This window comes from Schistocerca gregaria, unplaced genomic scaffold (assembly GCF_023897955.1).
Source record: "Schistocerca gregaria isolate iqSchGreg1 unplaced genomic scaffold, iqSchGreg1.2 ptg000097l, whole genome shotgun sequence".
In the NCBI taxonomy this organism is placed as follows: Eukaryota; Metazoa; Arthropoda; class Insecta; order Orthoptera; family Acrididae; genus Schistocerca; species Schistocerca gregaria.
Window position 1 is genome coordinate 1,583,600 of NW_026061713.1, and position 288,358 is coordinate 1,871,957.

A 288,358-nucleotide genomic window follows, 5' to 3' on the forward strand; every position below is an offset into this window, starting at 1 on the left:
GACTAAGTTACACTCACTTTATTGCATCGGAGTCCTGAGACTGGACCACCAGGTGATGCTCCATGCTGTGAGAACAGCCACTGTAGTCTCTCGGAGAGAAGGCACTAATTGTATTACATCGGAGTTGAGACAGACAACCATCAGGTGGTTCTACATGATGTGACAACAGCCATACTAATCTCTCGGCGTGAAGCCCACATGGAAAATTACATATTGAATTGCGATGCAATTTCTGTGTTGCATCTTCATCCTGAATGTGCGAAGGCTAAGTTTAACTAATTGTATTGCATCGGAGTTTAGCTGACGATCATCAGGTAGTGCTACATGCTGTGACAGGAGCCACACTAGTCTTTCGGAGATAAGCCGCCATGAAAATTTACGTACTCATTCGCGACGCAATTTGTGTATTGCATATTCATACTGAAGGTGCGAAGGCCAAGTTTCAATCATTGTATTGCAGAGGAGTTCAACTACACGACCATCAGACGGTGCTACATGCTGTGACAACAGTCACACTAGTTTCACGGAGAGAAACCACCATGGAAACTTACATATTAACTCACGACGCAATTTCTGAAGCCGCCATGGAAACTTACATATGCTTCGTGACGCAATTTCTGTGTTGCATCTTCATCCTTAGGGGGCGAATACTAAGTTACACTCATTGTACTGCAAAGGAGCTCCTCTAGACGAACATCAGGTGGTACTACATGCTGTGACAACAGTCAGACTAGTCTCTCGGAGAGAAGCCGCCATGGAAACTTACATATTCATTCGGGACGCATATTCTATGCAGCGTCATCATCCTGAGGGTGCGAAGTTTACGTTTCACTCATTGCATTGCATCGGAGTGCAAATAGACGACCATCAGGTGGTGCTACCTGCTGTGACAATAGTCACACTAATCTCTCGGAGAGAACTCGCCAGGGAAACTTAAGTATTCATTCGCGACGCATTTCTCTGTTGCATCTTCATCCTGAGGGTGCGAAGGCTAAGTTAGACTCACTGTATTGCATCAGAGTACAGAGACAGGACCACCAGGTGATGCTACATGCTGTGACAAACAGCCGCAGTAGTCTCTCGGAGAGAAGCCTCAATGGAAACTTACGTATTGAATCGCGGTGCAATTTCTGTGTTGCATCTTTATCCTAAGAGTGCGAAGGGTAAGTTACACACATTGTACTGCTTTCAAGTTCAACATGACGACCATCAGGTGGTACTACATGCTGTGACAATAGAAACACTAGTCTCTCGGGGAGAAGCCACCATGGAAACTTACATATTCATTCGCAATTTCTGAGTTTCATCTTCATCCTGAGGGTGAGAATGCAAACTTACACTCTCATTAGAGCATCGAAGGCCAGAGACTGGAGCACCAGGTGATGCTACATGCTGTGACAACATCCACAGTAGTCTCTCGGAAAGAAGCCGTCGTGGAAACTTACGTATTAAATCACGACGTAATTTCGGCGTTGCATCTTCGTCCCAAGGGTGCGAAAGGTAAGTTACACTCATTGTATTTCATAGGAGTTCCGCTACACGGCCATCCGGGGGGGCTACCAGCTGTGACAACTGGCATACTTGTCTCTTAGAGAGAAGCCGCCTAAGAAAATTACGTATTGAATCGCGACGCAATTTCTGTGTTGCATTTTCATCCTGAGAGTGCGAAGGCTAAGTTAGACTCACTGAATGGCATTGGAGTCCACATAGAGGACGACCAGGTGAAGCTACATTCTGTGACAACAACCACACTAATCTATCGGTAAGAATACACCATGGAAACTTACGTATTCAATCGCGTCGCAATTTTTGTGTTGCATCCTCATCCTCAGGGTGTGAAGGAAAAGTTACACTCACTTTATTGCATTGGACTCCAGAGACTGGACCACGAGGTGATGCTACATGCTGTGACAACTGCCACAGTATTCCCTCGGAGAGAAGCTTCCATGGAAACTTAGGTATTGAATCGCGAACAAATTTCTGTGTTGCATCTCCATCCTGAGGGTTCGAAGGCTAAGTTACACTTATTGTATTGCTTCGAAGTTCAGCTAGACGACCATCAGGTGGTGCTACATGCTATGACAACAGCCACAATAGTCACTCGGAGTGAAGCCGCCATGGAATCTTACGTATTGAATCGCGACGCAGTTTCTGTGTTCATCTTCATCCTGAGGGTGCGAAGACTTAATTATACTCATTGTATTGCATCGGAATTCAGCTAGACGATCATCTGGTAGTGCTACATGCTGTGACAACAACCACACTAGTCTCTTGGAGAGAATCCACCATGGAAACTTACGTATTCATTCGCGATGCAACTTCTGTGTTGCATCTTCATCCTGAGTGTGTGAAGGCTAAGTTACACTCATTGTATTACATCAGAGTTGAGATAGACAACCATCAGGTGGTGCTGCATGCTGTGACAACAGCCACCCTAGTCTCTTTTAGAAAAGCCGCCATGGAAACTTACGTATTCATTCGCGACTCAATTTCTGTGTTGCATCTTCATCCTGAGGGTGCGAAGGCTAGTTTCACTCATTCCATTGCATCGGAGTTCAAATAGACGACCATCAGGTGGTGCTACAAGCTTTGACAACAACCACACTAGCCTCTCGGAGAGAAGCTTCCATCGAAACTTACGTATTGAATCGCGACGCTATTTCTGTGTTGCATATTCATTTTAAGGATGCGAAGGATATAATACACTCATTGTATTGCTTAGGAATTCAGCTAGACGACCATCAGGTGGTGCTACATGCTGTGGCAACTGCCACACTACTCTCTCGGAGAGAAGCCACCATGGAAACTTACGTATTCATTGGCGACGCAATTTCTGTGTTGCATCTTCATCCCGAGGGTGCGAAGGATAAGATAAACTCATTGTATTGCTTAGGAGTTCTGCTAGGCGACTGTCAGGTGGTGCTACATGCTGTGGCAACGGCCACAATACTCTCTCGGAGAGAAGCCATCATTAAAACTTACGTATTCATTCACGACGCAATTTCTCTGTTGTATCTTCATCCTAAGGGTGCGAAGGCTAAGATAGTCTCACTGTATTGCATTTTAGTCCAGATAGAGGACTACCAGATGATGCTACATTCTATGACAATAGCCACACTAGTCTCTAGGAGAGAAGCCTCTATGGAAACTTATGTATTCAATCGCGACAGTATTTCTGTGTTGCATCTTCATAATACGGGTTGCGAATGCTAAGATGCACTCATTGTATTGCTTCAGAGTTCAGTTAGACGACCTTCAAGTGGTGCTACACGTTATGACAACAGCCACACTAGTCTCTCGATGAGAAGCCGTCATGGAAACTTACGTATTAGTTCGAGACTCAATTTCTGTGTTGCATCTTCATCCTGAGGGTTCGAAGGATAAGTTACACTCATTGTATTGCTTCGAAGTTCAGCTACACGACCATCAGGTGGTGCTACATTCTGTTACAACAGCCACACTTGTCACTCGGAGGGAAGCCGCCATGGAAACTTACGTATTCAATCGCGACGCAATTTTTGTGTTGCATCTTCATCCTGAGGGTGTGAAGGCTAAGTTACACTCACTTTATTGCATCGGAGTCAAGAGATAGGACCACCAGGTGATGCTACTTGCTGTGACAACGGAGACAGTAGTCTCTCGGAGAGAAGCCCCCGTGGAATCTTACGAATTAAATCGCGATGCAATGTCTATGTTGCATGTACATTCTAAGATTGTGAAGGCTAAGTTACGCTCATTGTATTGCATCGGAGTTCAGCTAGGCGACCATCAGACGGTGCTACATGCTATGACAAAAGCCATACAAACCTCTCGCAGAGAAACTTCCACGGAAACTTACGTATACATTCCCGATGCAATTTCTATGTTGCATCTTTATCCTGAGGGTGCAAAGGCTAAGTTACACTCATTGTATTGCATCGGAGTACTAATAGACGACCAGCAGGTGGTGCTACATGCTGTGACAACAGCCACACTAGTCTCTCGGAGAGAAGCCTCCACTGAATCTTACCTATTGAATCGCTACTGAATTTCATAGTTGCATCTTCATCCTGAGGGTGCGAACGTTTATTTACACTCATTGTATTGCTTCGAGGTTCAGCTAGACGACCATCAGGTGGTGCTATATGCTGTGACTACAGCCACACTTGTCTCTTGGAGAGAAGCCACCATGGAAACAAACGTATTGAATCGCGACGCAATTTCTGTGTTGCATCTTCATCCTGAATGTGCGAAGGCTAAGTTACGCTTATTGTATTGCATCGGAGTTCAGCTAGACGACCATCAGTTGGTGCTACATGCTGTGACAACAGTGGCAGTAGTCTCTCAGAGATAAGCTGCCATGGAAACTTACGTATGGAATCGCGATGCAATTTCTGTGTTGCATCTTCATCCTGAGAGTGCGAATGCTAAGTTACACTCATTGTATTGCATCGGAATACATGCTGTGACAACAGCCACACTAGTCTCTCGGAGAGAAGCTGCCATGGAAAGTTACGTATTCGTTCGCGACGTTATTTCTGTGTTTCATCCTCATTCTGAGGGTGCGAAGGCTAAGTAACACTCACTGTATTGCATCGGTGTCCAGTTAGAATACCACCAAGTGATGCTACATGCTGTGACTAGAGCCACACTAGTCACTCGGAGAGAAGCCCCCATGGAAACTTAGATATTGAATTGCGACGCAATTTTTGTGTTCTATCTTCATGCGAAGTCTCAGTTCCATCACTTTAATGCATCGGAGTCCTGAGACAGGACCACCAGGTGATGCTACATGTTGTGACAACAGCCACACTATTCTCAAGGAGAGAAACCGCCATGGAAACGTACGTATTCATTCGAGACGCAATTTCTGTGTTTCATCTTCATCCTGAGGGCGCGAAGTCTAAGTTACAATCACTGTATTGCATCGGAGTCGAGATAGAGGACCACCAGGTGATGCTACGTGCTGTGACAAAAGGCACACTAGTCTCTCGGTGAGAAGCCGCCATGCAAAGTTGCGTATTATTTCGCGCCGTAATTTCTGTGTCGCATTTTCATCCTGAGGGTACGAAGGATAAGTTACACTCACTATATTGGATTGGAGTTCAGCTAGACGACCATCACGTGGTGCTACATGCTTTGAGAACTGTCACACTAGTCTCCCGGAGACAATCCTCCATTGAAACTTACCTATTGAATCGCTACGGAATTTCATAGTTGCATCTTCAACCTGAGGGTGCGAACGCTAAGTTACACTCATTGTATTGCTTCGAAGTTCAGCTAGACGACCATCAGGTGGTGCTACATGCTGTGACTACAGCCACACTTGTCACTTTTAGAGAAGCCGCCATGGAAACTTACGTATTGAATCGCGACGGAATTTCTGTGTTGCATCTTCATCCTGAATGTGTGAAGGCTAAGTTACGCTTACTGTATTGCATCGTAGTCCAGCTAGACGTATATCAGGAGGTGCTACGTTCTGTGACAGCAGACACACGAGTCCCTCGGAGAGAAGCCGCTATGGAAACTTCGTATTGAATCGAGACACATTTTCTATGTTGCATCTTCATCCTAAGGGTGGGATGTCTAAGTTACACTCATTGTATTGCTTCGAAGATCAGCTACGCGACCATCAGGTGGTGCTACATGCTGTGACTACAGCCACACTAGTCTCTCAGATAGAAGCCGCCATGGAAAATTACGTATTCATTCGCGCCGCAATTTCTGTGTTGCATCTTCATCCTGAGGGTGTGAAGGATAAGTTGCACTCATTGTATTGCATCGAAATTCAGCTAGACGACTATCAGGTGGTGCTACATGCTATGCCGACAGCCACACTAGTCTCTCCGAGAGAAGCCGCCATGGGAACTTAGGTATTAATTCGCGACGCAATTTCAGTGTTCCATCTTCATCCTGAGGTTCCCAAGGCTAAGTTACACTCATTTTATTTTATCGGAGGTCAGCTAGACGACCATCAAGGGTGCTACATGCTGTGACAACAGCCACATTAGCCTCTCGGAAAGAAGCCGCCATGGAGACTTACGTATTCATTCGCGACGCAATTTCTGTGTTCCATTTTCGTCATGAGGGTGCGAAGGCTAAGTTATACTCATTCTATTGCAAAGGAGTTCAGCTAGACAACCAGCTGGTGGTGCTACATTCTGTGACAACAGCCACACTGGTCTCTCGGAGAAAAGCCGCCATGGAAACTTACGTATTCAATAGCGACGCAATTTCTGTGTTGCATTTTCATCCTGATTATGCGAAGGCTAAGTTACACTCATTGTGTTGCATCGGAATTCAGATAGATAACCATCAGGTGGTGGTACATGGTGTGACAACAGTCACACCTGTGTCTCGGAGAGAAGACTCCATAGAAACCCACGTATTCATTCGCAACGCAATTTCTGTTTTTTATCTTCATTCTAGGTGTGCGAAGGCTAAGTTACACTCACTGTATTGCATTGGAGTCTAGATAAAGTACCACCAGTTGACGCTATATACTGGGACAACAGCCACACTACGCTGTCGGAGGGAAGCACCATGGTAACATACATATCCAATCGCGAGGCAATTTCTTTCTTGCATCTTCATCCTGAGGCTGCGAAGGCTAAGTTACACTCACTGTATTGGAAACCTTCAGCTGTGCTTCGGAAACTACTACGGGTCATCCAGGAAAGGATCAAAGCATAGACAGTTTGAGACATTACTCCCATGGACAAAACTCGGCGTGGTAACTGCTGTATTAAATCCCGATACAATTTCTGGGTTTCAGCAACACTGTGAAGGTCCACAGATTACAGGAAGCCTCCAGCTGTGCTTCAGAAACTGCTGCTAGTCTTCCAGGAAAGGATCAAATCATAGAAAGTTTGAGACATTACTCCCATGGACAAAAGTCGTCATGGTAACCGTTGTATACAATCCCGATGCAATTACTGTGTTTCAGCAGCTCTGTGAAGGTCCACAGATCACAGGAAGCCACCAGCTGTGCTTCGGAAACTAATACTGGTCTCCAAGGAATCGATCAAAGCATAGACAGTTTAGGACATTACTGCCACTGACAAAAGTAAGAATGGTGCCTGTTCTATTCAGTCCCGATGCAATTTCTGTGTTTCAGCAACACTGTTAAAGTCCACAGATTACAGGAAACCTCCAGCTGTGCTTCCAAAACTACTACTGGTCTTCCAGGTATCGATCAAAGAATAGACAGTTTGAGACGTTTCTCCCATTGACACAAAGCCTGAATGGTGCCTGTTGTATTCAATCCCGATGATTTTTCTCTGTTTTAGCAACACTGTGAAAGTCCACAGATTACAGGAACCCTTCAGCTGTGCTTCGGAAATTTCTACTGGTTCTTCCAGGAATCGACCAAAACATTGAGAGTTTGAAACATTAATCCCATTGACAAAAGTCAGAAAGGTGATTGTTGTATTCAATCCCAATGAAATTTCTGTGTTTCAGCAACACTCTGAAGGTCCACAGATTACAGAAAGACTACAGCTGTGCTTCGGGAACTACTACTCGTCTTCCAGGAATCGATCAATGTATATACAGTTTGAGTCATTACTCCTATTGACAAAAGTGCGAATGGTGCGTGTTGTATTCAATCCCGATGAATTTTCTGTGTTTCAGCAACACTGTGAAGGTCCACAGATTACAGGAAGCCTTCAGCTGTGCTTCGGAAACTATACTGGTCCCCCAAAATCGATTACAGCACAGACAGTTTGAGACATTACTCCCATGGACAAAAGTCGGCATGGTAACTGTTGTATTCAATCCCAATGCAATTTCTGTGTTTTAGCAACACTGCGAAAGTCCACAGCTTACAGGTAGCCTCCAGCTGTGCTTCGGAAACTACTACTGGTCTTCCACGAATCTATCAAAGCATAGACAGTTTGAGACATTACTCCCATTGACAAAAGTCAGAATGGTGATTGTTGTATTCAATCCCAATGCAATTTCTATATTTCAGCAACACTGTGAAGGTCGACAGATTACAGAAAGACTACAGCTGTGCTTCGGGAACTACTACTCGTCTTCCAGGAATCGATCAATGTATATACACTTTGAGTCATTACTCCTATTGACAAAAGTGCGAATGGTGCCTGTTTTATTCAATCCAAATGCAATTTATGTGTTTCAGCAACACTGTGAAGGTCAACAGATTACAGGAAGCCTCCAGCTGCGCTTGGGAAACTACTACTGCTCTTTCAGGAATCGATCAAAACATAGACAGTTTGAGTCATTACTCCCATTGACAAAAGTCAGAATGGTGCGTGTTGTATTCAATCCCAATGCAATTTCTGTGTTTTAGCAACACTGCGAAAGTCCACAGCTTACAGGTAGCCTCCAGCTGTGCTTCGGAAACTAGTACTGGTCTTCCAGGAATCGACGAAAGCATAGACAATTTGAGACATTACTCAAATTTACAAAAGTCAGAATGGTGCCTGTTGTATTCAACCCCGATGCAATTTCTGTGTTTCGCAACACTGTGAAGGTCCACAGATTACAGGAAGCCTCCAGCTGTGTTTCGGAAACTACTACAGGTCTTCCAGGAATCAATCAAAGCATAGACAGATTGTGTCTTTACTCCCATTGACAAAAGTCAGAATGGTGCCTGTTGTATTCAATCCCGATGCAATTTCTGTGTTTCATCAACACCGTGAAGGTCCACAGATTACAGCAAGATTCCGGCTGTGCTTCGCAAACTACTATTGGTCTTCCAGGAACCGATCAAAGCATAGACAGCTTGAGACATTACTTCCATTGACAAAAGTCAGAATGGTGCGTGTTGTATTCAATCCTGATGCAATTTCTGTGTTTCAGCAACACTGTGAAGGTCCACACGTTACAGGAAGCCTTCAGCTGTGCTTCATAAACTACTACTGGTCTTCCAGGAATCGATCGAAGCATAGACAATTTGAGACATTACTCCCATTGACAAAAGTCGGAATGGGCCCGATTGTATTCAATCCCGATGCAATTTCTGTGTTTCATCAACACTGTGTAGTTCCATATATTACAGGAAGTTTTCAGCTGTGCTTCGGAAACTCTTACTGGTTTTCCAGGAATCGATCAAAGCATAGACAGTATGTGACATTACTCCCATGGACAAAAGTCGGCATGGAAACTGTTGTATTCAATATCGATTCAATTTCTGTGTTTCAGAACACTGCGAAGGTTCACAGCTTACAGGTAGCCTCCAGCTGTGCTATGGAAACTACTACCGGTCTTCCAGGAGTCGATCAAAGCATAGACAGTTTGAGACATTACTCCCATTGACAAAAGTCAGAATGGTGATTGTTGTATTCAATCCCGACACGATTTCTGTATTTCAGCAACACTGTGAAGGTCAACAGATTACAGGAAGCCTCCAGCTGTGCTTCGGGAACTACTACTCGTCTTCCAGGAATCGATCAGGCAATAGACAGTTTGAGACATTACTCCCATGGAGAAAAGTCGGCATGGTGCCTGTTGTATTCAATCCCGATGCAATTTCTGTGTTTCATTAACACTCTCAAGGTCCACAGATTACAGAATGCCTCATTCACCATTCACCATGCGGGAACTCGAAAATGCACTTGCCTGGTCACGGTCCTCCGCTCCGGGGCCTGATTCTATTCATATTCATCATATTCAGATGCTGAAGAACCTTTCTCTTGCGGGTAAAGGTTTCCTTCTTCGTACTTACAATCGTATCTGGATTGAGGGACATGTTCCCGCATGCTGGCGCGAGTCTATTGTTGTACCGAGTCCTAAGCCAGGGAAGGACAAGCACTTGCCTTCCAGTTATCGACCCATCTCGCTTACCAGCTGTGTCTGTAAGGTGATGGAGCGAATGGTTAACTCTCGTTTGGTTTGGCTGCTCGAATCTCGACGCCTACTTACCAATGTACAATGTGGATTTCGTAGGCGCCGCTCTGCTGTTGACCATCAGGTTACCTTGTCAACCTTCATTATGAATAACTTCTCGCAGAAGTGCCCGACCGCGGCTGTGTTCTTTGATTTGGAGAAGGCTTACGACACCTGTTGGAGGGCAGGCATTCTCCGCACCATGCATACATGGGGCTTTCGCGGTCGCCTCCCTCTTTTTATTTGTTCCTTTTTAATGGATCGACAGTTCAGGGTACGTGTGGGTTTTGTCGTGTCAGACACCTTTCGCCAGGAGACTGGGGTGCCACAGGGCTCCGTTTTGAGCGTCGCTCTCTTCGCCATAGCGATCAATCCAATAATGGATTGCCTCCCAGATGATGTATCAGGCTCCCTTTTCGTTGACGATTTTGCCATCCATTGCAGTGCGCAGCATACATGTTTCCTGGAGCGCTGTCTTCACCGTTCTCTTGACCGTCTTTACTCCTGGAGTGTCGCCAATGGCTTCCATTTTTCTGCCGAGAAAACAGTCTGTATTAACTTCTGGCGCTACAAAGAGTTTCTCCCACCGTCCTTACGACTCGTCCCATTGCTCTCCCATTCGTAGAGGCAACAAAATTTTTAGGTCTTACATTTGACAGGAAACTTAGTTGGTCTCTACATGTGTCATATTTGGCTGCCCGTTGTACCCGTTCTCTAAATGTCCTCCATGTTCTCAGTGGCACGTCGTGGGAAGCGGATCGAACCGTCCTACTTCGCCTATATCGGTCGATCGTCCACTCCAAGCTGGATTATGGGTGCTTTGTATACTCCTCTGCACGGCCGTCCATCTTACGCCGCCTCAACTCCATACAACATCGGGGTTTACGGCTTGCGATCAGAGCGTTTTATACTAGTCCCGTCGAGAGTCTTCATGCTGAAGCCGGTGAATTGCCACTCACCTACTGGCGCAATATACTGCTTTGTCGTTACGCCTGTTGGCTACTGTCAATGCCCGACCACCCACCGTATCGTTCGTTTTTTGACGACTCTCTCGACCGTCAATACGGGTTGTATGTCTCTGCCCTGCTACCCCCTGGAGTTTGCTTTTGTCGCCTCCTTCAACTCCTTGATTTTTCACTTCCCTGCAACCTTTAGAGTGGGCGAGAGCCACACGCCACCTTGGCTCCAGGCTCATGTTCGCGTTCACCTTGACCTCCGCTCCCTCCCAAAGGAGGTTACCCCCGGTTCAGTATACCACTCCCATTTTATCGAATTTCGTTCGAAGTTCATTAATATGACTTTCATTTATACAGATGGCTCTAAGACCAATGACGGGGTCGGGTGTTCTTTTATTATCTGGGCACAAAGTTTCAAATACCAGCTACATGGCCATTGTTCGGTCTTCACAGCTGAGCTCTTTGCCCTCTACCAGGCTGTTCTTTACATCTGCCGCCACCGACATGCTGTTTATGTCATCTGCTCCGATTCTCTGATTATGTCATCTGCTCCGATTTTCTGATTATATCATCTGCTCCGATTCTCTGAGTGCCATCCAGAGCCTCAGTGATCAGTATCCAGTTCACCCTTTTGTGCACCGGATCCAACGCTCTCTTCAGCAGCTGGTGCACGACGGGTCTCCAGTTAGCTTTATGTGGGTTCCTGGCCATGTCGGTATCCCTGGGAACGAAGCCGCAGATGCCGCGGCCAAGGCTGCGGTCCTCCAGCCTCGGACGGCTTCTTGTTGTGTCCCTTCATCAGATTGTAGCACGGTCATTTGTCGGCGCATTTTATCGCTGTGGCATGTCGATTGGGCTGCACTTACGGACAACAGGCTTTGGGCCTTGAAACCTCTTCCCGCAGCTTGGACGTCCTCCTCACATTCTTCTCGGCGGGAGGAGGTCGTTTTGGCCCGGCTACGAATTGGACACTGCCAGTTCAGCCATCGCCATCTGCTGTCGGCAGCGCCGGTGCCGTTCTGTCCATGTGGGCAATTGCTGATGGTCCACCACATTTTAACGTCCTGTCCGGATTTTACTACGCTGCGTCTTGATCTTGGCCTGTCATGTACTCTGGATGCCATTTTAGCGGATGACCCAGGAGCTGCTGCTCGCGTTCTTCGTTTTATCAACTTGACACACCTGTCTAAGGACGTTTGATTATTCTGTAGTTTTTTAATCCTATGCCTATTAATACGTCTTTTATAGTGTTGACCCTTTTAGTTGCAGTTTTAACCTTGTGCCTCGCGGTACATTCCTAAATTAGTCAGGGCGCTAATGACCATTGTAGTTGTGCGCCAAAAAAGTCAGATATCTCACTTCATGAGTTCCTCAGTTTAGCCATTACTGTTTCACAGAGCTCCCAATGAGTTTGAGCTGTGAAGATAGCTATACAGCAACAAGTGGAGAATTGAGCAGGTAGAGTGTCAGGCAAATGACAGAGTGGCTGAAACCTCGGCACAGGCTGATGCTTCATACTGGAAGAACACTGAATGCTTCGCATGTCGGTGTGCATTTGAGACACCAGAGCATTCACATACTTGACAACAGTAAGTAGAATGCATGACTTTGAGCATACTTCTGAGACAGCTGAAGATGTAGCTCCTTGGCATCAGGCAAACAGATATTGTCTGTGCTTGCCTCTGAAATGGTCAAAGAGGCAGACGTGTGCCAACTCGGTATTACTCAATGACAACCTGAATGGCAGTACATAGTTGCAATAAATACAAGGGGATTTTTTAAAGTGTTTTAAACTGTGATCGAACTTTAGACTAGACTAAGCACAGGCTTATCAAAACTGATCATATGAACAAGGATTTTCCATTGTTTGATAATATCCTAAAGGAATATTTCTTCTGTCCTAGATTTATGTATGTATTATTTCATTTCTCAAAACTAATATCTCCAATAACATTAATACAATTCATTTGGCTGCTAACTTTCATGGACAGCTATTTAATCTTGTTACCCATCCCATAGGAACAGGAGTCACATTGACCATCCCGTGGGAGCAGTTATTTTTTACCAAATAAAGGTAGCGTATGTGTTACTTCAGGGCATTGGCTATCACCCTTCCAAAGTTATCCAAATTCATCCACTTGCTTCAGCACAAAGACGTAGCAAATGTACTAACTTGACAAAGAAAGAAAATAACCAATTTGTAGTTCGGCACAGCAGATATTTTGTAATATTTGTATGTGCAACAATGTCGTGTCCTCACATGTGCACCTGTTACAAGCAGATACACTCGCATATTTTAATTAAATCCAGCCTCAAAGCCTACCATGTTCTACATGTAAAGGCACGATGCCTCTCTGTCAATGGCATTGAAATGAAACCATTGCTATAGGTCTTCAAGCGTCGGAGGAGCTGTAAGATACACATTGACACTCAGCAGCTACAATGAAATGGCTTGTATGGAATTGTGGATTAAACGCATTGAGGACTGTATAAGCATTATGTTAAACTCTGTTATATAGGCATTTTCACAAATATGATACAGTTCAAAAGCAAAGAGTAAATAGGGTTTTCCAAACATAATTATCCTTCCATATTTCAAGTTATATTCTTCAAATCAATAAACATCTTGTGCTACTCAGTTTTAAAAGTAACCTTTGTGTTAATTCAGGACATACGGTAACTCAATCCCAAATTTCTTCCAGATCCATTGAGCTGTTTCAATATGAAGGAATAACAAACATACTCATAGACAAACCTTCACATTTATAAAATATTTCAAACTGCCAGACTGATGATGGGATTTTCCCAAAACATGTCAGTTGATGATAAATCTCTTTTGGTAGTCAAAAGAAACATTATACCATTTTGGCTTTCAGAATGCCGTGTGTGAAAAGTGCGAGTTAGGTTTTGACTGATGTATATGGAGTCTCACCTGGTTGGTATGGAGGTGTCATTCTGTTTGACATATCACACTGCATTTAAGCTCAGAAAATGTTCTAGGATTCTACAACATAAAGATTTCATTTAAACTGACAGCTGATTTGAGGATCATTCTTGTACATGTGACCTGTGTTTCCTTCCAACTACTGGGCACAGTTTTTTGCTCGGGCATCTATGACAGACTATGTTTAAGAGAAGAGCTTTTTCAGCTACAATTTCTACTGCAGAGATTTAACTTTTCTTTCTACTTCAGGGTTTTAGAACTTTATAAATCATTCATATACCAAACAATCAAAATGTGAGCAGATTAAGATTGTACACAACAACTAAGGTATAGGAGAAGTTGACTCAAATTCTTAGGTTTAAATGTAGATAAAAGTTTGAGCTAGCAGGCACACATTGAATGCCTAGCAAACAAATCGAGCAGCTTTGCATCTGCAATGCAAATATTGGCAACTACAACTGACATGGACATACAAAAAGTAGCATATACAAGCTACTTCGAATTCATTATTAGGTATGGTATTGTTTTTTGTGGTAACTCAGCAAACATAGTAAAGATACTAAAAATACGGAATCATTCAAAATATGTGCACTGCAAATCACAACGAATCATGTTGACCATTATTTAGAAAACTTAAAATATTAACTCTGCCATCCTTATATGTAAATGAGATTATTACATTTTTGTACATCAGATATGAATTATTTGAGGGAAACCATTTTGTCCATTTACATGATACTAGAAACAAAGAAAATTTTATGCTCCCCGCCCACCACCTCAGACTGTATGCCCAGGGATCTCAATACAAGGGAATGGAAATTTTTAATAAATTAAAAGGGAACAAGTTAATGCAGAGGAATTTATGTTCACTTAAAAGAGAGCCATATGAGGTACTGACACTGAGGTACTACTACACAGTGGATGAATTCATACATGTCTCCTATATGCAGACCAAATGGATTGCAAATGTACGCCATAAGATGAATAATACACAATTCACATCAGTCCCAACAGAACACTGTCACTGATGGTGCTGTAAGCTACTAAAGCTATGATTTCAGTTATGGTACAACCTTCTTCTCTTGCTGCAAACACTTTAGTCTCATGTCATGTACAAAGAGTATTCAAGGCACCAACAACTCAAAATGCAGAGAAACTAATTAAATTACAAATGTTTATCCTCTTTAACCACTTATCTGTTTATTAATCTCAGTTATGCATACTCTTACAAATAAAGAAAAGCAACAAAAATTTTCATGCATGATAATTACCCCAATGTTTATAATTCCAATGAAACAAAGTCAATGTGAAGTCTGTCATTTCATAAATGTCGGTACCAATTTAGCATCACTGTAGTTACAAATAATAAATTCATCTCACTCAGAAGTGCTGTTTACCTTTCCCTTGCTTTATTTATTTCTTCATTACAAGTAAAGGAAGACTGTCAAATTATTATCTATCTGTGAAAGGGAAAATAACTGCTCCAGAATCACAAACAAGGTATGTCAACAGGTAACACATGCACTATCACAGCGTACTTTGAAGTGCATATACATTGGGAGGAAAACTGTGCACGTTTTGATAACTTTTCACTCATGGCAGGAATCAATCTAGTACCCATACTTTTCATTGAGCTTTGTACGACCATCACCTGTCTGGCCTTCTGGGGGAACCCAAACTGAATAATCTGGGTTGGATTCATCGTAATCATAGTCCATTTTCTGTGCCATTTTCCCTGGAAAAAAAAGAAAGAAGATTGTAAGCAACTCGAAAGAGAAAGCAGTTGAACAAAACAATAAGGAAATTAGAATAGAACACCACTCTGCAGCTGAGTATAGTCTGAAATTCCCTGATACATTGAGACAGAATACAGAAGTTTTATAATCAAGATCACTGTGCTGAAGGTTAAAAATTTTAACTTAGTGGATCTTCAATACTAATGCTCATTCTGAATTATCTGTACTCTGAATGGTGCATCTGTTGGTTGTTAAAAGATAGCAGTGCAACCTATTTCACTTATTTATAATAAAACTTTTACAGACTATTCATCTTCGATGTATAAGCAATTATTCCCACCCACTGGCAGTAAACAAAAATAATCTATTCCTGCTTGTGGAGCACAACAAGAAGCTTTCACAAAATGTTACAAGACTTTGCATTTAAAACATTAATTGCACTGCAGAAATATTCACACAAAGATGGCTCTCCTTACAGTATTTCACATTCTGAACTAACAGTGATCTCATTAAACTAAACGGTTTCCTGACAGCGAGAAAAACATTTCTCTATCAGTGTAAAAATACAGGGCTACTATAAATCATTTACTAATTTTTTCCAACGTATTACATGTACAAGTATGACTGATGCATGAACAGAACAGTAAACTCATCAAGTTTGCATTTTACATGAAAGAAATGTTCCACAAGTGCCTTCATCTTACTGATTACCTCAACACATTGATGCAGAAGTTTGTCATTTAGGTAGTGATGAACACTGATGCTCTAATAATGCCGTGCCCTATCTTGTTGGAAGATAAAATTCTAGGAAACTACCATAACTGCTACATGTAAAAGTCAGAAGTGCCCATCAGTCTTCTCACAGAAGAAAAGCAGGCTATACAGTTTCATCTGTGCCACTGCACAGAAAATGTTAAGTTTTGGTGTATCTTATTTGTGTACCACAATTTCTCACAATGGTGATTAACATTTTCAGTTACAAGAAAGGTTGCTTGTTGCTGGATATCAGGTTGGAGGTGAAATTTACATCCTTAAGTGATTCCTTCTAACATTTTGACGATACGAGGAGCAGTGCAAAACTGGATTGCATTCACAATTCACACCCCCCCTTCATCAGTTGACTTACATCACAGGTCTAGCCGATCCTCTTCTCTGGATAATCAACTATGTCGAGCTCCCAAAAGCTTCTTCTCCAAAGGCTATGGCTGGTTATAGGAATTTAAAAGACTCTACTTTTGAAATAATTGGGTAATCGTAGAAAACTTTCAGTTCGATCATGGTATATTTTCACTTCCACTGGAAACCACTTTACCAATTCTTGTATAAACATTTGACATCTGTTAAGCCAACTCAGTCATCAAACATTAGACTCTATTAATATACACTTATATCATGGTTGGTTTAATAACCACCAGAAGTTTTTAACATGTCTTGCCTCTAGTGAGTCCCATACATGAAGTAAGTGAATGTCTGTATTCTTTAACAATTAACACTGTACCATAAACCACGGAATATTACACAATCACTTCTTGACCTTTGAATACAGCTCCCAAGGCGTGAACGGCAAACACTTGTCGGTGCTGCTTGCTCCTGTCCTCCCATGACAAACGTCAATCCTGCACACACAGACATGTGTTGCGCAGTAAACAGGCTTTCTCACACTTATCTTTAAAACATCGGGGTTCGAGGCGGCAGAAGGTCGAGCGGTTCCACAATTTACGTGGAAAGTCTTGACTCACTACATGCTGCACTGTGATGCAAAATTGGTGATGGCCATAATCTTCTGGTTTTAATTGTTGCACAAGACGCAAAATATACTGTTTGAAATGCAACCATCATCACAAAACCTTCCACACAGTTTGCTGCAGCATTCCACAGTTTGTGCCTTCTGTGGACCATTGATTGTTTTGGACTCCATATGAAATTTAGCTAGTTCTCTACACATTTGCATCTGGCATACTTGACTGACTGGTACTTTTCTGTTCACAGCTCAATCAGTATTCTCACATTATCAATACCAACACACAATGTTCTGTTTACATAGTGGTTATTTTCTGTAATTCCTTCTGAATTCATGCTGCACAGTTGCAACAGATAAAAATTATAATGAAAAGGATAGATTGCTTCTCACCATAAAGATGACACTTTGAGTTGCAGATGCAATTCTTCTGTTAATAGTTTGTTTCAATCCAGCCTGCAGAAGAAATTGACGGTAGTGAGAGCTAGGCACTGCATAATTTTGCAGCTATTTTAACACATAAAGAAACAATGTTAATGATGCGTAAATAAATGTGAACATCTGAAGATGGAGTGAACGTAAGATGAAAGTGCTCTCGAAAACACATGGTTTGAGGCATAATTTCTTTAAATGGGCTAGGAAGTCCATCTGAATCAGGACTGCTCCACTGCATGTTGTGAATAGAGCTGTCACTTCCCCAAATTTATCTTCCAGGTGCTCAACAAAAAAAGAGGCTTCTTAACCAGAAAGGAGTCCCCATCGTTCTGCTGCACACTAAGTAACAAGACAAATATGGCTCTCTTCTTTTCATAGCCCTATGTTTCTCCCACAGTATAGCTACGGAGGGGAGTGACTTGGGGGTCGTATGTCGTAGAATTGTATTCTACATTCCCTTTCTTAGAGAGTGCTGGGACCATTCGGTCCCCAGCGAAAGGTGACTTTGTCCGCTTCATTGTGGGTCATCCACCCTGACACCACCCACTCTGAGTAGGGGCTCTTCCCACAGGTGCCACTCAGCCCCAGGAAAGGCCACCTGGTGTGATGGCCATTGCCGGGAGTCTGAGTGTCCAGAGATGATGGACATCTACCCCGTGGCATATGTAGAGAGGTTGCAGCTCAGGCATCAGTAATATGATCCCTGCATAATCAGAAGGTTATGACCGAGAGGGTATATGATGACACCTCCACAACGGACTGTCTACCGTGCCGGATACTGTGCGTATAGAGGTAGGTGGCACCAATGGTGACAAGCAAGGTGTATGCCACAAATAGGACAGATCTACAGAACGACACGTCATCTACCAGCTGTCAGCTGTTACGAAAATCCTGTTCGGCAAGACTACGGTGAAGCGATATAGGCAGAGGATGTACACCAGCAACACACAATTTCCTGTTGCACAGCACACTCTAGAACATGACAGTTGTGACCTCAGTGCCTATTTCACCCACACGCACCATCGGGGTTCTTCCTCCAGACATCAGATTCTCTAAACTCTTTAGGCGCTACAATATGCTACGCTATGTTCTCGGTTCTCGTCACCCACCTGGCTTTAATTTATGTTAATTTCTTCCGTCTCAGTATTTCTTCACAATGAATATGCATTTCTTCACTCAGTTTTAATTTTCTACATCTTTAATTTTGTGACCTGTCCATTTTTCGCTCTCCCCCTCCCGTCTCTGTTATGTACAATGAACTTAGCATTCCACCCTTATTAACACATGCACAATGTTTTTGCAGTAATCTCTGCTTTGCATTTTACCCCGTCTTGCACTTTTAATTCTCAGGCTTTCAAATCTTGTCTGGTGCAGTCCCCCACAAACAGTCTTTCATTCTCAACCTGACCTGCAGTTCTGGGTGACTTTTCCAAAATATACCTTTTTTCCTAAACCTCTACAGTCCTTTTCCTTCACCCCTCTTTTTTCTTTCCCCTTCAACCCTTCTGCCGGACGGAGGAGCAGTGGCTCCAAAAGCTTGTGTAAATATCAGCTTCTTTTATGTGTGTATTCTCCTGTCATCACCTGGTGAGTAGTTGTTTTATCTGTCCAATTAAAAAACATGTTTTTTGTACTCCTGACTAGCTTCTATTATTATTATTATTACCACTCAGTGTAGAATTTCAAGAAACATTTCTTATCTGCAGTGAAATCTATGTCTCTCTTTTCATTTTACACACTTCTCTCTGATTATTCCATTATATGATGGAACTTTGCATCTTCTTTTCATATCCACAATATGCACGTCACAGGGTTTGGAGTAGGTGGTTCATTCTTCCACTTCTTTGCTGTAAGGGAGCTGTCAATAGATGTACTTCTATATTTTCCTTGTCTCACTTTTTTTCCTGGAATAGAAAACCTCTAGCAATTTACTTTACGCACTCAGCTGATGAGAGTGTACTTTTCCAATGCATTCCACTTTATAGTGCATTTCTTTCCTAAAGAAAGCAAGAACTCACAAAATTAGATCATGTACTGGAAAAATATTATGCGGCACTACTTTTTCTGAAAGTTTATGGAGTCTGTACAAGGTTATAACTGTTCTGCCACTGCGCAATTCACAGTTGTACACTGAGCATTTCACACTAGATAGTACAATTGTTTATATTTTTATTTTAGTCTTTCAAAGAATAACACCATTAGAACGTCATAATCTATTCATTCAGACTGTTTTTTTTTTATTAAAAAAAAAGCTTTGGAAGTACTTTAGATGTAAGAAACACTGCAATCAATAAGGTTCCCCTCCATTGCCTTATCGTAACACTGAACTTGTGGTGGAGGTGTTCACATGTTCGTGTGAAGCTCAGGACTGTGCTGGCGATAGTGTAACTACTGACATGGTCTTCCAAGGCAGACACTTGGCCCAGGTAGATGTACATGTAGATGAACCTAACAATGTGTGCTTCACACATCTCTTCCCACAGCCATTTCCAACTCAATAGGTACCCAAGCCAAGATGAGACTTGATCCATGCTAAGGGGGATAAATGAACCTCAGGAATTCTGCGTGACCTCGATGAGTACTTAGCCTTACACTTGTGTGTGGCTCCACTGGTAACTGACATATCCCTAATTCTCAAGGGAATAAAATGGAGAACACAGAAAACACTTAAAAACTGAGGGACTTGATGATACCGCAAATACCCAAACACTGGATTTAGAACTGATGGAAGTCATTTCTGCAAATGAATCACATCACTGACCAGCTCAAGTAGTGGCAGACATCACTGGGAAGTTGGACCAGATCAAGATCAAATTCTTGTGTGGGGCTCAGAGGGGGAAAAGAGAAAAATGTGAGGCATATGAAGAATAGATGGAGGGCATTAAAAGGCCTTGAACCATTTAAAAAAAAAAAAAAAAAAAAAAAAAAAAAAAAAAAAAAAAAAAAAAAAAAGTTGGGGGGGGGGGGGGGGGGAAGAGAGAGAGACAGAGAGAGAGACTGACTGACTGTCCCAGAGTAAAGGGGATAAACAGGCTGCTTCCACTACCAAAACAGGGAAAAACAGAGGAGTCCAAATACTCCCACTTCTCAAGGTAACCAGATCCAGAAAAAGCCAAGACACAAATCAGGAGAGAAGACAGATTTTTTGCAGTCTATAATGTAACATATTATTATTATTATTATTATTATTATTATTATTATTATTATTATTATTATTATTATTTTCTTTCTTTTCTTCTTATACATATAAGATATGTGTGTCTACATATATAAAATGTTGTACCATTGATAACATTGGCATTGAAACAATAGAGGTAGAGAGATGCTCTTCAATTTTTTAATTGATTTAAATTCTTCTGTCTGTCTCTATAAGTGGTAGCGGGTGGAAGTGTGACAAGTTCCACCGCACCGTTATTGTTCAGAAGTGTGTATTCCAATTGTGCTTTAGATTGTATTAAAGAATGTTATCAAGATAGCAAAGTTTATTCGTGCATTCACGGTGACGATACCTGTCTGTTCATCACTCCGCGATGCGCCGACAATCCTGCATTGAGAGGATAGAAGCAGGCAAGAATAATTTGCGTGAGCAGAAGAGGGGCGATCTGGAACCAGTATTGTCATACCAAGCTCTATGCACAATAGTGGTAACAAGAAAAAGAAGTATGTTCACTCAGGATATGTGTACATTCCAATTTTTTTGCAATCATTCTTTAAAAATTTTCTTTTAATTATTTAAGCAGCAAATTTTTATTCAGTTTTCACGTCATGGTTTTTGGGATAACAGTCATTCAACAGGATATCTGCTGATCAATATAACATTGAAACCAGAGTGGCTAGTTCAATCTTTGAAAAGATTGGGGAAGACACAAGTCTATGCTCCAACATCAGAGTGTCTATCTCCTAAGGGTTGGGAACAATATACTGACTTAATGATACGGTGCCCAAGATATCGCTGTGGCAGGAGGTGAAGCTGCTAGTCAAGCCGGCAGAGGAACTCTTGAAAACCCCAAAGATATCAATTTGGGTACCACAACTTCCTAAGGCTCTTCCTCCAGTAACTCTTTTCTAGAAAGTATAAGTGCAGAACCAGGATCTCTTGACAGATGACTGGAAGGTAATCAACTGCAAGGTTTAATTTGAGTGCCAAGCCATTGTGGTGCAAGTCAGTGAGGAATCCCCTAAAGCAATGCAAGAACTGGACTTGAAACTGTATTTATGGTTCCTGTAGGTTACTTTCAGGTAATTAAGGACATCGGAAGCAACAATGGTAACAAATTGGTGGATGAAAGTGTTCCAGATAAACCTGCAACATAGTAAGTGAAGTAAGTACTGTCTCGAGCCATCTTTTGGGAAGAGAGGATGTGGATGTAGCCATTATCCATGAACCCCAGTTACACTATGTGATCAAAAGTATCCGGACACCCCCAAAAACATACATTTTCACATTAGGTGCATTGTGCTGTCACCTACTGCCTGGTACTCCATATCAGGGACCTCAGTAGTCATTAGACATTATGAGAGAACAGAATAGGGCGCTCCGTGGAAATAATGCACTTCGAATGTGGTCAGGTGACCGGGTATAACTTGTGACATATGTCAGTACGAGAGATTTACACACTCCTAAACATCCCTAGGTCCATTGTTTCCGATGTGATAGTGAAGTGGAAACGTGAAGGGACATGTACAGCACAAAAGCATAGAGGCCAACCTCGTCTGTTGACTGACAGAGACCGCCAACAGTTGAAGAGGGTCATAATGTGTAACAGGCAGACATCTATCCAAACCATGATACAGGAATTCCAAACTGCATCGGGATCCACTGCAAGTACGACGACATTTAGGCAGGAGGTGAAGAAACTTGGATTTCATGGTCGACCGACTGCTCATAAGCTACACATCACACCGGTAAATGCCACACGATAACTTGCTTGCTGTAAAAAGCGTAAACATTGGACAATTGAACAGTGGAAAAACATAGTGTGGAGTGACGAATCACGGTACACAAGGTGGCAATCTAATGGCAGGGTGTGGATATGGTGAATGCCTAGTGAAATTCATCTGCCAGGGTGTTTAGTGCCACCAGCATAATTCAGAGGCAGTGGTGTTATGGTGTGGTCATGTTTTTCATGGAGGGGACTTGCACCCCTTGTTGTTTTGCATGGCACTATCACGACCCAAGCCTACAATGGTGTTTTAAGCACTTTCTTGCTTCTCACTGTTGAAGAAGAATTTGGGGATGCATCTTTCAACACGATCGAGCAACTGTGTGTAATGCATGGCCTGTGGCGGAGTGGTTACACGACAATAACATCCCTATAATGGACTGGCCTGCACAGAGTCCGACCTGTATCCTATAGAACACCATTGGGATGTTTTGGAATGTCGATTTCATGTCAGGCCTCACCGACTGACATCGATACCTCTCCTCAATGCAGCACTCCTTGAAGAATGGGCTGGCATTCCCCAAGAAACCTTGCAGCACCTGATTGAACGTATGCCTATGAAAGTGGAAGCTGTCATCAAGGCTAAGGATGGGCCAATACCACATCGAATTGCAGCATTACCGATGGAGGGTGCCACGAACTTGTAAGTCATTTTCAGCCAGGTGTCCGGATATTTTTGATTTAAAGTTTCCCCTCCTCCTCTCTATCTCTCATTTTCCCCCAATTTGCTATCTAAAATTTTTCTCATTCCCTTTTCAATGTACCGCACCAACTGGTAGTTTACAGTTCATCTGTTCGTTACGCGCATACGTTTTCACACAGGTACACCACCTACTAATAATGTTTCTTTTGTGCACTGCGACAACTTTGTCAGTTGCAGCACGGCACCAGCCACATATGAACCATTTCACTGCCTTTTAATTCCTCATATATTTTAATGTGAAGACTTTTACACATAGCCCAGCTCTAATGGGAATGTTGTTTAATTGATTTTATTTGGTTTTACTAATGATCACATGTACCATGTTACTTGATACAAGCTTTTCTGCTCTGAAATTTGTCATCTCCAGCATGTTAATATGCGTCTATTTAGTTTTTGTTTATATTTTTATCCAGTGGTTTTTGTATATCTTTCACACTATGTTACTTCTTTTTAACTGTGATATGAAAATTTTTCTGGATAGGTGCATGTACAAGGGGCATTCAGTATATAATGCAATATTCTTTTCTCCCCTGAATGCAGGTTGTTTTATTCAGGATTCCAATAAACCATGTTATTCCCCACGCCTCTGGCTAGAAACCCCTATTTTCCAACATCATCTCTGTTCAGTGCAATAGCCTTACACTACCTTAATGGGAGGACCTGTATGCTTACACAGTATCACTCTACTGGTTGACAAAATATTGTCACGATCGACCTTGTAATGCGTAAAGAATTCACACAGACTCATTGCTCTTGACGGTCTTCCATTGGGCAGCAAGAAACACAGAAGGCATATACCTTTGAGGACCCAAACTGGTGAGGAAGAGTGTCAGCACTGCCAACGGAGAAGTCCAGTTGAGCAGTGAGCTGCTCGACTGAGATCGACTGAGATCTGTCAATCACCTGGAATGAGAGTGTCCACACATTCCAACAATGCAGCAGTCACAGCTACGTGCGTGCCAACTGGCACGCGTGAGATCGGACCGGTCTGCATGACCTCATTCCGAAAATGACAGACCTCTCACCCGACATCTCACAGTGCTTCTGTTCACTGCCAGGTCTCCGTAGACTTTCTGCAACTCTGTTACAGACACCATTTTGAAGGCTCTATAGAGCACAGCCACCTTTCAAAATTTCACGAAACTGTAGGGGCCAATGCGGAAATATTACGCGATGTTCCTCTACAAATTCTGCATCTGTTCAACTGAAAAAAGTGATTTATTTCTTATTTGACACTCCTTGTACTTTTGAAGAAGATTTTACAACTGCTGAAACTATGAAAACACACCTGCAACTGGTTGGCTTATTTTCTCAAGGCATTCAAATCTATCCTGCATTCCTGGATGTTTTGGTGGCAAAGTTGAGTGTTACTCCATTAGTAGAATATCGTATCGAGCTACAGGATAACATTGTGATAAAGAAAACTCTGTATATATTTGCCCCTCCCACGATGAAGCTGTTGAGGGAAATGTTAGAACAAGGGATTATTTGGCTCTCCAAATCACAGTATGTGGCTTCTGTGTTTTTTGTTCCCAAATCAGATGGAAGCTATCACCCATGGTGGATTATAGGGATCTGAACAAACAGGTGAAATTGTGATCACGATCACTCTCAGAACGTCATTCTCGTTTTGGCTGATTTCACACGGCAAAATTGTTTACGACATTAGATCCGAACCAAGTGATCAGGTAGTTTATAGTAATTCTATGGAGGAACATTTTCAACATTTATGAGAAGTACTTGGTAGACTGAGAAAAGCAGGATCGACTGTTCCTCTGGCCGAGGAGAAGTTCACCTGTGAATTAATGCATTTCTTAAGGCACATGGTTGTCCTAGACAGGATGAGCGTCGATCGATATCTTTCAGCACTTAGGAATGTCAAAGACATGGTGAAATTCTTACGTAAGGAAAGCCAAATTTCTTTTTTGCAAATTTATCCTCGAGCTCATAGGGAAGATGGGGAAATTATGTGATTTAGGAGAAAAGATACATACATTTTGAGGGGTCAGCCTCACGAGAAGCACCACAGGTGACGCTGAAATGAGGTTTGATGTCAGATACGGTCCTGCCTCTTCACGATTCTAGCACACGATTCATCTTGTAGATGGACACCTCGAATGTAAGATGGGAGCAGTCCTATTTCAGGAGAATGAAGAAGGGATAAGTTCAATAGCATTTGCATCCCAGACCTAAAACCACTTAGAGAGGACAACAAGATAGTGGTGCATGAGCAATTTGTGCCTTTCCTGTTCGAGTATTTCCATGAGTGCTCTACAGGTGGGCATTTGGGCATTTTCACAAATGCCGTAATATGTCAGCATTTTCTATGGAAGAGAACTGATAGTGATATAAAAACAGAGTGAGTATATGTCAGGTATGCATTGGGGTCAAGCCCGTTCAGTATATGAAGGTGGGTTGGTTAGCATCTGCTACAGTGAACTGTCCCCTTCAAAAAATGGTTATCGATTTTGCAGGTCCATTGCACCTGCCTCCCACCGGGGCAGCTATTACTGAAGCAATGGTACAGAACTTAAAGAACATCTATAGTGTTTTACGTCCACCACACTATATTACATATGACAACGTGACATGCTTTATATTGGGTGGTTTTAGGGACTTTAGTGTGGTATCGGCAATACACATGCCACAACCGCTATTACCCCACCCCTTCAAATGCTGAGAGTTTAACCAAACCTGGGGGCAGCCCTAATCACGTACAGTAGTAAAGAGCAGGAGAATTGGACTCTACAGTCTCACAAGTGGTGATACCCATAAAAACGATATAGCGAGAACCAGGTGAACTGCTACTATGTTTCAAGATTTCTAGTCCACAAAGTATCATCCGTCAACCTGCTGCTGGAACAGACCGGGCCAAGGCAACTTGTGGTCCCCTGAAAGAGGGCAAAACAGAACCTTCTTAAGTTGCATCATCTTCAGGCAGTGCTACAATAGCAGACAGTGCCCACAGCCACATTATGTAGAAGACCCAGTCTCTGTCAAGAACTTCCAGGCTTCAAGCAAAAATCTTGACAAGATAGAAAGCTCCTGCCACAGTATAGTAAGTATTGTTAGTGGATCCCAAGAAGGGAAATGTTATAAGAGCTCACCTATTCCAAATCAAGCCTAGTCCCTGTCGGGAAGATCAGATACGATCAAAGGGAATTGCCGGGAATAAAGGGAGGAGTATATGCCAGTGGTTGGCACTACTGTAGTCGACCGTGGCCACCGGACGGTATTGCGAGGTCAAGTGACCTTTTCGGCACACGATCTGAGGGGTGTGGAGGAACAGACGGGTAGTAAATGGTAGTAGACATTTTAATCAGGCAACAGAATAACGTTTTAGGCCGCTCACACGGAAATGGCACCGACAGCAGGCCGTCAGCTCTCGAGGAATGGCACACGTTTCTGCACACTCAAACAATACCGTGTTTATCTGGGCTGTGGTAACGGGCTCTGTCACAGTGAAATTTGAAGGCTACCCAGGTCAGAGCAGTTTTTCCCAGATACACATTACGGTACACGTCAGAGTGTACCTGTTTGTGTGTGCCCACAATTAAGTAGTGGCCACATTCAACAAGCACTGCCGCACTAGGGCAGTTGCGAGTGTGTGCCATTGTGTGATGCTTATTGTGTCACCTAGTAATTGGCTGGTGTGACAATGTGGCCCTGGTCATGCATCACCGAAATATACTGTGTATCTTTGTACTTGTGCAACTTAGTCTGGAAGATTAACACTACTGCTCCAACTTTAATCTGAGTCATAATTATTTCTGATTGTTTCAAGACATACAATAATTACAGTGCTTTGTCTTATTTAACTTAGTTAGTTATTAGTGATTCTGAATCCATCTGGGGCACCAAGTAAAGTTGCGGTTCACGATTTGTACTGTCTTGGCAAATGTAAAACTTGTCCAGTATATGTAGGGCTTGTGGTAGGACCGATAATTCACTATATTATCTGAGGAAAGATTAGAAGCGTTTTGCACGTCTCCCTGGACCTTATATATATTTATCGGAACTACTGACCGTCACATTAAAGTATTGATATTTTCACTCTGTTTTTGGGCGAGATTTGAAAAGTTACCATTGTGCAGTAAACGCTACTTTCAGTCTCTTTCTCTGGACACGATCTACCGTTAATGAGTGTACAGGATGCATGTTTCAGGAAATGGCCTGCATTAAGGAATAGCCAATATGTTCAAATGTTTACTACAAATCTGGTTCACGCTTTAACAAAAGTGGATGTCAATGGCCCTCTGGGAGCCTTTCACACACGTGTCATAGCAGTTCCGTACATCCCTAGCTTGCTACGGCTGTCTCCTAAGGCACCAAATTTCTTCCTTCAAGCACCCTGAGCTGTCGATCCTACTGTGCGACCGGATACCTGCCTACTACGATTCTTGGCAACCAGTACAGGACAACAGCTCTGTTCCTACCTAGGTTTCTGTCAACGCAGCCTCACTCTCATTCTTCGCCTACTCCAAACGGCATTAACATTGGCCTCTGCTCCACGACCGTGCCACGTATTGACATTTCCTCGAACTGAGACGCTTATTGTGAAGTTTTCGTACACACCCGCACCGCAACATCTCGACACCTGTTACACAACCAGGTGTGCCACATCTTCCATCAGAGATGGTTAATTCCGTGCCTCACATAAAAAAGTATCAGTGTCCTGTTGACGATACTCGCAGAAGAGATTGTGACTCTGTTCGTTGTCTACAATTCCTACCACACCGCTTCTCTGTCTAGTGCCACCCCAGTTATTGGGAGCTCCAACGTTAGGCAGGTGATGGAGCCCCTTAGGGAAGTAGCGGAAAGGTTGGGGAAGAAGGCCAGTGTTCACTCTGTCTGCTTGCCGGGGGGTCTCATCTGAGATGTGGAGGAGGCCCTGCTGGCAGCAATAGAGAGCACTGGGTGCACCCAACTGCAAATTGTTGCTCATGTCGGCACCAATGAGTCCTGCCGTCTGGGTTCAGAGGTCATCCTCAGTTCGTACAGGCAGTTGGCAGAGTTGGTGAAGGTGGAATCAGAGCTAGCTATTTGTAGTATCGTTCCCAGAACCGATCGCGATCCTCTGATTTGGAGCCGAGTGGAAGGCTTAAACCAGAGGCTCAGACGATTCTGCGGACATCTGGGGTGCAAATTTCTTGACCTCCGCTATCGGGTGGAGAAATGTAGGGTCCCTCTGAATAGGTCAGGCGTGCATTAGACGCCGGAAGTGGCTACAAGGGTAGCGGAGTACGTGTGGAGTGCACATGCGGGTTTTTTAAGTTAGAGAATTCCCTCCCTAGGCCCGACAAGACGCCTCCTGAGACGCAGCAAGATAGAAGTAGGCAAAATGCAACAGGGAATAACAATATTAATGTGCTAATAGTAAACTGCAGTAACGTCTATAGAAAGGTCCCAGAACTGCTCTCATTAATAAACGGTCACAATGCCCATATAGTACTACGGACAGAAAGTTGGCTAAAACCAGACGTGAACAGTAATGAAATCCTAAACTCAGACTGGAATGTATACCGCAGAGACAGGCTGGACAGTGAAGGGGGAGGCGTGTTTATAGCGATAAGAATTGCAATAGTATAGAAGGAAATTGATGGAGATCCAAAATGTGAAATAATTTGGGTGAAGGTCACGGTTAAAGCAGGCTCAGACATGGTAATTGGATGTCTCTACAGGCCCCCTGGCTCAGCCGCTGTTGTTGCTGAGCACCTGAAGGATAATTTGGAAAGTATTTTGAGTAGATTTCCCCACCATGTTATAGTTCTGGGTGGAGATTTTAATTTGCTGAATATAGACTGGGAGACTCAAACGTTCATAAGAGGTGGCAGGGACAAAGAATCCAGTGAAATTTTTTTAAGTGCTTTATCTGAAAACTACCTTGAGCAGTTAAACAGAGAACCGACTCGGGGCGATAACATATTAGACCTTCTGGTGACAAACAGACCTGAACTATTTGAAACAGTTCACGCAGAACAGGGAATCAGTGATCATAAAGCGGTTACTGCATCGATGATTTCAGCCGCAAATAGAAATATTAAAAAAGGTAGGAAGATTTTTCTGTTTAGCAAAAGTGACAAAAAGCAGAATACAGAGTACCTGATGGCTCAACACAAAAGTCTCAAGTACAGATAATGTTGAGGATCAGTGGACAAAGTTCAAAACCATCGTACAATATGCGTTAAATGAGTATGTGCCAAGTAAGATCGTAAGAGATGGAAAAGAGCCACCGCGGTACAACACCCAGTTAGAAAACTGCTGCGGAAGCAAAGGGAACTTCACAGCAAACATAAACATAGCCAAAGCCTTGCAGACAAACAAAAATTACGTGAAACGAAATGTAGTGTGAGGAGGGCTATGCGAGAGGCATTCAATGAATTCGAAAGTAAAGTTCTATGTACTGACTTGGCAGAAAATCCTAAGAAATTTTGGTCTTATGTCAAAGCGGTAGGTGGATCAAAACAAAATGTCCAGGCACTCTGCGACCAAAATGGTACTGAAACAGAGGATGACAGACTAAAGGCCGAAATACTAAATGTCTTTTTCCAAATCTGTTTCACAGAGGAAGACTGCACTGTAGTGCCTTCTCTAGCCTGTCGCACAGATGACAAAATAGTAGATATCGAAATAGACGACACTGGGATAGAGAAAAAATTAAAATCGCTCAAAAGAGGAAAGGCTGCTGGAACTGATGGGATACCAGTTCGATTTTACACAGAGTATGCGAAGGAACTAGCCCCCCTTCTTGCAGCGGTGTACCGTAGGTCTCTAGAAGAGCATAGCGTTCCAAAGGATTGGAAAAGGGCACAGGTCATCCCCATTTTCAAAAAGGGACGTTGAACGGATCTATATCTCTAACGTTGATCAGTTGTAGAATCTTGGAACACGTATTATGTTCGAGTATAATGACTTTTCTGGAGACTAGAAATCTACTCTGTAGGAATCAGCATGGCTTTCGAAAAAGACGATCGTTTGAAACCCAGCTCGCGCTATTTGTCGATGAGACTCAGAGGGCCATAGACATGGGTTCACAGGTAGATTCCGTGTTTCTTGACTTCCGCAAGGCGTTTGATACAGTTTCCCACAGTCATTTAATGAACAAAGTAAGAGCATATGGACTATCACACCAATTGTGTGATTGGATTGAAGAGTTCCTAGATAAAAGAACGCAGCATGTCATTCTCAATGGAGAGAAGTCTTCCGAAGTAAGAGTGATTTCAGGTGTGCCGCAAGTTCACTGAGGCTTTTTGCAGATAATGCTGTGGTGTATCGAGAGGTTGTAACAATGGAAAATTGTACTGAAATGCAGGAGGATCTGCAGTGAATTGACGTGTGCTGCAGGGAATGTCAATTCAATCTCAATGTAGACAAGTGTAATGTGCTGCGAATACATATAAAGATAGATCCCTTATCATTTAGCTACAAAATAGCAGTTAATTCCATAAATTATCTGGGAGTACACATTAGGAGTGATTTAAAATGGAATGATCATATAAAGTTGATCGTCAGTAAACCAGATGCCAGACTGAGATTCATTGGAAGAATCCGAAGGAAATGCAATCCGAAAACAAAGGAAGTAGGTTACAGTTCGCTTGTTCACCCACTGCTTGAATACTGCTCAGCAGTATGGGATCCATACCAGATAGGGTTGATAGAAGAGAGAGAGAAGATCCAACGGAAAGCAGCGTGCTTCGTTACAATATCATTTAGTAATCGCGAAAGCATTATAGAGATAATAGATAAACTCCAGTGGAAGACTCTGCAGGAGAGACGCTCAGTAGCTCGGTACGGGCTTTTGTTAAAGTTTCGAGAACATACCTTCACCGAAGAGTCAAGCAGTATTTTGCTCCCTCCTACGTAGATCTCGCGAAGAGACCATGAGAATAAAATCAGAGAGATTAGAACCCACACTGAAGCATAGCGACAACCCTTTCCATGAACAATACGGAACTGGAATAGAAGGGAGAACCGATAGAGGTACTCAGGGTACCCTCTGCCACACACCGTCAGGTGGCTTGTGGAGTATGGGTATGGATGTAGATGCAGCGTGTGTGGTTTGAGGTTTTCGGTCGCTAAACAGCGTGGTCATCAGTGCCCAAACGCATAAAAACAGGATCACATGCGGTGAAGGGACAAAGACGGACAGTGAACAAGGAGAACGGCTAAAAGACACAGGCCTGACGCAGTTCCAAATCCTCATATACAGAGGCAAAACAAGATGAAAAGAAACACACTAAAAAAGGGAAGGAAACACAAGGAAAAGAGAACAGAAATAGAAGTGAAACAAGGAGGTAATCGTGACTGGCAGACCTCTTACCTAAGCTCTGTGTGAGCCAGACACCCAGCAGCACATTAAAATCCTCTCCCTAAAATTCAAGACAACAAATTGGACAGGACACAAAACCGTAAGACCTTTACCACGGTCGTTGCGTCATCTTGCAAAATAGAGGGAAAATCCGATGGCAAGGAAACCACCGCCCTCTGGCCAGAGAATAAAAAAGTAAAATGTGGTGGACAGGAATCTGGATGCCACAATCACTGCTGGAGTAAAAAACCATGCCTCAAGGGACTGTGTCTGATGCGGAGGTAAGTGAGGAGAAACTCATCCTGCCTGCACGACTGTTAGGACGTACGCCATGGCCGCGTGGTGGCCTAGTGACTTACTGCAGTACCAATAAATCTCGAGACTATTTCACGTTTTCCTGCAGTAGTTTGGTCCTTAAATAAATGTGTTGTTTTTTAACCAACAGTGGACACTGTTCTTTGTACAGTGCCTACTGTGTCTTATTTCATAAGTTAGGTAGGGAAACATTCCTATATTGTTTTCTGTGTAAGATTTGAAAAAGTTACTGTCACGCAGTCTTCTTATTTGTGTATGATCTACTGTTAGCCTGTGTCTAAAGTATGCATGTTTTAGGAAACTTCAAAACTTGTAATTAACATTTGGGGAAATTGTTTAAAAGTTGTTGAGACACTGTAGGAGTTTTCCGAGTTTGTGTAAGATATTCATTGTTAACGATATTGGCCGTATCTGTGAATTGTGTTGTTATAAGTTCTGGTACACTGATGTTAAGATCTTCTTGGCTTGACATTTCTTGAGTAACAGGCTTCAAATTTTGAAGCATATATGGAAGTTTGTTTCAAAACGAAGGAGTGGAGTGTGGAGTGTGGAGAGTGGAGAAGTGTGGAGTGTGGAGTGTGGAGAGTGGAGTGGAGTGGAGTGGAGGGAGTGAGTGAGGGAGGGAGGGAGGGAGGGAGGAGAGGACAAATGTGTGGCGGGGAGGGGAGACGAGTGGCGGGGAGGGGAGACGAGTGGCGGGGAGGGGAGACGAGTGGCGGGGAGGGGAGACGAGTGGTGGGGAGGGGAGGGGCAGGGAGGGTAGACGTGTGGTGGGGGAGGGGAGACGCGTGGCGTAGGAGGAGAGACGAGTGACGGGGGAGGGGAAAGAATTGGCGGGGAGATGAAAGTATTGGCGGGGAGGGGAAGTTGTGGTGGGGAGGGTAAACAAGTGGTGGCAAGAAGAGGAGAGGGGAGGGAGAGTGATGGAGGGAGGGTGAGGTATTGTGGGAGGGGAATGGAGGGAGGGAGAGGGGTGAAGAAGGATTGAGGGAGAGGGTGAAAGGGAGGGGAGGGGGAGGGACAGGGGGATAGGGAGGGAAGGGTAGACGGGTGAGATGAGAGGGCATAAGAGGGGACAAAAAAGAGAGGGGAGTCGGGAGTAGACAAGAGAGGAAAGGAGTGGTAGGGAGTTGAGGGAGGGGTGTGGGAGATGAGGGGAGGGAGGAGAGCGGGGAGGGGGAGCCTGTAGAGGAGGGGGATAGGGAGGGGGAGGGGTGAGTAGGGAGTGTGGGAGAAGGGATTGAGAGAGTGGGAGGGAGATAGGGAGGCAGAGTGAGAGGGAGGGGGGAGAGAGGGGTGAGGGGGAAGGGGAGGAGGGAGTAGGGGAAGAGGGGTGAGGGGGCAGGTGTTGGGGAGGGGAGTAGAGGAGGGGAAATGTGCAGTAGGGAGAGGAGGCTGGAGTGGGTTGAGCACAGGTGGGAGGGGAGAGGGAGGGAGAAGGAGAGGGAGAGGGAGAGGGAGAGAGAGAGAGAGGGGGGGGGTGTTCCTCACATGGTTGGAGGTGGAGGAGACGCAGAAGATCTGGACAGGGAAGGCAGAGTGGACAGAAGAAGGAAGGGAAGAAGGGATGTAATGGGTAACAGAGGTTTATGCCAGGAGGACTGTGAGAGTGCAGCTGCGGGAGAGATCATTCAAACACCCATTTCAGGGAGAGTAATGCTGGAAGTTGAAGTCATTTATGTTGGAGGTTACAGCATGTTCAGCAACTGGATGGTAAAAAGTTTGTGGTTTGACACAATTTGGAGGATGCCATTCTTGCGAGTAGATACTTGGTTACTTGTTGTGTACACTTTCACTCATAACCCCACCTTTTATAGTGCAGGGAATAACCATGGCTGGACTGCATTAGGAGGGAATGGATGGTTGTATGGGACAGGGTCTCGCAACTGGTTCGACTGAAGAAAATGACCCATGCAGTACAGGACTGAGAGCAGGATTGGAAGCCAGTCTGAAACAGGGATAGACAAGGATATTCTGTGCATTTGGTGGACAACAGAACATTAAATTAGGTGATGTGTGTATTATCTGTTGAAATAATAATAAGAAGAAGAAGAAGAAGAAGAAGAAGAAGAACAGAACATTAAATTAGGTGATGTGAGTAATATCTGTTGAAATAATAATAATAATAATAATAATAATAATAATAATAATAATAAACCCCGTGGAGGTCCAGGAAAAGAATAGGCCACCGGTATGTTCTGCCAGTCGTAAAAGGCGACGAAAAGAACAAACCACTAATAGGGCTAACCCCCCTTTTAGTGTGAGTAGTTGGTTCAAGACAGAACTAATGAAGCCTCGGACAAGCACGGTCATGTCCGGGGACGAAACTTGAACCCTATGCCCATCCACAATGGTAACGACACTGCTAGCCACACTGAAAATGATTTAAATCCAAATAGAGGTGTTTTGCAGGATATGCTTCCTGCATCCACTCTAGAAGGAAAACAAAGACAGAGGATGAGATGGTCAGATGAAGTTAACTGACACCTCATGTTCTGTTATTACCAAGCAACAAACTTAAGAACCAACACAACTGGTTACAGATCACAAGTATACACAACATTTAATATCAGATACCCAGAATTAAAATTTTTAACAGAACAACGACTAGCTGATTAGATCCGTGTAATAATAAAAAATAACAGGATACCCCCAGCCAGAATAAGAAAACATCAAACAACAAGTACAACAAATACTGGAACAAAATAATGTGCAATCAGACGAAGAAGAAGAAAATACAGTAATGGGCTCAAACATCTCAGAGCAAACAAACAAAGAACAACATGCATCAATTAAACAATAAGAGGAAAACAAAATCTTAAGACAGCCACCAGAAAAAGCACAAATAGAACACGAAGTGACACACATGTTAGTTATAGAAGAAAAATTTCAGCTGACATATATAGAATACAAAGACACAAATACAGACATTAGACCATTCTTGCATAGACCACCAAATAACCCACAAGTCAAAACAACAATAACAACTATCAACACAATCATACACAACAAAATAAATTAAAATACAACTATGGAAGAGTTACAACTTCTGGTTTATATAGGAGCACTCACTACACTAAATATCCACACTAGGCAGAGATCAGAACAAACCAACACACAGAAGAAACCCACAAAACCAGCATGGCAACGCAGGCTACAGATCAGAATAGAATAACTGAGAAAAGACATTGGACAGCTAACACAATTTATAAGAAATGAAATATCAGACAAGAAACGAAAAAGGTTAGGTAAAATCTCACAACAAGAAGTGATACAGCAATTAGATGAAAAGAAGCAGAAATTACAAGCATTGGCCAAATGACTTAGGAGACACAATAAAAGTGAAAATAGAAGGAAACAAAATCAAACATTCAATACAAACCAAAAGAAGTTTTACCAGACAATAGTTAACACAAACATTAAAATAGATAATCCACCAAACATAGCAGACATGGAACACTTGTCGAGCAACATACGGTCAAACCCGGTACAACATAACAGGCATGCACGGTGGATACAAGCAGAAACAGACACATATAAGATGATACCACAAATGCCTGAAGTGATAATTTTGCAACATGAAGTCACCCGAGCAATTAATTCTACGCACAATGGGAAAGCCCTTGGAAAAGATACAATAGCAAATTTCTGGCTAAAGAAGTTCACCTCAACACATTCACATATAACTAAATTATTTAACAATGATGTAAATAAAATAGAAAGAAACTTCCACATGGGAAAAATATATTAAAAACAAAGATTCCAAGACTTACCAAGCGGGAAAACGCAGGCAGACAGGCACAAGAACAAAACACACAAACACACACACAGAATTACTAGCTTTCGCAACCGATGGTTGCTTCTTCAGGAAGGAGAGGGAAAGACGAAAGGATGTGGGTTTTAAGGAAGAGGGTAAGGAGTCATTCCAATCCCGGGAGCGGAAAGACTTCCCTTAGGGGGAAAAAAAGGACAGGTGTACACTCGCGCACACACACACACACGCACACATATCCATCCGCACATACACAGACACAAGCAGACATATTTAGGCAAAGAGTAAGGGCAGAGATGTCAGTCGAGGCGGAAGTACAGAGGCGAAGAAGTTGTTGAAAGACAGGTGAAGTATGAGCGGCGGCAACTTGAAATTAGCGGAGGTTGAGGCCTGGCGGATATCGAGAAGAGAGGATATACTGAAGGGCGAGTTCCCATCTCCGGAGTTCGGATAGGTTGGTGTTGGTGGGAAGTATCCAGATAACTCGGATGGTGTAACACTGTGCCAAGATGTGCTGGCCGTGCACCAAGTCATGTTTAGCCACAGGGTGATCCTCATTACCAACAAACACTGTCTGCCTGTGTCCATTCATGCGAATGGACAGTTTGTTGCTGGTCATTCCCACATAGAAAGCGTCACAGTGCAGGCAGGTCAGTTGGTAAATCACGTGGGTGCTTTCACACGTGGCTCTCCCTTTGATCGTGTACACCTTCCGGGTTACAGGACTGGAGTAGGTGGTGGTGGGAGGGTGCATACAAATACCTTCAGAAATGACTTCGTGACACTTAAATCTATACTCGATGTTAACAAATTTCTCTTCTTCAGAACACTTTCCTTGCCATTGCCAGTCTACATTTTATATCCTCTCTACTTCGACCATCATCAGTTATTTTGCTCCCCAAGTAGCAAAACTCCTTTACTACTTTAAATGTCTCATTTCGTAATCTAATTCCCTCAGCATCACGTGACTTAATTCGACTGCATTCCATTAGCCTCATTTTGCTTTTGTTGATGTTCATCTTATATTCACCTTTCGAGACACTGTCCATTCCGTTCAACTGCTCTTCCAAGTCCTTTGCTTTCTCTGACAGAATTACAATGTCATCGGGGAACCTCAAAGTTTTTATTTCTTCTCCATGGATTTTAATACCTACTCGAAATTTATCGTTTGTTTCTTTTACTGCTTGCTCAATATACAGATTTAATGGCATAGGGGAGAGGCTACAAACCTGCCACACTCCCTTCCCAACCACCGCTTCCCTTTCATGTCCCTCAACTCTAATAACTGCCATCTGGTTTCTGTACAAATTGTAAACAGCCTTTCGCTCCCTTTATTTTACTCCTGCCACCTTCAGAATTTGAAAGAAAGTATTCCAGTCAACATTGTCAAAAGCTTTCTCTAAGTCTACAAATGCTAGAAATGTAGGTTTGCCTTTGTTAATCTAGCTTCTAAAAAAAGTCATAGGGTCAGTATTGCCTCACGTGTTCTCATATTTCTACGGAATCCAAACTGATCTTTCCCAAGGCTGGCTTCTACCAGTTTTTCCATTGGTCTGCAAAGAATTCGCGTTAGTATTTTGCAGCTGTGACTTATTAAACTGATAATTCGGTGATTTTCACATCTGTCAATGCCTGCTTTCTTTGGGACTGGAATTGTTATATTATATTATATTAGATTATATTATTATTATATTATATCTAGGATACAGACAAAAAATAGGAATAGATAATACAAATATTAAAGAAGAACTAAAAGAAAAATATAGACAAAAGACTAACAAAAATACTGAAAACAGAACTGACAGCAAGAAACAAGACAAAAGCTATACTTACTTATGCTATACCAATATTGACCTACTCATTTGGAGTAGTGAAATGGAGTAATACAGATATAGAATACATCACATACATTCAGCAACAGAAAGATTCACATTAAGCAGAAAGGGAGGAGGAAGGGGATTTATCGACATAAGAAACCTACATTATGGACAGATAGACAATTTAAGAAAATTCTTTCTAGAACGAGCAGTAACTAGCAAAATACACAAAGCAATCACTCATATAAAAACATCAGCTACACCACTGCAATTTCATAACCACTTCTACAACCCTTTAGATCACATAACATCAACAGATAGGAAGAAAGTAAATTGGAAAAAGAAAACACTACATGGCAAGCACCCGTATCATTTAACACTGCCACACATCGATCAAGACGCATCCAACACATGGCTAAGAAAAGGCATTATATACAATGAGACAGAAGGATTCATGATTGCAATACAGGATCAAACAGTAAACACCAGATATTACAGCAAGCATGTTATTAAAGATCCCAATACCACAACAGATAAATGCAGACTTTGCAAACAACAAATAGAAACAATAGATCACATCACAAGCGGATGTACAATACTAGCGAATACAGAATACCCCAGAAGACATGACAATGTAGCAAAAATAATACATCAACAGCTTGCCTTACAACATAAACTTATAAAAAAACACGTTCCCACATACAAGTATGCACCACAAAATGTACTGGAGAATGATGAATACAAATTATACTGGAACAGAACCATTATAACAGATAAAACACCACCACATAACAAACCTGACATGATACTCACCAATAAAAAGAATAAATTAACACAACTGTTCGAAATATCCATACCCAATACAACAAATATACAGAAGAAAACAGGAGAAAAATTGAAAAATACATCCAACTGGCTGAGGAAGTCAAGGGCATGTGGCATCAGGATGACATTATACCAATTATACTATCAACTACAGGAGTCATACCACACAGTATCCACCAGTACATCAATGCAATACAGCTACATCCAAACGTATATATACAACTACAGAAATCTGTAATTATTGATACATGTTCAATTACCCGAAAGTTCCTGAATCCAATGTAACAGTTAAAAGGAAGTCATGCTTGATCAAGGTCCGCGTCACTTTCCATTTTTAACCAGACATAACGTCTGAGAAAGGAAAGAAATAATAATAATCTGCTGCATCAAAAGTATAAAATGGAGGAAAGCAACAAAGTTATATATGAGGCAATATGCTGTGAGAGAGGCGCACTAGGCCACAAGAGTCAGCAAGAGGAAGACCTCAGTCCGGGCTTGGGCTTTCTCAAATACGCTCTGCAGCCAGTACAATGTAAATGACTGTTATTAGTTAGCTCTGAGAAAGGATATCACCTGAAACCACAGGAGCATTTTCAGTCTCATTGGCCACTTAATTTCCCTTTATTTTATTTATTAGCTTTTGTCCGAAGACCGTACTTTCGTGCTACGTTTCTGCTGAATAACTCAAAAATATAAGAATTTGTATTTATCTTCACATTCTTAGGCTCTTTCTGCCTCGACCTCTTCTTATTTTTATTTACAACTACTTCTTTTCCCTCATTTAAGTTCACACTGGGTGGCAACGAGGGACCAATTATCTTTGACGAACGATTGAAAAATAATCAAGTATTTCAGTCACTATAAAGATTCTATTTCTTCTTACAGTCTTTCATTTTACAACTTTACACTATACTACAGGAAATGAACTACATTATCATTACCAATAACACTGTTGTCATCTAGAGTACATGGTTTCTTTTCTGTGTGAAGCTGTTCTCTTTTCTCCCCACGACTATTTAATGACACAGCTTCCTGTTCAGATTGTTTTACTGTTCTTTGGTCACGATTTCCACCTGTATCTTGATTTCTCTTTCGATTATTTTGTTCTTCTTTGTCTGCTTCTTTCTGTTCTTGCTCTTCCTCTTCATCCTCTTCCTCTTCCTGTTCTTCTACACCTTCCAACTTTGAATCAACATCTGGTATTATTTTATGGGACATCTAGAAGTTAAAATAGCATTGTTCAGCCTACTTCATCACACATGAATGAATGGTTTTCAACACTGTGCTTATCAAAAATATGGTCCAATTATGGGTGTATGAAAAGAGCACACTGAACTGCAAATTCTGCTTGGATACACTTCCAAACACAAAAGAAAAGGGCTTGTGCTTATTATTCATGTCTATTAATTGCTGATGTGTGTATTTAACCTTTAACTATGCTGTAGAAATACATAAACTAAATCTCTAAATAGTTTTCATCCAAGTTAACTGTTCATAACCTGTCTACCTTTTTACTTCATACAGTTATTTGTCTGTCATGTTTATGTCACCTACCAACCCTACAAAGAGTACAGACTCCCTGTCATCTGAGAAGTTTCATTCTATCAATATTATGAAAAGGATAACTGCTACTCACCATATAACAGTGATGCTGAGTCACAGATAGACACAACAGAATGACTGTCACAAAATGAGCTTTTTTGCCATCAAGGCCAAAAGTAGACAGACACACACACACACACACACACACACACACGACCACAGTCTCTGACCAGATTCTGGCTTCAGGTGCCAGACACTTTGGTCGTGTGTGTGTGTGTGTGTGTGTGTGTGTGTGTGTGTGTGTGTGTGTGTGTGTGTGTGGTCTATTTTCAAGAAAGGTCTTGTTGGCCAAAAGCTCGTTTTGTGACAGTCTTTTCGTTGTACCTATCTGCGACTCAGCGTCTCCACTATATGGTAAGTAGCAACTATCCTTTTCATAACATTGTTTCATTCCATCCTGGATTTTATATCATTTAAATTTCATTCTATATGTCAAATCTTTCTGCGCTATATGAAGAGAACTAGTGTGCTGTTAGACACAGCAAACTTTCTGTTTTCTTCCTCTATCTTTCTTTCAATAAAATAAAACCTTTTACGTCTCGTCAAGAGTGATACTACTGAGACATTGCAATAGTTAACTAAACAACTAGAGGGGAAGCAAACTAAATCAATACATGCTGTGAATTCAATCCCTCCAAAATTCAATTTCAGTGTTTCATTACTGTGCCACTTTTTTGGTCTATCTCAGCTAATATTATCTAGATACTTTCCATAGTCAAAAGAAAATGAGACAGATGGAAAAAAAGTAAGCAAACTGTTTATTACTTGAAAAGTAATCAGCACAATTGTTAACACATTTGTTCCACAGTCAATACTTTTAATATAAAAATGTTTGTGGCTGCCTACAGACTTACGATTGAACTTATGTGCACATGTCTTCATCCAAAGCATACAGACTGCCATGAATCTCTTCCTTCAGGGTGTAATCATGATTCTGTATGCATTTTCAAACGTTTTTGCATGTAGTCATTGACCACCTTGTCTCAGGAGATTAATTTGGCAATAATAAACAGTTTAATTAATTTTTCCATCTGTCTTTTTTTGTCTGACTTCATCTTACACATATAACGACATAAGGTATGCTTTCTTACAATTTTAAAGGAACAACATCAGAAGACAAATGTGGACATGAAAAAGAAAACCTAACGAAGAAGTATTTAATTATAAAATGAGTGAATATGGTTTAGTTACCTTGCTCATCTGTTCGTCCTTTACTTTTCTTTTGACTGCGGCAACTAATGCAACTCTGTTGCTAGTCTGCAGTTTTGATAGCTCTTCACTAGGGACAAGTTCGGGCAAGCTGGCCGGCTTTGCAATATTCACCAATTTCCGCAAGTGATCACCTTCACTCCTGAGTGACTGTAATTGAATCTGTAAACAAAAATAAGTCTGTTAGTTTATTTACGATGTTTACTACAATTCTGACGTACTGTGTTCTATAGACACATAGTACTGTCTTAAAAGTCATAAAACTACTCATGTACACTGAAGTTGTTTACTACATATTCTACCTGCAGAATTACACTTAACTGCAGAGGTCAAGCTACACACTTCTTGGTTCCTTCCTAATCCCCTCAAGAATCACGTATCACCTATATTGTCACTCTTGTCAGATTCTTATAAAAAACTGCACACACCAGTGATTATTAGCCTTATGAGAAATATCTCATGCAGTGCACTTCAGATAATATATCTGCCAGTATCCGATACCACGCACAGGGCATCATTCTGCTATATGAGGTCGGCAATAGCAGTTACGCAGGTTAGTGCAAGAGGTACCCACGAGTGATAGCTTTCATCAACTGCCAGCAGCCTGAAGGGCACTTCCTGTCAGATCACTGCTGCCAGTGGTATGCACCATACAGATAAAGGCAGCCGTAAAGAGCCTTCAATCTCCAGTGGTTTGGTTTCAGAGTCAGGTGTAGGTTTGGTAGATGGAAGAATACCACTTGCGGAGGGGTGGGAAGTATAGTGGGCAGGACACTTCTCATTTCAGGGCACGACACGAGGTAATCGAAACCCTGGTGGAGAATGCAATTCAGTTGCTCCAGTTCCGTATCATACTGAGTTACGAGGGGACTGCTCCTCTGTGGCTGGACTGTCGAACTTTGGGAGGTGGTGGAAGACTGGAAAGGTAAAGCACAGGAGATTTGTTTTTGTACAAGGTTGGGAGGATAATTATGGTCAGTGAAGGCTTCCGTAAGACCCTCGGTATATTTCGAGAGGGACTGCTTGTCACTGCAGATGTGATGCACACTGTACGGAAGGGACTTCTTGGTATGGAATGGGTGGCAGCTGTCAAAGTGAAGGTTTTGCTGATGGTTAGTAGGTTTGATATGGATGGAGGTACAGATGTTGCCATCTTTGAGGTGGAGGTCAACATTTAGGTAGGTGGCTTGTTGGATTGAGGAGGACCAGGTGAAGCAAATGGGAGGATAGTTGTTGAGGTTCTGGAAGTATGTGGGTAGGGTGACCTCACCTTCGATCCAGATAGCAAAGATGCCATCAACCCAAAAAGCCACCTTCCTAAAAGCAATACCTCCACTTCGACAACTGCCACCCATTCCATACTAGGAAGTGCTTCTGTACAGTATAGCCGCCCCTGGTTGTCGCATCTGCAGTGATGAGCAGACCCTCTTGAAATATACTGAGGGTCTGATTGAAGCCTTCACTTGACCATAAGTACAAAAACAAATCTTCCATGCCTTATGTTTCCTGTCTCCCACCACCTCCCACAGACCCATCGTCTGTCCACAGAGGAGTATTCTCCCTATAACTAAGTAACACCCAGGACTGGAGCAACTGAATCACATTCTTCGCCAGGGTTTCGATTAATTCTTGTTGTGCCCTGAATGCCCTGCCCACCCCACCCACAGTGGTATTCCGCCATCCATCGAACCTACACAATATACTCGTCTATCCTTATACAACCCCTGCTCCCAGGGGTCATACCCCTGTGACAGACTTAGATGCAAGACCTGTCCCACAGATCCTCACACCACCACCTACTACAGTCCAATCACAAACATCATCTATCCCATCAAACGCAGGGCTACCTGTGAAACCAGTCACGTGGTCTACAAGCTAAGCTACGTAGGCACGACAACTGACAAGCTGTCTGTCCGCACGAATGGCCACCGACAAACTGTGGCCGAGAAACAAGTGTGGCCACCCTGTTGCCGAACATGCTGCCAAAGATGATATCCTTCATTTCAGTGACTACTTCACAGCCTGTGCCATGTGGATCCTTCCGACCAACACCAGCTTTTCTGAACTGCACAGATGGGAACTTTCCCTGCAATACAGCCTACGTCCCTGTAAGCCTCCTGGCCTCAACCTACATTAGTCGCTGTCCTCACCCGTCCAGCCTCTTCCCTGCTTTCACTCCAGCACTACACAGCCACCATTCCACCACCACAGCAAGTCTTTTTTATTTATTTTTAATTTATTTCTCTCCTTTTCCACTACTCCCCCCCCCCCCCCCTCATCCCCACCTCTCCGCTGCCCACCACCCAACCTGCAGCGCTTCACTGTCCACCATCCCCGCCATACTATCCCTCCCCACCCCCACCCCAACCTCTTTCTTTCCCCCACCCAATCACCACTCCCATCGTGCACTGGTGCTGCTGCTCGCAGTGTAAATTCAGTTGCTCGAGACTGCAGTGGTTTGTGTGAGTTGCGTTTGCGTGAGTGTGTGTGTGAATGAGTGCGTTTATTGTTGACAAAGGCCATTGGCCAAAAGCTGTAAGTGTCTATCTGCGACTCGGCAATTCCGCAATATAGTGAGGGCAACTTTCCTTCTCATAATATTGTTACAGTCCATCCTGGGTTTTCCATTGTTTAATCCTAAATTTAGTTATACATTAACTTTTAGAAAAAAGTAAACATGAAATATTTAGAAACTGCTGCTGAATATAGAGAGTGAAATAAAAATTGGATTAATTACCAATAAAACTGAATTTTTTTTTTCTATTTAAGCCACAACACTGTTGTCAAAAACTTGGCATTGTGGTCCTAAAGTCCTGTGCGCCCCTCTTATACAGTGATAACATGGCTGCTGCACTCAAAATGGACAAATTACTTTGATATCAAAATACCTTATTCGTGACGGATAGCCACGGACCTCACCATGCTGAGATGGCTCACAGGCCACAACGATACAGTCAGTCATACTGTAGGGAAAATTGCATTGGTGGAATGTCTGTGGAATGGCAAGACAAACACGTGGTTCCTGATGAGGGACAGGAGTCTTTTCAGTAGTTGCAAAGGCAATGCATTTCAGTAGTTGCAGAGGCAACTGTCTAGATGATTGACTGATCTGTATTTGTAAAATTTAACCAATATTATCTTGCTAACTGCAACAGCGAATGGCTAACAGCTGGGGGAAACTACAGCCATTATATTTCCCACAGGTATGCAGCTCTACTGCAAGGTGAAGTGACGATGGCATCCTCTCGGGTAAAATATTCTGGAGGCAAGAGAGTCCCACATTTGAATCTCCTAGTGTGGACTACCACCATCAGGAGAAACAAAACAGTCATTCTACAGGCCACGGTATGGAATATTAGAACCCTTAACGGGGTATGTAGGTCAGATAATTTACAAACGGAAATGGATAGGCTGAAGTTAGATACAGCACACACAGCAATGGTGATGTCTATGATGATCAGACATGCTGCCCACATCTTAGAAGAAGACCTCACACATAAAACCAACAGATTCCTCGGTAACTGCTGTCTGCAGGGCTTGACACGCTCCTATCGACAGCACTACAGACAAAAGCAGATTACGCCATCTTCGTTTACACAGACTGCGTGCAAATGGGTCCATCTATCGAGCTCTGCCCGTGTCTTGAAAAACCTGCAGTGTGACAACAACTACAAACACTGCACAACATTGTTAGTATTTCCTACAGTGAGTCGAACAGGCTCATAGCGATACTAAAGATTTGTATAATTTTACTTCACAGAACATATTGTAAGTAAATGTTTTGATGTTTCAGTCATTTTAAAAATGTTTGAAGTGTTCAAGGTTTGCCCAACCCACCTCATACACACTACGGACACAACAAACATTTCTGGTGACAACAATGATCTGTGTGGATTGGATCCATGGGATATGATTAAATATCACTGACTTCAAATGACATTACCTTAATAAACATTTTTTTCTATTTCAACAGTTTGGAAAATAACTAAAATTTTTTTTCTTGCATTTTAAAGCCAAGTGTGGACCCCTCCTTTTCATTCTTTCAATGCAAAACACGTCTACTAGATAGAGCACAAAATTCAACTGGAGAACCAGTTTTCAGCCTACTAAATGTCAGGTGGACCACAATGTTCTTTCTTTTTTTCACAGGTAGGAGTGTGGTGATTTTTCTTGTGTAGGAAGCTGTTTCTCCAAGTAGAGCCCCAAACCTAACCTATGAGGACGTCACTAGGACAATCAATGATATTTTTTAGTCACAGATCTGTGTAGATGCTGCACATTTCATGTTCTTCCGTATCTGCTGTTACAATAATCAGTATCACAAGGAATGGACCGATGAACTCGAGGAATGACTAGTAATGGTAAATTTAACTATGCCCTCGGATTTCCATTTGAAGACAAAATGCTTTCCAATACAATTATTCAGAGCACTGCTCACAACAGGATACGGGCTGAGATTTTAAAGCATAATAATCTTAGTCTCTAAGCGGCCCATAACTGTTTGGCACCTGTTGGCAACAGCTGCAAGCTGGGGCATGAACTGTAAATGAAGTTTTCTTGCAGTTTCACACACTCTCATGTCTGTGCAACACATGACTATATGCACTGCTTTTCCCACCAAGCTGAATGCCAAAATCGCCATAAGTCAGGACACACACAGCAAGTTGGTAGCAAAAGAATCATAAAAATATAAATTCTGTTTAACATAACCACGGATAGATTTCAGAAAATGAAAATCAATATCATCTCACACTCTGAATTCTCACCCACTCTTCATGGCAAAACTCACAGGAACCACAGATGTAAGCTAAATAATTGCAGACCTATGTGCACAGTGCAAAATTTTGCTCATTCAGATTAGCTCTCCTCAAATCGATGACCAGCAAAATGCTCCATAATTCACACATCATATGAAGCCGGTCTTCCAAAAGTCAGATATGACAATCACATGCAGAGGAATTACTGCATCTGTGCGTCTCTTCAGAGATTTGCAATTGCAGTGTACTGTTGTAGTTAGACACCACTGCTTTAGTCATACTAATTAATAAGTGCACATATAAGCAGTTGGGACACCCTAAGATACAGGTATCATGTCTGCACCTCACAGTCTACAATGGTGAAAGTATCTCTGTTCTTGTGACATATACTTTGCAAGCAAAATATAAAAATATGATTACATTAACACAATTCAAGCTAATCTGAGCATAATCTAGTCCCAATATTTTTGGCACGGGCGCATTTAATTTGTACAGTTTAGATATTTAAGGTAACGTGCATGCTATCAGTAATCAAGTTTCCAAGGCCAGCATTCGGCAACTGTGTGAAAAATACAGACATTTGTTCAATGCCATATTGAGAAACCCAAAGAATTTTCTAAAGGGCATTACGCTTGAGGACGTTGCTCCACCAAAGTTTTACTACACACATCCAGTGCCTCGCACTATTTGGGATGAAGACTGGAACAAATTGGTGTTTTCAAATCCTTTTCTGCAAACCAATGGGCATCTCCTCAGACAGACTTTGAGTAGTTTCTAAAGCTACACTTTATGATTAGACAGGTATCAATTCTTTCAACTTTCACATATCAAGGAGATTGTGGATCACCTTGTAGGTGAATGATTATTTGACAACATTGATATTTATGCTTATCTCAAACCTGGGAATGATGCAATCTGTAAACATAGGCTTTTAATAAATATTAAACCTGTTGAGAATGACGCAATCCATAAGTGTAAGCTTTTGATAAATATTAAACTCTATCCCATCGTTAACTACAGGTCCTCGCATCTGTGGGCACAGAAAATGGCTTTTTTTCAATTTGAGTGTACACAGGGCAATAAATTTACATCTTACTCTGGCTAACTTTCAAAAAGAAGTGTATATCCTAAAAGAGACTGATGGCAATAATGGTTATAACCCCAACATAATTGACAATATAAATGAGCGCAAAACGAAAAAGACAGTTTCCACGTTGATGAGGTCCAGGAACAAAAGGGATGAACATAAGAGATTTATAGCTATTCTGTTTCTAGGAAACATATCTTACAAAATGCAATGTGTGCTCCATGAACGTGACTAATGTAACATTTTCCACCAACAATAGCTTCAAACGGAATTTTGTTTGTTTCAGCAAAAACATTTATAATAAGCTATTGCAATCAGGAGTTTATCAATTGAAATGAAATGATTGCCTGGCATATAACATAGGGCAAACAGGTAGGTCTATAGCCATAAGTTATAAAGACCATATGCCGTCGAGGATATGAATAAGAATGGGTCAACGTTTACTGAACAGATCATCATAGGACGACATACACCCCAACTTGTTAACGACACTGAACTATTGTGTAAAGAAGAAAAGGGTATGAAATTAGATTTATTGGAGGAGGTGCAGATATACAAGCACAAAAAGTTTGACAGTAGGAATTTACTGAATGATCAGTGTTATTTGAAAAGTTCCAGCTTTCTTGAAGGTTTTCAGCCCGTATTGGGCATAGCAGATAGGCACTAGTAGTTACTCAATTGTGCCATACGATTGTATGATTATCTTTTGAGATAAACTAATGTTTTAGGACAGTGCTCCTGTAGGAATTTATCATAAAGAGTCATGAGCTGCTTTTATGTTAACAGTGGTCTATGTTGAGACGAATATGTTAATGTGTCCTTTGTCACCATGTACCATGTTACCGCACTCATGCGCTAGGGTGCTGGTCGTAGAAATAATGTCAGTCACTGGTAGTGTGGCTATGTAGAACGACTGTTATTTTGATGATTTTTAGGACTTCTGAAGAAGGCTATATTATTGTAGCAGAAACCATGGTCAAGGTTTAAAATAAACAGAATGTAGTGCAACAGTGGGCTGTTTTTGATTTGAGGCGACTCTAATCATTTACACATCTGCCAGTGGTATATATGTGTACAAAGTTACATTGATATCTGACAGTGTCTTTTAGGTGCTTCACCCTTTTTGTCGCCAGCATATGTGAGTCTGGTGAAATACCCTTGTTTTCGAGAAGAATATAATAATTCCAAGGAAGGCAAGCACTGATAGGCATGAGTATTACTAAACCATTAGTTTAATAAGCCTCGTCAGAAAATACGAACACGAATTATTTACAGAACAATTAAAAAACTGGCAGAAGCTGACCTCGGGGAAGATCAATTGGACTCAGCAGACATATAGGAAATCGTGAACTGATACTGACCCTTTGGCATATCTCAGAAGACAGGTTACAGAAAGCAAAACCTACATTATAGCACTTGTAGATTTAGAGAAAGCATTTGACAATGTTGACTGGAATACACTTTTTGAAATTGTTAAGGTAGCAGGGATAAAAAAAACTTAGCAAGGATAAAATACTGGAAGCAAAAGGTAACCTATGACATTTAGGCAAACTAGATGCAGCTAAAAACATCCAAGGACAGGAAAAGCAAGAAGTAACTGAGAGGGGAGTGAGGCAGGACTGTACCTTAGAGATCAGAAACGAACACCATATATTTGCATTAAATTAGCCAGCCAGTCCTCCATCCCCGTGTGCCTGTAGACTTGACTCTCGAGTCTCTGCCACAGCCCACTCGTCACCTGAGATGGCATTCCATGGTGATGAGCGAGTTGTGCTGCGGGAGTGGGACAGGCACAGATTTCAGATGATCTAGGTATTGGTTGGTGTCTTTAATACAGGTGGGAAGGCTTTGTACTACAGGTTGCAGGTGTCGATCAACTAAGGCGGGTATACGTTTGGTTAGCAACAACTACTTCACTTCTGAAGTGCAGATATAAAAACAGACCAGGGCTACAGCCATCGGAACCAGAATGGCTACTTGTTATGTCAACATTTTTATGGGTCACTTGAAAGGGGCTTTCCTGGGATCCATAAGCCTTCGGCCCCTGGTTTGCTTTAGGTACATTGATGACATCTTTGGCATATGGAGTCATGGCAAAGCTGAGCTGTTAAAATTCCTCGAGTCTCTAAATATCTTCCCCCAATTAAATTTCACATGGTCCTATTTCAAATTCCACACCATTTTCCTTGAAACTGATCTCATCCTCACAAAAGGTCAGCTACACACTTATTTCAACATTAAACCTACTAAAAAAACAATGATACTTACATTTTGACAGTTGCGGTCCTTTCCATGTCAAACATTCCCTCACATACAGCCTTAGCATTTGAGGCAAAGCCGTAAACTTCAGCCTCCATTTTTTTATATCCAATTACTTACATTTTCAAAAATTTATTACTTTCATAGAAATGAATAATAAACTACACAACTGACTGCAAGTTGGCATGACTAAAATGAATATAGAAACAACACTCTTTTTTGTCACAGTGGCATTGCTCTGTGCCCTGTTATCATTTGATTCCGCCAATATGTTTCCTCATAGTGGAGATGGGATAAACAAGTGTACAACATTTCAAGTGCAATTGTGTTCTATGAATCAATCTTATATCCTTCACATTCTTATAAAATATACTCTCCTGGAAATTGAATTAAGAACACCGTGAATTCATTGTCCCAGGAAGGGGAAACTTTATTGACACATTCCTGGGGTCAGATACATCACATGATCACACTGTCAGAACCACAGGCACATAGACACAGGCAACAGAACATGCACAATGTCGGCACTAGTACAGTGTATATCCACCTTTCGCAGCAATGCAGGCTGCTATTCTCCCATGGAGACGATCATAGAGATGCTGGATGTAGTCCTGTGGAACGGCTTGCCATGCCATTTCCACCTGGCGCCTCAGTTGGACCAGCGTTCGTGCTGGACGTGCAGACCGCGAGAGACGACGCTTCATCCAGCCCCAAACATGCTTAATGGGGGACAGATCCGGAGATCTTGCTGGCCAGGGTAGTTGACTTACACCTTCTAGAGCACGTTGGGCGGCACGGGATACATGCGGACATGCATTGTCCTGTTGGAACAGCAAGTTCCCTTGCCGGTCTAGGAATGGTAGAACGATGGGTTTGATGACAGTTTGGATGTACCGTGCACTATTCAGTGTCCCCTCGACGATCACCAGAGGTGTACGGCCAGTGTAGGAGATCGCTCCCCACACCATGATGCCGAGTGTTGGCCCTGTGTGCCTCGGTCGTATGCAGTCCTGATTGTGGCGCTCACCTGCACGGCGCCAAACACGCATACGACCATCATTGGCACCAAGGCAGAAGCGACTCTCATCGCTGAAGACGACACGTCTCCATTCGTCCCTCCATTCACGCCTGTCGCGACACCACTGGAGGCGGGCTGCACGATGTTGAGGCGTGAGCGGAAGATGGCCTAACGGTGTGCGGGACCGTAGCCCAGCATCATGGAGATGGTTGCGAATGGTCCTCGCCGATACCCCAGGAGTAACAGTGTCCCTAATTTGCTGGGAAGTGGCGGTGCGGTCCCCTACAGCACTGCGTAGGATCCTACGGTCTTGGCGTGCATCCGTGCGTCGCTGCGGTCCGGTCCCAGGTCGACGGGCACGTGCACCTTCCGCCGACCACTGGCGACAACATCGATGTACTGTGGAGACCTCACACCCCACGTGTTGAGCAATTCGGCGGTACGTCCACCCGGCCTCCCGCATGCCCACTATACGCCCTCGCTCAAAGTCCGTCAACTGCACATACGGTTCACATCCACACTGTCGTGGCATGCTACCAGTGTTAAAGACTGCGATGGAGCTCCGTATGCCACGGCAAACTGGCTGACACTGACGGCGGCGGTGCACAAATGCTGCGCAGCTAGTGCCATTCGACGGCCAACACCGCGGTTCCTGGTGTGTCCGCTATGCCATGCGTGTGATCATTGCTTGTACAGCCCTCTCACAGTGTCCGGAGCAAGTATGGTGGGTCTGACACACCAGTGTCAATGTGTTCTTTTTTCCATTTCCAGGAGTGTAGCTTTGTTATAGGGCATCTGATTCTGTCATTTCACTTGTCAGTGCTACTTTACAGCAATAACATTGTGTACTTATATGTACTAAAACCACGAATAAGCCATAGCCAGCATTATACTCCTGCACGAATCAGCAAGAGAGAACGAGCTGACAAATATGAAGTGACAGCAGTGCCACAGTTCTCAGACTCATACTTGTGGGAATGACAGTGGCAACCAAGGCAGCCCACTGATGTAACAGTGGTGCTTTAATTTACAAAGTATGCAACCTGAACATTAGACTCATACTATCTCTGTTTCTGATCAAGCAAAAAAGGAAGCTGTGGATGAATTTGGAATGCGAATCAAAATTAAGGTAGAAGAAATGAAAGCTTTAAGGTTCATCAATGACACAGTAATTCTGTATGAGACCAATAATACTTGTTGTCGCCTTCAATATACTCTGCCCAGCTTTATCCCTCAAATGCTCCACGTGAATTTACCATTGATGGGAACAGCACTGGCAGTCTTCCTCTGTGAGCTTCTTTATGACACATGCTGCTCTTTATTTTATTGCCTCAACAAACTGAAATCTTGTTCCTTTTAGTGCAGATTTGATCTTGGGGAATAGACAGAGGTCACATCGTGCTAGGTCAGGCAAATAAGGTGAGTGTCTAACACTGAAATGCTGTAGTTTGCTAGAAACCTCCGTGCAGACAATGCTGGTATAAGGCAGTATGTTATCTTGATGCAGAACCCATGATTTATTCTTTCACAATTGAATTGTTTTCTTCTTATTTTCTCACAGAGTTGAGCAAGAATCTCAAGATGGTAATGTTGATTAATAGTGAAACCTACGAGAACCCAGTGAAGATACACTATTCCATAAAAATTTAATAAAAAGTATCATTATCGCTTTGAATCCTGATTTGCTCATTTGACTTTTTTAACTTTCGGTGAAGCTGGACCTTTCCAATGCTAGTTTCCGAATCATAAGTGAAAAATCGATTTATTACATTATCATTCTTTCCAAGAAATTTGAGGCAGTTTCAACAGTATTCAAACTCTCAGTACAGACATTTTCTTTTTGTTCAATCGTGAGAATTTTTAGCATCCGTTTCACATATTTTCTCATATTTAATTGATTACATAAAATTTGTCTTATGCATTCTTTGTCAATTCCTACAATTTCAGCAGTCAATAGAATACTCAGCCGACAGTCAAATCAAATCAGATTACTTACTTTTTCAATATTTTCAACTGCTTTTCTTGTAATAGGGCATGACAGGTTTGAGTGACCTCCAGCATCTTGAAATTGCTGGAATTACTCAAAATTTAGGTACGCGATAAACAGTCTTTGCCGTACTCTTCTTTCAGTAAAAGAAAGGGATAAGCAGCAGTTTTTTCATGTTACATGTGAAATTTCACATCAGTTCATTGCACTATTATGACCCTTATCATTTTTCCGGCAACTATTACACAAAAGAAGGCCACTGCTGTACTGATTTGTCTAGAGACATCAGAGCTGCCACACTCGACTCAGAGTGCTTCACGCTTTACAGCTATTGGTCTTTCATCTTTGGTGCACGCGTACTTATTCTGTCACAGCATCAGACCCATTATTTTATAGTCACACATTCAAAAAAGGTGTTTGTCTGAAGTGTTACCTTATAAGGAAATGAAAAATGGACCATTTTGGCTCATAGTGGTTGACCATTTTAGCAAGTTCCCATTAACTCTACCACATCATGTAGCACTATTCAAATACTGTTCACCATTTTTTGCACTGAAGGAATGCCTGAAGTTGTCGTTATGGACAGAAGACCTCATTTCACGTCATGTGACCTTGAAAGTTTTACGAACAAAATGGAGTTTGTCACCTAACAGTGCTCCGTTTCACCCCCAGTCCAATGGAGAAGCAAAACGCTTCATACACACTTTCAAACAACAAATGGTCAAGCTTTGCACCTCCCACAGACGGGAACAGGCGCTGCAACTCTGTCTCGCCTCCCATTGCTCCAATTCACACGACAGACCATCAGTGGCGGAACTTCTGCATGGCAGCTGCAATCGGATGCTGCTTCACTTGTTCCACCCACCACAGCATACGGCTCCGCCAATGGCCTGCAAGTATCACTTTGCACTGTGTGATCTTGTTCTTTACAGGGTTTTGGGCCGATGTCAGCACTGGGAACGAAGCGAGATCCAAAAACGCATTTGCACATACATCTAAGAGCAGGCCTCAGTGATTTTGCAGAATCAACTTCGCATTTGTTATTTGCTGTGTGATTCTGTTGCTTTTCTTCCACCAGATTCATGGCTTCATGGGACCACCTGGCTTTTGCAGCCACCCGCTGGTGCCACCACGGCAACCAGGACGAGGCAAAGGATAACTGGTTCCTGTAATAAAGTGTATTTTAACCATGTGTGCATTTTGTGTTCTAGTGAGAGGAAACCGGACACCCACCTATCATACCACCATCAGCCAGGAACCACAAAATATTGCGAGAGGACACAGCCACAACATAATCATTATAGGTAAACACCCATCTGCGATTTCTTCCATCGTGTTTCAATTGAATGTAAAGCATTCTATTTCTGAATACTGAACACATGTACAGCTTCCCAAAAATGTCACGTACATTAGAACCTCGCTAATCCATCCCCTAAAAGACCACAAGCGTGGTCGAAATACAAAAAAGGTTGGATTATAAGAAGGACACTTTTATTGACCTGTTAGAATACACTAATAATACAATACCCTCCGATTGCCAGTAGCTTTACTACAGACAGCAATCTTTGCCAAGTTTTGCATGTGTTACAGACTCACTTTGTGCACCAGAAGTTCTTGTAGGAAGTGTTTTGTAGTTTAAGCCAGACACTAGATCATGAGTATGATGAAGCTCTTCAAATAAGTTATCAAATTTTAGTACAAATTTATTGGCAGCTCTTTTGATAGCAGACAGATCCTCGCTGGAAATAATTATATTTCAACTGTCATCTCATTTTTTACACCGATTTAATAAGTCTTCTCACTGTACTGTTTTCAATGTCATTGTTTCTATCTAATTTCTCATAAAAACTCGGCACCGTTTTCTTTTATAACTTGTCCATACAACAGAGTTCTTTTTCTACTGTCTTTCTCAAACTACACAGACAAAGCATTATCTAGAATTCCACTTTTAGCTTCTTCAAAGCCTTGTGTATTTTCAGTTGTTTCTCATCCTCATTTGTCATTGCATGATTTTCATGAGTTATCCTATTTTTTTCACCAGTCTGAAACACATTGGAGCTGACAGACATACTAGATTTGTTCTCTATGTTTTAACCATAAAACCTGACGGATGTATGTCATACGTTCTTCACTTATGGATTGTTGGAGCTTGTTTTGTTCTATGTCAGCTGCTGTCCTGTGCTATTGTGTGTCTCCTTCCCGCGTGTAAAACCATATAAATAGTGAATATGGCTAACAGACATCGCTTGTCAAACTTAGAGATTAAAGAACTCTTGAACAATGGCTCAGAACTTGACAATCTTTTGTATGAGATCGGTGATTTTTCAGAAGATGATGATGAGTCGCGTGAGCTGGAGAGGGAAACCTATGCTGCTGATATAAATGGCGGTAGTGAGTATGAAGAAGCTAATGCACAAGTTTCCTTTAGTCAGACTTGTCATTTAGTTCAAAAGCCTGACCTTCACAATGAATGGTGTCATTTTCATGCACTCCCTGAGTTAAATCTGTTTGAAGAAATGGGTGGATTCAGTTTCCTGTCAATACATTATCAACAGAACTAAGACTGTTTGTTGCAATTTTCTGAACACAGCATGTTTCTATAAGTAAAGTCAGAGACAAATATATATGCTACTGATACTACTTCTGAAATTCGCCGACAGAACACAATCAAACCAAAATCTTTATGGAAGAAATGGAGAGCAGTGAGGATAAATGAAGTATATCAATTTTTTGCAATTGTTTTGCATATGTGTGTTGTAAAGAAACCTAAATTTAGGGATTATTGATCTGAAGACACTGTGCATGTTTCATCATTTGCTTCTCAGCTAATGTCACGAGACAGATTTTTTGCCATATTCAGGATGATGCATGTGAACAATAATTCGCTATGGATATCTCAACAAGAACCAGGGCATGACCCTCTGCATAAAATAAGACCTGTTCGGGAGGGGGGGGGGGGGGCCTTTTTCACAGAAAGATGCAGAAAAGTCTTTTATCCATCACGAAATCTGCCTGTGGATGAAACAATATGTCCTTTTCGAGGAAGAATTGGATTCCGTGTTTATATGAAAGACAAACCAGAGAAATATGGGATAAAACTGTATGTTGTAAGTAAGACAACACCAGGTCACATCTGCAATGCTAAAGCTTATACTGGAGGAGAATGAAATGTTGACAACCCTGTCAAATCCCTGCTCTTGAGGCTATGTTCCCCTTACTTGGGTAAAGGACAAGTGGTATACATGGACAAATTTTATACAAGTCCTGCAGTCCTTGGAGAACAATGGGAAGAAACTACACTGGGCGTTGGAACTGAGATGAAGAACAGGCTAAGTTTCCTAGAGACCTAATAAATCAAAAACTAAAGAAAGGAGAAATGACATTTCATCATTTTCTGCTTAAAATGGAAAGACAAATGTGATGTACACGTGTTATCAACACAGAAAGGTTATAATTAAATGTTTCCCCGAGACATTTAAGTCTCTTCATTATCTACGATAATGATCGATGCAGAAGAAATGAATTAAAATTTTGTGCAGTAGCCGGGACTCGAACCCGAGTCTTCTTGGTTCGCTAGTGATGACAGTGTAAGGGGAAATAAGCAGAAGATATGAAATGAAGTTTGTGTTGGGGAGGGCACTCAACTCGGGTAGTTCATGCGGCAATGTTGACCATCGTGCTGTGGTGGTGTAATGGTTAGCATTTCTCCCTAGCAAGCAAGAAGACCGGGTTTCGAGTCCCAGCTGCAACACAAATTTTAATTAATTTCTTCTGTGTTGATCATTATTGTAAAACACAGCATACAATGACTGCTTCACATGTCAGAGTAAAATCCAGGAGTGGATATGTTGAGGTAGCAAAGCCAGACGTTATACTACACTACAAACTGTCCAAAACACGTGTTGACAGAGGAGATCAGCTGATGACTTACTATCCCTTCCAGCAAAAGACTAAAATGGTGGAAAAAGATTTTCTTCCATATTTTTATGAGAGAAGTTGTGAATGGCAACATTATTCACAATATCAAAATATCAAAAAAGTGTGCATTAGCAGATTTTATTTGTAAATTACCAAAGCAATTGGTTCAAAAGGGAGGAGTGAAACTAAATAAAGATACACATTCAACATCTGGAGTTGCAAGTGCAAACAGACTCACAGCATGTCATTTTGCTGAAAAACTGCTGCCAACAGAAAAGAAAACAAAACCCAGCTAGAAGATGCAAGGCCTGTTGGGAACAAGGGAAAGCTGCAGAAAAGATAGTGAGGAAAGAGATCAGATACTACTGTAGGCCATGTAACACTGGCCTTTGTGTTCCCGAGTGTTTTGAAAGATCTCTCATTTGTAAAAATGAGGAAAAAATTTCACAATAAAACACTTTATGTATGAACGAAACATTTAGATTTCCTGCTGACAAGTGATGTTAAATCAATAGCTTACCATTCCCTGCAATTTATGAAAATTTTATCCACTTTGCAGAAAAATAAAAATGCCGGGAAACAGTATCTTCGGAGCAATATCTACAAATCCCTGTATAATTTATTTGTGCTAAACGTATACATATTCATAAAGAGGAAGGATGGACTGTTAATGTGATATACTGCCTAAAGAGGTAAGTGGCTCAGTAAATTTATTAAAAACTAGTAAATAGTAGCAATTAACTGGATTGCTGACCCGTTGGGCACCAGTGTGTTATCAGCTGTTGTGCCAACACCAGTATCATTTACATTTCGAAGAGACTCCCCTTTATATAACTTTCCAAGCACTTTCAGTTTCCTCACTAAAGACAGCATCACATGTTTGCATTTAGCTGATGCCGTAATTTAGTTTTACACATTTTAATATGTAAGTAACATATTGTCACTAATATATAAAACAAATGGTGCATGATAATATTTATTGATAGAGTTAGAAACAAGCTATTTCATAGTAAAAGTGCTCGAACTACCTACCACACTCATCAATGGTCAACTACCTACAGATGCATTTCGCAGACTATTAGTCATGTATCAAACACCAGGAACGGGATGGTCTGACTAAGTGGGGAGTTGGTCCATTTGAGGTGGGATTAGTGAGGTTCTACTGTACTTTATTGAGCTTGATTTATTCATGTAGCACCTAGTGTCATTTCTAAAAATGATTTGCTTAAAAATTTTTATGTAAGTATAGTAACCCACTGGTTACTAAATCTACCACCCACAGTGGGCATAAGTCGGGCCACTACATAAAGCGTAGTGTGCACCGCCCTTCAAATAGCATACTGACAACCACCCAAGATGACTGCAGTCAGCAGTTCTGCCATCAGTGAAACCTGATGTGAACAGCATCTTTATAAGGGCATGCTTGGGCCTGAGAGCCCTCATTTCTTAAATGTGTTTGAGATGCGTAAATTGTTTCACTGTGATCTTGTCGATGTCATTCCATGATCCAATAAATTTTATCTCTTTATGGCTGTGTGTTTCCTTTTGGATTTGGTTCTTCCATGGAGGCTTTAACCCAGTCACTTTGCAACAACACCAGGCATACTGTAGTGGTTGTTGTGGTTGTTGGTTACATTGACCCATGCTCAGTTGGCAGTTGGTCACATCCCAATGCCCCCCCACCGCAAAGACTAAAGACAAAATACAAGGCAGAATGGGATGCTTACAAGAAGTAGCTTCACCAACATTTTGTGACATCCTGTGTGTGCAATAAAGTGGTCTATAAGACTCCTTTGTTATCGTGGATACCTAATTGTATGCGTCACTTACTGTTTATGTTAGCTCCTCTGCAAGAACCAGCGTTGCTTTCTTTTGACAATATGTGTGGTTTGCATTCTCCTATTACAACAACCAAATACAGGTGGTTGCTGCATGTGTCGTATTCTATTAACATCAAGCCAATCCAAATGTATCGAACTTGGGCAACTGAGCAGCACGGCACACCCCAGTCGTAAGTATCAGTACATCACGCTAAGTCTCATGAGTCTTATGTGGACACTATGGTCAGAGACACACTTGTTTGTTTGGCTCCAGATAAGCAGGTGCATCAGTGTGCCCTTCGGTTTGAGGTGGGGGGGGGGGGGGGGGGGGCAAGGTCAGTGATGTGCAAATCTCTTCCACCTGCCCAAAGAGATTGCTGGAAACAATGGACATCATTATTCATATTCTTTCATCATCGTCCACAGGCGAGAACAAAATTTTCATTTACATGCAGGTGGTGGATAAGCCAATGACATACAGGTCAACACGAGAGATATTGTGTCCCTACTCAACTCACAGAAGTACACCCGGCTAGTGTCCCTCCCATTGGCAAGTATCAAGTAGCGGTTGGAAAGCTGTAACAAACAGCAGATTCCTATTCTCAGTAAATTCGCAGCTGGCGCAGTCTACAAGTCAGCTGTTCGCTCTGCTACCTACTCCGTAATAACTGATGCGAGTAGTGAAATTTTGTTTTGGTTAGATGCTTTTGCCACTTTCTATTTTTCTATTGTGGTTGTGGTGCATATGGCGTTGGGTCAAGTGCCTTATCATGAAATGGATTCCTTGTGCTCTAGAGTTTTCAGACTTGTTTGCCCAGGGTTAAGTCGTCCTAACAATTCACTGCACATGCCCTTACCTTTTTAGGGTGGGGCTAGTGCCAGCAACTTTACGCTTCCAGATTAAGACAGAGATGGATTGCTTAACATCACTGAGAGTGATCAGATCGATTTCCTCAAGTGAAAGGGCTGTACCCTTAGTGATTATAAATAATCTGACTGGTCAGCTTTGGCTGTGTATGTCTCTCGAAAGGTCACTGTTACTGCACAGGCAGTAATAGACATTTACCCCCTGCCTCGACTGGAGGAGTTCCTCTCAGATTTGGCTGGGGAGGGTGGTCAATTCTTTCTGAAATTGACTGGACGAAGCCTACTTTCAGATTCCGTCGAACAAGACATCGAAACAGGCGCATGTAGTTAATACACCTCTTGGCCTCTTATCAATATAGACAGCTGATGTTTGTAGTCACTACTGCGCCTGCCATCTTACAAAGTTTTTTAGAACATGCTAGGAGAGTTATTCTTCGTTGCATTAACTATCTTGAAGATATCTCTGTGCCAGGCCACAGGCCTCAACTGTAACCTCACTAAGCTGCACTATTTCCAGCCTTCCACCGTTTATGTGGATTGTGACATTTCCCGGCAGGGTGTGCTCCCTGTGGAACAACATGTTGCTGCCCTCGCAGCTTCGCTCCATCCGTCCAATCTACAAGAACTTGAGCCATTCCTCGGCATAGTGGCGTACTGTAGTAAGTTTATTCACAAGTGGCTACTACCGTCCACCCCTCGCACCTTTTGCTTTTCAGAAATGCTCCTTTTCTTTCATCTGCAGCCTGCGAGCACGCTTCTGTGCATCTTAAAGATAGTCTCTGTTCCACACCGCTTTTTGTAACAGTTAAAACTGGCAAGTATCTGGTTTTGTCAGGGACACTGTCCCAGTACAGGATGGGAGCAGTTCTGGCTCGTCGCCATTTGCACCAAAAATACTCGACTCGGTTTGGCAACATTACACTCGGGTGGAAAAAGAAGCACTTGCCTTCATCCATTCCTTAAAAATTTCACTTGTTCTTGTACGGTGCAAAGCTCCATTCGATTACCGACCGTAAGCCCACGGTTTTTACCATTTGCCCACTGACGTCGTTGCCGGACAAAGCCACTAGTTGTCCTCTGCTCTCGTCCCGGTACTATCATGATATACATTTTTGTGCCACCTTGCAAAAAGCGAATGCACATGCTCTGCCCGTCTCCCTGTCGGCTGTGACCTCTCGTAGTACGACAAGAAGGAATTGCTGTGTTTTCAACTGGGTACGGAGGTGAAGCATATCGTGGACAGTTTCCGTACCACCAATTCCCACAGTGCCTCAGCTGTGGCAACGGATCTGGTGTTACGGCACGCCATACACGTGATGTGACACGGATGGCCCGACCTTCCATCGGGCCGGGCATCAAAGCCACTTCAGCATTTTTACGCGTCGAACCCTCGCCCCTCCCTCTGGAACGGCATTATTCTCCTGCCGGTAGGAGAGTTTCCTCCCTACACCGTGGTGGCGCTCCAGCTGGAGGTCCTGCCCCCCACTCATCACGCCACGCTCACTGGGGAATCCCTCGCACGAGGCTGCCGGTGGGCTACTGCGTGGTGCACACTGCCACGGCCTGCTGCCAGCGTTCGGTCCAGTAAATCGTGCTGTGCACTGGCTTTTTGCCAAAGACGGTCCCTACACAGCCTCGAAAATAGGTCCACGTCGATTTTCCTAGTCCCTTTTACTTTTTTTAAATTATTGGCAACTGATGATCTGTTTCATTTTCCTCATGTCATTTGTTTTCTGCCGGCGACAGCAGACAGAACTGTCGAGGCCTTGTCGAAGGTATTCTCCGGAGAAGGCTCGTCTCGCACCCTGGTTTTAGTTTGTTACACAATATTTCGAGGGCTTTTGTATACACAATAGTGTTCGCGTTTTCACGGCGTGTCGCTTCCACCTGCAGTCAAATGGGGCACAACGTCTCGGCCAAGCGTTTGAGACACAGAATGTGGCCGTCAGCCACGGACACTGCTCAATCTCTCGCTGCTGGGCAGGCACACCCTGGCGGCGGCGCTTTTGTCGGTGTTATTGGGAAGGCGTAGAGTATGTGGTGCACAAACAAAATAGCTACCGTATTTACTCGAATCTGAGCCGCACTTTTTTCCAGGTTTTTGTAATGGAAAACACAGCTTATGGCTTAGAATCAAGTGCAAAGTAAGCGGAAGTTCTAAAAAATGTCGGTAGGTGCCGCCACAACTAACTTCTGCCGTCGAATATATGTAGCGCTACACAGGCATTTTTTGGAGGCAAAGAGATAAATACTGGCGCCAAGACCTCTGCGTCAGCAAAAAAATTAAAAACAAAAAAAGGGTGGGAGATGGGCCTTTTTTTCTCCGCCTCAAGTTTTGACCACTGCACTTTCGTACATTATCCGACAAAGTAAATACAAATTCCATATTGTTCATCTTAGAATGTAGCAGCATTGCAATGTACTACGAAAATCCGACTGGTGAGACTGTTTGGGATGTATGTTAACATGGCCAACTCTACGTTCTGAATTTTTTCCTACCTGTGAGAAGAGATGGTTGCTAATAGGAACTTTTATGAACTGTGAATCACATGCAGTATTCTCTTCACCAAAAGAATAATACGAATATAAACATTTTGCCATGTATTGTTTTGTGTTTGGTAACTCATTTAAATCGTGTCTGCCTCATAAACTAAGAAACTAGAGTGAGACAACAGCAAATGCAGAAGAATATACCTGTCATGTTATGTTTATATTCGTATTATTCTTATGCCTAATAGTGTCACAGTCAGAAATGAAGCACGGCAATTGACTAGATTTCTAAATCTAAGATGGCTCTAATCTCTGTGCACAATGTTATGTACTAAAGAGGCGTCTGCAAAGATTTTCAAATGGAGAAAAATTTTCGCTAAACTCTCGTTCAGATTTTCTATCATATGCAGTATATTATTTGGTTCTTGTTAATCATTATCAAAGAAAGCAGCAATGTAAGTAACAACAAATAGCAGTCTCTTGCCATTGTTTCGCTAATGAGACTATTTCCTTTTTTTAGCTGTAAGCGGCGGTAGCGCGCACAAAAGCAAGATTGCCGCGAGCTGTGACAGGCTGTAAACACTCATTATCAGAATGTGACAAACAGTGCATGACACAGCTTAGAGTGATATACACACCTATAACAAAGAGAACGGTGCTTATCAGATCGAAGAAAAATAAGCAATCAATTCAAACAAGAAGAAGCACGTGAAAAAGGAAGAGCACCTCATGCATAGCAATGGCTACCCGGTAAAGCTTAAATGCTAAGCTTACGACTTGAACCAAACTACTGTAGCTGTATCGTCATTCATTCGACCTAAATTGTGTCTCATATTACAATGGACCAACTTTGTTTCAATTTGGAGGTGCACCCTAAAACTTTTCTCTCTCCTTGAATTTCGAGTCTCAAATTTCAGGTGCGGCTTAGATTTGGGAATTTTTTTTTCCTTGATTTCGAGTCTCATTTTTCAGGTGCGGCTTAGATTCGAGTAAATACGGTAATTCACTGGATAAAATTAAAACCATATGGTCAGTTGTGAAGGAACTTTCTGTTAAGAAGCACAAGGTCTACAATATCAAGTCAGTTCGTAGCACAAATATTTCTGTTACTAATAAGTCAGATATGTGTACAGTATTTAACAATCACTTTTTAAGCATTGCTGGTGAAATAAATATAAACTTAGTTTCTACAGGGAATCATATAACGCCCTTGGGAAATGCCTTTCCGAGATTGATGTCTGAAATACTCCTCTATGATATTGACATGGAGGAGATTGAGTCAATAATTAAATAACTGAAGACTAAGGACTCTCATAGATATGATGGAGTGCCTGGCAGAATATTACAGTACTGTGCTGCACATGTTAGCCCTGTATTTAGCCATATTTGCAATTTTTCCTTTCGGAATGGTCAGTTTCCTGAATGATTAAAGTACTCAGTAGAAAAGCTGCTCTATAAAAGGGGAGAAAGGGATAATGTAGATAATTTTAGACCTATTTCTATGCCATCAGTGTTTGCTTAAGTTATTGAGAATGCTGTGTATGTAAGGATAATTGATCCTTTTACATCACACGACTTGCTATCAAATGTACAGTTCGGCTTTAGAAGATGTTTAACAACTGAAAATGCTATATTCTCTTTATATGTGTGGTAATGGATGGGTCAAACAAAAGGTTTCAAACACTAGGCATCTTTTTTTTTTATTTTACTAAGGCATTTGACTGTGTTGATCACAAAATATTGCTCCAGAAGTTGGACTATTATGGAACACGGGGAGTAGCTCACAACTGATTCGCCTCTTGCCTTACCAACAAATAGCAATATGTCATTATCCACAGTGCTGAGAATGGCTATGATGTGGAGCCTGAGTGGAAGCATTGTCAAATGGGAGGTGCGCCAGGAATCATTGCTGGGACCACTCTTGTTCCATATTTATATAAATGATATGCCCTCTAGTATTATAGGTGATTCTAAAATATTTCTAGCTGCTGATGACACTAGCTTGGTAGTAAAGGACATTCTGTGCAACACTGGCACTGTTTCAAATAGTGCAGTTCATGACACAAGTTCATGGCTTGTAAAAAATAAACTAACGCTAAGTCACAGTAAGACTCAATTTTTACAGTCTCTAAGACACAATTTAAAAAAACATGTATTAATTTCACAGAATGGGCATATGATTAGTGAAACTGAACAGTTCAAATTTCTACGTGTTCAGATAGACAGTAAATTGTCGTGGAAAATCCATGTTCAGGATCTCATTCAGAGACTTAATGATACCATATTTACTATTCAAACGGTATCTGAAGTAAGTGATAGTTGGACACAAACTTTGCTTATTTTCAGTTGCTTGTGACCTGTGGTTTTGTACTTTGGGATAATTTTTCCCATTCTCAAAGGATATTTTTGGCTCAGAAACAGGTGGTTTGTGCAATACCTGGTGCAAGTTTATGAACCTCTTGTCGAGCACTGTTCATTAGTCTGGGTATTCTGACATTGGCTTCACAATATATATATTCCTTACTGCCACTTCTTGTTAACAATATTAGCTTATTCCCAGGAATAAGCAGCTTTCACTCACGTAATACCCGGCAGACTTCCTTAACTTTTGTGCAGAAAGGTGTGCAGTATATTGCTGCATCCATTTTCAATAAGCTACCACAAGAATTAAAAAATCTTAGCAGTAATCCACGCACTTTCAAATCGAAACTGAAGAGTTTCCTCACAGGTTGCTCTTTCTACTCTGTCGAGCAGTTCCTTGAAAAATTAAGCTGATTCCTGTGTTATATTGTTGACTGTGTTTACATAAACTTGTGGCTCGTATTTTTTTGAGTTTCTAAACATTTTATTGTATTTGTTATTACTTTTAAGTTCTAATTTCACATACTGACAAGTTCCATGACCTCTCAGATTTGCTCCAATGGAACTAGATGTGTAAAATAAATATACAAATAAGTAAACCCAGCATATCAGTCTGGGCCAGCGTGTTGGGATGGCACTGTCAATGGATTCTGTCAGAAGTCCACAGCCAATGCAGCCTTCACAGTTCGCACACGAGATCGATTCGAGGTACGTTACCAGAACCGGCTGCTTCTGGGATGGACACGGGGGATCTCTCTTTGGGCTGTGGGCCCAACTCTTCGTCATACATCTGCCCTGGCCACTCCGGGAACAAGTGGGCCCAATTGTGCCTATTTACCCCAGCAGTTAGGGCTCTGTCAGAAATGACTGTATGTTCACCCCCAGTAGTTGGCATCAGTACCAACGCCTTCCCCTAAGCCGAGTCGGAGACTCCCCTCTCCAGTTTGCCACTGTCGGTGCCCGCACTGGTGCTCCTCACCACAGACTCTCGACATCCACACAGTTCTGCAAGCCCTGTGCAGGTCCTGCCCACCGGTCACCTCGGTGCCCCTCCAGTCACAGCATCACGGACCGTGACACGCACGCACGCAAGGAGGATTGTAATAACCTGCCCGTTACTACACCTGTCACCCGCAGCAGACGTATGTCGGGCTCCTACAGCAGGAGAAGTGGGCGCAGACGTTTAAACGGCACAATCGACTACCTGAGGCAGCTGTCAGGGGCAGCCATTCTCATGTGGCAATACACTGGCAACGCCTGGTGTGGAAAGTACCTTTACGAGGGCACGCATGTGCCTCCGATCCCTCAGTTGTTAAATGTGTTCGAGTTGTGTAAACTACTTTCACTGTATACTCGTCAGTGTCCCTAGTAGGCTGGCTGTTGTGTCTTTACCTCTGCTGGAAGAAGGTTTGAGAATACCAGAGCATTAAGGAATAACAGACTGAGAGCATACGAGGTAGTGTGCTTCTCTGTCTATCCACAGATACACAAGTGAACAAAGTATTCCACTTACACATTAACACACAAACAAATACAATATACTGAGCTTCCAAAAGATCCATGAAAATCAAATGTGATCTTTCAAATAGAATTAAACAGAACATTGTGCTACAATACTAATAAGCATAAAGAAAATAACTATGAAGTGTGAAAATGTACTCCAGGAACATACTTTCAAATTGGACACAGCTTTTTTATCAACAATACCAGATGACAACTGTGTCATGTATGCATCCAGAGCATCTTCATTATCATCATCATCATCATCATCATCATCATCCACGGAATCACCACTATTACGAGAAAGTTTCTGCGCTGCTATGATGTACTGTTTTTCCATTTCTTTTATCTGTTGCTGAACTTCATTGTACTTCTTGAGCTGAAAAACAAGAACATACAATGAAATCATCACAGTTGTAAGTGAGATCTTGTTGCTAAATGTATCTCGAAGTGTAACATTGTGGCAGTATTGAGACCATATTACAAGCTGAATTATGGCTGAACAACATAATTTCAACACAAACAAATTGTCTGCAGTTTTTATTTTGGCATCTCATGCTATTCAAAATGTGTAAAGTAAAAACACCAACAAACCTAAAACAAATACAGTAGAACAATGTGATCCTTCCACCGTCACAATTAGGATTACAATATGTCGAAGAAATTTTTAATTCTAGTCGTATTATGTAGTAGGTGCCACACTCTTAACCATCAACTACTTTCAAATAGTCCACAGCTCGAGGTCAGCATTGCTGCCTTTATTATCTGGGGTCAGAGGGTTCGATTCCTGACCAGGTCAGAGATTATCTTCACACAGAAACTGGGTGTCTTGTGTTGTACTCATCATTGACATATAAGTTGCCAAAGTGGCATCAAAGAAAAAGACTATCACTAGGCAGCTAAACTATCCCAGCTGTAGTCTCCTGGCCAATAATGCCACAAGATGATTCAGTTTTTACTTTATAACCACACATTAAGACAAAAAATTTCAAATTCTGCCAGTACTTCACAACTACAATATTGTATTTCATAACTAAAAATTTCACAACTATAACACAACAAAAATTTAGTAACTCCTAATCACCTCTGTATTGTCATGCATCTGGTCTGTGGATATCTATGGAGATACAATGTTTGAATTATGGTTTTCACAGGGATGTGACATCGATAATACAGGCTATTTCAAAATGAATATAGGGGTTTTAAGGCTTTGCAGCACTTATGATATTCATTTGATGTATTATTTACAACTGTATGTTGAATGTAACAATGCTACAATGTACTCATTTTGAAACATATTGCACACTTGGGTTTACACAAACATACGATACTGGTAAATCAAAAACATGTGGAAAATGATGTTTTACGTCAAGTTCACAACTTACATAATTAATTTATCCACCAAAAGTGAAACTGATGTGGACATAGCACAACAACAAACCATTTTTCTTTTACTGTGATTGGCAGCAGCACTGAGAAGTAACAAACATACTTTCAAACTATTATTGTCTCAATTAACAACAAAAATATTGTCACAGAGTGATTGAATGTGGGTCATTTCATGTCACAGTACTATAACGCCACACAGAATGTACTACAATTTTCAAGAATGTTACTTTATATTTGAGAAGATTCTAGAAAGTTCCAGAACGTTAGAGAATTTTTCAGAAGGTCCAAGAATGTTCCATAACAGTGGCATGAATAGAATACAGCCTAGCTCAACAATGTATGGTCCAGAACGTCCCAGCCACAGCAAAAATTTTAATTTGTTTCTTCTGCTTTGATAATTATCATTAATAAGTGGAGTTTATGCGAACATTGTTCGAAATTATGCAAATTCAAATTGGTTATTTGAAAGAGCTATTTTAGCAGCAAGAAATGTAGTAGTTTATAACACAATTAACCTTTCAGGGATACCACATGGCGGTAAGCATGAGAGGGTTGCTATCTGAGTCCACAAACTAAGAGAGAGAGTCGAGTAGGAATTAATTCAGTTAGATGACAGATTCGGAACCCCTAGTACTGAACATCCCGCTGGAGTCCTCATAATCGCAATGTCAATAACAAAATTTCTGAGAAAAAGAAAGTTCATAATAATGATTTCTATGATAGGGGTACTGGAATCTGGAAACATATTTCTATTGATGTCATTCTGAGAGAAGGTGATAATTTATCCATAAAGGTGGTAACCATTAAAAATTACTAAAGTTTTAAACAAATACTAACCAAGATATAAAGGGGCTGGCCAGTACTTACCTCAGCTCAGTACAGCCGATAGATAAACAAAACAGAACAGAAAATTTTTATCCTAGCTTTCAGAACTTTGTTCCTTCCTCAGGGAGGAGAGAGGAGAAGACTGAAGAGTAAATGGGAGTGAGATTGGTTAATGTAGGTTCAGTCCAGGGCGATGGCGGGATGAAAGGATGTGTTGGAGTGCAAGTTCCTATCTCCGCAGTTCAGAGGGACTGGTGTTGGGTGGGCATGAGATGTCCAATACCCAGTAGCGGAGCCCTCCAGCATAATTCTAGGGACCTAGGAACCTGCTACACCATATGTGCCATTGGGCTTCTCGCACCCAACACCAGTCCCTTTGAACTGCGGAGATGGGAACTTGCACTCCAACACATCCTTTCATCCCGCCATCCCCCTGGACTGAACCTACATTAAACAACCTCACTCCCATTTACTCTTCAGTCTTCTCTTCTTTCCCTTTCCTCTTTAGCCATTCACACATCTTTTCATCCTACATAGTTGTGTTTATCTTTATACTATATCCTCTTTACTTCTGTATGCATCCTCTTTGGTTTGAAGCTGGCACAGTACCTACAGTAGAATATCTTTGGCTTCCCTCTGACAACCATGCCTCTATCCTTGCTACCCTCCCTGTTTTCCTTTCCCTGTTTCTTCATAACCTGGGTTGTGAGTAACTAAATCCACTTTCCCTTCGTCCCTTTCTTTCCCCTCTCTCCTCCCTGATGAAGCAACATTTAGTCCGAAAGCTAGGAACGTAAATTTTCGGTTTTTTTTGTGTATCTATCGGCTGTACTGAACTGAGGTAAGTACTGGCCAGCCCCTCTATCTCTTTGTTAGTATTTGTTTCACATCTTTAAATGAGATTTTCCATTAATTAATTATAAAGTTTTAAACAATCATTCTTCTTCCTCAGGAGCAATGCCTTTCCGGCTGGTTGGAACTGATCCTTAACAGGAAAACTCTGTCAGCTCTTATGTCTCAGAAGGGAGGCTTTTGTCCCTGCCTTCCCACAAATGCATTTTGAGTCAGAAGTTTAAAGCCAGGCAACATCCTAGGCATTCAATCTGGGCTTCAAGATGGACCAGCCGCTGCAGCAACATCACCGTTGTGCACTTTTCTTTCGCAGGCATTTCTCCCTTTCAGCTCAAGTAGCAGTTTATCTGTTCATCATCTCAAACAGAATGCAGGAATGTCACTTACAAATGCATGCTATTTTGTTTGGTCAGTGAGTGCAAGTATCTCGTGCTGGGAATGGAAACCGATGGCATCAGCTGTGTGGCGAGATTCACCAGAATCTCCCACTTTTTCACTTCTCTCCAGCTCGATTGAAGTTCTGTGTACATAGTTATTGTTTATTTACATGTGCTCTGTGTCATTTTATTACTGTCTAACATCAAAGATGACCACCCACAGCTAAATACTGTGTTTTGCTTAATTCTAATACTGGATAGTTAATCAACTGAAAATGCTGGCAACCTGCCAATATTTACTGCACCTATAAACTGGGGCAAGCTCCTTCCAATTTTGCTGCCTGGAACTGCAAGAGCTGTCAAAGAGAGGGGGGTGAGGGTATCCACATGCTGATGATATTAATTTAAAAATTCAAAGCAGGACTCTTGCCAAGGAAGGAATATGTAAGTCAATTGATTCAAAGGTTGCTGCAAATGAAAATGTTAATTTTCCAAACAAATTTTTGAATTTGGTGCAAGTACGAGGAATGTGATTATCTCAGTGTCACATGAAGCGATGGAAGTGCCAAACTGGAAGTTTTAATCACAACAGCTAAAGGATCCAGCTTTTTCCATCAAGTACAAAACCTGATCTGGGACAAAAATGCTAAACAGACTGTGTATAAATCTATCTCCTGCCAATTGTGACATACAGACTGGAGACCTGTATCATAAATAAGACAGAAGATAGTCAGATACAGACATGTGAAATGAAGTTCCTCTGGTCAGCTGTACAGAAAACCAGGGGGGAGAGAGAGGGGGAGAGAGAGAGAGAGAGAGAGAGAGAGAGAGAGAGAGAGAAATTAATATTTAAGGAGATCTGCACATAACCTTGACCACAGAGGAAAGCATGAGTGCTGCAAGTCAAGTGTAGTGAATGCATATGACTTGAGCTTCAAGTTAGTATTTGGAGATGGAGGTACCAAGGAAAAGACCAATTTGGCAGCCTTGGGAGAGATGGATAGACCAGGTTAATGAACATCTTGAGGGGAGAGGAGCAATGTGTGATGCATTGGAGAGAGAAAACTATACCAGGGCAGAAATCAATGGAGGGCAATCATTCACAAAGTCGCTGGAACAAAATTATGGTGGCAATTATGATAATGATTATGATGATGCATGAGGAATGCCTTTAGATGGTTTAAGATTAAAATAGTATCACCAGTTATTTTGTTGAGAAATTTAGCTGCGCCACAATTATGTAATAGAACAAGAATGACTGTGAAACAATTACCAAACAGTATAATGAAGCAAAATTAATGACAGAAAAAGATAAAGGAAAAACAGAATTAATGCTGATGATGTTGCTGCTATTCATTTTAGCAACAGGTACCGCTTTCTTTCTACTCCGCTGATGAAAGATGGTCACACAGAAACTTTAATCTCCCCAGCTCAGTACAGCCGATAGATACACAAAACAGAACAGAAAATTTTTATCCTAGCTTTCAGAACTTTGTTCCTTCGTCAGGGTGGAGAGAGGGGGAAAAAGGGGAAGAAGGGAAAGTGGATTCAGTTACTCACAACCCAGGTTATGAAGCAACTGCGGAAAGATAAACAGGGAGGGTAGCAAAGATGGATGCATGGGTGTCAGAGGGAAGCCGAAGATATTCTACAGTAAGTACTGTGCCAGCTTCAAACCAAAGAGGATGCATACAGAAGTAAAGAGGTATATAGTATAAAGATAAACACAACTATGTAGGATGAAGAGATGCATGAATGGCTTAAGAGGAAAGGGAAAGAGGAGAAGACTGAAGAGTAAATGGGAGTGAGATTGGTTAATGTAAGTTCAGTCCAGGGAGATGGCGGGATGAAAGGATGTGTTGGAGGGCAAGTTCCCATCTCCGCAGTTCCGATGGACTGGTGTTGGGTGGGAGAAGCCCAATGGCACATATGGTGTAGCAGGTTCCTAGGTCCCTAGAATTATGCAGGAGGGCATGCTCTGCTACTGGGTATTGGACATCTCCTAGGCGGACAGTTTGTCTGTGCCCGTTCATGCGCTCAGCCAGTTTAGTTGTCATCATACCAATGTAAAAGACTGCAGTGCAGGCATGTCAGCTGATAAATGACATGTGTTGTTTTACCTGTGGCCCTGCCTTGAACTGTGTATGTTTTACCAGTAGTGGGGCTGCAGTAGGTGGTTGTGGGGGGATGCATGGGGCAGGTTTTGCAACGGGGTCGGTTACAGGGGTAGGAACCGCTGGGTAGAGAAGGTGGTCTGGGAATATTGTAGGGTTTAACAAGGATGTTACAGAGGTTAGGGGGGCAACGAAAGGCAACTCTGGGTGGTGTGGGGAGAATATTGTCAAGGGATGATCTCATTTCAGGACTTGACTTGAGAAAGTCATATCCCTGGCAGAGTAATTTGTTGATGTATTTGAGGCCAGGATAATACTGGGTGACAAGGTGGATGCTTCTGTGTGGCCTGGGTGTAGGAACATTGTTGTTGGACGGGGAGAAATGTATTGCTCAGGAGATCTGTTTGTGGACAAGGTTCGCAGGATAGTTGCGGGAGAGTGTAATTGTTGAGAGATTCGTCACTGGAGCAGATACATTTGCCATGAATACCTAGGGAACGGAGTGTTAGATGTGGAATGGATGGCAGCTTGGCAGCTATCAAAGTGAAGGTACTGTTGTTTGTTTGTGGGTTTGATGTGGACAGAGGTGTGGATGTGAGCTTCAACAAGATGAAGGTCAACATCCACGAAGATGGCTTGGGTTTTGAAGGACAAGATGAAATTCAGATTCGAAAAGGGGTTGAGGTTATGGAGGAAATTAAGGAGTGTTTTTTCACCATGAGTCCAGATCACAAAGATTTCATCTCTAAACCTATACCAGGCCAGGGGAAGCAGCTGTTGGGTCTTCAGGAAAGCCTCCTCCATGCGGCCCATGAAGAGGTTGGCATAGGACGAAGCCATCCTGGCTCCCATGGCCGTTCCCCTGATTTTCTTGTAAGTCTGGCCTTCAAAAGTGAAGTAATTATGGGGGAGGATCAAGTTGAGTGTGATAAGGAACTTCCTAAATAATTCTGAGAGGAAAAGTGAACTAGAAGTGCAGTCTGAGACTGCAGACATAAGTGAAAGTTGCATTTGTGCGCGCACGTGTGTGTGTGTGTGTGTGTGTGTGTGTGTGTGTGTATTGCTGACAGAGGCCTTAATGGCCGAAAGCTATAATTGTGTGAATCTTTTTGTTGTGCCTTTTGTGACTCAGCATGTTACCAATGTGGTGAGTAGCAACTTTCCTTTTCTAATATTGCTACATTCCAATCTTGGACATCCCATTGTTTGATTTAATCATTAAAATATTGTTTTATTAATTTTATCCTTTTCTCACAGCCCTTTACATGTAGCTTAGTCTTTTTGTTGTGCCTGCCTGAGACATAATCTTTCCTCTGCACGGTGAGTAAACCCAACCACCACCGATACCTGTAACTGTCCTTGGTTCCCCTGTTGGGTACTGTAGTGATTTTGCAGTGGTAGTAGTTGTGGTTGTGCAGATACGAGTACTTCAAGGGATCATTACCATACTGTGGTGATCACCAGGACAGATGTCTTTTCCCATCAATGTAGAGTTCAAGGGGAAAAATTTATGAGGAGAAGGTGTTGGCGTTCTGGAGAATGTGGACAGGGTATTCTCACCTTCAGTCCAGCTCATGAAGATGTCATCAATGAATCTGAACCGGGTGAGGGGTTTGGTATTCTGGGTGGTTAGGAAGGATTCCTCTACATGACACTAGAATAGGTTGGTATAGGATGGTGACATGTGGATGTCCATTGCAATACCATGGATTTATTTGTAGGTGGTGCCTTCAGTTGTGAAGTAATTTTGAGTGAGGATATAGTTGGTCACAGTGGCCAGGAAGGAAGTTGTAGGTTTCGAATTCATCAGGCATTGGTGTAGGTAGTATTCCACAGTGGCCAGGGCACGGGCTTTAGAAATGTTAATGTAAAGAGAGGTGGCATCAAAAGTAATGGGCATGGCACTGTGTAGTATGGGAATAGGAACTGTGGTGAGTCAGTGGAGGAAATGGTTGGTGTCTTTTACACTGGAGGTCAGGTTGTGTGTTATTGGAAGGGTGTGGGTGTATGAGAGCAGGGATTCTCTAAGTTGGGAAAGATTAACTGGCTAGAATGAGGCATCCATGATGGTTGGGTTTATGGACTTTAGGAAGCATGTAGTAGGTAGGAGTGTGGAGAATGGTAGGGACGAGGAGAGGGGTACTCAGGGGATAGGTTTTAGATTGGTCTAAAGATTTGAGGAGAGATGGAAATCTTGCAGGATTTCTGGAATGGGGTCATTGTGGCAGGGTTTGTAGGTGGATGAATCTGACAGCTGGCAGTCACCTTTAGTCAGGTACACCCTGCAGTTCAATACCACAGTGAGGGTGCCTTCATCAGCAGGTAGTATTATAAGGTCAGGATCAGTTTTTAGGTGTACAATTGTGGTTCTTTCTGTGAATGTAAGGTTAGCCAGCATGACGATGGATTTAGAGAATGATGGTGAGACAAGGTTTGAGACTAAGAAATTCTGGAATGTTAACAGAGGGTGATATGGGGACTGTGGAGGTGGATAACAGTTGGATGGAGAAGTGAACAGAGTGTGTCAAGTATGCTTCAACATTGGTTTTGGGTTGAGTCCGATTGGTAGCAAAGAAGTGTATCCACTGTAGGGATTGGGTGAAGGAGAGTAGTGTTTAGCAAGGGCATCATGATTGAATCTGGGAGTAGAGCAAAAACTGAAGTCTTTGGAAAGGACTCAGTGGGACCAAGGCTTGTGGAGGAAAGATTCATGTCAATATTTTGGGTCTATTTAGATTCTGCATTCTGTGTAGTGGCGGGAGGGAGTTTTGGAGGGTAGGGTATACGTAGTGGGTCCGCGAGGCAGGGACTGTCAGGTATGAGGGGATGTGGAGGAGGTTTGGAGGCTGTTGTAGACATTGTGGATAGTGGTATTCCAAGGCTAGATTAGCTGAACAGGTTGGATCATTTTATGAGGTGGACCAAGATACCAAATTCTAGTCCGAGTTGCCAGAGATGGCAGTCATGAGTACGTGAGCTGTGCACACTTGTATGAGTAAATGTGTGTATGTGTGTGTGTGTGTGTGTGTGTGTGTGTGTGTGTGTGTGTGTGTGTGTGTGAAGTTCCTTTTTCTGAAGAAGGCTTTGGTCAAAAGCTAAATGTGTAAGAGTGTTTTTGTTGTGCCTGTCTGCAACTCAGTGCATCATTTTTACAGCGAGTACCAATCTCTCCTTTTCCTTATATTGGTGATATTCCAACCTGGAGTTTCCACTAATAATAAATGCAAACCAATAACAGGAGTAGTCAAAAGCCAAACTGACCACTGAAGCAAGAAATGAAACAACTTTTGATGAAGGTTTCTCGGGTCTCCAGCTAGATGGCAGCGTCGATGAATTCGCCAGAAGACGGGTAGTACGACACTTCCCGAAACGCCGTGAGATATCAATGCTACCACCCGGCTGGAGACCCGAGAAACCTTCATAGACAGTTTACACTGGGAAAGCCTACAGTCACTGAAACAACTTTTATTATATTCTTGTCAGGTCTGCAGCTAAACCACACAGTCACATTAAAAGAATATTTCACTGACAGTCTGGCTTCCATGTTCAGGTGAGAATGACATACGCTAAATCTCCCCACAACTGATTCCTGCTATGAACAGCAGCCCTTTTATACAGCACAGAAAAGTTCTTTTTTTATTCTAACAAAGAGATAGAGGGGCTGGCCAGTAGTTACCTCAGCTCAGTACAGCCGATAGAAACACAAAAAACAACCGAAAATTTAAGTTCCTAGCTTTCGGAATAAATATTCCTTCGTCAGGGAGGAGAGAGGGGAAAGAACGGGAAGAAGGGAAAGTGGATTTAGTTACTCACAACCCAAGTTATGAAGCAACAGGGAAAGGAAAACAGGGAGGGTAGCAAGGATGGAGGCATGGTTGTCAGAGGGAAGCCAAAGATATTCTACTGTAGGTACTATGCCAGCTTCAAACAAAGAGGTGTATAGTATAAAGATGTAGGATGAAAAGATGCATGAATGGCTAAAGAGGAAAGGGAAAGAGGAGAAGACTGAAAAGTAAATGGGAGTGAGGTTGTTTAACGTAGATTCAGTCCAGGGAGATGAATTTTTTTATTCTGTTGAATAAATGAATGATGGTTGTTTTATGCTTTGTATTTTATGAAAAAAATTTCAAATACATCTACCAGTCACAAAATTAGTTGACTAATAAATTATTTATTTAGTGGCATGTTTTGAGGTGATGGATCATGATCAGGCTATAGTGGCAATACAAAAACATTTAACATAAATGTACACAGGTATTAAAGTTTGCCTACATGACTGCTGTGGTCATCCAATGCAGAGAGAGAGAGAGAGAGAGAGAGAGAGAGAGAGAGAGAGAGAGAGAGAGAGAGAGAGAGAGAGAGAGGGGGGGGGGGGGAGATAACCTAGTAAGAGAGAATGTCAGTTTGTATATCTGTCTGGTTTTACAATATACAAAGTGACATCACCTCTTACTAGGTTACCCTTCCGTTCTTCACTCTTCTTGCGATGTGCTGCCACGCTACAAGAACAAGGTGAGTGAGTGTTTTATAAAAAGTTCCATGTGAACGGCACACAAATATACAACGTGGCACTGCCTTCTACTAGGTTATCCTTCTCTGTCTCCACAGGATAAGCACAGCAGTCATGTAAAGAAACTTTAATATCTGTGTACATTTATGTTATATGTTTTTGTAATGCCAGAATAGCCTTATGACGTATCACCTGGAAACATCTTGCCAGATAAATAATTCAGTAGTCAACAAATATTGTGACTAGTAGCGGTATTTGAAAAGCTTTTCACATTTTTAAAACAGTTTTGTTACATCTTGTATGTATTACAGGACGCTTGAGAATGACTACACAGGCAAAGCTCTGTAGTACTGAATGGTATGATGTAAAAGGACAGTTTGATCCTCATGATAATAGCCAGTGTGGCAAAACGTTATCATTCAAGAAATTTTCACTTTGCATTGGTGTGTGCACTGGTTTGAAATGTCCTAGTGTATCAATCTGTGTGCTAGACCTGGATTCGAACCTAGGACTTTCGCCTTTTGCAGGCAAGTGCTCTACAGAGACAGCTATCCAAGAACGGCTCACGATTGTGTAGTCAAGATTCATTTGGGCAGTGTGTAGGATTACTAAGCAAAATCATGATGAACTTATCAACACCAAAATAAATTGAAGAACTCTGTTAAGAAAGAACAAATAATTCTACACAGACAACAAACACAGTATTTCCAGTCTGTCAATTTCAATTAGTTATGCAATACCTTCCATACAACCTTGACATTCGTTGTAAATACTGTTCACTACACAAATACAAAGATTGTCTTCCCACTACCTCAGACCATCACAATCACATGAGCAGCCTGGACTTCAAGGCAAAAAATTCATACTTCTTGTGCTTTTGACTCCCACATTTATTGACTAATCTCAGAAGCAATAAAGCAGTGTATCTTCCATTATATAACACTGTTTTCCTCAGCAATGCACAATCTAACTTCTCCAGCAGAACTCTTCTTGTGACAGCACATGTCTGTCCTACTTATCACACTTCTCATAGCAACTAGAGTAGCTTTTTGTGGGTGCCATTTTAACTAAATAAGTACCTGCTCTCTAAGTATCCTTGACCAAGTGCTCAACAGTGAGTTTTTCAACAGTGAGTTTTTTGGCATTAAGGCAGTTAACTTCAAGATTATTAGTGACCAAAGAGTTCCGCAAAATTTTTTTAAAAGTTGGAAGCCCATGTGGACTATATGCTTTTGAAGCCATTCATAGTTACTAGTATAGTTGAGGCAAGAAATGTCATCAAGCTTTTTTTTGGGGGAGGGGGGGGGGGGGGGGGGGAAGAAAAAGAGAAAGAAAGAAAAGAAAAAATCATTGTACATGGAGAATATTTTTAGTAAATTGCTTCATATTTTTATACCTTCTTACAATGAATTACACCTCACTTAACATGCGGCATATTAACTTTATGCTTTATACAAACAAATACATGAGTTGATTTTTGTGAGTCATCTTTTACATGGCAAGCTCAGCTATTACCTCCATAATCGCTGTATTAGAATTGCCCAGTTTCAATCTTCCTTCAATTCTCAATCTCAACTTTTGCACTGCATTTTTCCCCTTAAAAAACTTCTGAATTTGAAAAAAAAAAAAAATACTGAAAAAGAGGCATTTAAAAGAAATTCCCTGGTTGGCATGCGGCGCAAACAAAGAAAAAGTAAAAACACACTTACACACCAGTGGATCATAAGTCTCCGCTTCTTGTTGCACTTTACCGGCTGCCTGCATCCTCTGTTGCCTTTTCTTTTCAACGGCTCCTGTTCTGTCTAAGAAAGTGTCTTCATCACTGTCCTAGAAATCATCTTCCTCCCAATTCTTAGCTTTTCGTTTTCTGCTCTCTATAAGTCAGACACCAAAATTAATTACCATCACATAACAATTCAGCAAGAATGTATCACCACGCACTTTACAGTTGGAAACATAAGGAATGAACAAGCTAAGACTTGATGTTCACCACACACCACATTCTTACACATACACCAAAGAAACCAAATTAGTCCTATGCAATACTGATAGCTCTTCATTTGCAATAGCAATAAAAACTGCCAATTTGTGTGTCACACTGCTGACATTTCAGTGCCATACAAACACAAGATGAAACATATTTGTATTTTCCATGTCACTGGCTGAGAGCAGCAGCTAGTATATATAGACACACACACACAGAATTACGAGCTTTCGCAACCGATGGTTGCTTCTTCAGGAAGGAGAGGGAAAGACGAAAGGATGTGGGTTTTAAGGGAGAGGGTAAGGAGTCATACCAATCCCAGGAGCGGAAAGACTTCCCTTAGGGGGAAAAAAAGGACAGGTGTACACTCGCACACACACACACACACACACACACACACACACATACACAAGCAGACATATTTAAAGGCAAAGAGTAAGGGCAGAGATGTCAGTCGAGGCGGAAGTACAGAGGCAAAGAAGTTGTTGAAAGACAGGTGAGGTATGAGCGGCGACAACTTGAAATTAGCGGAGGTTGAGGCCTGGCGGATATCGAGAAGAGAGGATATACTGAAGGGTGAGTTCCCATCTCCGGAGTTCGGATAGGTTGGTGTTGGTGGGAAGTATCCAGATAACTCGGATGGCGTAACACTGTGCCAAGATGTGCTGGCCGTGCACCAAGGCATGTTTAGCCACAGGGTGATCCTCATTACCAACAAACACTGTCTGCCTGTGTCCATTCATGTGAATGGACAGTTTGTTGCTGGTCATTCCCACATAGAAAGCATCACAGTGCAGGCAGGTCAGTTGGTAAATCACGTGGGTGCTTTCACACGTGGCTCTCCCTTTGATCGTGTACACCTTCCGGGTTACAGGACTGGAGTAGGTGGTGGTGGGAGGGTGCATAGGACAGGTTTTACACCGGGGGCGGTTGCAAGGGTAGGAGCCAGAGGGTAGGGAAGGTGGTTTGGGGATTTCATAGGAATGAATCAAGAGGTTACGAAGGTTAGGTGGACGGCGGAAAGACACTCTTGGTGGAGTGGGGAGGATTTCATGAAGGATGGATCTCATTTCGGGGCAGGATTTTAGGAAGTCGTATCCCTGCTGGAGAGCCACATTCAAGGTCTGATCCAGTCCCGGGAAGTATTCTGTCACAAGTGGGGCACTTTTGGGGTTCTTCTGTGAGAGGTTCTGGGTTTGAGGGGATGAGGAAGTGGCTCTGGTTATCTGCTTCTGTACCAGGTCGGGAGGGTAGTTGCGGGATGCGAAAGCTGTTTTCAGGCTGTTGGTGTAATGGTCGAGGGATTCAGGACTGGAGCAGATTCGTTTGCCACGAAGGCCTAGGCTGTAGGGAAGGGACCGTTTGATATGGAATGGGTGGCAGCTGTCATAATGGAGGTACTGTTGCTTGTTGGTGGGTTTGATGTGGACGGATGTGTGAAGCTGGCCATTGGACAGATGGAGGTCAACGTCTAGGAAAGTGGCATGGGATTTGGAGTAGGACCAGGTGAATCTGATGGAACCAAAGGAGATGAGGTTGGAGAGGAAATTCTGGAGTTGTTCTTCACTGTGAGTCCAGATCATGAAGATGTCATCAATAAATCTGTACCAAACTTTGGGTTGGCAGGCTTGGGTAACCAAGAAGGCTTCCTCTAAGCGACCCATAAATAGGTTGGCATATGAAGGGGCCATCCTGGTACCCATGGCTGTTCCCTTTAATTGTTGGTATGTCTGGCCTTCAAAAGTGAAGAAGTTGTGGGTCAGGATGAAGCTGGCCAAGGTGACGAGGAAAGAGGTTTTAGGTAGGGTGGCAGGTGATCGGCGTGAAAGGAAGTGCTCCATTGCAGCGAGGCCCTGTACGTGTGGGATATTCGTGTATAGGGAAGTGGCATCAATGGTTACAAGGATGGTTTCCGGGGGTAACAGACTGGGTACGGATTCCATGCGTTCCAGAAAGTGGTTGGTGTCTTTGATGAAGGATGGGAGACTGCATGTAATGGGTTGAAGGTGTTGATCTACGTAGGCAGAGATACGTTCTGTGGAGGCTTGGTAAACAGCTGCAATGGGGTGGCCAGGGTGTTTGGGTTTGTGAATTTTAGGAATTAGGTAGAAGGTAGGAGTGCGAGGTGTCGGGGGGATCAGGAGTTTGATGGAGTCAGGTGAAAGCTTTTGTAGGGGGCCTAAGGTTCTGAGGATTCCTTGAAGCTCCGCCTGGACATCAGGAATGGGATTACCTTGGCAAACTTTGTATGTAGAGTTATCTGAAAGCTGACGCAGTGCCTCAGCCACATACTCCCGACTATCAAGTACCACGGTCATGGAACCCTTGTCAGCAGGAAGAATGATGATGGATCGGTCAGCTTTCAGATCACGGATAGCCTGGGCTTCGGCTGTGGTGATGTTGGGAGTAGGATTAAGGTTTTTCAAGAAAGATTGAGAGGCAAGGCTGGAAGTGAGAAACTCCTGGAAGGTTTGGAGAGGGTGATTTTGAGGAAGAGGAGGTGGGTCCCGTTGTGATGGAGGACGGAATTGTTGCAGGCAGGGTTCAATTTGGATAGTGTCTTGGGGAGTTGGATCATTAGGAGTGGGATCAGGTGTCTTTCCGCCGTCCACCTAACCTTCGTAACCTCTTGGTTCATCCCTATGAAATCCCCAAACCACCTTCCCTACCCTCTGGCTCCTACCCTTGCAACCGCCCCCGGTGTAAAACCTGTCCTATGCACCCTCCCACCACCACCTACTCCAGTCCTGTAACCCGGAAGGTGTACACAATCAAAGGGAGAGCCACGTGTGAAAGCACCCACGTGATTTACCAACTGTCCTGACTGCACTGTGACGCTTTCTATGTGGGAATGACCAGCAACAAACTGTCCATTCGCATGAATGGACACAGGCAGACAGTGTTTGTTGGTAATGAGGATCACCCTGTGGCTAAACATGCCTTGGTGCACGGCCAGCACATCTTGGCACAGTGTTACGCCGTCCGAGTTATCTGGATACTTCCCACCAACACCAACCTATCCGAACTCCGGAGATGGGAACTCGCCCTTCAGTATATCCTCTCTTCTCGATATCCGCCAGGCCTCAACCTCCGCTAATTTCAAGTTGCCGCCGCTCATACCTCACCTGTCTTTCAACAACTTCTTTGCCTCTGTACTTCCGCCTTGACTGACATCTCTGCCCTTACTCTTTGCCTTTAAATATGTCTGCTTGTGTCTGTGTATGTGCGGATGGATGTGTGTGTGTGTGTGTGTGTGTGTGTGTGTGTGTGTGTGTGTGTGCGAGTGTACACCTGTCCTTTTTTTCCCCCTAAAGGAAGTCTTTCCGTTCCCGGCATTGAAATGACTCCTTACCCTCTCCCTTAAAACCCACATCCTTTCGTCTTTCCCTCTCCTTCCTGAAGAAGCAACCATCGGTTGCGAAAGCTAGTAATTCTGTGTGTGTGTTTGTGTGTTTTGTTCATTGTGCCTGTCTGCCGGCGCTTTCCCGCTTGGTAAGTCTTGGAATCTTTGTTTTTAATATATTTTTCCCATGTGGAAGTTTCTTTCTATTTTATTTACATCATCATTGATTTGAACCCAACAATTATGTTTGTTATTGTCTCTGTTGCATTTCGAAATCTTCTCTATCATCTTACTTTCTCTTTTCGTTTGTACAAGTAGTTTCACTTTGTATTCATCTTCACTTTTTCCGTAATCTAGCATACATTTTATCCTGCCTAATTATACTCAATAATACGTAATTTAGTTCCAAACCATAACCTCAAAAATTTTTAACGCTTTCAACATAACCGCTGCTATAAAATCCACTGTTCCAAGTTTACAAACATTTCGTGTAAATTCGTGAATACTATTTCACAGCTTCAGTTCCTTGCACCCATTAAACAACCATATCAGTTATTTCGAACAACTTTCGTTTTATTTCCATTCCCGTTTTTCCCACATAACCGATCATTTTTTAGCAGCTTCCCACAGGTTTACACGTTATTATTTCTTCATCAAACAATTGTTAGCCTCATTCTCATAACCTGCCAGTACACAACCAGTTCTTTGAATACATTTACACACATATTTTTCGAGATTTTTATTGGAAAAATTATTTCGAATTTTATTTTTTCGGAAATTATCTTTTCGAAACTTTTTTCGAAACTTTTCGAAAATTTTTTTTCGAAATTTTCTTGAATTTCCCCACCCTTTAACGTGATCTGGAGACAACATAACTACCTAACCTGTGCACCCATTGTTGTTCACCAACCTAAGTTCAACACAGGATCAACATAGCTCACCTCTAACCAACACTTTTTCGACTTTTTTCACACCTTTATCTCTCCTTTTTAAATTTCTATTTACTTTCACTTTAACCTCATATTACCCTTTCCACATTCTAATACCATGTCAACCTCACAACATCCCTACAACGACCCCATTAAATTTTATTTACATTCCCTCCGCAAACATGCCTTCACCCTAGCCAGATTACGCTCCCATATTTTATTTACTCAGGCTTGTCTGACATTTGGCATTACTCCCAAAGGCCTCACACTTAAAGTTCCCATCTCTGGCTGCAATCCTTCTTTCCATCAGTCCTTATACCAGTTCCAAACAGCACAATCCATAGCCCTCACCCGCCTAATCCTTCCCCTATACATCGACTCGGCCAATGAACACACCCGTCAACTCCTATCCCAAATCAAAGTCCTCAATCTTTCCTCTCCCACATCCACACCGGCTGTACATAGCATCCTCCTACAGGCCAACCACAAATTAGAACAGCATGCCACCCTCCACCTCAAAAAACTATCCAATCTCCTGGTTTCCCACCTCCGGAAAGGCAAATCACTCACCCTTGACAACCTTTCCAACAAAACTAAACCTCCTCTCATTGCACACAGACCCAGTCTATCCCATCTACTCAATCTCCCACTTCCAGCTCCACTCCCCCCAACACCTCAAAATTCTAGTCAACACAATCTGGAACCACAACACCCCAATTCAGTAGTTAACCTTTCCTCCAAAACCCCTCTCCCAATACGAAACCTCTGTCCTATCCAAAGGCCTCACCTTCAGCCCCACTCCCAGGTTCAACCAAACTGCCCTTGTCAAAGATTTACTGTCCTACACTCGTAGTCTCTGCTGGAAATATCACTTTGACACGAAGAAAAATAATCCTGATCCCACTCCTAATGATCCAACTCCCAAAGACACTATCCAAATTGAACACTGCCTGCAACAGTTCCGTCCTCCATCACAACGGGACCCACCTCCTCTTCCTCAAAATCACCCTCTCCAAACCTTCCAAGAATTTCTCACTTCCAGCCTTGCCTCTCAATCTTTCTTGAAAAACCTTAATCCTACTCCCAACATCACCACAGCCGAAGCCCAGGCTATCCGTGATCTGAAAGCTGACCGATCCATCATCATTCTTCCGGCTGACAAGGGTTCCACGACCGTGGTACTTGATCGTCGGGAGTATGTGGCTGAGGGACTGCGTCAGCTTTCAGACAACTCTACATACAAAGTTTGCCAAGGTAATCCCATTCCTGATGTCCAGGCGGAGCTTCAAGGAATCCTCAGAACCTTAGGCCCCCTACAAAAGCTTTCACCTGACTCCATCAAACTCCTGACCCCACCGACACCTCGCACTCCTACCTTCTACCTACTTCCTAAAATTCACAAACCCAAACATCCTGGCCGCCCCATTGCAGCTGGTTACCAAGCCCCCACAGAACGTATCTATCCCTACGTAGATCAACACCTTCAACCCATTACATGCAGTCTCCCATCCTTCATCAAAGACACCAACCACTTTCTGGAACGCATGGAATCCGTACCCAGTCTGTTACCCCCGGAAACCATCCTTGTAACCATTGATGCCACTTCCCTATACACGAATATCCCACACGTACAGGGCCTCGCTGCAATGGAGCAGTTCCTTTCACGCTGATCACCTGCCACCCTACCTAAAACCTCTTTCCTCGTCACCTTGGCCAGCTTCATCCTGACCCACAACTTCTTCACTTTTGATGGCCAGACATACCAACAATTAAAGGGATCAGCCATGGGTACCAGGATGGCCCCTTTATATGCCAACCTATTTATGGGTCGCTTAGAGGAAGCCTTCTTGGTTACCCAAGCCTGCCAACCCAAAGTTTGGTACAGATTTATTGATGACATCTTCATGATCTGGACTCACAGTGAAGGACAACTCCAGAATTTCCTCTCCAACCTCAACTCCTTTGGTTCCATCAGATTCACCTGGTCCTACTCCAAATCCCATGCCACTTTCCTAGACGTTGACCTCCATCTGTCCAATGGCCAGCTTCACACATCTGTCCACATCAAACCCACCAACAAGCAACAGTACCTCCATTATGACAGCTGCCACCCATTCCATATCAAACGGTCCCTTCCCTACAGCCTAGGCCTTCGTGGCAAACGAATCTGCTCCAGTCCTGAATCCCTTGACCATTACACCAACAACCTGAAAACAGCTTTCGCATCCCACAACTACCCTCCCGACCTGGTACAGAAGCAGATAACCAGAGCCACTTCCTCATCCCCTCAAACCCAGAACCTCTCACAGAAGAACCCCAAAAGTGCCCCACTTCTGACAGAATACTTCCCGAGACTGGATCAGACCTTGAATGTGGCTCTCCAGCAGGGATACGACTTCCTAAAATCCTGCCCCGAAATGAGATCCATCCTTCATGAAATCCTCCCCACTCCACCAAGAGTGTCTTTCCGCCGTCCACCTAACCTTCGTAACCTCTTGGTTAATTCCTATGAAATCCCCAAACCACCTTCCCTACCCTCTGGCTCCTACCCTTGCAACCGCCCCCGGTGTAAAACCTGTCCTATGCACCCTCCCACCACCACCTACTCCAGTCCTGTAACCCGGAAGGTGTACACGATCAAAGGGAGAGCCACGTGTGAAAGCACCCACGTGATTTACCAACTGACCTGCCTGCACTGTGATGCTTTCTATGTGGGAATGACCAGCAACAAACTGTCCATTCACATGAATGGACACAGGCAGACAGTGTTTGTTGGTAATGAGGATCACCCTGTGGCTAAACATGCCTTGGTGCACGGCCAGCACATCTTGGCACAGTGTTACGCCGTCCGAGTTATCTGGATACTTCCCACCAACACCAACCTATCCGAACTCCGGAGATGGGAACTCGCCCTTCAGTATATCCTCTCTTCTCGATATCCGCCAGGCCTCAACCTCCGCTAATTTCAAGTTGCCGCCGCTCATACCTCACCTGTCTTTCAACAACTTCTTTGCCTCTGTACTTCCGCCTCGACTGACATCTCTGCCCTTACTCTTTGCCTTTAAATATGTCTGCTTGTGTCTGTGTATGTGCGGATGGATGTGTGTGTGTGTGTGTGTGTGTGTGTGTGTGTGTGTGTGTGTGTGTGTACACCTGTCCTTTTTTTCCCCCTAAGGGAAGTCTTTCCGCTCCCGGGACTGGAATGACTCCTTACCCTCTCCCTTAAAACCCAAATCCTTTCGTCTTTCCCTCTCCTTCCCTCTTTCCTGAAGAAGCAACCGTTGGTTGCGAAAGCTAGAAATTTTGTGTGTGTGTTTGTGTGTTATTTTATTGTGCCTGTCTACCGGCACTTTCCCGCTTGGTAAGTCTTGGAATCTTTGTTTTTAATATAGAAAGAAACTTCCACAGGGGAAAAATATATTAAAAACAAAGATTCCAAGATTTACCAAGCAGGAAAGCGCCGGCAGACAGGCACAATGAACAAAACACACAAACACACACACAGAATTACTAGCTTTCGCAACCGATGGTTGCTTCTTCAGGAAAGAGGGAAGGAGAGGGAAAGACGAAAGGATTTGGGTTTTAAGGGAGACGGTAAGGAGTCATTCCACTCCTGGGATTGGAATGACTCCTTACCCTCTCCCTTAAAACCCACATCTTTTCGTCTTTCCCTCTCCTTCCCTCTTTCCTGAAGAAGCAACCGTTGGTTGCAAAAGCTAGAAATTTAGTGTGTGTGTGTGTTATTTTATTGTGCCTGTCTACCAGCACTTTCCCGCTTGGTAAGTCTTGGAATCGTTGTTTTTAATATATATATATATATATATATATATATATATATATATATATCAACTACCCACATAAAAAATTTCAATGGCTAACGTGGCTTCAACTTACCATTTATTTTCAACAGCCTGTGGAATGATTCTTGGCCCCAAGCTGAGGCACCTGGCACCACCTTCAATGCCTGCCATCACAGTATGGTAGTTTAGCAGCATGAACTACCAAATGTTTTGGGTGTCTTCAAGCTCCTCATGGACTCAGAAAATGTTCTCAGCATTTGCATGGATGTACAACTTGTAGAACTTTACTGACAGGAACTCTCACACTTGATGACTCTAGACATATTCTGAAGCAGCCTTAGGCTGAGAATCATTCCATGGGAAATTAAAAATGGCTGACAAGTTGAAATGGCCAAATAGCCAATGAAATATCTGACAATAATAAACTTTATTATTATGAAGAAAGAGGATAGTGCCAAATATATACTCAAATTAGTGAAGCTCGCCTAGTTACTCTAATTGCATAATCACATGAACTGATATGGGAAGCTAACTGAATACCAGCACATACTCACAGAAACTTTGACTCGAAACCTGGCAGAAAATCCAAGGCGCCTATGGCTGCATGTAAAGTACACCAGTGGAAAGACACAATAAATACCTTCAATGCGCAATAACAATGATGAAGTTACTGGTGACATTGTGACTAAAGTAGAGTTACTAAATACGGTTTTCCGAAATTCCTTCCCCAAAGGAGAAGAAAATATTGCTGAATTGGAACCAGAACAACTGCCAACATGAGTAACTTAGGAGTAGATACCCTTGGTGTAGAAAAGCAACTTAAGCATTTTAGCAGTCATCTAAAACTGATTGCTTGTTGAAAGATCCATACCTAAAGACTGGAAAATTGCAAGTCACACCAACATCGAAGAAAGGAAATACGAGGAATTCGCTAAATTACAGGCCCATAAACTAAGGTACATTTGGAATATATACTGTGTTCAAACATTAGGAATATCTCAAAGAAAATGATTTATTGACAAACAGCCAACACGATTTTAGAAAGTGTTCTTGTGAAACACAACTAGCTCTTTATTCTTAGTAAGTAATTAGTGTTATTGACAGAGGAAGTCAAATTCATTCCATATTATTAGATTTCCACAAGTCTTTTGACACCATACCACTTACAAGTGATTTCAAATCAAATTGCACACCTATGGACTATGTCTCAGTTGTGGGACTGGATTCGTGATTTCCTGTCAGAAAGATCACAGTTTGCAGTAACTGATGGAAAGTCATCCAGTAAAGCAGAAGTAATACCTGGTATTCCACAAGGAAGTGTTATAGGCTCTCTGCTGCTACTGATCTACATGAACGATTTAGGAGAGAGTCTGAGTAACACTGTTATACTGTTTGCAGATGCTGCTGTCATTTATTATCATGTAAATCTTCAGATTGTAAAAACAAAACTGTAAAACGATTTAGACAAGATTTCTCTTTGGTGTGAAAAGTGACTCTAAACAACGAAAAGTGTGAAGTCATCCACACGAGTATCAAAAGCAATCAGCTGAATTGCAGTTACACGTCAAAACACACAAATCTAAACACTGCAAGTTCAACTAAATACTTAGGAATTACAGTTACGAATAACTTAATTTGGAATGATAAAACAGATAGTATTGTGGGTAAAGCAAAGCAAACACTATGATTTATTAGCAGAACACTGAGCAGCAGGTCTACTAAAGAGACTGCCTATGTCACACTTATACATCCTCTTCTGCAGTACCACCATGCAATGTGGAATCCGCACAAGATAGGATCGACAGACAGCATCAAAAAATTCAAAGCTTGCTTCGTATCATAACGAAATAGGGGAGACCGTGTTATGGATACGATATGTGGATTGTTTTGGCAATCATTAAAAGCAAGGTGTTTTTCACTGTGGCAGTATCTTCTCCTCAGAGAGTGAAAATTTTTTGTCAGCACCTACCTACATAGGGAGGAATTATCATCATAACAGAATAAGAGAAATCAGAGCTTGCACAGAAAGATTTAAGAGTTCATATTTTCTGGATGCTGTTCGAGTGTGGAACGGTCGAGAAATAGCTCAAAGGTGGTTTGATGAGCTCTCTGACAGGCACTTAATTGTAAATTGCAGAATAATCGCATGGATGTAAATGTAGGGTGACAATGCATCTCTCTCACAAATGCAATGAGTCAAAAGAAATTTTTTATGTGGAATAATTTATACTACTGCAGTCATTTTTTACTAATATTTTACTAGCGCAATGCATTTCAGCAGCATGGTGCCATCGTCAGGCGCATTATACAGTTACTTATTCATCAGCTGTTAGGTTATGTACATTAGCTGCGTGTGCCAGTAGGATTAAGAATCGAAAAATAAAACTGTGTGGAAGGATAAATCTGTTACAGTGTTGTCCTTCCACACAAATCTGTTACAGTGTTATCCTTCCACACGGGTTTATTTTTCAATTCTTAACCCCACTGGCACACACAGCTAATGTACATAACCTATCAGCTGATGTATAAGTAACTGTATAATGCACCTGATGATGGCAGCGTGCTGACAAAATGTGTTGTGCTAATAAAATATTAGTAAGAAGTGACTGCAGAAGTATAAATTATTCCACATAATCTTATAATACTGTCGCAGACCTCAAACAACATCTATATAACACAGATAAATTTAAAATTAAACAATTTTTTTTCCAAGATATAGGCAATGTTACAGTTAGAACTTTTTTACTACAGTTATTTTCAGTCACTGATCACCTTTGTACATTGTTATTATTATTATTACCAATTTTGGCAATAGCTATCGTCATGTCTGTTAAGGCAAAGGAAATTTATATTTGCTACAACAGATATGAAGATGGCTAACACTGGAACTGGTAGTAATCGTGATAAAGTACAAATGCCATCAACAAATGAAATGAATTGTAATCAGAACAAAATATCACTAAGCAATAATCACACAAAAAACATCTATTACAATCCTGTGCTTGAGTTTCTGGTCCAAGAACAAGGCAAAATGTCCTCACTAGAGATCCCTGTGCAGGCAATGTCTGTCAAATAATATCAGATGGGAGAGAGCCTCACCAAACAGGATGGGCAAATCCAGATTTGATAGAAAGAATGATAGGCGAACAGTACAGTTACAGATCAGCATTAAAAAAAAAAAAAAAAAAAAAAAAAAAAAAAAAAAAAAAAAAAAAAAACCATGTGTGTTCAATGCCATCCTTATGCTACCGTAGAGTACCTGCGGTACCGTCTGCAGATAGCGGCACCACACTGAAGTCAGCAACGCACACCAATGCTTCAAACATCTTCAATGTCTCACTGCAATTCACAACAAGGAATGAGAGTGGCTAGAGAAGACATGCCCTCGTTCTCGGCACAGAGGCGCACCCTCGCACACAGGTCAATACAGAGTCGAGTGTGGGAGTGTTCGGCCCCAGTTAGTGGCCTCGACTGAAGCAGTTGACATCGTCGAGTAGGACTACTGTGTTGCGTTACTCGAGTCTCAGATGGAAATGTATCTTTGTAAATGTTGGACACTGTACATAAAGAGAAGAGGTTGTTAATTAGTGCATCAAGTGACACTTTAATATTCAATGGAGATGTAAATTATCAAGCATTCCTGTCGCAAAGGATTACATCACGATAAGTAAATCTTTTTATTCATTCGTGTAATTAAGTGAAATATTATTTCATATGTTGTTGTTTCAATGAGCCATCTCCCAGAGCAATCAAAGAACCCACAGTTATGGCTGGACGATTGAAGTTTCATCTGGTCGTAACAACCGACACCTAGAATTGGTGCCTATACTGCTCGTCTTTCACGCTGACTGACTGACTGACTGTACGGAACGGAAGTTGTGCTATATTTCTGGGTGTTGCCGAGGTTTTGTTCTGTCACACTCGAGTCCACATAGTGCAGGAAGGCGACCCAATTTTCTGCCACTCCACGCATCTCCCACGTTAACTGACACCAGTCAATAATGTTCATTCTCTTTTCGAGAGGCTACCATGACTTATCAGTGCTGGCACCTCAAACTTAAACTTAAAAAAAAAAGCTATAAGGAAAACCAACAGTTCATTTATCTTGATTATTATTTAACAAGGTCTAAAACAAAAAATTATTAGTGTTGAATATGAAATACATCTAGCACATTTACCCTTATATTGATAACCTGATTTAGAAGCACAGCTGTATTTCTTCTGGATAATCTTAATCGAAGTCGATTTCTTGGACTTCACGGACTAGATGTGAAGAATTTCTATGTTCCACTGATGTCTGTGATGAAGTATGTTGCAAGGTGCTCGGTGTGTCATCACTAGATCCGACACAGGTCTCACTATATGCAGCCTTTGTCCCTACTTCAGTCAACACTTTGGGGTGGGGACCTGATAATTTTTGCAGCACTTCCCCATACAATGAAGTCCTGATCTTATTGCTGTAATAGATTTAACATCTGTATTTTAATTCTATTACATAACCTGGTTTTTATGATGTTCATAGTATTAAAAGACCTCTCGACCTCAGCATTAGACCACGATAGAACTAGCCGAAAGAGTGCAACCTCAGCTAACTCTTGAAATGAATTGTCACCCGATGCATCCTTATAATTTCTCACTTCGTGCCAAAAATGCAATGTTTCTGAGGTTTCTTTCCAATTTATGGATGTCAAATTCTGCCACTGTTTTTGTGATTTTTTCAGCAGGAATCTTTAAATGAGTCATTTTATAACAGATTTTTAACCATCAGATGTTTATTTGTCCCATTAGTCATCTACCGGTTTTGATTACTAACCATCATCCAGAATGTAGGGTACAAAAGATTAATTAAAGTATCTCATATTCCTTTGAAGCTAAATAATATCGACATTATCCACTGAAATTGTACAAATACCTGACTTGAGATATGACTATCAGTACTCCAAGACAAATTTTTCCTGCAAGATCTGGCCCGCACCCCTTTCATAGCTATGACCTAACAACAGAACTTTCCTCCTACTTTCTACCTTTTTTGAAACGGGTGGTTTCCTGGTGAAAGTCTGTTGTCTGCCTGAGCCTTCTCCTTAGTTAACTGAGGTAGCAAGGCAAATCTAGTGTTTGTACCAATGATGATACTGTCAGATACTGTTCTCATAGTCCCCCATTCGGATCTCCAGGCGGGGACTACTCAGGAGGACGTCGTTATCAGGAGAAAGAAAACTGGCGTTCTACGGATCGGAGCGTGGAATGTCAGATCCCTGAACCGGTCAGGTAGGTCAGAAAATTTAAAAAGGGAAATGGATAGGTTAAAGTTAGATATAGTGGGAATTAGTGAAGTTCGGTGGCAGGAAGAACAAGACTTTTGGTCAGGTGAATACAGGGTTATAAATACAAAATCAAATAGGGTTAATGCAGGAGTAGGTTTAATAATGAATAAAAAAATAGGAGTGCGGGTAAGCTACTACAAACAGAATAGTGAACGCATTATTGTGGCCAAGATAGACACAAAGCCAATGCCTACTACAGTAGTACAGGTTTATATGCAAACTAGCTCTGCAGATGATGAAGAAATTGATGAAATGTATGATGAGATAAAAGAAATTATTCAGGTAGTGAAGGGAGACGAAAATTTAATAGTCATGGGTGACTGGAACTCATCAGTAGGAAAAGGGAGAGAAGGAAACATAGTAGGTGATTATGGATTGGGGCTAAGAAATGAAAGAGGAAGCCGGCTGGCAGAATTTTGCACAGAGCATAACTTAATCATAGCTAACACTTGGTTCAAGAATCATAAAAGCACGTTGTATACATGGAAGAATCCTGGAGATACTAAAAGGTATCAGATAGATTATATAATGGTAAGACAGAGATTTAGGAATCAGGTTTTAAATTGTAGGACATTTCCAGGGGCAGATGTGGACTCTGACCACAATCTATTGGTTATGACCTGTAGGTTAAAACTGAAGAAACTGCAACAAGGTGGGAATTTAAGGACATGGGATCTGGATAAGCTGAAAGAACCAGAGGTTGTACAGAGTTTCAAGGAGAGCATAAGGGAACAATTGTCAGCAATGGGGGAAAGAAACACAGTAGAAGAAGAATGGGTAGCTCTGAGGGATGAAGTAGTGAAGGCAGCAGAGGATAAAGTAGGTAAAAAGACGAGGGCTGCTAGAAATCCTTGGGTAACAGAAGAAATATTGAATTTAATTGATGAAAGGAGAAAATATAAAAATGCAGTAAATGAAGCAGGCAAAAAGGAATACAAACGTCTCAAAAATGAGATCGACAGGAAGTGCAAAATGGCTAAGCAGGGATGGCTAGAGGACAAATGTAAGGATGTAGAGGCTTATCTCACTAGGGGTAAGATAGATACTGCCTACAGGATAATTAAAGAGACCTTTGGACAGAAGAGAACCACGTGTATGAATATCAAGAGCTCAGATGGCAACCCAGTTCTAAGCAAAGAAGGGAAGGCAGAAAGGTGGAAGGAGTATATAGAAGGTTCATACAAGGGCGATGTACTTGAGGACAATATTATGGAAATGGAAGAGGATGTAGATGAAGACGAAATGGGAGGTAAGATACTGCGTGAAGAGTTTGACAGAGCACTGAAAGACCTGAGTCGAAACAAGGCGCCCGGAGTAGACAACATTCCATTATAACTACTGACGGCCTTGGGAGAGCCAGTCCTGACAAAACTCTACCAGCTGGTGAGCAAGATGTATGAGACTGGTGAAACACCCTCAGACTTCAAGAAGAATATAATAATTCCAATGTATGAGACTGGTGAAACACCCTCAGACTTCAAGAAGAATATAATAATTCCAATCTCAAAGAAAGTACGTGCTGACAGATGTGAAAATTACCGAACTATTAGTTTAATAAGTCACAGCTGCAAAATACTAACACGAATTCTTTACAGACAAATGGAAAAACTGGTAGATGCGGACCTCGGGGAGGATCAGTTTGGATTCCGTAGAAATGTTGGAACACGTGAGGCAATACTGACCTTACGACTTATCTTATAAGAAAGATTAAGAAAAGGCAAACCTACGTTTCTAGCATTTGTAGACTTGGAGAAAGCTTTTGACAATGTTGACTGGAATACTCTCTTTCCAATTCTAAAGTTGGCAGGGGTAAAATACAGGGAGCGAAAGGCTATTTACAATTTGTACAGAAACCAGATGGCAGTTATAAGATTCGAGGGACATGAAAGGGAAGCAGTGGTTGGGAAAGGAGTGAGACAGGGTTGTAGCCTCTCCCCGATGTTATTCAATCTGTATATTGAGCAAGCAGTAAAGGAAACAAAAGAAAAATTTGGAGTAGGTATTAAAATTCATGGAGAAGAAGCAAAAACTTTGAGGTTCGCTGATGACATTGTAATTCTGTCAGAGACGGCAAAGGACTTGGAAGAGCAGTTGAACAGAATGGACAGTGTCTTGAAAAGAGGATATAAGATGAACATCAACAAAAGCAAAACGAGGATAATGGAATGTAGTCAAATTAAATCGGGTGATGCTGAGGGAATTAGATTAGGAAATGAGACACTTAAAGTAGTAAAGGAGTTTTGCTATTTAGGAAGTAAAATAACTGATGATGGTCGAAGTAGAGAGGATATAAAATGTAGACTGGCAATGGCAAGGAAAGCGTTTCTGAAGAAGAGAAATTTGTTAACATCGAATATAGATTTATGTATCAGGAAGTCGTTTCTGAAAGTATTTGTTTGGAGTGTAGCCATGTATGGAAGTGAAACATGGACGATAACTAGTTTGGACAAGAAGAGAATAGATGCTTTCGAAATGTGGTGCTACAGAAGAATGCTGAAGATTAGATGGGTAGATCACGTAACTAATGAGGAGGTATTGAATAGGATTGGGGAGAAGAGAAGTTTGTGGCACAACTTGACTAGAAGAAGGGATCGGTTGGTAGGACATGTTTTGAGGCATCAAGGGATCACAAATTTAGCATTGGAGGGCAGCGTGGAGGGTAAAAATCGTAGAGGGAGACCAAGAGATGAATACACTAAGCAGATTCAGAAGGATGTAGGTTGCAGTAGGTACTGGGAGATGAAGAAGCTTGCACAGGATAGAGTAGCATGGAGAGCTGCATCAAACCAGTCTCAGCACTGAAGACAACAACAACAACAACTGTTCTCTTTCTGTGGCCCCTGTTCGTTGCTAACACTTCGCACCTGCCTTTATCCTTCTATCCTTCTCCCCCTTAACCTCATCAGTTACTCCCTAGCACTATCCAGTTCAGCCTTAAGAGGACGTCAAACGGGCCAACTTGGAGAGGCACTACATGACATTTTAATTTCCACTGTCTATACTTTTACAAATAAATTCACAAAAGTTTGTCAGCATGGCCAGGAAGCATTCGGGATTCACACTCATAGCAGAGGAAGTTCAAAAACATAACAAAATAAATTTTTTTACATGTGAAATTTCATCATTTTTTCGCTTACTATTGGCTGCATTTGTTGCTATATGTACATGTTTCTTCACAGGTAATAGAGATTCTTTGATGAATTTTGCACAGCATACAAACCATACTTGCAGGTGTATTAAACTCTAGAATTTTTCAAATCTATTAAAAATTGTGGTAAAAATTGAGATAATTAACTACAAAATTTGATTTTTTTCTAAACATAAAGTTTAAAACGTAACAGCTCATCCATTTTTTCATAAATTAAATAGATTCTAGAGTTTCAGACACCTGTAAGTATGGTTTGTATGCTGTGCAAAATTCATCGTACAGTCTCTCTTACTTATGAAGAAAAGTGTACCTATAGCAACAAACGCAGCCAATAGTAAGCAAAAAGATGATGAAATTTCATATGCAAAAAAAATTAGTTTGTTATGTTTTTCAACTTCCGCTGCTAAGAGTGTGAATCCTGAACCCTTCCTAGTCATGCTGAAAAAGTTTTATGAATTTACTTGTAAAAGTATAGACAGTGGAAACTAAAATGCCCTGTGGTGCCTCTCCTGCTCCAAGTCGGCCCGTTTGACGTCCTACTCCCCTTAAAGGACCTTATCTTCCCTTCCTGTTCAGCTATTTTCCTAGCCCTTGAATATACTCTGCAATACCATGGAAGAGACTCACTTACCTCCCCAATTCCCTTGCCACCATATTCCCCTCAAAGTAACAATCTGTAACAACAGCTCGATAGAATCTCAGAACTAACTTTCCTACAGCAGCTCAAACATTTCTCACTTACGGTTGTTTACAATACTTTAAAAAAATTTATCTACACAATAACAGAAATATTCGATTGACTACAGATCACCAGAGTCAACATACACAGCATGCAACAGTGAGGCAATATAGTCTCTCTCTCTCTCTCTCTCTCTCTCTCTCGATTTGGCTATGCTAAACATATTCTCTAGTTTAAGCTATTGCTCAGGTTATCTAATGACAGCACTTTCGATTGAAAGCCACAGAGTCTGGCACAACTGCACAATTTTGTAAGAGTTATGGCCGTCATTAATGGCAGCATACAAAGACTGACTCTGATACAAAGCAGAGTGGGAAAACCAACTGTAAATTTCACGAATGAGGACATCCAGGTTTGTCTGAAGACATTCTGCTGCTGAAGAGACTGCTAGCTGCAAAGAATGACACAAACATTGTATCATTATGAGCTCAGGGCAGTCTTTGCACAAACTCCATTGTTAATGCCTGTCATAACAGTATCATTATCGACACTAATGCCCTTCAAATTCTTTACACTCAGCTGTTCCTCATACAATGTTTTCAGAAGACAAGTATAGATAATTCAGAGTCACATGACTGTAGCTCAGAAAAAGCAAGGAATGTAGACCTTAACCTTCAATTCCTCTAACTAAAATACACTACTGCAATTCCTAAACTCTTGGTAATGCTGAGGTCATTTAATCAATCAGCAAGTATGCTGCACCCTCCATTCCCTAAGTCTTCCAACAGTAATGTCTCAAAATGAGGGTCTGAGACAAAGCGTCTAACAAATAAAATAAAAATAACGGCTGATGGAATTTTATTACTGGGAATAGACCAGCTGAAGTCCTGCACTCTGGACATAGGATGGAGTTACATTTACTTTTATTAAAAGTTCATATTAAAACTGCCAACAGTAGAACGTGTAAACAAGCTATGTTTACATACTGACGGGGCCGAAGGCATTTGACAATATTCAACAGTATACAGAAACGACGCATGTGGCTCGGTACTGTACAGTGATTGGCAAATGTATGTTATCGAAGAGTACATTCAGATGGAAAAGTCCATATAATTAATGTAGTTAAGTTCTGTTGAGAAGAAAAAAGTAGAAAGATTTTCTGTTACCATTAGAAAGAGCTCTGGAGAGAGCAGCAGCCACAGTGGAAAAGAGTGTAAGGACAGTGCATAATGTTGTGAACAATGTTATGAAAGCCAGACTGAGTGGTCAGAAAATTGTGAGATGAAGGAAGAAACGACTGAGGAAGAAAATGAAGTGCCTCGATGACCCTGATTCGAGATCAACATCGGAAGATTGTCACAACATTATGACATTAAAAGAGAAATACCCACTCTTCGAAAGCTTTACAATCGAATGAAGGAGGATACATACATTAATTTCATAGGAAAAAGAACCACTTCCTGGAAAATTTTAAAGGGTATGGGGTTTTGTTTCAAAAATGTAAATGTAGACCAACATTTCTGGTTGAGAGGCAGGGCACTGTAGCATAGCATGCACACTTTGTAAGAACTCTAACAGGAAATGAGAAAGGCATGAAGAAACTCCTCATATACACTGATGAAGCATGGGTGCATTTACACTCAGCTGTCAATAAATGATGGCAGCACAGTGACTTACCTGGTGTGTGGAAAAATGAAAGTTCTGGACAAAGAGCAATAGTGGTTCATCCAGGAGGAGAAATGGGGTGCACTGAGGATGCAGGGCTCATCTAAGATTCAAAATCAACATCAGAAGATTATTGCAACAAAATGAACAATGAAAATTACATAAAATGGTTGGAAGAGCACCAAATACCAAATACTCCAAGGTGGAAGTATTGTGGCATTAGACAATGCACACTACCACTATGTTCACAAAAATAAAGCGCCCAACACACCAGAGGTTGCCTGTCAACATTGGCCTACAGTGTGGTCACAGTGCTTCTGATCTCCTTCTTTGGAAGAGTCAAGGAGGTTAGGTTGGATTAGAATCCATTCTCTGTATAAAGTAAGTCAGATTTTAAGCTGTCACGATGGAGTGGATACCACAATACCTCTGTGCTTGGATATGAGTGCTGCATAGTGGTCTCTGTTATTAAAGAGACCACGAACAGATGTGAATGAGCTTTCCTGTCTTGTAAAATAAAAGCAGCAAGTACCGTACACTGTTTCCTCAGTTATCAGAATAATCAGTCACGTTTTATGAATATATAAGATAGTGGCAGAAACATGCTGTTACATACTCGAAGTAATTCATGGTGATCTTGAAAAGCAAGTTATACACACTCTGTTTCACTGTCTTTATTTAAAATTGTGCAGACATACATCAATTAACCTTCAATGAGTGTAATCTAGCACACAAGTGAAAGACACGCGTAAAGTGTAGCATAACATACTCCAATAACCTACAGCACTCAAGAGTGGGAATACATACCGTACACCACATTTGCAAAACCATTTCACATTAACAGAATCACTACCCTACTGGCATAAAACTTCAGTAAGCAGTAATAATAATTTGTAGACAACTAGTAACAACCAACCAGAAAAAAGATCCAGTACAGCAGTTATACACATGTAAGATACGCCACCCATTTCACTTGAACAAATCATTTTTTGAGGTTATAATCTATGTCGAAAGTCCCCAATGAAGATTTTGCCTATTTGAATTTTGAATAAACCTGTGATTTCAGCCCACAGATTCTGAGCTATATCCTGATGATGATATTTTCATGCTCAGGATGCCACAAACTCCCTCTTTCTTGGACTAAACTTACCAGTTTCTCACACTCCATATTTCATGTGCGAGAACATTGGTTGATTCGATCAAAGAAAACAAACTTATTTGGCTTTCACCACTTATTGTCTGAAGTCTGCATGTTCAGGAGATACGATTGGCTATAGAGTGACGGCACACATAATGGCGTACTGATTTGAAATGATCAGCCGATTTCGGTCGCCGGTGGAATCCTCCGATATTGGAGCCACTGTGACTGCAGCCTAAAATGGCACTTGCAAACTAAACAGGCAATACGTGTCTATTTACGTGGGGTGTTTTGATAAATAGTTGTAGTAAGATGGCCGTAAAGATAGGGCCTGAAACTACATTTCATACTGTCAGTATAATTTGGGCAAAGGCTAAAGGCTATGTGGGAAGATAATCCACTGAATCTCTTGTGTGTGAAGCAATGGACAATATTCCCCTTTAGTGTAGATATAGTCGGTGTGGCTGGCTGAAAAGTTTTAGTAGGAAGAATTTGATAGGGACGTGAAGATGGATACAAGCCCTGAACATACAATCGTAAATTTACGATCACATGTTTTAGACACAGACTCAAATAGCAGTAATGAGGGTGTTACGACATAAGATTTTAGAACAAAGTAAAGTAATAATATTTCTTACAGGCTCATGGTTTAAAAATGTGTCTGTCAATATATCATTTGCATTCACAGTAATAACAACTTCCTAGCCTTTATTGACTAGGAATTTGTGCACTATGAATTGTGCGGATTATAATTCTGCCAAAGGAGAAGTTAAGCTATTCCCAGAGTGTTGTATGCTCTAATATCACGCGAGAATGCGGCCGGATAAATTCATCAAAACTCCAATATTTTCAAGGACAGACTCCAGTCATTGTCAAAGCATGAATTGTAAAATGCCTTAAAATGACAGTGACTGTTACTTGTTGAGATATGGGTGGTTTTTGATATTATCGGTCAGCATTTCCTCGAGTTATCCGTGGAAGATGGTTAACTGTTTGCTTATCCAGTGGATTATAAATGCAATTGTTCACCATAATGTCAAACAAAATAGTGTCACTCATAATGCCCGTTGACAGCGAAAAGTATGACAACTTACAGACAATCAAAATATCCACGGGTGTACTGCCGGTCCATAGTGTCCAACGGGCACAATATTTCGGCGATCAAACATGTCGCCATCATTAGGTGAACTGACGGACTGAGCTCCTGTGAACGGGCCGGCACGGAGATCCGTACACTATGGCTGCTCAGGGGGGACTGGGTTCGGTCGCGGCCACGGTTGGTTTAAATACCCTCCGCCCGTGGCACGCTCCCTCTGCCGTCTGCGCCCCGCGCCACGGTCGTGCGGTGGGACAGATTGCAACAGCGTCTGAGATGACGTCGGTGTGATGGCTCTGTCCGCCGTGGTCGTCACAACTATACGTTTGCTCGATTTACTCTTGATTAACCCAATCGCTGGTTCCCAAGTCTTGCTAAGATTATAGCCACAGTCACGGTTTATGAGGTCGTCATTGGTGCGAATGCGGTGAATCGGGAAAGTGTCTCTTGGCTAGTCAAGAAATAAAAATCTCGGGCACCAAGTCAGTGCGATGGAGTCCACCCAGTGATAGAGAAATTGAGAGCAGTCACAGATTTTCTAACTCCTCGGCACAGTTGTGATATTAGATGTTTTCTCGAAATGTACTCATACTACTGGCTTCTGCACTAAGGTATGTCTCATGCAAAAACTACTTAGGGTGACACCGAATTTTCCTGGAACAAGGTGCATGAAAGATCTTTCCTTGTCCTTAAAGAGGTGCCAACATCTTCTGCAGTCCTAACATTGTATGACAAGAATGCTGAGACAGAATTTCACACTGATGTTAGTGGTTGGATTGAAAATGTGGTTCTAGAGCAAATTCAGAATAGTGCTGAAAATGTGATGGCTTAAGCTTCCAGAGTACTCTGCAATTGGAAAAGAATGTCTTGCAGTTGTTTGCATCGTAACAAATTCAAGACTTATTTATTTAACAAATCATTCACTGCTGCTGTGGACCACAATTCTCTATAATGGTTGACTGACCTGAAAGATCTTTCACACTGACTGGCGACAAGGGCCTGAGACTTCAGAGGACTATTATCACAGTGGTATAATAAAGTGGACACAAACACATAAATGCCAACTGTCTTACAAGGAATCCTTTGGTGGAACACAGCAGTATGGATGCAATCTCAGTAACTGCGGCATTAAACAACATTACTACTGAACAGGGGGAGATTCAGCAATGTTGTAAACTACAGAAGCCTTGTGGAAGTAGGAACTGATCATGAGAGAACTGCAGCTAATAAACATAACATCTTACAAGAGGAAGTCATTGCTTGTCATCCCAGCCCATCTACAGACAGCTAACATGAAGTATTTCTATTATGTTCCAACACCTTGTCACCTGGCATTTGTGAAGACTCTAGACAGGATCTGACACAGGTACCTCTACTGATCTGTTAGACACTATGTGAGCCAATAAAAGGAACGCCAGTGACGGAAGCACTTTCCACCATTTACATCTGGGGCATGTGCTGCCAATTCCACCTGCAGCAGGCCCATTCCACTGAACTGGATTCAACCTCTTGGGGATGTTCTCTTACTTGACAAATGGGAAATTAATGGGCAACAGCCTTTACTGACTACAGCACCTGCTATGCTGCCAGCAAAGCTGTGTCAACTGTTGAAGCTCCAGAAATTGCAATGTTCCTTCTAGAAAACAACACCTGGATGAACTGAGTACCCCATGTGAAGAATCATTGAAAAGTTTGCTGGTCAAGACTAGTATCAGAGAGAATTTTATGTTGCGATGTCAACCACAGGATGACAATTGCCTATCAAGAAGACAACAGTGCCGAGATGTCACGCATATGCATGCACATTCTCCATATGAAGCTCTACTACAGTCCCGAGGTGTAGACTGACAATGAAGACTTCTTGTTCAAGAACACTGAAGTCCCAGTAGACGATCATGGAGCTTCGAGAGGACGGTCTACCTTCAATGCTCAACATAGATAAGAGGATGTGACAACATGACCAGAATGTGAGAATCTGCCAGTGTTGCCATACAGAGGACCAATGTCTACATCTAGATCTAATATACTGTAGCCAGTCCAATGTGAACTTCTGGAACAGCAGGTCATCATTTGTTCAGAAGAGGGAGCAATGCCACAAGCTATGCTGAATTGTAGTAAGGAGTAGTAGCTATTATCACTGGCTGGCATGCTGTGAGTCACAATTTCAAACCTCACCACCAGCAGTTATGTTTGTATACACAGGAATATTGTGCGTTTGTATGAATAGCAACACCCTTCATCCAGGAATTCAGTTCTGTTGTACTGCATACTGGTGTTCAGTGGTAAGTCTTGTACTCTACTTGACAACCCTGCGTTTGGATTTGAACTTGATTCTGGTTACTATATCAATATACTGTTTTGTATTTTACCTCTTAGATTTTTTAAACTTTGCTTAAAAATTTGATTTCAGTCACCAGTATTCTACTTTTGTGTTTCTTAGTTAATGCCCAAGATTTGCTTTCATGTGCTAGAACAGACGCATTCGTGTGAAGTTCTGTCTCAGCATTCTTGTCATATAATGCTAGGACTACAGATCTTAGCACTCTTTAAGGACAAGGAAAGATTTTTCTTGCACCTCGTTCTAGGAAAATCCAGTGTCACCCTAAGCAGTTTCTGCAAGACATAGCTTGGTGCAGAAGCCAGTAGTATAAGCACATTTTGAGAAAGTTTCATCAGCTATGTATCCTGGCTTGTCTTGTCACCCAGTGTTTTGTGCATTGTGCCACATACCATTTGAAGCTTGTTTAATTTATAACTGATGTTGATATTTTCATAGCTAATATCACAGTGTTACAGCTGAAAATGTGATCCCGTTCCATGGGTGGTTCATCTTGTTCTATTTTGAAGTGTACTAGAAATTTACCTTTGAAGGTTATTACTTTTTTTCCCCTGACTTTTTGAATGATAGTTGTTACATATTTGATTTTCATGGTGTATCATGAACTTGAGGTCATTTTCTGTCTTCTGAATAATTATTTGGTCATCAGCAAAGAGCAGTTTATTTATAAGCATAAATATATGGTCATTAATAGATTCTATTGACAAAAAAACACAAATGGTTATCTTTTGCAGGGATTAGTACATCTGGTACGGTGCAATGCTCCAGTCAATACAGTGGACTTCCTTCTGTACAAATTACCTGAACACCATTATTATTACATAGAGTATCATACATGAGCATATGAAGAAGTATATGATTATTCATTGGAGAGCAATGTTCCAGCCTGTCAAATTATTCTAAATGCACTGTCCTTGGTGAATGTTGACTTAACAATATAAGAAAAAGATAGATCACACACTGAGTTGCAGACAGTTACAACACAAAAACTGTTAAACATTTAGCTTTTGGCCATAGCCATCTTCGGAAAAGGAAACACACACACACACACACACACACACACACACACACACACACACACACACATATTCATTTACACAAGCAAGCACACCTCATGACCGCCATCTTGGACCGGAACACAACTGTCCAATAGAACGGAAGCAGCAGTCTGGAGAGAGTTGGGAAGGGGAAGGGGAAGGGACAGCATGGTAGAAGAGCACTGTGTGGTTAAACATGCAGGGCTTGCCACTAAGTCGAGCACCAGGATAGTGATACCAATATAAAAAGCTGTGCAATGATTGTAGCAGAGCTGGAAATGGCTGCTTCCACATGTGGTCCAGCCTATCGGTTTTCATAAGCCTGTCACAGGATATGAATAGGAAATGCTGTGTGGGTAGACTGGACAGGTCTTGCACCTGGGTCTTCCACAGGGAGATGATCTACATGGGAAGTGGTCGGTGTTGGGATCGGGATTGGGAGTGGCGTAGGGATGGACGATGATGTTGTGGAGGTTGGGCAACAGAACACCACTTTAGGAGCAGTGGGGAGGATCTTGGTTAGGATGTCCCTCATTTCAGGGCAGGACAATAAGTAATCGAAGCTCTGGCGATGAAGGGGCTGGTTCTTGAGGAAGTTTGGAAGATTGGGGGTGTGAGGAGAAATGGCACAGGAAATCTGTACTCCACAGTTTGCAGAAACTGATGGTTCACACGGTCTAATTTCTCCTTGTGGAAACAGCATATTAGAGCATCAGCAACATCAGAACATTTCATATTCCAGTAAATTCATTGCTATAAACCTGCTTTACTACGTCTCAAAACTAGCTAACCTTGTTATTGGTCTCTCTCTCTCTCTCTCTCTCTCTCTCTCTCTCTCACACACACACACACACACACACACACACACACACACACACACACACACACACACACACAAGCACGTACACACAACAACAACAACAACAACAACAACAACAACTCAAAGGCATGGTTGCTCCATAGTGCCAAAAATAATAAGTGTAAAAACAGAAGGCAGGAAGAAATGGAAATGGACTTCATCACCACATTTCAATATTTTTATCAAGACAACAGGCAATATATATAGCTGCGATACACCTTCAGAAAGTGAAATGAATACTTCACATAGCAATTCCATTTCATTCAACAGAGGACAAATTATTAAGAGAAAAGAGTGAAAGTGGCTTTAGAAGACACAACAAAGAAATGAAATCACAACAGAAACAGTGAATACATTAGGTAAAAGATGGAAGGAAGAAAGAAGTGAATAAAGTCTGTGGGAAAAAAACTATACTACTAGAACTGAAAAAAGTCTTTATGTTTCTGATAAGTGTCACTAGACACTATAACAATATTATGAAAAGGAAAGTGGTTACTCACAATATAGTGGAGATGCTGAACTCACACAGACATAACTCGCACACACGAGTGTAGTCTCAGGCAATTAAAACCACACTGCGAGCACCAGCACTAGTGCATGATGGGAGTGGTGCCTGGGTGAGGGTAAGGAGGAGGCTGGGGTGGGGAGGGGGAGAATTAGTAGGGTAGGGGTGGTGGACAGTGAAGTGTTGCAGGTTAGACAGAGGGCTGGAAAGAGGTAGAGGTAGTGGAAAACGTAGAAAGGTGGTGGTGAGTTACATTTGCATGAGTGTGTGTATGTGTGTATATCCTCTATTTTTGACAATGGCCAACTGGATGAAAGCTTCATTTGTAATAGTCTTTTTCTTGTGCCTATCTGCAACTCATGTCTCTGCTATATGGTGAGTAGCAACTTTCCTTTTCATAATATTGTTACATTCCATCTTATATTTTCCAATGCTTGATTTTTACTATACTCTATAAGTTATTCAATATGACGATGAAGATGAACATATTACTTAAATGTTGATTTTGCACATGATACATGTTACAAAATACAATATTTCTACTGTAACGATATTATCACGTTTGTGGGGGGAAAAACCAAAAGCCAGAAAAATTAATTTTTGTTTTTTTACCGTGACTAGCTTGGCGTAACATTCCGAAGGGATCCAAAACACGACAAGCTTCGAGAGCACACTGCACCACAACCTCTTTCTTTTTACCCTTCACAAGAGCCTCAGCAATCATTCCGTTCCCAATTGGAAGTCTGAAGAACAGTGAAAACTATTAGATAAAGCACAAATACTAAATACAGGCATAAACACAATCAGGACTTAACAACAGTCACAGTAAAAAGAAAGTTACAAACAGCTATACAAGATTTTCAAAACAAATGTTCCAAATTGTCTGTAAAGGAAAGTTTACAGTCTATGAATATGTTACCAGTTTTAACTTATGACAATGATAAAACTGTTCGAAAAATAAATGACAGCAAAATGCCGGTAGTTACTGGTAGAGGTGTGGGAGATATGATAAAAAGGAAACAACCTGGTTCAGAATTATGAATTATTTAGGAATGAAGGAGACGATTCACTGAAAAACAGAAGCACTGCGTCATTGATAGTTACACAAACTAAAGGTAGAGAGCTTCACTAGCTTTTGGAATGGACTTCCTTTTTCAAATCTGTAGAAAAAGCATGTACACAAACATACGCACATACTCACAGCAAACGTCTGTCTTCCTACAGTGTGCTCAATCGATCGAAAGCTATCTAAGCTGTGCACCTTTCATTCGGGTATCCATCAATGACATAGCGCTTCTGTTTTTTGGTTAGTTGTCTCCCTTATTCCTAAATAAAAGGAAACATCCTTTTATTTGGGGGCAGGGGAGCTAGGCAATACCAGAAAAATGCAGCAGTAATGTGTGGGCAAGTGGAACTGTAAACAACAATGGAAAGAAGATTACAGGAGGGGGACTTTGTGCACAAGGGGGATGGAGATGGGGGAGATGGTGATAGTGATAAAGTAGCTTGTCTCTTTCTTCTCTGTCATCTTATTATTTTTAGGGTTATAGATTCAAGTAGAATGATATTTGGGCCAATCAGAGAGAGTATAAAATGGAGAGCGGCAATGGCAAGAAAAGCTTTTCTGAAGACAAGAAATATGTTAACATCGAGTATACATTAAGTGTCAGGAAATTTTTTCTCATAGTATTTGTATGGAGTATAGCCATATTTGGAAGTGAAACATGGACAGCAAACATTTTAGACAAGAAGAGAATAGGAGCTTTTGAAATGTGGTGCTACAAAAGGATGCCGAAGATTAGATGGGTCGATCACATAACTGAATACAACTGGGGAGCAACAAAATCTGCGGCACAACCTGACTAGATGAAGGGATGAGTTGGTATGACATATTCTGAGACATCAAGGATTCACCAATTTAGCACTAGAGGGAAGTGGGATGGGGTAAACATCATAGAGAGAGACCGAGACACGAATACAGTACTCAGAGTCTGAAGGTAGGAGGTTGTACTAGTTACTCAGAGAGAAAGGGACTTACACAGGGTAGAGTAACAAGGAGAGCTGCATATAGGCCACTGCCACCGACGCCAACTGAGCTGTCACAATCTCAGTATGTCACATCCGGACTCAGCTCGCATTTCACCTCAATATGTCACACATTGCTCTAGTCTTCCACAGTGACAATCATTGCCTCGGACCTTAGCTAGCTGTGAGGGAGCAACAGTCATTGTATATAGCTGTGATACAGACATGGACAAGATTCGAGAATTAGTACATGTTATTTGATTGCTGTTAACCATAGAACTTCAGACTGGACATCACTGAAGTTAAGTACTCCATTGGTTCCTGAATAAAGTGTATTTTAACCATGTGTGCTTTTTGTGTTGTGGTGAGGGGAAACCGGCCACCCACCTATCATACCACCCTCTTCTCATCTGGCCAGGAACCACAAAACATTAAATGAGGGCACAGCCGCAACAAAACTGACAACTGGAAAAACGTGAACAGCAATTTACCTCACTACAGCAGCAAATAGCAGTGTTGTCTATCAGAAACTAGAAACCTTCGGCAATTGCATCATTTCCATTACTTACAGATGGCGATGACGACTGGGAAATGTACCTATGTCACTTCACAGCATAAAACCTTTCAGGTTAAACCATAAAATTATTGTTAACTTTACAAGCGCTGCCAGGTATTAGAGTCATGGGTTCAAAGACAACAGCAAACGTGATCCAGGTCTTTTATTAAATATGTGAATTGACGGTGGAGGGAGGAGGGGAGGAGGAAGGGGGGGGAGGAAAGGAAAGGGACTGTTGACGTAAGCTGCATCAAGACATTATGTGGAATCAGTGGTGACGAGTGAAAATATAACTGATGGGCAATGAATCCACCTTCTTCAGTGCGTATGAAAAAATATGCTCGACCTCCTGCGAGAATATTTGCAAGCGAGTGCGGAGGACATGGAGAGGTACTACAGATATGTGGTGGTAGATGAGGGTGAGGGTTGGCTAAGAGGCGCGCTAAGATAGTCTACGCAGTTGCACCAAACGTCGTGTTCCAGGTGGACAGTGGTTAATGCAACTGCTTAGTAAGAAGAATATCCTGGGTTCAAATACCAGTCCACCACACATTTCCACTCATCAATGTTGATTCCACGTAATGTCCCAATATAGCTGACATCAATAATCAAATCCATTCCCTTTCCTTACCTTTCTCCCCCCTCCAACTTCAATTTACATATAATTTATCACAAGTGAGGATTCTGTGTGGTGTTTGCTATTTCAGACATGTCTAAAAGAACAGACATCATGTATTCACATAACTTTTTGCTAATTTTTGGCAATGAGGGCCCTCCGAAGGTCACTGCCTGAGATAACAGACAACTCAGTTTTCAAAATTCTGTAAGCAGCAAGGGGTACAACACCTTCTAGTGGCACCAGTCCACTTCTAATGTAATGGAGAGGTGGGAGGGTCAGTGCGCACTTTCAAGGAGAAAATGGGGAAAATAACGAAATCCTCTCCACCAAGAATTGTGGACCTTGCCGTTGGTGGGGAGGCTTGCGTGCATCAGCAATACAGATAGCCATACGGTTGGTGCAACCACAACGGAGGGGTATCTGTTGAGAGGCCACACAAATGTATGGTTCCTGAAGAGTGGCAGCAGCCTTTCCATAGTTGCAGGGCCAACAGTCTGGATGATTGACTGACTTGGCCTTGTAACACTAACCAAAACAGCCTCGCTGTGCTTATACTGTGAACGGCTGAAAGCAAGTGGAAACTACAGCCGTTAGCTTTACTATATGGTTAAATGATGATGATGTCCTCTCGGGTGAAATATCCCACGGGTAAACTAGTCCTCCATTCGGATCTCCGAGCGGGGACTACTCAGGTGGACATTGCAATCAGGAGAAAGAAAACTGGCGTTCAGTGGATCGGAGTGTGGAATGTCAGATCCCTCAATCGGGCATGTAGGTTAGAAAATTTAAAAAGGGAAGTGGATGGGTTAAAGTTAGATATAATGGGAATTAGTGAAGTTCAGTGGCAGGAGGACCAAGACTTCTGCTCAGGTGAATACAGGGTTATAAATACAAAATCAAATAGGTGTAATGCTGGAGTAGGTTTAATATTGAATAGGAAAATAGGAATGCGGGTAAGCTACTACAAACCGCAGAGTGAACGCATTATTGTGGCCAAGATAGATACGAAGCCCACGCCTACCACAGCAGTACAAGTTTATTTGCCAACTAGCTCCGCAGATGACGAAGAGATTGATGAAAATTTAATAGTCATGGGTGACTGGAACTCGATAGTAGGAAAAGGAAGAGGAGGAAACACAGTAGGTGAACATGGAATGGGAGTACGGAATGAAAGAGGAAGCCACCTGGTAGAATTTTGCACAGAGCATAACTTAATTATAGCTAACACTTGGTTCAAGAATCATAAACCAGGTTTTAAATTGTAAGACATTTCCAGGGGCAGATGTGGACTCTGACCACAATCTATTGGTTATGACCTGTAGATTAAAACTGAAGAAACTGCAAAAAGGTGGGAATTTGAGGAGATGGGACCTGGATAAACTGAAAGAACAACTGGTTGAGAGTTTCAGGGAGAGCACTAGGGAACGATTGACAAGAATGGGGGAAAGAAAAACAGTAGAAGAAGAATGGGTAGATTTGAGAGATGAAATAGTGAAGGTAGCAGAGGATCAAGTAGGTCAAAAGACGAAGCTAATAGAAATCCTTGGGTAACAGAAGAGATACTAAATTTAATTGATGAAAGGCGAAAATGCAAAAATGTGGTAAATGAAGCAGGCAAAAAGGAATACAAACGTCTCAAAAATGAGATTGACAGGAAGTGCAAAATGGCTAAGCAGGGATGGCTAGAGAACACATATAAGGATGTAGAGGAGTATCTCACTAGGGGTAAGATAGATACTGCCTACAGGAAAATTAAAGAGAACTTTGGAGAAAAGAGAGCCACTTGCATGAATATCAAGAGCTCAGATGGAAACCCAGTTCTAAGCAAAGAGGGGAAAACAGAAAGGTGGAAGGAGTATATAGAGGGTCTATACAAGGGTGATGTTCTTGAGGGCAATATTATAGAAATGGAAGCGAATGCAGATGAATATGAAATAGGAGATATCATACTGCGTGAAGAGTTTGACAGAGCACTGTAAGACCTAAGTCAAAACAAGGCCCCGGGATAGACAACATTCCATTAGAACTACTGATAGCCTTGGGAGAACCAGGCCTAACAAAACGTTAGTGAGCAAGATGTACGAGACAGGCGAAATACCCTCAGACTTCAAGAAGAATATAATAATTCCAATCCCAAAGAAAGCAGGTGTTGACAGATGTGAAAATTACTGAACTATCAGTTTAAAAGCACGGCTGCAAAATACTAACGCGAATTCTTTACAGACGAATGGAAAAACTGGTAGAAGTTGACCTCGGGGAAGATCAGTTTGGTTTCCGTAGAAATGTTGGAACACGTGAGGCAATACTGACCCTACAACTTACATTAGAAAATAGATTACAGAAAGGCAAACCTACATTTCTAGCACTGGTAGACTTAGAGAAAGCTTTTGACAATGCTGACTGGAATAATTTTTTTCAAATTATGAAGGTGGCAGGGGTAAAATACAGGGAGTGAAAGACTAGTTACAATTTGTACAGAAACCAGATGGCAGTTATAAGAGTTGAGGGGCATGGAAGGGGAGCAGTGGTTGGGAAGGGAGTGAGACAGGGTTGTAGCCTCTCCCTGGTGTTATTCAATCTGTATATTGAGCAAGCAGTAAAGGAAACAGAAGAAAAATTAGGAATAGGAATTAAAATTCATGGAGAAGAAGTAAAAACTTTGAGGTTTGCCGATGACATTGTAATTCTGTCAGAGACAGCACAGGATCTGGAAGAGCAGTTGAACGGATTGGACAGTGTTTTGAAAGGTGGATATAAGATAAACATAGACAAAAGAAAAACGAGGATAATGGAATGTAGTCGAATTAAATCAGGTGATGCTGCGGGAATTAGATTAGGAAATTAGATGCTTATAGTAGTAAATGTGTTTTGTTATTTGGGAAGCAAAATAACTGATGATGGTAGAAGTAGAGAGGATACAAAATGTAGACTGGCAATGGCAAGAAAAGCGTTTCTGAAGAAGAGAAATTTGTTAACATCAAGTATAGATTAAAGTGTCAGAAAGTCGTTTCTGATAGTATTTGTATGGAGTGTAGCCACGTATGGAAGTGAAACGTGGACAATAAATAGTTTAGACAAGAAGAGAATAGAAGCCTTCGAAATGTGGAGCTACAGAAGAATGCTGAAGATTAGATGGGTAAATCACATAACTAATAAGGAGGTATTGAATAGAATTGGGGAGAAGAGGAGTTTGTGGCACAACTTGACTAGAAGAAGGGATCAGTTGATAGGGCATATTCTGAGGCATCAAGGGATCACCAATTTAGTATTGGAGGGCAGTGTGGAGGGTAAAAATTGTAGAGGGAGACCAAGAGATGAATTCACTAAACAGATTCAGAAGGATATAGGTTGCAGTAGGTACTGGGAGATGAAGAAGTTTGGACAAGATAGAGGCCGGCTGGGGTGGCCGAGCGGTTCTAGGCGCTACAGTCTGGAACCGCGCGACCGCTATGGCCACAGGTTAGAATCCTGCCTCGGGCATGGGTGTGTGTGATGTCCTTAGGTTAGTTAGGTTTAAGTAGTTCTAGGGGACTGATGACCTTATAAGTTAAGTCCCATAGTGCTCAGAGCCATTTGAACCATTTTTTTTGACAGGATAGAGTAGGCTGGAGAGCTGCATCAAACCAGCCTCTGGACCGAAGACAACAACAACGACAACAACAACAACGAAATCCACACCATCAGTAGATGCCCTTACATTGTACAAAACCACATTGATGGCAGGGAAGAGATCACCCGAGATGCTTCCAGCAGGCAACCTCCGACTCTCCTCACTCTGCTGTCACTGCTGGACTGCCACTGAGCCTAGGCTACCATCTGCAACCGGTGCCAGGCAGGCACTGTGGCATCGGCTCAATTGTTCAGGCTCTGTCTGACCTGTGTTCTGGCCTCGATCTGCAAATCACGAGGCAACCTGTTATATAAGATCACTGCTAAGAGCAACATGCTAGTCACACCAGGGGTCACCTCTGGAAATTCCAGACATACCGTATAACCTGTGGCTCCAGCTGGATACGAAGCAGCTGCGATCCGATGCTCTGTCATCTCTCACCGGCAGTGGACCCCCACAACTAGTGAATACTAACTGGGCTCTATCATTCACAACTCTATCTGTTTCAAAAGCAGCTGACCGGCATTCCACAAATGACAAAAGACCCCATCATATCTGACACGATCTGGTCGATCAGTGTGATGATGTAGATGTGCAGAACCTCTCAGATCTGTCACTTCCCTCCCCACATCTGAGATCGGCGTGGAACAAATGAGGCCAATTTCATATGTCATCCTGGTTGAACAGGAGGGTGTGGGGGTGGAGATGCTGTAGCCAACTTCAACAAAACCTAATATCTAATTATAGGAACTTTTCTTCTAGTTTTAACTAATACTACCTCCTATAGGAGTACGTGATCCATTTTTAAATGCCATGCACTTTAGTTGCACTTAAGGAGAAATATACAGTCTCTCCTTGCACAGAATAAATATACAGTGAAAAATCCCAAAATGTTTGCCCCCAATAAGTAGAGACTACAATATGATGAAGTGGTATTACCATTAAAAACCTAAATAGGACCAATGAGTGAGGTGATGTAGCAGTTATTGCAATTAACTCATATTTGGGAGCCAGATTCAGTGCAGATTTTGCTGGTTTCCTAAATGAACTTAGGCAAATGATATCATGGTTTCTTCCATCAGTCACCCTTTCCCCATTGACACATTGCTCAATAACTAATAACGATGAGGTCAACAATACGTTACAGGACTTGTAGCAACCAAATAATACACAAAGCCGATCCAAGTCACATAACTATGACTTTATTCACAACAACTGAACATTGGGACTCCACAAGATGCAAAACGCTGGTGTGTGTGATATAGACTAGAAATAGAACAAGAGATTCAATCGGCAATGGTCTGCACATACGTAGGCACGGGCCGTCGGTAGACGGAGTGGAAGAGACCGATCCGTGAGCACGACTTCTACTGGTGTCCTCTAGTGGCCAGCTCGCACCGATACAGTTGGCGAGAGATACGGGCAGCAACCCACATTCGGTGCACTCGCACTCATGTGCACTGGTAGCAGGATACGGCACACCTCTCCCTCACGAGAAACGGGTGCCCAGTGGACGGAGGAGATGTCGGTGGCCTGGCGAGACACACGTTCGTCAGATCCACAGCGGTGGCAGCCCTTGACAGTGGAGAGAGCGAGACGGTGTGCTAGGCAGGCACCAGAGCAGAGGGCCATAAAGTGCAGAGACGCTGTCACGCACGGTGCCGGTGGGCCCGCATCGCACCTGGTGACAGCGCCGGAGAGGAGGGTGCTGGCGCCATCTCTGAATCGTCATTGTCGGCAGGCAGGTCCCAGTGTGGACAAGATGGAGCTGGAACTCCGTTGTGCTCCTCGTGAAGAAGGCAGTCGATGGAACAGGTGCTCCTCCACAGTCGGCAACAAATGGCTCGTGGCACAAGACAGTGGGGCGGACTGCGGTGACAGAGGCCACACTCGTGAGCAAGTAGCTTCTGGCAGAGAGGGGAGGCACGACACACCGAAGTGGTGCGCTACCGGCCTGTCATCCGTACGGATATCAGAAAGGCAGTGGTGGACAATGGTGGCTGGTATCCACTCGGGCCAGCAACCGAACCCTCGTGCCCACACCGGCAATCCGGCACAGAGTGGCCAGACGAACCCGAGCGTGACAGGTGGGATGCAGACCGTAGAAGGTGGAGGAACATTATTTTAAGTGGCTGTCGGCCAGGCTCTGCTCCCTCACAGATGAGAAGTGACAGGTGGTCAGCAAACGGAGAAGGGCGTCCTCCAGGAAGGAACCCACAACAAAATTTTTCATTTGAGACTCCAACGTTTGCACTAGTCATTCTACATAACTCTTTGACTGAGGGTGGAATCGCGGAGCCATATTGTGATGAACGACATGATGGAAACAAAACAATTGAAAGGTGTGAGAAATGAAATGGGTCCCATTTTGGAAACTAAGGTGTAAGGCAACCCTTCAACACAGAATCCCTGAAAAGTTTATGAATTGTCCTCGACTGATTTTGATGCACACCTGAGAAAGTAAGAAAAGGAGGAAAATGCGTCCACAACCAAGAGCCAATAGGAATTGTAGATGGGACATGCAAAGTCTACATGAACGCATTCACATAGCTGGTGTGGAGCAGGTCTAGGGCATGGAGATGACCCAAAAGCTACCTTTTTTCAGTCAAACTGTTCACAAACACAATAAAATAGACAACCCTGCCATCAATCTCTGGCCAAAAAACATGTCTCCTAGCTAACAGTTCTTCTTTAAGTGTTCAACCCTGAGGTTGGTTTGCAGCAGAGCGCCATTCCTCTCTTCTGTCTGCCTTCCTCTTCATTACCACGTATATCTTACATCCAACGTCATTCACGATCTGTTGCATGTATGATATCCATGGTTGCCCCTGCCAATAGCTCCTTCTGCTATTGTTCCAATGATGACGTGTCGTAGGATGTGCCCTACAAGTTTGTCTCTTCTTGTTTGCATGTGCCTCCACAGAGATCTGGTTTCCTGTACTCTTCTAAGCACCTCTTCGTTTGTTACTTTGTCTCTCTAGCTGATCTTCATCATCCTTCTATAGCACCACATCTCCAGGCCTCTAGCCGTTTTCTCTCTTCTTTTCCTATCATCCAAGTTTCATGCCCGTATAGGGCCACACTCCAAACGAAATCTTTCATGATACGTTTCCTTATTTTCAGACTGATGTTGTTGCTGGTGAGTAAGTTCCTTCTCCGGTTAATGCAATTTTGGCCTTTTGTATTGTGGTCACAATTTCTTTCCGGCTTCTACCATCTCTTGTGATTTTGCTTCCCAGGTAATTAAATTCGTCTATCACTTCCAGGTCCTCTCTTCCAATTCTCATTCTCAAAGGTTCATATTCTGCTCCTGTACTGCATACCATCACTTCAGTCTTTTTCTTGTTTATTCTCATTCCATACTGAGAGCATAGAACTTTTTCCATTGTTTTGAGGATTTCCTCTAGATCTTCTTTTGTCTCCGTGACTATAGCAATATCATCTGCATAACATAGCATATCTATCTTCTGTCCATTAATTTTGATCCCCACCTCAGTAGTTTCTTGAACTTGGTCTATAGCTTCCTGGATGAAAGCATTGAATATAAGAGGAAAGAGAGCACATCCTTGCCTTACCCCTTTTCTAATGTTTCCTTCTTGTTCATGGTGACAGTTCCTAATCACTGCCACCTCATTCTTATAGAAGCTGAGTATCACACAGATGTCTTTGTACTTTACTCCACGTTTCCTCAGCACTCTGAACATCTCTTGCCAGATAACGTTATCAAATGCCTTTTCCATGTCTACAAAGGCAATATAAGTTGGTTTATTTTTCTGTCATTGCTTTTCGATAACAAGTCTCAGTGTCAGAATCGCCTCTCTTGTTCCCAATCCCCTTCAGAAGCCAAACTGATCTTCACTCCGCATATCCTTCTTCTCTTCAATTCTCTTCAGAACTATTTTTATGAGAATTTTTGATGTATGTGATATTAGGCTTAAGAGTTCGGTACTGTTTGCATTTTGTAGCTGCTGCCTTCTTTGGTATAGGAAATATGATACATTTCTGCAAGTCTGTTGGTATATCTCTCCTGCTTTATAGGTGGACCTAATAAGTTTAAGCAGCATTATTTTCATGCTGTCACCAGCATTCTTCATTAGTTCTGCAGGGATGTCATCAATGCCTGTTGCTTTGTTGTCCCGTAGTTCTTTTAGAGCTCTGTCAAATTCTTCTTGCAGAATGTCATCTTCGTCTACTTGCTCTTCTCTTCCTATTAATTCCTCCAAAGGAGGTGTTCCGGTGTACAACTCCTCTATGTATTCTTTTCATCATGTCTTCACCAAACAGCAGTTTCCCCTCTTTATTTTCTATTGTGCCTGAGAGTATTGTTTTACGTTTGTTAAAAAATTGATTTGCTGTTCTGTAGGCTAAATCAGTTCTTCTGCTTTGCATATTTTCTTCCACTTCTCTGCACATTCCTTCAGGAAAATTTTCGTTTGCTTTCCTAGCTTCCCTATAAACTAAATTCCTTAGACTTCTGTATTCAGCTTTTTCTTGTTCATCAGTTGCATTTTTGTATAATCTCCTGTTTTCTATAAGCTCAATAATATCTGCTGTAATCCATTTCCTCTTGATTTTGGGTTCAGTTCTTCGCACTATCTTTTCTGTTGCTTTGTATATACCAGATTTAATTTGATTCCAGTCTTCATTTACTCCACCATGTTGAAACTTCTTAGCTAGGTTATCTGTTTAATGAGCATAGCGCTTTGCCAGTCCCTCAGTTTTCAGTTTTTCTAGTCCGCATTTAAGTTTTACTGGGTTCTTCTTCAAACGTTTGAATCTCAGTGAACTTTTCATCAGGACTAGGTTATGATAACTGCCTATTTTTGCAGATGGATGGCTCCTGCAATCTTTTATCTGGTTCCTAAAACGTGCTTTCACTAGACTGTAATCAATCTGTTGTCTCCTCAGGTCTCCAAAGGCCTTCCCTGTGTATCTTCTTCATTTGTGATGTTGGAAAAGTGTGTTTGCAACAACTAATTGGTTCCTTGAGCAGAACTCGAAAGCCGATCTCCTCTTTCATTTGTTCTTCCATGTCCATATTTGCCAACAATTCCTTCCTCTAGTTCTTCACCCACAATCGCGTTCCAGTGCCCCCTGGCAATCAGGTTTTCATCTCCCGTAACATTTCCCATCGCATTACTTAGTTCTTCATATATTTCGTCAAAGGTGGCATCTTCTTCTTTGGATGTTGGCATGTATATTTGTATTATCACAGTGTCCTTTGGTTTAGTTTCAAGTTTGACTAGTATTATTTGAGAGCTACATTGCACATACCCCTTGACACATGAGCCATAGTTTTTCCTCAAAATTATTCCAGCTCCTACCATTCCTGGTCTATCTTGGTCAGTTCTGGTGTGAATGACTCTGTATTCCCCAGACCAGAAATCACACAGTTAAGTGTGTGAAATTCCCAGTGACCCCAGTAGAGAAGGTGTAGTACCTCATGCCCCAGTGTGGTGGGAATGACTACTGCAGGAGAGAAATCTTCCATGGACAACAGCAAAACACTGTCAAAAACAGAGAGGTGATACTGTAAAGAAAATTGGTTGTGCAGGGTGTCCAAAGCCCAACCTGGAAGTTTATCTGGACAGCCCTGTTGAACAAACTGAACCACCCGGTGGAGCACTGGGTTGAGAGCAACAGCAGTTGCTATGGGTGAGCTCGTACATGGAAGACCCTTGACTGCAGCCTGTATTTCAGTATCGATATGGAAGCAAAGCAATTTTTCATGATCAAAGATGGCACCAGGAGCCATAGGAAGTCAGGACAAGGCATCTGCATTGCCATGTTTAAACACAGGCCAATACTAGATTTTGTAATTGTAACAAGACAAAAACAGCACCCAGCACTGTAAGTGATGTGCTGCATTGTCAGGCAAGGAAATGTGATGGTTAAACAAGGAAAGCAAGAGTTTATGGTCAGTAATAAGGTGGAACTTGGAGCCATACAAGAAACATGAAATTTCTGGACAGCACAGACTATATGGCAAGAGCCTGTTTTCCGCTTGAGGGTAACACTGCTGGGCCAGTGAGATTTAGAGGTGAAGGCAACAGGTCGTTCAGAGCCGTTGGCTTATCAATGGGCTAGGAGCGTGCCAATATGCTGGTCCAGAAAAGCATGTTCACAATCCTGGCTCCAGCAAAACATACAATCTTGTGTAATAATGCATGCAATGGGTGTGCCAATGTGGCTGCCCAAGGCAGAAACTTATGGTAGTAGGGTATCTTCCCTAGAAAGGTCTGAAGCTCCTCCATGGATGGGGGGTGAGGCATCCTACGAGACATCAAACCCAAATACAGAATAGAAGGTTGAAAAAAAACTGAGATTTTGTAAGGTCAAGCATGCAAACTGTAAGACAGAAAACAAAGTGCCCAAATTTTTTAAGTAATCTTCCTGTGACACCAATATCATCCGGACAATTAATGCATCCTGGGACAAGCACATTCAATCGCTCTAAAAATCACTGATAAATAGCAGAGGCACTAGCCACACCAAGAGGAAGGCGGCTATATTGATAGAGACTATAAGGAGTATTCAAAATCAGAATTTGCCTAGACTCTTCATGCACAGGAACTTGCAGATATGCTTCAGACAAATCAATTTTACGTAAGTACTGGCCACTCAATATTTTTCCCAACAGCTCCTCTTGGCACGAGAAAGGATACGTATCCACAATCGACTGTGTATTGATAGTAGTACTGAAGTCACCACAGGGGCAAAGTTTTCCTGATGGCTTCCGAACAACAACCAGCACAGACAACCATTCAGTTGCCAAAACACGTTGCACCACCCCTAGAGATTGAAGCCTGTCCTACTCAGCTTTCACTTGATTTTTCAGGGCAACGGAAACAGGATGTGCACAACAAAAATGAGGTTGAACTGTGGATTTCACAGAAATACGAGCAGAAAAATTCATAGAATACCCTATACCTTCTGGAAACAACTCTGAAAACCCCTTAACAGTGTTTCCAATTGAGAATACAATACCTCATCAGACAAAAGGTGGACTATGTCAGTGATAGAAGATTCAAATGCCTGAAACGTGTCCATCGCAAACAAGTTCTCAACACCGGCATCAGCAGCCACAAAAAATATGAGGGAACAAACCACTGGCTCGTAAGAGAAGATGCCAAAAATGGTTCCAAAAGTGCAATGTTCAGTTTGTTATATATGACCACTTCCTGGTGACTGGAGTCAATGGTAGTGAGTCTAAACTCACATAGGTTTGCAAATTCAATAATGTCACTGCAGTAGTGGTGTTGACCTGTAGTCGGAGAACTTTGTGAAATATACTTAACTCGTGCAGACTATCTGTCATCCTAGTGTACACATCTTGTAACACTGCCACCACATTGCCTGACTTTTCGGTTTGGTCACCCGCTGTCTGAGAAACTTCAAAAGATTGTGCTATTTTCAAAAATTTTGTGAACATGGAGTTTTCACAGAGTAACACTTTCTGGCTTATTTCCTTGTTTTGAGCTAAACAGATAATGTGTCCCACACAGCAGAGTCTGCATTAGAGTCATTGTGGGAATCAGTAATACAATAACACTTACAGCTACGGCTGTGAAGTCCAGCAACCCAGGCTCTGTACGATTGGTTTGGTTTCTGATAGCACTGGTAGAATTCAACTCACACCTATATGACACGCATTCATTTGCAATGGTATATGCGGAATAGACTGCACATGTGATCGAAAATGAGAGCTGCCAGTTCTTGCAAAGGAGCAAGCTGACACAGTTACTGACTGATCCACCTTACATGAAATGCACATGAGGAAAGTTTTGCACAAAAACGAGTCTGTCACACCAAAAGCCAAAAAACACTCGAGTCTTTTTTCATAGGCTTCCCTGTTCTCGGCTGAATCAATATATGGAGCAAAAATTGATGGACCGAGCAGTAGAAAATTACCCTGTCTGTTAATGGAAGTCGACAAAGTGGTCACAGCCAAAGTAAGCTGTTCAATCAGTGCCGGACACATGGCATCCATAACGAATAACCTGATGAAACTGCACTCAAAGATTGCACAAACAAAAACCATTCCAAACTCTTAACCAACTGTGTAGTAATCAATTAATGCACAAAGCCGATCCACATCACAAAACTATGTCTTTTTATAACATCTGAACTTTAAGCCTCTCGGGATACTACAAGACACAGAACACTGGTGTGTGAAATACAAACTAGAAATACAACAAGAGATTCAGTCAGCACTGTACTGCACATATACACAGGCGTGTGTCACACACAGATGGCATGGCAGAGACGGTGCCTTGTGCGCATTCCCTACTGGCAGCCTCTAGTGGCTGACCCGTGCCAATACAGTTGGTGGGCAATTCGACTGCACACGTGCGGTGACCCACTCTCGGTGCACTTGCAGTCACACGCAGCAACAGTGGAATATGGTGGGACTGCAACCATACCTCCTCCACAATGGCTGACTGAGATGGCTAGATAATAGACACCGCACTCATATTGGGGGAGGGGGGGGGGGGGGTGAAGAGGTTAAAATCATCTGTTCAGATTTGGGTTTTCCACGATTTCCCTAAATCGTTTATGGTAAATGTCAGATTGGTTTCTTTGATTGGGCACAACCAACTCCTTTCCCAACCTTGCCAAATCCTCAAAGGAAACAGGGACGACACAATTTTTGTGATAATGGAAAATTCTGGGCAAAATACAATTGTCAAGTGAGCAGTATGTCAAACTTAGAGATTCAATGGAGAGAGCAGTGTGTAATGTCGGTCATCCCAACACAAAATCCCATGCAACCTCTGCAGCAGGGTCGATATCTTGTACGGCTTCTTTCAAAGGTGGCCTCACGTACAACAGCATACGATTTAAAGATCACACGAGCGGATGAATGTGGATCGAGACAAACTGGATTTCGTACAATTAGGAAGAGGACAAAAGCAGTAAGAATTTCATGAGATAAATGGCACGAGCTTGGAGAGAGTTCACCACTTCAAATACTCAGGATCTCAGTCTACCAACAACACCATTACAGAAACGCATATCACAGAACGAATAGCAGTGTGTCTGCGATACGCGTATTCCCTCAGGGAGACATTCAGCTCAAAACCAGTATCAGCGAATATTGAAATGAGAATACATAACACAGAGATATACTCAGCAGTCACATATAGTTCAGAAATCTGGAGCAAGCAAAATGAGAAAAGTAAAAACCATTAATATTTGAAAGAGGAGTAATGAGACACTATGGGGACTGATCTTAAATAAAGAAGAATAGATAAGGGGGAAGAATGAGGGATTCTACCTCTCGATGCAACAACCGACAACCTCACAGAAGCTGAAGAGCAAGAGAATTCAGTGGGGGTAGCAATGGATGAACAACCTGTCGAAGGACCTGGCAACCTTGGGGACAGGAGGAACCGGGCACAAAACAGAAAGGAGCGGAGGCAGTTTGTGGAAGCAGCGCACGGTCTACGGTGCCTGGACTGCTGGTTATGTATGTATTAGTGAATAGGTACACGGTTCAGGTTTTACAATTGCCTCTTCTGCACAGATATGATCTGTATAACAAGAGGCTAGGAGCAGGTATGGTATAAAGAGCATACTACCTAGGTTGTAAGGCTAGAGGAATACAAGTTTAAGAGATGTAAAAAGGATTCTCTTTAAGATATTCTTCAGCTTAGAGCATTGTGTAACTTTGGCAGAGAATTAGGTTTAGTTGTTAAATGTGCAGCGATTGTATTGTGTAAGAAACAGGCTGCTTATTTGCAGCTAGTAAAGAGAATACAGTACCACCATAAGCGCACAGGAGGTATGTTTGTACTGTTAAGTGTAGAGGATAGTGCCTGCCTGTGAAGGCCTCAGCCAGACGTATATCACTATAGACACAGCACCCGTGAGTGCTGAGATGGAAGGGAAGAAATCTTTTAGTGCAAAGAAGGCAATAATTTCCAAAATGGAGGTACTGGTGCTTGGGTTAAAACAGAGGGGTTTTCAAAAGGCCAACAGATATAGGGATTTTAAAGTCCAGTAAGGTTTCTCACTGAGCAGAAGAGGACACAGTTAAATGGTTTGAAGTGAAGGTTCTGAACAAATGAGGAAAGTGTATATTGGTCCTGGATCCATATCATAAACATACCCAGGAGCTGAACACATGGCAAATGTAAATTATTTACACCTCACTATATAATGAACAGTAGGGGGTACTTCATATGAACAATAGGTACTCACTATCCTGTGCCATTTGTGTGCAAAGTGAAGGAAAATGTGTCTCTAAGTCTTAGTCAAATCTCTCTTCCCTTATTGTTTCGGCCTTAACATGATATACACAAGGAAAGCAGGAGATTTGATGCATAGTCTTTCTTGATTATCTATTACCTAAAGGTGTCAGACACAATTTCACAAGACAAACAATACCTTTCCTTCAGAAACCCCATGTGTATTCCCTGAGCATCTCAATCACATTCTTCTATGGACTGCTCTTACCTGTTACTACTTTAGCAGGAAACTCAGAATTACTTGAATATCTCTAGTCATTCCTACTTGATAAGGACTCCAAACACTGAAACAGTACTCTTGAATAGGCAGTACTCTACAAAAACAGTTATTTCAGAGTCCACCCAAAAATTCTAAGTATTCAATCTGCCTTCGCAACTACTGATTCTATATGTCTATTCCTCTATATCTTTCGCATATTACTCCTTGATACTGAACTATGAAACACACTATTCCTTGACAGTTAAAATATGTGATCAGGTATTATAGAGTTATTTCTCTTGGTTTGCATACTGACATTCAATTTACCAACATTTAGTACAAAAAGTGGAAATATTATCCAAGTCATCATGTTTTTCCTCACAATGATCTGCTGAGGACGATGATACTGTCCTACATCGGGAGCTCAGTTCATCGAGTCTGACAAACTGTTAAAGTTGTGAAAATTAGCTTTTCTACAAAACTTCCCTGAGACACAGACAGCATTATTTTTGTTGCGTTTAAAATCAGCCATCCAGTATAAAATATTGTGTTCCACCAGCCATGAATTCTCTGAGCAAATCACGTATTTGGGAAGATATTTTTGTCATACAATTTGAGTTCTGCCGATAAAGTGGTGCAGTTGCAAAAAAATTTGAAACTGTACCTGTGTACCTGCGTACCTGCATCTAACATATACAAGAAATGCTGTGTTGAGAAAAATTAGTGAGTGCAGTACTTCCTAAACCTCTGATGATTCTTTCAGAGATGGTTTTTTTCCTATAGCATTGTCACAATGAACAAGTTTAGAATAAGCTTTACAATTCTGCAACAAAAACAGACCTTGTTGAAGTAGGATGACTTGCGTGCTTTTATGATATAGACAGCTGTACCTCGATGTCACCACAATGGAGAGATATCTGTGGAGAAGCCAGACAAACATGGGTTCTGAAGAAGGGACAGCAGTCTCTTCAGCTGTTGCAGGGAAACAGTGTGGATGATTGGCTGATCTGGCCTGATAACGTCAGCCAATGTGGCCTTGCTGTGGTGGCTCTTTGAATGGCTGAAAGCAGGGTGTGAGGTAATGGGTGAGTTGTGGTGCCCTGAAAATATTCTACGTTCGGAGTTGGTGTGGCCACACAAGCCAGAGCAAGAAGGGTAGCCCAAGCGTGTGATCTAGGATGACCGCGTGGCTGGGAATTCAATGTTGACGCTATGATGAGGACTGTGCTTTGTGTCAACGAAGCAGATTTGTATGCTGGGAGTGCCAAATATGGCGGACTTTGTGGAACCATAATGGCGGACATTTCACAGTTCATGTAAAAATTAATAATAGCCAGAGGAATCATGATATCTTAAAAAGAAACATGTACATTACCATTATTTGCATGACGATTCTGATGGCATAATCAGATTTTCAAGATCTTTATTAGTTTAAAGTTTAGTATCTGACTGTAAATTATACAAGAAACACCCAGCAACAAATTTCCAAAATCTAAACGGTTCATCCAATTTTGTTGATTGATGTGTCTTTAGAAAGCTATTAGTGTAAACCTAAATTGGTATGAGTTACAGCCATGTAACTTGAATAGTACATTGGAGGTCAAAGTGGCCGATTAATATTGATTGCGTCATGCCATAAGTACTCCACAGTTACAAGAAAAAACGTTAGCAGCATGCTTATCAAAATATTTGTTTATGTCTTTGTGTACATCCGATATATACTATTCATGAAGAAATTGGTCAAATATTTACTGTTTTTTAGAAAGCACAGAGACATTAGGCTACTGGCCGGCTTTGTTTCTATTCCTTTGATACATGTTTATTTGATTTGTTTATGTATTTAATAATGTGTGTTAGAGCGTGTTTATGGTCCAGCTGTAGGAATATTTATTTAATTTCAAGTTGTTTAAATGTAAATCCAGTATTTCGTATGTGTTTCAATATGTTTGTGAGTGTGCGTTGGCTTGGAGACTTGGCGAGAGTGCTCTAGCCAATCTCAGCGCTCGTTACTCTGGTAGGAAACTACAGAAGAATGGAGAGACTGTATGGAAGTGGGGGAGGAGGATTGGGTCACGGAGGACGCGGGAGAAGGCTGGATGGGAATGCACGACAGACGGTTATGGGAGATACTGGGAAGCAGTTCGCGCGTGGTCGCAAGAGATAGATATATTTTGTAGTGCCGAGTTGTGCACTTGTGAGATTTCCACGGCTTCTGCAGTGAAGACGTAGTATGAATTTAGAAGTGAATATCTATCAAGATATGTTGTTGTTCATAGCTAATTACTTGAAATAGGAATCTATTGTTCCCTGTTATTCAACTTATATTTTATTTAATTGCTGGACCATCAACACCAGTAAGTGTTTTGCAGTAATAAACGGCATTCTTAAAGGTACTTCTGCTATCGTACTCATCACTCAAAGTCGTTAAAAATAGTACCTGCAGATTTTACTTAATTGCAATTTTTCATTTATAACTTTCTATGTTACATTCAAAATTCGCAGTTGCCAAGTGATAGGAACTCGATTCATCTGTATATTCATATTGTATACTGTAGACTCAGCAGTATTGCGGCTTGTAATGCGGCAACTACATGTCCCAGGTCCTAGACAACAAAACCAGCAAAAACCTTTAATATTTCAACTCAGGGTACATAGTTGAGGGTCACATTTCACTTTTTTTTTATTTTTTAATACAGAAAGCCCGCAAGGGGCAAACTACAATCATTATTTATGCTGACAGCATGCAACTTGCAACTCTACTGTCTGGCTTAATGATGATGGCATCCTCTTAAGTAAAATATTCTGGAGGATATAGTTCCCACTATGGTTCACCATGTGAGGACTACTCAAAAAGATGATGTCAGCAGAAGAAATACATATTGGTGTTGGGTCGAAACATGGAATGTTGGATCCATTAAATGGATAGGTGGGTTAAAGAATTTATTAAAGCAGATGGATGGGCTGAATAAACATATAGTGGGAATTAGTGAAGTGTAGCTGCAAGAAGGCAGGGCATGTGGTCAAATCAGTACAGGATTATCAACACAAAATATAACAGGCAAAATGCAATAGCAAGTACAATAGTGAATAAGAAAATAGGAATCTGGATAAGCTATTACGAACAGAACAGTGACTTATATCAAAATCAAATCTACGACCTAAAAACACACAAGGTCCATCAATTACAGCACGAGAAGCGATGCCTTTAACTTTTTACTTAGCTGTGATAACAGCAGACTTCAACCCAACTCTGTCTATAGCTTTATACACAGTCTGACGCCAGCGACGATAACTATAGCGATGCCCCATTGTGAGCCATTCAATGCTGTTGCACGTCTACAACTCCATGCCAGAGTCATGGTGATATCAGCTCCACGAGGCTATTTATAGCCCAGCAACAGCCTTATCTAACTGCAACTTCCTGCTGCTGCACAATCGGAAATAAGTTTTTCTCCATCACGGGCCTAGTAAACGACACACCCTGCCTCACCAGAAACTAAGTCCCATTACCTTAACAGCTTCCTTAAGCAGTTGTGTTACTTAAAACAGCACATCTTTAACTTTGGCACCAGTTACGGCTCACAGAGACACACACATTTACAGAGACACCCAGAGATAAAGGGGCATCACAGATGGCCACAACAGATACAAAGCCGACACCCTCCCACTAGTAGAAATTTATATGCTCTCTAGCTTCGCAGACTGAAACCACAAACACTACTTAGGGGTTTGGCAACAGGCCAGTCCTAAATGCTGCCTATAAGGCATTATGAGGTGTGACCTATGACCACGCAACGTGTAGCCAGCATGTCATCAATCCCTCCAGTCATTACCACCAACAGAGGAATCCCAACTGTGCGGAAGCTTCTTTATTCGAGCAGTTCTTCGTGTGGCCTCACGAGGCTGAGGGGGCCCCATTCCGATCTCCCTACTTGAGAAAACATCTGAGAAGATAGCTGCAACTGAAACTGTAATTGGGGAAAGAACATGATAGTAAGAGCAGGGCAAAAAGGACATATTTAACTGAGACAAAATGAGAAAGTATGAAAATGTAGGAAATGAAATGGGTAACTGGAATACTGATGCCTGAAAACAATACTGACAGGCAGAGCAAAATATAAGAAATGCAAAGCTGTAGAAGCACACCTTACTACAGGAAAGAGATATGCCACTGTAGACAAATTAAAGAGACCTCATGAGGAGGGGGGGGGGGGGGGGGATAAAAAAAATAAAAACTACCTGCACGAATACCAAGAATTCAGATGCCAAACCTGTACCGAGCAAACAGAGGATGGCTAAATGGTGGACAGAATATAAAGGACATCTATGTAAGGGAAGACAGTATTATAGTAACAGCAAAGGATATAGATGACAAAAAATAGGACATAAGATACTGTGAGAAAATTTAAAGAGCACTGAAAGGCCGAAGTGGAAGCGATGCACCTGGAATAGAAGAAATTCGCTCAGAATTACTGAGATCCTATGGACAGCCATGCACATGATGCCAAGATATATGAGAGAGGCAAGACACTCCCACACACCAAGAGCAATAAATATGATCATTGCTTTTCCAAAGAACAGGTGTGAATAGCACTCAACCACCAGTTTAATAAATCATGATTGCAAAATACAGGCACAAATTATTTGCAAAAGAATGGGGGAACTGGTAAGAGCCGTCCTGGGAAGTCAGTTTGGGTTCAAGAGAACTGTGGGAACACTGAGGCAACACTGGCCCTACAAAGTATCTAAGATATATTACAGAAAGGCAAACCTACATTATACCATTTGCAGATTTAAGAATGCTTTTGACAATGGTGAGTGGAACACAACCTCTAAAATTCTTAAGGTACTGTGAATGAGTGAGGTAGGGTTGTAGCCAATACCCAGAGTTATTTCATCAATACACGGATCAAGCTGTAAAGGAAATGAAGGGGAAATTTGAAAAGTAAATTTTCAGGGAGACGAAATACGAACTTTCAGGTTTGCTGACAACATTCTAGTTCTGCCATACACAACAAAGGTTGGTAAGTTGGTATCCAAACTGAATGGAATGGATATTGTTTTGAAAAGAGGTTACAAAATAAACACCGACAAAAATAAAATGATGTCTATAGTCTAATTAAATCAGGTTATGCTGAGGGAATTTAATTAGGAAACTATTTGCGCAGCAAAATAGCTGACAATTGCCAAAGTACACAGGATATAAAATGAAGACTAGCAACAGCAAGGGAAGCATTTATGAGCAAGAGAAATGTGTTAACATCAAATGTAAATTTAAGGGCTAGTAGTACTTTCTGCAGGTATCTGTACGGAGCATAGCCTCAAAACCGAATGTGAACAATAAACAACTCTGCTGAGAGGAGAAAAGATGCTTTTTAAAAAGTCGCACTATAAGAAAATGTGGAAAATTACTGTGGACTGAATAACTAATGAGGTGGTACTGAATCAAATTGGCGACCCTACCACTGGGGACACACACATTAAGAAAAAGGATCGCTTGACATGACACACACTGAGACACAAATGAATTGCCAATTTGTTATTGGAACGAAGTGTGGGGACAAGAATTAGTGGGGGACACAGGCTCAGCTACAGCAAACATGTTCAAATGGATGCAAGGTGCAAGGTACTTACAAAGAAATGAAGAGGCTTGTGAAGGATAGAATTGCTGGAGATCTGCATCAAATCATTCTTTGGGCAACAACAATACATACTGCAGTATTCATTATCGATATTATTTGTTTGTGTCTTTCTGGATTGAGGCTGGACGATCATACCTGACTGGCACAAATACGTATTTTGCTGACACCAAAGGTACTGATGTACTGAGACGTCACAGGAGCTGTCCCTCCCTCTATATCTGCACCTATCCCCACCTCTCGACCCCTTGTCAACCAGTTTGCGATGCTCTGTCGTGCTGTATACCCAGAGGCCTGAACCCACACCTGCAGTCATTCGTGGATGAATTATTGGTGTTACATCTCCTCTGCCACTCATACATGCAGTGAGGGAGTGGTATCTTCATTTTCACAGTCACAGAATCTGTTTACAGCTGCAAATGCCACATAGTGCCTTCAGTGATTTGAGGTTAGCATCCTATGCTTGGTAAAGTTGGTAACCAGAATTCATATTAATCATTTGACTCTTTTTTTCCTCAGTTTTCCCCAGACTGATTTCAATTACTCCCTTAATGATAATCTTCCAGAAATTAGAAGACTGCATCAGAGTTTTGGTCTCATCATACTTCACGAAGTGCTTGTACTCAAAACAGTGTTCAGTTACAAGAGATTTACTGGGTTGCTCCAGCCTAGAGTGCTCCCAGTGTTCCACTACTATCAATCAAGCTAACAAAGAAACTGGTGACACTGCAAGTTCTAGTTAGAGTACTCACAAACTGCAATACAATTTTGATACTCCAAGACTTGCCACCCAGACCAAAAGTGTCACAATGTTACACAAGCTGAAACCCTAAAGACGGCAGGCATAACATCATGCAAAGTGGCAGTTTCAAAAGAAAAAAAGAAAAATAGCGCTAACAAAATATACCTGCTGTCTTTCACTGGATAAATACATCATTAATTAGCTGGACTCACATTTCATTCACCAATGTAATGTGATCTATGTTACTATAAACACTGTATAATATTGTGAGACCAGATTCTGCAATTTCACATTTGTGGCTCAGCTCCAGGCAAGAATGCATTATAAGCCACAGTTGAGGGGCAAAAAAGAACTCTATTTCTATACACTTTTGTGTGTGGCTTTGGCAAGCAAAATGATTTACTGTATATAAATTGATCCTTTGTCACCAATGTGCTAAGTGAAAAAAGTGCAGGGTGTGGCAGCGTTCATAGTAGGATATTAAAAACACACCATCGGGCAGTAACTGTAATTTATGTACCTGTCAAAACACAACACCACAACTATTCAGTAAGTTGTTACTTTTATTCCTAATTATTTACATTCTGTCAGAACTTTCCATAATATATTTACAACTGGCTCTTTGTTTACACAAATTAATGAGTGGTACCAACAGGGATTTCAAATTGAATCCATATTATTGGATTTCTAGAAGCCTTCTGACACTGTTCTTCAAAGCAGTTTCTAATCAAACTGAGGTCAATCTCTCAGCTGAGAGAGAGAATTTGTGATTGCTTGTCAAAAAAGGCACAATTTACAGTCACTGATTTTATGCAATTTAGTGAATTAGAAAACTTTAGTGACAATGCTGCTACTCGACACTGTCAGCAAGGGTACTTTGCGGGCCAAAGGTGGCTCAGTAACAACTGGAGGACAGAACCCTGTGAACGGAACAAACTCACCGTCCGAACAGATCCTCAAGAAGCAGTGTCCGTCAGTACTAGAATGCACGCATGGTAATATACTTGGCTAATGACTAAGCTCATGACAGCACTTGGAATGAAATGCACAGCACGATGCATGGCAATTTAATTCCTGGTCTGCTTGCTGCCACCCACAAGTAAGTCCCTTCTGTCAGTGGGTCTGCCAATGTCATGTGATGCACACACCATTCACAGCAGGTTTCTGAACAACTCTGCTACTCCAGCTGTGCCGACTCGTGCCCTCAATACGATGTCTGCCAGGGGGGATATCAAATCCCTTTCAAATGTCCTTAAGCTGTTACTGTCTGCTTCTGTCATTGTCCACATCCATATTTGGCAACAGGTCACACAAGGGAATAGTATACTCTCAATTTAGTTGTTCTTGTAATTAAAGAGTTCTTGAGTATCTAAATGATTAATGGAAAATCTCATATAAAGGTGTGAAACAAATACTAACAAAGAAATAGAGGGGCTGGCCAGTACTTACCTCAGCTCAGTACAGCCGATAGATGCACAAAACAGAACAGAAATTTACATTCCTGGCATTCGGAACCTTGTTCCTTCATCAGGGATGGGAGAGAGGAATAAAGGGATGAAGGGAAAGTGGACTCAGTTACTCAAACCCCAGGTTATGAAGCAACAGGGAAAGGTAAACAGGGAGGATAGTAAGGATGGAGGCATGGTCGTCAGAGGGAAGCCAAAGATATTCTACTTTAAGTACTGTGCCAGCTTCAAACCAAAGAGGATGCATACAGAAGTAAAGAGGTATACAGTATAAAGATAAACACAACTATGTAGGATGAAGAGATGCTTGAATGGCTAAAGAGGAGAGGAAAAAAGGAGAAGACTGAAGAGTAAATGGGAGAGATGTTGGTTAATGTAGGTTCAGTCCAGGGGGGGATGGCGGGATGAAAGGATGTGTTGGAGAGCAAGTTCCCATCCCCGCAGTTCCCAGGGACTGGTGTTGGGTGGGAGAAGCCAAATGGCATGTATGGTGTAGCAGGTTCCTAGGTCCTCCTCTTTAGCCATTCACGCATCTTTTCTTCCTACATAGTTGTGTTTATCTTTATACTGTATATCTCTATACCTCTTTACTTCTGTATGCATCCTCTTTGGTTTGAAGCTGGCACAGTACTTACAGTAGAATATCTTTGGCTTCCCTCAGACGACCATGCCGACATCTTTACTACCCTCCCTGTTTACCTTTCCCTGTTGCTTCATAATCTGGGTTGTGAGTAACTGAATCCACTTTCCCTTCATCCCCTTATTCCCCTCTCCCCTCCCTGATGAAGGAACAAAGTTCTGAAAGCTAGGAATGTAAATTTTCTGTTTTGCTTTGTGTATCTATCGGCTGTACTGAGCTGAGGTAAGTACTGGCCAGCCCCTCTATCTCTTTGTTAGTTCTTGAGTATCTTTAGGTTTGCACAATAGACTTTGTTTCTTGCTTGTATCCTTTCTCTAATACATTGTCTCATACTATTCATTGGTTTTGAGGACATCTAAATAATGAAAGCATCTAACAGCTTTGAAGCATTTATCAGAGATCTTCAGGTCCTGTGGTGACCTCCTTGCTTCAGAAGTGCACATAACCATATACTTTGTCTTGCTTTCATTTACAGTATGTCAAATTCTTGTTCCTTCTGCTTCCACTTGTCCATATATTTCTATAAGCGATCTTACATCCCTCGTCACGATGGCAATATCATCTGCATATGCGCATATCTGGCTGGACTTAATCATTATTATTCCTGATCTATATTGTGAAAGATGGCACCGATCGGACTAGCGAGTGTAAATAGTTATGATAAAAGGGATAAAAGTGGAGTGAAAAGTGGTGATAATTGCAAGTTATGTAACAAAGATATCCAGAGCAAATATTGTAGATGGTGGTTTCACAAAAACTATTGCAAAATAAACATAAAATTAATAACTGTGAATACTCGTGCTCATGTGGGTAACAGAAATGTGTGAAAAGAAGTATATAAACATTATCAGAGACAAGGATTCAATAACTGAAATGTTCCAAAGTGATACTGAAGCATTACAAATAAAGTGTGCTGCTTTGGATCACAAATGCAAAATCCTGGGGAGCAGCAATAATTTAAAAGTGAATGAAAACAAATGTACTGTAACTGTTAAATCACGTGAACCAAAGAAATGTGCTGCAGCTGAAAAAATAGAACATGACAATTCAGGTAAAAATAGTGTAAGAATAGCAGATGAGTACCAACGTTTCATAAATATTCAAAACCTGAACCAAAAAAAAGCTTGTGTCTGACAATGTTGAAGACAGTTCTGCAGTGTTAAAAACCACAAAAACAAACACAAAATCTCCAAAGAACAATTCTTCATCCAAGCAAAAACAAATACATCATGGATTCAAATTAAAAATATTTGGTGACAGCCAAGCACGCAATGTTTCAAACTTTGTATCAAACTCTCAGGAGAAAGTGAGTGTGTCAGCTGTTGTTAAGCCTGGAGTGAAATTCAGAAATGTAACCAGCAATATACAAAAAGAATGTGCCAGTTCCACTAAAAGTGACTGTGTTGTTCTCATAGCGGGGTCAAACAATGTTTACTGCAACGAGGCCAGTGCATTTATAAGAATTCTGATAGTTATCTTGCAGTTGCTATCGACTACAAATGTAATATTAGCGAATTCACCTCTGAGATTTGATCTGGCAGACTGGTCTTGTGTAAATAGTGAAATTCGATGAACAAATAAATATTACAACATTTCTGCTCCAAGCTGAAAAATGTAAGACTACTTGACGTCAACAGCAACGAAAACACTAGTTTCACAACGCATGGTCAACATTTATATCTGTCTCATAAAAAGAGACTTGCATCGGACATAAACAAAGCTGCTGATGTAATAATTTGTGAAAACAGATGGGCTATCACCCTAAATCCCAACACGCAGGAAAACTAGTGGAAAGGGCCAACTCCAACCAGATTTGGCCCAATACAAACAATCCAGAACAGGAGGAAATTCAAAGTGACAAACTAAAAGTACCATTAAGGCTCATGCACTTAAATATACAATGTATTAGAAACAAAGATTCCAAGACTTACCAAGCGGGAAAGCACCGGTGGACAGGCACAATAAAATAACACACAAACACACACACACACAAAATTTCGAGCTTTCGCAACCGGTGGCTGCTTCGTCAGGAAAGAGGGAAGGAAAATGAAAGATGAAAGGATGTGGGTTTTAAGGGAGAGGGTAAGGAGTCATTCCAATCCCGGGAGCGGAAAGACTTACCTTGGGGGGGGGGGGGGGGGGGAAAGGGATAGGTATATACCCGCGCACACACACACACACACACACACACACACACACACACACACACACACATCCATCGATACATACACAGACACAAGCAGACATGCAGATGTGTGTTATTTTATTGTGCCTGTCTACCGGCGCTTTCCCGCTTGGTAAGTCTTGGAATCTTTGTTTTTAATATATTTTTCCCATGTGGAAGTTTCTTTCTATTTTAAATATACAATATCTTAGAAATAAGCTCAATGTTTTGCAGACCTTTGTAAATGTAGTTGAGTTAACCGAGTACGGACTGAAATCTGAGGACATTATATACTTTAAACTAGATGGCTATTTCCTAGGGAATAGCTACTGTAGACAGCATCTTAAAGGTGGAGGTGTAGCAGTATTTGTTAGAGAGCAGCTCAAAGTAAATAAATTAAACCATCTAGATCTGTATAATAATGAAGGCTTGACTGAAGTGACAGGCACTGACCCCCATATCAAAGCTTATGGAAAGGGCATGGTGAAACAGAAAATTATTGGGATCTATCGTCCAGCAAAATCAGAGGTACAGCGTTTCATAGATATTTTTAGTAGAATAGTGGGACACTCTGACCCAAACGAGGGAACAATACTTGGTGACTTGAATATAGAGGCAACATCTTGAAATAACCGTAACAGCAGCCTAATAGATACCCTTAACTTCTATAATCTTATGAAAGCAGTAAATTCAGATACAAGAGTAACTCGGTCTACTTCTAGTAGAATAGACTACATAATACTAAGTAAAGAGGTAAAAGATAGTATTAGATGCTGGAATGTGGACTTCCACTACTCAGACCACAAATGTCAATTTGTAGACTATGAACACACAAGCATTCAAGAAATGACTCAGGTCGAAGAACATAAAAGAATGCTTAAAGAGAAAAACATTAATGCTTTTAAAAATAAACTAGCATCTGAGGAACGGCAACTAGTTCTTCGGCAAAAAGGGTCAGAATACAAATGGGCCAAATTTTATGATATTATTTTACAATATCTTGATGTTTGCTGCCCAGTGAAAGAAATTAAGAAAGTAGTAACTCACAACCGATATGTAAAAAACACCAGACTGACCCTTCCAGCTAACATGATTAAACTCAGGCACAGCCACCCCCAAGTTAGATGCTCAAATTGACAGAATCCAACATGAAGGAAACCATATTAATGATCCAGATAAAATCTGCAATACATTTAATGAATATATTATATCTTCAGCTGTGAATCCAGTTAATAACACAGGTCTGACTCGGATGCTAAAGCCTTACCCTAGGCTGGAAATAGCTTTTGAATTTACGGAAGTGAGTGTGGAGGAAATAGGAAAAATAATAAATAACTTAAAGAATAACACCTCGTCTGGCTGGGATGGACTGAGTAGTATTATAATTAAAACATGCAATAAGGAATTAGTTGGAATAATTACCCATATAATCAACAGCAATATCAGGGAGCACACATTTCCAAATATATTGAAGAATGGTACAGTTAAACCTGTGCATAAAGGATTGAAAGAAGACCTATCAAACTTCAGGCCCATATCACTAATACCAATTTTAAGTAAAATATTTGAAATTGTTTTGTTGACACAACTTAATAATTATCTCACAAAGAATAATTTACTAGCAGAAACACAGCATGGCTTCAGGAAGCATCACAGTACCATTAAGGCAATTACCGAATTTCTCCACAAGGTGTATGATGCGCTGGCTGAGGCAATGCAGACAGCAGTGATATTTCTAGACCTCAGTGAACCATGAGCTACTACTAAGCAAACTGGAAACTTACAATATAAATGCTGCATCCATACAACTAATGATCACTTATCTCATCAATTGTCAGCAGCGTACAAAGCTGAGTTATGAAATTAATGGTCAGATCAAACATTTCCAATCCAGTTCTGAAACAGTAAAACAAGGTGTACCTCAGGGCGCTGTATTGGGCCCTTTCCTTTTCCTGGTCTACATTAATTACACTCCTGGAAATTGAAATAAGAACACCGTGAATTCATTGTCCCAGGAAGGGGAAACTTTATTGACACATTCCTGGGGTCAGATACATCACATGATCACACTGACAGAACCACAGGCACATAGACACAGGCAACAGAGCATGCACAATGTCGGCACTAGTACAGTGTATATCCACCTTTCGCAGCAATGCAGGCTGCTATTCTCCCATGGAGACGATCGTAGAGATGCTGGATGTAGTCCTGTGGAACGGCTTGCCATGCCATTTCCATCTGGCGCCTCAGTTGGACCAGCGTTCGTGCTGGACGTGCAGACTGCGTGAGACGACGCTTCATCCAGTCCCAAACATGCTCAATGGGGGACAGATCCAGAGATCTTGCTGGCCAGGGTAGTTGACTTACACCTTCTAGAGCACGTTGGGTGGCACGGGATACATGCGGACATGCATTGTCCTGTTGAAACAGCAAGTTCCCTTGCCGGTCTAGGAATGGTAGAACAATGGGTTCGATGACGGTTTGGATGTACCGTGCACTATTCAGTGTCCCCTCAATGATCACCAGAGGTGTACGGCCAGTGTAGGAGATCGCTCCCCACACCATGATGCCGGGTGTTGGCCCTGTGTGCCTCGGTCGTATGCAGTCCTGATTGTGGCGCTCACCTGCACGGCGCCAAACACGCATACGACCATCATTGACACCAAGGCAGAAGCGACTCTCATTGCTGAAGACGACACGTCTCCATTCGTCCCTCCATTCACGCCTGTTGCGACACCACTGGAGGCGGGCTGCACGATGTTGGGGCATGAGCGGAAGACGGCCTAACGGTGTGCGGGACCGTAGCCCAGCTTCATGGAGACGGTTGAGAATGGTCCTTGCCGATACCCCAGGAGCAACAGTGTCCCTAATTTGTTGGGAAGTGGCGGTGCGGTCCCCTACGGCACTGCGTAGGATCCTACGGTCTTGGCGTGCATCCGTGCGTCGCTGCGGTCCAGTCCCAGGTCGACGGGCACGTGCACCTTCCGCCGACCACTGGCGACATCGATGTACTGTGGAGACCTCACGCCCCACGTGTTGAGCAATTCGGCGGTACGTCCACCCGGCCTCCCGCATGCCCACTATACGCTCTCGCTCGAAGTCCGTCAACTGCACATATGGTTCACGTCCACGCTGTCGCGGCATGCTACCAGTGTGAAAGACTGCGATGGAGCTCCGTATGCCACGGCAAACTGGCTGACACTGACGGCGGCGGTGCACAAATGCTGCGCAGCTAGCGCCATTCGACGGCCAACACCGCGGTTCCTGGTGTGTCCGCTGTGCCGTGCGTGTGATCATTGCTTGTACAGCCCTCTCGCAGTGTCCGGAGCAAGTATGGTGGGTCTGACACACCAGTGTCAATGTGTTCTTTTTTCCATTTCCAGGGGTGTATTTAGAGGCACCACTGTACTCCCAATTAGTAAGTTATGCAGTTGATACCTCACTTTTGTTCTTTTGCAAACAAGCTAATGACTTGACATTGGCTGCAGCTGATGGCTTAAGTCAAATAACTACTTATTTCCATGATCGAGGTCTAAAAGTCAATATTAGCAAATTCCAGCTATTATCATTTAAACTTGGTAATTTACACCAAACCTGTATTGATAATATAAATGGCATAAAAAAGTCGACACTGACAAATACAAATTTTTGGGGATATACCTAGACGAAAATCTTAGATGGGGAGACCATATCAATTCTGTATGCAATATAATCAGCAGTTCACTGCAATTAATTAGCAAACTATCAAAATTAGTCTCTGAACAAACATTAAAAACTGCTTACTATGGGACAATATTTGCATATATTAATTATGGGATAGAGGTATGGGGATGTGCTGTTGATAGACACATGAATAGAATCCCTAACACTGCAGAAAAGAGCAATCAGGACCATGCATCAACTAGGATACAGATATTCATGTACGGAAACCTTTGTACAACATAAATATCCAAAAGTATATTACTTGTATCTGTACAAATTAATAACATTCTTTGTGGACCATAAAAATAATGAAACTAAGTGCTCTGATGTGCATACCCATAACACAAGACTAAAATATTGCTTCTTCAGAAACAGGAATAAACTAAAGACGACAGATCACAGTCCTTGGATTAATGGCCAGATATAGTTAAACAAACAGCCAAGTGATATAAGCTGCCACAGAGGTAAAGTATTCAAAAGGGAATTAAAATCATCTTTAACTCTCAAATGTTTGTATTCCCTGAATGATTACTGATATTAAAATGTAGCTATTCTTAAATGTAGGCCAACTGTTCTATCTATACGATGTACTATTCTGAGGTGATTGTAGTATATATTATTTTTGTAACAACATGCTGTAAATTCAAATATCTATACTATGTAACTGTATGTTGCATTATGACGTACTGTAGCATATATTACGAACTGCATCACCCATAAGTGGCTTCTTGTACATGTAAACTGCAAATTCCTACTGTTTGCACAAAAAAAAAAGTGTATAATAATGCTGTGACATTTGCAAAAGCCACCAGTTGGTGACTATATGCAAAAAATGATTGTAAATACATAAATAAAAATAAATCTCTTTTATCTACTTTTTGTATGATACTATGCAGTGCTAAGTTAAACAGGACTTCAGAGAGGCCATCACCCTGTTTCACTCCATTCTCAAAGTCAAACTGCCTGGTACTTCTGTTATTCACTTCTGCTTTTGTATCCTTCATTGTTAGCTTGATTAACCTTCTCAGTTTATCACAGATGCCCAATTCTTTCAGCCCTTTTTAAAATGCTGGTCTATTAATACTATCAAAAGCTTGTTTAAAGTCAACAAACAGGAACTGGAGACCTATCTCATATTCATAAAATTTTTCCATTATTTGTCTAACAACAAACAACTGGTCAGATGTACCTCTGTTTGGTTAGAATCCACACAGATATTCTCCAAGTATCTTTTCGGTACACTTCTTTATTCTTTTGTTCAGCACTCCAGAGAAAATCTTATATACTGTGTTCAGTAGGGTAATACCTCAACAGTTTTCACAATTGAGCTTTTTCCTCTCTTATACATTGGGCATATTATTCTAGTATTTCACTCCTCCGCCATGCTTTCATTTATCCATATGTTCTTTATTAGTTTAATTACCCTCAGATTTCAAGACGAATATAATAATTCCATTCCCAAAAAAGCAGCTGTTGACAGGTGTGAAAATTACCAAACTCTCAGTTTAATAAGTCACGGGTGCAAAATACTAACATGCATTCTTTACAGATGAATGGAAAAACTGCTACAAGCCAACCTCGAGGAAGACCAGTTTGGATTCCATAGAAATGTTGCAACATGTGAGGCAACACTGACCCTAAGACTTATTTTAGAAGACAGAGTAAGGAAAGGCAAACCTATGCCTCTAGCACTTAGAGGAAGCTTTTGACAATGTTGACTGGAATATCTCTTTCAAATTCTGAAGGTGGCAGGTGTCAAATACAGGGAGCGAAAGGTCATTTACAGTTTGTACAGAAACCAGCTGACGGTTATGAGTTGGGAGCATGAAAGGAAAGCAGTGGTTGGGAAGTGAGTAAGACAGGGTTGTAGCCTATTCCCGATGTTATTCAATCTGTATATTGAGCAAGCAGTGAAGGAAACAAAAGAAAAATTTGGAGAAGGTGTTAAAATCCATGGAGAACAAATAAAAATTCTGAGGTTTTCCAATGACATTGTAATTCTGTCAATGGCAGCAAAGGACCTGGAAGAGCAGTTGAATGTAATGGACAAAGTCTTGAAGGAGGATATAAGATAAACACCAACAAAAGCAAAACAAAAATAATGGAATGTAGTTGAATTACATAAGGTGATGTTGAGGGAATTAGGTTAGGAAATGAGACACTTAAAGTAGTAAAGGAGTTTTGCTATTTGGGGAGCAAAATAACTGATGATGGTCAAAGTAGAGAGGATATAAAATGTAGACTGGCAATGGCAAGGAAAGTGTTTCTGAAGAAGAGAAGTTTGTTAACATAAAGTATAGATTTAAGTGTCAAAAAGTCGTTTCTGAACGTATTTGTATGGAGTGTGTGCATATATGGAAGTGAAATGTGGAATAGTTTAGACAAGAAGACAACAGAACCTTTCGAAATGTGGTGCTACAGAAGAAAGCTGAAGATTAGATGGGTGGATCACGTAACTAATGAGAAGGTACTGAATAGAATTGGGAGAAGAGGAATTTGTGGCACTACTTGACTAAAAGAAGGGATCGGTTGGTAGGACATGTTCTGAGGCATCAAGGGTTGACCAATTTAGTATTGGAGGGCAGTGGGTGTCGAGGGTAAAAATGGTAGAGGGAGACCACGAGATGAATACACTAAGCAGGTTCAGAATTATGTAGGTTGCAGCAGGTACATGGAGATGAAGAAGCTTGCAAAGGATATGGTAGCATGGAGAGCTGCATCAAACCAGTCTCTGGAATGAAGACCACCACCACAACAACAACAACAATACTAGCTTGTACCTTGTCCTCTGTTACCTTTTTTTGGTGTATCCTCATTTTTGATGCAGATCAATAGAGGTTGCCCCCTGATTTTATCACTTCTGACATGATCCCATCTTCACGAGGTGTGTTATTTTTTAGTTTATCACTGTTTCCACTTCTAGCATTGTTGGATTATGTGTCTCACAACTTTCAATTTCTCTTGTTTCTGTGTTCTCTTCCAGTTCCTGTGTACCTTTTGGAGCCTGATTCGACTTTTTTTTTAACAGATCTTCAAAGTATTCTGCCCATCTCTGCAATATTTCTTGTTCATCTCTTATTATTTTGCTGTTTTTGTTTTTGCATGCATTTTTTTGGATTGAAAATTTTTTCTCATCTTTCCCTCAGCAGGATAGAATTTCTTCATTTCATTCTGCTCCTTTAATTCTTCTATCTCTTTAACCTTTTGTTTTCAGCCATTCCATTTTCTTGCATATTCTTTGGTCATAGGGTCTTAATTCTTTGTATAACGGTATGACCTCACACTACTACCACCAATGTAACTTACCGTTCCACATTTTCGTAATGTGCAGGGATGAAGAATTGACCTCACAAGGTAATGCGGTGTTTGCTATAAGACACAAGCTGATGCGCCACACCATGTCATTTTCCACCTACCTGGCATATCTACTGAGTCCTTCCCCTATCCACCACCTGGGGAAGTACCAGATGGGGATTGACACACACACACACACACACACACACACACACACACACACACACACACACACCAATGTGGGGTTTGTCAATCCCCATCTGGTACGTCCCCAGGTGATGGTCAGTGGAAGACTCAGTAGATATGCCAGGTAGGTGGAAAATGACACGGTGTGGCGCATCAGCTTGCGTCTTATAGCAAACACCACATTACCTTGTGAGGTCAATTCTTCATCCCTGCACATTACGAAAATGTGGAACAGTAAGTTACATTGGTGGTAGTGGTGCGAGGTCATACAGTTAAACAAAGAATAAAGGTCCAATGACCAAAGAATATTCAAGAAAAAGGAATGGATGAAAACAAAAGTTTAAAGAGATAGAAAAATTAAAGGAACAGAATGAAACTAAACACACACACACACACACACACACACACACACACACACACACCTTCTTCTTCTTCTTCTTCTCCTCCTCCTCCCTCTCCTCAAGGCAAGTTGCCTGTTACGGTACCCATTTCTTGCAGCATGATCTTATTTTTTTTTTTTCCAGAGCACTTATAATTTACATCCTTTGCTGGAAGTCTTTCTCCACCCATCCTGTCTATATCCTCCTTCCATTTTCTCCTATTTTCTTTTATTTTCTGATTTCAGTTACACATTCCTAAATGTTTCCTTGTATCTTCATTTCTTTTCTGATCTTCTGTTGCATAGCCTTCCAGTCTTTCCGGAAATATCATTGCTTGAGCCTGTATTCTACTTTCTTGGTGTCTTCTTGTTACCAGACTTGAAACCTGTGAGTAATGGTTGGTACTGCTATTGTTTTACAAAAAATTTCTTGGCTTTATTCAGCAAACGTGTTATGATGGTTCCACATATGGAACTAAATTTATTTAATTTTTGGTCCACATTATGGTTATATTTGTAGGTGACATTACATCCTAGATATTTAAAATGTTTTATTTGTGCCACAATTTTATTACTGAAGACTATTTTAGATTTTATTAGTGGTCTGCTCTAAAATGCCACTACCGACAATGTTAGGCTATGTGCTGTAACTTACAGACTTCCATTTGAAGCTCATCTTCATTCTGCGTAAGCAGAGTTAGATCATGTGCATGTAAAATTACATTTAGCCTAGTGTCATGATCTAAAAGAACTCCACTATTGTTCAACATTTTCCATTTGCTGGTACTTCATCTATACATATACTGAAGACAGTTCTTCTTTGTTTGTGTTCATTGGCTTTGTTGTTATATTTACATTACCTATAATAATTTCGGTGTTTGTGTATAAACTCCTAATAGAATTTATGAGGATGGATAACCTTGTGCAGCCATGATATTCCAAAGCTTTTCCCTATTCATTTTATCAAAAGCTTTCTCAAAATAATAATATTAAAAAAAAAAGCAAGATGGATTTCTGTATTGCACTCTCGTCTCTCTTCTATAACTTGTTGCAGTGTAAAAACACTGTCAATAGTTCATCGTCCTTTTCTAAAACCTGACTGTTCTTCAGATATTAACTTTTCCATGATTTTTTAAGTCTTGCATTCAGGATTTTGGCATATAATTTAAAGGCTGTATCCAGGAGGGTTATACCTCAATGGTTACTACATTTATTTTTATCGCCCTTTTTAAAGATAGATATTACTTTGGCTCTCAGCCAGTTATCTGGTACCTTCTTATTTCCCAACATTGATGTGAAGAAGTCTTAGATGCAGGAATAACCATTCATATTTTCACAGTTCCATGTTAATACCATCTAAACCAATGGCTTTTGTATATTTTGTAGCTTTTATAGCTTCTTTCAGTTCTCTCATATCAATATTATCCAGGCCTTTTGGGTAATTTAGTTCAGGTAATATCTGAATTAGTGTGTCATCATACCACAATCTTCTATAATAAACTGTCCACTCATACTCTCCCACATTATTAACAGGTATATGATTGTTTTCTTGTCTGTTGAGTTACTTCATCACATTATAAGTAACAGTTTGTCTGCCATGTAAATCATGTTACACACTGCTAATAAAGCATTGTCATGATTATGCGTACAGTTTTCAAGTTATGCAATTCGCATTCTCTTCTGTTTCTATTCATTATACTTTTCATTACTGGGATTATTTATGTAGGTCTTGAAAGCATCTTATTTTCCTTCGGTTTTTTTCCCGTCTCTGGCATATAAATCATTACTCCTGTGCATTTCCTGTATTCCCTTTTCTTCCGCAGAACCTCATTAGCTATATTTAATATGGTTGTTATCAAATTTTTCCTTTTCTCTTCCAAGTCTTCTACCGTTTCAAAGTTTGCTAATGTTTTTTGTAACAGCTTTTGGTGGAGATCTCTCTTACTCCTATCTCCAGGCAAACTATAAGAACTTGTTCTTCTTTTTTATCCTTAATTGTTTTCTTTTGTTTTCTCCATTTTGCGTAGACGTCAATTATTGACACCAACAAGAAGTGATCTGATCCAGTATCCAGTCCTTGATAAACTCTGATACCTCTAATGTGTCCAGGAAATCATTCATTTATCAATATCAATATTTATTATAAAAGTAAGTGTACAATAGGCACGCCACTAAAATTCAGAAATGAGACTCAGTACGATCAAAGGACTCATAATATGTGGTAGTACTTTACCCCCATCTACGAAGAAGGTTCCTGTTATCACTTGAAGGATAAGGCCTGGGACATTTTGCCCTACAGAAATTTCCAGAGCATTCCAGAACATTTGAGAGTATTCGAGAACATTCTAGAACACTAGAGAGCATTCCACAACATTCGAAAATGTTTTGGAATGTTCCACAATGATCCACAATATTCTGGAATGTTCGTGAATAATTTGGAACATTCCAGAATGTTGAGGAATGTTCTGGAACATTTTGTACCATTCAAAGCCTTTTTGGCGTGTTCTGAAATTCTCCACTGGTGGGGCTACCCAGGGTAGGAGTGTATAAAGCAAGACCCGTCGTGAGTTGGAACATCAGTTTCTTATCAGTGACAAAGGGAGGAACTGAAAAAGTAGTACAGTGGGTGCATAAAAACACACAGTGAAGTGTGAGTAGTCAAAGTGATACAGCGACTGAACATAAATTGAAAGTAAAGTTTGTAAAGTGCACCTCATGTACTTGTTAGTAAAAAGTTGTTTTGATTTATATTTTTGACGAGAGGAGGAGATCTTGCCAGTTCTGAAGCAAAACAGCAAAAACAAAAAGAACAGCAAAAAATCTAAACAGACAAAGAGCACAATACATGTTTAACTTCCTAATGAACAATGGGCACCATGAGAAGCAGAGAAATCGATGAACAACGTCTAGTAAGGTCATCCGAAGACCAGTATCAGCTGCAAAGCGATTTAGAAAAGATTGCTGTATGGTGTGTCAGGTGGCAGTTGACGCTAAATAACGAAACGTGTGAGATGATCCACATGAGTTCCAAAAGAAATCCGTTGGAATTCGATTACTCGATAAATAGTACAATTCTCAAGGCTGTCAATTCAACTAAGTACCTGGGTGTTAAAATTACGAACAACTTCAGTTGGAAGGACCACATAGATAATATTGTCGGGAAGGCGAGCCAAAGGTTGCGTTTCATTGGCAGGACACTTAGAAGATGCAACAAATCCACTAAAAAGACAGCTTACACTACACTCGTTCGTCCTCTGTTAGAATATTGCTGCGCGGTGTGGGATCCTTACCAGGTGGGATTGACGGAGGACATCGAGAGGGTGCAAAGAAGGGCAGCTCGTTTTGTATTATCGCGTTATAGGGGAGAGAGTGTGGCAGATATGATACACGAGTTGGGATGGAAGTCATTACAGCATAGACGTTTTTCGTCGCGGCGAGAGCTTTTTACGAAATTTCAGTCACCAACTTTCTCTTCCGAATGCGAAAATATTTTGTTGAGCCCAACCTACATAGGAAGGAATGATCATCAAAATAAAATAAGAGAAATCAGAGCTCGAACAGAAAGGTTTAGGTGTTCGTTTTTCCCGCTCGCTGTTCGGGAGTGGAATAGTAGAGAGATAGTATGATTGTGGTTCGATGAACCCTCTGCCAAGCACTTGGATGTGAATTGCGGAGTAGTCATGTAGATGTAGACGTAGAACAACAAAATGAACAGATTGAAGAATCAAGAATTGTGACACAATCTTATAATAAAAGACTGCAAACTCAAGCCAGCCACGAAAATGTGACACTACAAGAAATGTGAATGAGGACAAAAAACAGTACAACCTAACAAATGAAGCATTGCAGTACAACCTGACAAAAGAATGAAACAGACACAAATACATCATAATCGGAAAAATGGAAAAAATCTGCCAATTCTGTTTTGCAAAAGAATTCAATTGAGAAACACCAGGATTCTGTGACATGAATAGAAAAATTTGATTACCACCGCATGAAGCATCAAGCATCTCCTTAGTAACTTTTATAATACATGACCGGGGAAACTCCAGAATCACAACACTTTCTTCAAAATATAAAAGCATAGAATACCTGCTTTCAAATGACTTCTTTCAGTGTCACTTCAGTCAACACTAACTGGAATTAAATCGATTACGTTAATTTCTGCAAGTATATTTAACTAGAAACGGAGAGACATAAATTGATCAACAATGCACAAATGTCTGTGGATTGAGACAAGTAGTAGTCCAAGGTGTACAGGGGATCTAACACAAATACAATCAATTGATTCACACATTCAAATCAGCACTAGACTGTATGACTTAAGATGAATATAAAGCCACTGGAGCCAATAAAACATCACCTGGGGAACACTAACATTGATTTAATGCACCTCAGATAGATAAAGTTGCCATCATAATTGTGGACAATGAAAATACGAGCTGTGATATAATTGTACAATTAAGAAGAGAAGGACTATACATACAAACCGTTCATATAATGCCCTCCACCACCCATTAATATTTATGCACGAAGTAGGCAGATATAATTTTAATGTGAAACAAATCCAACCTGAAATAGGCTTCGAAACAAACAAAAAAGTCACTTCCAAGGAGTTCTATGCTTACCGTTTAATGATCAGAGACAATGAAACATACAATCACATTGTCAACATTTGCCATTTATTCCAACAATTACTGGTATATATGTATATAAAAAAAAGAAGCAGAACAGATGCTTTACATAAGACTGAATCAGAAGACACTACATACCGAGAATAAATCCACCTTCAAGACAGAATCATAAATGACTGAATCATTGACAACATTGGAACACTGGTAATCTTACCCTAATCATACATAGGAAGTCCGACACATGTGCTAATACACTCAAGATGCCATGACCTACATAAGAAAATATGGACAATGTGACTTTTACATAACATGTATAGGCAGCCCATCGTGGCCAGAAATCAAAGAACAACTACAAAACAGACAAGCCCCCATGCAGTGACACACCATAATAGCCAGAGTTTACTGACAAAAACAAGTAACATTCATTGAAGTCATCATAAAATACAACATTTTGGAACCATTAGATGCTGGACGTACACAACTGAAAGGTAAAAACAAGGACTGCCTCACTCACACAATCTCATATGGCTACACGATGGAATCCATCCCACGTATTTCGACAAAATCATCCAAGCTGAGTTTCCCAATCCACAAGAAAATCCAAAACTGTACAATATAGTGAAAAACACGATTCACGGACTGAGCGAGCCACTAAACCCCAATTCATCACCTATGAGTGATGGAAAATGTACAAAAAAAATACCCAAAACCATATTTGACGAACACAAAAACCGGAGATGATGGCTATACCAAATACAGAAGATGATCATCCAAAAATGGTGCCTTCACAACAAAAATATTAATACAAGGCAGTGAACTGGAACTAGACAGTCAATTGGTAGCACCATATAACACATTACTTTGCAAAATGTGCCAAGCACATGTGAACACAGGATACTGCAATTCAGTGAAACCCATCAAATATGTCTGTAAGGAGGAGAACAAAGACAGTGACATGTCAGTAACTCAAACAGCCAAAGACAGTGAACAACAAAACAGAAACAACAAGATCTTCCAGTAGCAAATGGAAAGATACATAAACAGTAATGAAGGAGCATAGCGGCTCTTCAGTTTACCCATACACAAATGTGAACCAACTGTGCAACATCTAAAAGTATATTTGAAGAATAGACAGAGAGTTTACCTCACAAAAGACAGCACCAGAAAAATTGCTAGTGAACCACCTCAGAACACAACATTAACAGCCAAAAGGATCCACTTGCAGAAACTTTACTACGAGGGTTGGAACTTAAATAGTGGTAACTATTTATTTACAACTGATACAAAAGAGTTACATGTTTGCACCTGTTACTGCCCTTCAAAGTAGTCACCAGTATTGTGTAGAACCTATTGCCAGTGATGTGGAAGGTGAAGTATACCGTTAGCAGAGCCTGTTCTGTTGAGGTGCAAATGGAGTGGTCTACTGCCTGTCGAATCCCTGGAACAGTTCTGAAGTGAATGCCACGAAGTGGTTCTTTCAACTTCGGAATTAAATCAAAGCCACAAGGACTGAAGTCTGGGGAGTATGGTGGATGGTACAGTACTTCCCAGTCCCATCGACTGAACAGAGCAGCCACAGCTTGCGCTGTATGTGCCCGTGCATTGTTGTGCAAAATGATTAGTGGGTTGTGCAGAAAGTTTCACTGCTTCTTTCGCACAGCTGGTTGCAGATGATGCTACAAAAATGTGCATTGCCGGTCTGCTGTGGAGGAACATAATGCATTAGGACAACACCATCACAGTCATACACAAAAATCACCATAACTTTCACCACACTGGGGCTCTGACGCACTTTCGTCATTCGCGCCGACCTATAAAGACGCCATTCATTGGATTGGTGTTTCAGTTTTGGCTCGTACAATGTGGCCCACATCTCAACCAGTGTTAGATATGGCATAAGAAAGCCTCTCCCCTCCATGCTCATAGCATTCCAAGTGCATCTGAACAGCGATGTAACACATCCACTTCTGCATTTCCGTCAAGTCATGTGGAACCCATTGTGATGAGATTTTTCACATGCCCAGGCATTCCTTCAGGATGTGAAGCACAGTCACATGCACTAATTTGGTTTCGTTGGCGTGCTCACAAATCGTACGGCGCCGATCACTGTCCAGTAACGTGGCAACAGCACGCACGTCTTCTTCAGATACGCTCGGACAACCTGCCCGATGCACATCTGCCACAGTTTGCAGACCTTCATTGAAGGCTTTACCCAACATGCCAGCCACTGTTCTGTACGGCAATGCCGATTCCCGGCACACCTCTTGAGGACCTTGATGACACTGTTGTGCTGTACGAACTCTGGCACATTTAATCTTGATCCAACTCTTGTTCCTGTTTAGAAAACATAGTGACACCATTACATTAGACTGCTTACACACAAGTGACTGTGTTTCCCTCGATTACCAAATCCGAAAAGCTCATCCTGAACCGTACGTCGAATTTAACAATGACATTTTCAATCAAACACTCATTTGCCTAGAAGATAAATGTTTAGCAATAAACAACCAGATCTTAGTAAAACTTGGGATGCATGCATCATGAAGATATGATATCGGTGTACCAAACTTTGAAATTACAAAGGAAAAAGGCTACAATGTCAATGAATTACTTAAATACATTGCTCACAACTATCCACTCCTCAATAACAATCGAAGGGAAATTTACAATGCTGTCCTGGATCAAATTGAAAACAACACTCATGGAATTGTTTATTTGGCACCAGGAAAACATTTCTAATAAATATATATCCGGCAGAAGTACGTGCTAAACAACATATCGCACTCGCACTAGCATCATCCCGCGTTGCAGCTGAGGAGGATGAACTGTCCACCACTGCTGGATATAGCCGAAGAACAATTCCCGAACTGTAAAATCTCAAGAGCATTTGGACAGGATGAGCTGCTAAAGCAAGCTACAATAAAAGTATCTTCTGGGACGTATGCAGAATGGCATATAAAAAATCATTCAATGTCATGGACAGAACATTACAAGACTTGCAAGGAAACTCTGAAATGATGGTAGGAGCTCTACACATACTCTCATGAGATTTTTGACAAACACTTCCAGTTATTCCCAATTCGACACCAACATATGAGATCAATGCATGCTTTACAAAATCACATCTCTGGCCACACATACAAGTACTGCAACTAACAAAAAATATGAGAGCTGAACAATTGAAATATGGAACAGCAGCACATTTTGTTCAACATCTTTTACTAACAGACAAAGGCACAAATCCTACTGACCAGACGACTGGTCTCAATGCGTGCAACAATGATTTTTGCAACATAAAAACTGCTTAAAATGAACACATCAACCATACTGAGCCAAACATTTTTCACAACTATATCAATATGCACTGATCTGGACTGGCTATTTGAATGGGCAATGTTGGCAACTAAAAATAATATTGCTGATATTTTCAACTTTAATATTCAAATGAAAATTCCAGTCAAAGAGAGAATATACAAATCGATCAGCACAATGGTAAACATTGCATAAAGTGTGAACTTCTCAACAGAATTGTTAATCTCTTTGTAAGTATATAATGCAACATATTATTATTATTATTATTATTATTATTATTATTATTTTCTTTCTTTTCTTTTCTCCCTCATTCTTTTCATATATAAGTGCTAGAGGGTGGACATACTGCGAGTTCCGTCAAGATAAAAAAAAAGTGTATTCCAATTGTACATTAAAAGGTGTTATCAAGATAGCAAACTTTATTCGCACAATCACATTCTGTTTGTTATTCCATGTCGCACCGAGAATCCTGAAATCAAGAGGATCGAAGCAGACCAGAAGAATTCGCATGAGCAGAGGAGGAGCAATCTGGAACCAGTATTGTCACACCAATCTCCATGCACAATAGCAGTAACAAGAAAAGGATGTACGTAAATTTACGAATGTTAAATGCTGAATACATGTATTGAATATTGAAGGTCTGTTTACATTAGTGCCAGTTAAATTTAACTCAGGATATGTATACCTTCCAATTTCTTTCAAACATTCTTTCAAATTTTCCCTTTTAATTATTTAAGCAGCAAATTTTTATTCAGTTTTCCAACCCCTTCCGCCCCTATTCAAGTACCAGGAATGCTATTTCACTTCCTTTGACTTAAAACTGGATCTCCGATCATACTACTCAGAAATCTCAGCACACCAAAAGTATGTAATGGAACAAAAATGAATGTCAAACAGCTATCAAATAACCTCATTGAAGCTGAGCTTATGATTGGAAGTGTGCAAAGTCCTTTGTACTTTGCAACTATTTATCACCGGAATACCACTGATCTCTAATGAACTGCCATTCTAATTTAATGGACTGAAATTTCCAATCAAATTAGCCTACAGTTTCACAATGAACAAAGTGCAAGGACAAGCACTCAAATTTGCGACATCAACGTCAAAGACTCCTGCTTCTCTCACAGTCAACTATACATAGCTTGATCTTGAGTAGGAAATTTGAAAAATTTGTACATAACAATTTGTAGATAACAAAATGAAAAATGCTGTTTATAAACGAGTATTGTAAATACTTAGAATATGTTTTCAATAAAACTATTTTTTACCTCGCATACTTTGAAGTTTATCCTTTTATTCCAACTACCACACAATTTCATATCAACTCTCTGGGAAAAGCCATGTACCCCAGCTAGTTATTATATGATCTACAATAGATCTATATCCTCTTGCTGACCTGGTAAATTTGTGTGTCTTTCTTCCCAAAGAACTTATTTGTAATTTTTAAAACGATTAAAGGTAGCAAAATGTCCTGAGTGTTCTTCTGTTTTCATTACATACATTTTCTTGTAATGTGCCTACTATTTTTGGATTTGTCATTTTTCCTTCTTCTGGGGCATAAGTTGGCATTATTCTTATTCCTCTTGGGCTTTTGCTTTTACGAGGGTAATCCCAAAAGTAAGGTCTCCTATTTTTCTATAAGTACGTACACCTGTTTTTTTTTTTTTTTTTTCTAAAATGGTTTGCATCAGTTTACAGCTTGAACATTTAGCTATTTTTTGGCATAATCACCATTTCTGTCGATGCATTTTTGTAGACGCTGCGGCAGTTTTTGTATGCCCATGTCATACCAGCTCGCTGCCATGCTGTTCAGAAAGTTATGAACCTCTTCTTTCACCTGGTCGTCGGAGCTGAATCGCTTTCCAGCCAAATGTTCTTTTAACCTATGGAACAGGGTGCCAAGTCAGGACTATAGGGTAGGTTGGTGATTATGTTCAATTGAAACTGTTGCAGAAAGCAACAGTTTGCTGAGCGATGTGTGGGTGAGCGTTGTCATGGAGAATGTGTACGCCCTTGCTCAACATTCCTCTTCTCCAGTTCTGAATTGTCCGTTTGAGTTTTTTCAGTCTCACAATACCTGTCAGCGTTAATTGTGGTCCCAGTGATTCAGCTCCGAGGACAAGGTGAAAAAAGAGGTTCAAAACTTTCTGAACAGCATGCCAGCAAGCTGGTATGACACAGGCATACAAAAACTGCGACAGCGTCTACAAAAATGCATCGACAGAAATGGTGATTGTGTCAAAAAATAGCTAAATGTTAAAGCTGTAAACTGATGCAAACCATTTTAGAAAAAAAACAGGTGTACATACCTATAGAAAAATAGGAAGCCTTACTTTTGGGATTACCCTCGTATTAGTTTTGAATTATTCATCCATGGAGTAATGAAAAAAGACAGAACCAAAACTGCAATAAATTAAAATGTCACGCTCGCTGCTAAAGTACTACCACATGAACAATGAGCAGATAGTAAGCAATAAACTGTTTTCCTTTCATTAGTCTGTGAGGCTCTCAGTTGGAGAGGGTTTGGAATTTATGTTTTAAGTTTTTGGAAGTTGCTAAGTGCTCTCATTCTTAAATACTGAACAAATATAACACGAGTAGTTTGTGCATCATTACGTGCCTCGAGGCATATGCATACTGAGTCGCAGAAAGGCACAACAAAATGACTGCTATACATTAGAGGTTTTGGCCAAAGGCCTTCTCCTAAATTAGAAAATACACACACTTTCACAAAAGCTCAACTCTCCACCCACACACCTCACATCTTCTCTTTGATCTTGTGTTTTTATGTTGGTTTTGGCCAAACGCTCAAATGGGTAGCAGTCTTTTTGTTGTACCTGTCTGCTCCTCAATGTCTCCTCTATATGGCAAGTAGCACACTATCCTCGATATAATACTGTCATTATTTGATCCTGGACTTTCCACTGTTCAGTTTCTAACTTTGATACTTGTATTATTGTCTTAAACCTTTAATATAAGATTATACCTCTTAATGCCAAGCTTATAACAGCATTTGAATTTTTTTTAATTCTGTCAATAAGTGTATGAAATACTGAAAACAAAATCTCTGTTGCTCCTCCAAACCATCAGTCAGACAACCTGCAACTGGGACCTGGTGACCATTTTAGCCACTTAGTAACATAAACAAGCCCTAAAATGTTACTCAACATGTGTTTACACAATGATAGATGGCTCTTTTATACTTTCAGTGCAAACTGAAAGATTTCAGAGTATGAGTCAAATATCTTGTAGCTCTAGTGTAGAAGTCTGCTGATTTCAATTTATGTTAGTAATGAGTTCCATTGAAATTTCAGTCTCATGCTTTGGCATGTTAATCACCAATATTGAGTGAACCTAAACTGAGCCCATCTGAGAAAACCATCTGTCACTACAACTGTGGTGACAGGCCGGTACACGAACCCATACTTCCTGCTTATAATGAGCAGACACAGTAACTATCATGCAACCTGAGCACTTTTTCATAAGTTTGTATGGGTTTTTTTCAGAGGTGAAACTGTTAATGGCACTCTGGCACACTCAGTAACAGACTCTGCATCATGGTTCATGAACTGCAAGAAAGACTGAAATAGGAGAAAAAGAAAAGGGGATGGAGGGGGGGGGGGGGGGCGGATGGCAAGGCTCCTGACATCAAAAGGTGGCAATTATGAAAATAAATATGGTTTCATCCTTCTCCATCTACATCTACATCCATACTCTTAAAACCATGGTAAGGTGCACGACAGAGGATATATCCCACTGTACCAGTTATTAGGTCTTCTTCCCGTTCCATTCACATACGGAGAGGAGAAAGAATGATTGTTTGAATGCCTCTGTATGTGCAGTAATTATTCTAATCCTATCCTCACAATCCCTATGTGAGTGATGTGTAAGGGATTGTAGTATTCCTTAGCAGTGCATAAATGTATTAATGTCATTGCCTCTCCACATTTCTAATATACTGTTGTTGTTGTTGTTGTTGTCTTTGTTGAGGTCTTCTTCAGAAGACTGGTTTGATACAAAAAACATGCTAGTCTATCCAGTGCATAACTACGGCTACCTACATCCATCTGAACCCTCTTACTGTATTCAAGCCCTGGTCTCCCTCTACAACCCCATGCCTCCACACTTCCTTTGTTCCCAAATTATTGTTGCCTCAGAATGTGCCCTATCAACTGATCCCTTCTTTTAGTCAAGCTGTCCTAAAAATTTCTTTTTTCCCCAATTTGATTCTGTACCTCTCTGTCAGTTACTCAATTTATCCATTTAATATTCAACTCTCTTCTATAGCAACACATTTCGAAAGCATCTATTCTCTCCTTGTTGAAATACTTATCATCCTCATTTCGCTTCTGTAAAAGGCTATGCCTCATACAAACACCATATGAAAAGACTTCCTACATTTAATAAATTTATATTTGACACTAAGAGGTTAAAATGTCAGTAAAACCAGCAAATTAGCTCAATGTTTTTCACCAGATGATCAACAGTTCATGTCGTGACCTCCACACTCTCCCAATCTCACTCCATGTGGTACTTTTGTCTGGTATTACATGAAAGATTAAGTGTTTATGCCAAAAGAAAAAAAATGGGTTTTTCTATGTGTGCAAAGCTGTGTGATGAGACGTCAAATAATAAAGCTGCAGCAAATCTGTAAAATAGTTTCAATCATTTCTACCACCCTTAAGCTGTCGGCACACGGACCGTACATCCGAACATTGAGCGTTGAGCATACCGAGTTTCTGAAGTCATAGTGTGGAATAGCACGTTCGGGAGTCTTTCCGAACTTGCAGAGCAATATCTGGCATGCCAGATATTCTGGGCGTGCGTCTGAGCGTTGACCAATGAGATGGCACAACGCCACCTACGTCAAACGCACGCCGTCTCCCTTCAGTACAGAGTTGTGAGGCGCCATATTGACATTCATTTCAATCCTACATGTATATATGCCGTTTCTGAGCCCCAGAAAATTGAAAATCACTGGAAAACCTGTTGTTAACTGTGTGATTAGTTCTGATAAAATAGTGAGAAACATCATATTCATCGCATAAGAATTATTGTAACTTGCGTATTATGAGAGTAGGCAGTGACACACTGAAGCTCCACCCAAAACGCACTGTTCTTGGTACAATTTGTTATGATTAAATTTCAATTAGTAACATATCTACGATTAAGGTTTTCAATAAGGGGTAACATAATATGGTTAGATACATGCAATCTGTTGTTGGCTTAGCATAATGAGTAGTGTCACTGTCCTATATTGAGATGTTTGTTGGGGCAGTGGTTCACGTCTAGACACTCTGAAGCATCCCCAACTCTCTTGTGGTTCCCTTTTAAGGTACTCCACGTCGACGTCTGCCCGTAGATACGTATCGTCAGTAGGTTTTCCGGCTTTACTTCCCAACGTGACAGCAACAACTCTCCGATGAGGTGCGGGCCTTGTGTTTTGCTATTACTCCAAGACTTGTAAATATCGCTTTTATTTAGTAATTTGCCCAGCCAAAACTCTCCCCTTTTATGATTAAGACAGCCTGTGCCATCTTTCGGAGGGAGTGGGGACGTCAAACAGTCACATAAGTTCATATTAAGCAGTCCGTAAAATACGTAAACATTCACTTCAGTTTGCGTGTTAGTTAATGCCTACGCTTTCCACTAGATGGTGCTGACTTACTGCTGAATAGCTTTGGTTCTGTAAAACCTTCACTGATTAGTACTAGGTAAATGAAATAAGTCCAAGACTCTCGTATTTCACCTTCACTCTATATCCAAGGATTAGGATGGTGATGGATGATGGTCTATTTAAAAGGTTCCTAGCCTGGAGGAATCTAAATAGTCCGCAAATGCTGATATGCACACGCTGTACGCCCAGATTCGCAACTAACAGCACACGACACTTTCAAAAGTCCTCACATTAATATCTGAATACCGGTACCCTGTAATAGACCAAGATGCAACATCTGTCCCATACATTCTCCCACCACCACCTACTCCAGTCCAGTCACTTGCATCATCTATCCCACCAAAGGCAGGGCTACTTGTGAAATCAGTTACGGTATCTAGAAGTTAAGCTGAAACCACTGTGCCACATGCTAAGTGGACACGGCAACCGACACGCTGTCTGTCCACATAAATGGCTAGCAACAAACTGTGACCGAGAAACAACAGGACCATCCTGTTGCTGGGTACACTACCCTACATGATATTCTTCATTTCAATTACTGCTTCACAGCCCGTGCCATCTGGAACCTTCCCACAAACGGGGAACTCTTCCTGCAATATATCATATGTTCCCTTAACCCTCCCAGCCTCAACCTTCGATAGTCGTCGTCCTTACCCGTCGAGTCCCTTCCCTGTTCCCATTTCAGCACTACACAGTCCTCTGTTCCATCCTTTTCCGCTACCCATCTCTCTCTTCGTGACTGCACCTAGCTGTCCTGCCCTCTCTGCAGCATGCTCCCACAGCAGCACTTCAGTGTCCCCCAGCCCTACCCAGCTATCCCTCCCCTTCCCCACCCCGCCTCCTCCTTACCCCCTTGCCTCTCTTGACATGCACTGCTGCTCATAGTCCGGCTTCAAATCGCAGAGACTTTGGTCGTGTGTGTGTGTGTGTGTGTGTGTGTGTGTGTATTTTTCAGCAAAGGCCCGATTCTTTTAATTCATACAAGTTCCATTTCCTTAAGATCATATCTTTCAGAAAATTTTTCAGTTTTCAAATGCAGTTCAGTATCAATAAAGTATCGTGCAAGTGCATATTTTCCTTGGAAAGGTTTCACAGCTCAAAACCTGATTACTGAATCTGTCTTACTATTCCATAAATTTCTGAAACCTACAAATGTCTCCCGGTCTTCCACATACACAACATTCTTTCACAATTTTAAAAACAAGTGTTAATAACAGTTTGATTTTGTTCAGTACCTATTGTACCATGTGGCTTTCCCCTTCTTTCATTTCCCCCAGTAATTCTTTTCCTTCTTGTCCAGTCCAATCATAGTTAAATTTGCATCTCCTTACACACACACACACACACACACACACACACACACACACACGTGATCACTGTGCTGCAAATAGTAGCTCACCTTCTCACTCATTATTATTCATACTCCTGTACTGACCTGACCAGAAGTACTGTTCTTCCTGCCACTTCACTTCACTTCTTACCAGTATATCTAAATTCAACATGTCCCTCTCATTTTGCATTCTCTAACTTACCTACCCAAGTAAGAGATCTGACATTCTACACTCTAACCCACACAGTGCCAGTTTTGTTTCTCGTGATGACAACATCCTCTCGACTAGTCCCTGCCTGGAGATCAGAATATTTTATCCATGAGGGTGCCATTATCACTGAGCTATACAGTAGAGCTGCACACACTCAGAAAATATAATAGCTATTCGTATCTCCAGTGTAGAGAGGACACATTGACTAATGTTACAAGGCCAGATCAATGACCCATCCAAACTGTTGCCCCTTGATAGCAAAGTGTGGCAATTTCTGTAGGGTAGGCTGAGAATTATGAATTTTGAAAAAAGAAAACAGGATCTTAAAACAAAATCTTGTAAAATAGAAATACTGCAGAAGTTACTTCTGTAGGGTAGGCTGAGAATTATGAATTTCGAAAAAAGAAAACAGGATCTTAAAACAAAATCTTGTAAAATAGAAATACTGCAGAAGTGACTTAGTTACATATTTCTGCTAAGATTGAAACTACTAAAGAAATAGTTATAAATAAAGGCATAAAAATATTAAGCACTTCACATTAATAAAAATATAACACACAGTAACTCACCGTTACACTCTTTTATAAATTAGTTCTACCCTCTTATCTTTTTCTGGGCATACACATTGGAAACACAAGACAAGAACTTTTATTTATTTAAATAGGGTAGGTGCTGTTATAGACTCCAGTGATTCTTTCAGCAGCTGTTGAGTCTTCACCTCTATCGACAAGGTGGTGATGGATTACTGTTCTACCTTTCCATACATATTGCTGCTGAAGGCAGCAGCAATATGGCAGAATTTGAAGCGATTTTGACAATATGGTATATCCACAGTGCAAGAATAAAATCTATGATAATATATTCTCCGTGACTACAGTACATTATTTCAGGTTCGATCCAACTTAAAGTGGTAAAAATTCACTTACATTCCCTTTTGTTCATGGAGATAAGAATTAGTTTGCATCATAAATGGTAAAAATCACCTTTGGAAATCGCTCATGAACTGAATTATACCAGCTTGTGACAGGCCAAAGTTATGAACATGATCCTATGTAGTATTATTTTTCAGGTGCTTCCATTATATTATAAGCATCTGTATTTATATGTTCTGATGAATACAACATATGGGTACCACTTTTAATTTTGTCATGTACTATGAGAGGAAATTACATTTGATATAACATTGCACAAGGACAACTGAGTGTTACCAGTTGTGTGTGTAACATGAGATGACAAGCTTCTAAGCGAGCCCCCATAAAACTGATATAGAAAGACAAAGTTGCAACTTGGTGGCAGCAAGGTAAACATGGTGGTGCTGTGTCATATATACTAGGATAAGAAATTACATATGACGGCAAAATTAAAAGTCTGGCAGATTAAAACTGTGTGCCCGACCGAGACTTGAACTCGGGACCTTGGTCTTTCGCAGGCAAGTGCTCTACCAAAACACGACTCACGCCCGGTCTCACAGCTTTACTTCTGCCAGTATCTCGTCTCCTACCTTCCAAACTTTACAGAAAGTTACGCAAAAGGCAAAGGTCACGAGTTCGAGTCTCGGTCAGGCACAAAGTTTTAATCTGCCAGGAAGTTTCATATCAGCGCACACTCCACTGCAGAGTGAAAATCTCATTCTGGAAAATTAAAAGCGGTTAATAGTGTAGTTTGACATTTGCAAGTAAAAGTTAAACCTTTCTGTGTGTTTTCTCCTGCCTGCTTGATAAGGAGGTTTTTCATATATCTGTTTACTTTTATAGTCAAAACAATTGATTATTTCTGTTGTTATAAAAAATTTATGTAGTTTTTTATACCAATTCATCTATTTTAGATTTCTGAAGATAGAAACAATTCCAAAACGCGTTGTGTGTACTCTGAGATCAATAAAGTCATTCTTCACCTGCTGCATGACACTGATGCGACCCAATCAGCCAGCTTAATTACAGATCTATGCATATTTACAAGAGTGGTCACTAACCTGCTATGTTACTTTATGTCACATGTTTATTAATTATGTAAATATAAACAGAACATAAGAACTTCATTGTTACTTACTCCACTGTGCACAGGAACTGTCCAAACCCTTTCTCTTCCACATTGTACTCCAAGTCATATCCTTCTCTTTCAAACCATCCACGTAAGGTCTTCTTAGGATCATCAATATACAGATCTTCATTTGGTGCAGCAGCATAAGGGTTTTGAGAAAGATCTGTTTCTTCATCTGCATCCTCACCTACAAAAATTAAAAACAAACAAATTCATCCACAGTGCACTGTTCAACCCACAAAGACAGAGTGGCAAGAAGAGAACACTTGAAGACTTAATTTTAAAACTTTCTGGTAAAGACAATGTAGTCACACACGTGTGTTTCATTAGCTCTGACAAAATACATTTATCCAAAAGCTTAGCAAGCTTTCCACTCTTCTTCACTTTTATCCACTCTAGACCTCACCTATATGGTAAATGGTTTACCTTTATTTCTTCAAATGAAGGTAGGTGAAATGTGAAATTTTATCTCAATTCTGAAACAATATTGCATCCATTGGTAAGAAAGCCACTTAACTGGGTAAGGTGTTCCTTGTGTTTCCAAAACTGGAATAACTATTCAGCCACGGCCTTAATGTTGCAGGCACTCCAACAATAATTAGCAGGGAATGAAAAAACTCACTCATGAAGCATTTGATGAATTCCTTTTCTATCACTTTCAGCAGTAATGTATCATCATACAATGAAGTGCCAAAGAAATTGGAACACCTGCCTAACATTGTGTAGGGTGTCTGCGAGCAAGCAGAATTATCACAACATGACGTGACATGGACTCGTCCAATGTGTGAAGTAGTGCAGGAGGGAACTGACACCATGAATCCTGCAGGGCTGTCCATAGATCTGTAAGAGTACAAGGGGGTGGAGATTTCTTCTGAACAGCACATTACAAGGCATTCCAGATATACTCAATAAGGTTCATGTCTGGGGAGTTAGGTGGCCAGCAGAAGTATTTAAACTCAGAAAATTGTTCCTGGAGCCACTCTGTAGCAATTCTGGACATGGAGGGTGTCACATTGTCCTGCTGGAATTATCCAAGTCTGTCAGACTGCACAATGGGTATGAATGGATGTAGGTGATCAGAGTGGATGCTTACGTACATGCCACCGAGTTATATCTAGATGTATCAGAGGTCCCATGTCACTCCAACTGCACATTCCCACACTATTACAAGGCCTCCACCAGCATCAACCGTCTCCTGCTGACTTGCATGGTTCATTGATTCATGAGATTGTATCCATACCCGTACACGTCCATCCGCTCAATACATTTGAAACAAGACTCGTCCAACCGGGAAACATGCTTCCAGTCATCAACTGTCCAAAGTCAGTGTTAACGGGCCCAGGTGAGCCATAAAGCTTCGTGTCGTACAGTCATCGAGGGTAAATGAGTGGACCTTCAGCTCCGAAAGCCTATACTGATGATGTTTCATTGAATGGTTCGCACACTGACACTTGCTGATGGCCCAGCACTGAACTTGCAACCATTTGTGGAAGGGCTGCACTTCTGTCACACTGAACGATTCTCTTCAGTCGACAATGGTCCCATTCTTGCATGATCTTTTTCCGGCCACAGCAATGTCAGAGATTTGATGTTTCACTGGATTCCACATATTTACAGTACACTCATGAAATGATCGTACGAGGAAAATCCCCACTTCACTGCTACCTCAGAGATGCTGCGTCCCATTGCTTCTGTGCCATCTATAAAAGCATGTTCAAACTCACTTAAAATATTGGTAACCTGTCATTGTAGCAGCAGCAAACGATCTAACAACTGCGCCAGACACTTGTATTATATAAGCACTGCCGACAACAGTGCCATCTTCTGCCTGTTTACACATCTGTGTATTTGAATACGCATACCTATACCAGTTTCTTTGGTGCTTCAGTGTATAATGCCTCGCTGAGTATGTTTTCAACATTAACACTTTTCAAATGAGTTCAAGGAACCAGAACAATGTTAATGGTTTTGCTTATACTGCATGTAAAGAAGAGACTGTTGAACGCACTGTTTGAAGGGTGTATACATATTTTGGAATGTGTTGCTGCTGATGTGGTAACACACCTACAGAAAGACAACACAGCTAAAGCAATGTTGAACATGATATGTCTGAAAGATGCACACAAGTAAAACGGGGGAGGGAACATGGATAGATGAAATACAGAACAGAAGCAAGTATAACAAAAGACTAATATTGAAATGCAGGTGTGGGTTTAATAATGAATACGAAAATAGGAGTGTGGGTAAGCTACTACAAACAGCATAGTGAACGCATTATTGTGGCCAAGATAGACACGAAGCCCATGTCTACTACAGCAGCACAAGTTTATTTGCCAACTAGCTCTGCAGATGATGAAGAAATTGATGAAATGTATGATGAGATAAAAGAAATTATTCAGGTACTGAAGGGAGACGAAAATTTAATAGTCATGGATGACTCGAATTCGAGAGTAGGAAATGGGAGAGAAGGAAACATAGTAGGTGAATATGGACTGGGGGTAAGAAATGAAAGAGGAAGCCGGCTGGTAGAATTTTCCACAGTGCATAACTTAATCATAGCTAACACTTGGTTCAAGAATCATAAAAGAAGGTCGTATACATGGAGGAATCCTGGAGATACTAAAAGGTATCAGATAGATTATATAATGGTAAGACAGAGATTTGGGAACCAGGTTTTAAATTGTAGCCGGCCAGTGTTGCCGAGCGGTTCTAGGCGCTTCAGTCGAGAACTGCACTGGTGCTACGGTCGCAGGTTCGAATCCTGCCTCGGGCATGGGTGTGTGTGATGTCCTTAGGTTAGTTAGGTTTAAGTAATTCTAAGTCTAGGGGACTGATGACCTCAGATGTTAAGTCCCATAGTGCTCAGAGCCACTTGAACCATTTTTTTTTTTATTATTGTAACAGGGTGTATACGTGGACAATGAAAAAATATTCCCGGATTTCCCGGTTAAAAATACACTTTCTCCCGGGTGAAAACAAGCGTTTTGTTATGTGACAGTATATTTTCCGTTATCAATCCTTTGAATGGTTATGGATTTATACATAGGGGTAGAATCTCCCGGAACTTTTGAAAACGAAACTCAGGAAAATACACACGTTTTGGCAATATCTTAGATGTGCAGCAACATGTACGCTGCGTATTTTCGTACTACGAAAGTATACATTGGAATTCTACCAAATACCGCATGTTACTTTCCGAATCATTGAAATCGAGATTGCGATGCGACATTGTAAGCCAGTCATAGGTCATGTCACGTGATCTCGCCAGCCGATGTCAGTGGATATTCAGAGCATAGGACACGTGATGTAGTCAACCAACAGCAACATCACTGTTGAGTAGCACAAACACAAAACAGGGAAAGTTAATAGTTTAAATTAATATACATAGTGTTGTTAACATAAAAGGAAAGTTATCACATATAATATTGGTCTCTAATGTTAATAAGCTGCAAGAGAAGCTAAGCTTTCGCATATAATGTTGATCTTTTATTCGCATGTTACACTTAGAATATATCACACGAATGTGCCAGAAAAATGTCTGATCTTAAGGGTTAGAAATTCTTCTAAATGGCTCGTCATCAAAGAGTCGATTTTTAAATGAGAGTCAAACGCTCTGTGATTTAATAAATTCGTGGTACATTCTCGCACATAATTCAACTAACGTAAAAGGATATTTACTTTGAAAGTAACTCTTTTCAAACAACCATTCGCAATATTTTCCCGCGACCTGTTAGAAATAGGTTCGTTTCAGCAGTTGCCAGAGAGCGCAAATCACAGGCGACACCGCGCTTGCCCAGCTATCATGACGTAGGAAGCCCGTATGTCACAAAACAAACAAGACATCAGAGGATACTCCAAGAGCATCGGAATTTCGTGAACCATACTAAAATGTGCACATTTAAAGTGCACATCTGTATGTCCAGATTCCCAATGAAGTAGACGTCGACCTGATATTAAGCTTTTCAGTGTGGTTTCCGGGATTTAAATTTTCTGTGAGCACCCGTACTGTATTGTATCATGTTTGTTTCTTTATTATGGCAAAATGCCATATGTGCTAGAAGATGAAAACGTGCACTTGAAATACAGCGAAAAGTTGAAAATAGCCAGTACCGTGGAATTAAACATTTCGTTTGAAATACATTGACTGCCTCTGCGGAAAAAGTTTATAAAAGTCAAATTTCTTTAGCAAATAGACAAAAATAACTTCATTGTTCCGCAAGGCGATTAACGCTTGGCTGTCAGAGAAGTGGAAATAAAATCAAATCTGAAACTAATGACATATTTTAGCCTTCCGTAATTATGTGAATGCATTTTCATTCACTTGATAGCACCTGTACACAGATATCCGTTTTGTTTTCATTTGACGTGAGAGTAAACGAGGGGTAAACACGGGTCACCTAGAAACTATCCACTATATCTCAGACTGCTCTGCGCATCTGCCCCGGATCTACGATATTTGCGAACCGAGTCAATACTGAAAAAAATCGAATTTTCTAAAATATGTTCATCTTGTAACGCATATCTTTCTGCAAAATCTGAAACATAACACATATGTGTTCGAGGACATGTTAAGACATGTTATTTGGTCTTAAGTGTGCCAAAGTGCAGTGCCACGCCTCTTTATAAAGCATTACAAGCAAAAAACTTTATGTTAGGAAATAGTTTCACATTTGATTCATACGAACCAGCTTCTCAAGCATGAAATCGAAAAGTAGTATTACGAAATTTTTATATAAATTTGGCATCGTCTTATTCTTCCATAATTTGTGTGACGTCCCCGTTTCATCTCCTTCCTCCTTCTAACAAACAATCTTGTCATCACCAATTCTGTAGCTATTCCTGCCATTGTCAAAATCCGTTCGCCCATTAACTTCACTAACCCTGACACAATCATAGGTTTAGTTACCCCGCGATTATTTTCCGATTAGGCGCTATTACGTGTTCGTACAACACGTTTTCCGCTTTACTTCCAAACAGAACTGAAGCGGCTGCTAGCCGGGGGCTATACAACTGGTCCTTTCTAGTATAGCGATCTGGCCACAAATTTTCTGTCAAAATTTTATTTTCTTGGATACACCGAGAAGTACGTCATCTTTCTCACCTGTTATTCCTGTCAGTCGTTTATTTCCATTCTGGTAGTCTGGACCTATAGATTTTGCTAGTAATTATAACAACGCTGATCATTCGCAAACCCAATAAATCACATAATCAGACAGCGATTGGCATTCATCCGTTCGGCTTGACTCCGCTCAGCTCGTATAGCCGCGTCCCCTTTTGTCTGAGGAAAGTTTATTTCCAGATGCGACGAGGATTCTCCTGACAGATACATCACGCATTCAAAAATCAACTTATGATTCATTCAGAAATCAACTTAAGATGTGTTCAAAAACTAACAGGGAAGCGTTTCAAAATTATTTGAATAATCGATGGACACACGTGCGCTGGATGCTAGTCGCTTTGTCAAAGAAGTTCTTTTCATCAAGAATATGAATTTGGCGCCCCCTTTTCCCGGTAGCATCTAGCTGCTTGCTGCGACTGCTTGCACAGCCAACGGCCACATTCCTATAGAAATCTCAAACGTTACTCAACTGCGCATGCGCACGAGCCCGCTCGATACTCTCAAACGCATCTAAAGTAAACAGTTGGGACTTCCTAAAGCCTTTGACATATTTTGCTGTTGGCAGACACACTCATGAGCACTGTGTGTCGTTGTTGTATATGGGTCATTTCCTTTGCAAATTAAGTTATTTTCGTTTATTTCTCTGGTTTGTTTTTTATTGTTGAAGTATTATTCTGCAGTAGTATACTTTGATCGAGCATCGGTTCTTACCAGTGAAAATTTCAAAAATTTAACTGAAAACTAAAACAATGAAAAATTCCCGGAATTCCAAAAAAATCCCGGGTTTTTCCCGGTTTTCTCCCGGATGAAAAAATTCCCGGGTTTTTCCCGGATCTCGCGGTTGTCCCGGGTCGTATACACCCTCTGTAAGACATTTCCAGGGACAGATGTGGACTCTGACCACAATCTATTGGTTATGAACTGTAGATTAAAACTGAAGAAACTGCAAAAAGGCGGGAATTTAAAGAGATGGGACCTGGATAAACTGACTAAACCAGATGTTGTACAGAGTTTAGGGAGAGCATAAGGGAACAATTGACAGGAATGGAGGAAAGAAATACAGTAGCAGAAGAATGGGTAGCCCTGAGGGATGAAGAAGTGAAGGCAGCAGAGGATCAAGTAGGTAAAAAGACGAGGGCTAGTAGAAATCCTTGGGCAACAGCAGAAATATTGTATTTCACTGATGAAAGGAGAAAATGTAAAAATGCAATAAATGAAGAAGGCAAAAAGAAATACAAACATCTCAAAAATGAGGTCGACAGGAAGTGCAAAATGGCTAAGCAGGGATGGCTACATGACAAATGTAAGGATATAGAGTCTTATCTCACGAGGGGTAAGATAGATACTGCCTACAGTAAAATTAAAGAGACCTTTGGAGAAAAGAGAACCACTTGCATGAATATCAAGAGCTCAGATAGAAACCCAGTTCTAAGCAAAGAGGGGAAAGCAGAAATGTGGAAGGAGTATATAGAGGGTCTATACAAGGGTGACGTTCTTGAGGACAATATTATAGAAATGGAAGCGAATGCAGATGAAGATGAAATAGGAGATATCATACTGCGTGAAGAGTTTGACAGAGCACAGAGACCTAAGTCGAAACAAGGTCCCGGGAATAGACAACATCCCATTAGAACTACTGATAGCCTTGGGAGAGCCAGGTCTAACAAAACGTTAGTGAGCAAGATGTACGAGACAGGCGAAATACCCTCAGAATTCAAGAAGAATATAATAATTACAATCCCAAAGAAAGCAGGTGTTGACAGATGTGAAAATTACTGAACTATCAGTTTAAAAGCACGGCTGCAAAATACTAACGCGAATTCTTTACAGACGAATGGAAAAACTGGTAGAAGTTGACCTCGGGGAAGATCAGTTTGGATTCCATAGAAATGTTGGAACACGTGAGGCAATACTGACCCTACAACTTACATTAGAAAATAGATTACGGAAAGGCAAACCTACATTTCTAGCATTGGTAGACTTAGAGAAAGCTTTTGACAACGTTGACTGGAATAATTTCTTTTAAATTTTGAAGGTAAATACGGGGAGTGAAAGACTAGTTACAATTTGTACACAAACCAGATGGCAGTTATAAAAGTCGAGGGGCATGGAAGGGGAGCAGTGGTTGGGAAGGGCGTGAGATAGGGTTGTAGCCTCTCCTTGGTGGTATTCAACCTGTATATTGAGCAGGCAGTAAAGGAAACAAAAGAAAAATTTGGAATAGGAATTAAAATTCATGAAGAAGAAATAAAAACTTTGAGTTTCGCCGATGACATTGTAATTCTGTCAGAGACAGCACAGGATCTGGAAGAGCAGTTGAACAGATTGGACAGTGTCTTGAAAGGAGGATATAAGATGAACATAGACAAAAGCAAAACGAGGATAATGGAATGTAGTCGAATTAAATCAGGTGATGCTGTGGGAATTTGAATAGGAAATGAGGTGCTTATAGTAGTAAATGTGTTTTGTTATTTGGGAAGCAAAATAACTAATGATGGAAGAAGTAGAGAGGATACAAAATGTAGATTGGCAATGGCAAGAAAAGCGTTTCTGAAGAAGAGAAATTTGTTAACATCGAGTATAGATTTAAGTGTCAGGAAGACGTTACTGAAAGTATTTCTATGGGGTGTAGCCATGTATGGAAGTGAAACATGGACGAAAAATAGTTTGGGCAAGAAGAGAATAGAAGCTTTCGAAATGTGGTGGTACAGAAGAATGCTGAAGATTAAATAAGTAGATCACATAACTAATGAGGAGGTATTGAACAGAATTGGGGAGAAGAGGATTTTGTGGCACAACTTGACAAGAAGAAGGGATCGGTTGGTAGGACATGTTCTGAGGCATCAAGGGATCACCAATTTAGTATTGGAGGGCAGCGTGGAGGGTAAAAATCGTAGAGGGAGACCAAGAGATGAATACACTAAGCAGATTCAGAAGGATGTAGGTTGCAGTGGGTACTGGGAGATGAAGAAGCTTGCACAGGATAGAGTAGCATGGAGAGCTGCATCAAACCAGTCTCAGGACTGAAGACAACAACAACAACAACAACAACAACAATATTGAAAAGTGTATAATTGTCAAATGTAACGACAGAATACTCCCATTTAATGTGGTATCACAAATCGATACCACCCTTCCAGCATCTTCATGTTCGCAATGCAACTGAAAGTTTCCATCATACGCCGATAGTGGTCGTGCAGAATGCAACAGACCCAATAGTGCACGCGTAACGAGCCACGCCTGCAGTAGCTCCGGCATTCGAGTATCCTCTGCGACCGCAATACAAGAGGGCCGGCGGAAGCCGCTCGGCCCACTCGCCCTCGGAGCCACTCAGCGGTGCCAAGTTATGCAGATACCACCTAGTTGCAGCTCTGACCCCATCGCTCGTGCTTTTGTACAGAGCGCCCCGTCCTTGTCGACATTGAGAGCCACACTATTTCTTGTGCATTATTTGTAATGAGTCTTCATATGCTTGGAGAAATACAAGTTATGCAAATCTCCTGTTTACTTTGTTAACTTCTTTACTAATAATTTCTGCTCCCGTCCAGCTTTCCTACGATGACAGCTGCCACACCACTCTGCAGCCCAGCTCTCCTTATGACTGGGTACAAAATTGTACACAACATACCTGATGACGAGTACACATACCTGTGTGTGGCTTCTTCGAGTTTACTTCATCCTGTTCTATCATCCTTTTGGTAGCTGTTTTTCCTTTTCAGTTGCTCGTCTTTCGTGTCCCCAGCCTCTGGCTTACTTTTGCTCTTTACGTTCTAGGTTCTGCAGCTGCTGCTTTTGCAGCCCTTTCTGTTCTCTTTGGGCTATTTTTGCTTTTCAGTGTCTCGTGTTTGTGCACTGTTTAATCTGATACGGATACTAAACTGCAATCGTGTGCTGCAGTAGTTGACTTAAGTCAGTTTATTCAGCTACAGAGTGAACAAACGGCGCAACTGCTCGCACTGACGAATCACTTCGTCACAGTGCAGACGACTCGAAACAACACGCCGGATCCGACGAAAGCAGTATCACGCAGGACCCTATGACAGTGCCACCGCCTGCTTACGTGCCACCATTTCTCGAGTTTGACGAGGTGAACGAATACCGGATAGAGCACTTTGCACTGTCCAATGTACACATCGCAGCACGACACATACCAGATACTGATAAACTATCTCATACCTCGGCCACACACGAGTGACTATTTGTCGGCTGTGTGCGATGCTGTTTCTCACGTCGTGCTCCTAGTTGGTAGAACTGAGGACCTATTGCGTGGGCTTACAATGTATTATGAGAACAGGTCACGTGTTGCAGCTGCCCATTACAAATTGTCTAGGTTGCATAAGCAACGAGGATAGATATACCGTCAGTGGATGGCCTTGACTACAGAGTGTAATTTCGAGTGGAACTGTGCCAAGTCCTACAATGATATAATGAGTTGTGATACCATCACGGGCAAGTAGCTGATTTTCAAATTCAGAAACAGATTCTTCAATACCTATACCTTTCCTTGCCACTGGTCCCGCATATTCTAGACTATCTACGTACCTACGAACGCGCGACAGACAGCTTCGAGGTAGTACCCGTCACCTCACTGGCAGCTGACACGTGCGGGCCTGGCCGGCCACAGCCACGGCACTCGTGAAAACACACGTCGCATCTGGCACGAGGTGTGAAGTGTCCTCACTCTAATGTGGTGCGTGTTCACCAATCTCGCCCTCGTGTGAAGTGACTTCCTTTTCTTTATGGCAAACTGGGACATGTATAGTCAGTGCGCTTACAGTTTTATAAGGCACACTCTTTTGCTAATCCTTCACATAAACCTAAGTTACAGTGTGTAGCGTGTTTCTGAAGCTCCGCAGTGTCGTTAGTGCAAAACGACAGTGTAATAGCCATTCGGGAAAAGCCTCTAACTCACCTGCAGTGCTACCTGAGGACAACAAACTTTTTGTCTATCTTACTATTGCCGGACGATCGAGCCATTTGCAACTTGACACTGAAACTTCAGTGACGTAGCTCGACCGCAGCTGGTTGGCAAACTTACGACGTGCACACCGTGCCACATGCTGACGCCACGTAATGGCCGAGACATTCCCGTCTTAGGCACTCGTAGCCTTCCTGCGACTTTCTGAAATTTGACGAAGACGGGAACATTTAAAGTGATTTCCTCCAGAGACAGAGCTAATATTTATGGTCTGGACTATTTTTATTTGTTTTGGTTAAGCATTCAGACAATGTACTTTCTGTTCCTTCCTTTGATCCTCAGATATGTGTACAATTTCAGGTTTTCTCTCTGAGAGTTTAAGCAAAACCGAAACTTTTAATGCCCCTGTCACAATGAAGGGCAATGCACAGCCTCATTTTGTTAGAGCTCGTCTTGCCCCTTAGGCTCTTTGAGAACAGGTGGCTCAGAGACTTAACTGCTTTTGCAAGACAGAAGGGTCACAGCAACCATTGCAGTCAATCAGTGGGCAGCCCCTCCTGTTATTTTAAATAAGCTGTCTGGCAGACTCTAATTGTGTGCTGATTTTAAGAAAATTTTGAATTCTCAAACAGTGATTGAAGTTATCCCTTGCCGCACCCAGAACAACTGACGGATAAATTATGTAATGGACGTCACTTTTCCAAAATTGATTTGTGTGATGCTTACTCGGATCAGCAGTCGAACCACGTCTTTGTCATTAACACTCATCCGGGTCTCTTGAAATTTTTGAAACTGCTTCTGCACCCATCATTTTTCAGCACTTTTTGGAGCAACTGATGACAGAAGTTTCATTTTGTTAAAATTACTTAGATGACATTATTGCCTCATGTCACACTCCTGAAGAACACATTAGCAATCTTCGCACTCTGCTTCAAGTGTTGTCTGCAGCTGGTCCCAAATGTAACAGACACATATGTGTTTTTTTAGCCTTAACTTGAGTAATTAGGACATGTAATTAACAGCCAGAGTGCTCACCCACTGCAACCACATTTGCTCACTACCATACCGACCATCACCATGCAATATGTGGGAATTGCAGTCTGTGATAGGGAAGCTTACCTATTACATTCGATTTATTCCTAATGCCGCTCAAGTCACAGTTCCCTTGCACCACATGAACAGGAAAAACATTCCTTTTGTTTGGACACAAGAGAGCCAGTCTGCTTTTCAGAAGTCGAAGGACGGTTTGCTTAGTGATCGATGCTTTGCTCACTGTGATCCAGCTGAACTTCTGGTCTTTGCTGCAGATGCTTCCTCTTATCTCTTATAACATCAGTGCAGTTTGTCACTTAAATTTGATGCTGTTGACAGGCCGATTGCCTCTGCTTCTAAGTTGTCGTACAAAGCTCAATGTAATTAATCGCAAACTGAAAAAGAGGCTCTCACAATTGTCTATGGTGTCACAAAGTTTCACCAGTATCTTTTTGGCAGAAAAGTTTACTTGGTGATTGACCATAAACCTCTACAATCTTTGTTTAGCGTTTCTCAGTTAGTCCCAACTCACACAGCAAAGAAACTGCTATGGTACGCCCCTCTTTTGTTCAGTTAAAATATGAGATTGTGTGTCGGCCCACTTCTAAGAATGCCAATGCTCTTTCTTACTTCCCTGACGTCCAAGAACCACGTTCGAGGCTTCTGCTTCTTGCTGCTACACCAATGCACAAGACACAGACGTTCTGCATAGCTTTCTTCTTAATCACTGTGAAATTGCCCAGGCCACAGCGGCAGATCCTGATTTGCAGATTCTGTTGCACTTCACCCACACTGGTTGGCTGTGTTCAGCGAGACAGACTCGTAGCTCCGTGGTTTGCCAATATTTTGCTTGCCGGCATGCCCTTTCAGTTCTCCAGGGTGTCATTTTCTTTGAACCAATAATGAGCAGCCGCATCTTTGGTACACCAGGTTCTCCAGCCTGATGTGCTTCACTTGCTACTACAATGTCGGTAGGGTGTCGTTCACACCAAGCAACTGGCATGACATAACTGCACTTGGCACTGTGTGGATGTGAAAACTGAACAGGTGATTTCTCAGTGACAAGCCTGTGATGAACATCAGTGAGCCCCGTCTCAGCAGTTCTTTGCATGGCCCAAACCTCAACCAGCTTGACAATGATTGCACTTGCATTTCACAGGTACTTACTGGAATACATGTCGGCTCATCCTAATTGACGCTTTCAGCAAATTTCCCTTTGTGGTTCCTATGCACTGTATTATGACTCATTCCACAATCCAGGCTTTGTCATCGATGTTTTGCCTCAAGGGTTTGCCTGAAGTGGTTATGACTGACAAAGGACCTCAATTTGTCACTGCTGAGCCTAAACAGTTTTACATTATATATGAAGATAGTAACTATTCTCAAAAGAACAGATACCATTGATGACTGTACAGCTTCTCTAGAGTAAATGATAATTAATCGAAACCCTCAGCTGTCGACAGGTGTTGTCGATATACCTCGATGGGGACAGCTGAAAATGTATGCTCCGACCGGGACTCGAACCCGGGATCTCCTGCTTACAGGGCAGACACACTATCCATCTGAGCTACTGAGAACACAGGTGAATAGCGCGACTGCAGGGACTTATCCATTGCAGGCTCCTCGTGAGACCCACATTCCCAACTGACCACAATCTACATACGTAAGTGTACCTAATGGATATTTGCCCATTCAGTCATTACTTGCACACACTAAGGTGACAATTCCTGTAAGAGTTCGTAATGAGTGGATGGGCAAATATCTATTAGGTACATTACGTATGTAGATTGTGGACAGTTGGGAATGTGGGTCTCATGAGGAGCGTGCAATAGATAGGTCCCTGCAGTTGCACTATTCAGCTGTGTCCTCCGTGACTCGATAGAGCGTCTGCCCTGTAAGCAGGAGATACTGGGTTCGAGTCCCGGTCGGGAACCACATTTTCAGCTGTCCCCACAAGGTATATCAATCGTTCCACCCACAATCTAACAGCGAAGCTGAACTTTAAGCAACAGACGGACAAACTCGATGCCTCCCACACTTGAGATCAAGCTCTGTTGCTCTTCTCGTCTTCCAATGACTCCCAGCCACGTAACGGACCACTGGCTACGGTGGTGTTACACAGAGGGTGCCACCGTACCTCGCTTCAGTTGCTGCACCTGCCTCACCAGGCGGCACTCGCTCCACCCAGAGGGGAAAGAATCACACTAAAAGTTTGGTCTTTTACTGATTGTACGGTGGAGAGAGGCACTGAGAGCACGGCAGCATTCCACATTTTCTTACGACATTCTACGTTTCTATGGTAGGGACTGAGAGGATTGCCGAGACACGATCAAAATAGAATTTGCCCGTGTGAATTATGTGATGCTGCTGCAGATGCTGTCTGTGCCTTCAGATTCTGTGCCTAGCTGGCCACAGCAGTCATCACTGCCTGTTCCTCCTGTGGGCTCCGTGCCAGCAGCGGAGCCAATGGAGTATGAAGACCCTGTGCAGTCATCGAGATGCCTCCGTCTTCCTTTGCTGCTCCACCTCTGGATGTTGGGTGCGTGCCTCTGCCCAGTTTATCGGCTGGTGTTCCTAGGCAGGTTCAGGCTCGGTATCGCCTCAGTTTCAGTTCCTGTCTCCTCATTGCCACCTGCATCCAACCCTCCCATCTCCATCACTGTTCATTCATCTACACCGCACAACCACAGTGAGGAGGTAAGAGGTTTGTGGGGGAAGGGATGTGGGAAGGAGGGATGTGGGGGGTGGGGGGAGAAGGATATGGAGAGTGAGGGATGTGGGGGGGAGGGATGTGGAGGGGGGATATGTGCAGGGAGGATGTGGAGAGGAGGAATGTGGTATCATGTTTCAACACCACCCTACCCGCATCTTAAATTGGCAATGGAATTGCAAGTTTCCAATAGATGCTGAAACTGGTCATGGAGGATCCATTGGACCCAATGTTGCACACCCACTGGACACATCTCCACTGGCTCTGGTTACGAGTGGCCTCTGCCACCAAAATACAGGATGGCCGGCAGCTGCTCTACAGCCCACTTGCACTCGGAGCCGCTTCGCTATGTGAAGTTGCGCTAACACCACCTAGCGGTGGCTTAACACCATTCGTGCTTTACTATAGGGTCTCATTCTTGTTGGAAATGAGAGTTGAACTCTATTTCTTGCTGCATTATTTGTAATGGGCCTTGACACACTTGGAAAATGTAAGTTAAGTAAATCTTATGTTTAAAGTGTCAAGTTGTTGGCTAATAGTTTCTGGTTCTGTCGAGCTTTCCTTTCCTTACAGTTGTGTACGAAGTAGCACACAACATTTAAAATGGTAATGTACTGAATACGGAAAAGCACAGTCATTAATTTAGCACTTGTTAAGTGGGCTGCATATTAGACAAGAAAAAGAGTCAAAAAGTTATTTCAGCTTGCTTGAGAGACTCAGACTAGTCATATGAATGTAGAAACTTGAGCAATGTCTAATTATGAAAGAAAAATAATGCACTGAAGATATACGATTCACCAGAGTAGCATTATTCTACTAATTTTGTGGAACAGTGTTGCCTGCGAATCAGCTGTCATATAACAAATAATATGAAAACTCTAACCAGAAATCATATATATGCAAAAGTAATTGAACAGCAGCAGTAATGTAATGAATGATGCACCACAAAAATAAATTAACAAACAGGCTCATTTCTGTCAGCGTTGCACTCAGAGGTCTCTCTCCGTGTCCTGCAGACAGGACTACTGGCATATTTTGCACACTTTTACTCAGTTCTCCACTGTGGCATAATCTTTTGAGGCGATACAGCTGAAGTCAAAAAAATGGTAATTCCACAGAGAATGCCGTAAGAATATTGTGTAAAGTTGATAACAGACCATCTTGCAGAAGCCTCTTTCGGGACCTAGGAATACTTACAAATATATGCCAATACATAAACACCTTATTGGAATTTCTGATTAATGACAAAACTAAACTGAGGATGAACTATGCAATTCACAACAACAACACTAGGTGTAAACATAATTTTGACACAGACTATGCATTTGCAATGGAATTTTATACTCTTGGCACAAAGGTTGCCAGTGGACTTGACGCAAGAAACTGAAAATCCCTACATATTCACAAATAACGTAAAAGCCTCTCCTACAATTTATCAGAATATCCGGATTTGGGGATGTAAATGCTGCATAACTCCAGTATTTATATTAAGTTGCTAGGCAGTTAAAATCCTACTTCATAATGATAGCATTTGTGTCATACAGATCACAAATTTGCCAGTATATCTACTTCACTCAGTCACACATCTTTCTTGTATATTCCATCGTGAAGGAGAGCTTTCAGGGACATGGAATGCGCCAAGCTATACTTTTATGTGGTGTGTTGAAACCAAAGACGGTGTCAAGACACCACTTCTAATGAGCAAGCTTTAGGCAGTAAGCTGTGCTTGCTCATCTATACTACTACATACATACAAGTCTTAGTTTAAAGTTAACAAAAACCTCGAAACGTTTTTGACCAATTTACTTCAGATTTTTACATTTTACTCTAATGAACACATTACTCTAGTAAAAGTTCAGGCAGACAGGGGCTACACATTTTTTTTTTTTAATCTATATGGCATATAAATATGAATGTAACATATTAAGGTGCAGTGATGGAAACAACTAAATGAAAACAATCAATTCATTCGGTTGTTGGAAAACAATTGACTCATTCGGTTGTAGTTTTATGTATCAGTTGAACTATTCACTCATTCTTTTGAGTGAAACTAGTCTGTGAGAGCAACTGAATGAAAACAATCGATCCAGTTGGCTGGACTACTCATCCACTGTTTTGAGTGAAACCAGTCTGTCTAAGTAATTGAATGAAAATAATTGAATGAAAACAATCATTCAGTTGATCAGACTATTTATTCATTCTTTTCAATGAAACCAGTATGAAATGATAACAATTGTGACAGTTGGTTATAGTTTTAACAGTCAGTTGGATTATTATTCTGTCTGCCTGTGTCCTATGTGCAGATGGATGTGTGTGTGTGTGTGTGTGTGTGTGTGTGTGTGTGTGTGTGTGTGTGTGTGTGTGTGTGTGCGGACGCGCGCATGTGTGCGTGCGCGTATATACCTGTGCCTTTTTTCCCCTGAGGTAAGTGATTCCACTCCTGGGATTGGAATGACTCCTTACCCTCTCCCTTAAAACCCACATCCTTTTGTCTTTCCCTCTCCTTCCCTCTTTCCTGAAGAAGCAACCATGGGTTGCGAAGGCTTGAATTTTGTGTGTGTGTTTGTGTTTGTTAGTGCCTCTATCAACATACCAACACTTTCATTTGGTAAGTTACATCATCTTTGTTTTTAGATATATGATTCATATATTGTTGTGGATTACACTTACCCAAGTGCCATTCTTGCATAACTAATTGACATGTCGCTGGGGTAGGCCTGCCATCACTTAAATTGTCGAACCCAGACTAAATCTTCAAAAGCCTTATACATCTGGATCAAATCAGATTATTCTCGTGGACACAGTGCATAGGCGAGAAACTGGTCGACAGCCATGATGTTCTGTGACCATTGTTTAAAAATGTGTATTCCAACCTTATATTAAAAACTGTTGTAAAAGTTATCAGGAAGGCTAAGTGTATTTATATTTTTACATCACGCACACCCGTCTGTTCATCATTTTGCCTGCAGCGAGAATCCTGCCTCAGGATGTTCGAAGCAGACAAGAAGAATTTGGACGAAAAGTGGAGGTAGGTTGGTTTGATTTTTAAAGGTACCAAACTGCGTGGTCATCAGTCCCTTGTTCCACTGAACCAAGTCCGTGGGATAAAACGGAAAACAAACAGTACACACAACAGGAATTCTAGATGGATGAATAAAAAAACCAAACACGATGCTGAACACACTGGGGTCAACAGAAGACAAGAAAAGCACAGACACGCAAGAAACAGGCAGAAGAGCTTAAAACAGGAGAGCAGATGTCCTGGACTGGCCAATCACGAGGACAAAAAAGGATGAGCCAGCCACTCTGCAACACATTAAAATCTCTAACCTAAAACTAATAGGGTAGAGAACACTGGGAGGCAAGAGACAGGAACCAAAACTTAAACCGAAGAATAAAAACCGGCATCCACGCACAAAACATAAAACCAAGTTAGCCATGGCAGCATCGACTCCTAAAATCGAAGGAAGTGCGACAGGAAGATTAAAATTCTGCCACAGAATGGCTACATGTGGTCAGTCCAACAAAATGTGGACCACTGTCAGACGGGAACCACAGCGACAACATGGTGGGGCCTCACGCCAGAAAAGATAACCACGCATCAGCCAAGTGTGGCCAATGTGAAGGTGGCAGAGGACCACAGAGTCCCTGCGAGAAGCCCGCAAAGAAGACTTCCACTCTTGTGTGCTCTCCTCGATGGCGCAGAGTTTACTGGACATAACTACGTTGCGCCATTCAGCATCCCAAATCCCGAAAACTTTGCCGTGTAAAATCGATTGGATGTCAGGTTTGAGTATACCGATTTCCAGAAGTGGCTTACGAGTGGCCTGTTTTGCCAACCTGCCAACAAGCTCATTTCCTGGAATTCCGACATGCCCCGGGGTCCATACAAAGACCACCGAATGACCAGACCATTCGAGGGCACAAACTGACTCCTGGATAGTTGCTACCAGAGGATGGGGTGGGTAGTACTGATCGATGACCTGTAAACCACTCAACGAATCACTACAGACCAGGTAGGACACACCAGGAGAGGGCACGAGAGATGGCCACCAGCTCAGCAGTGATGACACTGCAGCCATCCGGCAAGGAGCGCTGTTTGATATGTGCTGAGTGAGCACAGGCAAAGCCAGTGTGACCATCAACCAGCAAGCCGTCAGGAGGGACGGAGTCCTTATGGAAACGCGATAGGTTCAGCCGTAGTTCCAGCCAAGCCCAATTGTTTATGGACCTGCACGAGATGCTGTAAAGGAAAGGACTCGAGTTCAGACAATAGGGAGATCCTTGACTGAGGTTGCCATTCCGGGAGAGGAACCACCGCGTTCGGGAATAAAAGATGGTAATTCGGATGCTGAGGTGAACTATAGACGTGCGCTGCATAGTTGGCGGCGCCTGACATGTGATGCAGGGACTTTAGCCTCCACTAGTAGACTGGCCTCTGGATTTGTTCGAAAAGTGCCTGTCGCTACATGAACCCAGCAGTGGTTCAAAGGATCGAGCAACTTCAATGCCAAGGGCGCTGACGAACCGTACACTACACTCCCATAGTCAAGTCATGGCTGAACTAGGGCTTTGTAGAGCCACAGGAACGTAGAGCAATCTGATGCCAAGTGGTGTTTCTCAGGCAGCGGAGGGCATTAAGATGCCACCAGCACTTTCTCTTAAGCTGATGAATGTGGGGGAGCCACGTTAGCTGGAAGTCAAAAAGTGTCCCAAAAAGTGATACGTTTTGACTACCTGTAGTGGATGTCCATCAAGAAAAAGTGCAGGATAAGGATGGACTGTCCTTCACTGTCAGAAGTGCAAAACACAGGTCTTGTCAGCAGAGAAGTGAAACCCATGGGCGAGAGCCAACGACTGCGCAGTCCGAATGGCTCCCTGTAGGCGGCGTTCAGCAACACCAATGGTTGAGGAACTGAAGCAAAGGCAGAAATCGTCAGCATATAAAGGGGGGGGGGGGGGGGGGGGGACTGATGGCCCTACAGCTGCTGCAAGGCCATTGATAGTGACTAAAAACAGTGGAACACTCAATACAGAGCCCTCTTGGATATAACAGGAGCTAAACTAGTTTGAACACGGAAGGTAGGGTGGGAGAGAAAGTTCCGTATAAAATTCGGGAGCGAGCGACAGAGGGCCCACTCAAAGTGTGGCAAGGGTGTGGTGCCACCAGATCAAGTCGTAGGCCCTCCGTGAATCGAAAAAGACAGATACCAGATCTTGGTGCCTGAAAAAAGCTACTTGGATGGTAGACTCAAGACACACCAAATTATCTGTATTGAGTGGCCTTGGAGGAAACCACCCTGGGATGTAGCCAGAAGGCCCCGAGACTCCAGGAGCCAACACAACCTCTGGCTCACCGTTCGTTCGAGTAATTTGCAGAGAATGTTGGTGAGGCTACTGGGGCGGTAGCTGTGCAACGCTGCAGGCTTCTTCCCAGGTTTCAACACTGGGACGATGATGCTGTCTTGCCACTGGAACGGAAACTCTCCCTCGCCCCAGATGGGATTCAAGATAGACAGAATCTGATGCATGAGGCCACAGACAAGTTTGAGAAATTGGGAGTGAATTCGGTCAGGGACTGGAGCTGTGCCAGGGCAATGGGCAAGGGCACTGAGGAATTCCCAGTTAGTAAAAGGAGCACTGTATGGCTCAAGGCGGCACGGTGTAAAAGACAAATGCTGTCGTTCTGTTCGCTCTTTCAAGGAACGAAAAGCCGGTTGATAGTTTGTAGATGCAGAACTCCGAGCAAAATGCTCAACGATTTCACCTGAGTCGGTGCACACTGCCCCATTTACTGAAATCCCAGGCAACAGCAGCAGGGTCGGGTAACCATAAAGGCGGCAAATCTGTGTCCACACCTGGGAGGCAGCGGTACGAGGACCAATTGAGGATACGTATCTTTCCCAGCAGTCTTGCTTCCGTCTTTGTATCTGGTGGTGGGCAGGGGCACGGAGCCACATAAAAAGAATGAGAGTCTCCAACAATGGATGCCACTTATGCTCTTTGATGGGCTCAGTGATGTCCGGTGACCACCAAAGCACAGTTTTACGCCAAGGGCACCCGGAAGAATGAGGAACCGAGCGTTCTGCAGCTGATACGATTGACGCAGTGACCCACTCGACCACCATATTAATTGCGCCATGTGCGAGAGTGTCAACAGCTAATGCGAAAGCCAGCCAATTGGCCCTATTAAGGGGCCACTGCAGCGGACATCCAGAAGTGTGACACTGGGGTAGTGACAGGAAGATTGGGAAGAGGTCACTACCACACAAGGAGTCATGAACCCTCCAGTGGACAGATGGTGAAAGTTCTGGGCTGCAAAGCGATAGGTCAATGGCTGAATAAGAGCCATCAACCACACTGAAGTGTGTGGGTCTCGTGTATTTAAGAGGCAGTGGTCGAGCTGAGAGAGAAGATTCTCGACACCTCTACCCTCGCCAGTAAACATGGTGCCAAATCACAAGGCGTTATGGGCGCTGAAGTCCCCCAAAAGTAGGAATGATGGAGGGAGTTGGGAGATCATAGCAGCCAATTCGTTAAGAGGTAGGTCACCATCCCGAGGAAGGTAAACACTGCAGGTCATCCTTATCCTCACAGCAACAGCCTCTATAGCTGTATGAAGAGACAATGATTCAGAATATACAGAGGTAAGGACATACACACATACGCCGCCTGACACTCTGTTACAGTCAGATCAGTTTTTATAAAATCCCCGACAGCCATGATGGGAAGGGGTCCGCATTGCTGGGAACCAGGTTTCTCGGAAGGCAATACAGAGCGCAGGTGTTGAGCTTAGAATCTGTCTTAGTTCAGCCAAGTGGTGGAAAAAACCACCGCAATTCCACTGGAGGCTGATGTCATTATTAGGCTGGAAAGGCATGAAGCACTCAAGGAGGCAGGTTACACCTCAGGGTCACCTGCTGCCACTAATTGAGTACGTGTGAGAGTGACTTCCATGGTGTCTGAGGGTCCGGCAAGATCTAGGTCCTCAGTGGATGCTGGAATCTCAACCTCATCCTCAGCCTCAGCAGATAAAAATTCGCTTGATGCCTTGCTAAGAGAGAGTCTCCATTCCTTCCAAGCTAATTATGTAAGTGTAGACCAGATATTGCTCAAATTCAAAGATAGAGTTTCGACAGCAATAGACAGATTCATACGGCATAAGTTAATAAGAGATGGGACTGATCCACCATGGTACGCAAAACACGCCAGAACACTGTTGCAGAAGGAATGAAAAAATCATGCCAAATTCAGAAAAACGCAAAATCCCCAAGACTGGCTAAATTTCATGGAAACTAGAAATTTAGAGCGGACATCACTGTGAGATGCTTTTAATACTCTCCACAATGAAATAATGTCTCAAAATATGGTAGAAAACCCAAAGAGATTCTGGTCGTATGTAAAGTACACCAGTGGCAAAAAACAGTCAATACCCTTACTGCACGGTAGTGATGGAAATGTTACCAATGATGGTGCCACTAAAGCGGAGTTAATAAACACAGTTTTCCATAATTCCTTTATGAAAGAAAACAAAGTAAATATTCCAGAATTTGAAACCAGAACAGCTGTTAGCATGAGTGACATAAAAGTAGATATCTTAAGTGTTGCGAAACAACTCAAATCACTTAAGAAAGGCAAGCCTTCTGGTCCAGATGGTATACCAATCAGGTTCCTCTCAGAGTATGCAGACACAATAGTGCCTTTCTTAGCAATCATATACAACTGCTCACTTGACGAAAGGTCTGTTCCTAAAGACTAGAAAGTAGCACAGGTCACACCAATACTCAAGAAAGGAAATAGGAGTAACCCATTGAATTACAGACCACATCAATTTGCAGTAGGATTTTGGAGCATATACTGTACTTGAACATTATGAATCACCTTGAAGAAAATGACTTAAGGATACATAACTAACACGGATTCAGAAAATATCGTTCTTGTGCAACACAGCTACCTCTTTATTCCCGTGAAGTAATGAGTGCTGCCGACAAGGGATCTCAGATCGATTCCATATTCCTAGATTTCCAGAAGGCTTTTGATACTGTTCCTCACAAGCGACTATTAATCAAATTGTGTGCATACGGACTATCGTCTCAGTTGTGTGACTGGATTTGTAATTTCCTCTCAGAGGGGTCACAGTTTGTAGTGATGGATGGTAAATCATCGAGTAGAACAGAAGTGATATCTGGCATTCTGCAAGGTAGTGTCATAGGCCCTCTGCTGTTCCTGATTTATATAAATGATCTAGGTGATAATCTGAGCAGCCCCCTTAGATCGTTTGCTGATGGCGCTGTAATTTACTGTCTATTAAAATCATCAGACGATCAATTCCAATTACAAAATGATCTAGAGAGAATTTCTGTATGGTGATAAAAGTGGGAATTAGCACTAAACAAAGAAAAGTGCAAGGTCATCCACACGATTACTAAAAGAAATCTGATAAATTTTGGGTATACGATAAATCACACAAATTTAAGGCTGTCAATTCAAGTAATTACAATTACGAGCAACTTAAACTGGAAAGACCACATAGATAATATTGTGGGGAAGGCAAAACAAAGACTGCGCTTTGTTGGCAGAACACTTTGAAGATGCGATAAACCCACTAAAGAGGCAGCCTACATCACACTTGTCCATCCTCTGCTGGAATATTGCTGCGCAGTATGGGATCCTTACCAGGTAGGATTGACAGAGGACATTGAAAAGTGCAAAGAAGGGCAGCTCGTTTTGGGTTATCACACAATAGGGGTGAGAGTATCACTGATACGATACGCAAGTTGGGGTGGCAGTCACTGAAACAAAGGTGGTTTTCTTTGCGGCGAGATCTATTTACGAAATTTCAATCACCAACTTTCTCTTCCGAATGCGTAAATACTTTGTTGACACCCACCTACGTAGAGAGATACGATCATCATAATAAAATAATAGAATCAGAGCTTGAACAGAAAGATTTAGGTGTTCCTTTTCCCGACGTGCCATTCGAGAGTGGAACGGTAGAGAGATAGTATGAAAATGGTTCGAGGAACCCTCTGCCAGACACTTAAGTGTGAATAGCAGAGTAACCGTGCAGATGTAGATGCAGAGCTTGTAGGTTGTTGTGGGGTGGGTACCACCACAATTCCTTTGGTCTTTGGGGGTCTTCTCCTTTGACTTTTCTCACTGCTCCTTGAGTTTCACTGGCTGGGCGGGGCTTCACTGATTCAGTCTCCGGGACTGAGGAGAATCGTGAAGCCCTACGACCAGCTGCTTGTGAGCGCTTACACCACGGGCAGCCACCATCCTTCCCACTGGTGGAAACCTGGGAAGGGAGGGACCCAAGGGACCCCTTCCAACTGAGAGGAGCCGAAGAAGTTGGACGCTTCCCCAGCTTACAAGGGGGACTGATGTTCCGGATAGGTGGGGGGGGGGGGGGGGGGTTGCCCCGAAGTAGGTGGTGCAGGAGCAACAGGGAGGGTACTGCCCCACCCACCCCCCCGTCCCACCCACGATCAAGGGGACAGGTGTAGTCTTCCGGCTCTGAGAGGTGACTGTTGGAGGTGGAGGTGGAGGTGATGGGGCTAAGACAGTGGTAGTGCCAGTGTAGGAGGTAGTCGTGCGAACAGGATGGAGGCCTTCAAACTTCCGCTTAGCCTCAGTGTAGTCTGTCCTGGTCTTATATTCCACGATTTTCCACTCTTTCTGTACGATGCTACAGTCTGGCAAGCTAGGTGAATAATGCTCTTTGCAGTTGACACAGATGGGACGTGGGGCACATGAAGTATTGGGATGTGTCGGGCTTCCACAATCTTGACGTGTCGCTGGAAGTACAGTGGGAAGACATATGGCCGAACTTCCAGCACTTAAAGCACTGCATCAGGGGAGGGACACAGGGCTTGACATCAAAGCGGTAGACCGTCACTTTGACTTTCTCGGGTAATGTACATTTCTAGCATTTGTAGACTTAGAGAAAGCTTTTGACAATGTTGACTGGAATACTCTCTTTCAAATTCTGAAAGTGGCAGGGGTAAAATACAGGGAGCGAAAGGCTATTTACAATTTGTACAGAAACCAGATGGCAGTTATAAGAGTCAAGGGACATGAAAGGGAAGCAGTGGTTGGGAAGGGAGTGAGACAGGGTTGTAGTCTCTCCCCTATGTTATTCAATCTGTATATTGAGCAAGCAGTGAAGGAAACAAAAGAAAAATTCGGAGTAGGTATTGAAATCCATGGAGAAGAAATAAAAACTTTGAGGTTTGCCAATGACATTGTAATTCTGTCAGAGACAGCAAAGGACTTGGAAGAGCAGTTGAACGGAATGGATAGTGTCTTGAAAGGAGGATATAAGATGAACATCAACAAAAGCAAAATGAGGACAATGGAATGCAGTCGAATTAAGTCGGGTGATGCTGAGGGAATTAGATTAGGAAATGAGACACTTAAAGTAGTAAAGGAGTTTTGCTATTTGGGGAGCAAAATAACTGATGATGGTCGAAGTAGAGAGGATATAAAATGTAGACTGGCAATGGCAAGGAAAGCGTTTCTGAAGAAGAGAAGTTTGTTAACATCGAGTATAGATTTAAGTGTCAGGAAGTCATTTCTGAAAGTATTTGTATGGAGTGTAGCCATGTATGGAAGTGAATCATGGACGATAAATAGTTTGGGCAAGAAGAGAATAGAAGCTTTCGAAATGTGGTGCCACAGAAGAATGCTGAAGATTAGATGGGTAGATCACATAACTAATGAGGAAGTATTGAATAGGATTGGGGAGAAGAGAAGTTTGTGGCACAACTTGACCAGAAGAAGGGATCGGTTGGTAGGACATGTTCTGAGGCATCAAGGGATCACGAATTTAGTATTGGAGGGCAGCATGGAGGGTAAAAATCGTAGAGGGAGACCAAGAGATGAATACACTAAGCAGATTCAGAAGAATGTAGGTTGCAGTAGGTACTGGGAGATGAAGCTTGCACAGGATAGAGTAGCATGGAGAGCTGCATCAAACCAGTCTCAGGACTGAAGACCACAACAACAACAACATCCAATATCTCAAAAAGTTCTTTACCAGTTTACTTAAAATTTTTACACGACAGTCTCATAAATGTTAATATACACAAGGGCTATATATCTTTTTAATACGTATCATAGACATAATTTTATTTTATTTAAATATATAGATAAAAAATCTACTAACCCAGCAGCGATAGAACACATACATAAAAGACCATTGTGATTGGCAAGCTTCTGGAGCCAGTGGATCCTTCTTCAGGCAGAAGGGTTGAAGGGGAAGGAAGAAGGGTGAAGGAAAAGGACTGGAGAGATATAGGGAAAAGGGGTATGTTACTGGAAAGTCACGTAGATGTGTGGAGACTTATTGCACAGGATGAGAAGGAAAGTTATTCCATCTCATCCCCTGACCCACAGTTCTGGATGTCTTTCCCGAAATCTATCCTTTTCCCTAGATCTCTCCATTACTTTTTCTTTACTCCTCTTCCTTCCCTTTCAACTCTTCTGCCTGGAGAAGGAGCAACTGGCTCTGAAAGCTTGTCTAATTCAACCTTCTTTTGTGTGTGTGTGTGTGTGTGTGTGTGTGTGTGTGTGTGTGTTTGTGTTTGTTCTCCCACCACTTGGAGAGTAGGTTTTTTAATCTATCAAATTAAATTTATTTTTTCAAAACTTGATTGCTTTTGTTGTTATATCATGTATAAATATATATTAAAAACAATGATTCCAAGACTTACCAAGCGGGAAAGCACCGGTAGACAGGCACAATAAATAAAACACACAAAGAAACACGCAAAATTTCTAGCTTTCGCAACCGACGGTTGCTTCTTCAGGAAAGAGGGAAGGAGAGGGAAAGATGAAAGGATGTGGGTTTTAAGGGAGAGGGTAAGGAGTCATTCCAATCCTGGGAGCGGAAAGACTTACCTTAGGGGTAAAAAAGGACAGGTGTACACTCGCACATACACACATATCCATCCGCACATACACAGACAAAAGGAGACTTTGTTAAAAAGTTGTAACATTATAACTAATAACAATTTTCCTTTATTGTGTGTTAATACTTACTTTCATATTGCATTGTGGCATTGGCGTTGTCACTGTCTTATAATCTTACTGTTGCATAGGTTATTTTCAACTGCAGCCAAGTTTTAAAGTATTTATCTTAATCTCTATTAACTGTTGATGTTTACAAATGTAAGCTAGGTCTTTTATCGCTTGTATATACTGTTGTTGTTTTGACAGATATGATGAAGAGAGAATCCAGTGATGCTGTACAGTTACAATCTGTTTATTCTTTTGTAATAATCTATGGAGTGGTATTATAATCTTTGTTATATTTTTGTAGTGTGTATATATCTGTACTTTTGTTTATTACAACCAACCTGAGTCAAGCTACATGATTTCAACACAGTTATCTAGAAAATTTGTATGTTTTAGGTCTATTTGTTTGTCTAATATTTTATCACGATCAGTCTGTGAGTGTGTATAGATTCTGATTTCTTCCAAAACGTCCATTTTAAATCCCTTTGGTGTCATATGTAGGATTTTCATTGTGTTTCTTATGTTAACAGCTTCATGGTTTTCTGTTTTTAAATGGTTGAAGAATGTGGACTGGTTTGTGTCACTAATTCTCGTGTGTCTTCTCTACCTAATTTCGAAGTTTCTGCTTGCCTGTTATATATGGAATTTATCACAGTTTTTACAATTGCGGAATGGCTTCACATGCAGATGAGATGTACTGCTTCAGCTGTTCAATTGTTTCTGGATTCTGGTGGTACACCTGGTCTTTCAAGTGTCCCCACAGAAAGAAGTCACAGGGGTTCATGTCTGGCGAATAGGGAGGCCAATCCACGCCGCCTCCTGTATGTTTCGGATAGCCCAAAGCAATCACACGATTTATAGGACATGTTCTGACGCATCAACGGATCACCAATTTAGTATTGGAGGGCAGTGTGGAGGGTAAAAATCGCAGAGGGAGACCAAGAGATGACTACACTAAGCAGATTCAGAAGGATGTAGGTTGCAGTAGGTACTGGGAGATGAAGAAGCTTGCACAGGATAGAGTAGCATGGAGAGCTGCATCAAACCAGTTTCAGGACTGAAGACCACAACAACAACAACATATTAAAAAATATGACCTATGTGTATCTGAAAGTTTATTACAGTATCGCGTGAAATTTTATGAATGGATACGCGAGTGTGTGCGCCTTGTTTTCCCCCCTAAGGTAAGTCTTTCCGCTCCTGGGATTGGAATGACTCCTTACCCTCTCCCTTAAAACCCACATCCTTTCATCTTCTTTTTTCCTTCCCTCTTTCCTGACGAAGCAGCCGCCGGTTGCGAAAGCCCGAAATTCTGTGTGTGTGTGTGTGTTTGTGTGTTTTGTTCATTGTGCCTGTCTGCCGGCGCATTCCCGCTTGGTAAGTCTTGGAATCTTTGGTTTTAATATATTTTTCCCATGTGGAAGTTTCTTTCTATTATATATAGACACACACACACACACACACACACACACACACACACACACACACACAGAATTACTAGCTTTCACAACCGGTGGTTGCTTCTTCAGGAAAGAGGGAAGGAGAGGGAAAGACGAAAGGATGTGGGTTTTAACCGAGAGGGTAAGGAGTCATTCCAATCCCGGGAGTGGAAAGACTTCCCTTAGGGGGACAGGATACTTTCTGGGACTGGATCAGGCTCTGAATGTGGCTCTCCAGCAGGGATACGACTTCCTCAAATCCTGCCCTGAAATGAGATCCATCCTTCATGAAATCCTCCCCACTCCACCAAGAGTGTCTTTCCGCTGTCCACCTAACCTTCGTAACCTCTTAGTTGATCCCTATGAAATCCCCAAACCACCTTCCCTACCCTCTGGCTCCTACCCTTGTAACCGTCCCCGGTGTAAAACCTGTCCCATGCACCCTCCCACCACCACCTACTCCAGTCCTGTGAACCAGAAGGTGTACATGATCAAAGGCAGAGCCACGTGTGAAAGCACTCACGTGATTTACCAACTGACCTGCCAACACTGTGAAGCTTTGTATGTGGAAATGACCAGCAACGAACTATCCATTTGCATGAATGGGCACAGGCAGACAGTGTTTGTTGGTAATGAGGATCACCCTGTGGCTAAACATGCCTTGGTGCACAGCCAGCACATCTTGCCACAGTGTTACACTGTCCAGGTTATCTGGATACTTCCCACTAACAGAACTCCGGTTGGTTGGTTGGTTGGTTGGGTGTGGGATTGAAGGGACCAGACTGCTAAGGTCATCGATCCCTTGTTCCACGATAAAATCACACGAAATAAAAACTGTCAGTCGTTAAAAACAGAGAACTGAGACAAGGGACGACACAATACAAGAAAGACAGACAAAGACCAGACAAACGGAACTAAAATCACACCGAGTGTGAAGGTGGTTGGCCGACCATAAAAATAAGGAAAAGCCAACCACCAAATGACATTAAAACCCACAGTTTAAAACCACAGGCCAAAGGCCCAAGTCAAAACAGGAAATAAAAGGACAAACACTCAAAGCATATGATAAAAACCCCCTGCCCGAATAAAACTCAACACGAGGTCCGCCATAGCAACGTCATCACACAAAAGGGCAGGGAGGGTATCAGGCAGCGCAAACGTCTGCCTGAGTCCTGTTAAAAGCGGGCAGTCCACCAAAATGTGGACCACCGTCAGAGCTGCCCCGCAGCGACATAGTGGTGGGTCCTCCTGGCGCAACAAATGGCCGTGCGTCAGCCACGTGTGGCCAACGCGCAGCCAGCAGAGGACGACAGAGTCCTTCCGAGAGGCCCGCATGGAGGAGCGCCACACACCGGTCGTCTCCTTCACCGCCCGAAGTTTGTTGGGCGTGGGCAGGGTGCGCCACTCATCACCCCAGGCACCAAGCACTTTCTGGCGCAAAAGCGACAGGAGATCAAACTCCATAAGGCCGAGTTCCAGAGCCGGTGAACTCACTGCCTGTTTAGCCAGCGTGTCAACCCGCTCATTGCCCCGGATGCCGACATGACCTGGGGTCCAAACAAAGACCACGGAGCGGCCGCAACGGGCAAGAGCATGGAGCGACTCGTGGATGGCCATCACCAGACGGGAACGAGGAAAGCACTGGTCAAGAGCTCATAAACCACTCAGGGAGTCACTACAGATGACAAAGGACTCACCTGAGCGGATATACTCTAGGGCGCGATAGATGGCAACCAACTCGGCAGTGTATACACTGTTCCCGGGTGCCAGCGACCGTTGCTCACAATGATCCTCTAGAGTAAGAGCGTAACCAGTGAGACCAGAGACCATCGAATCGTCGGAATAGGCCACGGCACATCCGGGAAACTCGGCAAGGACAGAAACAAAGCGGCGGCGGAGGCCCGGAGGAGGGACCGAGTCTTTCGGACCCTGTGCCAAATCCAGCCGAATGCATGGTCGGCGCACACACCAAGAGGGCAGACGGAGATTGGCCCGGAAAACAGGTGGGAGAGGAAAAAACTCAATCCCACACAGTAGAGCCCGGATGCGAACCGCGATCGTACACCCTGACCGGGGCCGCCTGTCTGGAAGATGGACGATCGAGTGCGGGAACAGGAGACGGTAGTTGGGATGCCCTGGCAAGCTACAAACGTGGGCAACATAAGCGGCCAGAAGTCGGTCGCGCCGGATCCGCAATGGAGGAACACCAGCCTCCACAAGTAAGCTGTCAACAGGGCTTGTCCGAAATGCTCCTGTGGCGAGTCGGATCCCGCAGTGATGGATGGGATCCAGGAATTGCAACGCTGATGGCGATGCCGAACCATAAGCCACACATCCATAATCAAGGCGGGACTGGATCAGTGCTTGATACAGCTGGAGAAGGGTGGACCGATCAGCACCCCATCCGGTGTGGCTAAGGCAACGGAGAGCGTTTAAATGCCACCAGCATGTTTGTTTAAGCTGCCTAATATGAGGCAGCCAAGTCAACCGGGCATCAAATACCAGTCCCAAGAACCGATGTGTCTCTACCACAGCAAGAGGTTCACTGTCAAGGTAAAGGCGTGGCTCAGGGTGAACCGTGCAACGCCGGCAGAAATGCATAACGCAGGTCTTAGCGGCCGAAAACTGGAAGCCGTGCGCTACAGCCCACGACTGCGCCTTGCGGATAGCGCCCTGCAGCTGGCGCTCAGCAACTGCAATGCCAGCGGAGATGTAGTAGAGGCAGAAGTCGTCTGCATACAACGAAGCTGCGACGGACGATCCCACCGCCTCAGCGAGCCCATTGATCGCAATTAAAAACAGGGAGACACTGAGAACAGACCCCTGTGGGACCCCGTTCTCCTGGACCCGGGAGGAACTATGGGACGCAGCAACTTGCACGCGGAAGGAACGAGACGACAGAAAATTCTGAATAAAAATCAGGAGCGGGCCCTAAGACCCCACCCATGAAGTGTGGCCAGGATGTGATATCGCCAAGTCGTATCGTACGCCTTCCGCATGTCGAAGAAGACGGCAACCAGATGTTGGCGGCGTGCAAAGGCTGTGCGGACGGCAGACTCTAGGGAGACCAGATTATCGACGGCAGAGCGGCCTTTACGGAACCCACCCTGAGACGGAGCCAGAAGGCCTCGAGACTCGAGGAGCCAACTCAACCTCCGGCTCACCATACATTCTAGCAACTTGCAAAGAACGTTGGTGAGGCTTATGGGGCAGTAGCTGTCCACCTCCAGCGGGTTCTTGCCAGGTTTCAACACGGGGAGGACGATGCTTTCTCGCCATTGAGACGGGAACACACCCTCAACCCAGATGCAGTTGAAAACATCTAGGAGGCGTCGCTGGCAATTCACAGAGAGGTGTTTCAGCATCTGGCTGTGGATGCGGTCTGGCCCAGGAGCCATATCAGGGCAAGCAGATAGTGCACTCTGGAATTCCCAGTCGCTGAAAGGAGCATTGTACGACTCCGTGTGGCGCGTGTGAAAGGAAAGCCTCCAACTTTCCAACTGCTCTTTCCGGGAGCGGAAGGCCAGTGGGTAATTCGTAGATGCGGAACACTGAGCAAAATGCGCTGCTAACCGGTCCGCAATCGTGTCGGAGTCAGTACACACCACTCCATTCAGCGAAAGCCCAGGGACAGAGACAGGCGGCCGATAGCCATGGAGTCGCCTAATCTTAGCCCAAACCTGCGATGCAGAGGTACGGACGCCAATGGTGGAAACATACCGTTCCCAGCACTCCTGCTTCCGTTGGCGAATAAGGCGTCGGGCACGGGCACGGAGCTGTTTAAAAACGATGAGGTTCTCCAAGGACGGGTGCCGCTTATGGCGTTGAAGAGCCCGCCTCTGCGATCTCGGGCGCCCACCAAGGCACAGTCCTCCGCCGAGGGGACCCGGATGAACAGGGAATCGCAGATGCCGCTGCAGAAACGATGCCGGTGGTGACCGACTGAACCACCGCATCAATGGTGTCAGGGGAAGGAGGTGCGATAGTGGCGAGAGAGGAAAACAAGCCCCAATCAGCCTTATTCAGAGCCCATCTGGAGGGGCGTTCAGAAGAGTGACGCTGTGGTAGTGACAGAAAGATGGGGAAATGGTCACTACCACATAAGTCGTCATGGACACTCCAGTGGATGGATGGTGAAAGTCCGGGGCTGCAGATAGAAAGGTCGTTGGCCGAAAATGTGCCATGGACTACGCTGAAATGTGTCGGCTCTCCCGTGTTTAAGAGGCAGAGGCCAAGCTGCGAGAGAAGAGTCTCGACATCTCTACCCCGGCCAGTAATCGCGAAGCTACCCCACAGGGGGTTATGGGCGTTAAAGTCGCCCAGTAACACAAAAGGAGGAGGCAGTTGTGCTATCAATGCAGCCAACACATGACGCAAGACATCACCATCTGGCGGAAGATACAAACTGCAGACAGTAATAGGCTGAGGCGTCCACATCCTTACAGCGACAGCCTCTAAAGGTGTGTGCAGAGGTACACATTCGCTGTAGACAGAGTTAAGGATGTAGACGCAGACTCCACCAGATACCCTCTCATAAGCTGCACAGTTCTTGTAATAACCCCGATACCCACGTAGGGCAGGGGTCCGCATTGCCGGAAACCAAGTTTCCTGTAGGGCAATGCAGAGGAAATGGTGACTGCTGATGAGTTGGCAAAGCTCAGCAAGGTGGTGGAAAAAAGCGCTGCAGTTCCACTGGAGTATCGCTTTGTCCATGTCCGAAAAAGGCGTGAAGGGGCCGAGGAGGCAGATCACGCCACTGGGTCATCTGCTGCCACCGATGGAGGACCAGTACAATCTGCTTCCATGGTGTCTGAGGATCCGGCGAGATCCAGGTCCTCAGCGGACGCCCGGATCTCCACCTTATCCTCGGACGCAGAGCCTGTAGGGAGCAGTGGGGTGGATGCCACCGCGTGGTCCTTGGCCTTAGAAGTCTTCTTCTTCGTCTTGTCTCTCTGGTCCTTGTTGGGTTTCATTGGCTGGGAGGGCTCCAGCGAGTCAGTCTCCAGGACGGAGGAGGAGCGGGAAGCCCTGCGATCAGCCGCTGGTCTGCTTTTCTTCCATTGGCTGACGTCACCCTTCCCAGAGGTGGAAACCTGGGAAGGAAGGGACCCAAGGGACCCTTTCCATGCTATTCGAGCCGGGGAAGTTTGAGGCTTCCCCAGCTTAGAAGTGGGGACTGATGTCCCCGATGGTTGGGGGGTTGCTGCTCCTGAGGCAGGTAGTGCAGGAGCAGCAGGGAGTGAAGTGCCCCCCACCATCAAGGGGGCAGGTGTAGCATTCTGGCTCTGAGAGGTGGCAGTCTGAGGGAGAGCTAATGGGGCCATAACAGTAGTAGCCGTGGCGTAAGAGGCAGTCATTCTAACAGGATGGAGGCGTTCGAACTTCTGCCTAGCCTCAGTGTATGTCAGGTGGTCCAGGGTCTTATACTCCATGATTTTGCGCTCTTTCTGGAAGATCCTGCAGTCCGGCGAGCAAGGGGAGTTGTGCTCTCCGCAGTTTACACAGATGGGAGGCGGAGCACATGGAGTATTGGGATGTGATGGGCGTCCACAATCTCGACATGTGAGGCTGGAAGTACAGCGGGAAGACATATGCCCGAACTTCCAGCACTTAAAGCACCGCATTGGGGGAGGGATATAGGGCTTGACGTCACAATGATAGACCATCACCTTGACCTTCTCAGGTAAAGTATCACCCTCGAAGGCCAAGATGAAGGCACTGGTGGCAACCTGCTTATCCCTTGGACCACGATGTATGCGCCGGACGAAGTGAACACCTCGCCGCTCTAAATTGGCACGAAGCTCGTCATCGGACTGCAATAGAAGGTCCCGATGGAATATTATGCCCTGGACTATATTAAGACTCTTATGGGGCGTGATTGTAACCGGAACATCCCCCAGCTTGTTACAATCGAGTAACCGGCGGGACTGGGCAGGGGACGCCGATTTGATCAAAACCGAGCCCGAGCGCATTTTGGACAAGCCCTCCACCTCCCCGAACTTGTCCTCTAAGTGCTCGACGAAGAACTAAGGCTTCATGGATGTAAAGGATTCACCATCAGCTCTCGTACACACCAGGTAGCGGGGCGAGTATGGTTCGCTGGCATCCTTAGTCTTTCGTTCCTCCCATGGTGTAGCCAGGGAGGGGAACGATTTGGGGTCATATGTAGTTGCGTTGTATTGAGCCCTGGAACGCTTAGAGACTGCTGGCGGCTGGCCGCCAGCAAGAGATGATGTACCACGCATCATTGCGGGTCATCCGCCCTAATGCCACCTACTCCGACCAAGGGCCCTCCCCACGGGCGCCACCCAGCCTCAGCAACGACCACCTGGCAGGATGGCCATTGCCGGGAGTCCAAATGCCCCAAGGAGATAGGCATCTACTCCTTGGCATACGTGGGGAGTTAACGGCGCTGGCATCAGCAGAGCGATCCCTGTGTAGTCAGGGGGCTACAACCAACAGGGTACATGGCGGCCCCACCACAACGGACTGGCTAGCGTGCTGGATTTCAGGTGATGTAGTCCAATATCGTCATTGGCGCATAAAGCGACACAGCATAGCAGACTGCAATAAACTGCACCCAAGAACAAATCCACGCCCAAGAGATGGTAGGTGAGCGGGACTGCTAAGCGATGATGACAAACCTGGCTAGAGATGGTAATGCATGATGAACACATCGCTCCTTGTAAGGCGCCCTTCCCCAATCGGCTCGCTCTTCGGAAAATTTAGAAGGATGGAGGTCAAACCCGTTAGGGGACCATCTCACAAGGCCAAAACGTTTGAGACTCCTTTTAGTCGCCTCTTACGACAGGCAGGAATACCGTGGGCCTATTCTTACCCCCGAACCCACAGGGGGAAGAACTCCGGAGATGGGAACTTGCCCTTCAGTATATCCTCTTTTCTCATTATCCACAAGGCCTCAACCTACGCTAATTTCAAGTTGCCGCCGCTCATATCTCACCTGTCTTTCAACAACATCTTTGCCTCTGTACTTCCGCCTTACTGACATCTCTGCCCGAACTCTTTGCCTTTACAAATGTCTGCTTGTGTCTGTGTATATGTGGATGGATATGTGTGCGTGCGCGAGTGTTTACCTGTCCTTTTACCCCCTAAGGTAAGTCTTTTCCCTCTCCTTCACTCTTTCCTGAAGAAGCAACCGCTGGTCGCGAAAGCTAGAATTTGTATGTTTGTGTGTCTATCGACCTGCCAGTGCATTCCAAGTGGGAAAAATATATCTAAAAACAAAGATGATGTGACTTACCAAACAAAAGTGCTGGCAGGTCGATAGACACACAAACATACACACAAAATTCAAGCTTTCGCAACCAACGGTTGCTTCGTCAGGAAAGAGAGAAGGAGAGGGAAAGACGAAAGGATGTGGGTTTTAAGGGAGAGGGTAAGGAGTCATTCGAATCTCGGGAGAGGAAAGACTCACCTTAGGGGGGGAAAAGGACAGGAATACACTCGCACACTCGCGTGCGCCCGCGCCCGCACACACACACACACACACACACACACACACACACACAAGCAGACATTTGTTTGTGTGTGTATCGACCTGCCAGCGCTTTTGTTTGGTAAGTCACATCATCTTTGTTTTTATATATAAAGGGGAAAATTGTTGCATATAACAACAAAAGGAATTTAAAATATTTTGGAAGAAATCAGAATCTATATACACCCACGGACAAACTCTGATGAAATATTAAACAAACAAACAGACCCAAAACATAAAAATTTTCTACATAACTTTAGTCAAATCTTACAGCTCAATTCAAGTTGGTCATATTAAATAAAAACACAGATATATACACACTACAAACATGTAACAAAGTTTATAATCCCATGCCACAGATAATTACATATCAATAAACCAACTGTAACCATACAGCATCACTGGATTATATCTTAATTGTAGGTGTCAACCCACAACAGTATATACAAGTGACAACATCCTAGCTTACATTTGAAAACAACACAGTTAATAGAGATTAAGATAAATATTTAAAAATTTGGCTGTAGTTCAAAACAATCCATGCAATAGTAAGATAATAAGACAGCAACATCGCAACTATGCAATATGAAAGTACGTACTAGCACACAGTAAAACAAATTTGTTAATAGTTTTAATGTTACAACATTTAACAAAGCATATTCGGTTGCAGGTAGACTGATAATAGCAATAATGCTGAAATAGGCCTTTTGCTAATGTAGTTGCAATTAACAATTACAGCAGCATTCCAGTACAGTACTATCTTTTATTTTATTTACATGTAGTAGTAGTAGTAGTAGTAGTAGTAGTAGTAATAATAATAATAATTATAGTAATGAAAGATTTTATTGTCTTTATGCCATTACAGCAACGTCAAATAAAGATACAATTTATAATACTTTGTGATAAGGTTTTGACCTACTGAAATATTTTAGCTTGTGTTGTTGTTGTTGTTGTGGTCTTCAGTCCTGAGACTGGTTTGATGCAGCTCTCCATGCTATTCTATACTGTGCAAGCTTATATTACAATAAATGTACAGTGGGTCATCTGTTGGATTACTGCATTTTACAGTTGAAGAATTCAATGATATCATAGAACGGGTGGGCAATAAATCATTCATGCAGTCTTTCTTTGAATGTATGTTCAGAAAGATCCTGTATAGCATGTGGCAGCTAATTAAATAGTTTGTGTCCTGTGACTTCATAGCTATTTATTGATTTTGATAATATGTGGTAATTCGTGTATATGTGTTTGATGCTTCTTGTGTTGTGACAAAGTACATTTTCTCTACGTTTCACATCTTATAGGTTCTTCTTCGTAAAGATTAAGACATTGTATATATAGAGGTTTATTACTATCATAATTTTTTGTTTAGTATATAAGGGTTTGCAGTGAGCCTTATGTGAAGAATTTGTAATTGTCCTAATGGCTTTCTTCTGCAATAATAAGATGGCATGTATATGACTACAGTTACCCCACAAGACAATGCCATTGGATATTACACTTTGGAAAAATGCAAAATAAGATGATCTGATGTATGTTTCAGGTTCACAATTTCTGAGTTGTCTTAATAAATAAATTACTCTAGATAGCTTACTACTAATATAGTTTACATCTTGGCCCCAGGATAACTTTTGGTCTAAATAAACTCCCAGGAATTTAACAGAACTATTGTCATCAGATAGTGGCTTGTCTCTTAGAGTGAAGATTATCTGCTGAATTTTACTTTTATTTAGCAGGAAACCATTTGCTCTGAACCAATAATGCTGTGTGAGTGAGTGTATTTTCAGCACAGGTTTTAAGGTCATTAAGATTGTTACTGCTATGAAGAAAAGTTGTATCATCTGCATACAATACAGTGGTGGATGTAATAAATGAGGGGAGGTGATTGATCATAATCAGAAACAGGAAGAGGCCCAGTATATACTAAATAAAGGGGAAAAATTGGTAACAAGAATCTCAAAAACGTCTTAAATGATGTACTTCAAATTCTTATTCTAATAAATGTTCGGTTTGATATGGTTACATATTTTTTCAAACAACAATGTACAGGTTTACTGTTAAACTTAAACCTGCTTATGAGGAAGAAAGTGCTGTGCTGTGAAGATGTGTAGTTTCATTTCCTTTCTCAGAGTCACTTTTAACAGAAAACAGGAAAGCTGTATTTATGGCTTGTCAGCTTATGGTAAAGAATCCTAAGACTACGGAATATGAATCACCCCAAACTCTGTGATCCTATATGTTTGCAGATTAAAACTATGTGAAATATTGTCACTGGAGCTACTGTCACCACAGGTCCAGCCACTGGAGAGCTGTCTCTCTCATTCCACAGATACCAATGGTCCCAGCAAATCATTTTAAGTGACTTCAGGTAAAGGTTTTGCTATCAACAACACTAGGCTCAAGACCAATGATACAGGGGAAGAGGAGATGGACAGCGTATGGGGAGGACATGGACATAAGAGAGGGGGAATGAGGATGTAGACAGAAAGGGGATGGAGAAGGACACAGAGGGAGATATGCGCAGGAGGTAACAGGTATTTCCCATACATATTTAGCACTTGTGAAGCACTGCTGGGTTCACTAGTAATATACAAAAGGAAAGCATTGTTACCAAATTTCTCGAAAAATTCTTGACAGATTCACTTCAAATTTTTACACATAAAAAGAGAGTGTGTGTGTGTGTGTGTGTGTGTGTGTGTGTGTGTGTGTCTAAAGAGGAAATGTTAGCAAAAATCTCGAAACATTACTGACCAATTTACTTGAAATTTTTACACATTACTTTAATAAAAATTTGGATGAACATGGGCTACATATTTTTAATATATGTAATACATAACTATTCCTATAAAAACAAAAATGTTTGGACTGATTTACACTACATATTTCTTAATACACATGCAATAAAAAGGGGAAACACTGTTAGCAAATATCTCAAAAAGTTCTTGACCAATCTATTTCAAATTTTTACATATATAACATATAAATGAAAGCTGCCGTTAGCATAAAATCTCAAAAAGTTCTTGACTGACTGACTTCAATTTTTTTCATGGAACTCTAATAGCCATCTGGATAGACACTAGCTTGGCTAAGTGGAAACGATATTACCACAAAATCTGAAAAGTGCTTGACGAATTTACTTCGAATTTTTACACGACGCTCTAACAAATATTCATACTGATAAGGCCATATATTTGTATAAACACCAATTTGCAGCTTTTCTACTAAAGCAAACTGCAAGAAAGAGAATGCTGTGCTGTGAAAATTTCCTGTTTTATTAACATTTTCACTGTCAGTTTTAACTATGATAGTAACGCAATTAAACCATTAGACATAAGATTTCCCTTAAATTTAACGTTAAATAAAAATTGTATCCAAAATAATGTGTAGTTTTGTTTACTTCCTTGCTGTTTGGTATAAACAGAAGACAGTAAAGTAGTTTCTACAACTTACTGGCTTAAGACTAGAATGCTACCACAGAATTTGGTCATTCAAAATGTTGCAAGTGTAATAACTTCAAGTTGAACAAATATATTTCAAGAAAGACACAATACATGAAAGCCACAGATCAAGTAAAGAGTAAGATGTGTGTACACTTTAACAGTCACATCATAACCGAGTCCAAGTCTAGCGGCCGCTGGCTGTCTGGCCGCTTAGGTTGCACTGCTGCTCCATGGCTGGCAGACAGCGCCGCATGTAGAGGATGCCCGTAACTGCGCAGCGGCATTTTGAAAGATCGTCGAGTCACAACACTTTTCACCCCTTTGAATTTTTTGCACAGGTCTTGATGGAAGTGGCCTGTAGATTGCTTAAGTCCATAGGTGTCGTTTGACTGGCCATAAAGTCTCGGGGAGGCAGCTTCCCGTACGGACGGAAGTGTCCCCGATGATAAGGGGTCGAGATGACAGGAGACGTGGGGGTCGAATCTGCTGGGGCCCCATGCACCAATCCGCCCATTGCGGCAAGTCCCGTTGTTATAGCAGGAGACATGAGTGATGGGTCCGTGTCCGTAGGAGAAGGAGGTGAGTAGAGTTGCTCCGACAGATGACAGTCATCTGGTTCCTGCATGGGCACGTCTCCTGTGGCATCATTTCTTGTGCTGGCACCGATATGATGGTGAGAGGACTGTGTTGTGAGTAGTCAGAGATTCCAGTATCCCGAGCATCAGGTAGAGCCGAAGGTGATGTAGCGGTATCCGGAACAGACGTTGCCGGCCACGAGGCCGAAGCTGGTACGAAGAATGATGCACTGCAACACCCATGTTCGTCTGGATTTCATACAGGCATTGGCCATGGCATCGTAAGTTGCAGCCAGGACTCCATTTTGGCTGCCTGCCATATCCCCGTACCCATAGAAGGTCATCGGCGGTGAACCGGCCAAGTGCAGGCAACCGCGGCCATGAGGTGGAAGGTAGCAGAAGATGAAGTAGCGTGCGGGGCTGTCAGCCATGTAAGAGCTCAGCCGGGCTGTGGTCACCCATGGGGGTGAAACGGTAAGAAGCCAGAAATTGGAGAAGTGCATCATCAGCAGCAGAAGAAGTCAGGAGTTTCCTCATCTGAGCCTTAAATGTGCGGACCAGTCGTTCAGGCTCACCATTTGACTGTGGATGGAACAGAGGGGCCGTGACATGCATGACGCCGTGACGGGCACGAAAATCCGCAAAATCGGAAGAGGCAAATTGCGAACCATTATCAGTAACAAGAGTAGAGAGAAGGCCTTCCAAAGAGAAAATGCGAGCTAGAGCATTGGTGGTTTCCGCGGTGGTAGGTGACGTAACACGGACAATGAAAGGAAAGTTATAGTAGGCGTCAATAACGAGAAGCCAATAAGTACCTAAAAAAGGTTCCGCGAAGTCAGCATGAATACACTCCCAGGGCTTCTCAGGCGAAGGCCACGGTGACAAAGATGACTTCGGGGCGGCGGCCCGTGATGCACAAGGGCCACAGGCAGCAACCATGAGTGTGATTTCAGAGTCGATGCTGGGCCAGTACACATGACGGTGTGCCAGAGATTTTGTGCGAGACACCCCAGTACCCTTGGTGAAGGAGGCACAAGACTGAACACACAAAGACACAGGTACCATAACACATGGCGAAGCACTGTCGGTGTAAAGGAGGATAACACCATCCCTAGCCGTGAGGCGATAATGCAAAGCGTAATAGTTTTGCAACGGATCAGAAGTCTTAGTGGACAGACGATCTGGCCAACCCTTCTCAATACAGCATAAGACCCAGGAGAGGGTAGGGTCAGAACCCGTAGTAGCCACCAGCTGGTCCCCAGTGATGGGGAACTCGTCCACAACCCGCTGCTCGGCAACATCCAGTTGGAAACACAAAAGTTCGTCCCTATCAAATGCCAGATCAGGACCCATGGGAAGGCGAGACAGTACATCAGCATTCGCATGTTGAACCGTCGGCCAGAAATGAATCTCATAATTGAAACAACACAAGTAAAGAGTCCAGCACTGAAGGCGGTGTGCAGCCTTGTCAAGAAGTGATGTTGATGGATGAAACAAGGGGTTTGTGATCCATAACCAGATGAAATTTGGATCCGTAGAGAAAAACACCAAACTTATGAAGAGCATAAATTATGACCAAAGCTTCTTTTTCAATTTGAGAATACTTTTGTTGGGCATCCGTGAGCGTTTTGGAGGCATAAGCAATGGGTTGTTCAGAAAAAACGGTGCGCAAGGACTGCACCGACCCCGTATTGAGAGGCGTCCATGGCAAGAACAAGATGTTGGCCAGGTTGATAAGTAGCCAGGCACAGGGCCTGTTTCAGCATAGTCTTCAATTTCTGGAAGGCTGCATCGCAAGACGCAGACCAATGAAAAGGCACGTTTTTATGCAACAGGCGATGCAACGGCTGAACCACCGAAGCAGCAGATGGGAAAAACTTGTGACAGTATGCCATTTCTCCCAAGAAGGCCTGCAGTTTCTTAATAGATATAGGGCAAGGAAGGGTATTGATCGCAACGACAGTTTGCTGAAGTGGATGAATACCATTCCGAGAGAGTTGAAACCCCAAGTATGTGATAGATGCCTGAAAAAATTTTGATTTCTGAAGATTAAACTTAAGACCGGCAGTCTGTAAGACATGAAAAAGATTTTGAAGATGTTTGCCAGTGGTGGAGCCAGTTACAACAATGTCGTCCTGGTAATTTATACACCCAGGGACAGTGAGCAATAATTGTTCCAAGAATCGCTGAAAGAGAGCGTTGGCAACCCAGAATGCCAATCGGTATTGATAGAGGCCGAAAGGCGTGTTAAGGACCAGAAACTGCCAGGAAACAGCATGGAGAGGAAGTTGATGATAAGCTTCTGACAAGTCAAGTTTAGAAAAATACTGGCCCCCAGCAAGTTTAGTGAACAATTCTTCAGGTCGAGGCATAGGGTAAGTGTCGATAAAGCATTGAGCATTTACAGTGGCTCTGAAATCGCCAAAGAGACGAATATCATTGTTTGGCTTAACAACGACAATGACAGGAGAGGACCACTCACTGGAAGTGTCAGGAAGCAAGACCCCTGAAGCAGCGAGACGATTCAGCTACCGTTTGACCTGATCACGAAGGGCCACAGGAATGGGCCTGAGCCCAAAAAAACTTAGGCCAAGCATTGGGTTTGAGCGTGATATGAGCTTCAAAGTCGTTTGCATGGCCTAACCCAGGAGAAAAAAACAGACGAAAAATTCATCAACAAGGAATCCAATTACGCACAAGGAATAGCATCAGAGACGATATTGACGGAGTCATCTATGGAGAACCCAAAAACATGAAAGGCATCGAAACTAAAAAGATTCTCCATGTTACTATGGTCGACCAAAAATATGGGAACAGTGTGAACGACAGATTTGTAAGATACCTCAGCATCAAATTGTCCCAAGAGAGACAAGTCCATAATTCATAATTGCCTAGTGACAGGTAACAGGATTGGAGAACCCAAATGAAGATACGTCTGAGAATTGATGATAGTGGGAGCAGAACCACCTGCATGCGAACATCTCGAACAAGTATTTGAACAGTGAATAATAACTTCCCTGAAAGAGAAGAAGTACAATTGACAGACAACACAGAATCAGAATCAGCGTCATGTTCATGAACATCATGTATGCGGTCGGATTTGCAAACAGATGACACATGACCTGTTTTTTGCATTTGTGACACATGGCCCAATATTGTGGACAATCTCCTCGTGAATGTTTCGTAAAACACTGCGGACATGAAGGAAGTTGCTGTGGATTTTGCTGCAGTTTCTTAGAGGTTTGTTTACGGTTAGGCCGAGGCTTCGCTTGGGAGTGTACGGCTGCCACGTCGGCCGGCGGGGACATGCTACAGGCTTCGTCAACATCGCACAGAGGTTGTATTTCCCCGACGTTGCCCAATGCCTCTATTTGCGCTCCAGTGGCGCGAGAAATTTCAAAAGACTGAGTGATGGATAGGACTTCATCTAGAGATGGATTTGCCAACTGAAGGGCACATTGCCTAACTTCTATGTCAGGTGCCAATCGGATAATAGCATCCCGTACCATGGAATCAGCGTAGGATTCTTTGTGAACTTCAGTAACAAATTGACACTTTCTACTGAGGTCGTAAAGTTCAGCAGTGCAAGCATGATAGGATTGATTTGGTTTGAAAGATATCGGCAAGTTACAACAGTAAGGCTACCCATTTGCACATTAAAACTATGCAAAATACTGTCACCAAAGCCACGGTCCTCATGAACCGAGGACCTTACCATTGGTGCAATGTCTTGGATGTCCCAATGATACAAATAGCCGTAACATAGGTGCAACCACAATGGAGACCAGATAAACATGCGGTTTCTGATAGAGTCGTACGATTTTTGGTTAGTACTTCTGTGACTAATACGTGCGACCGTATCGATTTCTGGCACCAGCAGGCCTTTACACAAAGAAAAATTGTTCTGCGGTCAGAGATGCCAGGCAGGGATAGCAGTCTTAAGTGCATTCCAGGTGAGCCTATGGTGACTGGTGGACTGGACAACAGAGGGCAGAGTAAGCCATGTAGTGAAAGCCAGGCGGCTGCTAGTTGTGGACTGCAGTGCAGGAAGTGTCTGAGTAATGGGTCACCGGTCTTGAGGTGGCCGTTTGGTCGGCAGATGGCAGGGAGTGTATCGCTTCAGAATTAGTGCCTCGCACTCCTACCGTCGGCATCGGTTTGGAATTTGAACTGGGTTGTTCACCTCGACTGGAACAGTAATTCGTCTGTCTGTGCAGGTTGATTCTGAAAACTGAACTGTTTTTCGTTAGCAAGCCTTGGGAGCATTTTTCCCTATTTCATCTGGGACAAATCACATTGGATGTTGCGCCAAAGAGCTAGTTGGGATTATCATTGACTGTAGTGTCACAAAATTGTGCCCTGGCAGTCTTCTGCAAATTTCCACGTATGTGCAGCTAAGTGAGTTTCCAGGGTGTGTAAATCGTGTTGAACTTTGTGCATGATGTCCTATAGAAGTGATGTCAGATTCACAGAAACTTCATAATTGTGGATACATGTTCTCCAGTTCCACCGGCCAAAAGCTCCATATAAGGGAGTTAATTAATTTCTACGATTACAAAGCTGTCAATCAATCCCATCAAGGTATAACTGTATTGTTCCAAATTGCCTCATGTTCAAGAGGCAGGGAGAACATAAAATTGGTTAAGACTGGCAGTGATAATTTGTCATTTACAGAGTTTGTCCTCAGCCTGGGACTGTAGTACAGTGAGCCACGTATTGATGTATCTGGTACAGAAGACAGGTTAATTTGTGTGCAGCCGCATCAGCGCATGTTATCCTTCAGTGAATTGTAATTAAGTTTTGTTATTGATTCTTCTATAACTACCATAACATTGGTTTCCTCACAACTGGATTGGTTGAACTGACATCAAATCACTAACAAGTCAGAATCCCTACAGCCAGTTACGATGCACTAACGTTTCTGAACTTAAGCTTATTTCGTTTAGAAGCAATACCTTAGATTATTTCAAATTTTTAAGGTTAATGGTTTTAATGTCAGTTATTATTCTAAATACCTTTATTATTGTGATTATTTTATAGATTATTGGTTCTGATGTTGAATGGAAATGAAATTTTGGGTAATGAAGAATTTCAGTAACATTCTTTAAATCTTTTGGAGGATTTTACATTCTAATAAATTTGCATGGTATTAATGTTTTAAAGGATTATTGTTTCAATGTTTTAAGGGAAAAAGTATGAATTTTCTGTACACCTGTGAATGCCTGTGTAAACTAAGTAAACCAATAAATGTTGAGTTACTGTGCTCAGCCACTTACCACACCAGAAACTTTGTGTTCTCCCTTTACCAGCTTCAAAGGTTACCTCCTCTTTCGTATCCTTAAGAGAAGGTATCACTTCCTGAAGAGGAGCAGTAGCCTTTTCAGTAGTTGTAGGAGCTGAATGGTTGCCTGATATGTCCTTGTAACATCAACCAAAATGGCCTTTCTGTGCTGGAACTGCCAACAGCTCAAAGCTAGGGGAAACTACAGCTGATGATAGTGTCCTCTTGGGTAAAATATTCTGCAGGTAATATACCTCTCCCATTTGGATCTCTGGGTGGCGACTACCCAGGAGGATGTCATCATTAGGAGAAACAAAACTGATGTTCTGTGGTATGGACCACAGAGTATTGGATCACTTAACCATGTTTGTCAGTTAGAAAATTTAAAAAGAGAACTGGATAGCCTGAAGTTAGATATAGTGGGAATTAGAGAAATTCGATGGCAGGAGGAACACGGCTTCTGGTCCAGAAAATATTGGGTTATCAATACAAAATCTAATAGGGGTAAGTATGAGTAGGTTTAATAATGAATAAGAAAATAGGAATGGCGGTAAGCTTCTACGAACAGCATATTCAACGCATTATTCTAGCAAAGACTGTCACTAATCTCATGCCCACCACAGCAGAATATGTGTATATGCCAACCAGATACGCAGATGAGGAAGAGAGTGAAGAAATGTATGGTAAGATAAAACAAATTATTCAGATGGTTAAGGGATTTGGAAATTTAACTGTGAAAGGGGAAAGGGGACTAGAATTTAGCAGTAGGAAAAAGAAAGAGAAGGAAAAATAGTAAGTGAATGTGGACTGGAGCAAAGGAATGAAAAAGGAAGTCGCCTGGTAAAATTTTGCACAGAGCATAATTTGGTTTAAGAATAAAGAAGGCATGGAAGAGACCTGGAGAGACTGGAAGTTTTCAGATTAATTATACAATAGTTAGACAGAGATTTAGGAACCAGATTTTAAATTGTAAGACATTTCAAGGGTCAGATGTGGACTCTGATCACAATTTATTGGCTAGGAACTGTAAATTACAAATGATGAAATTGGAAAGATGTAGGAAATTAAGGACATGGAATCTGGATATGTTGAAAGAACCAGAGCTTGTTGTGAGCTTCAGAGGGAGCATTAGGCAACAACTGACTTGTACAGAGGAAAGGTATACCATAGAAAACCAATTAGTTACTTTAACAGTTGAAATGGCGAAGGCAGCTGAGGATCAAATAGGTAAAAAGACAAGAAATAGTAGAAATACTTGGATGACAAAGGAGATACAGAATATCATTTATGAAAGGACAAAATGTAAAAATTCAGCAAATGACACAGACAAAAGTGAATACAAACATCTAAAAAATGAGACTGGCAGGAAGTACAAAAGGATAAGCAGAAATGGCTAGAGAACAAATATAAGCATTTAGAAGCATATTTCACCAGGGGAAAGGCAGATACTGCCTACAGGAAAGTTAAAGAGGCCTTTTAATAAAAGACAAGCAGGTGTATGAATATCAAGATGTTATATGCAAAACCAGTTCTAACCAACAAGAGGAAGCCGAAAGGCAGAAGGAGAATATAGAGATTCTATACAAAACAGATGAGGTTGAAGGCAACATTAGAGAAATGGAAAAGGATGTAGATGAAGGTGAGATGAGAGGTATGGTACTGCTAGAAGAATTTGACCGAGCACTGAAACACCTAAGTCAAATCAAGGCCCCAGCCGTAGACGACATTCCATCAGAACTACTGATAGCCTTTGGAGGCCACCCATGACAACACCAAACTATCACTTTAAAAAGTCATGTTTGCAAAACAACAACACAAATTCTTTACAGAAGAATGAAAGGACTGGTAGAAGAAGGGAAGATTAGTTTCAATTTTGAAGAAATGTAGAAACACATGATGCCATACTGACTCTAAGACTTATCTAAGAAGATAGGTTCAGAAGAGGCACACATGTATTTTAGCATCTGTATACTTAGTGAAAGCTTTTGACAGTGTTGACTGGAATACTCTTTTTGAAATTTTGAATGTAGCAGGAGTAAAATGCAGGGAGCAACAGGCTACCTACGACTTGTACAAAAATCAGATATGGCAGTCATAAGAGTAGAGGAGCATGAAAGGGAAACTATGGTTGAGAAAGGGGTGAGAGGCAAGGTTGTAGCCTATCCCTGATGTTATTCAATCTACACACTGAGCATGCAGTAAAGGAAACCAAAGAAAAATTTGGAGTACGAATTCATGTTCAGAGAGAAAAAATAAAAACTATGAGGTTGCCGATGACACTGTAATTCTGCCGGAGACAGCAAAGGACTTGATTGGTTGGTTGGTTGGTTGGTTGGTTGGTTTGGTTTGGTTTGGTTTGGATTGGATGGATGAATGGATGGAAGGGGGGGGGGGGCAAATGAGAGATCGGGGCACAATGTTATAGAGGGGCAGTGAGAGGAGGAGGAGGAGGAGATGCACAAAGAGAAGAGTGGAGGAGGAGATGGACATTTAGCAATAGTGAGGCAATTCCGGGTTCGTCAGCTACGACTAATATATTGTTATTCTCTTCGATTTCAACACAAAACATTTTTTGACCAACTAATCACTGAAAATGAATTCCCTTCTAATAATTCTGCCACAAAAATAAATTCTCAAGTGGAACTCAAGTCTTCATACTAGGGTATATTCCACTACTTCCACAAGTTAACAGTGGATCTTCAAAGCACTATTTTCCACCCACAATTCCAACATTAGCAATTATTCACAATTGTACAATGAAACACAATCATTTACCGTATAAAATAATAACTTAGTAGCACTACTTGCTTCTACAGCCAGAAACTCTCCGCAGCTGTATCTCAACTGTCAACTATATTCTTCATCAGAATGTTGTGTGGAGGTACTCATATTTCCTGTGGAACAAAGACTTCATTTTTATTTTTTTATTTATGAACTGTTTTTGCCAAAAATCTGAGTCTTCTTGGCTCTTACAAGTCACTGTGGTTTGTCCAAATCCAGGGCAACTGAAACACGTTATTGATTTGGCGATTAAACTTGACAAAGGGCTGTCCATGCAATGTGCTTGGTTTTCGGTATACAGAAGATGCCGGCAATGTGTCTCCACGTCGAGTGGGAAGCAGCCAATGGTAGTGACACACCTGCATCCAGTATGATAAAATATTATTAACGATTCAGTCTGAAACACAAATATACTTCTGCCACATTCAGCCATTTCTTTTATTGGTATAAACAACTGTTCTGCGCTATCTGTTTTGCAACTGACAATTTCATCTCAAAGGCAGAAGCTAAGTTATGGTGACAGACTGAGCTATAGCAAGCACCTGAGCTCTACTGTCCACAGCTGAGAACAATCTATTCAGCAGGAATGTGGGTGTAGGTTGTGTTCTAGAGCAGGTTAGTTCAAAAAATATTGTTTATGAATGAATTCTACCGGTAGAGCAATTTTTTCAGATGGCCCAGACCACCTGACAGTAGGCAGCTGCGGGGCAGAAGGGAGCGAGGGGAAGGACTGTGTCCCCCCTGCCAGACTCTCCCCCCCCCCCCCCCCCCCAAGACATTCTTCTAAGCTGGCTACTGTAGGTCATGTTGGAATTTGACAGTTCGGGTGTGAGGTGAAAAAGCCAAAGAATGTGGACAACAAATCAATGTTGTTCTGCAAGATTGATCTATAATATGTCCTCGAGTCTAGGTTAGATTGGAAGGAGACATTTGATTGTGAGACGGTAAAGTCAACGAATGTGAACGTGAAATCTTGGTTGTGATGACAGGCTGATTGGTAGTGTAGTTAGAGATCTATGTTAGCTTGGAAGCTGATAGTACCTTTTCAAATTACTTTCAGTTTACTTGTGTCCACATCAGCAGTATTTATATTTGCTCATGCAAATGAATCTTTTTCTCCAGAAATTCAGACTGATCACACTCTTAGTACCTATCACTTTAAGGTTGTTTTGACGTTAAATACTTAATATTTTTACCACTATTAAATTAAAACGTGATACATCTTTGGTTATACAAGTCAGCTATTCTGCCATCATAACTTCTTGTGACTCTTCCTTCAATTATAAGTACATTTTGGATACTAATGTGTGTTCTGTTAGCATATTCCAGGATGACTTTTGTTAATGTTTGTTTATGACTAAATTCATGTCTCATTCATGAATACACTAAACAGATTCAGAAGGATGTAGGCTGCAGTAGGTACTGGGAGATGAAGAAGCTTGCACAGGATAGGGTAGCATAGAGAGCTGCATCAAACCAGTCTCGGGACTGAAGACCACAACAACAACATCTCATTATTGGGTTCAGTATTAGTACTACTCAAAGGCTAGAAAAGCCACCAGTAGCACCTACAGGTGAATTTTGTAGGTTCCACTGAAGTTCCATGAAATGCTAGGATAACAGAAGTTTACTCAGACAGTGAATTTCTTTACGTAGCTATCCTCCACACCAAACACATAAATATTTGTTTAGAAAATAGAAATGCCTTCTGTCCTGCACTGTACTTTATTTTGCCAGACACGTTTTGCCATTATTAACTTTGAGGCATCATAAAGGGAATCGACAGCAATACAGTTATGATACACTTTAGTTTTGAAATGATACTTTCTTGCCAATGTGACAGGAATTCTGTCACTCCAGAAGCGGTTGAAAATGGCAAGAAGGTGGCACTGGCAATCCGCTGACAGATGTTTACTCATTTGGTGATGGAAGGGGTCTGGATGCAGTGGTCAGGACAATCAGCAAGGGTGCTGAGAAATCCCCACTCACTGAATGGAGCATTAAACGGCTCAGGGTGGCGTGAAGCAAAAGATAAGTGTTGTCATTCCACTTGCTGTTGTAAGAGATGAAAGATGGGGCAGTAATTCTCAGATGCAGAGGTGCAAGCATAATTCTCAGCACGATGCACTGTGATTATGTCTGAATCAGTATATACAGCTCCATTTGTGGAAATTTGAGGTATACGTGCGGGGGTCTGATATCAGTAAAGGCATCTGAGCTCGGTCCATACCTGGGAAGGAGAGGTTCGTGTTCCAATGATGCACACATATCGTTCCCAACATTCCTACTTCCATCATTTCATAAGCTGACGGACCTGGGCAAGGAGTCATTTGAAGGCACTGAGATGAGTGACACAATGGCATTGGAGGGGCCCACCTGTGGTCTCTAATAGCCACAGTGACTTCCAGTGACCAACAAGGCAATATTTTCCGCCACAAGGGACCTGAGGGACAGGATATTGCCTATTCAGCTGCGGCAGTAATGATCTGAATTACCTCATTGATGTTTCCATGCAATGGAGATTCAACGGTTATAGTGGAGGTCAAAGAGTCTCAGTCAGTTTTGGTAAGAGCCCATCTGGGCAAGCGTCCAGATGAGTTATGCTGGGGGAGGGACAGGAAGAGCAGAAAGTGGTCACTACCACTCAAATTGTTGTGAGCTCTTCAGTGGATAGACGATATAAGAACAGGACTGCAAACTGAGAGATCAATGGCCAAGTATGTGCCACAATGAAATGAGTGGGGCACCTGTATTTACATTTGTGGCATCTTTACCATGGCCAGTAATATTAGTTCCACCCCAAAAAGGGTTATGAGCGCTAAAATCACCCAGAAGTAGAAAAGGTGGGGGGAATTGGGAAATAAGTGCAGCCAATACATGGTCCGGCACTTCACCATCTGGAGGAAGGTAGATGTTGCATGTGGTAATGTCTTGTGTTGTCCTCACCCTGACAGCCACAACTTTTAAAGATGTTTGAAAGGGCACAGGTTGGCTGCATACACAGGTAAGGATACAAAAACTGACTCCACCTGATATTCTGTTATAGTCGTTACGATTTTTTTAGAATCCTGATAGCCAGGAAGCATTGGGTCTGCATTGCGGAAAACCAGGTTTCCTGAAGGGCAACACAAAAATCAGCTACAATGCTTAACAGTTGCCGTAACTTAGATAGGTGGGAGAAAAAACTGCCACAATTCCACTGGAGGATGACACTCTCCACCATCTGGGAAGGCATGAAGAGACCACGGAAGGGAGTCACCTGCTGCCATCGGTTGAGTGCTGGTGTCCAGTACCATTGAATCTGAGGTGTCAGCGACATCTACGTCCTTGGGAGATGCTAGAATCTTCACCTTGTCCTCAGATGTGGAACTGTTATGGAGTGGTGGTGTGGGTGCCTCCAGCGTCTCCCATTCCTTAACAGACTTCTTCGTCTGTCTGCACTCTTAAGGACTTGCTGGGAGGGCTTCTCTGAAGTAGCTTCAGGGAGAGAGGAGGACCATGAAGCCCTTCGACCAGCAACTAGTGTCTCCTTTGACCACTGGCTGGTGTCTACTTGACCACAGGGAGAGACCGTGAAAGGTAGAGTCCCAAGGGATCACCTTCCTTTTGAGAGGAGCCGGAGGATGCTGTTGCTTCTCTGGCTGGGAGAGAGGGGAGGGGAGGGGAGGGGAGGGAAGGGGAAGGGGAGGGGTGAGGGGAGGGGAGGGAAGGGTGGCGGATTGACATCCCCACTGGGGCAGGCTTAGATGAGGAGCATACCATCGCCAATGGAGGTGATGTCATAATAGTGGCAGTGTAAAATGGTAGCAATCAAACGTGGTTCAACCTTTCGTATTTCAATTTAACCTCTCGGTAGGTCAGCTGTCCAGGGTATTGTACGACAGTAAGTCAATTATTATCTGAAAAGTAGTTATAAAATTTTATTGTAATCACACGAAACTTACAAGAACATCATTTTTTCAATGCACTTGGTCCATCATTGTACGAGCTTCCTGATGCCCTCCTAAAAGAAGGTTCTCGGTTGAGGTGCGAGCCAGGAATGCACTGCATCTTTCACTGCTTCATCCGAGGCAAATCAACAGCCCCTTAATGCCTGTTTGAGTGGACCAAACAAGTGATGGTAAGAAGGGGCAAGATCGGGACCATATGGAGGATGATCCAATGCTTCAAATTTGAGTTTCTGGAGCGTTTAATCAGTGTGGGCAGCAGTATGCAGACAGGCATTGTCCTGCAACAACACACCTTTTGACAGCAATTCTTGGCATTTGCTTCGATTTGCAAGCTCTAGCCTGGTATTAAGCAACTGTAATGTACACTGTTTATTGTGGTACCCCTTTCCCCATAATGTTGCAGTACTGGACCTTGTGTGTCCCAAAAAACAGTAAGCATCAGTTTTTGTGTGGACAGCTGGGTCTTGAACTTTTTCTTGCATGGCGAATTTGGATGTTTCCATTCCATACTCTGCCGTTTACTCTCTGGCTTATGACGATGGATCTATGTCTTGTCACCAGTAATGACCCTGTCTTTGAAGTTGTTCCCTTTGGTACCATAGTGATCCAAATGTTGTTTGCAGGTGTCCAAGCATGTTTGTTTATGCAACTGTGTGAGTTGTTTAGGGACCCATCTTGCACAAACTTTATGGAATCCAAGTTTATTGTGGTTGGTTGGTTTGTGGGATTAAAGGGACCAGACTCAAGTCTGTTGTGGATGATTTCGTAGACAGAACAGTGACTAATTTGGATACAATATGCAACTTCGTCAATAGTTAATCGCCTGTCCAAGAGAATCATTTCACGTGAACACTCAACGGTTTCTTTATTTGTTGCGGTAAACACTCGCCTGGCTCCTTCATCATGCGCAGCACTTGTGCGACGATTTCAAAATTTTTCAATCCATTTGTAGACACTCTGTTGTGGCAAAACACTGTTCCCGTACTGCACGGAAAGTCTTCAATGATATGCCTTCCAACATAGCTCTTCTTTGGTGCAAATAGAGAGCAGAGCAACCATGATTAACAGCAGAGCAGTGATAATGAAACTAACCAAGCAGCTTGAAAATAGCAAAGGTATAAGCATGCATCATCAATGTAAACCGACAGTAGTACCAAAATAAGCAAAAACATAACTAAATTGCTGATAGTAACTGACTCAGCCTTGTAATCCATAATTTTCATCTCCTTTTGGTGTGCCATGCAGTCTGGCGAGCAGCAGGAGTGGCGCTGTCTACAGTTGACACAGGTGGGAGGAGGGGCACATGGAGCATTCGAATGCAGTAGACATCTGCAATCTCAACATGTAGTGTTGGAATTGCACCAGGAGAACATGTGCCTGATTTTCCACAACTTAAAGCACCATACAGGGGGAGGGAGATAAGGTTTTAAATCATATTGGTGTACCATCACCCTCAAACGCCAGGATGAATGTGCCTCGCAGTGGTTGCCGGAACATGCCGACATCTGACAGTCCGACGAATGGCGGCACAGACTGGCATCGAGTTTGAGAGTTCCCAATCTGTACATGTGACTCCAACAACCACTAATGGTTCTACTTCTCTATTCTTAACATTACCACCACCCAGTCAGAGAGTCCGTGCAGCTTAAAGGACATTACGAATGCAGGGAGCGTTACCTACTGCTGATATGACAGAAGAGAAATATGAACGTAAGTGATAATAAAGGTTTCACAATTGGAAGCCGAAAAGATGACATGAAAAAGTTTTAACATCCTTCAGAGAAGAATAATCCAAACTCACCCATGCCCCAGTCAATGCCTTCTTCTTCCTCACGTTCCTTGCGTTTTTTCTCCTCCATTTCACGCATATATTCCTCTTTGTCTCATTCCTCCTGTTCCATTCTCCGCTTTTCTCGCAGTTCTGTCACAGTTAACTCTGATTCTTGCTCTTGATCCGTATCTGGTCCCTGAAGAATAAACATCCTAGTACTGTTGCCAAATTTCAGCAGATGACCAACCTGCAAAAAATAATAGTAATTTTTCCTTCTACTCTTGTGTATTACAAACAAGAACCACAACACAGAATGAGCTTTGCAGTAATTTCAGTTGTCCAGTACATGTGCTCACAATACACAGACGTAAAGAACTTCAGAATGGTAACTTGTACACATCACATTGACCTCATAACTTACAGTCAAACTAAAGGCTGATCTAGTAATACAAGGTATGTTTTTCTTTTTTTTTTTTTTGTTTTAAAGTAAGTACAGGTTTGAAATAAAAATAAAGCAAGCAGACTTTTCCTAGCAATTTTTTTTTTACATGAAAACCTGTATTTTGATCTACTTTTCCACATAATTCCCACCAATATTAAAGGATTTTCGTATCATACAACCAGCTTTGAATACAATACTTACATAAATCAGCTGCCTAAGCATAACTTTCAATAGTTTAAACACTTTGTAACAATTGCATAAACCACAATTCTTGACATTTATGAGTCATGGGGTGGTATGGCAATGAGTGAGAGGTTTCAAAGGTGGTCGTATGAATGTGCATGATGAGGAATAAAGCAGGTGACAGTCATTACTGACCACTTGGTGCAGAAATCTGATGAAGAAAGGAGACAGAACAGATGCTTTATGATTTTGACATCATGTGATGAGTTTCCTCAAAGGGCATAAAGTGTGTGTTATGTAACTGTTACAGAACATGCAAATTATTGAAAGTTATGCTCAGGTAGCAGATTTCTATAAGGGTGGTGCTTGAAGTTTGTGCCTGGTGGGTATTACGTAGAAGAGTATATTAAAGTTATGGGCTTTCATGCAAAAATGAAATTGCTAAGAAAAGTCTACTTGTTTTAGTTTTAATTAAACATGGTATTTACTTAAGAAAATAAAAACCATGCCTCCTATGCAATATCCCTTACACATAAGTGAAAAGGCAAACTTACTACAAAATTATCACAAGAAGATTATGACACACGTTATGCAAAAAACAAAACTCTTATGACACACATTTGTTGGTCACACACACCTAGACTTTTTTGTCATACAGCTCCTTAACGTGTACAACTGCTTAACAGCAAAGCAACTTTTCTATGAGTATTTACAAGGAGCATGCTACAGACAGTGATTCTAATATTAAAACAAGAGCATGAAAGTCCCACACTCACCAACCAGAATCAAGGAGCTTTTCAAACATTATTACCAGCGTAAAGATTTTTCCTTAGGTACAACTTGGAAACCCATACTGGAGTAATCATACATAAGAGTCATTATGCTGTATTCCACAAGGAAGTGCTGTGCGAGTGGGGGCAAGATATCACGAGAGTAATCTGAAGCAGCTGTTACAGGATTTAAATGTCCCCAACACCACATGAACTGTCACAATGGCACTTCACTAGGACACCCTGTGGGCTGATTGGATTAATGTCCCCAAAAGAAGTGACCTGAAGCACGAAATCACACCTGTACACTGTTCAAATGTTTTCTGCATACATTATGGAGATTTACGCTCACCACAACTATGAATGTACTGCTGTGGTGTTTCACTAAAGACGAGACCACCACATTTAGAGCACAAGCAGATATTCTATCAAAATACTGTCTCATTATAAAAGTGTTTCATTTGTGATGTCCAGCTACTTCTTGTGCACCAAGCAGCACAAAAATAATGGCTGAAGATGACTGTGACAAGAAGGAAGATGAAGGTACACACAGACTGTTGACACAGTACCATTGCTGGAACTGATAAGTCCCTTTAATTCCTAAAGTTTCATTTTGTTTACTGCATCGCCACTTGCATAAGTATTAGTGTTCGTAATTTATCCAAGCAAGAAATAAGCGGAGGACAGGTGGGTTGGCTAAGGACTTGTGAAAGGAATGATTTTGGCATTTTCCCTAAGAGAGTCAGGAATATCATAGAAGAACCACAGTGCATGAAGTTCCAGCCTTTCAAATCTAAGACCAGTGTCTTAATAAATGCACCACCTCCTTCAGTTATATTTGGCGTACAATGCTGTAACAGAAGAAATACTGAATTCAATTGATGAAAGGAGAAAATATCAAAATGCAGTAAATGAAGCAGGCAAAAAGGAATACAAACGTCTCCAAAATGAGATCAACAGGAAGTGCAAAATGGCTAAGCAGGCATGGCTAGAGGACAAATGTAAGGATGTAGAAGTTTATCTCACTAGGGGTAAGATAGATACTGCCTACAGGAAAATTAAAGAGACCTTTGGAGATAAGAGAACCACTTCTATGAACATAAAGAGCTCTGATGGAAACCCAGTTCTAAGCAAAGAAGGGAAAACAGAAAGGTGGAAGGAGTATATAGAGGGTCTATACAAGGGCGATGTACTTGAGGACAATATTATGGAAATGGAAGAGGATGTAGATGAAGATGAAATGGGAGATACGATACTGCGTGAAGAGTTTGACAGAGCACTGAAAGACCTGAGTCGAAACAAGGCCCCCGGAGTGACAACATTCCATTGGAACTACTGACGGCCTTGGGAGAGAAAGTCCTGACAAAACTCTACGATCTGGTGAGCAAGATGTATGAGATAGGCGAAATACCCTCAGACTTCAAGAAGAATATAATAATTCCAATCCAAAAAAAGCAGGTGTTGACATGCAAAATACTAACACGAATTCTCTACAGACGAATGGAAAAACTAGTAGAAGCCGACCTCGGGGAAGATCAGTTTGGATTCCGAAGAAATACTGGAGCACGTGAGGCAATACTGACCTTATGACTTATCTTAGAAGAAAGATTAAGGAAAGGCAAACCTACGTTTCTAGCATTTGTAGACACAGAGAAAGCTTTTGACAATGTTGACTGGAATACTCTCTTTCAAATTCTAAAGGTGGCAGGGGGTAAAATACAGGGAGCGAAAGGCTATTTACAATTTGTACAGAAACCAGATGGCAGTTATAAGAGTTGAGCGGCCTGAAAGAGAAGCAGTGGTTGGGAAGGGAGTGAGACAGGGTTGTAGCCTCTCCCCTATGTTATTCAATCTGTATACTGAGCAAGCAGTAAAGGAAACAAAAGAAAAATTCGGAGTAGGTATTAAAATCCATGGAGAAGAAATAAAAACTTTGAGGTTTGCCAATGACATTGTAATTCTGTCAGAGACAGCAAGGGACTTGGAAGAGCAGTTGAATGGAATGGACAGTGTCTTGAGAGGAGTGTATAAAATGAACACCAACAAAAGCAAAACGAGGATAATGGAATGTAGTCGAATTAAGTCGGGTGATCCTGAGGGAATTAGATTAGGAAATGAGACACATAAAGTAGTAAAGGAGTTTTCCTATTTGGGGAGCAAAATAACTGATGCTGGTCGAAGTAGAGAGGATATAAAATGTAGACTGGCAAGGGCAAGGAAAGTGTTTCTAAAGAAGAGAAATTTGTTAACATCGAGTATAGAATTACGTGTCAGGAAGTCGTTTCTGAAAATGTTTGTATGGAGTGTAGCCATGTATGGAAGTGAATCATGGACGATAAATAGTTTGGGCAAGAAGAGAATAGAAGCTTTCGAAATGTGCTACAGAAGAATGCTGAAGATTAGATGGGTAGATCACATAACTAATGAGGAAGTATTGAATAGGATTGGGGAGAAGAGAAGTTTGTGGCACAACTTGACCAGAAGAAGGGATCGGTTGGTAGGACATGTTCTGAGGCATCAAGGGATCACCAATTTAGTATTGGAGGGCAGCGTGGAGGGTAAAAATCGTAGAGGGAGACCAAGAGATGAATACACTAAGCAGATTCAAAAGGATGTAGGTTGCAGTAGGTACTGGGAGATGAAGAAGCTTGCACAGGATAGAGTAGCATGGGGAGCTGCATCAAACCAGTCTCGGGACTGAAGACCACAACAACAACAACAACACAGTACAATTAATAATCAAAAATCAAACCCTGAACTCAGCATTATTTTATATGAAATGGAATAAAACAGTCAATACACAGTCCCGCATTACACTTTCAACACATTGTTCTCACAATGGGTTTACAGTCCTTTCCTTCTGTGTGCTGGATGACGTGGTCAGTCTTATCAAACCTAATTGAATCTGATATGTGGCTGTTGTAACATGCCCTTGATGCAGATGGTCTCGCAACTAAAAAAGCGAATATAATGATTCCCAGACCAAAACTGGTAGCCAAATATAATACACATATGGGAGATACTGATCAGATGGATCAGAATCTAGCATGCTATCGCATTGCAGTAAGAAGCTACAAATGGTACTGGTGTCTCTTTACATGGATGTTAGATGTCGCCATACAAAACAGTTGGATTTTGTATAATAAAGCAAGAAACCATACTATTACTCAGCTTGATTTCAAGAGAGAAGTAACAACAGTATAGCTGCAAAGACACCGAGCTTTAAAAAAAGGAGCAGATAGCCGAATTCATTCCAAACTGAGTGGAAGGTGTCTTCTATCACTGAAGCTACAGCAACTGATATTCTGGTTTTTAGTTCATCAGTGTCACTAGGTAAGGGACATTGTTTAACATACCCCCATAGGAAGAAATCACATGGTGTTAAGTCAGGGGACCTTAGGAGGCCAAGAGTGAAAAGCCTGGTCACGCGGTCCTGTACGCCCTATCTAACGTTGAGGTATGTTGGCATAGAAGAAACTGCACACGTTGTTGTGCCAGTGCAGTTGTGCTACATCTTGCTGATAGGATGGTTTGGGGGTTGAATGGACCAGACTACAAAGGCCATTGGTTCCTTTTTCCATGACAAAAAACACCAACGAAGAAGAAGAAAAAGAACAAGTAACACAGATTACAAGGGACAACACAGAACAAGAAACACACAGACAAAGACCAGAAAACAAGGAATTAAAAGCAGACAGAGTTCTACAGTGGTTGGCTGACCATGGAAACAAAAAATAGGAAAAGCCAACGACCTAAAGAGACACTAAAAAACACCAATGTAAAACCATAGGTCAAAGGCCAGACTCAACACAAAAAAAGTGACAAACCCGTAGATTGCGCGATAAAAGCCTCCTGCATGAATAAAACTCAAAAAAGCCTGCCATTGCAGCGCCATCTGTTAAAAGTACAGGGAGTGTATCAGGAAGTGCTACCGTCTGCCTGAGCACAGTTAAAAGCGGACAGGCCAACAAGATGTGGACCACGGTCAACGCTGGTCCACAGCGACATAGAGGTGGGTCATCGTGGCACAATAAATGACTGTGTCAGCCAGGTGTGGCCAATGCACAGCCAGGAGAGAACAAAAGAGTTCTTGTGAGAGGCTCGCAAGGAGGAACACCACACACCAGTAGTCTCATTGATGACCCGAAGTTTGTTGGGGCAAGGTGAGTGCACCATTCATCACTCCAGGTACCGAGGACCTTCTGCCGCAAAACTGACTGGAGATCACACTCCGAAATACCAGTCTCCAGGACTCGTGCATCGACAGCCTCTTTGGCCAGCGTGTCAATCCGTTCATTACCTGGGATGCCGACACAACCCGGGGTCCACACAAAGACCACAGAGCCGCTGCAACGGGTAAGAGTATGGAGGGACTCCTGGGTAGCCATCATCAGACGAGAGCGAGAAAAACACTGGTCAATAGCTCATAAACTGCTCAGGGTGTTGCTACAGATAACGAAGGACTAACCTGATCAGGAGCGGATATACTCTAGGGCGCGAGAGATGCCAACGAGCTCTGCAGTAAAAACACTGCAGCCTTCCAGCAATGAACATTGTTCGGATTGTCCCACAAGAGTGAAAGCGTACCCAACTCGAACAGCAACTGTTGAAACGTCGGTATAGACTACGGCAGAGCCAGGAAACACGGCAAGGATGGAAAGAAAGAAAGCATCAGTGGAGGGCCGCGAGAGGGACAGAGTCTTTCAGGCCTTGTGCCAATTCGAGCTGAAGGCACGGGCGGGGTACACACCACGGGGGTAGACATAGATGGGCCCGGAAAAGAGGTGGGAGAGGAAAAAACTCGAGCCCAGAGAGAAGAGCCTGGAAACAGACTGCAATTGTACACACCAACCGGAGCCGCCGTTCTGGAAGATGGGGGACAGAGTTGGGGAACAGGAGACGGTAATTTGGATGTCTGGGCAAGCTACAAACATGTGCAGCATATGCGGTAAGCAGTCGTTGGCACTGGATCTGCAACGGAGGGACATCAGCCTCCACAAGTAGGCTGTTTACAGGTCTCGTGCAGAGAGCTCCAGTTGCAAGCCGGATCCCGCAATGAAGTATGGGGCAAAGCAACCGCAACACGGAAGGCAATGCCAAACCGTTAGCCAGGCTCCCATAATCGCGACAGGACTGAATCAACGCCTGATACAGGTGGAGAAGGGTAGACTGACCGCCACCACAGATGGTGTGACTAAAGCAACGAAGAGTGTTAAGATGCCGCCAGTATGTTTGTTTAAGCTGCCAAATATGAGGGAGCCAAGTCAACTGGGTATCAAAAAGCAAACCCAAAAATCTATGTGTCTCCACCACAGCAAGAGGTTAGCCATCAAGATAAAGCCGGGTCTCAGGGTGAACAGTGCGGCGTCAGCAGAAATGCATATGACATAAGTCTTGACGGATGAAAACTGGAAACTGTGCGTCATGGCCCAAGACTGCACCTTGAGGATAGTGCCCTGTAGCTGTCGTTCAGCATCTGCAATGCCAGTGGAGCTGCAGTACAGGCAAAAGTCATCAGCTGCAGCTAGCCATTTGATAGCAACTAAAATGATGCAGACACTCAAGTCAGAGCCTTGCAGGACCCCATTCTCCTGGACTCAGAAGGAACTATGTAAGGAACCAACTTGCACGTGGAAGGAATGAAGCGACAGAACATATTGAATAAAAATTGGGAGAGGCCCACTAAGACCCCACCCATGAAGCATGGCGAGCATGTGATGTAGCCATGTCATATCGTACGCCTTCCGTGTGTCAAAAAAAAACTGCAAGTGGATGCTGACAGTTGGCAAATGCTGTATAGGTGGTAGACTCCAGGTATACCAGGTTATCAGAGGCAGAGTGGCGCTTACGGAACCCACCCTGAGACGCAGCCAGAAGGCCCCGAGACTCGAGTAGCCAGCTCACAACGCATTCGAGCAACTTGCACGGATTGTTGGTGAGGCTAATGGGAAAGTAGCTGTTCACCTCCAGTGGGTTCTTGCCAGGTTTCAACACAGGGATGATGATGCTTTCCCGCCATTGGGATGGGAACTCACCCTCGACCCAAATACGGTTGAAAAGGCCGAAGAGGCATTGCTGGCAGTTAACTGACAGGTGTTTGAGAATCTGGTAGTGGATATGATATGGCCCGGGAACCATACCAGGGCAAGCATCTAGGGCACTTTGGAATTCCCACTCACTGAATGGAGCATTGTACGATTCGGGGTGGCGCATATGGAATGAAAGGCACTGATGTTCCAACTGCTCTTTTAGGGAGCGGAAGGCCAGCGGGTAATTCACAGAAGTGGAACACTGAGCATAATGCTACGCTACGAGGTCTGCAATTGTGGCAGAGTCGGTACCGACTGCACCATTCAGGGAAAGCCCAGGTACGCTAACAGGGGCCCAATATCGATAGAGTCGCCTAATCTTGGCCCAAACCTGCAATGGTGGAGACATATCTTTCCCAGCACTCCTGGTTCCATTGGCGAATAAGGCGGCGGGCTCGGGCACGGAACCGCTTGAAGGCAATGAGGTGGTCCAGTGATGGGTGCCACTTATGACGTTAGAGGGCCTGGCTGTAATTGCGTATCGCCTCGGCAATCTCTGGTGACCACCAAGGCAAAGTCCTCCGCCGAGGGGACCCAGAAGAACAGGGAATTACAGATTCTGATGCAGAAACAATGCTGGTGGTGATCATGTGAATCACCAACTCAAGAACATCATGAAAAAGAGGTAATGGAGGTGAAAGAGTCGCAGTCAGCCTTATTCAAAGCTAATCTGGGGAGGACCCCAGGACAGTGATGCTGTGGCAGTGACAGAAAGATCAGAAAGTGGTCACTACCGCACAAGTCATCATACACACTCCATTGGACAAACGGTCGAAGGCCAGGGCTGCACACCAAGAGGGTGACAGATGAGTACATGCCATGCAGCATACTGAAATGTGTGGAGGCACCATTATTTACAAGAGAAAGGTCTAGCTGTGCCAACACTTGCTCAACGACAGTGCTTTGGCGTGTTGCCACCTATCCACCCCACAAAGGGTTATGGGCATTGAAGTCACCCAGTAACAGAAAAGATGGCGGCAGTTGGGCTATCAGCATAGCCAATACATGCTGTGGGACATCACCATCTGGTGGAAGATAGATACTGCAGACAGTAACAGCCTGTGACATCCACACCCTAACAGCGACACCCTCTAAAGGTGTTTGAAGAAGCACACACTTGCTGTAAAGAGAGTTAAGGACATAGACATAGACTCCACCAGATACCCTCTCATAAGCTGCCCGATTCTGATAATAATGCCGATAGCCACAGAGGGCGGGGGTTCGCAACGCCGGAAACCAAGTTTCCTGGAGAGCAATGCCGAAGAAAGGGTGAAGGCCGATAAGTTGTTGGCAAATGGTGGAAAAATTCACTGCAAGTCCACTGGAGAATGACACTGACCATGGTCGAAAAAGACGTGAAGGGACTCAGGAGACAGATTACACCACTGGAACACCTGCTACCACCGACTGAGTACCTGTGTGAGCGACATCCATCGTGTCTGAGGGTCTGGCGAGATTTAGGCCCTCAGTGTATGCCAGAATCTCCACCTCACCCTCAGATGCAGAGCTTGTAGAGAGCAGTGGGATGGGTGCCACCGCAAGGTATGGATTCTTGGGTGCCTTCTGGTTTTTTTGTTTCTGTCACTGTTCCTTCAGTGGTTATGGCCCAACCCTGAGGGACACGCCAGATGAAGTGAACACCCTGTCGTTCTAAGTTGGTGTGCAGTCCATCATCAGACTGATCCCTGTGGAATATAAGGCCCTGAACCATAATTAAGCTCTTATGGGGCATAATGGAAACAGAAACATCCACCAGCTTGCCACAGGCAAAGAGCACCCATGACTGGGCAGAGGATGCTGTCTTGATGAAGACTGACCCAGAGGGTAATTTGGACAAGCCCTCCACCCCCCACCCCCCTCCTAACTTGTCCTCTAACTGCTCCACAAAAAACTTAGGCTCCGTTGACATAAATGATTCCCCATCAACTCGTGAACAGACGAGGTACCGGGGCGAATAAGTATCGCTGCAATCCTTAGCCTTTTGTTCCCCCACAATGTGGGGACAGGGAAGGAAACAATTTGGAGTCATACTTCAGTGCATTTAAATGAGGCCTCGAATGTTTGGAGACTGCTGACCACCAGCAAGAGATTATGTACCACACTTCATTGCCCTGATGCCACCCACTCCAACCAAGGGGTCTCCCCACAAGCACCATCCAGCCTCCGCAAGGGCCGCCTGGCAGGATGGCCATAGCCGGGAGTTCCAATGCCCCAGAGAAATAGGCATCTAATCCTTGGCATACATGGGGAGTTAACGGCGCAGTGTTGTCAGGGGGCTACAACCAACAGGGTAAATGGCGGCCCCACCAGAACAGACTGGCTACCGTGATAGATATCAGGTGCAAGGAAGGCCTTAGTCGTCGTCTCTGCAGAAAGTGAACCCTCGCCCAAGAGATGGAGAGCAAGCAGGACTGCAATGCGACAACGAGAAAGAGGGCTAATGATCTCAATATACTATGAACATGAAACACCATGTAAGGCGCCCTTCCACAGGCAGGAATACCCCGGGCCTATTCTTAACCCCGAACCCGCAGGGGGTCTTGCTGATAGATGAAATTGTCAGAGCAAGTTGTGGGTATAACCAGTTCCATAGCATTGCAGGATATGAAAATCCTGTGACGGTTCCTTCCTCAAAAAAGTTGGGTCCATAAACCTTGCTTTGTGAAACAGCACTAAAAACATTCAGTTTTGGTGAATCACATTCATGTTCAATTGTTTCATGAGGATTTTCGAAGCCCTATATACGCACATTATGACGGTGAACCTTCCTCTAATATGGAAAGTTGCCTCATTGCTGAATATCAACCATGACGTAAAAGTGTCATTTTCCATGTCCTCTAGAATAGCATTGCTTAAGTCCACTCACTTCAGTTTGTCAGTATCTCAAAGAGCTTGTACCAGTTGTAATCGGTATGGTTTGACGGCTAAATGATGCTATAACACATGCCAAACTGTCATGCATGGTAACGCAAGTTCTCGGCTGGCACGATGCGCAGACTTGCGGGGGCTCCACTCAAATGCTCATCAGATTAAGGAATGCATGGCCGGCCAGGACTTTTGCCTTTACAGAGGCAGCCTGTTTCTTCAAACTGTTCATAACACCGTTGAATGTTCTTTGGTGAAGGTTGTTTAGCACAAAAGCGAATATGAAATGCCTGCTGAACTGTGATCACTGATTGAGTACGACTAAATTCAATAACACAATATGCCTTCTGCTGCATGGATGCCTTGTTGTGTGAGACTGGCTGCACGCTTCAGCTCAGAGCTCATAACGACATCTAGAGGATTTTTCCTGAAACTCTAGATCATGCCAATTACATCTAGTGCTGTTTCAGTTACTTAGTGACATTTGTCTCAATATTAGTACAAGTTAAAATCAGGTTACTCTTTTTGGGACACCCTGTACTAGTTTGAATTTTTAATTCTTTTCTATGGTACACAGACTGGTAGATAAACTCACCTCTTACAGTAGGAAACACATAGGTTTTAAAAATATTTTCTTACAATGTGCCAGACAACTTTAGTTAGCTATTTTTCTTATGGGCATTATACGTAATTGGAAAACTGTGTCTGTATTTTGTGCATTTGACCCCTATAACAGAATCCTAAAGCTACAAATTTAGTGTGTGTAGGAACAGTATGCCACTAAAGCCATCAAACACATGACAGGACCCTAAGAGCATACATGCTGATGACTAGTGCTAGGATGTTAATGATTAATGGAAAATCTCATATAAAGATGTGAAACAAATACTAACAAAGAGATAGAGGGGCTGGCCAGTACTTACCTCAGCTCAGTACAGCCAATCGATACACAAAAAACAGAACCGAAAATTTACTTTCGTAGCTTTTGGAACAAATGTTCCTTCATCAGGGAGGAGAGAGGGGAAAGAAAGGGAAGAAGGGAAAGTAGATTCAGTTACTCACAACCCAGGTTATGAAGCAACAGGGAAAGGAAAACAGGGAGGGTAGCAAGGATGGAGGCATGGTTATCAGAGGGAAGCCAAAGATATTCTACTGTAGGTACTGTGCCAGCTTCAAACCAAAGAGGATGCATACAGAAGTAAAGAGGCATATAGTATAAAGATAAACACAACTATGTAGGATGAAAAGATGCGTGAATGGCTAAAGAGAAAAGGGAAAGAGGAGAAGACTGAAGAGTAAATGGGAGTTAGGTTGTTTAACGTAGGTTCAGTCCAGGGGGATGGCGGGATGAAAGGATGTGTTGGAGTGCAAGTTCCCATCTCCGCAGTTCAGAGGGACTGGTGTTGGGTGGGAGAAGCCAAATGGTACATACAGTGTAACAGGTTCCTAGGTCCCTAGAATTATGCTGGAGGGCATGAGATGTCCAATACCCAGTAGCAGAGCATGCCGTCCAGCATAATTCTAGGGGCCTCGGAACCTGCTACACCGTGTGTGCCATTGGGCTTCTCCCACCCAACACCAGTCCCTCTGAACTGCGGAGATGGGACCTTGCACTCCAACACATCCTTTCATCCTGCCATCCCCCTGGACTGAACCTACGTTAAAGAACCCCAATCCCATTTACTCTTCAGTCTTCTCCTCTTTCCCTTTCCTCTTTAGCCATTCATGCATCTTTTCATCCTACATAGTTGTGTTTATCTGAGCTGAGGTAAGTACTGGCGAGCCCCTCTATCTCTTTGTTAGTATTTGTTCCAGAGCTAGGATTTTTGCATATTTGCATGATAGAGCATATAAATGGATATTTAAGTGGTTAGTGCATATATAAATAACTTTTGCTTATTTATGCACATATTTTACTTTTGCAGCAACAATTCTTGAAATACAAGTATTTCACCACAATAGTTTAAGAAGAAGAGCAAATTTCTCTTTTATTGCTCTGTTTGTGTAGAATTACTTCTCTGTCATATTTACAAATCCATAAAGAGGCGCCTAAAAATGAGGCGAACATAGAAATCAGCAATGAGCGGTTCCTGTACTATAAAAATATGTCTTTCGACAGCTTAACAAAAACTAAATAGCGATCAGTAATCATGCGGCAAACCTTTAAAGTTTGGTCGGCCTTCGCGTCATAAAAGTCAGTACGGTTTGTATTGTGTAACAAACGAAGCTGCTGGTGGCAACAATGACATTTCCAAGAATGAAAAGTTCCATTGTCAGCTACCTATAAATCAGGAACTAGTGTATTGTTCTTCGTGATTTCTGAAGTGTGCACAGGAGGAGATCATATTACCACAATGCCGAAGGAGAAGAACAGTAAAGATTAATTACTTCGACAGAGGATTCATGGAAATTCTACTCTAACACCAGATGGACATGTAGTATTGTGCCAAGTGTGTGAGAAGCACGTAAGTTCTATTTTTGCTTTCTCAAAGTTCAAAATAAATGTGATTTTCGAGTTAGTTTTTTACTTAGTGAAAATAAACTCATTTTACTTTTATACCATTTTATAGGTGCTCTGTGATACAAAATTCCAGATTACACAACATTTACCAACAGCTGCTCATACAAATGCTGCTAATAAAAATATCTCCAACATCCAGACAACCTTATCAGCAGCATCTTCTGCAATCAGAAGCGGAAATGATGGCAATGATAATTTTTTGGAAGATCTCTGCAAAGCTTTAGTTTCAGCCAACAGCCCATTCAATAAATTAAATAATGTAGAATTTCGAAGGTTCCTCTAAAAATATACCAAGAAAAGTTCCTGATGAATCAACAATAAGGAAAAACTATCTTGGCAAAGTTTACAAAGAGGTAAGTTTAAACATTTATTTAATGAAATTAGTTTGCATGTCAGCTACCCCCATATCCTCCACCCTCCATTTAAGTTTCATTAAAACTTTTCAATTCTTTTTAGAATTTTAAATCTATTACAGAAATATATTTTAAAATCAAAACATACCATTTTGCATGGCCTGTAGTGTCAATGAGTTTACGATCAAGAATCATTTTTAATATTTTTTGTTATACTTATCCTCCCCCCCCCACCACCTACCACCACCAAAAAAGTGAGACCCATAATACCATGGATGTTCTTTACAAATTTTCAATAAAATAACTCTTTTCAGGTAATACAAGAGATCAGAGATGATATTGGGGATTCAAATGTGTGGTTATCTGTAGAAGAAACGACTGACTCATGTGGGAGATTTATTGCCAACGTTGTCGGAAAAATGGCGGAATCTGAACCAGGAACACCTCATCTCATTGTCTCCAGAGTACTGGAAAAAACAAAACATTCTACTATTGCTAGGGTTGTTCGTGATGCATTACGCGTTTTGTGGCCTGCTAAAGATAACAAGGAAAAACTCCTGGTGATAGTTACAGAAGCAGCAGCATGTATGATTAACGCTGCTAAAGCTTTGCAGGCATGTTATCCCAAGGCAGTTCACATAACTTATTTAGCGCGTGCCCTTCACCGACTGGCTGAAGAAATTTGAGCATATTTTCCAGACGTAAATGCCTTAATTTCCTCTGTGAAAAAGGCGTTTGTGAAGGCGCCATAAAGAGTAAAAATTATTTACTGAAATTATGCCATGTATTTGTTTACCCCCCCCCCCCCCCCCCCCCCCCCGCAGCCAATCATCATAAGGTGGGGAACATGGATAGAAGCAACTCTGTATTACAGTGAGCATTCAGAAAACATGAAAAGGGTGATGGACGTGATAGACAGAAACGAAGCAGCAAGTATCCCAGCTACAATTAGTGCTTGCAAGAGGAGAGTCTCCAGAGTAAATAAATGTTTATTAGGACCTATTTCAGTAAACTCCCAGCCATAATCACATGTTTGGAAGAAAAAGCAATGCCTCTATTTTCTGCCCTTGAGGTCTACGAAAGAGCTGTCACCGGAGACATACCAGGAGAAATAGAAAAGTGTCTTTACAACAGAATTGAGAAAACTGAAGCAGGGAATCCAGGTTTAATGTTTCTTCAGGAAATGAATAAGGTGTTACAAGGAGAATCTGAAAAACAGCTTAATGGTTATTCTGTAAGTGATGTAGCCTCTTTTCGGAACTGTCCTGTGACTTCGTGTCATGTAGAGAGATCTTAGTCTTCGTATAAAAACATTTTAAGTGACAGAAGCAAATCATTTCTTCCAGAAAACTGTGAAAAATATTTAGTTGTTTATTGCAATAAAAGCAACTTATGCTAAAATAGACTAAGAGAAAGAGACAGACAGACAGTAATAAATATTAACTTTGTTAATTAATGTTTTAAGAATAATTGTATAATCAGATTACTTTAGGAGGATTAAAAGATGTGAGAAAGTTGAAATAATGAATTTTATTTATCATGCATATTTTAAAGTTTTTAGAACATATTTATCAGATTTTTAATGCATAGATGCACGCATATATTCATACTTTTCAGTGCATATAAATCCGAGCACTACTGACGAAATTTCTTTTGGCAGTATTTTCTGTGTCAATTGATAAACAATATTTATCCCTGAAAACTGTGTGTTTGCTACACAGTCTACATAATCATCATTTATGTTTACTATGACAGATATGTTCCTCTCTTTAAGCTGAAGTTTATGCTATTTGTTTTCTTAATGTTCACTGTTCATTTATTGTCTGTGGCCCAGTTGAATACATCCGTGAGAGTTTCAATTGCCATCTGAACTAGTCCTGGCTTTTCATCAGTTAGTAATGTTAGTAACATCAAAAAAAGAGATTCTTCCTCCATATCTGAAAACTTATTTATATGTAACATGATTATAACTGACCCTAACTAAGAGGAATTCCTGTGTTAATACGTTTTATGTCTAATAATTGTTCCACAAAAAATGTAATCTGGAGTGTGTGCTATTTCTATCTTTAATACCCTACTTTGCAAGTGCACCTGTCTCATCTCGGTAATTCTTCCCCTCACGGATAAAGGTTCAAATTTGTTCAGTGGTACTTTATGGACACAAATGTCAAAGGCCTTGAATGCTGTTGTCGTCACCAGTACAAAAGCTATCCAGCTAGTCTATTCTGGCAAGCTTCATCTCTGAAAAGTTACTGTAGCCTATATCCTTATGAAAAGTTACTGTAGTTGATATCCATATTAATGTGCTACCTACAGACAAACTCTGGTCTCCCTGTAACATTTTTATCCCCTCTAACCATACACATGATTTTTTAATGCTTCAAAATGTGTTTAATGTCCTTAATTTGACTCATTCTCTCTTCTATTCATGATTCATTCTCTCTTCTATCCACATAATTTTCAGCATTTTTATGTACCACCACAAATATTTTAAGAAAGAATTCCTAACAATTTTATGCAACATGCTGCTTATTGTTTTATACAAGCTTATTTCAGCTATATTGCTTTCATCAGTATGTGTTCTGAGGTTGTATGCACACATGTCAGCTTTGAATAAACTATTTCTCCCGTCAGTAGCTGTTGGGTCTAACATTTTTTAGTAACGTTTTAAAGTTGTTCGATGATTTGATGTGGCACATATATCACATTTTTTTTTTTTTTTTTATAATTTTGACAGTCATAGAAATTCAAGTTTGGCAGCTAATTGTTTAATTAACTTTGGGATAACCAGGGACAGGATATGGAATCTTTGTGTAGATAGTAAAATGCATGGAACTGTGCTGGACAGTATAACTATCAGCTTGAAAGTACGAAAATAAAAAAAAAAATAAAAAACTGTTTACCTCAGTTCATGTAAAATTAAGTCTTACAACATTCATTTAATTAGTGAAAGTGGCAACATAGAAGGAAGTAATGGTCCAGGATGTAACACTCAAGCTCAACTAGAGTAATGTTTTACCAATACATAAGAGGTAAAAAAACATTTCCTCTTAGAATGTTGCCTGCAGAATGCTATAACACTATCACAAAAGGAAATGGCAGCAAATTATTAATAACAGTGTGCGTAATTGAAAATGGTACACAGGGCACCGGTACACAGGGCAGTTTGTTTTGTATTATTGCAAAATAGGGGAGATAGTGCCACAGACATGATACATGAATTGGAGTGACAATCATTAAAACAAAGGCGTTTTTCGTTGCGATGGGATTTTCTCATGAAATTTGTGTTCACCAGTTTTCTCCTCCGATTGCAAAAACATTCTGTTAGCACCCACCTACATAGGGAGAAATGACCATCACAATAAAATAACAGAAATCAGAGCTAGCACGGAAAAATTTAAGTGCTTGTTCTTCCCGTGTGCCGTTTGAGAGTGGAACAGTAGAGAGAGCTTGAAGGTGGTTCACTGAACCCTCTGCCAGGCACTTAATTGTGGATAGCAGAATACTCACGTAAACATAGATATATTACAAAAATGCAGGTTACAGTAAATTGCATATTTGAAAATTACAGCAATCACAGGAAGGAAGGGAAATAAGTCTTAAATGACTATCAACTGTAGAAAATCATGATCATATAGCTCAGAGGAAATGAAAAAATTTATAACAGCAATGTATATATTTCATTTACAACACAAATCATAAAGTTTATTACTTAAGTTTAATTTAATGTTTAATTTATTCACTGCCTTGTAATACATTGCACCAGCCAACATGCAGCCCCGCTGTGAATGCTGTTTTCAAACAGGGGACAAGTTGGTCAATGTTCGTAAGCAGCTGGTAATCGTCCTGACTGCTGTCAAACAATCGACAGCTGCTGCGAATTGGTTTGGAATAGCTCCTGAGAGTCATGTACGTGTTTTTGTTTTGTTTTGTTTGGCTTTAGGGCACAAAAAACAACGGGGGTCATAAGCACCCGAGTCAATACTAAGGAACGCAAACACAGAAAGGAGTTAAATGACTATACGTCAGTCCCAATGGACAGAATGGGAGACAGCTAAAAACAGGAATGTGGAAAAAGGGCTAAAAAAAACACCATACAGAAATGGAGGTCCAAAACTAAAACTTAAATGGCCTTCATCATATTGCTTCGGTGGATAATCTGATAAATCTGATGGCAAACCCAAGCTGGAACATAAATTGTTTTAAAAAAAGGGCATTCCAGCAGAAGTTGTGAACCATTAAAATTTGGGCGTAATGCGTACAAAGTGGTGAGGTAGTGCCACTTAGCAAATGACGATGGCTAAAAAAGGCAAAGCCCAATACCCAGCCGAGTTAAAACAATCTGCTCCCGGTGGCAGGTACGAGGACTGCAGCCTTGGCAGCAGTGTCACCAGCCTCGTTTCCTGGCAGACTGACATGACCAGGGACCCACAGAAACATGACACTGGCTCCACGAAGAGTGATCAAGTGACAGTTTTCCTGGATGTGCAGCTCTAAGGGATGAGCGCACATGGACTTCGGAGGGCACTGAGTGAGTCTGTGCAGAGGAATCAATTGGAAAGGCCATGTCACCGAATGTACTCTGTGGCCTGATACAAGGTGAAGAGCTCGGATGTAAGTACTGAGAAGTGGGCCGGAAGCTGATATTGAAAGACACGGGTGCCAATGATGAAGGAACACCCGGGCCCGCAGTCAGTCCGAGAGCCAGCAGTGTATACAAAGGTACTATCGCAAAGTTCCATGAGAAGTTCGTGAAAGTGTAGGAGATAGACCAAGGCTGGAGTGGTGTCCTTAGGAAGTGAATGAAGGCCAAGGTTAACACGGGCCATTTCACAAAGCCAAGGTGGTGAAGGATTCACACCCACTGGGGAAGTTGCGAGTAGTGTGAAGTTAAGCCGCCGTAGCAAGTGGCGAAAGCGGAGTCCAGGAGGTAACAGAAAAGAGGACGAGCCCCCTACTGACGATCAAAGGAATCATTAAAAATGGAGCCAAAGGAAGGGTGGCCACGTGTGGCAGACAAACGGCATGCATGCCTTCTGAGGAGAAAATCACAGTGGTAGGACAGTGGTAGTTCAGCAGCTTCAGCATAAAGACTCTCAATCGGACTGGTGCAAAAGGCACCCGTCACCAAACGGATGCCACGATGACGGACAGTATTGAGACGGCGTAAGAGGAATGGATGTGCAGATGCATAAGCAAAGCACCCATAGTTGAGTTTTGAACGGATGAGGGACCGCTACAGATGGAGGAGGAGAGTAGTGTGATCGGCACCCCAGAAAATACCATTGAGGACACCTAGGAGATTGAGGGACAATGTATAGTGGGATGCCAGGTAAGACACACTAGGAGGACCAAGAGAGTTTCCTATCGAGCACAAGCACCAGAAATTTTGTAGTTTCAACGAACATAAGGGCAACAGGTCCTAGATGCAGAGGTGGGGGGAGAAACCATTTCCGCTGCCAGAAATTCATACAGACTGTTTTGTCAGGGTAAAAGCGAAAGCCATTGTCAATGCTCCACGATAAAGACAACTGAGACAGCACTGAAGACACCGCTCAGTGAGACAGGTGCGTGGAGAACTGCAATAGATGGAAAAATCGTCGACAAAAAGAGAGCCGGAGATGCCCAGCGGAAGACAGGCCATTACAGGGTTAATGGCGATAGGAAAGAGGACGGCATTTAGGGTCGTAGGCCTTCTTCAAAACGAAAAACATGGCCACAGTCTGGGATTTCCGAAGAAAACCATTCATGACAGGGGTGGACAAAGTAACGAGATGATCAACTGCAGAACGTCATGCTCGAAATCCACACTGTGCATTCATTAGTAAATGTCGAGACTCAAGCCACCATACCAGCCGGGCATGAATCAGACATTCCACCACCTTGGGAACGCAGCTGTTAAGAGAGCTCGGGCGGTAGCTAGAAGGAAAGTTTTTGTCCTTACCAGGCTTAGGTATGGGTACGATGGTGGCTTCACACCAGTGTCCAGGAAATGCGCCCTCTGCCCAGATGCGGTTGTATGTGTTAAGCAGAAAGTGCTCGCCCACAAGAGAAAGGTACTGCAACATCTGAATGTGGATGGCATCTGGCCCTGGGGTGGAGGATCGGGATGAGCTACTAAAGGTGGCATTGTAGCACTCACGATTCGGAGAAGAGAAGGGTATTGCCCAAGCCTCCTCCACTCATTTCCAATGGAGGAATGCAGCATGATAGTGGGAAGAGCTCGAAACGTCAGCAAAATGGCACCCCAGATGTTGAGGACAGCAATAGGGTCCATGATGATAGTATCAGCAACTGTCAGGCAAGAAATTGGGGAATGGATCTTGGTTCCAGAGATTTGTCGGAGGTTGGCCCACATGACAGAGGTAGGTGTGGAACTGTTAAAAGAAACAGTGAATGAAATCCAGCTAGCTCTTTTGCTGTCTCAAAGGACGTGATGACAATTTGCACGATCCTGTTTATAATGAATGCAGTTTACCAGAGTAGGGAGGCAGTTAAAAATGTGGAGAGCACATCTACGTGCGCGAATTGCATCGTGGCATGCCTCAGTCCACCAAGGGACTGGGATACAATGTGGTAAAGAGGAATTGCGGGGGATGGAATGTTCTGCAGCAGTAAGGATAACATTTGTGAGATTTTCAGCCTGGTCATCACAACTGGGGAAATCTCGTTCTTCGAAGGACACCAGGGAGGAGCAAAGCTGCCAGTCAGCCCTAGGAAGCTGCCATTATGGAGAGCACATGGGAAATTGTCACTCGAGTAGCTGTCAGAAAAAACGCACCACGCAAGACGTTGGGCAAGTTGGGCAGTGCACAAGAATAGGCCCAAATGGGAATAGGTGTGCGAGGAGTCGGATAGGAAAGAGGGTGCTCCAGTGTTAAGGCAGAAGAGGTTAAATTGGTTAAGGAGGTCAGCCAAGAGGGCACCTTTCTGATAGATCCTGGGAGAACCCCAAAGTGCATGATCTGCATTAAAGTCACCGAGTAGCAAAAATGGGGAAGGTAGCTGCCCAATAAGATGAAGTAACTCTGCCCTGTCGACAGAAAATGATGTTGGGACATATATATAGTACAGAGAGAAAAAGTCGGGGGGGGGGGGGGGGGGGGGGGAGGAAAAGGCGAACTGCCACAGCTTGAGGATTGGTAGTCAGCGAGATGGGTTGACTACAAATGTCATCCCGTATGAGCAGCATGACGTCCCCATGAGAGGGAGAGCCGACCCCAGGGGGAAGATCAAAACGAATCAATAGGAAATGTGAAAGCTCAAACTGGTCGTGACGGCACAATTTCATTTGCTGAAGGCAGAGTACTAGGAGATGCTGTGACGCTAAAAGCAGCCATAAATCCTCTCTGTGGGACCGAAGGCCATGAATGTTCCGTTGGAGGAGTCATGACAAAGGGACATGGGGGGTGTCACTTCGGCGGCTGCCGAGTGACAGCTGGGGAAGAGGCACTACTACACGGCACAGAAGCAGGAGGATCCTGCTGCATGGGGTCCACAGAAGCATCAGCTTGCTCGTACGGTCAGTCTGGAGTCCAAGGCCGAAAAATGGTTGCTGGTGTGCGCTGGCGACATGGAGGCAGGCCAGACTAAGGTGTCACGGGCTGACACCATAGAAGAGGATCTTCAACGTGACAAAGGAGAAGAACATTTGCCTTTGGAGAACTTCTTTGAGGCTTTCTGGGTAGATGAAGACTTGGGTATTGTTTGGCTGGAGGGATGGAGGTGGTCTTCACGGGAGTACTCCTTCTGTCCTTTCTGGCCTACCGGTTGTGTAGCTCGTGGTTTCACCCAATGAGACTTGTTGCACAGTCGGACAGGGGTGATGCGACGTTGACACTGGACAATTTCACGACCTCAGAGCTGAATTGGAGGCCGCATGTCTACAAAGCCGTGTCCTTCATGGAGCAAGGGGTAACAAGAACAGAACTATAGACACCATACGGGAGAACACAGGGTTTGCAATACAGGGTTTGTGACTAGTCAGTAACTTGTGAGTAACTGGCACCTTTTCCTTTATACGGATCTCTTGAACAGCCCGCTCATCAAGATACACAGGACACTCCCGAGAGTAGGCAGAATGGCCACCATTGCAGTTAGTACAGTGGGGAGAAGGAGGCAGACAATCGCCCTCATACATATCCCTACTACAGGCGACACACTTGGCTGGGTGTCGACAAGGCATGCTCGTGTGGTTGAAATGATGACACTGGTAGCAGTGCATCGGGTTTAGAATGTATGGCGAGACAGTGATAATTACATAGCCTGCTTTGAGCTTGGACAGAAGCACCACCCTATCAAAGGTGAGAAAGAGAGTGCGGGTAGGCACTAAGGAGGAATCTACCTTTTTCATTATACAATGAACAGCAATGACACCATGATCCAGAGAGGTAAGATTGTATTTCAGCCTCGGTTAGACCGTCGAGCAGCCTGGTGTAAATGACACCACAGGAAGAATTCAAAGGTCTGTGGGCCTTGATACGATCAGGTTAACCGTGGAGAAGCGAGCAGTTGATGCACTTGAGAATCAGAAGTGGTCTCCAAAAGCAAAGTGCCATTCTGTAAACAAGAGCAGGATTTCACAGAGCCAGCAATTACATCTAACCTTTCTGGATAGTAAACGGATTTACCGTAGCGAAGGACTGACCGTCTTCAGTACGGGAGACCACAAGGAACTGTGTGCAGTGGGAAGGCACTTTGAATCATTAGCCTCGTTGCGTTTACATATGGTAGAAGTTGAGTGAAAAGATGAATGATGCATCGCGAGGAAATCCCCCACGATTGCTAGCATCTCTGATGGTGCGCCCCTTCCAACTGGTGGCCGACCTTCACATGGCGGCCTTAGGTGATTGTTCACACCTCAGGTCACACCTCCCGAACACCTGACGGAGGGACCAATTGGCAATTTGGGAAGCTTACTGCTCAGGCAATCACCCATCTCTGGGCTTGGCCTGTAACAGGGGGTACGTGTTGTAACGTTCCACTTCAATTTGTTTGAACTTATAGCGATCCCAGCTTCCTCAACCAAATTATAACATTTCAGCTCCTCAACACCAAATTAAATACTTCAATATGTCCCAATATGTCCTGTAATGTTACAGTGTGAATCTTACCTGTCGACCCAGGGCTGGGAATTACGTGTTACCCAGTCACCCGCAATGCGTCAAACAGGTGGTCTGGCCCTCAGGAGCGCACAGTGCAACCAACTGTAGATTGTGGCACATGTTAGGAAAAGAATGATGCCTGTCACCCGGTCTCTGAAAGGATTCTCGGGCCATTCCAGGGACTGGCATAGAAGGTTGAGAAGACCAGCCTTGTACGTGGGGTTTCAATGAAGTTCTCAATTTGCAGCATTGTCCTCCCAACTGAACGTGACCCTTCGGTTCTGAGTTGAGTGGAAGGACTGAACCAGAAATTTTGAAAATTTGACGAGCTACACTGTGACTTCCTGCACTTGTGCCACAGGATTGAGAACTGTAGGGCCCCCTAAATAGGTCAGGTGTGCACTAAACATCATAGGCTCCTAATCAGGTAGCTGACTGTGCGTGGGGCACACACAAGGGTCTTTTATGTTAGGTGACACTATCCGATCCAGGTAATGATAGCTGCGGGAAACCCCCAAGTAATACTGTGAGATCCAAAGAAATGCCTCCCACAGGCAAGAGTATTAAAATCCTAATGGTGAACTACTGAAGCATTTGCAACAAATTGCCAGAGTTTGTACTGCTCGTGGAAACTAATGAAGCTCAAATAATACTTGGTACAGAAAAGGTGATTGAAATGTGAAATCCATAACAGTGGGATTTTTGGGGAAAATTTACGTGTATATCACAAGGATAGGTAAATGAAAAATAGGAGTGTTGTATTTTCACAGTAAACAAAAACCTCAAACTCATCGAGACAGAAATTGAAGCTGCATGAGAGATTGCTTGGGCAAGACTCAGTATCAGGCGTGGATATAAAATGATAACTGAATCCTTCTATCGCCCATTAGACTCATCTCCTGATGTAACTGAAAACTTCAGAGAAAACCTCAATTCACTTGTATCTAAGTATCTAAGTTCCCCAATCATATTGTAAGCATCGGTGGAAACTTTAACCATCCAACAATTAACTGGGAAAATTACATTTTTGTCAGTGGCGGACGTGATAAGACATCCTGAGGAACTTTACTAAACGTCTTCTCTGAAAATTACCGGGAATCCTACTCATGATGGAGATATATTTGATCTAATGGCAACAAATAGGCCTGACCTCTTGAGGATGTCCACATTGAAACTGGTATCACTGACCACGATGTGTTTGTGGCAACAATGATTACCATGGTACAAAGGACAACTACAACTAAGACAAGCAGAAACTTCTATACATTCAGTAAACTAGATAAAAAATCAGTAATGTCATATCTCAATGAGGAACTTGAAACTTTCAGCACAGGTTAGAAGCATGTACAACAACTCTAGCTCAAGTTTAAAAGAGTAGTTGACCATGCACTGGATAGATATGTACCCAGTAGAACAGTTCATAATGGGAGGGAACTTCCATGATATACAGTCATTGTAAAGAAACTTCCAAGGAAACAGTCTACTACATTACAGGTGTTAAACAAAGCACAGAGGTATAGATACAGAGATACTGAATGGAACACATTTGGCTCTCAAGAGAGCAACACACGACACTTTCAATGAATAGCATAGGAGAATATTATGAAATGACATTTCACAAAATACAAAGAAATTTTGGCTTTGGTTGTACGTAAAGGCTGTTAATGGAACCAAAGCTAGTGTCCAGTCCCTAGCGAATGAGAGAGGAACTGAAACTGAGGATAGCAAAGCAAAAGCTGAAATGCTTAATTCCGTTTTCAAATGTTCCTTTACAAAGGAAAATCCAGAATTGCTCCAATTTAATACTCGTACCACTGAAACAACACATATAATATAAGTATTAGTGTCAATGGTGTTGAGAAACAGCTGAAATTGTTAATACTGAACAAAGCTCCAGGGCCTGATGGAATGAATTTGCGGCTGAGTTAGTCCCTCTTCTAACTATAATTATCACAGGTCCCTCAAACAAAAAATTGTGCCCAGTTCTTGGAAAAAAGCAAAGGTCACACCCATCTACAAAAAGGGTAGCATAAGAGATCCACAAAATTATTATTTAATATCCTTGCCATTGATTTGTTGTAGAATCTTATAACATATTCTGACCTCAAACATAATGAGGCATCTTGAGCAGAGTGACCTCCACAATGCCAACAAGCATCATTTTCAAGAACATCAATCAAGTGCTACCTTACTCACACTTTTCTCACATGACATACTGAAAGCTTTGGATCAAGGCAACTACATAAATGGTTCATTCCATGTCACTTCAACCACGGGCTCCAGCTCAGTCTCAGATTTGACTGAAATTCAGTACACTAATTCTACCATGTTGGAACACTCGTGTACAAAGTATTAGTTTCCCCTGCCAATTAGTTCCAGAATTATGACTTGTGAAAGAAGGTGGCATGACCCAGAAATTTCAACCAGAGTTAGAAAACTATTGCGGAAGCAAAGGGAACTTCACAGCAAACATAAACATAGCCAAAGAATTGCAGACAAACAAAAATTACGTGAAGCGAAATGTTGTGTGAGGAGGGCTATGCGAGAGGCGTTCAATGAATTCGAAAGTAAAGTTCTATGTACTTACTTGGCAGAAAATCCTAAGAAATTTTGGTCCTATGTCAAAGCGGTAGGTGGATCAAAACAAAATGTCCAGACACTCTGTGACCAAAATGGTACTGAAACAGAGGATCACCGACTAAAGGCCAAAATACTAAATGTCTTTTTCCAAAGCTGTTTCACAGAGGAAGACTGCACTGTAGAGCCTTCTCTAAATTGTCGCACAGGTAACAAAATGGTAGATATTGAAATAGACGACAGAGGGATAGAGACACAATTAAAATCGCTCAAAAGAGGAAAGGCCGCTGGACCTGACGGGATACCAGTACGATTTTACACAGAGTACACGAAGGAACTTGCCCCTCTTCTTGCAGCGGTGTACCGTAGGTCTCTAGAAGAGCGAAGCGTTCCAAAGGATTGGAAAAGGGCACAGGTCATCCCCGTTTTCAAGAAGGGACGTCAAACAGATGTGCAGAACTATAGACCTGTATCTCTAACGTCGATCAGTTGTAGAATTTTGGAACAGGTATTATGTTCGAGTATAATGACTTTTCTGGAGACTATAAATCTACTCTGTAGGAATCAGCATGGGTTTTGAAAAAGACGGTCGTGTGGAATCCAGCTCTCGCTATTCGTCCACGAGACTCAGAGGGCCATAGACACGGGTTCACAGGTAGATGCCGTGTTTCTTGATTTCCGCAAGGCATTTGACACAGTCGTTTAATGAACAAAGTAAGAGCATACGGACTATCAGACCAATTGTGTGACTGGATTGAGGAGTTCCTAGATAACAGAAGTAAGAGTGATTTTAGGTGTGCTGCAGGGGAGTGTCATAGGACCGTTGCTATTCACAATATACATAAATGACCTGGTGGATCACATCGGAAGTTCACTGAGGCTTTTTGCAGATGATGCTGTGGTGTATCGAGAGGTTGTAACAATGGAAAATTGTACTGAAATGCAGGAGTATCTGCAGCGAATTTAGGCATGGTGCAGGGAATGGCAATTGAATCTCAATGTAGACAAGTGTAATTTGTTGCGAATACATAGAAAGAAAGATCCCATATCGTTTAACTACAATATAGCTGGTCAGCAACTGGAAGCAGTTAATTCCACAAAGTATCTGGGAGCATGCATTAGGAGTGATTTAAAATGGTCTCTTCGTGAGATATACACAGGAGGGAGCAATACTGCTTGACTCCTCGGTGGAGGTATCTTCTCGAAACTTCACCAAAAGCCCGTACCGAGCTACTGAGCGTCTCTCCTGCAGAGTCTTCCACTGGAGTTTATCTATCATCTCCGTAACACTTTCATGATTACTAAATGATCCTGTAACGAAGTGCGCTGCTCTCCGTTGGATCTTCTCTATCTCTTCCATCAAACCCATCTAGCACGGATCCCACACTGCTGAGCAGCATTGAAGCCGTCTTTCTTTACTTCTGCAAGGCGTTCAATACAGTTCCCCACAGTCGTTTAATGAACAAAGTAAGAGCAAGTGGCGTGATTTGATTAATGGGGTCACAAAGAGTCGGAACCTACTAAGCGAATAGAGGGAGAGAAAATGGAATGATCACATAAAGTTCATCGTTGGTATAGCATATGCCAGACTGAGATTCATTGGAACAATCCTGAGGAAATGCAATCCCAAACCAAAGGAAGTAGGTTACAGTACACTTGTTCTCCCACTGCTTGAATGCTGCTCAGCGGTGTGGGATCCGTGCTAGATGGGTTCTGATATGTTGCATAGCAACAATCTTTTTTGTATCTGTACATGTACATTTCCCATTTCCACTGTTACATAGCTTTTTTTTCCAGGCATTATTCTGCTATTGTCATTATTTTCATAAAACTCCGACACTAGCACCTTTCTTTCTGAACTCAATTGCTTTCCCTGAGCCTGCCGAAGTTGTGGGAGCACTCCTTGGGGTTGCTTTTATTTTCCTAGCTTGCTTCGCCATATATGTAGAAGCACTGAATTCCTTTGCAGTCTAGTCAATAGACCAGCTGAAAGGTGCAAGGGTAAGAATAGCTACTTTTTTCTGGCGAGTGGATATGGCACATTTTTCTTCCAAATCATGCACAATTTTGTTCAAATCAGAGCATTTCTGGCATGATTTCTGTTCCTTTGGAGCAGATAGTTCTTCCTCTTCCACCATTAGTGCGTCAGGTATTTTGTGTTTTAATTCCATTTGAGCTTCTTGTAGTTTTCTTCTAGCATTGCTGGGCCTGTCTCTTTTCCCAACTTTGTGTGTCTTCATGAGAGACAAACCAAGAGCTGTCATTGAAGTATTTAATTGCTCATCCGCTGTGGTTGTAGGTGGCCGATACTCTTCGTCACAGTCGTGTAAATTATCAGAATATTCTTCATTTTTTAGCAGTGTAACACACCTGGAACATAACTTTTGTCCTGGTTTCATGTTAAGTCCAATGCACTAATTCACTTTCAATAGTGATTTTATATCAATTTCTCTGTCTTCTTATGAATCTGAAATGGATCAAAACAACTTCTTTGTAGGAAAGAATACTAATCCTCAAACACTAAAGTTTCCTGGAACTGTACTTCTTGTGCCCACAGGGTGTATCCCGGATCTCCATAGCAACAAATCTTGGTCCAAATCATCCAGATCATACAGTACAAAGCGAATGCCACATTTTGTTCCATATGTTGTTTTATGGCATTCAGATGCTTGTGCTCTACCAATACTGCAACTTGTTTGAACAATAGCACCACTAATACACTCTTCTGCCTCCATACTGACTTTCCACAACAGTACAGACCAGTCTGAACTAGAACCTTAAAAACATGAGTAACCTGTAATTGTTGCTTGTTTCCTTTGTTGTTCCTGCCTAACAATGACTCATTCTGTGTTTGAAAACTACCATTGTTTAACTTTCTGTTGCCTACTGGTTTCCAACAATTGCTGCAACTTTATCAGAAACAAGCTGTCTGCATCATCACTATTACTTGCTAAATCGTATTAAAAGAAACGTAACCAAATACAGCTCTGTCAACTTTTATTGTACACAAATGTCTTGCAATAACAAGTTGAAATTTTGCCACATATTATATTATGGTCTACTTATGCAGCAGTGTTTGAAATTTGGCTTGAATATCACTTGTCCCTTTTGTGCTACCACACTTAGAAAATCCATGTTTTTCAGATAATTTTTCAAATTTTTGTATTTGTGTGCATGTAACTCTGTTTGTGTGACTGATATGGGCAAGATGAGTTCTGTGTGTGTTTAGGCCACATTTAGCTTACCACAAAAAAATTATATCCTTTTTGAGTGAATTATATTTGGCACAGAGGGCACCTACAATATATACCTTTTAACATATTACATTTTTTAAAATCACATTTTGGAATTTTTTATTTTCCCTCAGAAATAAGTTGTTGGTGTTTTGATTCATAGAGTGTGTTCTCTTAGTGGGTGTTTGGGTTCTAAAAATTTCACTGGACTGTGCAGAATAGTTCCAAAATTATTAATACCTGAAGTTGGGTCTGAAGATAGATTGCCAGATTCGGGTTGCAATTTCCGGTTCACACCACCTTCTTTAACAAGCCATAATTCTGGCCTAGGGGTGGGAAATTGCCCCTAAAGGTGGAAGAATCAGCAATTATCAACAACATGAGGATGCAGAAGGCAATGGAAACCACTGCATTAAAGACACGTAACGTGTATCCGCAGGACATGTGGCCTGTAGTTGAAGAAGTGTCATGATGATCTCTCCATTGGCAAAAGATTCCAGAATAGTCCCCCATTCGGATCTACGGGAGGGGACTGCCAAGGGGGAGACTACCATGAGAAAAATACTGAATAATCAACGAAAGGATACGAGTCGGGGCGTGGAATGTCAGAAGCTTGAACGTGGTAGGGAAACTAGAATATCTCTAAAGGGAAATGCAAAGGCTCAATCTAGATATAGTAGGGGTCAGTGAAGTGAAAGGAAGATAAGGATTTCTGGTCAGATGAGTATCGGGTAATATCAACAGCAGCAGAAAATGGTATAACAGGTGTAGGATTCGTTATGAATAGTAAGGTAGGGCAGAGTGTGTGTTACTGCGAACAGTTCAGTCACCGGGTTGTTCTAATCAGAATCGACAGCAGACCAACACCGACAACGATAGTTCAGGTATACATGCCGACGTCGCAAGCTGAAGATGAACAGATAGAGAAAGTGTATGAGGATATTGAAAGGGTAATGCAGTATGTAAAGGGGGACAAAAATCTAATAGTCATGGGCGACTGGAATGCAGTTGTAGGGGAAGGAGTAGAAGAAAAGGTTACGGGAGAATATGGGCTTGGGACAAGGAATGAAAGAGGAGAAAGACTAATTGAGTTCTGTAACAAGTTTCAGCTAGTAATAGCAAATACCCTGTTCAAGAATCACAAGAGGAGGAGGTATACTTGGAAAAGGCCGGGAGATACGAGAAGATTTCAATTAGATTACATCATGGTCAGACAGAGATTCCGAAATCAGATACTGGATTGTAAGGGGTACCCAGGAGCAGATATAGACTCAGATCACAATATAGTAGTGATGAAGAGTAGGCTGAAGTTCAAGACATTAGTCAGGAAGAATCAATACGCAAAGAAGTGGAATACGGAAGTACTAAGGAATGACGAGATACTTTTGAAGTTCTCTAACGCTATAGATACAACAATAAGGAATAGCGCAGTAGGCAGCACAGTTGAAGAGGAATGGACATCTCTAAAAAGGGCCATCACAGAAGCTGGGAAGGAAAGCATAGGTACAAAGAAGGTAGCTGCGAAGAAACCATGGGTAACAGAAGAAATACTTCAGTTGATTGATGAAAGGAGGAAGTACAAACATGTTCCGGGAAAATCAGGAATACAGAAATACAAGTCGCTGAGGAATGAAATAAATAGGAAGTGCAGGGAAGCTAAGACGAAATGGCTGCAGCAAAAATGTGAAGACATCGAAAAAGATATGATTGTCGGAAGGACAGACTCAGCATACAGGAAAGTCAAAACAACCTTTGGTGACATTAAAAGCAGCGGTGGTAACATTAAGAGTGCAACGGGAATTCCACTGTTAAATGTAGAGAAGAGAGCAGATAGGTGGAAAGAATACATTGAAAGCCTCTATGAGGGTGAAGATTTGTCTGATGAGATAGAAGAAGAAAAAGGGGTCGATTTAGAAGAGATAGGGGATCCAGTATTAGAATCGGAATTTAGAAAAGCTTTGGAGGACTTACGGTCAAATAAGGCAGAAGGGATGGATAACATTCCATCAGAATTTCTAAAATTATTAGGGGAAGTGGCAACAAAACGACTATTCACGTTGGTGTGTAGAATATGAGTCTGGCGACATACCATCTGACTTTCGGAAAAACATCATCCTCACAATTCCGAAGACGGCAAGAGCTGACAAGTGCGAGAATTATCACACAATCAGCTTAACAGCTCATGCATCAAAGCTGCTTACAAGAATAATATACAGAAGAATGGAAAAGAAAATTGAGAATGCGCTAGGTGACGATCAGTTTGGCTTTAGGAAAAGTAAAGGCACGAGAGAGGCAATTCTGGCGTTACGGCTAATAATGGAAGCAAGGCTGAAGAAAAATCAAGACACGTTCACAGGATTTGTCGACCTGGAAAAAGCGTTCAACAATATAAAATGGTGCAAGCTGTTCAAGATTCTGAAAAAAGTAGGGGTAAGCTATAGGGAGAGACGGGTCATATACAATATGTACAACAACCAAGAGGGAATAATAAGAATGGACGATCAAGAACGAAGTGCTCATATTAAGAAGGGTGTAAGACAAGGCTGTAGCCTTTCGCTCCTACTCTTCAATCTGTACATCAAGGAAGCAATGATGGAAATAAAAGAAAGGTTCAGTAGTGGAATTAAAATACAAGGGGAAAGGATATCAATGATACGATTCGCTGATGACATTGCTATCTTGAATGAAAGTGAAGAAGAATTAAATGATCTGCTGAACGGAATGAACAGTCTAATGAGTACACAGTATGGTCTGAGAGTAAATCGATGAAAGATGAAGGTAATGAGAAGTAGTAGAAATGAGAACAGTGAGAAACTTAACATCAGGATTGATGGTCACAAAGTCAATGAAGTTAAGGAATTCTGCTACCTAGGCAGTAAAATAACCAACGACGGATGGAGAAAGGAGGACGTCAAAAGCAGACTCGCTATGGCAAAAAACGCATTTCTGGCCAAGAGAAGTCTACTAATATCAAATACCGGCCTTAATTTGAGGAAGAAATTTCTGAGGATGTACGTCTGGAGTACAGCATCGTATGGTAGTGAAACATGGACTGTGGGAAAACCGGAACAGAAGAGAATCAAAGCATTTGAGATGTGTTGCTATAGACGAATGTTGAAAAGTAGGTGGACTGATAAGGTAAGGAATAAGGAGGTTCTACGAAGAATTGGAGAGGAAAGGAATATGTGGAAAACACTGATAAGGAGAAGGGACAGGTTGACAAGACATCTGCTAAGACATGAGGGAATGACTTCCATGGTACTAGAGGGAGCTGTAGAGGGCAAAAACTGTAGAAGAAGACAGAGATTGGAATATGTCAAGCAAATAATTGAGGACCTAGGTTGCAAGTGCTACTCTGAGATGAAGAGGTTAGCAAAGGGGAGAAATTCGTGGCGGGCAGCATCAAACCAGTCAGTAGACTGATGACCCAAAAAAATCTGGAACTAATTGGCAGGGGAACTTAAGAACATTTTCTCAAATGGTTGAATAGACATGGAATGACCCAAATGCAGTATTTCTTGATTTCAGAAAAGCATTTGGCACAGCACCACAATTACACTTATTCTCAAAAGCATGAACATATGGGGTATCAAGTGAAATTTGTGACTGGATTGAGGACTTTTTGGTAAAGATGATGTAGCATGTTATCTAAGATGGACAGTCATCATCAGATGTAAAAGTAGGTTGGGGCGTGCCCCAGGGCAGTGTGATGGGACTCTTGTTGTTCATATTGTATATTAATGACCTTGCGGACAACATTAATAATAAAAATCAGGATTTTTGCAGATGATGCAGTTATTTATAATGAAGTGCTATTTGAGAGAAGCTGTATGAATATTCTGTCAGATAAGATTTCAGCAAGGTGAAGAGATTGGCAACTTACTCTAAATGTTCAGAAATTTAAAATTTTGCATTTCACGAAATGAAAATACGTAGTACCCTATGACTACAATGTCAAAGAGTACTGCTGGAATCGGCCAACTCATACGTAGGGAAATAAAATGCAGGTACATGAAATGAAATGATTACATAGGTTCAGTCATTGGTATAGCAGGTGGTAGATTTGGGTTATTGGTAGAATACTGAGGAAGCACAATCAGTCTACAAAAGACATTGCTTACAAATCTCTCGTGCGACCGTTCCTAGGATACTGCTCATGTGTATGGGACCTGTACCAGATAGGAGTAACAGGGGATATTGAACGTATACAGAGAGAAGGGCAGCACAAATGTTCAGTTTGTTTAACCCATGGAAGAGTGTCACACAGATAATGAAAGAACTGAAATAGCAGACTCTTGAAGAGAGATGTAAACTATCCCGAGAAAGTCTATTAACCAATTTTCAAGAACTGGCTTTAAATGATTGCTCTAGGGATATACAACCCCCTATCTATTGGTCACACAGGGACCATGAGGATAAGATTATAATAATTAGTGTACTCACAGAGGCATTCTAACAAACATTATTCCCATGCTACATATGTGAATGGAAAGGAAGAAATCCTAATAACTGGTACAATGGGACATACCCTCTGCCATGCACCTCATAGTGATTTGCCAGAATATAGATGTAGATGTAAATCAATGTTCTATATTTCACACACTTGCTATTGAACTAATGCATTAAGCAATAAACTTGTCAATCTGACAATATCATGCACTGAGTTCTTTATTACTAGACTGAAATATTTGTTCTCAATCAGTTGAATAGCTGCAAGAAAAAATAAACTTTGATTGGAGCATACCTCAATTAAATGCTTTATGAATTTTCAATAACTGAAAACAGCTCCAGATATTTTGTCTGAAATAATTTAAACTACAGTGAAGAAATGTTATTTTAAAAACTTAAAAAAACCATAATACAACAAGTGACAGGAAGGGGAAAAAAACTGTCTCACTCTGATATCCTGAGTCTGCTGCGAAATCATACTTTCAGCACTACATTTTTACATGTAAGAAATTGCTGTTAATGGCCTACTTGTTAAGACTCATATACACAATTAGCACAATAACATGTAGGAGAACTTTTGGTTGTGAAATAAGACAATCAGTTTTCATTCCTCTTACCTGAATCCTCACGTGAATATTTGGTTTAATTTTGTACTTGTTTAGAAAAGTGCCGTGTGTGCTACCCAAATCATACACGTAAAATCCGGAGGAGTTCTGATCATCTCCGCGATATTGTTGGGTGAGCCATTTGTATGTCACATGTCGACAAGCGGCCAATAACATAGAATGGCTTGCGAGATAGTTCAATTCTTTCTATAATCCTTCCATCTTTTAGAACTTCAAGGCCATAATCTGCTTCCGGTATACCACTCCAGGTTGGTTCTTTGTAGGGGAGTGGTACAGACTTCTCTTTCAACTTCTGGGCTGATGCTAAAGAGAGAAGTTTCGTGCTCTCGGAATCAACCGTCCCTTTGACTGAAACATTCAAGTCTGGTGCACAATCGAGCTGCTCTTCATTCTCATCGGGAGAAGCACTTGCGCCTTTTGTAGACTCATTTGGATGAAAGTTCTTCACTTTCCCCACACCTCTACCCCTTCGTGGGCCTACCACCAGAAACTGGTTTTTTAAAGCAGTCAGATTTGTTTTCTTGCCCGACAAATTTCATCCTATTACACCCTTCCATATCACTTGGATTTGCTTCAGAAGCAGAGTTTACCCTTAATACTGACCTATTCTCTTCAGTTCCATTTATGTCTTTCTTATTTCCTAATGATGTACAGTCCTTTGCTACACATATATTGCTTTCATCTTCTTTCCCGTCTTCTCCTCCTTTTCTTCCAGCCCTGATTTCTTGGCAAACATCGTAATTTCCGTGTTCCGAGAGCGAAATGATTGTGGATTCTTCTTTCACGAACTCATCCATAGCTGTCCACTTGCGCGCAATAAAAGAAAAAACTGAAAAACACTCAGAGCCACCTTAATTCAGGGATTCATCATAAAAAATCTATTTTTTTTTTCACTGTCACTAGAAACAGATTAGATTAGATTAGATTAGAAACAAACAACAACATTTACACAATCCAACAGCAGTCCAGCACTGAGTACCTAATTGTCATATCTAAACAATTCACTCTCGCATACAAATAATCCAAAACTGTTCGGTCACAAAGAAAGTTCGTGGTCAAAGATTTTAAATTATTTCCAGTAATCCCTGTCAAAACTAAATTTCGAACTTCAATTGTTTTAGCTCACATGAGTTTATGACTGAATGTATGTAATTCCTGCCGAATAACATAAAGAACTATTTCAAATCTAGAGTGAGAACGATGTGATTCGAGTGTTTTTGGGGCGTTTGGCAAGCTGTTCAAAAAATTGTTTCCGATTTATCTTCTCATTGCTTTCTTTATTCAGCAATTGCCATTCAAAACAACGCTATGAGGTGCAGTAGAAATTGTCAGATTTCTTTACCATATGAACTTTTATAGAAAGTTGGTGTCATTTGCTTAGACATACCATCAACGAAAAAAATTAATAAAATTAATTATTTCAGTACACAGTACGTTGAAACAGAAATGGGAATGAGTCCCTGCTTCTCAATCCAATGTGAACTACATTTTTATACAGTTACTTCCGATTTATTGTGGTGCATTTATGTACGCTCGCAATATGATATCACATACACTGCAAATTTGACTGCGCATCTCTCAGAACAGGTCATTTAATGTCACGATTTTATTAAGAACAGCTGCACGTCTGCATACCACAGGTGGTATATTATGTTTGGACGATATAAGTATGTCATTCCGTGTAATCTTACAGCGGATGATAAAGGCGACCATCTCAAATTTGCGTCAATTTGGTGCATGGATACCTACATGTCTCAACTGTCAAATAGCATTATCCTAACCAACCATTTTTGATAAATTCAGGTTTGAAAGATGTGTGTACTCAGTCGTTAGTCGGACACCAATTACCAGATTTTCAGAGAACTGTTACTAAGTAATGAGTTGACCCATAGTCGTAAGCATCTAGTATGTCGGCACTACTAAGGTGATATACTGTATAAAAATTACTATATGTCATTCAGATTTTTCATGAAAAATGTCGGAAAACTTTTTTTTTTTTTTTTCATGCTGTGCTCTAAATTTGTGATGTAAAAAAATCATAACTTTGTCCAAGGAAACGGTATAGGCCTCAGTTTGTGTACTGTAACTTTTTAGTCGTAGTGTTAAATATAGATAACATTGAAAAGCATTTGGCATTAGTATCTTTTATCTGCCCTTAAAGGTGACTCATTAACAAACAAATGTCAATGGTATGAACTTCAAAGTCCAAGGAGGGGGAGGGGTGGGTTGCATAGACAGTTGAATCTCAGCTTGATTTTCTTCATTTGGATTTGCAGCTCCACTTGTTTGCAGTTAAAATTGTAGTATGCAAAACTGCAACTGGCGGACCTCACATCCTACAACCAAAGCTTGATATTTTTACTTAAGTGTTTACATATCTGGTACCAATCTTAGGTGCAAGGAATAACATCCGAACTCACTCTATTTATTTGTAAAGAATAAAATAACAAATCTACTTACACATACCATTCACATTAATCACTACAGGGAATTGGTATATAAAAGCCATGCGTATTCGTTGAAAAATTGTTACTAAAATAGCTTTGATTGACCCGTAGGTCAGAACTGTATACAGGTATGATCTGAAAATAGTTACAACCGTTCTTCTTAATGTATTGTTGTATGTCACTGCTGAATGTCTTTGCAGTGTAAAGTAATACAAGAGACAGATTGGGTGCTCAAATGTGACAACATACCCTTATTCTGCTATTGTATGTCCATCCTTTTGACTGGAGGTCTGTGAGACTACGGCCGTTCACTATTGTAAGAAAATAAAACACCTGTCTGGGGGACTATGGCTGTTTACTAGTGCAAGAAAATAAAACTATAAAACTCTTCCACTTTGCATGTAACTTTGTTTTCTTTGACATCTATATCCAAAAATGAAATGAGTTTACTTAAAGGTGAGAGATATAATTTTTTCATGGCACTTATTATCAAGTTTATACAACCATCCACTGCAACTTCATACCAATGAGACATACACCTTACATATAACATTGGAGAAGGGGACTCAAACAGCATCTGTCCTATTAGACCATGAAAGGAATTGTGATGCAGCAGGAGACATGCAGTTAACCTCAACAACTTTAAATTCATGTGATACCTGGAAAAATGTGTCTTATGTACCAGTTTTCATATTATTTGCAAGCTATATATTACTCAACTTGCAGCTGTTCCAACAAAACATTTTAAGGTGCTCCCATAGCAACAGTGCTCCTGGTTTCATCTGTGTGTAGAGACTCTTCATTAGAACTGTGTTAGTAGTAATGACTAGGAATACATGGTGCGCTAGTGTTTCTGGAACTCTCCTCTTTGTACTGTACCTTTTTTCCAATAAACTTCCATGCGATCTGATCTCTTGCGAAGAAACAAAGATCATAGTAATGCCATGTATTTTGTGGAATGCCGTTGCAAACAGCTCCTCATTAAGAAACATAGAATTCAACCCGCTGTGAACAGATTGTAGTTTTATCGCTTGCTCTGCCTTCACGGAGCACTGTTGGAGTGGCATCTACTGCTGGTGTCCCAGAGCACATGGTAAATGTAGCAATAAAAATTAAACACAGTAGTGATGTAATTATTTTTCCAGAAAGCAGAAGCAGTTAAAATCTGTTTTATATATAATTGTGAATTATTTAGGACTAAAGGAGACAACTCACCGAAAGGCAGAAGCCTTGTGTCTTTGACGAGTCAAATGAGACCTAGTAATATTATATGAAAATGACAATTGTTCAAGACTTTGTGCAAGGATGGAAAAGGTATGTTACTGTCGTGATAAATAACAAGAAGAGTCACTTGCAAAAAAGACTTATTTTTGTTAATCTGAAACTGTTGTACACGAAATTCTCCACAAAAAAGAAATATATTTTTTTGTTTTTTCACAGGAGATCAAAGCATGTGATGGCTTCCTGGAAGATCAGTACAATACAATAAGGACAATTCCAGTTCCACACTGTGAATTTCTAGTCACTGCTAGTAATACCTTTCTAATGCAGAGATTTTAAACAAATGCAAATGTGAGCACTGTTGTTATGGAAGCACTTTAAATGCTTTGTTGGAACAGCTGCAAATCGGACAATACGTGGCTTGCAAATACAATGAAAACCGGTAGATAAGACACATTTCCCAGGTATCACATGAATTTAAAAATGTTGAGATTAACTTCATGTCTCCTACTGAATCAGAATTCCTTTTGTGGCCCAGTAGCGAAAATGTTGTTTGTGCCTGCCTTCTCCCATTTCATATGTAAGGAGCGTGTCCTGTCATTACAAAGTCATAGTGCATGGTTATATAAACTTGACACAAAGCGCTATGAAAAAAATCATATCTTCCACCTCTAAGTGAACTCATTTCATTTTCTGATCAAGAAGTCAGGGATAACAAAGTTGTATGCAAGGTGGAAGAGTTTTAAAAATATAATTTACTTCTTTATAATTGAACATTTTTATGGAACTGTTCTTAGCATGATTTTTATATCTATGTCTACCAGCATATATGTAAAATATTAGTAATATATCTCATTACTGCTTGCAGCTTTTCTTTTGTTCTCTGAAGTTGTATTTTTAATTTAAACTAATGGAATAAGTGTATATCACTACTTTTGTGCACCCAGTATCTCTCTTGTAATTCCTTACACTGAAAAGACATTTACCAGCAAAATACACCATACGCATTACTATAAATGATTAATAACTGTTTCCAGCTCATACCTGTTTACAGTTCTGACTACAGGTCAACCACAAATATTTTAGAAATTTTTTTTGAAGGGATACACATGATGTTGTTGTTGTGGTCTTCAGTCCTGAGACTGGTTTGATGCAGCTCTCCATGCTACTTTATCCTATGCAAGCTTCATCATCTCCCAGTACCTACTGCATCTGCTTAGTGTAGTCATCTCTTGGTCTCCCTCTACGATTTTTACCCAACATGCTGCCCTCCAGTACTAAATTGGTGATCCCTTGATGACTCAGAACATGTCCTACCAACTGATCCCTTCTTCTAGTCAAGTTGTGCCACAAACTCCTCTTCTCCCCAATTCTCTTCAATACCTCCTTATTAGTTATGTGATTTACCCATCTAATCTTCAGCATTCTTCTGTAGTACCACATTTCGAAAGCTTCTATTCTCTTCTTGTCCAAAATAGTTATCGTCCATGTTCCACTTCCATAAATGGCTACACTCCATACAAATACTTTCAGAAACGGCTTCGTGACACTTAAAGCATTACTCGATGTTAACAAATTTCTCTTGTTCAGAAACACTTTCCTTGTCATTGCCAGTCCACATTTTATATCCTCTCTACTTCGGCCATCATCAGTTATTTTGCTTCCCAAATAGCAAAATTCCTTTACTACTTCAAGTGTCTCATTTCCTAATCTAATTCCCTCAGCATCAACCGACTTAATTCAACTACATTCCATTTTCCTCGTTTTGCTTTTGTTGATCTTCATCTTATACCCTCTTTTCAAGACTGTCCATTCCTTTCAACTGCTCTTCCAAGTCCTTTGCTGTCTCTGACAGAATTACAATGTCATCAGCGAACCTCAAAGTTTTTATTTCTTCTCCATAGATTTTAATACCTACTCCGAAGTTTTCTGTTTTTTCCTTTACTGCTTGCTCAATATACAGATTGAATAGCACTGGGGAGAGGCTACAACCCTGTCTCACTCCCATCCCAAACAGTTCTTCCCTTTCACGCCTCCTCAACTATTATAACTGCCATCTGGTTTATGCACAAATTGTAAATAGCCTTTCACTCCCTGTATTTTACCCCTTCCATCTTCAGAATTTAAAAGAGCGTAGTCCAGTCAACATTGTCAAAAGCTTTCTCTAAGTCTACAAATGCTAGAAACGTAGGTTTGCCTTTCCTTAATCTTTCTTCTAAGATAAGTCGTAAGGTCAGTATTGCCTCACGTGTTCCAGTATTTCTGCGGAATCCAAACTGATCTTCCCCAAGGTTGGCTTCTACTAGTTTTTCCATTCGTCTGTAGAGAATTCGTGTTAGTATTTTGCAGCTATGGCTTATTAAACTGATAGTTCGGTAATTTTCACATCTGTCAACACCTACTTTCTTTGGGATTGGAATTATTATATTATTCTTGAAGTCTGAGGGTGTTTCAACTGTCTCATCATCTTGCTCACCAGAGGATAGAGTTTTGTCAGGACTGGCTCTCCCAAGGCTGTCAGTAGTTCTAATGGAATGTTGTCTACACCCAGGGCCTTGTTTCGACTCAGGTCTTTCAGTGCTCTGTCAAACTCTTCACGCAGTATCTTACCTCCCATTTCGTCTTCATCTACATCCTCTTCCATTTCCATAATATTGTCCTCAAGTACATCGCCCTTGTATAAACCTTCTATATACTCCTTCCACCTTTCTGCCTTCCCTTCTTTGCTTAGAACCGGGTTGCCATCTGAGCTCTTGATATTCATGCAAGTGGTTCTCTTTTCTCCACAGGTCTCTTTAATTTTCCTGCAGACAGTATTTATCTTACCCCTAGTGAGATAAGCCTCTACATCCTTACTTTTGTCCTCTAGCCATCCCTGCTTAGCCATTTTGCACTTTCTTGTGAATCTCATTTTTGAGACGTTTGTATTCCTTTTTACCTGCTTCATTTACTGCATTTTTATATTTTCTCCTTTCATCAATTGAATTCAGTATTACCGAGCGAGGTGGCGCAGTGGTTTGGCACTGGACTCGCATTCGGGAGGATGGCGGTTCAATCCCGCGTCTGGCCATCGTGATTTAGGTTTTCCGTGATTTCCCTAAATCACTCCAGGCAATTGCCGGTTTGCTTCCTCTGAAAGGGCACGGCCGACTTCCTTCCCCATCCTTCCCTAATCCGATGACACCGATGACCACGCTGTCTGGTCTCCTTCCCCAAAACCAACCAACCACTTCAATATTTCTTCTGTTACCCAAGGTTTTCTACTAGCCCTCATCTATTTACGTACTTGATCCTTTGCTCCTGTCACTACTTCATCCCTCAAAGCTACCCATTCTTCTTCTACTGTATTTCTTTCCCCCATTCCTGTCAATTGTTCCCTTATGCTCTCCCTGAAACTCTGTACAACCTCTGGTTTAGTCAGTTTATCCAGGTCCCATCTCCTTAAATTCCCACATTTTTGCAGTTTCTTCAGTTTAAAAGTACAGTTCATAGCAATAGATTGTGGTCAGAGTACACATCTGCCCCCTGAATTGTCTTACAATTTAAAACCTAGTTCCTAAATCTCTGTCTTACCATTATATAATCTATCTGATACCTTCTAGTATCTCCAGGATTCTTTCATGTATACAACCTTTGTTTATGATTCTTGAACCAAGTGTTAGCTATGATTAAGTAACATATTCGTATTATTTATCAATTTCTTGCAGTGGTGAATTGAATGGTATGTGCAGTAGCAATTTTATTTTATTCTTTGCTAATGTTAAAATTGAGTGGGGATATTCTTCTTTCCATCTGAGATTGGTACCAGATAAGAAAAAATCTTAGCAAAGAAGTGAGTTGAGATTCAACTGTCTACATACCCTGCTAACCCCCCCGCCTCCCCTGCCCCCCCCCCCCTCCCTCCCAGAACTTGAAGGTTTGTCAGATTTGACACTTTTAAGTGAAGTTAAGAAAGACTAACTTCAGTGCCAAATGTTTTTCATTATTATTTATATTTAATGCTAGGACTAAAGTTACAGTGCTGAAGCTGAAGCCTGTACTGTTACCCAATGCGAAGGCATTAAGGCACAACATGGAAAAGGTGTGGTTTCAACATTTATCATAAAAAATCTGAATCATTTATCCTAGTTTTTGCACATTATAACAACTTAGTGGCCTATATACTAGATGCTTAAAAAACTGATGTCTGAGGTTCAACTCATTACTGAGTCATAAGTCTATGAAAATTTGGAAACTGGTGCCTGACTCACGACTAGGTACATACTCTCGAGCTGTCAAACCTGAATTTATCAAAAATGGTTAGTTAGGACAACGCTATTTAGCAATTTTGCTGTTAAGACATGCAGGCATCCATGTACCAAATTGACTCAATTCTGAAATAGTCACTCTAGGATCCACCAAAATATCTGTGAGTTTACACCTAATGAGCAGTACTGTTGTGAACGAATATGTGTTGTTGCAACTCATTGTCAATTTTGTGTAATATATACACAGTAAATGTACATTCATAATTACTAAGTGAGTCGATTTTCTATTACCATTTGTACAAATAAAAACAGACTGTAAAATTTTTAATAATTGGAAGGAAGGAATTATTCTGTATTTGTGGTCATTCAAATAAGTACTGCCATTTGTGTTGGTTTGATAGCTCCCTGTTACACATCTTTTATCAGTCAATGGCAGGCTTATGACCAGCACTTGTTCTTTTAATCTGAAGACCAAATGTCAGCAGTTGGGCCTCTTTATCACATTACAAAAGTCTTGTGGTGTGATCCAAATCAACTAGGAAGAATTTGTATTGCAAGAGAATAGTGCCATTGGTAACTTTGAGTGAATACGTTCCTTCATGGTCCTTGACTACTTTCCCACTCTGTTAATCTTAAATGATAGTAATATCTAATATTTAAAAAAGTAATGGTGAATACAACAGGAGATGAAAAAGATTTCCACACGAACAGCAATCTTTAGGTTTCACAGTAAAGAAGGAACATTACCTGAACATTAATACCTGTCTATTTCTAACTCCTGCAAATTACCTGTTTATATTGATGCTAATGTTAGAGATTGTTACTTGTACTCATCATAATAACTTAGGGCTTAATACTTTTAACACAATGTGCTAATTCAACGAAAACTGGTAGTACGTGGTACCGTGTAGTAAATCTGAGTGGTACTGGCTGAATAATTTATTTGTACAATTGACAGAAACCTGTGTTCCTTTTTATACTACTATTCATGAAGCAATAGTAATACATAAGAAGAAAGTGGAGTATTTGGTTCATTCTAAGAAATACTAAAATAGCACTTAATGTAAATTGACTTCATTGCCCGTGTACTGTGAAATTGCAAACGATATTCACCACCAGTTAACACCATTTTGTTATAAACCCAGTTAAATTTCATCATTACACAATGATTTACAGTTTATCAGTAGATGTGATTAAATAATATAAGTTTCTATAACTTGTGCCTTATACTTCATTCATTCTTTTTATTTTCTCTGCTGAAATTTTTCTGCCAGATGTTTTTAGGCATATGCGATTGTATGTGGATGCAATCTTGCAAACAAGCTGAGTCTAGTGCAAATCTTTTATTACAATTAAATTATGATAATCATGAGATAGGATGGGAAATGGGCAGACTACAAATTTCTTTTTTACACAATACAAAATTTCTGTGAGAAAGTTTTTCTGTCATATATTCCCATCATTTGCATTTATTTAGGAGAACTCCTCTGCTTACTCTACAACAGACTACACAGAGTCATTTGTTTCTACAAGTTTATCCCAACTAACTAATTTTACAAATCCATTTTCTTAGCTGCATTAAGAAATGCACAGGGAGTATCATGTTCTGGTATAGATTTAACTACTATTGGCTTTAGTATGTAGTCAGTCATTGCAAGTGATTTATTTGAAAAGCACAAGGACACATACATTTCAATATTGACCAGTATATTCAACTTGTAGAAGCAAAACTTAATTTTAACCACTTCAATATTTGCAGTATGTTCAACTTGTAGAAACAAAACATAATTTTATCATCAAGAAGTAAGCACCACATCTCTACTTCAGAATCAGCATTTTATTGTTTCACATAGTACATTCATAAATCATTGATTTGAAGTACAGGAGACTGATCAATATAAATAACTTGCCAGAAATACATACAATGTGTGAAACAAAAAACAATTTACAAAAACCATTAAAAATTCCTTTCATTACTCTACACAGAAATCATCACCACCATTTAAATATTTCATGAGTGAATAGTAACATTTTTGCACTAGTATGGCATGTAAACCTACCATCGTAGTGTGTCCGCAGCTCGTTGTCTTGCGGTAGCGTTCTCGCTTCCCGCGCACAGGGTCCCAGGTCCGATTCCCAGCGGGGTTAGGGATTTTCCCTGCCTCGTGATGACTGGGTGTTGTGTGTCTTTCATCATCAATTCATCCCCATCGACACGCAAGTCGCCGAAGTGGCGTCAACTCGAAAGACTTGCACCAGGCGAACGGTCTACCCGACGGGAGGCCCTAGTCACACGGCATTTCCATTATATCGTAGTGTGAAAATTTATCATTTTTTAATTTATTGTAAATTTTCATAGCCATGTAATGAGGAGTCTGGGAGTAAGCTTTTAGTGTATGAGTTGGCAACATGAAATTATCTTCGTTCCTTGTGTCATACATATGTTGAAAACGGTCTTGTATAAATAATTCTGTATTGACACAAATAAAGATATACAGTTCATAACTGTAAATACATGGAACAGTTAAACTTTTTAGATGCCTGAATAAAGGTTGACATGACTCTCTAGGCCTAATATTATACATAGTAGTTTTTTTTTGAAATACTAATAATTTATTTACCGTACTTGCATTTCCCCAAAAGACTATTTCATACCATACAATGGTTCAAAATAGCTGTGGTAAACAACTTTGCTAGTGTCAATGTAACTCACATAGGACAGTATTGTCATTGCAAATACTAGATTGTTAAGCTTGTTTGCCAACTATCTTATATGCGAAGACTAGAGTAACTTTTTTTCCTGAAAATAGCTCCAGGAATTTGCCAGATTCTGCTTCCACGACTTCCTGATTTTTATGGATAATTTTGAATTCACTTGATTTTGACTGTTTGGTTTTAAACTCTGTGAAGTGAGTTTTTTCATGTTTAAGTCCATTTAAGGCAAACCAATGTTCTAAGCTATTTAGGGTGATAATGAGTCTTTGGGGAATTTGTTCTGTGGCCTCACTTTCAAAGAGTATAGATGTGTTGTCTGAATGTGAGGTTATATTTAATAGTAAATCATTAACATAAAATAAAAACTGAATTGCGCCTAAGATGCAACAATGCAGGATGCCCTGTGAAATAATTTTCCATTCTGAAAACCAGTTTCCTGTACCTGATGTTACAACTACCCCTTGATTTCTATCTGTTGACTATGGCTTGAATCTTTTCAAGGCACTACCATTTATTCTGTATCTTTCTAATTTATGTAATAGCAGAGTGTGTTTGACACAGTCAAAAGTCTTCATAAGCTCACAGAAAATTCCTGAGACTTTTTGGAATTTTTCAAGAAATAAGAAAATTTTCTCAACAAATTTGTTGATGACACATATATTCTTTCCTTTCTGGAAGACAAACTGATTTAATGTGATGATATTACATTGTGCCATGAAATTTTGGATCTGGGTTGCAACAAAGTTTCAAAATATTGGCAGAAGGCTTCCTGATCAGTAGTTTCCTATATCTTTCTTTTAGCCTTTAATGAATAATGACTTTACTACTACTCACTTTAGAGCATCTGAAAAGCATCCTTTTTCAAGTGGCTGGTTTATTATTTTAGATAGGATGCTGATATTACACTAGAAACTGTTAAGTTATCTTGTGGGAAATCCGACTCATTCAGTTGAATATTTATTTTCGAGGGAGAATACTGCTTCTTCTGCATCTTTAGCTATCACTTCTTCAAATTTGACTTAGAACTTGCTTGTTATCCTGACTGAAACCAAAGTGTTGGACATTATCTAGGTAACTACGTACATCAGCATCTGATTTTGATACATTTATGAAAAACTCATTAAAAATTCTGATTGCTACTTACCATAAAGAAGACATGTCAAGTTGCAGACAGGCACGCATAAAAGACATCCATATATAGCTTTCAGCCACAGCCTTCATCAGTAAAGACACACACACACACACACACACACACACACACACACACACACACAGACTGCCAACTCCAGCATTGTGGGCCAGAATGCAATGTCACATGTCACACAGTATGCAAGCAGCAACCTGGGGAGCATGGGGAAGGGGAAGGGATAGTATTGTACAGGTGGGGAGAAAGTTGCATTGTTTGGTGGAGTGTGCAGGGACTAGACCGCCAACAGGCACAGTGTCAGGAGGTTGTGAAGCAGGGACATGGAGGAAAAGGGAACCAAAAAATGAGAGGAGCGGGGAAAGATAGGCAGATGCATTGGCAGAGCGCTGCAAATAAACAGTGCAGGAGACGAGAATGGGGAGGAGGTGATAGCGTAGAGGGAGTGGTAACATACTGTCCCCACACCCTCCACACAACAGTTTCCACTCCCTCTACCCTATCATCTCCTCCCCATTGTCGTCTCCTACACTGTTTATTTGCAGCCCTCTGCCAACACATCCACCTGTCTTTCCATGCTCCTCTCCTTTTTTGCTCCTTTATTCTCCACCTCCCTGTCACACAACCTCCTGATGCTGTGCCTGTTGGAAGTCTGGTCGCTGCACACTCCACCAGGCAGCATTCATCTCTCTCCCCACCTGTACTCTACTATTCTGTCCCCTTCCCCATCCTCCCCAGACTGCTGCTTGCACCCCATGTGACATTGAATTCTGGCCTGAGATGGTAGAGTTGGTGGTTGTGTGCGTGCACACACGCGCGCGTCTCTCTCTCTCTCTTTCTTTACTGATGAAGGCTGTGGCCGAAAGCTATATGTGAGTGTCTTTTGATCATGCCTGTATGCAACTTGACATTTTTCCTTACCGTAAGTAGCAATCTGTCTTTTCCTATATTGCTGATATTAAAAAATCTTTTACAGAAAGTCATCAATGAGAAAAAGAAAAAAACTATTAATAGCAGCTGATTTCAATATGTTGTTGTTGTTGTTGTCTTCAGTCCTGAGACTGGTTTGATGCAGCTCTCCATGCTACTCTATCCTGTGCAAGCTTCTTCATCTCCCAGTACCTACTGCAACCTACATCCTTCTGAATCTGCTTAGTGTACTCATCTCTCGGTCTCCCTCTACGATTTTTACCCTCCACACTGCCCTCCAATGCTAAATTTGTGATCCCTTGATGCCTCAAAACATGTCCTACCAACCGATCCCTTCTTCTAGTCAAGTTGTGCCACAAACTTCTCTTCTCCCCAATCCTATTCAATACCTCCTCATTAGTTACGTGATCTATCCACCTTATCTTCAGTATTCTTCTGTAGCACCACATTTCGAAAGCTTCTATTCTCTTCTTGTCCAAACTAGTTATCGTCCATGTTTCACTTCCATACATGGCTACACTCCAAACAAATATTTTCAGAAATGACTTCCTGACACTTAAATCTATATTCGATGTTAACAAATTTCTCTTCTTCAGAAACGTTTTCCTTGCCATTGCCAGTCTACATTTTATATCCTCTCTACTTCGACCATCATCAGTTATTTTACTTCCTAAATAGCAAAACTCTTTTACTACTTTAAGTGTCTCATTTCCTAATCTAATTCCCTCAGCATCACCCGATTTAATTGGACTACATTCCATTATCCTCGTTTTGCTTTTGTTGATGTTCATCTTATATCCTCCTTTCAAGACACTGTCCATTCCGTTCAACTGCTCTTCCAAGTCCTTTGCCGTCTCTGACAGAATTACAATGTCATCGGCGAACCTCAAAGTTTTTACTTCGTCTCCATGAATTTTAATACCTACTCCAAATTTTTCTTTTGTTTCCTTTACTGCTTGCTCAATATACAGATTGAATAACATCGGGGAGAGGCTACAACCCTGTCTCACTCCTTTCCCAACCACTGCTTCCCTTTCATGCCCCTCGACTCTGATGACTGCCATCTGGTTTCTGTACAAATTGTAAATAGCCTTTCGCTCCCTGTATTTTACCCCTGCCACCTTTAGAATTTGAAAAAGAGTATTCCAGTCAACATTGTCAAAAGCTTTCTCTAAGTCTACAAATGCTAGAAACGTAGGTTTCCCTTTTCTTAATCTTTCTTCTAAGATAAGTCGTAAGGTCAGTATTGCCTCACGTGTTCCAACATTTCGACGGAATCCAAACTGATCCTCCCCGAGGTCCGCATCTACCAGTTTTTCCATTCGTCTGTAAAGAATTCGCGTTAGTATTTTGCAGCTGTGACTTATTAAACTTATTGTTCGGTAATTTTCACATCTGTCAGCACCTGCTTTCTTTGGGATTGGAATTATTATATTCTTCTTGAAGTCTGAGGGTATTTCGCCTGTCTCATACATCTTGCTCACCAGCTCGTAGAGTTTTGTCATGACTGGCTCTCCCAAGGCCGTCAGTAGTTCTAATGGAATGTTGTCTACTCCGGGGGCCTTGTTTCGACTCAGGTCTTTCAGTGCTCTGTCAAACTCTTCACGCAGTATCGTATCACCCATTTCGTCTTCATCTACATCCTCTTCCATTTCCATAATATTGTCCTCAAGTACATCACCCTTGTATAAACCTTCTATATACTCCTTCCACCTTTCTGCCTTCCCTTCTTTGCTTAGAACTGGGTTCCCATCTGAGCTCTTGATATTCATACACGTGGTTCTCTTCTCTCCAAAGGTCTCTTTAATTTTCCTGTAGGCAGTATCTATCTTACCCCTAGTGAGATAAGCCTCTACATCCTTACATTTGTCCTCTAGCCATCCCTGTTTAGCCATTTTGCACTTCCTGTCGATCTCATTTTTGAGACGTTTGTATTCCTTTTTGCCTGCTTCATTTACTGCATTTTTATATTTTCTCCTTTCATCAATTAAATTCAATATTTCTTCTGTTACCCAAGGATTTCTAGCAGCCCTCGTCTTTTTACCTACTTTATCCTCTGCTGCCTTCACTACTTCATCCCTCAGAGCTACCCATTCTTCTTCTACTGTATTTCTTTCCCCTATTCCTGTCAATTGTTCCCTTATGCTCTCCCTGAAACTCTGTACAACCTCTGGTTCTTTCAGTTTATCCAGGTCCCATCTCCTTAATTTCCCACATTTTTGCAGTTTCTTCAGTTTTAATCTACAGGTCATAACCAATAGATTGTGGTCAGAGTCCACATCTGCCCCTGGAAATGTCTTACAACTTAAAACCTGGTTCCTAAATCTCTGTCTTACCATTATATAATCTATCTGATACCTTTTAGTATCTCCAGGGTTCTTCCACGTATACAACCTTCTTTCATGATTCTTAAACCAAGTGTTACCTATGACTAAGTTGTGCTCTGTACAAAATTCTACTAGGCGGCTTCCTCTTTCATTTCTTAGCCCCAATCCATATTCACCTACTATGTTTCCTTCTCTCCCTATTCCTACACTCGAATTCCAGTCACCCATTACTATTAAATTTTCGTCTCCCTTCACTATCTGAATAATTTCTTTTATTTCATCGTACATTTCTTCAATTTCTTCGTCATCTGCAGAGCTAGTTGGCATATAAACTTGTACTACTGTAGTAGGTGTGGGCTTCGTATCTATCTTGGCCACAATAATGCGTTCACTATGCTGTTTGTAGTAGCTTACCCGCATTCCTATTTTCCTATTCATTATTAAACCTACTCCTGCATTACCCCTATTTGATTTTGTGTTTATAACCCTGTAATCATCTGACCAGAAGTCTTGTTCCTCCTGCCACCGAACTTCACTAATTCCCACTATATCTAACTTTAACCTATCCATTTCCCTTTTTAAATTTTCTAACCTACCTGCCCGATTAAGGGATCTGACATTCCACGCTCCGATCCGTAGAACGCCAGTTTTCTTTCTCCTGATAACGACATCCTCCTGAGTAGTCCCCGCCCGGAGATCCGAATGGGGGACTATTTTACCTCCGGAATATTTTACCCAAGAGGATGCCATCATCATTTAATCATACAGTAAAGCTGCATGTCCTCGGGAAAAATTACGGCTGTAGTTTCCCCTTGCTTTCAGCCGTTCGCAGTACCAGCACAGCAACGCCGTTTTGGTTAATGTTGCAAGGCCAGATCAGTCAATCATCCAGACTGTTGCCCCTGCAACTACTGAAAAGGCTGCTGCCCCTCTTCAGGAACCACACGTTTGTCTGGCCTCTCAACAGATACCCCTCCGTTGTGGTTGCACCTACGGTACGGCCATCTGTATCGCTGAGGCACGCAAGCCCCCCCACCAACGGCAAGGTCCATGGTTCATGGGGGAAGGATTTCAATATAAATTTCTTAAATCAAACAAATGAGACAAAAAAATTTATGGACTTAATCCAAAAATTTGGATTGAAGGTAAGCTTCATGGAAATAACAAGAGAAATTATAAATTTGATGATGCAAAGAAGTTATATGTGGAATTAGGACTCTCAGACCACTCTGCTCTGTTAATTGAAATAGCAAATGCAAATGAACCAAGCACTAAAAATACTTATAGCAAAAGACATTTTACTGGTTCCCTTTTTCTCCCCACAACCTCCTGACACTGCCTGTTAGCAGTCTAGTCCGTGCACTGCGGGAAGTTGGAAGAGGTGGAGTGGCAAGTTGAAGATGATACTCCAATCTCTGTACAATTTAACAGGTTTCTAGAAAGTTTGTTACATATATTTAATGAAATATTTCCACTTAGAGTATTTCATATAAAGATGTCAAATAAGCTGGAATAAAAATATCCAGTTCAAAGGAAGGGTAGTGGAAGCTGGAAGAGAAATGGTAAATAATAAATCCATCTTGGCCCATGAAAACAAATCAAAGGCAGTCTGGTCTGTCGTGAAGTAAGAACTGGGGATGACAACTAACAGCAAAGTTATCTCCAAAATTAAGGTGGGAAATAATACTATAACAAAACCAGCTCTGATTTCAGAATCTTTTAACAATTTTTTTTATAAATATATCAAAATCAGTTGCAGATAAAATGGTTATACCAAAAAAGTACAATTAGGTCAGAAGGCAGAAGAATTCTTTAACAAATTTAACAAAATTTCAGCCAAAGATGTAGAGAACACTATATTATAGCTCAAAAATAAAAATTCTGCTGGGTAGGATGGCATACCCACCCAAGTAGTTAAATCAGCTGCCAGGATAATAGCTCACCAACTTTGCCCAATAATCAATTAATCTCTTGAAGAAGACCACTTTCCAGAGGCTCTGAAGCATGCAGAGGTAAAACCTTTGTTTAAAAACGGCTCAGGAGAAGATATTGGGAAGTGCCACCCAATCTCTGTAATCCCAATTTTCACAAAAACATTTGAAAAAAGTGGTAGTAATGCAAATCAAAAAATCTATAGAAAAGTTAAACATACTGTCAGATAATCAATACGGCTTTCAGAAAAGCAAAAACACAATAGATGCCATAAATGAGTTTGTGAAAAACATTTATTCTGCCTTAGACAAGTCTAGCAAAGTTGCAGAATTGTTCTGTGACTTCACAAAAGCATTTGAATGTGTAAATCATCAATTGCTCCTGTATAAAATGGAAAAATACATAATTGTATGTCAATGTTTTAGAGTGATTCAGGCCATACCTCACAAAGAGAAAACAAACAGTAGTTATATCATCAAGCAAGATGTTCCACAAGGCTCAATTCTGTGTCCAGTTTTATTTATTTATTTATTTAGCATCCAATAGATCACACATGTGATATAGGATTTGTCATTTGATTACCTGTAACATATAACAACACATACACATAATAAATGGACAAACATAAACAAACAGCAAAACAAATTATATACACATAGTACATAAGTAGTGCACAAGAACTTATCACACAAAAACAAAAGTACGTGCTCATGATAATCAATTACAGATCATGAACTATGCCTTATACACAAAATGTATTTCAGGTATTTAACAGATTTTTCATGAGTACCATAATTACGAAGTTGAAAACATAATTAAATTAGTTTAAATTTCTTAAAAGATAAGTACAGCCTTCAATCCACAGTCTGAGACAGGTATTCATTTACACTGTGGTAGCATTTTTCCATCAAGTACTTTTTTACTCCACACTTGAAATTATTTTTGCCTTTCAATTCTTTAATTTGAGATGTAAGTGCATTTAAAAGCTTTATTCCTAAGTGGCTAACATGTTTCTGACTTCTAGTTTTTCCTATATAGGGAATGTGGAAGTCTTTACAATACCTTGTATTGTGATCAGGTAGCTTGAGTTGGTTTGGAGATCGCAGTTATTTTTACTGATCATTTCCGGGCATTTAATAATATATACCGATGGTATTGTCAGTGTCTTTAGTTGTCTGAATAAGGGTCTACAGTGAGTTTGTGGTGGGCTGTGTGCCATGATACAAATAGCTCTTTTTTGCATTAAAAAAATGTCATTTAGTCTTGACCTGGTTTTCCCCCAAAAACTTATGCCATAGCTTGCAACTGATTGGAAATAACTAAAGTACACCACTCTAATACATTCCTTGCTACATACCTTGGATATTATTCTTAAAGCAAAACATGCTGAGCTAAGTTTCTGAGTAAGATATACACTGTGTTCATTCCAGTTTAAATCTTGGTCAATTCGCATTCCCAGGAACTTTGTGATCCACACTTTTTCTATTTGTTTGCTGTCCAGCATAAGGCACATATTTTTCCCTTTGCACTTGCTTCCATACTGTATAAAGTTTGTTTTCTTTGTATTTAATGTCAGCTTATTTGAATGAAACCATGACTGTATGTATGAGAGAACTTTTTCTGCTGTAGTACACAATGATTCTTTTATATCACTAATTATGATACTCGTGTCATCTGCAAATAGTAGAATTTTGTCTGAGCTGTCTGGAGCCTGTATATCATTGATATAAATTAGAAATGACAATGGGCCCAGATATGGGTTTAAAATTGTGAAGATCGTTGGATGACCTCAGCTCAATAACTTGGGGCCTGTTTTGCAGATAAGATTCAAACAATTTTTAACAATACCCCTGATGCCTATTGCTTCAAGTTTCCCTAATAATATTACATGGTTCACAGTATTGAAGGCTTTGGATAAATCTAGATTAATTCCAAAAACCTGTTTATTTGTCTCCAAATTTCTTACTATTTCTGTTGTGTACTCCAATGTGGCTGTTTCTGTAGTGTGCCCTGCTTGAAACCGGGGTTGACTGTTATTTATTAGTTTATGTTTTTCTAGATATTTTGTAACCCTGATTTTCATTAATTCCTCAAGTATTTTGGAGAAGGCTGGGAAGAGAGATATAGGAGGTAATTTTCTGTTTTTTGTCTGTCACCATTTTTGTTTAGAGGTAACACTTTAGAAATTTTAAGTTTATCCAGAAATATCCCTTCACTGAGGCACAAGTTTGCTATGTGCACTTTACATATATGGCTTGCCACTAAACATAAATTAACACTCAGTTTTATTCACTGATGATATGTCTGCTCTTATTGAAAGCAATCACTCAGAACAAATTCCCTCAACTGTCACAAATCTACTAGACAATTTAGAAAACTGGTTCCAACTAAATGGGTTAAAATTTAATATTAGAAAAACACATTTACTACAGTTTAAAACTAAAAACCCTAAGATAAATGAAATTCATATTTCCTGCAGAAACCAGGAACTGAAAGACTCAGATTGTGTTAAATTTTTAGGAATACATTTGGACCAAAATTTATCCTGGTCCTCACATGTAGAATACTTAGCAAATAAGTTAAACAGCCTATGAAGATTTTGTCATATTCAACTAGCATGGAGATAAAAAAAAGTAGTTTTTCATAGTTATTTTGAAGCTGTTATAAGGTATGGAATTATCTTTTGTGGTAATACAAGCAAAATCATTAGAATATTACAATTACAAAAATCATTTGTTAGAAATGTGTGTAACACAAGACCTTAAGAATCTTGTCATCTACTGGTAAGAAATCTAAAAATATTAATTGCCCCCTGTTTGTACATCTATGAACTGATTGTCTTTGTATACAGTAACACTATGTTATTCAGAGACAACAATTTTAAGCATCAATACAGCACTAGGAATAAGACAAACTTCATGCTTCCCACTCACAGGTTAAAGCTATAGCACATACCCCAGAATATATGGGCATGAAAATCTACAACATGCTAAAATAGAAACAAATAAACAGTATGCAGCTAGAGCAACTGACACCAAAGCTTCACAAGTTATTAGTTTAGAAATGTTAGTACTCCATATAAGAATTTATGAATGGTGATGTGGAATTCTGTTCAAGGAAACATCACCTGTAGATTAAGCTTAGCAGTTTTGTGTCAAATAAATTATTGTAAAAACATGTTCACTATGTAAACACTGTTGTTATATGTTACTTTGTAATACATGTAAACTGGGGTGTTGATATATTGCTTTTGTAATACTGTATATACAAATTGTAATTGTAGTGTAAGTGTAATGTTGACAAGTCCCCAGTACATCAGATCTGTGATTTGACTTTGTATGTTATGGGATAATAAAAATTGTGATTCTGATTGTGATTCCCTATCTTGAGTTTTCATTTTTTGATTAAAAATTCCGATATTTCTGAGTAATTAACATTTGTAGACTCACAGCTATTACACAAAGTTCAGATTTTACAACTGACTGTACTGCCTTTGATTCATTTGTATTGTTCAAGATGAGATTTTTGTGTTCCATGTGTTTTTCCGCTTTTACCACTCTTATGAATACAGTTTATTACCTTTTTACATAGTTCATAAAATCGAAATTGATATTATGAGTTCATTATGTAACTCACTTTTTGTGGCACTTGACATTTTTATACCACCTGTCATCCATTTCAATTTGCTTGCCATTTTTTTGTGGCAAACCGTAGGAGAGAGGGGGGGGGGGGGGGGGCAGATATTTCATCAAAACATGAAAAATCTCTCAAGAAATCTGTCATAATTTTTAGAATTTGTAGTACAATGATCCATTGACCAGTTAACTTCTATAAGCCTATAATAATACAAGTTTTTATTTCCGTACTGAAGCATTTTTAGATGCACATTTTTTTTTTTTCTAGTGGCTGTTTCAGTTATTTTTAGAAGCTCCAATGTTGTTGTTGTGATCTGCAGTCCTGAGACTGGTTTTATGCAGCTCTCCATGCTACTCTATCCTGTACAAGCTTCATCATCTCCCAGTACCTATTGCAACCTACATCCTTCTGAACCTGCTTAGTGCATTCATCTCTTGGGCTCCCTCTAAGATTTTTACCCTCCATGCTGCCCTCCAATACTAAATTAGTGATCCCTTGATGCCTTAGAACATGTCCTACAAAACGATCCCTTCTTCTAGTCAAGTTGTGCCACAAACTCCTCTTCTCCCCAATTCTATTCAGTACCTCATCATTAGTTATGTGATCTACCCATCTAATCTTCAGCATTCTTCTGTAGCACCACATTTCAAAAGCTTCTATTCTCTTCTTGTCCAAACTATTTATCGTCCATGTTTCACTTCCATAAATGGTTACACTTCATACAAATACTTTCAGAATCAACTTCCTGACACTTAAATCTATACTCGATGTTAACAAATTTCTCTTCTTCAGAAAAGTTTTGCTTGTCATTGCGAGTCTCCATTTTATATCCTCTCTACTTTGACCATCATCAGTTATTTTGCTCCCCAAATAGCAAAACTCCAATAACAGTGTGAAATGACCAGAAATACCTAAATCAATGCAGATTTTTTTTTTCTATTATCAAATGAATAATTTCTCAGAATGTTACCTATACAGGTTGCAGAATGTTTACTGTCTCTTGTGAATTCTGTGAAGTTTAGCTTGAAATGAAATGATTGAACCAGATCAATAAATTATGTTGAGTCACTGGTTTCATTTCTTATGTTTATGTTAAAGTCAGTAGCTATGATAACCCTTGTCTTTTGCTCTTTCGTTAGTTTCTGCAAGACACTCCTCAATATAACACAAACACTTTTGTTACTTCTTTACCTGGGATTCTGCATAGTGAAATTATCTCTCTCTAATTCTATACAGAAATTTTCAAATGTGTCTTCATTGTTTAGAAAATTCAAAATCATCTCTTACTTTATATGTTAAATAATTTTTAATTGGTATGCAGGAACTCCCATGAATTTTGTTACTTTTACAAAAGCTATTGGCTGCAACGTAACTCTCAAAATTTATTAAGGGTTTTGTTGCAGTCTTTTGTTAGCCAATGGTTGTTTAGGCAAAGAACTGATTTCTCTCTTTTGCAATTTTTGTTTTTCATTTGCAAACCATTTATGTTTAAATGCACCAAAAACATGTTTTTAATGTTTCAGGAAATGATTTTCTTAACGAATTTTTACCTTTTAGTCCTTTAGGCAGCTTGTCACTCTCATCTCACTTTTAGTTTCCCTTATTGTTTACAACACTACACATGTGAGTAAACTTCTTTTACCAACCCTAAGCTGTTCAAATGTAGGCCATCCTGTGCTAAGCAATCTGTGGTTATAAACTTATTTGGATTCCTCAACTATTCTCTAACCCTTGTGTCTATTTTGTCTATGTATTTGTTGCTCACTGATTTTCTATGGGTATTGCCACTTACTCCCAGTCTTGATGCTGAAAATAAATTTTTCACTGTCATGGTCACATTTCTTGTTTCATTGATGACGTCTTCTTCACTGTAGCTTCAAAGGGAATTCGTCCCCACAAGTGTTTTCTAATATACATTACAGAACAATTTACACTTTGTGTTAGGCTGTGTTTTATTCAAGGACATTCTTCAAATGCTAATTTAACTGATGAGGTCTTATAATTGGGTGAACCACTGTTGTGCAGCTTAAAGTTACTACGTGTTTCAAGCATAGAATTTCCTATTATTAGAAATTCATTTTTGACCCTTTTTTCAGTACTATGTGTACTATTTTTGTACATAGTATTGGTCCATTTATATTTTCTCTAGTTGCTAGATCATTTTCCATTAGGCCTACATGTTTTCTAGAGTGAAAATGATAAGTAGGTGACAGATAACACACATTAAAATTCAAGCAATTTTGATTCGCTGGACTGACACTGTTAGCCAAGATCAATTTCTGCATGACACATCTGAAGTGATATGCTTTGGGGTTGTTGTTCCAACTGTGTCTGCACTAAATGCAGGAGAAAAAGAGCTCTAAATGGTCTTGTGAAAGTTAAGCTTCAGTGGTAAGTTCTCTCTTTAGCAAATGGCTTTATGGCTTTTTTGAGATAAATATATCAAAGATCCTGTTGATATAATACAAGAATTCTACAGCTTCTTCACTTCTTTTCAAGTGTATGTCACCTACTCTCCTTTAAAAAAAAAACTGTCTGCTGCAGCTCAGAGTTTGTGCTGTTAACGCCACATTTATTTTCCTGTTTACATAACTGTTGTGCTGTTCAGATAATGCCAAATGTCATGCTTTCCTCAGTAATATTTTCAAACAAATTCACAACAACAGAGTACACACACACACACACACACACACACACACACAGGGAGAGCCCCATATTGAGTAATCTTCTTGTCTGAAATGGTTTCAGTCAAGAGACCTTCATGATGTAAGCTTAAAGCCTCTGTGTTTCATAGCAATAATGCACTTCTTGTGAAGCTCATATTTCTTGAAAGGGAACCTCTTTGAACCCAGCAGTGAATTAGCAAATGCATGAAGTCACTTATGTAGTGCTTGCCTAAGATTCTAGTTGTATATAGTCTTATTACCTGTGAAATGTTAAATCACTTTCCTTATTACACCCATTTGTGCAGTTGGAAGCAGAACATAAAATCATCATTTGGAAAATAATGACTTAATAGACCAATAGAAACTATTTGCCAAACAGACAAAGTAGATGATAGTAATCAGGTTGCACATGGAATCTATGCTCTGACCAAAGATCTACATGCAGGTAGTGTAGAACATGGAGGTATAGAATAAAGGTAGAGGCCCTGATGCTACAGCTGTGAATCCAAAAAATTGTGTGGGTAGCCATCTTGATATGACCAAATAGTGTTGTTCTAAACTAGAGTGCATAGAGTTGTCTCTAGTTTTTGGAAGCATTTTGAGCTATAATGGCGATGTGTTAGTGTTTGGATGCATAGATCATTCTGACTATGAACCAAAATCTAAGGAATAACATTTTTTGTATGAGTTGTTTTCATAATGAGATATTTTGCCACTTTTATTGCGAACAAATGTTTCCTACTTCTTAACTTTTACAGTTGCATATTTTTCTCTCGTACAATATCGGATCTCCAAAAGACGCAGGATGGAAAGTCCTGTGGGTGAATGCCATGAGTAGAAAGAACTGATGAGTATCTAAATGCAGTACTATATATTCTCTGCATTAACAAGAAGACAGGATAGACTGAATGTCACTTTCAACAGTTCATCTTAGGGAAAATGCTATGCCATCAAACCCTTCAGCTGAACCAAAACATTTTCCAAAGGTACTTAATTAATGGATTCCATGTTCATGTTTCTGTATCAAACATAATGCACTACAGACAATCGAGAAATATTAAATGACATATTCATGTTCTGTAATTACATACTTACTTTAAAAGCTAACATTAGTTTAACCCTCAAATGGCCATGCCTAAGTGTAAAGTTTGCCAGCTGCAAATAGCATTGTCTTGCATTGTTCCATTGTTGTTTTACAATTGTGATCCTATACTGAAGCCCAGCCAGAGTACTGCTTCAGCTAACACAGTGATAGGTTGTGCCATACATCCAAGCGAGTAGCAAATATTGTAAAATAAACAACAGATGTACCGTCTTAGTGTATGTCGTATATCATGTGCCTGTTCATGTAAGTGATATTCTCTTAACTTTCAAGTGTAGCAAAATATAACCTGTAACAAGTGGGTTCTTGTTGCTCTGTGCAGGGTGAAATTAAAGCTGACTAACAATGAACATGAGTGGTTATTCAGTGGGGATCCAGGGTTCAACGCCATGCAAGAAAACGGAAATGATGATGACTGTGAGGAGAAAGAGGAACTTATCAGACAAAGTGAAAATGATTCACATTTTGAGCAAGGACGCAATTCAGATGATGACCATGAAAAGTCACTCCCCATTGCCGACATTTTTATTGGGAGGGATAAAACAAACAAATGGAATAAAATATGTGGTAATACACTGAAGAGCCAAAGAAACTGCTACACATGCTTCATGCCATGTAGGAACCCCGTGAGCATGCAGAAGTGCAGCAACACATCGTGGCATGGACTCGATTAATGTCTGAAGTAGTGCTGGCGGGCATTGACACCATGAATCCTGCAGCGCTGTCCATAAATCCGTGAGAGTACGAGGGGGTGGAGATCTCTTCTGAACAGCACGTTGCAAGGCATCCCAGATATGCCCAATAATGTTCATGTCTGGGGAGTTTGGAAGCCAGAGGACGTATTTAAACTCAGAAGAGTGATCGTGGAGCCACTTTGTACCAATTCTGTATGTATGGGGTACCGCTTTGTCCCGCTGGAATTGTCCAAGTCTGTCGGAATACACAATGGATGTGAATGGATGCAGGTGATCAGACAGGATGCATACGTTCTTGTCACCTGTCAGAGTCATCTCTAGATGTATCAGGCAGGGATGCTACATTACTCAAACTGCACACACCCCGCACCATTACAGAACCTCAACGAGTTTGACAGTCCCCTGGTGACAAGCAGTTTGTCTCCACGATTGAACACATCTATCCACTTGATACAATTTGAAACAACTCGCCTGAAATGGAATGTCGTTTGGTGAGGACCTCCCGGCGGGTAGACCTGATCGCCTGGTGTAAGTCTTTTGAGGTGACGCCACTTCAGCGACTTGCGTGTGGATGAGGATGAAATGATGATGATGACGACACTAACACCCACTCCCTGACCGGAGAAAATCTCCAACCCAGCCAGGAATCGAATCGAAGACCCACAGCACGACAAGCTGGTGCACTGTTCACTCAGCTACGGTAACGGACGACGACTCCTCTGACCAGGCAACACGTTTCCAGTCATCAATAGTTCAGTGTCAGTGTTGACGGACCCGGGCTGGGTGTAAAGCGTTGTGTCGTGCAGTCTTCGAGGGTACACGAGTGGGCCTTCGGCTCCAAAAGCCCTTATCGATGATGTTTCATTGAATGGTTCGCACACTTGATGGCCCAGCATTCAAATCTGCAGAAATATGTGGAAGGGTTGCACTTCCGTCACGTTGAGCGATTCTCTTCAGTCGTCGTCGGTCCCGTTCGTGCAGGATCTTTTTCGGCCACAGCGATGTCGGAGATTTGTTCTGTTACCAGATTCCTGATTTTCGTGGCACATTCGTGAAATGGTCATACGGAAAATCCGCACTTCGTCGCTAGCTCAGAGATGCTGTGTCCCATCGCTCGTGCGCCGACTGTAACAGCACGTTCATACTCACTTAAATCTTGATAACCTGTCAATGTAGCAGCAGTAACCGATCTAACAATCACTCCAGACATTTGTTGTTTCATGTATGTGTTGCCGATCGCAGCGCCATACTCTGCCTGTTTACATACGTCTGTATTTGAGTGCGCATGCCTCTACCAATTTCTTTGGCGCTTCAGTGTATGACTTCAAAAAGCCGGATGGGTTACAAGCGAAATAGATGCTTTATGGGCAATATTTAGTTTGGAAATGACTGGTGAAGTGGTAAGGTACATGAACTTATGCCGGGTGGTTATAATAAACGTGCAGCGACTAACAAGAGGTCCTGTGTTGTCTGTAATTATTATATGGCAGCGAAGCTTGGTAGATATGCTGTGTGTTTGTATGATGGCATGACAGCCACGCTGTAATCTGGCAGTGAGTAGCCTAAGTGAACACTGTGGCGAAAAGAGAGACCATGCACTCTTAGTGACACTTTTTATCTGTGAATGGCAACAGTTTCAGTGCTGTGCTGAAATATTTATCGCCGACCGGAAGTTCTGAGGACAGGCCCAATGTCATTGAATGGTTTGAAGGAAAATTATGATATAGTTCGAAAAGACAGCTTGGTGTGGCTACCCGGAGGAGGAAGGCATCCTATCCCGTTGCTAGTTATTGACGAAATTGCTGTTGCTGTCACTGATGTGCCCTGCACAGTGCCAGTGTCCGTGCAGTGTCACGGGAATTGTCGGTACCGTGGTCAAAGAGTAGGTCATCATCCGTAGCAGCATTCTTAATTTGCTCTTCGGTGCCTGGCACGGATTGAAGTTGCTGACATGTGGCTCGGCAGTACACTGTGGAGTGACAAAGCACATTTAACACTACAGGGTGCAGTAAACGCTCGGTACTGCCGAATCTGAGGTACTGTTAAATTGCGTGCTGTGCACAAAGAGCCACTACACTGGCCGTATGCGACTGTGTTCTGTGGATTCACAAGCACCTTTATTCTCGGTCTGTTCTACGTTGAAGAGAATACGCTCAGAGAACCTGTCTGGTGTACGGTGACGTCTGCACGTTATCGTGACCTGCTTGTAAGAGATGTGATTTCTGCTTTGGAAGAGTGCATCTATGGAGAAACCATATGTTTTCGTGCAATATCTTATCATATCTATTCGTTGGCCATGAATTGCTACACCTGTCTATGAATTTTCCTTTACTTTTTTCAGCGGCACTTCAATGTATAGGTTAAAGATATCAGGGGATAGTGGGCAACCTTGTCGGACACCTTTCCATATCTGCACCTCTTCTTGTTTTGTCCGTCCACGGATAACTGCCGTCTCCTGTTGTACACTTTCCATATCATTTTTCTGTCTTTATAGTCTATTCCAACTTTTTTGAGTACCTCAAACATCTTATCCCATTTAACATTATCAAAGGCTTTCTCTACATCCACGAAAGCTATGTATGTTGCCAGGTTCTTATCTAGTCGTTTCTCTATTATTAGTTTTAGAGCAAATATTGCTTCTCTGGTTCCTCTATCTTTCCGGAATCCAAACTGGTCTTCGGAGAGTGTAGCTTCGACTTTTTGTTCTATGCGTCTTAGGATAATTGAGGTTACTATTTTAGAGGCGTGATTAACTAGACTGAGCGTCCTATAATTTTCACATCTTGTAGCATTTGCCTTCTTTGGAATGGGTATCATAATGTTTTTCTCAAACCCTATCTGGTACGGATCCCACACTGCTGAGCGGCATTCAAGCAGTGGGTGAAAAAGCGTACTGTAACCGACTTCCTTTGTTTTCGGATTGCATTTCCTTAGGATTCTTCCAACGAATCTTTACCGACGATCAACTTTATATAATCATTCCATTTTAAATCACTCCTAATCCCTACTCCAAGATAATTTATGGAATTAACTGCTTCCAGTTGCTGACCTGCTATTTTGTAGCTAAATGATATGGGATCTATCTTTCTATGTATTCGCAGCACATTACACTTGTCTACATTGAGGTTCAATTGCCATTCCCTGCACCATGCGTAAATTCGCTGCAGATCCTCCTGCATTTCAGTACAATTTTCCATTGTTACAACCTCTCGATACACCACAGCATCATCTGCAAAAATCCTCAGTGAACTTCCTATGTCATCCACCAGGTCATTTATGTATATATTAGTGTCCTACGACACTTCGCTGCGGCACACCTGAAATCACTTACTTCGAAGACTTCTCTCCATTGAGAATGACATGCTGCGTTCTGTTATCAAGGAACTCTTCAATCCAATCACATAATTGGTCTGATAGTTCATATGCTCTTACTTTGTTCATTAAGCGACTGTGGGGAACTGTATCGAACGCCTTGCGGAAGTCAAGAAACACGGCATCTACCTGTGAACCCGTGTCTATGGCCCTCTTAGTCTCGTGGACGAATAGCGTGAGCTAGGTTTCACACGACCGTCTTTTTCGAAACCCATGCTGATTCCTAAAGGCTAGATTTTTGGTTTCCAGAAAAGTCAGTATACTCGAACATAATACGTGTTCCAAAATTCTACAACTAATCGACGTTAGAGGTATAGGTCTATAGTTCTCCACATCTGTTCGACGTCCCTTCTTGAAAACGGGGATGAACTTGGGCCCTTTTCGAATCCTTTGGAACGCTTCGCTCTTCTAGAGACCTACGGTACACCGCTGCAAGAAGGGGGGCAAGTTCCTTCGCGTACTCTGTGTAAAATCGTACTGGTATCACATCAGGTCCAGCGGCCTTTCCTCTTTTGAGCGATTTTAATTGTTTCTCTATCCCTCTGTCGTCTATTTCGATATCTACCATTTTGTCACCTGTGCGACAATCTAGAGAAGGCACTACAGCGCAGTCTTCCTCTGTGAAACAGATTTGGAAAAAGACATTTAGTATTTCGGCCTTTAGTCTGTCATCCTCTGTTTCAGTACCATTTTGGTCACAGAGTGTCTGGACATTTTGTTTTGATCCACCTACCGCTTTGACATAAGACCAAAATTTCTTAGGATTTTCTGCCAAGTCAGTAAATAGAACTTTACTTTCGAATTCATTGAATGCCTCTCGCATAGCCCTCCTCACACTACATTTCGCTTCGCGTAATTTTTGTTTGTCTGCAAGGCTTTGGCTATGTTTATGTTTGCTGTGAAGTTCCCTTTGCTTCCGCAGCAGTTTTCTAACTGGGTTGTTGTACCACGGTGGCTCTTTTCCATCTCTTACGATCTTGCTTGGCACATACCATCTAACGCATATTGTACGATGGTTTTGAACTTTGTCCACTGATCCTCAACACTGTCTGTACTTGAGACAAAACTTTTGTGTTGAGCCATCAAGTACTCTGAAATATGCTTTTTGTCACTTTTGCTAAACAGAAAAATCTTCCTACCTTTTTTAATATTTCTATTTACGGCTGAAATCATCGATGCAGTAAGCGCTTTATGATCGCTGATTCCCTATTCTGCGTTAACTGTTACAAATAGTTCGGGTCTGTTTGTCACCAGAAGGTCTAATATGTTATAGCCACGAGTCGGTTCTCTGTTTAACTGCTCAAGGTAGTTTTCAGATAAAGCACTTAAAAAAATTTCACTGGATTCTTTGTCCCTGCCACCCGTTATGAACGTTTGAGTCTCCCAGTCCATATCCGGCAAATTAAAATCTCCACCCAGAACTATAACATGGTGGGGAAATCTACTCGAAATATTTTCCAAATTATTCTTCAGGTGCTCTGCCACAACAGCTGCTGAGCCCGGGGACCTATAGAGACACCCATTTACCAGTCTGAGCCTGCTTTAACCGTGACCTTCACCGAAATCATTTCACATTTCGGAACTCCGTTGATTTCCTTCGATACTATTGCAATTGTTATCCCTATAAACACGCCTCCCCTTTAACTGTCCAGCCTGTCTCCTCTCTAAGTCGAAACAAGGCCCCGGGAATGGACAACATCCCATTAGAATTAATTACAGCCTTGGGAGAGCCAGGCTTAACAAAACTCTTCCATTTAGTGAGCAAGATGTATGAGACAGGTAAAATACCGGTACCCTCAGACTTCAAGAAGAATTTAATAATTCCATTACCAAAGAAAGCAGGTGTTGAAAGATGTGAAAATTACCGAACTATCAGTATAATAAGCCACAGCTACAAAACATGAATTCTTTACAGACAAATGGAAAAACTGGTAGTAGCCGTCCTCGGGGAAGATCAGTTTGGATTCCTTGGATATGTTGGAAAACGTGAGGCAATACTGACCCTACGACTTACCTTAGAAAATAGATTAAGGAAAGGCAAACCTAAGTTTCTAGCATTTGTAGACTTAGAGAAAGCTTTTGACAATGTTGATTGGAATTCTCTCTTTCAAATTCTGAAGGTGGCAGGGGTAAAATATAGGGAGCGAAAGGCTATTTGCAATTTGTACAGAAACCAGATGGCAGCTACAAGAGTCGAGGAGGCATGAAAGGGAAGCAGTGGTTGGGAAGGGAGTGAGACAGGGTTGTAGCCTCTTCCCAATTCTATTCGATCTGTATATTGAGCAAGCAGTAAAGGAAACAAAAGAAAAATACGGAGTAGGTAGTAAAATCCATGGAGAAGAAATGAAAACTGTGTGCCGAACCGAGACTCGAACTCGGGACCTTTGCCTTTTGCTCTGGCAAAAGTAAAGGTGTGAGGATGGGGCGTGAGTCGTGCTTGGGTAGCTCAGTTGGTAGAGCACTTGCCCGCGAAAGGCAAAGGTCCCGAGTTCGAGTCTCGGTCCGGCACACACTTTCAATCTGCCAGGAAGTTTTATATCAGCGCACACTCCGCTGCAGAGTGAAAATCTCATTCTGAAGAAATAAAAACTTTGAGGTTCGACGATGACATTGTAATTCTGCCAGAGACAGCAAAGGACCTGGAAGAGCAGTTGAACGGAATAGAAAATGTCTTGAAAGGAGGATATAAGATGAACATCAACAAAAGCAAAACGAGGATAATGGAATGTTGTCGAATTAAATCGGGTGATGCTGCTGGAATTAGATTAGGAAATTAGACACTTAAAGTAGTAAAGGAGTTTTGCTATTTGGGGAGCAAACTAACTGATGATAGTCGAAGTAGACATGATATAAAATGTAGACTGGCAATGGCAAGGAAAGCGTTTCTGAAGAAGAGAAATTTGTTAACATCGAGTTTAGATTTAAGTGTCAGGAAGTCGTTTCTGAACGTATCGTGGACGATAAATAATTTAGACAAGAAGAGAATAGAAGCTTTCTAAATGTGGTACTAAGAAGAATTCTGAAGATTAGATATAAGGTATTAAATAGAATTGCAGAGAAGAGAAATTTGTGGCACAACTTGACTAGAAGAAGGGATTGGTTGGTAGGGCATATTCTGAGGCAACAAGGGATCAACAATTAAGTATAGGAGGGTAAAACTCGTAGAGGGAGACCAAGGGATAAGTAAACTAAAGAGATTCAGAAGGAAGTGGGTTGCAGTAGGTACTGGGAGATGAAGAAGCTTGCACAGGATAGACTAGCATGGAGAACTGCATCAAACCAGTCTCTAGACTGAAGACCACAACAAGAACAAGTGCAAAATGTTGAAGTCTTATGTGTGCCTGTGTTTATGTTTTCTCTTACCAATACCTTCCAGGTAATGATCCTAGACTCTAGAACAATACTTGACAGCTTTGGTGATTTACGTAAAAATGCGTCGAACTCCATCTGTCTCGAGCTCCATCGCGCATAAAAATCATACTTTTCTAGTTCTTCTTAACCGTCTGCTATTACATCACAACACTTTGAAATCTGTTATTATACATCGGTATGGAGTGCTAATCTCCCCGACATGGGCGCATCTCGAGAAATCTCATGCATTCGACTGGGTGAGGACTCGGAAAGCCCCATTCATTCACGAGACGTGGAGTGTAGCGGCATCCTTCTGGTCGGCTTGCAGATTAATTCGGTAGCGCTGCTGCAGGGCGGGTTGGTCAATGACAGTGTGAGGAGGGTCGTTCACTCTCTAATTTTGCTCTAACGCAGTGAGAATACTCTGTGACTCCCATACGCATAGAGGTAGATCGTAAATTTAGCATTATGCTCGAGGTTGAGCAATATGTGGAGTGCTGTCTGCTATACTTTGATGATTTATGTGTTCGAGAATTAATAGTGAATGGACATACTGCACAGTCATCTATCCACCTTTGCAATGACACTCGCAAAGTGTTGGAGGGGCGGTTTAGTTATGATACTGAAATTGACAAACATGCTGTCACATCATTGGTCAGTGCTGAAATTACTGTAAAATTGTTCGCACTATCAACTGTGATGTTTATTATCAGAGTATATCAATGGTGTGCTTTCCATGTCATCTGTGCACTGGCGCGCTGTTGGTTACCACATAAGAATTGACTGATATCGCTTGTTTGAGTTGGGCAAATAGTTTTGATGGATGGGCAGCACCTTCTGGAGTGGATAGCATTGACACACTGATCGCTTACATGACTGCAATATGATGAATCAGTCGAAATGGCACGTAGAGTCATCAGCTATTCCGTGACTATGACAGATGATATTTAAATGTAATTTGGAAAACTACATGAAAGCCGTAAAACCACAGTAAAAAATATGATTTACATTGTGTGATGTCTAGCTTTCTGCGAGAGGCCGTGGATCAGAGCGTCTTAATGTCAGTTTAGGACCTGACATAGGCATCAAAGTCGTGTCAGAAAAAAATGTATGGCAGTGTGCAAAGCGTGTTAGAAAACAATGTTTCAAACAACGACACAGGGTCACAGGGAGCGTCTCTTGCGACTTAGTCTGTGGAATACGGGTGATGAAAAACTGCACTCTGCAATGGGTCAAGAGCTGTATACTGAAAAGGATCGTCCCGCATCGGCAGCGGCAGCAGTTTGACAGGTAAATTCGATGACGGACAGGGTGACCCGTTAGGAGTGCTATTCTGGGAAGCATCGCACAACTCTCTCTCTGCGCCGGACCCATATCGCAGCTGTGTTTCATCGCACTAGCAACAATGCCTAGGTGAGTTCTATATCGGATGAAGTTCGTGCAGCTTTTATAGTTCGTAATTTTTCTCCATTGGATAGTACAGAATAACGATGATAGCATGTTGGGGGTATAGATGAGAACTGACACGGATCTGCTTCGGATTGTAGTTTCTGTGTCTAATTTGGAGGTACACCACAATGCCCGCATTTCCACCGAATGGTCAAAACGCGCTCCTGTTGCACTAACTCGGGTCGTTCTGTTTCTACACCGGTTGCAGAAGGTGGCGGATACGTCTTTCTCCGACTTCTGCTCAGTTCCGACCTAAATTGGAACGACCACATGCGCAAAGCTGTAGAAATGGGAGCAGTTGCAAGATGCATAGAGGGTTGACTAAAACCAGGTTGGAATTTTACTGTGGCAGACAGGTTCGAGAAAGGTGACTCATTTCAAGATATGAGAGTGCCAGAATTATGATTCACTTATGGGTGTGATCCGTCGCAAGTATGAGGTTGAATGGAGAGACCTGATTCCAAGTAATGGACATCATTTCTAGCAGATAGTGTAACACTAGAGATCTGAAACGCTAGTGCACATTTTCTTATGACCTCACCACATCATCTACTGCTACTGTTTGCGTTCCTTCTCAATCAGTCACCACTTATAACTCAGTGGATATATAGCAGAACCTCTGATATGATATGAAGTCAGAATCCGTTTCAAGTACTATAGAAATATCTAGGTGGCGTGGTGTGAAGGAGTCGCAGATACCACTTACATACCATGTCCCTTAGCCACATCACTTTCAAAATTCAGCGATTTTATGATGAGGTTGCACGGTATGCTACGTGTAACTGGAGTGCTGGTCTGATAATATTCACTCCGGCGATCTCCGTCTCGGTATTTGTCCAGATAGAAAAACCACCTCATCCAGAGATAATGTCGTACATCGATTTATAAAGCCAGTATAGATTTTAACATGCAGACTTGTGTACACCTGTAGAACCGTGACTGCTTGCGACAGTAACATACAGTAGTTGTTGGGATCGAGTTTTTTTAACATCTGGCAGATTACGCCTCTCTTTCTAGGACACGGTGGTGGCAGTTGCAAGAAAAACTTATGAGACATGTCCACCCATGGTTGATTTTTCTCTCAGTATTATTTCGTATCGCCATCGATACGTTATTGACGAAGTATTATACTTAGTAGTAGGGAGTACGTGATATGTTCGCATTTAAGCATCAGGCTTATAATGTATGTGTTTGTGTTCCGACATGTGCAACGAAAATGACCGTCTCCAGTTTTACGGAAGGTATGGATTTGACGTTGAGTACTGTGATGGCATGGGAAGAGTATGTCAAGTCATAACACTGGTCTTGATATTTCTGTTTCCAGAGCCACAGCCATCAACAGAGTGTATTTACGGTACATTGCTCATTGTCGAATGTCGTTCAACTGAGACTGTGATTGTAATATTTAGTTGTAAGTACAGGGGTAAAAGCCTGCCCTATTAGCCGAGCAGTCTAACGCACGGCTTTCTGGAGTGGGAAGGAGCGCCTGGTCCCCAGCACGAATCCGCCCGGCGGACATTTGTCGAGGTCTGGTCTGCAGGCCACTCTGCGGATGGTTTTTAGGCTGTTTTCCATCTGCCTCTCCAAATGCGGGCTGGTTCCCCTTATTCTGCCTCAGCTACACTGTGTCGGTGATGACTGCGCAAACAAGTTCTCCACGTACGCATACATCACCATTACCATACCACGCAAACATAGGGGTTACACTCGTCTGGTGTGTGTGAGATGTTCCCTTGGGGGGGGGGGGGGGGGGGGGAGGGGGGTGTCCACCGGAGCCAAACCACACAATAACCCTGGGTTCAGTGTGTGGCGGCGGAGGTATTGTGGTAGTAGTTGTGGGGTTGTGGACCGTTGTGGCTGCAGTGGGGACGGAGCTTCTCCATCGTTTCTCGGTCTCCGGTTAACATAACATAACAAGGGTAAAATATATGTGTAAAAGATTTCTTGGATAAACATTCTACCTGTACGTGCTTGGCCTGCAGCGTCGGTGACCTGTGCAGGGGTGATTCACGTTTCCCATTAATGAAAGGAGCTGTCAGACTGGAGATGCCTGTTGGAGTGTAGGAATGTAGTTGAATTAACAGTGTTGTCCTCTAGACCACAAAATACCGAATTAATACTTAGTACGTGTTGGATAGCTTTCGTGATTATGTGGAAATTTGAGGAGATTGTATATGGAGGTGTGTTTGCGCTGGATCGTTATTCCCTCCCATGTAATTTGTTCGGTTGATTGCTTCTGAACATTTCGCGGCTTTATTTAGCTGAGAGAAGATCGATTGTGGTGTGTGCATGTAGTGTGTGGAATTAACGTTTGCCAGTTCTCTAGACATGATAAACACTTTAGTTAAACTTGTAAATTATAGGGATGATTTGGAATCTACTACATCACCAACATTGGTATTCAAGAGTGGAAATATCTGTTTCCTCTATTTGTTTCGATTTGCCGAGTAAATGTCTTCGCAGACATGAAAAAATTCTAGGTAGTCAGTGGTTTACAGCACACCCCACCTAGCTAAAGTTTCAGGTTCCTAGAAAAATAATTTCCAGTCTGCACTAGCCATCGGTAAGATGCTGCCTAGTGCTTGATATCGAGAAGTACCGCGGAAATGGTATAATATTGTGACGAACCATGTGAAAATACATGTGTTCTTGTAATCCCCAAGTCTGGAGATGTGTGTACAAAACTGAGTAAGCAAGGAAGCAGGTTTGGAGCAGAAACAGTAACGTGTTTGTGCTGAGCCCGAATTTGTAGAACAACTCTGAGAGTGACTTCAGCCCACTGAGGATGCTCTGGTCGCACGTTGGGGTGGATGACTTGTGATTGTCGGCTGCAGGAAAACATCTAGCGCTGTGAGGACTATATACGGTACTGTCTGTCTTGAAAGTATATGTACAGATGATGTAAAAGGGATGATTTTATTTGGCGCAGGATACGAACTCTATGTTTACTACATCGATACAGTATGCGGTGATATATTTCTGGGTTGGAGATCGGTTTCGCGCACTAATATTCAAGCTCCTGTCCTCGGTGGGAGAGCAGTGCACTTGAGATTCCGTATTTGACGTTATGTAGGGTATGTGGTCATATATTGATGGGTCTCTCAGGTTGGTTTCACGTCTAATATCCAAGTTCCTGTCAGGAAGAGTGACAGTGATAGACAGGGTACCACATTAGTTCCACGAGGAAGACTTCATTCGACGTTATTCTGCGCTATTTTCGTAAACAGTTTCTGTTAGGGCAAGAATTTCTATACATACAAGCTGAGACATCAAGAAAATGAGAGTTAAATATTTCTGGGGCACTATACAATTTCCATGAGGTCAACTTAGTTCTTGTTTTTTACGTATTCATGTGACATCAGTATAAGACTGAGAATGTTGTTAGATACGCTTGCAATGATTTGTAGCCGGTCGAGGTGGCCGAGCGGTTCTAGGCACTTCAGTCTGGAACCGCGCGACCACTACGGTCGCAGGTTCGCATCCTGCCTCGGGCATGGGTGTGTGTGATATCCTTAGGTTAGTTAGGTTTAAGTAGTTCTAAGTTCAAGGGGACTGATGACCACAGAAGTTAAGTCCCATAGTGCTCAGAGCCATGTTTGATGATTTGTAGATAGGTGGGCGCACTTCGTAGTCTTGTGTCAGTTACACTGGGCAGTTAAGCACGATTAGACGTGTCTCTCATGTCACACTAGGAACAATGCGCCCTGTGCTACTCTGTCATCAATGGTAAAGACACGTGCTGCCCAGAGGCGTCTAGCATATGGGAGCTGCGTGAGCGTGCCTCTGAGTTCTGTGGCATCAGTATAACACTGACTGTATACCTGAAAATAGAGGCAACTTTTACCTGCGTCCAGCTGCGGCTGACGGCTGTCCGTGCTCCTGCCCGGTCGCGTCACCAACAGTGCCTAGGTGAACACATATTTCGAGAGGAATTTCTCAGGTACCAATTATGAAACGGATGTTGCCGCCTCATGCTTGAGGGTACCTGTGTGTGGTTTGACAGCTGACAGCCGCGTCACTTTGCGGGGCTGCAGGTAGCCTCCAGTGTGGTCTACCAGGCAGGGGGTGGCGGACGGTGTCTGTGTACATTGTTTGTGTGTCTGATGCGTATTTTGCGAGCTTGCCTGTAGCTGTACTATACATTATTTGGACATATTATAAGTACAGTGCATATCTACACATCAGTGTACTGCATTATTTAGGAAGAGTCTGCATGTCTGTACTGAATTTATTTTGGTAAATTAGGAGTTGTTTGCTTTCTGCAGAGCGTTTTTTACGAGTAGCTTACAGGTCTGTGGGCTTTGCGGCGTGACCCCAAGCATGTGTTATGTATCAGTGTGATGAATGTAATCCATCCCTAAATAAATTGTTCCAAAATAAATAACGTACACTCCTTCCTTTCTCTCTCCAGCAGCCCAGCGCAGGTTGAGTCATTTTTGCCTATTTTCCCCCTCCGGACTACCATCTGGGATTTTCTCACAGAAAGTATGACAGCACACTCTGGTTGCAGTATTGTGTATTAGGTCAGTTGGAGTCTAGATCTTGTGATGGAGACACTGCCTGCAAAATGAAAACTTATGTCTAGCACAGGCAGAGTCGTTTTACCACCATTCCCCCCCCTCCCCCCCCCCCCCCCCCCCCACACACACACCATCTTGGATTATGTCACTGACCAGTCGACAGTGCTGTCTGGTGGTGGTGCTGTGTACTAGGTCTAGACCTCGTGGTGAACACACTGTTTGCCACCATCTTGGATAACGGTACTTGCGTCATCAGCTGACATCAAGGCTGCCATATTGGATTACGTCACGGAATCGACGACAGTGCCCTCCAGTGGTGGTACTGTGTACTAGATCAGTTGCAGTCCAGACCTGGTGGCAAACACAGTGGATGGAGGTGGTGCCTCTAATTGTTTAAATAAAGGCTGGTCCATTATTTCAAGAGTTGATGATTAGCAAGCATGTTTGCAGAGTTTTTTAGATGAATTATTATTTTTACAGTTTACGAGTTTTATTGCATTATTTACGAGTGGTTTGCAGGTCTGTAGGCTGTGCAATGTGTTACTGTGACAGTTTACAATTAGCAGGTGCGTGTGCAGAACATTGTACATATGTAGGTGTAGTTTGCATGTCTGTATGCTGTGTGGCATGTCAGAGCTTGTGTTCTGTATCACTGTGATAAATATACTCCATCCCTAAATAAATTGTTCGAAAATAAATAAAGTACACTCCTTCCTCTCTCCAGCAGCCCAGTGGAGGCTGAGTCCTTTTCATACCAATCCATAGGAAGAGGTGGCGGTCGGCTGACTTAGGTTAGTCCAAATACCCTTGCTTTCTCACTATTTCCTTAGTTTAGTAAACCTAGTGCAATTGACCTTGCTTAACCATCAAAATTCAAATTTGGCGCCAGTTCCTAGGAAGAGGACGCGGGCGGATGACTTAGGTTAGTGGAGGTAACCTAAATGACCTATTTTCCCACGATTTTCTTAGGTTAGTAGAGAAAGCCGTGGTGTGATGCATTATCGTGTCCTTGACTTTCCTCCATTTTTGAGTCGACTTACGTACACAGCGAGCTGGATGGGGGCGTGTAGTTCAACATTCACTCTGAAATACGGTGCTACGTAATTTGGCATTTTTTGTCATTGTGAGGGATGAAAGAAGTGTGAAGTAACAGAAAATAGTCGTTGCAGCAACTTTGGATAAAAAGAAGCTTCGTAGTTTGGAAGTTAATCCACGTTTTTGGTTATTCTATCCACCTCTTTCTTCGTTGTTTTTCGCCATCATTTCTGCGTGAGTTATTCCACTTAATAAATTATCAAATAGAAAATTCACTGAGCGAAGGGGATACTAGGTAGTGAATTCGGTACATGAAGTAAATACAAGTAATACAGTGGCGTTGCGTGTTATTTCTTATTTAAGTTATAAATAATTTTGTCGGAATAAATTTGGTTTAATGATCTATCTATTTGAATAATGCGATCTGTGCTTACCGCTGCACTTTCGTATTTCCGTTCATTGCAGTTCATATTATCAGCTGTAGCAAGTCATGTTAGTTGATTTGCTAGAGTTACTGATGAAGGTCTACAGTCTAACTGGATTGAAGTTTTTAGTTTATTACCAACAATGTTTAAAATTATATTCTGGCGCGGAGCTGCCCAACACAAATCTTTTTAATTTGTTCCTTCCAAGATAGGTCCAAATTTCGGTGTGATTTCAGCAGCAGACTGAATGCGAGCATTATTTCACGAGCTATTCTTTCACACAAATTTACGATTCCAGAGCCACAACAACTACCTCGAGTTATCTGCAATATTCGATTATCACTTTACGTTTCTCGATACGATTAATTGTCATTCGCTGTGGTAACACTCTCAAGAGTGCAGCGTACATTTTCTCCATAGGAAATATTGTAGACAGCCGACACCATTGTGAGTCCTCAGGCAGAAGAGACAAACGACAGGAAGGTGACGAAGTGGAGATGGAACCCCAGTAAGGTGAGGAGAGCATTCCAGAGGCCGGCTTCCTGAATGCAGGTGAACACAAGTGAAAGGAGCAGCATTTTCACGGTCTCAGAACCACAACCGTCACACCTATGTCGACACCCGCAGTGCTGACTCAAACGTTGGCGATAGCGAATACACAGCTGGATTTTATACTGTCTGACGCTACCGACGTTTTGCGAGTCTGTCGGCATTATAGTTCTCAAATTGACTGCAGTACACGTGTACTTGTCGAGATTTTGGACGTCTGCTACACTTGTCCGAACTGGAATTTGTCGGACATTACGGTTAAGGGACGCATTAAACTTTAACGTAAAAAACTGGAAACTAGAAATCTACTCTGTAGGAATCAGTATGGGTTTAGAAACAAGACGATGGTGTGAAACCCAGCTCGCGCTATTCGTCCACGAGACTCAGAGGGCCATAGACACAGGTTCACAGGTAGATGCCGTGTTTCTTGACTTCCACAAGGCGTTCGATACAGTTCCCCACAGTCGTTTAATGAACAGTGTAAGAGCATATGGACTATCAGACCCAATGTGTGATTAGATTGAAGAGTTCCTAGATAACAGAACGCAGCGTGTCATTCTCAATGGAGAGAAGTCTTCCGAAGTAAGAGTGATTTCAGGTGTGCCGCAGGGGAGTGTCGTAGGACCGTTGCTATTCACAATATACATAAATGGCCTTGTGGATGATATCGGAAGTTCACTGAGGCTTTTTGCGGATGATGCTGAGGTATATCGAGAGGTTGTAACAATGGAAAATTGCACTGGAATGCAGGAGGATCTGCAGCGAATTGACGCATGGTGCAGGGAATGGCAATTGAATCTCAATGTAGGCAAGTGTAATGTGCTGCGAATACATAGAAAGATAGATCCCATATCATTTAGCTACAAAATAGCAGGTCAGCAACTGGAAGCAGTTAATTCCATAAATTATCTGGGAGTAGGCATTAGGAGTGATTTAAAATGGAATGATCATATAAAGTTGATCGTCGGCAAAGCAGATGCCAGACTGAGATTCATTGGAAGAATCCTAAGGAAATGCAATCCGAAAACAAAGGAAGTAGGTTACAGTACGCTTGTTCGCCCACTGCTTGAATGCCGCTCAGCGGTGTGGGATCCGTACCAGATAGGGTTGATAGAAGAGATCGAGAAGATCCAACAGAGAGCAGCGCGCTTCGTTACAGGATCATTTAGTAATCGCGAAAACGTTACGGTGATGATAGATAAACTCCAGTGGAAGACTCTGCAGGAAAGACGCTCAGTAGCTCGGTACGGGCTTCTGTTGAAGTTTAGAGAACATACCTTCACTGAGGAGTCCAGCAGTATATTGCTCCCTCCTACGTATATCTCTGCGAAGAGACCATGAGGATAAAATCAGAGGGATTAGAGCCCAAACAGAGGCATACCGACAATCCTTCTTTCCACGAACAGTACTAGACTGGAATAGAAGGGAGAACCGATAGAGGTACTCAAGGTACCCTACGCCACACACCGCCAGGTGGCTTGCGGAGTATGGATGTAGATGTAGATGTAGAATTATTAATATATTAAGATATTTGAAATATTTTCTGTAGTTAGAAATTTATCATTATTTGCTTAGGAGGGTGCAAATATTTTATTGTTGTTGACGAGTAGTTGGGTGTCAGGATGTGTCATGTGGAGCGTTTACTAAAATCGCGGCCATCAGTGGACCATTGGAAGTGCTTGGAGGGAGGGGGGGGGGCATCGCTGCCACTCCGGAATGCACGATCCGCACCTGAGCCCCGGAGGCCGAGACGCAGTGCCGGCAGCGAGTTGTTCGCGGCCGCGGTGTGGGAGGAGGCGGCGCCGGCGGCTGCTGTCGGCTGCGGCAGTGCGGCGGCGAGGCAGTCCGCGCGCGGGCAGCCAGCGAACGGCCGGGCTCCGAGCAGCCGCAGCCGCAGCGCACAGCAGCCGCACGTGCCCGCTCCCAGGTAGGTGAGCTGAGCACAGCCAGCGGCCGCTCCTATATAGTCTGCTGTCACTCACAGTTTCCTGCCATTTCAGACTAATAACAATTATCCAATATGTTGACCGTAAAAAAATAATTGCTTTCACGGTAATAATTGCATTACTAAGAAAAAAGAACAGTAATTTACACGATATAGAGTCCAGTGCACGATCACCATTTTGAGGATTTCACTTAGCACGACGACCGTGGACACAGATCTGCAAACGAGGGCGTCTAGGTCAGAGTAGTTGGGGATATTTGGTTATCCTGTGATTTCTTGTGCTTTCTGTCTCGCCTCCGGCAGCCCCTCGCGGTCTCTGGGACGGCTCCCGATTAGTCGCCGACGTCGACGTGGAGTGGCCCGGCGCCGTGCGTACCTCGTAACTTTGTAGAATTGCTCGCCACTCCAGGCTAGTTTACTGTGCACGCCGTCAGAGCGGCGCTCCGTCGGCCGCCGGACACGCCCGTGCTCGGCGCTCGGCGCTCGGCGCGTGCCGGCCGCCTGCCCTCCTGCCCGCCCGCCTGCCCCGCTTCCAATTGGCGGGCGCGTGGGCGCGCCCTGTCCGCCCCGGTTACTGCCTGCTGGCTCCAGACTCGGGGCCTGTCTGATTCCAGTGGAGGCACCAAGTATCCGAGTCACAAATCACTGAAACTGCCTTGGTTTTTTGGGCCATCGACTGCACTTCAGTACATCGACGATAAACCCGAACGACAAAACACAAATTGCGTTTATTCATTTCACAGTTATATAACTCGAAAATCGTCAGTACGGCAACGATGTTGAAATGCAGCTCAAATAGGATCGACAAAGACATTCGTGAGAAAAATTTGGTGAGTGTCCTCCATTTCCCCAGAGAAACAGACCGAAAGTACCTCAGGTCTAGCAAATCTATTTCTGTTTTCTCGGTACATATTCCTCTACAGCAACCGACACGTCGTACATCACGAAATCTTGTAACACCTGTGAGACGCTTCGTCGGTCAGAATTCGCATTCGACTCTTTTCTCGTCCACACCGTTAGTCTGCTCAACTCCACTAATATACTCTACTGCGATACAACAGTTCACATTTTCTCTAAAAAAATCCTGGAACTCAGTTTAATTCGACGAAAAGAAATGAACTTGTAAAGTAGTCAGAAACAGAGGACCATTCTGCGATTGCGCACTATTTGGGGAAAGGAACCAACTAAGAATTGACAGCAGTGTGACGTTGTGAGAATGTTTGTTTTGGTTCTGACGGGAGGACGAGACCAAAAGTCCTCGACGTGCGTACACGCAGCCCCAGAGGGGAGGGGGGAAGGAGGGAGGGGCAGGCAGTGCGGCCTTGCACGCCACCATTGTACTGTCCCCGAATCTTCCCACTCGCTCCTTCCCCTTTTGCTCCTGTAACGTAGGCCCCTGTAACAGTGCTTTCGCATATCTGTATAGAACCGTCGATGTATCACATCAGATCCAGATGACTCTCCTGTTTTTGCTCATATTCTATTTGCGTTAACGTATCTCAATATCTGTGATCTCGGTATCCGTGTGATGATTGACGCAAGAGGACAAGTAGCGCACCAAAGTGATACGTGTTTTCAGACATTTTCAGTTCGTCTGCTGCGATGTAACTGTGTTTATTGTCCTTATACAGTGCCAAATACGCGCTTTTTGTTCGCCGTGAGTAGACGACGCTATTGTTCGCATAACAATTCTCTTTCCAAAATTTTAGTCAAAGGACATGGAAGTGACTGATCACTGAAGAATGACAAGGCAGTTCGTTTCTATTGTGGCATTTAGAGCTCAGTGTGCCCGTCGAACATTATCACTCCACACACCATAATTCCTATATCACCGAAACTGTCACTTTCGACAACATTCCTGGAAACATTGTGTGTTTCTACTTCTCACGATTTGAGGGTATGTCCAGAATCGCGTCGGACGTGATTGTTTTGGTGGTCCAGATGTTACGGTACGGGAAGGAATAATGTTGCACTGGCATACTGACCTCCAAATCTTTGAACACGGTGCTCTCAATGGTCAATGTTAGAGTACCACTGCGTACCACGTGCGTTTTTTCACAGGCGCATTCGGCTCTGACTTCGTTTTTATGGATGACAACGCGAACGCATCGAATAGCACAGGTAGAGAGGCTCTCGAAACGACGGATGAAGTGGTCTGCCCGTTCCTCGGGCTTACGTCCCATGGAGGGGGCGGGTGTGGGACGTACCACGGCGCGTCCACTTTCACCGACGACAGTCCAGCAGCCACTGGAGGAATGGAGCGCGGGTGAACGTTGCAGAGCGCCCGTTGCTGTCCGTGGCGACCACACATCCTGCTGACAACCCTGTCTCGCCTTTCGTAACGCCCAGGGGACCCTAAAAAATCGCGCTGACTTCAATAAAAGTGTCGTTTCTAATCGTCTCACTGCGTATTTCTTTCTGTTACTTTCCGTTCTGTACTGCAGCACTTCTTTCTATGTACGATCCACATTTCAATGACATATGTAACTTGGCAGTGACACATGGTGCAAAACTTACTTTTCTTCTTAAGTTTTGCACATCAGAGCATAAAGTAAATAACAATTTCAATTATTCAACTATCACCAAATACATATGACTTTTTTACACACCTTTTTACCCTTACATTCATTTTCTGTCCTTTGTATGTATCCATGTGTTCTTCTCTATGTACCAAAGGCACATAGTACACATTTTTACCAACTTATTGGTCACACGTAATCATTTCGCTGTACATTACCTCTTCTGCAGCATGCTGCACACTGCCTCGCTCACGTGCTATAGGGCTGACTGGGGGATCGTGGGATCTGTACGTGGTGAGAACACATTGAGTTGGATGGATTGTGGCTGATGGGGCTACGTCTGTGTGTGTGTGTGTGTGTGTGTGTGTGTGTGTGTGTGTGTGTGTCTGCGCCGATTTTTTTTTTTTAATTTTGTTACGATAAACTGGGACTGAGCTTGAAAACTGTTCTTCTGTTATTGCTCTTTTGGTCATCGAACATGTTTTCGTTTTCAAGTTTGGCCTTCTGTATGAAATACTATTCCTTTAGAGGGTCTGTTCCTTATCCCAGTACGGTGTCCGCCGCCGGTACGTGAGTGCTCAGCGTGACAGACTGTCAATCCTAAGGGTCCGGGTTCGATCCCCGGCTGCGTCGGAGATTTTCTCCGAACAGAGACTGGGTGTTGTGTTGTCCTAATCATCATCATTTCATCCCCATCGACGCGCAAGTCGCCGAAGTGGCGTCGAATCGAAAGACTTGCAACACGCGAACGGTCTGCTCTAGCCACACGACATTTCATTTCATCCCAGTGCGGTGGTGACTATCTTTCGTAAATGGAATGTATACACTCACTCTTCAATGCCCTCATATATTTTTTTAATCTGTTATTACGAATTCTTGCAGTCATTTTAAAATACAGGGTGTTAAAAAACAAATACCCCATATTTTAACGGGCTAAACGTAGTAAAATGTTTCCAGTTAACAGGAGCATTGAGACACGCACTTTAAGAGGTGTGAGCACTTGTACATCTTCGCTACTGTGAAACACATCTCTTTGACAGCAATCTGTTTGCTATTACAAACTACCTACAAAGTGCAGTAAACAAATGAGGACACATCCTCACCTATCGTCCATCGATACAGCATGCATAAAACATCTGTTAGTGTTGTTACTGTCAACCGTACCGTCAATTCTCCGTTAGTGCAGCGCATTCGTTAAGTCTAATATAACCAATTTATGACGTGACAGGTTTTCGAAATTCTTTTACATCGCAGATTTATGCTTGCAGTAGGCAGCATAATAAACCCTATTAGTCGACACGGGGAATGACAGACACGATCTTCTGTTACGGTCTGGCAAATGGAGGCAACCGTCGAACCAATGTCCTGTATGCAGAAAAATGTCCCTAACGCAGGATTCCATCTAACCAATTATTCGGCCATCTTTACCCTAGCAGACTTATTAAAACACAAATTGGCTTTATTGGAACTAATGTATGCAGTGCACTTGTACAGAATTGGAACACAAACAAATGTTTCCTGCGTGCTGTGACCGTGGAGGATAACAAAGGAATGTGTCCTCATTCCTTTACTGCAATCTGTAGGCCCTTCCTAAGGGCAAAGGGCATTCAATATAACTGACGTGCTTCACAGTAGGAAAGATAAACAAATTCTCACAGTTCTTAAAGATATACATTTTAGAACCAGTGCTAACTGGACTTTTATCCTTGTTTCGATTTATATTACCATCTCCGATAATATGTAATACTTTTTTTTTTTTAACAAATCGTACTTATAGTTGGAACTATTACCCGTTAACTCGTATATTCCCGACTGTTCTATTTACCTTTCTCTTCCGTAACAATTTTTAATTACATTTTATTAAAGAGTGCATTAATTTTCTATTTTTTGAAGATGTTAATAATCCTGTGTGTGAGTCGATAGCTGTATATTACGGCGTGCCATTTGTGCATGTGGGGAGGGATGAGTTTTCTGGTGAGTGTGCATTGTGTGTTACTATTATGTGATACTAGATCTGGATTGTTATTAATTTTGCGATCTTCTGTTTATAGTTTCATCGTGTCGTTTACCTTGTGAACTGTCTTGCTGATGCACGCCTTGCTTAGTTCTATGTTGATGATTGTATTTCGTTGATCTTGATACTTCTTTTCGCATGAAAAAGGCGGAACATGTTTGGTAGAAACAAATAAAATATTCAGTTGCCAAAGATAATTTTTTTTCGTATCTATACGATAAAGCATCCCATCACGCACACGCCCGAAAATACCCTCCGTGTTTTGGATCTTCGCAGTAGCAACGGCTTTGCGGCCTGTGAGGTCCATTTGGGACTCTACTGGAATTCTGTACAACCCCAAAAGGAAAAAAAAATATCTAGTGGATTTAAGTCCCCGGATGTTGCTGGCAGCAAATTGATCTGCGTCGCCCACTCCGCTTATTTGAGTATGATATTTCAATAGGTTCTAGCTCAGTTATCGTACGCTAGCTTACGCATTTATTTCGCTCGCTCGTTCAGTAGCTCACAAAAACTTACCTAGAACCTACTGAATTATCCTACTATAGTCCAATTTTCAGGTCAAAACCACGTATTTTCATTTAAAAATAACAA

At 41.9% G+C, this 288,358-nt stretch overlaps 1 pseudogene; it reads right to left on the minus strand.

Moving 5' to 3' along the window:
* Window positions 1-14,905: 14,905 nt before the first annotated feature.
* On the minus strand, window positions 14,906-242,323 carry LOC126301747 (kanadaptin-like; annotated as a pseudogene).
* Window positions 242,324-288,358: the final 46,035 nt, after the last annotated feature.